Raw genomic sequence first — 265,155 nt, forward strand, 5'->3', positions numbered from 1 at the left:
CTCTGATGGGTTGGGATCAAATGACTAATTGACAAACGGACAAATATCCCATTTCTTTGCCTTGAAAAACCCTTGTGTCACTTTTTACAGTATGCTTTGGGTCATTGTTTGCACATATGAAGCACTGTTGGATCACTTTTGCAGTCTTGGTTGTATAAATCTGAGCAGAGAGAATAACCTTGTACACTTCAGAATTCACCTGCTGCCTCTATCTATGCCCATGCCATAAGATTTACATTATGAACTGTTTATCTCCTTCGCTGTATTCTCTGAATTTAATTTAATTTAATTTGGTATTAATTAGTTAATTTTATTTAGTTTCCCCCTGCATTAAAGTCTAGATTGTCTTACAAATGAAGAAACATTCTAATAATGACGACTGAAAATTGTGAAAAAGCCAGCACTTCAGGTTAGATTCATCTTCCAAGCAAACATGATCAAAATAATACTATTTTACGGCAGAATGGTGAGCGTGCAAGAAAAAGAGTCCACATGCTTGTATGTGAAAGAATTTAATAGCTGCTAAGCTTACAAGGCAAAGAAGTGGCCCGGAACAAAACCCTGAATCAAATGACTCCAGGGGTGCTGTTTTGAGGTCGCTGATGTTGACCTCCGTTTTGAAGAGGGCCAAACAAAGTGTGACATATCTTTAAAGCTTCTCTGTGGCCCCGTAGCTGCACTGCAAACAGAGCACAGTGCAAAGATTAAAGCTCTTTGTTACCATGGAGATCAGGACTGAGGCCGACACTTGACAGGTGAATGGAAAGAGAGGAGAGGAGGGGTTAATTGACAATAGGGGGTGGGTTCAAATCTCACCCTTTACGCTCATTGGTCCGCTTTGCATCACGTTGCCTGTATGGAATGCAAACGAAAGAGTCGCTTCGGTCTACCCTCCCTAGGCCAAGTCTCCTTTGCCGCTGTTTCTTCTGCCGTTGCTGGAGTGCTCCGAGTCTGTTGGGCGCAGCGAGCCACCGTCCAGTGTAGAATATCAGGAGAAACACTGAGCGAGAGCAGTCAGAAGGAGAAGCGACGAAACAAGGTTTTCGGCAACGGTAAGGTCACGTATATTTGGCTTCTTGGCGCAGGATGTCACGGTTCGTACAAGGGTCACATACCTGTTTGTATGTGTTTATATGTGCTTCGGAACGCGTGAGGTTAGTCGATAGCACAAGCAGACGTCTACACGGGCCCCAGAACAGCAGCAAGCGTTTTTCTAGCTGACTTGCTAACGTCGACGTTAGTTTAAGTGCTAAGTTTACTGTTCAAATCCTCATATAGAAACAAAATTGTGTTATTATTATGAATAACAACAATTCAGATGTAGCTAACGTTAGCTAGTTTTGTAATGGAATTCATTGCCAGCAGGAAAGGAGTAAAAATGCTTATGAATGAGACAGCGCATGAGCGAAACGTTTAAATGCAATGTTTTGGCCAATAATAAGCCTCCCTTTTTGTTTTTAATTGACAACAGTGTCTGTAGGGTGTAGCTTTGCTAATTTTGAAATGCTAGGCAAAGTTGGCCAAGTGGATACCAACAAGGAGCTGTGGCCCCTAAGGTCATGACATTTGGCATAAAGGAGGTAGTTATGTTGACAAGTGAAGGTCAACACAGCCGATGGCCCGGGCCCTTTAAAAAGCTGCATGGAACAGTCTGTCCATTTAAGGAAAATTAGCAGTGCTTTTAGGAGCAGAAATCTGTGAGGCAGAAAAACAGAAAAACTCACCCAAACTAAAGCACAACCTCTTGGATGGTCTCTACTACACTACAAGCCATGATAATGAGGTCCACTTTAAGGACTCTAAAGTAGTGGAGCTTGGTCTTTGACTTTCATGGGCTCCAGATGTGTGTGTTTGAACACCTGTCGGTTATTTTGGCCTTCCTCCTGAGTTGTAAGCCTCAGTTTAAAACCATCCACGCTATGAATGTGGTTTTAGTGCTATAAATTTGGCCATTTTAACATGGAAGTTTCTGGGAATTTTGGAGCCAGCCTCAAGTGGCATCTAGAGGAACTAGAGTTTTGTTTTTTCCTTTTTCTTGTTGGCTTCATTTTTCGCCTTGACGGTAGTCACACGAAGTGATGGAGAGCCTGTCACTATTGTGGCTCAAAGACCCTCTCCATCATCATCTGGACACCAGCTGCAGCCATTAATGGTTTTTTCACGGAGTTACCTAGATTACCTTTAAAGTTTCTTCCAGATAGCTCTTGAACAAATGTTGGATTTCTTTTAAAGCCACAGTTATAATTTAAATTAAAATCAGATTAAGCAGAACAACTACAGGTCCAGGCTTGGTTTGGTTTCTATGTTTTATTAAAATCTTATTAATTTTCAAAGTTCAGCTTATTAATTTACAGAGGGTGTTGTGCTTTACTTGCCTTGTTATGGCCTTGGTTTGAAGGTTATTTTGTACCTGATTTGCATCCGTTTCCTGGAGCCAGTGAGTTGAGACGGCCACTTCAAAAGGTGCTGCAAGATGGTGCCGAATATCACTGTAAAAAAACTGTGAGGCGTCAAAATCTATAAGCGGTATATAATTATGATGAGAATAATACTAAACTGTTAAACCTATATCCATGCCTATATTTAACTTGCAGTGAATCTTTTTTAGATTAGGGATGTTTACTGATTTGTAGCTGGGGGGGGCAAGCATTTACATCACTTCAGCTCATACAAACAACTGACTAGTTGTCTGCAGCAGAAAAATAACACAGCAGGCTTAGGGAAGAAACTTGTAGATTTTCTACAGTGACACTGGGGTTAACTGAAGAAGAATTATGCATTATCCACTTAAAAGCATGTCAAGCTATTGTAGTAGAGGCTCCTTTAAAAACCTGAGAATAGTTAGTAGGGCTGAACGATTATGGAAAATAATCTAATTGCGATTTTTTTGCCCCAATATTGCGATTGCGATGCGATATGCGATTATTTTTTAAGGTCTTTGTCTTCTGTATTATTAAACAAAGACAAGCAATACATCATATAGTATGGCCAATACTATATTACATTAATTTTAAACTGTTCTTTCCTGGAAGACAGACCTCTGTTATGATGACATGAGGTGATGCATGAATTGATGACTGACATTTTTATTTAACTTCTTCAATCACAACAGTATATTTGAACATACACAATAGTTTATTTTTAGCTTACAAACATCTGAGCATAAAGTGCTGACAAGGAACCCTGGTGTAAACATTAAAATGAAAGTCAGTACAATGTGCAGATTGCAGAAATATACATAAAAAAAAAATCAGTGGCTTTACCACACTCAGTTTTTCGACATCTGTGAACTACTAGACAGTCATTCAATTAAAAAATAATATTAAATAAATAAAACTAATAAATAAAAAATACACACATCTTACTGATCTCTGCAGTCAGTAACATTACACATAAAGTGCAAACATAATAGCAATTGTATAAACACACACACAAACACGCCTTTAAAATTTAAAGGCGTGAAATTGGACGGTCTAGCCTTCTGATTAGCTAATCAGAAGGCTAGTTCTGATTAGCGTCACCGCTGTCTCGGTGGAGTTTAATAAACTCGGCCGTCTGCTTCTTGCTATCTAAAATATAACCAGACACTGGTGTAAATTCTCGACTGTCTCATACTTCTGTTTAATAAGTTTTCTGTTTGACGTTTAGTCAGCTGTGTGAAAACCAAGGAGGAACCCACCCGGGGGATTAATAAAGTTTTATTTTATCTAATCTAATAACTTTAATCTCAGCCAAACCGATTTACTCACGAACAAACAAAACACTGAAAAAAGCCCAACAATAACATTTTTAGGTTGTCTAAGTGACTTATATATTACGTTTAACCCGAGCAGCGAAACTCCGCGGTGATCTGAAAATGATGTGCCGGGAGTTGTGCCGTTCTCGGCCGCATCAGTAATCCTCGAGCTCCCGGCTAGCTGTCGAGCTGGTGGGTAGCAGACGCCTCTGAAAACGTCGAAGCACTTTTGCAAATATGGGATATCTTGATAAACCGAGCAGATATTTGATGTTTACACAACTACTTTCTCGCCTGAAAATATGTTAAAAGTTTATTTTGTGACCCAGAAAGATTAGTATGAGTAATTTTAAAACTTAGTAGCGGCCGCCATTGCTGGAAACTGGAGTTTGGCTGGGCCGCGCTATGAATTCTGGGATATGGTAGTAATTTGGACAGCCTTATAATCGCAGTATAATCGCAGCCTTTGCGGTTAGAAAATTGCACTTGATCATGTCGCGATATTATCGCAAATGCGATATATCGTTCAGCCCTAATAGTTAGCCAGCTGTGAAAAATCAAGCAGAGATAATTAGTTACCCTTCAATTCCTATAGACAGCACCTGATCTGATGCTGTTATTCAAATTAATTATGGGCTTTTATCAGGTATTTATGAAAAGGTTTATTTGTTTATTTCACAAGAGAGAGAGAGAAGCCACACTTTGTTCCTATGTTTTGTTTAGAGATGAGCTCATTTACATATGCATACTGCTTTACATTTACTTGTGACTTGCAACTGCCTCTACCCTTCAGTACACAGTTTGTTCATTTTTATTATTATTATTTTTAAACTGCTTATTTATTTCAGGGTCACATAGTGGCTATAGCTGACACCGTATGAAAATGGACTTCTTCATTAAAGTAGATGACAATTCAGGTGAAATAATGCTATGACACACTGATGACCTTAAACTGCATCCCAGGGCCCATACATAGGTGTAAATTATTAGGTTGGCCTTTGGCTACATCCACATTAGTCCAGATAAATTTGAAAACTGCGTTTTCGTCTGAAAACGCTGTGCGTCCACACTATCGTTTTCAGTCGTTTTCACATTGTTGTTCATCCACATTTTAACGGCCGAAAATGCTTACGTTTCAGTACTGCGTGAAAAGCAAGACGATTTGTCTTGCTTCATTTCTGTCTTCTGTTTATTTACTTTCTGGCTCTTTGAAAAGTTGCAGCAAAACGTCGAGGAAAAGCACCGAGTTTTTTAAATGGACTAACAATGAGGTGGAGTTGTTGCTGCAAGTAACATTAAACTACAAAGTTGCAAAAGCAAGTGAGAATTAAAGAATTTGAAGAAAAGCTCTCTGGAGCATGTACATTTGATATTAATCTTTAACCCTTTAAGACCTACCATAGAACCAAGTACGCCAGAGCTTATATTATATTTTTACATGGTGTGGTGCCATTTTTGGGAGCATTTCAAGTTGCTATACATCAATACAACCATTATAGCCCAGATTTTAATAATATGTCTGCATTAAGTGCATAGTAATTACATAAATTGCAAAAAGTGCAATAAACTACAAAAAAAAATTTAAAATCGTTTTTGCTTTTTTAACATATATTTCTAGTTAGAGAAATTTAAGAGGCTTATCCCTCAAAACTGTAAATACAAAAAAGTTGCACAAAATAGTTTCCTACCACAGGAAATTTATTTTGAGTGTCTTCATAGTTTTATTTTTGAAATACACCAATTTTTATATACCGTATTTTCACGACCATAAGACGCACTGTACTAAAAGGCGCAGTCTCAGTTATGTGTGCCATTACTGTATTTAACACACACATAAGGCGCACTGGATCATAGGGCGCATACAAGTACCGTATGCGTATTTAAAAATAAAGCGGGAGCAAACCTGAGTTCGGTACCTTACTCACATTTTTATTACCAGTAATGGTCATCATCAACAACACACAAGCATACAAGTGTGCATATTTAAAAATAAAGCAGGAGCAAAACAAAGTTTGGTACTCACATTTTTATCATCAATCAAACCCATCGAAGTCCTCATCCTCTGTGTCTGAATTGAACAGCTGCGCTAAATCTCCATCAAACATGCCAGGTTCACTTTCTTCACTGTCAGAGTCACTTTCCGTGCCGTGCGGCTCCTCGGAAATGATGCCGGCTTTTGCGAAAGCTCGAACAACAGTGCCAGCAGACATGTTAGCCCAAGCATCTACAATCCATTCGCAAATTGTGGCGTAACTCGCCCGGCGCTGCCTTCCACTCTTGGTGAAACTGTGGTCTCCATCGGTCATCCATCGCTCCCACGCCGCTCGCAGCCTTACTTTGAACGGGCGGTTCACACCGATGTCCAGTGGTTGGAATTCCTTTGTCAGGCCTCCCGGAATGACAGCAAGCTCACAGTTCCTTTGTTTCACTAGTTTTTTCACATCGGCTGTGAGATGGGCACGCATAGAGTCACAGATTAAGAGCGATGGTGATGCGTGGAAAAAACCACCTGGTCTCCTTACATACACCTCCCTCAGCCACCCTTTCATCATTTCCTCATCCATCCAGCCCTTTTCATTTGCCTTAATGATGATTCCTGCTGGAAACTTCTCTTTAGGCAAAGTCTTTCTCTTAAAAATCACCATAGGCGGCAGTTTCTGTCCATTAGCATGGCAGCCAAGCACAACAGTAAAAGAAGACTTTTCGTGCCCCGTTGTGCGTATCGCTACCATGCTGGTCCCCTTCTTCTCCACAGTGTGACTCACCGGGATGTCAAAAGTGAGCGGGACCTCGTCCATGTTTGTGATGTGGCTGGGCTGGATGTTTTTGTCGCCGATGTGTTTGCTGCAGTAGGAGCGGAAGATGGCCAGCTTTTCCTTATAATCCGCTGGAAGTTGCTGCGCTACCGTAGTCCTGGTCCGGATGGAAAAATGGCACCGTTTCATAAAAAGTGAAAGTGAAACTGCTTTTAGCCGAATGGTGACCGTCGAAACGCTTCTCCCGCTCGTTCTTTGCTCAATGATCCACCGCTCGAGTCTTTCCTCCAACTCGGGCCACCTCGCCTTATGTCCGCGGAAACTCAGCTGCGTTTTCTTGACCTGCCGGAGCTTGTTTTCTAGCTTCCTCCATTTGCGAACCATCGATTCGTTAATCTTAAATTCTCTCGCCGCTGCTCGATTTCCATGTTCCTCCGCGTAGCTGATGGCCTTCAGTTTAAACTGTGCTTCATAAGCGTGTCTCTTTGCCATTTTCAGGGTTGCGCCCACACTTCACCCTTTAGCGTTCTCATGGTGTTCTCTACTACGTCCTCCTTACATCACACAGGGCGCACTGCGCTATAGGGCGCGCCGTACTTTTTGAAGAAAATCTAAGACTTTTAAGTGCGCCTTATGGTCGTGAAAATACGGTACTGCAGGAAAAACGAAAATAAATATTATAGTGCAAATTTGCAAAAAAGCAGCATATGCATCAAAATAAACTATTTCCAGCAGTGCAATATGAGTTCTAAGCATCCCAGAAATGACACAGAAAGTCATAAAGTCAAAGATAACTTTTAAAAACACCAGTATAGGCTCATGAGGTCCTGATGGTAAAAAAAACTACATTTCCGCAAAAACGACGTCACTTCCGGTTTCGGGCATGTAATGGTGGACATGCGAAAATTCGCGCTGACGTCTATTCCAACGTAGGAAGTGTTATGAACAGCTGATCGGATCGGCAAAGCGTGTTTCTGGAATATTATGTTTTTGTTGCTCCAAGCGCTTTTTATGCAGTTTTTGCAAAGCTATATGTGGAAGGAAACTGTGACCTAGGACAAGCTGATGGCATAAGATGTAAGTACAACTCCTCCGGTTTCATATGCAAAAAAAATTATTGCGCTAGCTTACGTGGTTTGAGAGCTAACGGGATTTAAAAATAGTTACGCAAAACAGAGCGTGCCCGCTCTGACCGGTTTTAAAGGGTTAATAGGGCTGTCAAAATTGAGCGCAAACAAAACAACTGCTGTATAATGCCTTCCGCTATCTTAGTTTAATTGGTCACATGACTGCACCACATCACTAAAATGTGTCATTGTTTTCGAAAAGGCTCCAGGTTCGCTGTCCACACTGCGACGCGAAAACGGCGTTTTCAAATGTATCCGCTTTGGAGAGCGTTTTCAAAACGCTGCGTTTTCCTTGACCGAAAATGCCGTCTCAGTGTGGATGGAAGGCCAAAACGAAGAGAAAAAGATGCGTTTTCAAACGAACATGTATTAGTCTGGACATGGCCTGTGTGTCTACTTCAGTGTCTTTTAACATTATAAACATTGACTAAAGCTTTCTGTCAGAATGTCAACATGTGTTATGTTTTTCATAATTTTAAACCTGTTGAGTAACACATCTGTTATTTTGGGCACAAGATTTTGCTTCTGAAAGGTAGTAAATTAACACAGTTAAGCTCTCTCGGCTACTTCAAAATGACAAAGTGGCTTCTCTGTTATCCTTTGGATAAGCTCTAATTTTTGTTGTCTCTCTGGTTCCCTGTTGGCATTGATATATATTTAAAGGACTTTAAAGGAAGCACTACATTTCTATTTGCCTCTGCCTTATACCTGACCCAGTTTTCGCTTTCTTTTTTTTTTCTGCTGGCATGAAAGACTCCTGAGAGTGATGCCCGAGAGACTGCTTTGATAGAATAGTTGGGATTGAAAAGCGTTGATAATCTCCAAGCTTCACCAGAACTATTTAATGGTGATATTTATAGATCAGAGAAAGAATCTTTCATTTCTCTGTCGGCACCACTTCAGCCTCTCAGTCTATGTGTGCTTTTCTGCCTGCTTTTTCTGTGTTTATTTGGAGAGGCATTAATAGTCTGAGACATTTTTAGCATCTACTGGAGCATTTTTCACCTTACAGTCTTAGCCCTTACTAAATGAGCCAGGGTCCTCTCTGGAGAGTAAAGTCAAAGTGTTTTGTATCTTCGCAGCATGAGCCTACATATGCTGGAACTGCACACACTCTCAGCACACTTAACCTGGAAAGCAGCCAGAGTCTCTTTGTGCTGGTCTACTCAGCTGTGGAAGGCAAGTTCCACAGCTGAATCGGAATCAGATGGCTCAATTACGCTTCCATGGTAGGCCTTTCCTTGGGATCAGAGGGTATCGCTATCTTACACACTTTAGCGAGGGCAGTGGCCTGCTTGCTGTGTTTGGACAAGCCCATCAGCTATCATCAGGCTCAGGGGATTCTCCCAGCATCACCAGAGTTCTCCAAGGAAATGCTTTTTCAGAACAAATGATCTTGACTCTGACTTGAGGTTCAATCCACTGAAAGAACAATGAAATCTGAGACCCTCTATAATTGAGGTCCTGCGTGGTCAAATAGCATTGAAGAGAAAGTTCTTCAGGACCTAATGTTGAGGACCTCCCACACACGGTGATATGACCCTCAAAGGTTTACCCACAATGCACTCTTTGAAATCTTCTCCAATTGATCATAAGAAAACAAATACGAGATACAAGTAATCACTATTTTTATCTGTTACACTGCATTGTAGACATTAAATGGGTGCAGTTCTACTATGATATTGATACTATGGTATATCATATGATATTAAACTTTATTTTTTCTACAAAGAGCTCTAATTCTGAACAAAAATTTAATTAGATTTGGGCTTTAGACTGTGACGTAATTTTTTTTTTTTTTTTTTTTTTTTTTTTTTTTTTAAATCCGTAATTCTGATTGCTTAAATACTGGGGAAATACCAACTCACTCCATTTATGTTGAGCTTTTTTTTTTTTTTTTTTTTTTTTTTGGCAATTACTGACTGTCAAAGTTTGGCTTTGCTTAATTAATACACTAAAATTGGGTGGGAGGTACTGATTGGAAGGGAATGACCCATTAAAAGTTTAAATAAATAGGCCCAACCCTCTAAAATGATATTTTAGTTTCTTAGAGGTAGAGCAGGGCGATATGACCAAAAATATTTATCACGATATACATTTGAAAATTTGCGATAACGATATAACTAACGATATAATTGACACTAGCCAAAATACTTTACAACTCCACAACGTTATTAGTGCAAAGAAAACCCCATCAATGTATTTTCACTCAAACAAGCAGCTGTTTTTATGTGCATTAAAGTGATATAAAAATTTAACAGTGCAAATGCAAATTCCTTGCTGACAGTTTAACCAAAAGACATTTCCTGCTCCGACAATCCATCAAGCGGTGCGGGTTCGTAGCTTAGCAAAGTCGTACTAAATCATTCGACTGGTTTTCGAGCGCCGTGTACCACATAAAATCGTTTCGAAGTCAGTAAACACAACCAGAATTCATACATAAGGCTCACAGGATTATAAGCTGCACTGTCGATTTTCAGAAAAATCAAAGGATTGATTTTAAGTGTGCCGTATTTTCCAAAAAAGACTGTAATAACGACGGCCCGCTAGCATGCTCTACCAAAAATAGTGCTTTGTTGTGTATCTGACGGACGAAAGCTAAACCAGTTCCACACCACTGAAGTTGCAGCATTTTTACAAACCAATTCTGGTTCATCTGTTTCATTTAACGATCCGCTTTCACCCTTCTCATTCTGCGTCGCCGCCATGTGTTTATGTAAACCAGTGGTTCTTAACCTTGTTGGAGGTACCAAACCCCACCAGCTTCATATGCGCATTCACTGAACCCCTCTTTAGTGAAAAATAAAATGTGATTTTTTTTACTGGTGCACAAAATGAGCCATGCATGTCATGGCGGAGGCTCTGCCGAACCCCTGAGACTGAGTCACTGAACCCCTAGGGTTCGATCGAACCCAGGTTAAGAACCACTGATGTAAACAAAGGCACTGCGCATGTGAGTTTTACACATATTCTATCACGATATTTCATTTTCTTATCGTTGCCCAACATTATACCGGTATTACTATGAAAGGTATGATATGGCCCAGCCCTACTTAGAGGTAAGGTCTTTGTGCAGAGGTTCTATTGTAAGAGGCAATCTTGTACTTAACAAATGAAGCCATTAGGTGTGAGTAATAAAGACAGTGGGTCCCCATCCTAAGTTGGTCTTTTTGAACTTCGTTAGTTACTTTGACTTTAGTCAGAGCTGTTCGGCTAACTAGAGAGAATTAGTTTTGTCAATTTATGAAGTCTAAAGAAAAGCTTTTGAGACCTAACCAGTGTGTCAAAGGTAGCTCTGTTTATCTTTTTACAAGCAAAAATTATCATTGATAAAAATGAACTGGTAAAATCCTATCAATACCTTTTGAATAGTTAAACTAACACCAGTTATCAGTTTATCATTATATTGAATTTATTCCTATGTTTTAGGTTTGTCTGTCTTTATTTCTTTTCATTACCATAATAAATTTTGAGTGCCTTAAATTTTTTGCCACATTTGAAATTTTGCATAAAAGTTCCTTAGAACAAAATGCAATGCCCTACTTCAAATGGTTCATTAAATGTTTGTGAGATAGATGTCAACAAAATAGCCCCGGCAAACTCATGTTCATTTTGTCAGTCTGACTCATACCAATTTAATTTAATAATATCTTGCCTTTTTTGCCATCTGGCATCTTTAAATATCTTCATTATCCTCATCCTCAAATAATTTAGTTTGCCAACTTAACTTTAACCTAGACTTTTACCATCATAGCTCTTGTTAGGGTCTATTAGGCCCCTGGCTGAACACCTCCTTGCATCACTTTGTTTTTGATAGCAGTTTTGGAGACTGAGCTTTAGGATGTTGAGTTTTATCATCAAAGAGCTGATATCTCACTGAGCCACACTATTGGTCTTTCCTTCCTGTTTTTAACCCCCCAACCCCCCTGCCACAGCTCTGTTAGCCAAGTGTGAGATTTCAGGCTTGCACTTCTGGATGCACTGCCAGCTAATCTATATGCTAATGAGAAGATGATAATCAATGAGGTTCACGCATGGTTGGCCCCAATCAATACTATGTTGCACCAGCAAACGACTCAAATAGCCACATTTCATACCGCCAGACAGTTGGGTGGCGTGTTAATGTTGTGGGGTAGAGCATAAGTATGCCATTATCCTTTGGTTTTTATCTTCCCAATTCCATGTAAACGAATTCTGTTGTCATTAAAGAGGAGTTTAAATTCAACTCTAAAGCTATCTCATTTCATTTTTATGAGGGGTTTTGCTGGTTTTCCTCTTTTGTTATTTTGTTTCTAAGCTTGATGTCCATACAGAAATCTTTGGCACCAATTATTCAAAGCCTTCAGTAATAAATCACTCTAGTCTAGTGTGTACACTGTTATTTTTTTTTTAAAACTGTCAAGACATGCTGCAGATGAATAGTGTCACAAAAAAGTTGCAAAGGTTGAGAATAACAGTTGAATAGTTTGAGAGCTCCTGTCAGCAGAGATAAAGCAATACCATGTCATGACTTAAGATGATGCTAGTCTCAGTTTCACAACTAATAATGAAACAATTTTGTGGATCAAAAATCTGTTTTGTTTTCTTAAAAAAAAAACAGCCTCTCGTCCCTGTGGGATCTGGGAGCTTGAGCGCAGTGTCTTAGGCTACGTCCACACTAGCCCAGATAAATTTGAAAACTGCATTTTCGTCCACACTATCGTTTTCAGTCATTTTCACAGAGTTGTGCGTCCACATTGAAACGGCCGAAAATGCTTATGTTCCAGTACTGCGCATGTGTGAAACGCAAAATGATTCGACCTGCCTGATTTCTGTCTGCTGTTTATTTACTTTCCGGCTCTTTCAAACATTGCAGCAAAATGTCGAGGAAAAGCACCGAGTTTTTTAAATGGACTAACAATGAGGTGGAGTTGTTGCTGCAAGTAACATTAAACTACAAAGTTGCAAAAGCAAGTGAGAATTAAAGAATTTGAAGAAAAGCTATCTGGAGCATGTACATTTGATATTAATCTTTAATAGGGTTGTCAAAATTGAGCGCAAGCAAAACAACTGCTGTATAATGCCCTCCGCTATCTTAGTTTAATTGGTCACATGACTGCAACACATGACTAAAATGTGTCAACGTTTTCGAAAAGGCTCCAGGTTTGCTGTCCACACTGCAACGCAAAAACAGTGTTTTCAAATGTATCCGCTTTGGAGAGCGTATTCAAAACGCGTTGTTCTTGATCGAAAATGCCGTCTCAGTGTGGATGGAGGGCCAAAACGGAGAGAAAAAGATGCGTTTTCAAACAAAAACGTGTTAGTCTGGACATGGCCTTAGCTGTTCTTAGGACTGCACTCTCCTGGACAGAGATCTCAGATGTTGTGTCTGGGATCTGCTGGAGCCACTCGCCTAGCTTGGGAGTCACTGCACTTAGTGCTCTAATTACCACTGGGACCACTGTTTCCTTCACCCTCCACATCTTCTCAAGTTCTTCTCTGAGCCCTTGGTACTAATTCTAGCTTCTTGTGTTTCTTCTTCCTGATGTTGCTGTCATTTAGTATTGCTACATATATCACTACGGCTGTCTTCTTCTGCTTCTCTACCACCACTATGTACGATTGGTTAGCCACCACCATTTTGTCCGTCTGTATTTGGAAGCCACACAGGATCTTAGCTCGGCCATTCTCCATCACCCTTTGTGGCGTCTCCCAACCTTGTTCCTGCTTGTTCCTGTGCTGCCATGATTAGTGCCTCTGTGTTGTCTTTCAGTACAACTTTGTCCAGCCACTGGTAGGACGTCTGGATGTCAGCCACTTCCTCTATCTGCCGGTGGTACATACCGTGCAGGGGTCTATCCTTCCATGATTATTCCTCCTCTTTCTCAGGTTTCTGCTGCCTGAGGTATTCACTGAGCACGTGGTCGGTTGGGGCCATCTTCATTCGCGGATGTTTGTTGTCTCATCCTGGACTGTGATGATATCCAGTGTTGGTGATGATATCTCCCCCCGACTGTCGTCCTGGTTCCCCCTTCGTAGCATGTGTGTTGTTCCTCGTCAATCTCTAGACATGAGAGCAGTCCTTATTCACAATGTTTGAACACTGAGCTGCTAGTTTCGCCATCAGTGTGGATGTTGGGTATCGAAGATTCCATAGGTCCCTCATCCTATTCATGTAACCCCTTCGTTGTTCAGCCTGTGACTCACTGTTCCTGTCCTTAGCTGAATGCTAAGGAAAATGGGCCTATTACAACTGCAGGTTATTTGTGGAAATTGTGCTGCAGACTTGAAGTGAAAACTGAAATACTGAAAAAGGAATGAAGCCTTCGGTTTTCCACTGTTCGGGTCTAGACTAAGCAAAAGAGAAGAAAAAGCATTTCAGGGTTATTTTTATGAAATGCCTCATTATCTTGGATTTTCAGCTATTTGGAAATAATTTGGGTGATATGGGGGGGGTTAGGGTCTAAGCATCCTAAAAAAAAAAATTCAGTATTCAGGAAGCATCAGAGGGGGAGGGGAGAGTAAAATCATTACCATCATCTTCATTAAAGAGGATCCTGTTGTCCAATCAGGATGCGGCTCTGCATGGGGATTCCATAAGCGCCCGTTGGCTGTCGCTAGGATACCACATAATTAGTAGGCAGGCTGTGGCCTGGTTGGTGGACTTGGGTGTTGATGCTGGGACGACGAGCTTGCTGTGTGTTGGGGGTAGACAAGAGGGGCAGGGGGTTTGGAGGCTGCACAGAAACACCCTTGCACGCGCTCATTTATTCACTCAGTCAGCCAGGCAGCCAGCCACTCACTTAGGCAGACAAAGAGGAAAGAGGAGCAACATCCTGCAGGAGGACAGCACACTCCCCGGGGGATGGGGCATCATACCCCTGCATCGCGTTGGGGGTGTCGGAGGAGGTAGGAACACCAGAGTTAGGGGGCTTTGTCTCAGAAGCAGAGTACCCCTCTTCACACACAGATGCACACACACACACACACACACACACACACAGAAATTTATATATAAAAATACACACAGGCACACATTTCTCTGTGGATCTTTTAGCTATTAAAGCTATTATCACACATCAATCGATTAGTGGAGCTGACAAATGCATTCTCATAGTATTTTTAATGTGGGTCATCAGAGTTGTATGGGCACTGATGGAGGTTTCTGCACTTCCTTACTGTGATGTAAGCTCTGTAGAGACAGCCAGTCTGTCTGACAGTCTCTTAACAGCTCTCATCGTCCTGCTGGATATGCGAAATGGATCACACGCAAAGCTGACTGTCAGTTCTTGTGGTCTTGTAATGCTAGCATGAGGGGATCAATATGCTCCAACAGCACTTAAATTACATTGTTATGGCATTGACTGGCTCTTTGCACTGTGTTTCATGCTGCTGGTGCTGCTTTGATGTTGTCTTAAAAAAGCTGAATAGCACTTTTCATGGGTGCAAGGGGTCGTCCTCCATGAAACCCAATTCAAAGCCAGATTTGTGGATGTAACAATGTAAAAGTGGTACTTGGATGGGGCTGAGCAAGGGGTGATCTACATGGCACTGTTTACTGATTGATGGGTGACTCCTCTCAGAGGGACATGGGTTGCAGGGATCATTACCAGAGGGGATTCCCTCCCCTCTCCCCACATGGGGAGGCAATATGAAGCACACTGTGGGATGTAGGCTAATGATGGCATACAGACAAGCAGGCTTTGGCAGCAGTGGTGCTTTGTTTACAACCTGGACCCAGCACTGCCTGACTGCATTTCAGTTTTTCAGCCACAAATATGAAAACATCAAGTTTTCAATCAGTGACTGGCACCGCTGAATGGAAAATAAGGGTCTTTTTAATTTAGAAGGTCTTGGAATATGTTTTTTACATTTTTCCATTTTTCATCCAGTTTAAATTAGGATCTAGTTCTTTGCTTTAATGGTGTTAGATATATCAGGTTAATATGTAAAAGCATTTTTAATTGATGCTTGTACTGCCCTAATTTGACTGGTTGCTGCCTTTCTTGTTATGCAACCTAAGGTTTCAATTAAAGCATTTAAGCTGTTTAAACAGATGTTAAAAAAATGTCTTTTAACTCACTCACTGGTTTGCTCAAATATTTTGTAACCTTTTGTGAGCTGTTCTGCGTTTGCCATTTTAAGGAATAGCATGTGGTTTAGTGAGATGGCAGATTGTTTCCAAGTCTCCTTTGTAGCCTAAATGGGCTGTAGAGCTTTGCTTTGGCTCCTAATCTGCTCAAAAGAATGAGTATGTGGAGGAAATGGCTTAAGAATTGCAGCATGGCGGCAGCATTGCTCCTTATTTAATTACTTCCATTACACACTCGTCCCACTCCTGCCCATTTAAAATCCTGAACCTGTTCACTCAACCTTCACCTCTCACTTGCTCCTTTTTCCTTGTAGCTGCGGTGACTTAATGTGAACCTGTATAACCTGAAGGCTATAAATTCCTCCCTTTTCCCCCCTTTTCTAACTCATACAGTGATTGTTATTCTTTCTGATCCCCCCATCAAACATGCTCATTAATCCCATTCTTGACACTAGTCAGAGCAAGAAAAGAATCTGAACTCATTAAGATTCTGAGAGCTTCTTTTTCTTTTCTTTTTTTTTTAAAATTAACTGCTGGACTTTGTTTAAACAAAAGAATCTTTGACTTTTTCCAAAGATTGCTTATTTTCCACCAAGGAAGGATGCTTGATCTCCTTCCATCATCTTCACTTTTTATCAGCTGCCATGCTGAAATCTTCTCCACCTTGTCTACCCGGAGAGCTCTGAACCTTTTTCGTTCTGCGCTAATGGATAGCAAAGCACCAAGGGACCAAACCTAAAAAGGCTTTTATGGAAGGACCCTAAATCATTCCTCCTTATTCTTGTGACTGACTGAATGGAATGGATTCATTTTTTTATTTTATTTTTTAAAATCTTATTCACTCAACACTCTTGGACTGAGTGTTGACTTAATTTAGGCTTGTAGTGTCTGCTTACCCCTTATATTTATGCTAAATTCAGTGGAGTTCACTGGATTCCTGAAATACAATTTTTATGTGTATTTTTACATGAAAACAGAGGTATCATTTATTTTCCAGCTCGTGTTTGTATCCTGCATATTCATTTCGTGCAGTCGGACAGCATATCCGTCTTTGAGAACAGACAGCAGAGGTGTGACTTAAGCAAAATGACAAGAGATATCCTTATGTTTGTTTTGTAACTTGTACTGACTTTATATAACTTTAGCTTGGCTCAGTTTATTGAATACATAAATACAAAGTAAACAATGAGATGAAAACTCCCTCCTTTGAACAGTAAAAGCAAAGGGAGTATAAACTGTTTGAAACTTAATAAAGAGAATTGCATAGGGGCTCTTACATAACCCAGCAGCAACAAAATGAAAGCGGCTCCCCAAAAAGATGGTATGTCTTGTTTTGTATGAGAGAGAATGCTTAGTATCAGAACATATATGTATATTTTGTGTAGTTTGTCAAAGTGGGGGCTGGACAGTCATGGCAACAGGGATGTGGGTGTCAAATTAAGTCGGGGTAAAAAAAAAGTTAATGATTGGCTGCAGAGTTCGACGTGATCTCTTTCATGGTTTCTGCAGTGAGAGATTATTCAGGTAGTTGCTGTAGTAAAAGATTGCAGTGACCTACAGTTTACACTGGGCTGGTTTGCAGCTGGGTGCGAAGGATAAACTGAGCACTGAAATGCTCACTGAGCTGGGGGGAAAAAGTGAAACTGGTAATTCACTGGTCGATCTGCATTCCTAACCTCACCTATGGACATGAGCTCTGAGTCTTGTCTGAAAAAATAAAATCACAGATACCAAAATGGCAGAAGAGTTTCTTTCAAAGCATAATAATTTGGTAGGGGCTCAAAGTAAAACGACTACGCTTTCATGCAAGGTGATTCAGGCATCTGACTGGTGTGTTTTCTGGACTCCTCCTGGGTGAGGTGTTTTGAGCCATGGGAATGGCTCAGTGTATCACAAGAGCTGGAGGTAGCAGGGGAGAGGGAGGTCTAAAGGTATTGGTTTAGACCCTGATCAGGAGCAGAAGATGGATAGGTGTGATAAAGATTAGTTTCAACTGTAAAAGTTATAAGTAAAACAGTGATTTTATAGTTATGTAGTAAATGTTTTTTGAAGTCAAGTACTAATTTGAGCAAGCTGAGACTTTGAGATAATTTTTCTTTACATTAATATAAAATCCACAAAACCTGGACCTGGTGAAATCTTCATAACCAGAGTTCAGAGTTTTTATTCAGAAGAGATTTTACTTAATTTGAGTTCCTTTTTTGGGCCCTTTGATCATTTATGAGTCTAATTTGCCTTTTGTTTTGGTGGCAGGGTGATGCACTAATTAGTACTTACTTATTTTTCATACTTTAAAGGGATTGTGGCACATGTGTCATACTGAAGACGTAGGGGTTCAATCCAGTCCTTTGCAAGTTTTAATCCAGCCTGCCAATCAGTTTAGTCTTTGAAAAACTTCTTAGTCATTTGTAAGTTTTCATGTGAATCTCCTTTTTCATCCTAGAACCCTATGGAGTTCATTTAGTTTAAAATTTTCAAAGATCTTTAAGTTTGACTTTTTTTCTTTGAAATTCCCCACATGTACTGAGTTTTCAGGTTCATGCTTTTAAGAATTTTTAGATTGATTATTTTACCTTGAGATATTTGTGCTTGACTAAATGATGTGACATAGTTAGGGATCTTTGGACAAGTTGTTGTTAAGAATATCTGGTATATGTAACCATAATAAGCCGTAAACTGTATATGGCCTTGGATGTGACCAACCGTGGTAAAATTAATTTTGTTGCCCTTGACTTATAGTGCAACATAAGACTAAAACAGTTTGGGTATACATTTACCTGGTGTTGAATGGTTTATTGACAACCATGTTCAGGTGCATCTTGTTTCGACTACTTTGTCTCGATTCAGTTGTATGTAAACATAGAAACCTAAAGCATTTTTGCAATCCATGAGCCAAAACTCTGGGTTAATAATTATTGAGTTGGTTGTCTAAAAAAATTACTAATTCCAACTTCTGTATCAGTGGCAGAAACAAGCTTCCATACATTCATCAGGTTTTTTGCTTCTTTCTTGAAGGCACAGGAGAGCCATTCAGAAGAGCCGGGGGTCAAAGGTGAAAAGAGCAGAGGGCACCATGGAGAGTGAGCCAGGGGCCCCTGCTTCCACTGCCAGCAGTACCGGGACCACCGCAGCCACCACCACGTCCACCACCATTTCCTCCAGCACCACTGCTGTCAGCAGTAATAGTACCTCTAATACTACTACAACTACTACTAGTTCTACTACTTCCACTAGCATTAGTAATAGTAGTAGCAGCAGCAGTAGTAGTAGTAGTAGTACTAACACTAGCAGTACTTCCAGCAGTAGTACTACAGCTGGAAGACCGGCAGTGCCTCAGATATCGGTTTACAGTGGAATACCTGACCGTACAGTACAGGTGAGTGTTTTGGTTCTGTAATAAATCTGCTGAGAGCTTAAGTTGAGGTATTCTGTGTAACATCCTGACACTCTTTGCTCTACTGCCCTCTGTTGGTGTTTAAAAGTGACATACAAGCTTCTAAAATTGTTTTTGATGTAGCATCGTTTTTTACAAAGGGAATTGATGAAAAAGGGAATTTGTCTTCCCAGTAAAGGATCTCAAATATGTGGTAATGTTGGAGCATGTCTCCAATTTGGAGACAGGAAAGAATGTTTTCTGTGCTTTAGTGCTTTTGACCCCTTGCCCTCGGGGTAAGCCTCTACACAGGCTTAGCCTCCCTCAGAATTAGGTCCACTCAACTTTGAGTGCTGATGGTTTGACAGCAGGGTTTTTGTTAGATTGAGTCCTTCTTTTCACCCCCTCAGCATGCTGACAATCACAAGGCAATCACTATTGTCACTGAGCAGCACTGTGAGCATAAAGGACTGCTGGAAATCAGTTCATGCATGTATTTCATCTTTGCTACTTGTGCCCATCAGCGACACGTTGTGGGTCCGGATGCTTCTGTGACACTGTTGACTGCAGGTCAAAATCCTTGGAAACATGGCATAGGGCACTTGGAGAGGTGGTTTCCCAGTAGTAGGGGTTTAACTTTCTTAGAGTTGTGTCTGGCACAGTGTGAAACCTTTCTGTCCCACATTTAGGGAAAAAGAATTGTTTGTGTGTTTGCAGTAATTGGAGGTTTTGAAACCCTGACTTCTGTCTCCCGATTAGTCTGTTAAATAGGCAGTGATGCAATCAGTTCAGATTCAACACATTTTGATTGTACCACATTTAGGATTCGATAAAGATATTGCATACTAATGACTATTGCTTAATGAAGAAAAATCAGCAGTTTGGTCTGTAAAGCATTTTGAAATACAATCAGGACAAGATTTATAAGCTCAAGTGATAAAATAATTATAAATCTAAAACTTTGTAAAGTTTGTAAAATGTTAAATTCATAATAACCATGCAATCAAACTGACATTTCTTGATGTTGTTTACTGTTATCACACAATTTTCTTTTCATTTTTCCCACCAGATAATCTGCATGAGCAAAGATCCTAGTAAATAAAACTGCATTAAATATGGGGATGTATTAGCAACTGTTACTGGTATCAGAGTTTTTGGGTTGCCTGCTTTTTTTTTTTTGTATGCCTTTGGCATGGTTCTAGCACCGCTGTATGTTTGTAAAAGAGCAAATCATTTCAAAAAACCACAGGTAAGGCTGTACAAAGAACAGAACTGTTTTTAGTATAGGTGTGATGTTGGTGGCTTTAAGCGGTTGTATAATAGAAGAATGTGGAGAGTGTGGAGGTGGGTGATACAGCCTCAGATTATATCACAATATTTCAATGAAATTTGCAACAATATTTCTGGAAATACAGAAAGCGTTTTATTTGTGAATGAAGTGGTGCCAGCAATAGCAGCATTATGGTGCAACAAGTCACACAGGTATTGTTTTCCAAGGAAATTTTAAGTAAGTCTAAAATAAGTGTTTAATACTTGCGCAATAACTAAAGTAACCTTGTAACTCTTCAGAAACCTGCACAACATTGTCACACAATAGAACTGAAGCTGCATGGTTATACTTAGGGTGTGTTTTTGGTGAAACAGGTTTGCCTTTTCCATGTTCAGCAGGGGCGGTTTTCTTGCATATTTTGGAAAGCATTGTTATGTTGGAGGATGATGAAGTAGCTCCCTTTTAACAAATCATCACTGTAGGCGGACACATGGCTGTGGCTGTCAGATATATCTGGGCTTGTCTACTTGCTGTGCCATTAGATAATGTAAACACATGGCATTGCTATAGAAATACAATTATAAAACCCATTTTCTTTTCTTTTTATTTATCATGTAAAAATTTGTACTGAGATTACCCACATGGTAGAGGCACAGAGGCTTTGGTTTGCTTTGTTGACATATCATGAAGAATTGATGTTGTTTCGAGGTGACTGAATTTGTGATTCTTTGGATTTTATGAAAGTTTAGTTCAGATGTAAAAATCAAATGTCTTTTTTAAACTGGCCATTTTTTTTGCACCTGTTTTTATTTGCAGGTATTCCAGCAGGCATTGCATAGACAGCCCAACACAGCAGCACAGTACTTGCAGCAGATGTATGCAGCTCAGCAGCAGCATCTGATGCTGCAAACTGCAGCCCTCCAGCAGCAGCACAGCCTCAGCCTGGCTGCTGTACAGCAGGTCAGCAAGCAGGCATCACAAATAATTCATTCTCTCAGTTTAGAGATGATGATTGCAGTTATTGTTGACCTGCTGCAAGACATGTTTCAGAAATTGTGCATCACTCACCCTGTCCTCCTTCCTCTCTCTACCTTTGTGATAGGCCAGTATCGCGGCTGGCCGGCAAAGCTCTTCACAAAATGGCACTTCATCTCAGCAAACAGGATCTACTCAGGCTACGGTAAGTGCAGTTTGGAGTGCTGCCTTCCTAAAAGCCTCTTTAAGTTATCTTTGTCCAGTTGGATTATCATCGAGCCAAGTTGATTTTTAGCAGCAGGATGCTAGCAGCTTGGTTGCTCCTTCTGTTTTACCTTTAAAAAGATTCAAGTTTCTTTTTGATTTTGTACGTATTTAGCTGTAAGAAATATTAGCAGAATGAACACATTTTAACTATTGAATTTGATGCTGTCGAATTTAATAGTTGGGGATATGATGCTTTTGTCTCAGAACTCCCCACATCTATTCAGGATTTGTACGTATAACCTAATAATCCTGATTATCTCTCCCCATAGATCAACCTGACCACGTCTCCAGCGGCAGCTCAGCTGATCAGCCGAGCTCAGAATATTAGCTCAACCCCCACCACTATTTCCCAGCAGGCTGTTCTGCTGGGCAGCCCATCGAGCCCCACTCTTACACCCACCCAAGCACAGATGTACCTGCGTGCACAGATGGTAAGACTACAAAGAAAAGAAATGGCCACAGGCACATTTACATGATCCTCCACTTTATGCATAAACACTAGCACACTCGTATTGCTTGATTTAAATAGGCACAACTCTGTTCTTTGGAGGCCCTGTGTATGTGTTTATGCCATTCAGATTTCTTTATTGTCATGCAGTCAATACATCACAGATGCATTACTGAACAAATTTGCATGCACAGAGAGAAACTCGCAATAAAAACAGGGCTGAGTTAAAAAAGAATAAATGAAGGCGTTATTGCACATGTATAGAACATTACATACATAAATAAATAAAATATACAAAATACATATTGTGTTTGTAAGCAATTCCACTGTAAATGACGTGTTTTGTTGTCATCTTGCAGTAGAGTAGGTGGTCAGGATAATGCGTTTGCCTACAGAGAGCTCTTTGCAAACATGGAAGTCGATGTCTTTAACGTGAATGCTCAGAAAACATTTTTTGGTTTGTGTGTGTGTGTGTGTGTGTGTGTGTGTGTGTGTGTGTGTGTGTTCTCTCTTTCTCTTGTTGAAGGAATAGAAATTGGTTATTTTGGGTATAGCTGGTTTTGAGTGCTTGTCAGTTGGAGTTTCCAGATTGTACAACTGATGGCAAACTGAAACTGGCAATGAGGTGGTAGAACAACCTGCTTATTACGAGCAAAAACACAACGTTATCAGATGTCTGTGATGATTGCGGCAGGAAGCAAACTGCATGTCAGTTTAGTCATGGACTTTATTTCGAGTACAGTTTCCTGGTGCTACATTTACTCGTATCAGTGTCCCAAAATATTTTCTTTAGTTTCCTGTTTTGTCTTATCATACACCCGAGGTTAAAAACTAACTGAATATACACATGCAGCACCCCATGATTAAATAATCTTCTGTCTTGTTAAGTTTTTGTAAATACTTTTGTAAATAGTGTGTTTTAACATTTATTGGGAGCCTGTGGCCCTTATTCAGTGTCATGTCCAAGGTACTGAGTCATATTTTCTAAAGCAGAATGGATGCTTCTGGCACAGCTTTACCTACACCTATTTCATAGGTGCATGTTTGGCCTCTGGCTTTCATCAGGTCAAAATGGTTATGGCCATTATTCAACACCATGCCCTGGGTACTGAGCCAGTTTTCACAGGTAGTTAGATACTGATTTGGTGATATAAGTCTTTGTCATCATTAAAATTGCAGTTTCACTAGTTGGTGGGGGAATATGATCAGTAATGACACAGGAGAGTAATTTTAGTTTACAGTTTGCTTCTCCTATGTTAGTTCCCCCTTTTTTTTAATGTGTGCCATACTTTCCAGGCCCAGGTACAGGTGGCGAGGAGCCTGGGTCGTGCTGTTCCTCTGTCCCCACAGCTCATCTTTACCCCAGCTGCCACTGTGACGGCTGTGCAGTCAGACAGCTCTACGCAGGCCTCCTCACAGGTAATATTGCTGGAACCTATATTATCACTAATAATACAAGAGCAGTCTTTTATCTCGTCTTAACATCTTTTCCAGCTCCCTCTCGTAAATATAACTTTATACATTTTACACATATGTAGCAAAGCAGTAATCCATAAAAATAAATATTAAACTTACAAGCTTTAAATGAATTTCCAGCATTTTACAAATAAAATTCTTATGAACATAGTCAAAAAATCCACAGCTTGAGCCATTTGTGAATCTTGTCTCTCTTTTTGTATTTAAGAATCAGGTACAGAATCTGGCCATCCGTGGCCAGCAGGGGGCGACAACATCCTCCTCTCAGACTCAGATGCCACAGGCTCTCAGTCTGAAGCAGGCCCCTGTGCCTATCCAGCCTGCGTCACTGATCAAAAACCCAAGTCAAGGTACCCAGGCCTCAGCAGGGGGGAAGACCAGCTCCTTAGACAGTCCCTCTGAAGGAGGGAAGAAGGGGGACAGTGCAGCAGTCACAGAAGTCCGAGCTATAAACATGAGCCGCAGTGTCACCGCTGTGAATGCTCAGCCTCTGCTTGCTCCAGGTAAGAGAAGTTTGCATATCCACAACATTAAATCCCATCCATTAAAGAAATGTCTCTCACACAAGTGAGAGAAAAAAATAATAATGATGGATATTAGTGATGCAAATAACAAACCCAAAACAAATGGTTGGTTAACAGGTTGTTTTGTTTGATCTTTAAAAGTACAGGAAGTAATACTTTTCTTGTTTTACTTACTGCTGTCACTCTTTTTAATCAAGAAAATTGTCTGCAGCTCAACCAATATTTATTGATACATGCAGCCTTAATGTGTTTAAAACCTAATGCTTTGTGCGCTTGCCAAATTGTTTGCAACACAAAGTCTTAAAAAACAGCAATAAACTCTGTGTAAGATATCAAGATGTGCTTACTAGGTCTTGTTGAATATGAGTGTTGGTATTAAATGGCAGCATTGTGGTTCAATTGATGGCACCATTTCCTCACAGCAAGAGTGTCCTGGGTTGAAACCTTGACAGGGCCCTACTGTGTGGAGTTTTGTCTGGGTCCACTTAATACAAGTTAAAACTTGTGGCTCCACAGTGTAGTTGTTAAAACACATTTAACATGTGGAAGTTCAAGGCCAGGAGAAGGAGGGCTATGTCAGGGAGGGCATCTGGCATTAAACTCTCTTCTAAAGGCAGTGGTGACACTGCCATACACTCTAGACAATCTAACCAACATGTGCAAGCAACACTGTAGCATAACAGATTACATTTTAATGTCCCTAATCATGTATTGTAGCAACTTAAAAGCAGTCTTATAAACCAATGTTTGTCAGGTCACTGCTTTGATTCTGACTAAATTATATCAGCAGCTCGACTGGATTGCCATGAAATTATGCAGAGCAGAAATTGGTGGTCACAAGAGCATGAATCCTAGTGTCTCCACTGAGTTTCCTCTTCTGTGTTTCTTCAATCAAATTGTCTTATAGCCAGTAAAATCTTTAATCTTAGTGTATTTTAAATGCTGTTTCTGAGCACATCTTAGATAAAACTTCTTGTGCTGCTCATGCTATGTGTTCTGAATGCACCAATGTTTTCCTCTGAAAACATGTGGTCCACAGAGCATGTAAGCTCTAAAACTGCAGCGAAGTTATAGTTTCATTTTTGTGGACAGAAAAAGGAAACTGACAAACTGTTTGCCGGCGGCTGCATGCTTCTGTTATGTATCAGATGTACATTTCAAACCTCAAGAAAGATTTTGGCTTTGTGACAGCTGTCTTATATACATATACAGAGCTGTGCTCTAGTGTTTATAGTGAGATTAGATGAAAAGACATTTCACACATGGACGTTTGAAAGCTTTTTCTTGGCTGTTGCCATGACTTGTCGGGGCCTGCTTCACAAATCCATTCACTCACTAAATGGGTGAAACCAGCTCTATTAGAGACAGCGTGTTGGTTTTGTGTCTGGAACAGTCTAGCTGCTTTGTGAATTAGAAGCTGTGAAAGGCACACTGCCATGCAAGAGTGTTTTTAAACCACTTATTGTGTAATTGAAAGTCAGCAGCTGTTTTTTTTTTTTAATGTTTTTTTCTCCCCTTTTTAGTGTGAATGGTTGTGAATGTTCTAGCAGCACAAGCTGATTACGTCAAATTAAGTCCCATTTGTTTGCATGATAAGTAACCTTTAGATGCATTTTAAAGAGGGTCCTCATAGGAAATCACATCTTGCGAAATAATTTGTCTGTCTGTGCATGTGCCATATTTATGTCTGTATGACTGCATGGCTGTAACACTCTTTACATTTATGGTTGGTGTTGTGTGTGTGTGTGTGTCTGTGTGTGTGTGTGTGTGCGCACTTGGGCTTGTGTGTTTGTGAAGAGAGGGGGAGGTGGGGATTATCTGTGCACGTCGGTGCACAACTGTGTCTTGCTTTGTTTCAGTAATAGATTCGCATAAAATGAAAGGGAGGATGGAAGCTGAAAATCTGGCAGCATGCTGTCTGGGGGGAAAAAAATTACCATGGGTTGCCATAGCAGCAGCCCACGAGGGACAGGTGTGCACATGAGATGCTGGGGAGTTATTACTCTGTGGATCAGGAAGAGAAGAGGCAGCGTGGCTGGCTGATGGGATTCGGATTAGGATAAAAGCTTGGATTCAACTTGACTGTGGCTGGGTCAAGATGCACTTTGCTTTAGAGGGTAAAATTGGTAATAGAAGGGAGCAGCCATTATTTTTAGCTGCAGGAAACCAGAGATTTTGCTCCATGTTGTTGGTGGGTAATTTCACCCCCTGGGGATGGTTTTGGTTCATGAAAGATTGTAGAGGTAATTGCTACTTAGCATTTTATGTAATTGATCAGCAATTTTAGTGATTTTAGTCTTAATAAAATTATGACACTTAACTGTTGCATTTCAAAAGTAGCTCATTGCTATTACGCACCAGGAAAATTTAGATATGAACTCAGCTAGTGGTTTTGCACAGTCCACATTCATGATATCAATTATTAATAGTTTCACTTGGCAAATGAACCACCTATAATGTTGCAATGTTACTAACTTTGTTGCTAGTTACTACACAGACATTGACTGATATTAGACGTTTAGCCTAAATTCACCTAACAAAATGGGTGGTGAATTTATGCAGGAGGCTTGCAGACTTTAGAAGTGTTTAGAAGTGTAATATGGTAATTATGGTTTTTGCACAAGTAAAAGGAATAATTACATCAATAACCTTGCTTTAATTATTTTTTTATATTTCAAAAAAGAATACAGTACATACAATATTGCATATTTGCAGTGATTTTTGTTTTAAACAGGACACTCCCGGCCAAACAAGTGGTGAAAAATATCCATCATAATTTCAGATTGATAAATGGATTCATAAGTAGTAGAGCAGGGTAATATGACCAAAAATATTTATCACGATATACATTTGAAAATTTGTGATAACGATATACTTGACACTAGACAAAATACTTTACAACTCCACAACTTTATTAGTGCAAAAAAAAATCAATGTATTTTCACTTAAACAAGCAGCTGTTTTTTTTTTTTTTTTTTAGTTTTTTTTTTATGTGCGTTAAAGTTATATAAAAATGTAACAGTGCAAATGCAAATTCCTTGCTGACAGTTTAACCAAAAGGCATTTCCAGTGGAAACTGGCCGACATATCCTCAGCATAACCATGTATAATATACACAAAACTTAAAAAGAGGTTATACACACACAATACGGTAATGTTATGTTGAAGCGCAGTACGTATCACTCCGCGAGGCTCCTGACTACGATTGCCGTAATGCTCCGACAATCCATCAAGCGGTGCGGGTTCGTAGCTTAGCAAAGTCGTACTAAAACATTTGACAGATTTTCGAGCGCCGTGTACCACATAAAGTCGTTTCGAAGTCAGTAAACACAACCAGAATTCATACATAAGGCTCACAGGATTATAAGGGGCACTGTCGATTTCCAGAAAAATCAAAGGATTGATTTTAAGTGTGCCGTATTTTCCAAAAAACGACGGCCCACTACCAAAAATAGTGCTTTGTTGTGTATCTGACAGACGAAAGCTAACCCAGTTCCACACCACTGAAGTTGCAGCATTTTTTACAAACCAATTCTGGTTCATCCGTTTCATTCAACGATCCGCTTTCGCCCTTCTCATTCGCTGTCGCCGCCATATGCGTATGAAAACAAAGGCACTGCACATGCGCGTTTGACCCATATTCTATCGCGATATTTCATTTTCTTATCGTTGCCCAACATTATACCGGTATTACCGTGAACGGTATAATATGGCTCAGCCCTAATAAGTAGGGTTAATAATTCATGTGAAGGATGCCTTACAGCCTCCCAAAGTGAAAAAGAAAGAGATAATAGATGCAGTTAAATGGTTGGTGTGCGCAGCATGTGTTAGTATGTATTACCCAAACATAAACTTTAGGTTACACAAGCTTAGCAGCTTGCTCTGGTCCTCTATGGTCTTCATTCCGGCCTTTCACCCATTTTGCTCTTGTGGAGGTAGTCCACCTGTCAGCTGTATCTCACAGTCAGACAAACTCCAGGTTTTGAGTCCTCTTCCTGCTCTGGAGGGCCACTCCAACCAGAACCTGCAGCAGGCCGGAAAAGAGTTTCATGTGTGACAAAGACTAAAAGATGCAGTTGGAATAGATCCACTCACAAAAGTGTCAGCTCATTTGTGCCAATTATAGTCACAAAGTATATATTGTATTACTCTATAATTCATTTAACAAAATGGACGTGCACCTCCCATCAAAAGACTCCTATTCGTGTGCCCTTGTTATCGCCACAAATAGAATCTTAAGAAAAAACAAACACCTGACGTGTCTCATTTCTACCAAATCTGTGTTAAATCGAACTCAGCACAGAACAAATTGATTAATTGTGGTTACGCTGAGAGTTTGTCAGATTCACATTCATGGGAATTGAGGAGGAAGCAAATGTTAGGCCGTCTGGCTTGATGCAGCAAGTGTATGTCTGTCATCACCTTCTCTCAGCAACAAAGAGCCGGCACCACACTATAAAACCACAGCAGGGAAACCCCATCAGCACTAAAAAACTGGAAAGATGAAAACTTTTTTCTTTTTCTTTTTTTAAGGTGTACTTATGTATAAAACCTTTACTGTACTGTAAGTTTTGAAGCCATTTGAGAACCGGATTCATGGAGCTAATTTTCCTTGATAAACAATCTTCAATCCTTATTTGGAATTGTATTAAAATTAGGAAAGGTGACTCAAGGTCTACTGTTGCTGTGGTGTTGTTGGTCAATATTTTTCAAGATGGTAAGCTAAAGCAGGAGTCAGTGAAAATGTGGAAACTCTGGGGTTTTCCAGGGCCTGGTGCTGCAAAAGCTGGAAGGAATGCATACTGTCCTCAATTTCAGGACATTGCACGGCAATACACAGAGTAAGAACTCTACAAACATTCACAACGTTGGGGGCGGAGGGAGTGGGTTTCCGCATACTGTAGACTATATGATTTGTATGTATATATTGGTGTGGGGTGCCTGAGTAATTCCAGTCCTTAATCTTAAGACCTTGAGGGGGAATAACATTTAAACGAATTTCCAAATCTTCCTCTTCTTTCAAGACCTCTTTCTGTTACTCATTAGAGGCTTGAGAAAGATGTCAGGATTCATGCGAGGGGGCTGATTGTATCTGGTGTGTACTGATTCAGAAATCCCCCTCCTCCTCCCTTACAGAAGGCTGAGAGTCTCTTGATACTGCAAGTTTGACGCAGTTTAACTGCCGCAAGGGAGCTTTCTGCTGCCGTTTGTTCTTTGATCACATTACAATAGAATAATCATTAATAAAATAGGTAAATGTGCACACCATTTGTTAACTATTGAATATGGCAACCAACAAGTTAAAGACAGACATACATGTAGCAGGCTCTGCTACTGTAATTGGTCCTTTCCTGACTGTTTTATATCTTAAGATGGTCAGTTTGTAATGACAGAATTATACTCAGTCTCCAATACCCAACGATCAGTTGAACTCAACAACAACAAGCACTAACTTTGAGTAGCCGCCTTCTTGCTACATTCAAGACTAAGAACAGCAGACTGTGGCTCCCTCATAACTTTGGATGAACATTGTAAAATAGCAGATGCAGCAACAAACTTGCTTTTCTTGACAACTTGTGGTGTTTGGAGGTAGTAGGTTGACTTCACAGCCAGAGCTGTCTTAAAATTATTACACTATTTTGTAACATCAGTGGATGTTACACCACAGTGCTCATACAAACTCATGTTTCTGCTGTGGGAAGATGTCCGATGTTAAAATCAATTCAAAACAATCTCATTTTCTGGTCCATTTACTTGGTATTTACACATAGTATGATTTTATGTAGCATGTCTATCATCATCGTCATTCTACCACTTTGTAGAAAATCCAGTTTGAAGAAATATTTGAGTTCAGAACAAATGTTCATGTTATCCAGGAGATTAAGAATCACCACAGTCAGTAGGTTTATTTTTATTTTAGTGCAACCATAAGGCTGCACTAAAACAGGGTTTGTGTCTTTAAAAAAATTGATTTCTATGGAATTTGATGCTCGCAATCATCATGTAGAGCAGGGGTGTCAGACTCATTTTAGCTCATGTGCTGAATACAGCCCAATTTGACCTCACACAGGCCTGACCAGCAAAACCACAGCATAATAACCCATCAAAAAAAAACCCTAAACTCTCAAACCATTCCCATTCAGCTTTGTCTCAATTGTTTCACATTTGGTGTGTGTTTTTAAAAAGCTACTGTTTTAACTTAAAGAAACGCGTCAGTATGGCTCCTTGGCTTAACCATCTTTGGGGTGGTTTTGGCCGGCAGTGTGTAATGTCTTTGTCAGCAGGAAGGCTGTAAAAACTGGACATGATTCAGAGCTCTGGCTTGAATGGCAATTAATGATTAGGACACTCTCATGATCTATTCTTGTGCTCCGCTTATCTGTAGTTTTCACACTTTATGAACCCTTAAAGGAGGCCTGATCAGATATTTTTGGGAGACTTGTTGTAGAGTTGTTGTAGACTGTTAACTTTGCTTTTCTACACTTATTTATTTTGGCTGTCTCAGACAAGAAGACAGTTGAGTAAACTTTATTTAGTAAATTAAGATTGCTAAAATGGGAATGAGTGGACTTTTGTTTGCCGTGTCCATGACCAACACAAAACTTTACGTTTTTATTCTCTTCTACCACGCAGACTCTTTACATTAAAAATATGCTTTAAATGAAAGGCTTTGGGGCTGTGATGCTTGAGTTGACAAAAAAAGCATGTCTCCACTCATTTCTTTTTCCCACCCATGGGCATAGTTGTTGAGTTGATGGATATAATTTTCCACGGTCTGTTTTTTAAAGTTTGTTTTTTTTAATTCCCTTTAATGGTTAGCATCTAGCTGGCTTTATCCACCCATCCACATCTTATATTTATCCTTCTCTTAACATAATAAATATTAACTGAAGGTTTTCACCGACGCCACAGCTAACCAAATTTTCTGTCAGTGGGTTCCACTGTGTCTCACCATGTGAAAATGAAAACTCTTCTCAGCGGTCCTCGTACCATTAAAGGGACTAATGACATGCAAACTCTGCTGGATAGAAATGTCTATATTTTCCACGGCAGGGTACAGAGTGTGGTTACTGCCTCACAGGGAAACTTGGAAACCAGATGGAGCCTGTCCCACACGAAACAATGCGAAAAGAACAGGGGGGCGGAGGGAGGGGCCGAGGGGGATCTAAGACAAACACTGATGCACTTGGCAGTTTTCCACTCTGGGATTTACTGTGATGTTTATTAACATAACCAGATGCACCTCTAGGTTCACATGGCTTATATAGCAGGACCTGCTGTTTAGTAGTTTTCAGGGATAACTCTTCATTTTGGGGGGGGATTTTTAGTAATCAGATTTTTTTTTCTTTGTTGATAAAATTCTTAGAAATCAAGGAGGTGTGTGAGATACTGGTACCCACTGACTCATCCTTAACTCTATACAGGGTGTCATAGATAATTGGCTCTGCATGTTTCTTCCTGAGGCATTTCTAATATTAGACTAGCCTCAGGCTACTTCCAAAGAACACTCTCCCACTCGCACATGCTCCCACAATACAAGATTGATGTGCTGTGTCTTGGGCTTGGGGGCAAGTTATGAGCTCAGGATGTCCTTTTACCCACAGCAGCACTGACAGGTGGTGACAAGCCATTTTAAAACTATTTGTGAGTAATGGTCTGGCCAACACTGCAACAGTGGGCCTCTCTATGCACCTTTCAACAAGCTCTTAATATTATATCCTGTCAACAAGGGACTTACAGGTGAAGGCGCTGCAAAACAAGCTCTTTTGTGCAGACGTCTACATTTTTCAATGTTTATGAGCCTGAGGCGCAGTTCTCCGGATATCAAGAGTTTGGACAGTTGTCAGCATGCATGAAATAAAGAATGCTCATTGTATGACAATGACTTGCTTTGTAAGGATATTTATGAACAGTTCTTTTTCTTACCAAATAGTTTTACCAAATAATCATAGCTGACACGTTCAGAAATAAGTGTTTGTGTTCTCGTTCCAGCATACACCCAGATTCAGCCGCATTCTCTGGTTCAGCAACACAAGCAGCAGCAGCAGTTTGTGGTTCAGCAAAGCCAAGGTTCCCAAAGGACGACGGGCCAGCTGCTGCAGACGGCCTCCGTTCAGCCGTCACAGCATCCTGTCCCCGTGCTGCCCAAACCTGCTCCTCACCAGCCTTCTACACCGAGCCAGCAGGCTACCATCTTCCACTCCACTATCAGCCCACATGCCCTTCACTCCTCCCTCAACCATGCCAAAGCTCAGCCTGTCCAGCTCACTGCCATCAACCTACAAATCCAGCCAACGGTACGTACACAAACGCAGATTAATGCCACACACAAAAGAGCTTGAAGACAGGATTTTTCTAGGTTGTGAAAATGCTGCAAGTTTGACACAAATGGGCAGCCTACCCATAAATAAACGGTTATAGCAGGTCAAAAACTCCACAGATCATTTTTCAAGGAGGCTTCTTATGCTTTACCTTATTGTCTCTTGTTTATTTGCAATGACAGTGGTGGGCACTCATATTAAACGTGGTCATTACTTTAAATAATGACTGTGCGTAATCCCTGTGAGTCACAAACTCAGACTTAAAACTGCTCTAAATGCTCAGTTTTAGACATTTTTTTCCCATTTTTGGATCTTTATAATGGCAAGGTGAGCAAATGTGTCTAATATGGTGATCTTACTTAATTACCTGCTGTTTAAACTATGTCTGACTGCTAGCTCATCTGAAAAAGTTGACTTTAACCTGAGAGGATGTGGTAGCTGAACCTAGGGGCTACACCAAATCTCAGCAAAATGTAAATGAGGATTATTTTGAGGAGTGAAAATATGTCCTTGAAATGAATGTAACCCATCTGTTTTAAGTAAAATCACGATTAGATGTGCAAAGCTATTTGCGTTCAAATTTTTGAGACTTTCTTTTCTAATATGAAAAATGTCAATTCTCCAAAGTGAACTTTTCACCTGTGTCCTACCTGTAGATATGAAACCACAGGAAAATATCTCTCTCAGAGTAATGCTATCCTTTTCAAAATTGCGTAATGAATGTGTTTAAAGTATTTTGAGTTCTGGTACACGTTCTGCAATTTGGTATTTTGACAGTGGCAACCAGCTAAACAAAAACTACTTTTACAGCAGTTCCACAGTCTTCATTTCTTCTCTAAGAGACACAAAGGGAAAAAACCCCCAAAACACAGGAATCTTCACAGTATTATATTTTCCCCCTCATGTAATGTTTTCCAAAGCTGATGGATTTCAATTTTTCAGTCCCTGATGTTTGTTGTTTTATCTCAGATGTCTTCTTCTCACACTTTTTGTTTGTTTCTACTGCACTTTCCAGGCCTCCCGACTACTTCAGGACAGTAAAGATAAGCCGACCTCACTGGTAGTCAGAGAGACATGTCAGACCCCATCCACACAGCAACAACCACAACAGCAGCAACAGCAACCTGCAGCTTCTCCATCCCAACCCTCCAAGCCTGTAGAGCAGTCCAAGGTTGACTTAGCCACACCAGCTGTTCAGCAGCAAGGTAGAGACTCAGTGGGATTTTCTAAGCTGAAAGTCTTATTAAGAACATAATTTATGTACTTGCCTCTGGGACGACATTACTAGTAGGAGTTAAACAACTGTTAGCTACAAATTTGCGCCTCGACAATTCAGCCATCTCACATCTGATGTCTTTAATCTGTTCACTTGCATAATGAGGGAAGATACATTTTTGTTCTTACATCAAAACATGTGTTATCAGCTCATTCACACTGCTCTTCTTATTGTTTTCCATATCTGTGGTCATGACTTCACCCTAACCACTCATCTTATGAATCAGAGGGGGTTTCTGCCAAAGGTGGTATGATAATGAATCCAGTTTTTCACTCTTTTCCAGCATACATCCATCACATAGACATTTGTTGATTTCATTATGGGTAAACTGATACATCAAAATGATAATAGAAACTTTAAAACGTTTATATTATATCCTTAATTCTGCTAAGTTCCACTGAGATTAAAAATCTTTTTCAAGAGGTACACCGTCAAGAAGGAAACGGATATTCTAATAATTGTAAGCAGAAAAGGGCACACAGTGGTAAATGTTAAATGCTACAGATAATTTAACACACAATTCAGATTATAAGCAATTTTACAATCAAATAAAATCAAGATCAAAACTGGTAGAACAAGGTGCTCAATTGTAACCTCTTCTGATAATGTCCGCTCCTTCTGTAAGCTCCTGCCTTGTTTTGGCACATGCTGTCTGCTGTCGAGTTGTGTAATACTCACCGGGCCAATAGGGAGCAGTTGACATCGAAATGTGTTTACATTTGTATAGTGTGCTAAAGTTTTTACACCACAAATATACCAGATCCCACTAACTATGGCCTTAGTCCTAAAGTATCAGCTAACCTGAAGTATAGCAGTTTAACAAAATGACAAATACAAGCTGGCTTTCTGTCTCTGTGTTAACCTCATAGTAGCCTACCAACTTTTGCCATATGACTGCTAAGATGGACTCCAGCCCCACCATGACCCTGAGTTGATAAATGGTTAAAATGTTTCCCTGACACTTGGGGTTTGCTTTAGTCTTAACCTTTAAAATTGTTATTTTAATTGAATGTTTTTCTAGTTATCATTTTGATTTTATTGGGGTTGCATCCATTCACTGGCACACTGGCACTTTTCACTTTGGGCAGGAGCTCTGGGATTTACATCTCATTTAGTTTCTTTCACTTATGGGAAGTTTACCGGTCCTTTTTTCTACCTGTCTTTTTCTTTGTGGTAGTTTTCAAGTCTTGCACCTTCTCTTTGATGACGGGCAATTTGACACTATCGTCATGCGTTTCCTACACACTAATCTTTATTGTCTCGTTCATAGTCATTTAGTAAAACACATACTTTCAAAAAGTGTATGTCTCTGACAAAGGAGACTGAAGTATTGCCTTAGAATGTGTGGGGTGGAGATGCACAGTTCCACATAAGCTCCTTGTCCATTAGTACCAACCTTAAGTGATAATACCAGGTACTGTTTTTGTACTTACTCTGCTGGGGTTCCAAACGATTCGAGGGGATGTCAGCACACTGCACGCAACCTATTGGTTTGTCAGTGGCGTCACGCAATCAGTTATCAGGGCGTCTCCTTCACGAAAATCAAAACCACCACTTTGTTGTGGCGTTCGTGTCACATACTAATTAAGTCACAGGACGCTTGGCTGCGTTGCTATAATAACCCCAAGCACATTAGGTGGTACTCGATTGTAATAGAAAATGAGTTGAGTTGTACCCCGCATCGAGCTGATCTGAGTAGGTACTAATCGAAAAGGGGCGATAAAGGATATTTAGACACCCATTTGGGGAATGCTTTGAGACCATGTTTTGCTTCTATGAAGTAATTCATTAAATTAAGTGCGGACCAAACTGTCTAAATAGTGTGGAGATGATTCCAATATGTGTTCTGGGGAATTTCTTTGTGTGTGGGGGTAGAGTGTATATTGGGGGACTTGGATGGCCCGTGTAACTCTAAAATCCTCTTTGCGGCCCTGCTGAAAAGCATGCCTTTTGTGGCAGGGTTATTTGAGGATTGCTTGCATTTTCAGTGAGAGACTGGTTGAAGTCTGTGCCAAAAAGAAGATATTTCCTGTAGTAGGTTGAAGCTGGAGGCTCTGTGCTGGTTTGTGTTGTTGTGCAGCAGCAGGCGGAGTGAGGAGGATCAGAGCTACTAACGTGGGAGGAAACGGGGAGGCGGGGAGATATTTACTTGAAGCGGCGCTGCAGCTTAAAGTCGCGCACAACAGCGGCAGGCTGGCGTGTCGGAGCAAAAACAAACAGCAAACCGCACGTGCTTTCTGACTGAGCAGAGCGGAAGTTGCGCGGTAAGAAAACGCTTTCTCATTCAATCCAGCCGGATTTTAGGGTGACAAAGCGCAGAGGAGCGGTGTTTACTTTCGCTTTGGAGGGGGTTTTCACAAAAAGCCGAAGCGTCTTTGTGGCGGTGCAAGCGACAGATGTGGGGTGGTTGCGTTGATGTTGACTGGTGCACTGTTACAGGAGGTCTGTGCGGGATCGTTTAGGTCTGCCGGCAGATGAGCAGGTGGATATAACTGCGCTAATTTGCCTGAAAGTGACCGTAATTTGACATTTGAGATTGCGAAATGTAATCGCATTAGTCCTCGGTGCTGTTATATGAAGACAGACATTTACGATGTTGCAAATAATACTACTAACAACTACTACTACTACTAATTACTAATAATAATAATAATAATAATAATAATAATAGGCTTCGTGTTCTCAAAAGTTTAGCCTTTAAATTTATGGCTGCAACTAATTACGTTATTCATAAATTTATTTATCTATAAAACATAACAAACAAAACAAAGTTTATGTTTGCTTGCTGCAAACCGCGGAGGTGTCAACTCCATTGTTATCACACACTCAGTGGCCACTTTATTAGGTACAGCTTGCTACCTTTTTGTCTTTACAGCTGCTCTAATTCTTTGTGCCATAGATTCAACATAATTCTTGACACATTCCTTAGAGTTTGATCAGTTAACGATGTCAGCATCACAGGTTTTGCAGATTTATCAGCTGCACCTCAATCAGATGAATCTTCCATTTAAACACATCCAAAAGGTGCTCTGTTGGACTGAGATCTGGTGACTGCGGAAGCTATAAGAGTACACTGAACTCATTGTCACGTTTAAGAAACCAGTTTGACTTGCTTGGAGCTTTGTGTTATCCTGCTGGAAACGACCCCCAGAAGATGCGTATGCTGTTGTAATAAAGGGATTTGGATTTAGTCAGCAGCAATACTTTGGTAGGCTGTGATTATTAAAGGATGCTCAGTTGGTACTAAGGGGCTGAAATATTAATTTCAATTCATTTATATAGCACCAAATCACAAGAATGGTCCCTGGCAGTGGGGAGGCTGAACAAGCCAGGATGCTTTCATGTTGTTTTTGCAAAATTCTGGCTCTACTATTTGAATGTTACAGCAGAAATCCAGACTCCTCAGACCAGGAAACCTTTTTCCACTCTTCTGTTGTCCAGTTTTGGTAAACACATTAAGTGTGTTGCTTCAGTTTCCTGTTCCTAGTTGACAGAAGTGGCACCTGGTGTAGTCTTTTGCTGCTGTAGTCCATCTGTTTCAAGTAGAGCTTGACCACTGTTGGACTTTGGATACCGATGCCTATGTTTGATGATTTAAAAATCCCATATTCCAATATGTTTTTTTATTTTCTATCTTTCAGACACACAGACAGCTTTTCCTAACATTTATTATTTATAGTTATTTCTTTTTTCATTCATGCCCTGCTTTGATCAGCTGATTGTTTGTAATGTTTTGAACTTGTTGCCAACAGGGGAGGTTGCAGAGTGCCCTCTGGTGGTTAACATGGTTGGGGCTCTTCTCCTGTGTCTTATTTACTTTTCATTTATTGGCTGTTATAAACGCCAATAGTGGTAACAAAAGGCTTACGGCGGCTGATATTCCAACAAAATCGGTCAGGCTTGAGTTCTTAACTGATAAGAGTGGCACTTGGCAGGGTCTTCTGCTGCTGTCACTCATCTGCTTCAAGGCATACTTTGTTTGTAATGACTGGTTATTTTGGTAAATCTTCTCTGACCGCTGACATCAACAAGGGATTTCTGCCCAGAGAACTGCTGCTCACGCGATGCGTTCTCCTTTTTGGAGACCCTTCGTAAGCTGGTCGTGTGGGAAAATCCAGTAGATCAGACATGTTTAAAGTCACTTTAATTACCTTCGTTCTCCGTTCTGATGCATCAATGTTATTGGAAGATTGCATTAAACAGTTAAATTGATGTTCATTAATGGAATTCGCCAAAGTGGATGGCGAGTGTAATAAATTGTAATTATTATAATTTAAGAAACTGAGATGGGTTACTGTTGAACATTTTCACTTAAATGTGATGCAGATTTGATGACATGATTACTTTTATTAAATATGCTTGATAAAATTTCCCCAAAATTAAAATGGGAATGAAATGCTTGGTTTTACAGCTGAAGTTTTGTTTGTTTCATGTGTTTTTAAACATGAAATTATAGCAAATGCCATAATATGTCCAGCATAGTGTCTGCAAATGTGTTGTTTGTAATGATCTCAGCATTGTCTGCAGCACATGCACACGTAGCATCACAATAAAATGATTCATTTTAAGTACATTGTTAAGAAAATTATTAAACAAATACTCTATGGTTTCCTTTTCAATATTACTCTAACACACTGTATTTATATTTATGTGTATAAATATGTATACAATCCAATATATTTATATTTCCAATGTAGTATATTGGATAATTACATAAAATTTTATATAATTATGATTATATGAAAATCTGACATTTCTATTGAAAAACAAACAAAAGGAAAAGGACTCCAGCTCTACTTGTCTTGCTTAACCAACAATGTACAACCAAAAAATATTCAGCTTATCGTAGAAGCATTAACCATTCAAATCTGAAAATGTAATCTGTCTTTTCTGCTTTTCTAAATGACTGAAACGATCATCAGCTACTTCTTTTTAAGCTTTAATTTCATTCAAACTGAAACATTTCTCAATGGATACGTGCTCCTTTGTATTAAATAGACCCATTTTGTTTTTGTTTTTTCTCTCCATCAGGTGGGGGTACAGCGAAGAGGCCGAGTGCAGCAGTGGGGACCCCACCTCCAGCCATGACCTCAGGAAATGAGAGCGAGGTGCCCACCGTGACGGGCAGCACGCCACAAAACGGAGAGAACAAACCACCTCAGGCCATCGTCAAGCCCCAGGTCCTCACACATGTCATCGAAGGCTTTGTCATCCAGGAAGGAGCTGAGCCGTTTCCCGTGTGTGTAAGTGCTCAATCTCGGCAATACTGGCAGACAAACATGATAAACAACCCAAAGCCAGCACCGTCTCCAGTGTACACGCCTGCAGGGAACTGTCAGCAGGCAAACACATACCCTCTGTTACTGCTAGCAGTGACATCGTACAGCTTCTGTTTGATTCACTCGTTAATTACAGGGAGATGAGACCCTGTGAATGGGAAAGAATACAGATGGAAGAAGGTAATGAGCAGCGCTCTGTAGTCAGTTCATTTAATCAAGGGCATTAAAATCCTTCCTTAATCTGTGTAGTCATCTCCCTTGAAATTGGTTCATTATTATCTCATATTGTTTGTACAGTTTAACATGTGCTTGTATATTAATGTTTGTAGCTTCTCAATTGTATTAGTCATTAGGGGGGGAAAAAGTGTAGTTTTAATTTCTAGGCTTTGGCCTCTCTGCCTCCTACTGGACATTTTGTGAAAATGCTCTATATACATGCACACATGGCTAAACAAGCAGATTACATTTCCAATTTTTAATCAACACACATGAAAATAAATAAAATGCAGTATTTATGAAGATGCGTACACACGTGATGACACACAGAGCTGAGGATTATTTTTCCTTTTATAGTAATACATTTTTTATTCATTTTATGACTCAAATGAATCTGATTACATTTTCCACCTCAGTGTTCTGTCAATTTAAAAAAAGAAAAAGAAAGGGGGAAAAAAAAGAAGAAGAATAAATTAAACACTGAGTATATATTTCTTATGATGCCAACACTGTCCTGTAAAAGAACTTGATTGTTAACAGTTAACTGTTACTTTATATACGCTGGTATTCAAGTTGCTTTATGTGCCATATGGACAGGAGAATTAACTGTATGCAAGCTTCATGTGTGCGACATGCAATGCTTGAAAATCAGACTACATTGACGTGAACATGTCAAGTCTACATTATCAGTTTAAATGGTCACTGTTTGTGGTGGTTTAACAATGATGGTGTTTATCTGTTATTTTTGTGATCGCTATATATTCAAACATTAACATCCGGAAGACGAAAACATTCAGTTGGTGACCACTGTTTCCTTTTAAGTCTAAAAGGTTTAACTTGTAATGGCCAGCAGTCAGCTGACTTAAAAAAAAAAAAAAAAAAGTCATCTCATTAATACTACGGTAATGAGGCGCAGTGGGGCTGTGCAGTGAAACAGCTGCCCTGATTTCCAGGTTATTATTTGGAGTAGCAGCAGTCTTTGCGTTAATGTTGCTGCGGCGACAGAATGCAGCTGTTGTGATAAAGCAGTCCAGATGTAAACCCTTAAACCACACCCATTGTTTCTTGTTACTGTTGTGTGCAGCGTTTCATTTTTAGTCCATTTATAAATATTTTATGCCCCACACCAGGTGGAGCGTCTGCCCATTCTCATCGATAGTCCAAAGAAGCTGGACCATCAGCTCTCATCTGACCCGGACAAAACTCCGGTCAGCAACGCAGCCAACACAGACTCCGAGCCCGAGGACATGAGCCAACCAGGTGAGACCGAACACATTACAGTGTAGATTGTGTATATTTCTTTGTGTAGCTTCACCAGGTTTTGGAGGTGTTAGTCTGTCGCTCCTGATTTTTCCTGCCAGGGTTTCACATAAGGTTAAAGGAATTCACTTTACAATGATCATCCTCTCATAGTATTGGAAGGTGTTACGAGCAGACACCGACCCAACAGACAGAAACTCTGACCCTGGTGTGTCCGTAGAGTTTATTTAACCATGTAAACTGCATTTTGCTCCTCTTCCCCAACAGTCAAACCCCACACTTCTAAATAATGTAGACCCTCTGGAAGTGTTTTTAACTCAGTTGCTGGAAGTTCATTATTAATTAGATGTTCTGTCAGTTCCTGTTTCCTGATACATGCTTCTTTTTTACCTTTGTCTAACATGTTGTAACAAGTTGTCCATTTATAAGTTAGAAAAAGACCTATGTAGAAAAGTGTTGAAAATATCGGAAACGGTGTGGAGTAGATATTTGGCAACACTAGCTAATGTTGACATTTGTGGTTTTGCTGCAAATGCCTGGTTTTTTTGCCTTCACTTTAATGTGGGGAGGAAGTGCCATCAGTAGCTTTACAAGGGTTGACCAACTGATGTAAACAAAGCAGACCAGACTCACTGCACTCGCAGAGAAATCTCTTGAAAGAGGTTCAAAACAATGTAGGTTTGTATGTATTTGACTTCTGCACCCAGATGCGGATGCGCAGGCAGCTCAGTGCGCACTCGCGGAGCAGATACTGCACATGGAGCGGACATTCCCGGACTCTCTCATCATTGCTCTTGGGGACTTTAACAAAGCCAATCTGAGCCATGAGCTTCCCAAATACAAGCAGTATATTAAATGCCCGACCAGAGAGGAGAGGACATTAGACTAGAGGTCTGCATTCCCGCGGCCGACCAGATTTCTTGCGGCGCGGGAATAAATTTCCAAATAAAATGCGGTAGCGGTCGGTAACTCTGGTGTAATTTGAACGGGAGCGGGCGGTCTGAAAATATAGCGTGCCCGACATTTTTTCGGAACAGCATATCTGTGATTTCCTCATTCTAATTGAGCACTGGTACAGCCAGTGCTCACGCCTGTTACACGCACTGAGCGCATGGATCAGTGCTTTTTGCAGTAGGCCACAATGCTGTATTCGTTTTTATTTATTTTATTTTTGCAACACGTTTTCCATGTTAAAAGATAAATGTTGCATGTTGACAGATAAATGCATCTTGTTTAAGAAAAATAAATACAATCATTGCACAACCTGCAGTTTTATCTGTTATCTCTATTTTTTGGTGGTACCCCATTTAAATGTGAGATTTTGGAAACCAGATCTAAATTTAGCGGGAACGGTCGGGTCGGGTAGAAAATTATTCTAAGCGGGCAGCGGGTGAACAAAGACTGAATATACAGCGGGAGCGGTCGGGTGCGGTACAAAACCTTGCGGGAGCGGGCGGGAGCGGGACTAAAAAAACATTCCCGCGCAGACCTCTACATTAGACCACTGTTACAGCACGATCAGCGGGGCCTATCGTGCGGTGCCCCGCGCTTCACTCGGACTTTCTGACCACGTCATGATCCACCTAATCCCCGCGTACAGACAGAGGCTGAAGCTCTCCAAACCTGTCGTGAGGACCAAAAAACTGTGGAGCAACGAGGCTGTGGAGGAGCTTCGCACGTGTTTGGAGTCTACAGACTGGGACACAATGAAGGCTGCTTCTAACAGCTTGGACGAGTTTACGGACACTGTCACCTCCTATATCCACTTCTGTGAGGACAGCATTGTGCCATCACGCACCAGGGTGAGTTATAACAATGACAAACCCTGGTTTACTCCTAAACTCAAAAAGCTGTGGCTGGAAAAGAGAAAGGCGTTCAGAAGCGGAGACAGGGACTGCTACAGAGAGGCCAAGTACAGGTTCACTAAAGAAGTGGACATTGCTAAACATCAGCACTCTGAGAAGATGCAGCAGCAGATCTCAGAGAATGACTCGGCCTCTGTGTGGAAAGGTTTTAGGAATATCACCAACTACAAGCCTAAAACCCCCCACTCCACTGATGACTTGCTCTTGGCCAACACCCTTAACGACTTTTACTGCCGTTTTGACGAGCCATCAGGCAGCCTTCACACCTCCAACGGCCCCAACAATAGAGACACTTTGGGCACTCATTCCCCCACCTCTCCCCCCTCCATAGAGCCATCACCACCTTCAAACTGTTCACCTACAACACCCCCCTCCTCACCCCACACAAAAGAGGATTTCACACCACCTCCTCCCACCACAACTCTTCATATTCATGAAGCAGATGTGAGGAAGCAGTTTAAGAGTCTGTATGCTCGAAAAGCTCCCGGCCCAGACGGTGTGTCTCCTGCCACCCTCAGACACTGTGCAAACGAGCTGGCCCCAGTGTTTTCTGGCATTTTCAACTCCTCACTGCAGGCATGCCATGTGCCTGCCTGCTTCAAGTCCTCCACCATAATCCCTGTCCCCAAGAAACCTAGGATCACTGGACTAAATGACTACAGACCCGTGGCTCTGACATCTGTGGTCATGAAGTCATTTGAGCGCCTAGTTCTCTCCCATCTCAAGACCCTCACGGCCCCCCTCCTGGACCCCCTGCAGTTTGCATACAGAGCCAACAGGTCTGTAGATGACGCCATCAACATGGCCCTACACTTCATCCTGCAGCATCTGGACTCCCCAGGAACCTACGCCAGGATCCTGTTTGTGGACTTCAGCTCTGCCTTCAACACCATCCTTCCAGACCATCTCCGAGACAAGCTTTCCCAGATGAATGTGCCTGATCCCATCTGCCGGTGGATCACTGACTTCCTGACGGACAGGAAGCAGCATGTGAGGCTGGGAAAGAATGTCTCGGACTCCCGGACCATCAGCACCGGCTCCCCTCAGGGCTGTGTTCTTTCTCCTCTGCTCTTCTCCCTGTACACCAACTGCTGCACCTCCACCCACCAGTCTGTCAAGCTAATCAAGTTTGCAGATGACACCACCGTTATCGGACTCATCTCGGACGGGGATGAGTCTGCCTACAGGAGGGAGGTTGAACGTCTGGTGTCCTGGTGCAGCCACAACAACCTGGTGCTGAATGCCCAGAAGACAGTGGAGATTATTGTGGACTTCAGGAAGCACACAGCTCCACTCCCCCCCATCATCCTGACTGACACCCCCATCACCTCTGTGGACTCGTTCCGCTTCCTGGGTACCACCATCACCCAGGACCTGAAGTGGGAGCCCACCATCACCTCCGTCATCAAGAAAGCCCAGCAGAGGATGTACTTCCTGAGGCAGCTGAAGAAATTCAACCTGCCAACACGGACGATGATGCAGTTCTACACTGCAATCATCGAGTCCATCCTCACCTCCTCCATCACCGTGTGGTACGCTGGAGCCACTATCAGGGACAAACAGAGACTGCAGCGTGTTGTGCACTCTGCTGAGAAGGTGATTGGCTGCAGACTCCCATCTCTGCAGGACCTGTACACCTCCAGGACATTGCGGCGTGCAGCTCGGATCTCAGCTGACCCTTCTCACCCTGGACACAGTCTGTTTGACCTGCTCCCCTCAGGCAGGAGGCTCCGGTCCATTCGCACCAGAACCTCTCGCCATAAGAACAGTTTCTTCCCCTCTGCTGTCGGACACATGAACAATAACCGTATGACTGTTCCCACCACTAACACATGACCCTACGCTGTGTTCACTGCATCATTCCATGTTTGGCACTGATCACCACCTGCACTCATGTATATATCATGTATATATCTATCCACTTAGCACTTTTAATTCTTATTCTTATTTTTATATTTTTATGACAGTATGTTTGCACTGAAGCACCGCAGCAATTTCCTAATGTTGTAAACCTGCTCAACATTTGGCAATAAAACCCTTTCTGATTTCTGATTCTGATTAACCATCCCATGACTCTCCATCAGAAGTAGAAATAATGCTTTAACATTGGGCCCCGAATAGTTTAGATCAGCAGTCCCCAATCTTTTTTGCGCCACGGACCGGTTTATGCCTGACAATATTTTCACGGACCGGCCTTTAAGGTGTCACGGAAAAATACAACAAAATAAAACTAGTACCGGTACCGAAAAAAAGAAGATTTATTCATAACACATGTGAAAAGACCCAGGAAGACCGAGTTAAAGATAAAAACGATAACAAAATAACGCTGAAAACCGATAAAACCCTGAAAATTATACATTTCACACCTGAGCCTCAACTCTCGCGGCCCGGTACCAAACGACTCACGGACCGGTACCGGTCCGAGGCCCGGGGACCACTGGTTTAGATGAGCTACCTACAGTTTTAATTTTCTGCACGCCTAGTATTATGTCTCTTTTTTTTTTTTTTTTTTTTTTGTTCAGAAGAAAGTCTAATACTTGACATGTGTGTTGTGTTTATGCTGCTTCCTCTCCCCCAGAAAAAGATGAGCCCAAGCTGACGTGTGAATACTGTGGCTGGGTTGATTTTGCTTACACATTCAAAGGCTCTAAAAGGTTCTGCTCGGTGGTTTGTGCAAAGAGGTAAGTAACCTTGGCTTCTTTTTCTTTCATGTGAGAAAATAGCAATTTTTCCATTATGTTTACAAAAAAGGAATTTAAGAATATACATATATATATTTATTTGTATGAACAGATACAACGTAGGCTGTACGAAGCGAATTGGACTTTTCCGTCCAGAGAGGAACAAACCAGCAAATCGCTGGCGTCGACGGTCTCAGGGCCGCCCCAGTATTGAGGCAAAAAAGCAGGTAAAAACATGCTTCTTAACTGTCATAAAACTTCCTCATCAACACTTTACCTCTCATCAGATACTGCTTCTGCTGCACATTTTAAACCCTGCACTTTTCATGCCTCTTGCTTTTTAATGAAGTTGAACATAATTTGTGTGAGCCCGATTATCTCCCTCTGTCTTTAAAGGGTCATTAAGTACTCGATGATCTTCATCAGCCTTTATTGGTGACCGGCAGAAATGGGAGAGCATTAGTAGAGATTTTCTGCCTTTTGCACAAGTTATATAGATGTAGATAACAACTGGATTCACAGTTTTCTCCCCACACGTCAAAGCCTTCTTTTGGGACGTAACACATTATCCTTTAACTGATCTTAAAGAGAAGCAGTTTAGGTAATTACAGCAGAAATTCAGTGGAAAATATAAAGCAAGCATTTTACACCACAATAGTAAAATGTGGTGTAAAATTTTCTTTTTTAATCAAGAGCTTTTTAGTATTTTATGGACAGCTTATGTAATGTTATAAGGATTCAGCTTTAAACCTCCAGTGGGGGGTGCTTTTGTGTCATGTATACACCAATATGCTTAGGGCTTTGCAATTCAAAGACAAAGTGATCGTTGAGGCAATGGTATTGATCCATTAATCCCCATCATATCCCTGCAGGTGTATTATCGGCATTTAAACCTATTGTACCCTACAAATCTTACTTATTACCCCGTTAATCTTTGCGTTGACTTTTATATTGACCTGGGAGTGTTTTACTTATGCGCTATCCTTTCTTAAATGTAACAATTGATGTCACTCCTGTTTGTATTGCTTTGCAGAAGCTGGCCTTGTCACCACAGCAAACTCAGGGCGGTTCTGTATCCTCACCACATCCCTCCCAGCCCAGTCAGGAGGAATCCAGCCCATGTTCAGACATGTCAAGCTACGAGGAGCCACCGTCTCCCATGTCAGCAGCCAGCTCTGGACCTTTGGCTCCTGCCCCGGCTCCAGCCCAGGTCCCTGTCCGCCGTCAGCCGAGCAGGGCCTCGGACCAGGAGGCCTGCGTTGGGAGAGATGGAGCACCGCTCTGTCAGCGCTTCGTACCCAACGACCCCACCAAATGGAATGTGGAGGAGGTTTATGAGTTCATTCGTTCACTACCAGGTGAGTAGGCTTTGCTAAGAAGGCACAATCATAATGCTTTATACTCCGATGTGTTCCGTGTATGAAACCTGTTTACCTGTTATTAACTGTAGCTCGTGCCTCTGCTGTTTTCACAGGTTGCCAGGAGATAGCAGACGAGTTTCGCTCTCAGGAAATCGATGGACAGGCCTTGCTCCTGTTAAAGGAGGACCACCTGATGAGCACTATGAACATTAAGCTGGGACCTGCACTCAAGATCTTTGCACGCATCAACATGCTCAAAGACTCTTAGCAGGAAACCATGTGTGTGTATGGGTGTGTCTGTTTGTGTGTATTTGTATATTATAGCACTGATGGCACAGAGTACTGACTGCACTGTGAGCAGGCCTGCTCCATTACTGGACTGGTTCCTGTCATCCAGAATCTCACTCAAGTTTGACTCGACCTCCCAAACCAGATCATACTCACCGGCATCAGCTCAGTCGCCTTGTGACCATTTATGCTTCTGCTTGGTAACGTTAGAGTGACGTGTCAGACACTTCAGTCTGTGTTTACATGCAGTCACAGGAGAAGCTTTTCAGTTGCTAAACCTTAAAGGAGCCTGTACAAAAGCTGTGCCAAAATCTTTTATTTTTCCAGATGAAAAGAAATTATACTTTAAAAGTATACATGGTTGAAACAGCAGACGCATAAGTTTCCACCTGGCAGTGCACCTGGTGAGTTCTTTCTGGGTTAAAAACAAAAAAACTAAATGAGTTGATGTGAGTATAACTGTTAGTAGAAAAGACACCAGATGTCAAAACTGGAGACAAGTTAATAGCAAGCAGCAGCCTCTGGGGCTGAAAAAGCCAACGCACAAGTGCCAAAAACTGCAGTTTTTCTACAGTCGCTGGCTCTAAAAGCCATTAATCCCCCTTACCCAGTTTATGCTTCCCGTTGTCGCCCTCGCTAACAGTGGTACTGGCCAACAGTGACATCACAATTGCTGGCAAGCACGACACATCAGTGTCATGTAGGCTGGTGTGTACTATCATGCCACCATTTCAGTGACACAGTCGTACAGAAGCTCAGAGATTCTAGAGGGATTTTTAAAGCAAGGCAGATGCAGCAACAGCTTAAAAACATGACTTTGCTGTAGCTTTGCATCCTTTTTCTTCTTCTCCTATACCAATGCTCCTGTGAAGGATTCTTCTTAATAGGAGATGAATCTGATGTGCGTCAAGCACCAGTATAAATGGGTACAGGGCTGTAATGACGTCACGGTTGGTGTAACAAGCAATTTGAGTAACATAAGCTAGACTTAAGACCCCAATGTTAAAATGCTCAACTTTACTGTATCAATAAACATGTCTGCAGCCCTGTACAAAAAATGGTTTGGTCTTTCTGGATAGATTACACCTTCAAACAGCCTAATTGTATCTGATAGCTCTTGGCAAAGCTTCCATTCAGCTAAATAGAGTCGCTATATTTAACTTCTCAACTGTGTTTGGTGCCTTTGGGAGCTTTTTTTTAATGCCGTTATCTGACATTTTATATGGTATTAAAGCACTGCTGAACTTATTATCTGTGCAGGTATCTGTACTATAGATGCAGCTTACAAACCAAGCTTGCCAGCATTAACTGATAGCACTCTTTGTTATTGAACAAATAGATTCACCACAGCTCCAACACAACATGGACATATAGCTCAAAGTTTAAAGTGCCAGTCCATAAGTTGATAAGTGATGTTGCACTACATCCATCAATTACATAATCTGCTTCTCTGCCATAAACAGACGACGGGGGAAAACACCTCTATAACGTCAGCTTTTCAAGCTGGGGAATGATAATCTTCTATTACATGTGTAATCTGTTAAGCTGTGATCACAGTGCAGGAGAATTAAGATAACAAGAGTGTCCTTTTAGTACCAGATGTAACAGCAATTATCAAATGTCATTAAGCAGATTCCAGATGAAGATACTGATCCTGTGATAATTGCAGAAAAATGAAGTGTTATGTTTTCCCTGGAGAAGGTGTTTTTTTTTTTTTTTTTTTTTGGTTTGTTTTTTAAAGTCTCTAAAAGCTTAACTGAGGGAAAATGTGGCTACGAGAAGAGACAGTGCCAAGGTGCATTACCTGTTCAGTTATGATTGGGCCAGGTCACACTGCAGCACAGTCAGTGCTGAATGGAGGCATTGGGACAAAACATGAGAGAAGTCTCGATTTATTATATTATTAGACAAGTTTTTGTACAGTTTGGTTAGCGTGTGAATGAGAGCGAGGTGGCTGTACGTGCGGCTGGGAACAGAAGATTGCATTCATTAATTTGCCCATTTTTATTCACTTGATGCTCCTTTGCCTTTTCTCACAATGGACTCTCACAGCTCTCGAATACAAAGCTTGAATGCGAAGAAACCATTTAAGCAGCCTCTTTTGTGACATCGATTTTTCCCTTCCATCTGCCAGTTTTCTCCTCTGAACTTACACTGCTTACAAATGATTTTTTTTCCAGCTGCTCTTTTTTTTGTTGTTGTTAAAGATTTACTAAAATATGATATTGATTTCTTGTATGAGATTTGTAAAAGTACACTAAATTATCAAAGAAAAAATGTGGGTACGCTGCTCTCTTTTTGTAGCAGCTCTGTTTTTGGCACTTATTCTCTCTTTTGCTTTAATGTTGGGGAAACGCTTCACCTAAAAGTGAGAAATCTGGAGTGGCATTTGTGAAGCGGTGCCAAAAAAAAAGTTTATATGTGCATCAAAGCTCAAGTGAGGAAGAAGAGTGTGAATCTGTTAAGTTATCGTTTTGCTTTTTTAACAAAAGTATAAAAGGTGTTTGATATTTTGAAATATGCAAATGTATAAAGTACCATTGGCTTGGGAATTTTGGGTTTGTTTGTTTGTTTTCTATGGGGGGAAAAATGTTCTTATTTACTTGTTTTGTGGGCGAGTTTGGAAAGTTGACATTTTTTTTTGATACTGCTTTGTTAAATGCTTGTATTTATCAAAACTGTTTGTTACACATTTTGCAGTCATAAATAATTTGCTATACAATTCTGTGTCGGGACATTTGTGTGTGTCTGTGGATTTTATTATTTATTTATTTTATTAATGGGACACCTCTAGTTGTTAATTTATATACAAAGCATTTAATTTCACAAATTCCATTTGAATGTGCTTGTGTTTTTTGGAGCATGGTATCAGAATTTTATGACCACTGTTTCTTTCTCTTGAAGTTCCAGACTCATGAGGACCGAAACTTAAAATGCTGAAATATCATCAGTTTTATTTAATTAAAGATGGAAAATGGTTTTGAAAATGGGCAGATTTGGCAATATATTTAGAGATTTCTTCAATTAAGCACCAAAGATCTAAATATAACCGGGCACCAAAGCATTTTTTTTTAAAGGCACATATTTCTTCTTTTGATACATGTTCAGTCTCCCTGTCACATTAAGTATTTAAAGAAATATGCTAATCTATAGACTGATCACAAATGAAATCCAAAAACAATTAACAAACAGAACACCATCTGAAATGATGGCATTATTATTATTATTAGGATATGATATAGAAAACATGAGCTTGAGAAGACACGCAAAAGCAAAGTAGCTTTTTAGCTCCATTTGTGTCCATTCCATTAGGCCTACTTGATGAGGGAGGTGAGTATCATATAAAATAAATATAAAATCCAGTATGTAACAAACCTGGAACCTGAACACACGCACAATATAAAAAAAAAAAAAATTATGGATCGTCTGGTTTATAAAGCATAAAGTAAACAGAACATACACAAAAAAATTAGTAATTCTAGAACAGGCCTTTTAAAAGTACTGGTGCAGCATTTGAGTAGTTCGGTATAACGCACTGGTTGACGGTTCACGTTCCTAAGCTGTGTACCTGCTCTTTCTCGAAATTGGAACAAAGATATTTCCAGGTGTTGAGCTCTCATAACGTTTCGTACAATGGCTGACGGGCGGTTTCCTTTTTGTTTCCACCGAACTATAATGAAGAAACAGGTAGCTCTAGTTTTGTTTCAGACGCAGAGACGAGCAGCGTACAGTACAGAAAACTGCAGCACAGACACGCCCACTGTTTTGATTTGAGAACGGACGAAACCAAAAGAAGTAGCGGCATTTTTAATGTCTTTTTCAAGGTAGAAAATAGTTTAGTTCAATGGTTTATTATGTTTATAGCTGCATTTTTCTATGTGACCACAGCCACGCATACAGGATAGATGTTGCTGTGAAACAGGAAAGGCGTCTATCATTGTTTAACCATCCCCCCCTTATTGGTGAAAATGGTTTAGTCCAAGTTTGAAACGACGTTTTGAACTGGAGGTTTTTAAACTGCGGAAAGAAACACTGTAACGTTTCTAACATACTACTCACCTCTAAAACCTATACTATATTCTTTAAATAACAGCAACAGGTAAGTTCGCTTTTAGAAAGGTGTCATATTTTCATTTCTGTGTAGTCCTATTTTTGACTTTAATAAATACATTTTTACTCATTTTATTTTATGTAATTTTTTTGTTAATACTTTAATGTACACATGTAATAGTACATTTTCTGTGTGTGGAGTGTAGGTGTACCCAATTTTACCCTTGTACCCAACTTCATTAGTTTTCTTTTTTTTCCTAATAAATAATGTTTAACCTAAATATTTATGTTTATATCAATAAACATATTTATATCAATAGTTGCTATAGTGTGTGTGTGTGTGTGTGTGTGTACATATGTATGTGTGTATATATAAATATAGAAAAATGTGTGTTTATATAGATAGAGTTGAATATAGATACAGGACTATTGTACATTTATAGAAAAAGATGAAAACCCCTTATAATTTCCTAGAAGTAGTCACACTTTATGTTCTTTTTGATCACTAGTCCCCAAACCAGAGGGCAAATCTTTGAAACTGTAGCTGTGCTGTTTCTCATTAAAATATGACTAAAACTGTTGCTTGATTGTTAATCAATTGACGAACAGTCTCAACCATGACCATTTTGAGTGGAGGCGTAGTTAAAACCTGACAAAAGTGACTATTTGTACCACGTTAACGAGTGATTTAAATGTCTAGACTTCTTCTGAAATGCCAAATCAGAGAGAGGGAGCCACTGATGATTCCCCTGCTGACCTTCCCTGTCTGGAAAAACTTGACTCTCCAACAGGTACGTGGCAGTTATTACAGCAGTTATTGTTTTCAGGCACATTCAGGGGCCATTAGTAATTGAAATATTACCACTGTGGCAGTTTTAATTATCTGTGGGTGTGTGTGTCCTGTCTGTGGTGTCAGGGAGCCCACCCACTGCCTCATTATCCAGTCTAATGGAGCTGGAAAATTGTGTTTCCAACATGAGTCTTGCACATGAGATAGTGGTGAACAGAGACTTCTGCTTCAAACCCCGAAATCCTTCTACAGACAGGCAAGAAAACACTTAACCACATCTACAGTGACCTTGGTTATTCTTAGTTCCTATATTAATGAGTGTTTTTACCCTTGAGCTGTTCTTTTAATCTGCTTGTCTGCAGCCTGGAGGGTAGAGTGACAGAAATCGTTCACCGGGCCTTTTGGGACAGTCTTCAGGAGCAGCTGAACAGCGATCCTCCAAACTACAGCCACGCTGTCCTTCTGCTGCAGGAAGTCAAAACTGTGAGTATCTGGCATTGTAAGGGTCAAAAGGAAAGCACAAACATGATCACCAACCTTACAAAAGGAGAAATTAGCGCTATCTGATCAATAAAGCATTACTTTAATTCACAATGTATTTGTTATGATGCTGTCAAAAATATTCAGGTTTATAAGAAATGTGAAGACAAAAAAAATCTTACATTTTAGATCTTTTAGGGGTTTTTTCGTACCAATTAAAAAGTCATTTTTAAAGTGACATAAAACAGAAAAATCAGAGAAATACACGTCACAATGATATTACAACAAATTGGGTTTGGCAACTGTGTGGCAGTCCTTTATACATCACTTTGATGTGTAGAAATCCTGTTGTGGGCAGATGTCCCAGTCCTTTTCACACAAGAAAGAAGCTGCTTGTTTCAGAATTTCAAAATTGATGAAATCTTTGTGCCTTACATTGAATGAAAATGTTGGTGATTTAAAATATACAGTACAAGGGAAGTGATTATCCAGTTCATTTCTTTGATCATACTGAAAAAACAACATTGCATATTTTGAGATGAAATATTAGGTCACTGCAAAGTGTATTTGTAGCTTCTGGGAACCCCAACATATATACCCAGATGTTTATCTTTAATATAGTCACACTACTGCGCCTCCACAAGGTTTGCACAGATTTATTTAAAACAGATGAGAGGTTCAGGTTTGGCTGCTTTGAGTGTACATTTACTTAGAGAAGCTCTGTCTTTGCACAATCTTCTATTTCCTGTAAATTTAAATAAGAAATGGAATAAGATCCCTTGAGCACATATGTAGATTTTCATATCTTCTCTTTTGATTCCAAAAAAAAAGGAGAAGAAATTAAAAAAACAGAAAGAAACTGGCCATGTCATCTTTAATCAAACCCATATTCTACTCTACTTTTATCTTAGATGTGTGCTTGTATTTTATAGCTTGTTTAAGATTGTGTTTATCTGCCCAGGGATTGTAAACTTGGTAGTAGCTAAATCTTTATTAAATAGACTTAAAAAACAGTTCCAAGTGAGTGTTTGCAGTGTATTATATTAAAAGAACTGGATAAACTGAATACTTCGAAACAAAACATAACATGTTAGTGAAAACAGACATTTTTCTTCACATTAGATGCTTCAGTCCCTGCTCTTGCCTGCTCACGTCAGACTGAGGTCTCAGCTTGACGAGGTGCTGGATATGGATCTGATTGGGCAGGAGGTCGACCACGGGGCTCTGGACCTCCACCGACTGGCGGAATTCGTTATCAACACCATGGCATCTTTATGTGCTCCGGTGCGCGACCCAGAAGTCAGAGCACTGCGGGATCTCAAGGAACCTGTGGAGCTCCTGAGGTAAGAAGCAGGTTAACAACACCTGCAGCGAATAAACTTGTGTCTGACATGGAATCAGTGGCAGGCTGTGGCCCTGTTTAAAATCCAGCATGCAGCAAGCTGTATTCCTGTAATGACATCACTTGCAGACCACATTATTACCATGAAATGTAACGTAAAACCGAATTAATATACATTCACTGATCAGTTTTCTGCTTAGTAATGCAGTACCAATATAAGATAAATCCAAACTTCTTTTCAGTTGGTGTGAGTTTGGATGCTCCGTTCTGCAGTAATACCTCTCATAATGTCCAATTAGAACTAAAAATAATCTTCAGTATGTGCAAATATTTAAAAGTGCTTGTAAATTCTTGTTTTAAAAATAGTATAAATCCCACCAGAATTAACTAAATCTATTTAAACAATATAAAGATGCAAATCTATTAATTTATATCCAAAGCATCTATATGTTGTGCTGAAGAGATATTAACTAAAATTGAACTTTGGCCAAGCTGTACTATCATGTAATACCACTTTGCGCCACATGATGATGCTGTGAGTTGTGTAACCTTTACTTAACTGGGCAAGTCCTTTGCTCTACCTGCTATTTCTTGAGGAAATGCATGTAGAGCTAAAGTATCCACTGTTTAAAACATCTCCAAACGCCTATTAAAATTCTGCCCTCTAGTGGTTGAGGTTACCTTATTTCCAAGAATGTCAAAAAAGGTTTTACTCAAACATTATTCCTCCCAGGGAGATCTTCCGTGTCTTGGGTCTCATGAAGACCGACATGGTTAACTTCACCATTCAAAGCCTGAGGCCTCATCTCATGCAGCAGGCCATACAGTACGAGCGGGCGAAATTCCAGCAGATCCTGGACAAGCAGCCAGGTGAGAAGGGATTTCATTTCCAGCACTCTTCAATCTTCAACTTCACTGGTGCAACGAGTGATAGATGATAAAGGTGACTTTGTGAGTGCTACATTTATGGTCGCTAGATATTTCAGTTTTCAATTGAACCTCTTTTGACCCTCGTCTCTCTAAAGTACCATCCTGCCATTTTTCTGCTTCTCATATATTGGGTAAGGAGTGGGACAGCCAATCCCTGAACTGAGTTTTTGGCTCATGTACTCTGCTTCTGTAGCGCTGGCTAATCAGAGTAACTGGCAGCGTGACAGTCACTGGTGCTGAATAAGCCATGTTAGCATCCATCCATTTATTTTGTTAATCGCTCATCCAACTTAGGGTCATGGGGGGAGTTGCAGCCTATCCCAGCTGTCATATAGTCAGAGTCAGCCTTTACAAAAGGCTGACAAAGAGAACCACACAGTCTCACATCCACACTTAGTTGTTTTGTTTTGGGTTGTTTTTTAATGTAATTGTTTCATCTAATAAACTCCAGAGTAGACACCATGCTTATGGAGTCATTAGACAAATAATCAGTAACAGCCATTTAGGATATTGACCCCAAGTGGTCAAAATGGGAATTAGAATCGTGTAACTCCCCGTGGTTTGATTTTCAGGATTAAAAAAATTTATCTGCAGTGGGAGATTTTTGCCAAACAATTTTTTTTCACTACTCTGGTGAGTAGTTTAAATACTGAAAAGTCTAAATAGTAAGCAAGATCATGAGTTAAGCAAAAGAGTTTTATCACCTGGGAGAGACACTTGGTGCAATCCCATGTGAAGCCTTTGTTGGGATTACTGGAGCGTATTCCAAGTGTCATCGAGTGACATGTCAAGGAAAAGGAGAAGACGAGACGGGTCCTTTTTAAGAGCAGCAAAAGAACTGGAGAACTTCAAGACATGTCAAGGAGGTAATTTAGCCATTTAAATCAGCTGTGTTGGAACAAGGACACATCTAAAACCTGCAGGACACTGGTCCCTGAGGCCTGGAGTTGGACACCCCTGTTCTAGAGTCATCACAGCAATCAGGTTTTCACCAGCTGTCTCTAACCAGAAACCACCTTTTACTGGGTCCAGCTCCTCCACCACATCCGACACCAGTTCCACAGACTTAACTCCAAGGCTATAGTCCCAGGTCAATTGCAAATGTAACATAAAAGGTCAATATATGCTGATAGATTACTCTTCATAAAAAGACAAAGTGGGATGGAGATGATTGACTTTTTAACAGAGCACCACAGTCTTAGACTAAGGTAGGTGTGGGGAAAACCACAGAGGTAAATTTAAGAAATTATTGTGCTTTAAAGGTGCATATTTAAATATGTAAATAATAAGTGCAAACACATACAAGGTAAACGCAGTTTTAGCAAAATAACTCAAGTATGAATTCACAGCTAATCCCTACATGAGTTTCTAGTTTCTACTGAATAGAGCATGTTTATTTTTTTAAATGATGGTCTCATTAGTTTAAAAATTGATGATAAAGCAGGGGATGCTTTAAGTTGCATGGAGTTATTGCTCAGTTTCTCAGTCGATCTCCGCCTCAATCATCACAAAGTCTAAAATGGGGATGGTGAAAATGCTCAGCTCGAGGCTTGACAAACCACAGTGACATAACCATGGCTACATCCATCTTTAATGAACAGTCTATGGCTCTGTCTCGCTCAGTAGCCACTAAAATCCATGATTCACTTAGTCGGTCTCATCTGTGTAGTTTCAGTTTTTTAGTATATTCTTAATCATTTCATAATTTGTCACTTCTCTTCAGATTCTTTGGACAATACCACTGCTTGGCTTCAGACAGCAGCGTCTGAGGTGGTGTCGCCGTGTGAGGCGCAGTCTGATTCTCCCGGTCCTGACAGCCGCGGTCCTTTCAGCCCCACCGCTGTCCTCAACCGGGCCTACATACGTCTTCTCCACTGGGACCCACAGGACCAGAAATACCCTGAGGTCAGCTACCGTCTGAAAAAATTACATCACGCCCATGCTTTTCATCGGACCCGGTGATATTTTATTGATTATGAGGGAATGTTCAGTTTGCCTACCCATTCCTCCTCACTGGTTAAAAGCATGTGAACTGATTTTAGACGCTGCATTAATATAATTGATGAATCATGACAGTTTGCATTTATATACTCTATGACCCCTGGAAATTCATCAATTACCTGTGGCTTCGCAATCTTATTTAGGGTTATAACCATTAGACTCTTTATTGAGGTATTGATTTCATATTTATGCGGAAAACATTGCCCCCTTGTGACCCCAATCTGCCTTCCACACACAGACCATCCTGATGGATCGGGCCCGCCTGGATGCTCTTGGTCAGCGGCTCCAGATGTTGGTCCTGGAGGCGTCGGTGCTGCTCTTGACTAACGCTCAGTGCGGCCGCGTCGTTTTCTCCCTGCAGGGGTTTGTAGGTAAACTCAGGCAGTCCATCACTGCCCTGCTGGAGGGCAGTCACACAAGGTAAGAGGAGGATGTGGTGATGCATGTACTGGCTGTCACAGGGAACAGGTATTGTATGAGAAAGAAACCAATGGAGGTGACATGAGGCAACTAGCTTGTCAGAACAGATCCAGCTAACCTCATTCTTTCTGTTCAAGAGAGGGCGTGTCATGATTAGCGGATAAATGTGGAACAGCAGCTTGTAATGTTCGAGGTCTGCTTGCACTCTGGTCCGAGCTGCAATAAAAGGCATTATTTAAACGCCAGAAGAGAAATCCTGAGCAAAATTAGAAGCCATTGCCATGGTTGAACATTTTTGCTTTGGTGTGTTGTAACAATGAATATCTCAAACTTGGCCTGGATTCATAGTTGACAAACTTCAAAAACTGAACCAATCAGCATGCGAGATGAGGCTAACTTGTTAGAGCTGTTTAGGGGTACGAGGTTTATCTAACATTTGTGAGGAGTTATCAGCTATAATCAAGCCTGAATATTCAGATCATCTATGAACTCTATGAACTGGATCTGTTTTACCTGACTGTCTTTTATGCATATACTGTTACCATGGTGGATGCTAATATTAAACATGACCAGAGTTTCAAAATAAAGCAGTCCTAGACCGCATATCTCCGCCATGGCTGAAGATGACCTCAAATCAATTTCATAGATTTGAAAAAAAATGTTTGAATTATTTTGTGATGTTTTCTTGAAAAAATACAAACAATGTTTGATATTTGGCAAGTTCTCCAATTTTGTCAGACATTGGTTTGTTTTGTTGTGTTTTTTTTAAACTCTGGCTCTAAATTTTGTCAACAAGAGCAGGTATCCTTAATATGGTCACAGCGCAGCCTGTGAGCACAGAAGCCCCACCTACCTGCTGTTCAAACCGTCTGTTTGACAGCGACAGCCAGTCAGAAGAAAGTTGGCTTAAAAGGGAGCGTGGTCTTAGAGTTAGAGGAGCTAACACTGTTTGTTTGAGATAGTAGAAGTAGTAGAAGTGGAGTAAGGAATATTTTGAACTTCCCCAACTTTAAAATGATGGAGTCTAAATGAGGATAATAGTTCTAATTTAAAATTTCTAACACTGTAGAAGCTGTTCTGAAAAATTGAGTTCCAGACAATCTGGCATTTGCTCTTCAAAATCTATTTCCATGTCAAACATCTGTGGCTCAGTTACTCCTACGTTAGTTTTATCATTGCATAGCAGAAAGTAGTCTTTCAGTGTTAACTGTCAGAGCAAAGCAGATATGCCTCAGCAGCAGGCAAGCAGCAGACGAGGTGAGAGGGCACAGAAGACGACACTAATTTGCATTTTCATAAATACGCATCTACTAAAAAGAGGCAAGGGTGTAGAATTATATTTAAGCCATTTTAAGGAGTGCACTCATGGAAACAAATGTGTAATTGTGAAAAACAAAGATGAGTTTGTAGGAGTTTAATCAATGGGCAGGAGAGGAACTTTAATCAAAATCCTGCTCTTGGAGAACTCCTTTATTACTTCCATCAGTTCCTGTGCATAGATGCGTAGGCCTGTGAGACAATATATGTCTGATGAAGAATGCTGATGGTTGGTCTGATGCCGGTTTCTGGTGCTACAGGGAAGCTGACCTGAAGGGGGCCTTGTTGGGGATTGGGGAGATAGTATTGCAGCAGATGTCTGAAGCGCTGGCTACTCAGGGAGGAGCAGCCCTGCCGGAGGAGAGCCAGGATCTGCTGAAGGGACAAATATCTGAGCTGTGGAAACACAACAACCCAGTCTGCGTGCTTATAGGTAAGACAGGATGGGGGAAATGAAATATATCCACATATTGGACTTACATCAGTGTGTATTACTATATAATGTCAGCTGTTTACGTTTTGTAAGGTGTGAGTGGAAAAAATGGCCATTATAGACTACCGTTACTGGAAAAACATTTTTAAAAGAAGTATATTTTACGTAGCAAAAACTCATGTTTGGAGAATCACAATTTTCAATGGACAGATTAAACTAATCAGTTAATTTGATCTTTTTTATTTGTGTAAAATGTCACAAGAAAGACCATGGTGATATCAGGATGTTGACGCAGATCATGTTCCTTGAAAAATAAATCCTCAAAGTATTTATTATAAAAACTACAGAGTATTTGCATATGTTTTTTCCTTCTTTTTAAAAAGAAATATTATCTTGTATTTTATATATTATAAGATTATAATATTTATAATACAGATAAGCATCTACTCTGTATTTCTTTATATATTGCTTCCGAAAAGCCAGACTTTATTGTAGTGGTCTTGAGCAATGGTTCTCCACGCTTTCTGAAGGTCTTTTGAACGTGTGCTTTGACTATTGGCTGCTTTTTCCACTCATTTTCTGTCCACTCCTTGTACCTGACCATTTTCACAGGAATATTTTTTGTTTGTTAAACCACTTGAACCTGACTTATGAGTCATTCAAATAAGCACTTAAGGGACAAACCAGTGTTTGTCACACTGTTATTAGCAGCCTGTTCCCATATCTTCAGTTGAATCTATAAACAACAAGAGCTATTAGCTGAAAACTTGGCATATGTTGGCATGATGTCCAGTGTGTCCTCAAAGACATTGAGAAGGCATCAGGTTTTTGGTTAAGTTCTTACTTCATTAAAATTTAGGATAACTTGGCCAAACAGAGTGGTTTAAAAAAAAGCGGTCCTGGAAAAATATTTTCATTAAGATAGATAAGTACATGTTCCTGCACTTTAATGCTGCTGAGTTTAGATAATCTCTGTTTAAACTTGGATGTGTGCTGCTGCAGAGCTGACTTCTCTCCCTCCTTCTCTCCATCAAACAGGAGAAAGGGTACAGGGTTTCCTCCAGGACACGCTGCGGGGCGGCCCTGCTAAAAGGAGTCCAGAGCTGCCTGCTCCCCTCGGGCTGCTGAGTGCTGAGCTAGTTGAGCTGGGGACGGCCTTTGGGCGAATCGTCCACTTCAACCAAACAGTCTTTGGTCCCTTCTATGCGCCCATCCTCAGGAAACTGCTGTTCCAGCCAGTAGGGGCCGAGGCTGGGGAGGACTCGCGCTAAACTGAGGCTGACCCTTTCAGTTTGTAGCTACATTCTTAGGCAATTTAAAGAAACAAAGGCACAGAACCAAAATCCTGTGTTGCCTTATACATATTTACTGCCTTGAAAAAAACAAACACGTGAAAGAAATTTTAGTAATTCTGACCCAGGTGAAAGCTATAATTATTATATTTAGCCATTTTAAGACGCTGAATGTGAATGGTTTTAGAAATCAGAGCACCAAAGAACATATGATGAGTCTGTAAATAATACTTAAGCTTTAATATGTAGCTCTTCATGTTGAAAAATGTTTATGAGTAACTTACCAAAGACAGCATGCACCTTTTCAATATTTTTATTATTATTATTTTTTTCTTCTTGAATCAAAAATATACTTGTGTTTCTTTCAGTCGTTGACATTGGAGCGGGTATGTTCTACTAAACAAATACCAAAGTGATATATTTTTTCCACCAGCCATTCAAAGACATGAAAACACGTGAGCTTGAAAGAAATTATCGTTCACCTTGTTACATTTTAAGCAATATTTCAGAAAAAAACTGTTACAGGATGCACATACAATGGGATAAGTTAAATCCTAAAGAGGTCTTATTTTAAAATCTGTATTTTTTTTTCTTTTCAAAAAATACTAATACGGTTTTTAGTATTTTTCCCCCATTACATGTTATTGTAGTGAAGCTTACAAGAGTCCTGTTTTAAATGTATGTACACGCTAACATTTCAAATGTTTAGAGTGACTGTGCTATAGCTGACTGCCAACAAGCAAAGGAAGTATTCAGAAACCAATTTGTGCCCTTTTATTTGCTTCTGGCACTATTTTTGTAACCCATTAACAAACTGTATAAAAAAGATGGACATAGCCCTGGGGTCTATAAAGTAAAGCCAGTGCATAAACGCCTTAAACCTAGATTCTTTATAATGGCCAGCAGGGGCCAATTCTGGAAGCAGTCAAAGTCAGACAGTGTACAAGTGAGGAAAAACTGCAGTTCCTTTAGTGACCACTTGTGTCTCCATTGACTCTCATGTTTAATCCACAATCTTGGTACAAAAACAGATTTGGTCACAACTATACAGTTTTTTCCCCCCGCTCATACAATAAATAATAATTATAAATACAGAAGCAGACAGTTGGTGATTTCATTGGTCGCTACCTTAGTGATGCACCCAATTGTGATGATACGATACCTGGTAACTTGTATTTGTTTTTTAATAAAAGACTTATTATACTTTCAAATATACTTTTCATAAATAAAATGTTATCCGTCTAATTTATTCAAATTAGTCTTATTTTAGCTCTGCGAGTGACCACTGCATACTTTACAGTGACACTTCTCAAAGTGCCTCGAGGCTACTACTGCTGTGATTTGGCGCTATATAAATGAAATTCAAATGAACTTCTCCTTTACCTGCTGTCACTGTGAGCACACCTTTTATGCATGCGTGGGGTAAAGCCAATAACAGAAACATGAGATGAAATAATACCACATGGAGCTGACAACATGTTACTGTATGTTACTGTAGTAATGCAATAAAAGCTTTTTAACAAGTGTTACACTGAGCATAACAAGAGTGAGGACCAGTGAGAGTGAGCAAACAAGAGAGAGAAGCTGATAGAGAAAGCATCCGAGTCTGAGCTTTTCAGCAAATAAGTTAACTTATAAGTCATAAATAAACTCCTATTTCTTTGCTTTTAGCTTCCTCCATGCTTTTGACTCATGAAACACAGAAATGAAATTAATTCAGTAAAATCTAGATTTAAATTGAACAGAATGACCCATTGGTAGCAGATCCAAATATCAGATTCATCCACCCCTATCTACATCCACCTTTTATATTCAGTCAATCAATTTCAGTAAAGATAAAGTTTATATTAACTTTTTCCAGTGTTGCTTTGTTGCTTTCTAATACTTCATGCTACAGTCACACTAGGAAAAGCAGTGGTAGGAGACCATGACACGACCAAAATTATTGCATCACGTTGGAATCTGACTGCAGCACAGCCAGTCTGCTATCAGTTTGTGGCTGACTGGAGTTAAGTTCGCAGTAACATTGCGTTTGTGAAAATACAGCAATTAAATGTGATAAATGAGTGAAAATCTCAAATGCTTCAGGAATTCTCATTAAACAGAAACCAACATTAACTTATATTCAGTGGGGCCCAGCAAGCCCCTCATAGATTTGAAATTCCTCCTCAAATACTTACATAGTTGCTGCAGGACAGCAGGCAGGTTGTACTCATCAGAGTAGACTAACTCAGATTGTTTGCCAGTCTGTCTGCGTTTATAAATTAAATGGCAATTATTTGACTTTCTGGGGATTATCGGTGACCAATGCAGTCGTCTTGCAGTCCAGTGTGCTTGTCCAGAGGTTTAGGGTGCTACACGCTCAACCTCTGGTTGACCACTTGGTCGCCACAACTATAGTCAATCGGTCTCCAGTTGCAAAAACTGAATAAACGAATGGATTCAAACACAAAGCAATGGGCAATTTTTTTCCCTGCTTTTACTGTAGTGTGACTGAGCTGTTAGGTTCGAGAGCTATGCAGAATGACCCAACATGCATTTTAAAGAGTCAGCTTTTCATTTTCTATTTAAATTAAATGTATACCCATAGCTGGAATGTAGCTAAAATAAAACATTTCTAAAACAATGCCAGTTTTGAAGAATTGTATTCATACGGTTAGCAAAAACATGCAAAAAAAGGACAGGCAATTCTCATTTAACTTTGACTTTGCTATACGTCCCAACAGAACTGATAAACATATACCTGACAGAAAAATGTTTCTTCATGTTGTGCAAATGCTACGTTTACTGTGTTGAATACTGATGTGTGTGTGTGTGTTTTCACCAGGCACCTGGATGCTTGGCTCTGACTTGAATGCAGTTGGAGACATGAGAGAAACAGAGACTGGGGGCTAATCGTTTGTTTAGAATAAAAAGTTGCACCACCCACTAATCTCTTTGGCAGGAGAAAGAGTGAAAGTATAATTGTACATTAATTACCATGTTTGTTGTATTTGTCACTTTAAATTTTAAACAGCTGGTGTAATGTTTCTGCTTTTAACTACTCAGCCATATAAAAGAAATCAATGCTGACAACAGACGTGAGAGGGATTCTTTAGTCTTTGTATTATTTAATGTCATTAATATAATATTGCTTTGAAATTTGAAACAGTATCACATTTTCATTGACAAACCATACTCTGTCCAGAAACATGGGCAAAGCATTGTATGCTGGTACAGTTTTTTTTCTTTTCCTCTACATTTTGTTACCCTTTAATAATAATTCCCACATTTTCAATAGACCTGAATCAATAGAAATGCTCATTAATGGTCTATATCATTAATGGTCTACAGTGCTCTAAACATTACAGTACCTACATAACAAGATCAGAAAGTCACACGGAGGCCAGGAAATAGACTTGACCTTTCTGAGTGACCTTTCTCAAGACAGGAGTGATACACAGGTCCTGTTTAGCCAGTGATGTGGGACTACCGGTTTACCTTTTAGTCTGTGTTGGGATTCATCTCAGGGGCAGTGGAGGAGCAGGGGATATACGGAGTGAGATCTAAATGTCAGAGTAAGCGCTGGTTTGGCCCTGCACATTGCATAAGGCTTACCTCTCAGTTTCTCTCTAGCTCTTTCACACTGCTCTGCCCGCTATAACTCAACACACACAAACACACTCGCATCGGCTGCTCCCCTTCAACTCACAGCTTGGTATCCGGAAACTTGAACGCTGGGGCGAGCTACACAAGGAAAACACCAATGTTAAAAAGAGCGGTTACATGCACAGCGATATCATGCCACCAAAACTTGCTTTAAATAGCTTGCTGCTCATTTAAGTGTAATGCTTTTATATTGTGCATCCATAATAGAGCAGGTTGTTTCGGTGACACACAGAATGGGAGAACATACGTGACAAAATGTTGGACGACGATGGCAAAACGAAATGAGGGTGAAGCGCTGAGTTGGCGTGTGACGGGGAGAGGGAACGTAAAAAGCGAATGGCAGGTGAGTGAGAGGAGACGAGACACTGCTACGGTACATACAGAGAGACTGCTCAGGCCAAGTGCATCAAAGGGTACGAAAACACAAACACACTGCCAACATGCAATCATCAGTGGAAGCTAACAGTTAACAGTCAGAAACAGAGTGGCAATGACACAGCCACGGTACCGCACGCAGGCCGGTTACACCGTAATAAAAAAAATAAAATCAGTCAGCCTCCACGAGCTCAATCCTTCACTTCTCCCGCAGCACACAAAAAACAAGGACAGTGGCCAGTGATGTAAGAGTCCAAACTCCCATGAGGACAGACAGAAACAAGGCATACAGCACGCACAGCAGGTAGTGCACACAGGGGAGAACCCACAGATATGTGTCGACTTCACGACGACCTTTTTTTTCAGTCACAGTGCAGGAGGAAAATCTTTTAAGAAAAAAAAAATGGTACCACGCTCTCAGCATTACAAATCCACTCGCATTAACACGACACCAGAGCAACATTTAGATTTGGCTCTTTTAATGTAGTGGAATAAAATCTTTTCACCCCCTCAAAGTAACACACTTTGCATGTACTGTACCTAATTCTAAACTGGAGTGAAACAGCATGGATACCTACTCAAGTAATCATGATAATAAGATGCTATGACGGGATATGTGCATCAGATTGTGCTAGAGGCTCATTAATACACCCAATATTCTTTTTTAAACTTTGTTTACGTTTTGTTTATGGTTTTTTTTTTTTGCCTCTGGTAGTAATGTTGGGATTCTTTACAATCCCTTCGTAATCATTCCCCCCAACCCACATTTCAGTTATGCCCCGTCTATCAAAAAGTATCACAAAAATCCACGAATGTCAAATTTGCACCATAAGAAAAAAAGAAAACAAGGTCTTAAAAGGGATAGTGCCATGTTTTTAAACACAGTGTTCCTTTTCATTTTTCTTTCTTTGTTTAAACTGACAATAAGAAGAAGCTGTGATTTTCAGGCTCTCAGTGCTACCACGACTGCTGAGAGGCACTGGGCAGTACAAGGCCAGAGCAAAGACTCATCCTGACAAAAACTGTACCATCTCTGCATCAACGTCATCCCAGCTAGTCACAGTCAGTTTAAATACAGCAGGAAATAAGAAGTGTTGCCTTTTTTTCTTTTCTTTTTTGCCTTTAAAGTCTTTTAGAAGCAGGGTGGAGGCGTGCAGTTGTTGGGTGGTGGTGTTCGGGCAGGTTAGGGGATTTTAGTTGATTATAGATAACCGTAATGAAGTAAGGCTGTTGTCCTTGATATTGTCCTTCTGGGTGTGTATGTGTGTATTTGTGTGAGTTTACGAGGTCTCAGTTTTTGGTCCGTTTTGAGTCCAGACATCAGTGATTAGATTCGTGACCGATTCCTTGTGGTCTTTCTATGAGTATTGTACAAATGCGTAGAAAAAACCCCAACAACAACAAAAAGAAAACACAAGTTGTTTGCTGCATGTTGCTGTTTTGTCTTTCATTGATTAATTGTCCATCTTGCATCCCATGCTATCAAAGCAGCCTCCTCATAGTGCTTCACAGTGGTAGATGCCTGGTAAGACAGGACAGGCTACAGATGGAGAAAGAAAAAAAATTATAACTGTCGAGAGGCAAAACAACCAAACAATTGTGTAAATGAAAAAGATATGTTAATAATAATAATTAAAAAAAAAAACTAAATATAAGCTACAGACTCGAAATCTATCTGTGTGATACCAAAAAGACACAATAAAGAAAAAGTTAACATTTTGGAGAATATGCTTGCTGGGAATTATGCAAGGGGACACAACTGTACATTTAATATGGAGCTGACTGGATTTACAGGTAGCAGAGCACCTGCTTAATTAAGCTCAGCTGCCACAAGAACCGATACTGAACTGAAAATGTAACTTTCTTTTCAGTAGTTTTTGCTGTTATTTTATTTTTATTGTATGAATTTATTTAAGCCATTCTTTTTTTGGTTGTGTTTTTTGTTTTGGTTGCTATAACACAGACATTTACCAACTTTTGGGATAAACTAAGTAGAAATGCTTTAATCTGTTTGGCATACAATCTTATAACTAGCTAACCTGCCTTTAGAAAATGAAACACAATCAGCACCACTAAAGCTCCCTAACGATGTGGCTTGTTTAACCCAGCGGTTCCTAATCTGTGGACCCTGATGGGAGGAACTTTGAAATTTGGGATGTGGACTGAGGTTGTTATAGTTAACTTAAACTGAATGGAAAAACAAAAGCTAGGTTGGAAAAAAAACCCACATCTCAGTTAGGCCTCAGTCACACAGGCCTAGAGACTGGTCCCCCTGGCAACCACGGGTCGTTAGTGGAAAATATTTAATCCCCGACTAGTTGCGGAGATTTCTGGCTGCTGCTGGGTGAACTTGGTTGCTAAAATGGAGCTGCATCAAAAACTTGCTTGTGATTGCACTGGTTGTTAAGACTGCAAGTTCACCTGTACTTTACATCAAGGAGGGTGACTTGTCTATAAACACTTGCCACAGCTACTTCCCGAGTGGTAGTGAAACCTTAGGAAGTGCACTGCAGACTAAAACTGGAGACTGTTCACCTTCAAAAGTAAAAATTGCTCTTTTCATCCAAGCAACACATTTCAACAGCACCTTTTACTTTGAAAATGAATGGTCACTCTGTGCATAATTAGCAAGTGTTTGCAGATGAGTTGGCATCTTCCATGTGAACAACGGGCACCAGTGGCAATCTGCTGGAAACCAAAACAATCGCAAGGAAAGTTGCACGATGGGCTTTAGCAACCAATTTCACAACCAATAACCTCAGCAACCATTACACTTTTTTTCCCCTAGTAACTGGAGGTTGCCAGGGTGGGAGAGGAGGGGTCGCCTGTGTCTAGGCTGGTGTGAAAACTAAAACGTGCAGTATACTTATAATCTAACCTATCTAATAATATTAGACCGTTTCTTTAGCTATTTGTTAAATAGCTGAAATTTGTCAATAATCAGTGGGAGAATGCTTTGGTGAATGTGCTTATTGAGATATGTAGCCTGTGTGATTTCTGTTTCAGCTTTATATTAACTATACACCTGTGAGACTGTCAATATCCTCACGTAATTCTCTGCTAGACATATTTCCCAAAACGTCTAACAGAAAACCATTTTTAAAATAATATAAACTCAACACTTCTGGAAATACTTCAACTTGCCTTTAGCCAGTGTGAAGTCTAGACAGAGCAAGAGAAAAAATGAGCATGCCTGTTTTGTCTGTGGAGAATCACTTTTTAAAAAAAAAAAAATGGCTTGAAAGAGGAAGAATAATAAAGATGCAACCTCTGGGAGCTATCGGGGATTTGGAGGCAGATGCAAGTTGTCAGGAAGAGGAGGATGAGGAGGAAGAGGCAGTTTGGTTGAGAGAGCGGGGCCACTGTAAAATGAGATCAGTCCAGGATCATCCGTTCCAGAGCTCCGCCATTGGCTGTAGCAGCAACAGGCGACGGAGGCTGCCAGGGGGTGTTGGGGAGGCATGGGGGAGCCGCAGGAGTGTTTGTCATGGCAGGTAGGAGGTTGGTTTGGGTCGCTGGGCAGGGCAAAGGAGGGTGCAGGAGTAGGCAGCCCTGAGGGATGCTATACCATCACAGTGAGAAGGCACGGGGCTCACATGTATATATGTGTGAGTGTGAGAGATAAATAGAGAACCAGATGCAGGGGCAGAGGAAAATACAGGGGGGTGCAGAGGGGCGGCTGTGGGAGTCCGGCCTCAGAATATGGTGGTCTCGTACTTGGTGCTGACAGGGCGCCTGTTGGCGTCCCGCTGGTCCAAGAGCCAGGTGGTGCTGCCCAGGGACTGCATGTCTGGGTCCATCTCCAGGGGGTCGATCTGCCGGGGGAGGGAGGGAGGAGGGACGAGAGGAGGGCGTGAGACGTGTGGCAGTGGAGGCCATTGCGCCACACTGACAAGTCCTCAGCTCACACACGTGCATGTGGATTAGAGGTACAGTCCAGTGATCATGTTATAATCACAGACACTCAGGGCTCAATCCACAACATGGATGATGTCTGACAGAAAAGACCCTCAGCCTGTATAAGCAGCGGCAGTAAAACCAACAATACGACCCTCTGGGAGTTAAAACATACGCTGATTAGTAGTTCAAAAGCACCATGCTCTACACCATTGGCTACTGTCATAGCACAAACGGCAAAGACACATAATTCTACATGCATTACGCTGAGTAATTTACTTAGAAATACATTTGACTTTTAATTAGCTTGAAAAAAATCTCAACGTAGGCGTTTGGCAATCTGAAATTTCCTGCTTATGAAAGACACCTTCAGTTGAAAATATCTTAAAAACAGTTTAAAACCATCGAGCAGAAACAACTTCAGCCATCATGTTATTGACGCAATGGGCTAAACCCACACTGGCATAATTTAGCCAACAGTCTTCATATAAAGACGGTAAATCACATCAATGAGTCGCTCCAACCACAGAGCTAATTGCATTTTAACACTAAAATGTAAGATGAAGATGAGAGATGGGAAAATAAAAGGATGAGGTTCATGGTTGAAATACTAATAACCACACAACGTGGAGGCGAGGTGCACCGAAGCACTCAGATGCAAGAAAAATAAAGAGGAGAGGGAATTGTGTGTAAGAAGATGCATGATTAAGGATTGAATAGAGGAAAGGAAAGAGAAGGACCTGGACTCCAGGGCTAACAGAGTGCAACGGGAGGAAGGAAGGACGGTGGGTAGTACACGTGTGACAGTGACAGCAGCGGCATTCGAGCAGAGGGGCACCCTGGGAAGCAGGAGGACCAAGAAGACAAGAATAAAGACATGTTAAAAAAAAGAAGAGCGCAGAGGGACAGAGAATTTATATGCACTAAACAGACAGTGTAGAAATCCAGAAGCAGCAGAACGAGCAGTTCATTATCTGTCCTTAAAGCTCAAGAGGGCAAATTTCTCAGCATCTTTGAGTTTTCTTGTCATTGACTGTTTACTTAACCCTGTCCATGAATACTGACGGTCCAATTATAGCTTAGTAGCTCCAGCTAGGCATGGCAGTATTTATTTATACTTGTGTCATTTTTGGCCCTCCATATGGCAGGTCTGTGAAGCGTTGGATTTCTCCACTTGCTCAAGTGGTGTGCATGTGGCTATAGTAAAGATGGAGCAAAGTGTGAGGAATTCATTTACGAGTGTTTTTACTGTTTAAAGAAATCAGCAGCATGCCCAGAAGACTAGTTTAGTACCTACAAACCTACAATAACTGTGCATGCATCTGATTTGAGAAATTAACTGTCCAGGGTAACAGTATTTCTATAAATTGTTCAAATTCACATATCAATATTTGTCAGTGATCCCGGTGAAGCGATTATATACTGGAAACAGCTATGAAGGTTGCATCAGTGTTGTTCCTATATTCCAATTTAAAAAGCAAACAAACACACCAAAGATTACAAACTTATTCCCAAAGCCAAGAAACTCAAGAACATACATCATTATTAAGAAATCCACTTTGCACTGTTCCTTTACTGAGTGCATCCTGGGGTCTGTCAAAGGTTAACATTACTGGCTAGGCCCTTTTCTTTATTGAATATGGGCACATTTACACTCCAGCTAAAGTTACTCAAGTAAGCAACATTTGATCATCACGCTAATTAACAGTGGAAGCTTTGTAAAGCATTTTTAGAAATATTCTATCCACAGCACAGATAAAATACTAGGGTTAGCTAGCTTTAGACACAACAAAAAATATTTGTGCATAGATGATGAGCTGGCGAAGTTTGTGAAATTGAGCCAGAGGTGTGCAGCTTTTGAATCTGTCTTAGCACACTGGTTTAACAGTTGTTTTCACTTATGTTTACCATTTTCTGCTTTATTTCAAAGCTCTGACACTAAATGGGCAAACACTCAAATATTTTGGTTTCCTAATATGTCATGTCATTGAGTACTATTTAACCCAATAACAGTAATGTATACATGTCATCTAATGACATATGTTTTAGTCACTGCATTATTTCTGATAACTATGTATTTTAATGATAATAGTAGGGTGGGGCTTTTCCTGGCGTAAGAAATACACCGACCAATCGCAACTGGATTTCTTTAAGGGAAACAGCCATTAACGAATCTGGCCAATGGGCATACACTGGACTTTTTTTTTTTCATTTTGAGATGCATACTTAAGATTCCTTTACAATGTTTTTGTTTTAAAACCAGAGGGGGGAAAAACCTGACAGTAACAGTTGATAAATATTTTTTGTTTTAGGAAATATTGTCTTTATGCAAACTACAGAGGACAGGGCTTAGCAAACAGTCAATCTCTTCTTAGGTAAAATACATAAGAAACCTTCATGATTGTCACAGTTTTTGTTTCACTTCACTTGGTAGCAGCGAAGTGTATTAAAACAAATCGCAGCTGACAGAAATCAGCCCCCCCCCCCCCCCCCCCCCCCCCCCACTCTTCTCATCTAAAACTTAAACAACCAGCAGGCTCATTATGCAGCTCTGTGATCACTCCATATATTATCCTTGCAGGCAGGTAGTAAAACAATGTGATTTGTGTCTCTGAATAAGCAAGTGGTCCAGCAGTGTGTGTGCGTGCATGCTCCTAGTGGTGGCTGTGCAGCGCTCTCAGGTGACAGTGATCACTGTGTGCTTATTATATGCAGCCTGAAAGGTCAATACATCAATACTCAGGGTATACCTGAACATTTATGCAGCACACTCAATCAGAAGTGAGGAAGCAGCGGGTGGTTCTGACCAACGAGGCTGTGCACAAGCTTAGAAAAATCCCAGAGGAAATCACACACCTCCTCCCACCCCACTGTTAGCAACAAATAAAAGGAATCATTCATCACGCTTCACATATGCACAAAAAGAAAGTCTCCTCTGATTGGAGTGACTCACAGAGCAAAGTAATGACTCATCACTTTCTACCACACGCACAGCAAATCCTCCTTTGTAGGTGGCCCATTAGGGGTTCAGCAGTGGAGAAAAAGTGGGTCACAGGGTCTGTCTACCTATTTTGAAGTATGACTGCACAATATGTTCCTTCACACCCGCTTTCCTTTTAACGTGTAGAGCAACCTCACCACTCAAATGCACTCAGAGATGCACACATTCGCCACGATTTTCTTAAAGTTTTATAGGCTGGTACTCACTGCTGATCTTCGCATGCTGCTCCAGGACTGAGATACAGGACGGCTGGTTTTGGTGTCTATGACCTCAGAGCCCAGAGATGAAGGAGGCATGTAGTGTCTCGCCCTGGACTGAATCGCCATCTGATAAGCCACCTCAAATGCCTGTCCCAGCGTTAGGATGATCTCGTAGGTCTGTGTCTGTGTGAGTGGAAAATAAAGATTCATTGTACTGAAATATGTGACGAAAAGCAAAGCAGGCAAAAACAACTTTTTAACAGCTGACTTTAAATGACCGCACACAACAAAGACAAAATCTTTATGCACTTTGCTTGTGTGCTCAGTAAACATTTAATTTCCATAAAAAAACACAACTAAGCACCTTGTATTAGTTACGCTACAAAGCTTGGACTAAAAAAGTCTTCTGAACGTGTTACAGTATTTGTTTTGAGTTAACCACTATTCAATTTGGTTAGCAAACACTTGTTTTCAGCAAATTCGCAGCACACAAAAGCGCTGCTCTTCACATTTTTAGGATAATTACTTTGTATAATTATCCACAGGCTCTTGTTTAAATATGATGCATTTACAGAGAAAAGCTAAAGCAGTTTTTAATCTGACATTCTGTGCATGGAGGAACTGTGTGAAGTATAAATAATCGAGGCTCAGCAGTGTTTTTTTTAGTCCTGTAAAGATCTTTTTCAATGCAGTTCATTAAAAAAAAAAAAACAAACCCACAAACAAAAATTTTTTCCCTGCAGTTAAAGTGCCCCCACAGTGGTCGAGCTGCCAAAAATGAAACCTCACTGCTGACCTTTTAACAGACCTTTCGACTCAAATGACAACATAATTTGTGCTTGTGCATGGAAATGCCATGCATAGCAGGAGTGGGTCTTTAATCAAGCTATTTGATGAGCCAATCAAGAAAATAATCCATAGGATGCTCAAGGCAGGTTTAACTGCAGGATATATGACGTCCTACAATGGGACATTTTGGTTTTCTTTCTTTATTTACCCCAAAATTTGCAAAATGTTCCACAATGATATGAAAATATGGGGCTGTCTGTAGTGGATTATTTTAATATATTAGCATAATTACAGTGTATTATGCTTATAGTTCTAATTCTATTAAATCAATCACAGGGCTGATGTTACTCACCACTTCCACAGTGCTGAAGACATGACAGAAGTGGTGGCCGCTCTTCAGATCCTTGGTAATGTATGCAAATGTGCAGAGGTCATCTGGGTCTTGCGCGGCACATGAGATGTTCCTGATCTCATGTTCTGCTACTATAGTCTAATGAAGACAGGAATGAAGTGAGCGCTAAATGGGAATCAACCACTAATGGACAGTGAGAAAGTCGACAGCAGTGTTTGCATTGGACAGGTCAATAATCAATAATTCCCATTACCTTTGTGGCTGCATCGATGAACTTAACACCTCTATAGGTAATGGACAGTATGACAACTGGACCCTTTTTGGAGTCCTTGGATTTCTGGAATAGATACAAAAAGAATAAGTGAGAATAAAGAAAAAAAATCACTGCCTGTTTTGGGGAGTTTATTAATTGTTATGACGGATAAAAACACTTTTCAGTTATTGTTATTACAATTTAGGCTTTGTCCTGTTTCATACTTCTTTTTTCTCTCTTCTTTCCCCTCATGTTTTCACCAGTCGCAGCAGACGACTGCCTCCCAACCCCCGAACATCGGCTCTTTTGAACCAATATGCCTGATCATCTCCTTTATAATAACCTGAACACAGATCATGAACCAACAGTATTGCTGCTCACATGAAAGCAAGTTAAAGGTTTAGTTTCAGCTGTTTGCTGTCAGATACATCTAGTTGTTACTTTATTGTATTTTAGTGGACTTAAAAATTTATTTATTATTGGATTGATGGCATGAACTAGCATGGTGTTTGCCCACAATGTAAATTAAAGTAGTAAAAAAAAAAATCAACCGGCAAGAACCTGTAAGAAAAAAAAAGGCTTTTTAAACCTTATTTTGGGAAAATACCACCAATTTTTTCAAATTTAAAAAAAAAAAGTATGTTTAACTGGTTATTCTATACATAAAGTTATAGCTCTCTCCCCAACCACGCGTCAGCGTTGGGTGTTACCACGATGGCTTTTACATTTGCTCTTAGAAGGACATTGGCAAATACTTACCCTAATTTTTGCACAGGCATCTTGTGTGGACTCAATCCCTCGTAGATCCCTGATTATCAATGATCCTAGATACTAGAGGAAAGAGTCAAAACACAATTTAAAAAATGATTTAAAAGTTGGTGCTGGCAAACGAAGTCAACTACAGACACAGACGGGCCATCGCAAGCACAGGATGTATTTGAATAAAAGTGTTCTACACTATTTCTTGTTTAATAGTGTTTAATAGTCCATCTATAACATATTTACAGCATATTCTGGCATCTATGCTGAAGACAGTAAAAGTGACTTACTGTTGCCTCGTACCCGCAGGAGTCCAGAATGAGTTTCTCAGGCTGGTGATGCCAGGCGGAGACCGTGGCATAGGTAGCAGAGTGGCTCGGCGGCCGGAGGTTTAGACGAGACTCTTTATGCCGGTCGCTGTGTCTGTCCTGCAGATGCAAATGAACAGGCTGCTAAATGCAATGAAGAGAACAGACTGATCCAAGAACAAAATATTCTCTGCCTTGTGTTCAATTTTTGTAGATATTAAAGGGGATAAAATGCTATTTTTTCAATGTTTTGCAGGATCTTTGTAACCACACTCATTTCAAATACTAATTTGTGCATCCATCAAGTTGGCAAGGTAAAGGGTTTCTGACCGCTGAACATTAGTGTGAAGGCAGATGTCTGGTCAGCAGTTTAATGCAAGTCTTTTATGCTAGGAAACGAATAAATATTATGCATGCTGGGCCTTAAGGTCAGTGTAGGCTGTGCTCAGTGCTTTCATGAATCACTGTCAGAGTAAAATATACTTATGATGATCATTACACACTAAGATTTTATGGAAATTGTAAGTATTGATTTTTATACAGCAGTGGTACCATATTCCCTTTCCTTATTTGTGGATGCTCCCGTGTGCTTCCAGATTGGCCTCAGTGAGTCAGAAAGCAGCTATGCCAGCTTCACTGTTTGTGTTGTAGTTTGACCTTTAACAAATGCTAAGATTTGATCACTGTGTTATTCTTGGTTTCTTCTCTTAAAGAAGAAACAATAGTCTACAAAAAAAAAAAATGCTCAATGGCACTTCATGTCTTTTTTGTTTTTTCTTCCTTAGACTACTTCATCACAATGATCATCAATTTATTTTTTTTATATTTTACACATATTTTCTATATTCTATTTATCAGTTTGGGGACTTAATGGAAGTTAAGATTAGCTTAATTAGCTAAAATTACACATATTTATATATAAGAAATAAACTCAAGTTTTTGTTCATTAAGAATCAGCAGTGCTTCAAATGTTTATTTGGACAGGGAGAAAATATCAGACAGATGATTAAATATGACATTGAGTTTTCCAACTATATTGATTCAAAATGTCAGCTCCAAAATGTGGGTTTCCAAAACTTTCCATCGACTGTATTTTCTACGTACATCTGAGCACATCCTTAAGATTAGAGCCACAGGGTGGTATGAGCTGATCAGGATATCTCCAGGACATCTCCTAGTTGAGGTTTATCAGGTATGTCTAATCAAGAGGAGAGCCTCAGGCAGACCTAGGACATACTGGAGAGTTTATATATCTCCAAGATTAAGGACTAAGCAAGAGCTGTAGGAGGTGGCTGAGTGGAAGGATGTCTGAACATCTCTGCTTAGACCTGGCTACGCAGCAAAAATACAATGTAAAAACCCAACAACCTTGAATGCACCTCTGCTTTTTTCACTGGTTCTAGTTACATTTTGCTTTAATCAATCACTCTGCACATCCACCCTTCAATGCAAAACTTCGTTTTACATCCGGACCAGCACAACACATTTAACTTTCGGCAGCATTTATTTATTTGTTTCTTTTATTTATTTAAAAAAGAAAGAAGAGGTCAGAGTGATGTGATTATTTAAAACGGAATACCAATACCCCCAAAGTTATTTCTACTTGATAACAAGCAGGAAACAATATGAGCCTCAGTACCAAGAAAAACCCAAATGTTAGACACTGGATAAGACAAATGATGTCAAACCTATGGCTAGAAAGACTAAATATACTGTAAATATTATGTATGTTAGATTGAAGGTCAAACAAGGGTTTGTAGAAAAGGCTTGCAATTAATCTGACTGACTTATTGTCAATGGTTTTCTGTGTGCGGAAACAGAGAACAGGCTGTTTTCTTTGCATCTTTGTCATTTCTTTGTGCCTGATTGTGCTCCTGCATCTGCTGAAAGCTACAGACATTGTTGGAGAAAAGCATTTAGGTAAAAGAAGGTGGCACTCACTACAGAACGTGGCCTCTCGCTATAAGAACGCAGAGATACACTACAGTCTTGGTCAACTCCTCTTCGCCTCCGATCTGACTCGGTCAGGGGAAGGAGCATGTCCATGGAGCGACTGGTGTAGGGGTCCAGCTGACTCAGGGGAGATGTGGTCTGGGATAGGAGGTCATGGAACTGCCATACGCATCCACACACACACACACACACACACACACACACACACACACACACACACACACACACACACACACACACACACACACACACAGATTAATGATTTGAAAGCACTGTCTACACAGGCTGGTTTTCCTGATCTACATCCAAGCCTAATCCTCGACAAAAAGAGCCTCTTCCATGGAGATTCTCAATTCTTTTTAGCCCAGTTTAATCTGCCTGGGAAATCAGCCCTCAGTATTTAACTGTTGTGAACATAATGATATTGAAGAATCTCATTCCAAAATTAGATTTCCGCTGCAGAAAGAAAAAGGATCCATTTTCTCACAAAATGATGTCGGTATAGAAAAACAGCTCAACCGTGCCATGCTGCTTTACACTTCAGCTCTGTCTGGATTGTTGTAGAGTAAGAAAAAAATAAACTAAAATATAACAGCACACAGGAACGAGGCTAAACATGCTGAGGGAAAAAAAAATCTCATAACAGACAAGAGTGACACAATATGTGTGTTATACCGAGGGTATGAGCAGAGCTATCCTTCTTACTAAGCACATTAAGCATATCTGATCTATTAATCGAATAAGTGTCGACAGTGGTTAAATAGCAGCACTAACACTGCTGCAGTCTGGCTGGTGCTTTAAATAAAAACATCTTCCATCTTTTAGAGCTGACCGTATTTTTGTGAATTCTAGAGAAAATGTGAGAAAATATGAAATGCATTACCATAATTGGGGACAGACGACGGGACTTAGATGGAGCCTCTTCGTAGGGTCTCTCTGCTAGAGAGGCAATGATCCTCTTCCTGTGACCCAGAGGACCAACCTTAATAACCTAGAGAGGACAACATCAGGGCATAGCATGAGACTTTCCTGTACTCTTAGATCCATATCTTACATACAGGAGTTTATCTAGACTAAAATAATATAGATACTTTATATTCAAAATAAACTGACACAGAGTTGGTGGCAAGCACCCCTCACTGGCAGGCATCCACAGGCAAACAGAAATGACTCTCGTCAATAATTCAACCTCAATCTGTTTTGCCGTAAGCTTGGAGTACCGCACTGTCTCCTTCTCGGGACGCTCTATAATTTACGACCCATTTTTGGAAATAGTGCTTAAAAAACACACAAGACTTTACTGATTTATGTAGGATAACATGTGACATATGAAAAGGATAAAGCATAACAGTGTCACTATGTAAATACACACTGTGTTTGCCATTCACAGTATAAAAACACTGCTCGTCTATCCACAGCATCTGTCTCGCTAAACTTTTTTTTTTTTACAAAGGCCGCTGCAGCTAGTGAGACTCAAATCATCACAAAAGGAACAATAAGCTAATTTTATATAGTCAAAACCCATCACCCCAAAACTGACAATTTGCATAATCGGCTATTAACATTCATGCTCATCCAGTAAAGGTGGATGTTGAGTGATTAATGTTACATTTGCAATTATGTCACGGGTACAAAATATTCCATAACAGGCTCATATGATTCTTTGTCTAAAGCTTCAATTATTTATTCAGTGGGAGTCGGAGGCAGAAGAGGCAACTGGTTTGTGTGCTGGATTTCTGGTGCTGTTTTCATCAAAACCATGTGCAGAATCCCAGTGAGGCCAGTGTGCACGAGGCCTGTGAAATGAGACTGAATTTAAATAGTAATAAAGAACACCTTGGGATTATACAGGGAACCAGCTCATAGATCATCTCAGTGCTCGATGCTGTTTGCAGTGAGACGCTGAGGAGGATGTCGGAGATGTGATGGGCAAAGTGAGTTCAGATGCTGAGAGGCAGTTCTGCTACTCTGCACACTGAAAGTAATGTGCCCTGCACTCACACCCCCATCCTTCTGCATCGCAGTCTGCTGGACACCATCTCTCACACACTGCATGGACAGTATGCTTGGCTGCTGCTCGACTGTTGCTGCTGCTGCTGCTGTGACTGCAGCTGTTGCTGGTTTCTGCTAATTTACCGCCACAGTTTTTTGTGTTTTTCATAACTATGCACACAAACAAACTGAGTGAGAAGTGCAAAAAAAAAACAAAACAAAAAGAAAAATGATGACTCAGTATCAGCTTTGTTGCGGTGCTGTCTTTGCGTATGAGCCATATTGGATCATCTCATTGCTGGTATTTTTTTATGAGTCACAACAAGAAAAATAAATAATATTTTCAACACAATCTGTTATAAATTAGAAAACACGGAAACATTATCACCACATTAAAAACTGACAGACAGATTTTGATTCCATATACATCAGTGATCCAGTCAGACCCTCTCTCAGAGTAAGAAATATTGATCACATTATTGCAGTGAACAAAGGAAATGCACAATACTGTTGATTGATTGACAACCATTTGGTCAAATGAGATGGCTGCATTCAGACAGCTGCACAACACAAAAAATTGTATTGGCATATAGATGGGATTTATGTATTGCTTTATATAACGCACATTCCTGTCTCATCACATTCTGTCTGACAAACTTGCTTGTATTGACTCTCACAACCCTTGTGTCTCTGCTGCTCCGATGTCAGCAACATAACCCTATGACACGTTTGGATTATCCTATTTTCACATATGAAGTTTGGACAGTTTTAGGAAAATCAAGTTGGGATATTTTCCAGTTGTCATCTCTCACATGCAGCATACATAAGGAAACAGCCCACTTCAGACATGTTCTAGTTTGGACATTTACTATATATATATATATATATATATATCCACTATGATATAGGCAAGAGATCACCACTCTCTCATGGTAAATTACCTTTTTATGAGTTTCTTGCTCTTCACATGAGCAAGATGATATCATAACACTGAATTTACACAAGCTTCTCCTATGAGAAGTGCAAAAAGGAGATAATGCTGCAGACATTGCACAGCTTTCATATTAAAGCAATTGATCAACAATAAACTTCCACTTTGCAAGATCTCTAGCATCAGTTATAAAAAGTGAAATGTGAATACAATGTGAATAAACCAGGTATCAAGTGGCAAATGGAAAAACATCAAAAGGATGCCTATAAAGTTGTTGCAGCTCAATACTGCTTAAGCGCTTTGATTTGTGACTCCAGCAGACAAGGCCATGGCTATTTGCAAATCGTCATCACAGGCAGATTAATCCATTTGGATAATTTACATGTAGCCAATATTATCAATATTTCATTATAAATTATTTTTTAAAAAGAGCACCGTCTTGAAAAATCTCTAACTAATGATCATGTGTTTTTCTACTTCCATATTCTAGTAATAATGTTTCAAACCTGTCAGAAAAACACTGTTCTCCATGTACACACAATCTGAGAAATCAATCCTCCTACACATGTTGCACCCATGTTTCTAGGCAAAATTAATAAGACCGCCTCTCTAATTACAAATTATCATAAAATGTTACACTATTTCCATACGGATAAAACCAAATTACATTTCTCCATGTCATCAGTCACAACTTTGTCTCTTAATTTACACACATCTGTTAATTATCCACTAATTACTGTGTGGTGATTTTGTCTCTGCTGTAGTTTTATGCAAATGCTTCCATCACGAAGCATTTCTGATATTTCGGCTCAGCATTTTAAAGTACTGCTTAACTTCGTTGGGAGCCACATATTAGGATGGCCTTGTTATTAAGGCTATGAGAACTGGCTCGACTTCATCCATCCACAGAGTTAATCAGTGCTGGACTGTAAACCCTCAAAAGTTCATAGAGCTTAATACAAAAGCAACTAATTATCAACTAAGGCAAACTTAAATCAAATGTTTTCTGAATTATTTTCCAAGTACATGCTATATATCTGTACTTTAATTTTAATAACTGTACACTACTGCTTTGGTAACTATTGTCCATGATGTAAATATATAAAAATGTTTGTGTGTTTCTGTTCTATGTCCTGTGTCCTGTTCTGTTTGTATATGTGTTTTTTTTTTTGCTGCTGTTCCAACCAAATTTCCCCCTGTGGGACAACTAAAGGATTATTAAATTGTATTCTATATCCATTTTTGAATGTCACATTTAAATACAATCAATATTCATTACTCTTGTCTTGTATAAAAGGCATGGTGAGTGATTATGTGATTATTTATTATTAAAAAATGTCTCAATTTATTTTAGTTTTCTTTCATTTAGTCTTAGTTATGACGGGCATGTATAATTTGTTTTTTGTTTTTTTTTGTTTGTTTTTTTTTTCGCCTGTCCCATTTGGTTCTTTAGCCATCAGAATTGTTGTCTGAAGACCAACAAGGATACCCAATGGATTTACTTTGCCAAATGGATCATCGTGGCATTGCCGTATTGGTCCATTTGGTCGATCTTTGTTTTTATTATTTATTATATTTTATTTTCAGATGTTACAGACAGGGCATGTATAATTTGAGAATATGATTGCAATATAATATATTATCATACAAACTTACCTTTTTCAGTTTCTTTAGACTGCTCTCTCTAATGTACCGAATGAATCCAGAAACACTCACACAGACCTCTCAGTCTCAAAAAAACTTCATGCTAGCTGTGTTAAAAACAATTGCCAGAATGACAAGTGACAAACGAAAACAAACTACATTTCCTCTACCGTTTTGAAATTAGTTTTGTAGCTATAAAATATAGTTTCTGTGTCCCTGAGTGCATGTTTTCCTGGTGCAGAGTGTTTTTTCTTGCATCTATGGTTTTACCTGACATTAGAAAACACGCTAGGTTAATCCTGCTTATGTCAGCCCACAACACTCTTATGAAAGATATAATCAGAATCTGAAGAATTTAACTTCCTGGTTAAAGAATAGCTTTATATAATACAATGACCTGTATGATTGCATGCTCTTGATGAACATCAGCAAGACAGCTTAAAAATATTAACTTTAAAGATTTTCTTCCTTAACAATGAGCAGAGCATGCTCACTCCTTGCGGTGCCACAGTGTTAGTCACTAGCTCACCTACCCACCTCAGCCATGACAGCTTTGTTATTCAAACATGAAGGTAAATAAAACACGACCCAAGCAACTGAACTGTAAACATAATGGTACAAATATAGAAGTACTAAGGAGAGTAGCGCATACAATATTAATGGGTGAGCACTGACTATTGTAGACACAGTTAAATACTTAATACTTACTTAATTATATTTTTAGGTAACATTTATTTTATCGAAAAAAAAATGTTTTCGGACTCAGAAAGGGAAAAATGTCATAAAACATTGCAAAATGTTAGTAGAAAAAAATAAGTAAAAGTAATTTTTTTGCTACTTTATGCATTTAATTACTCGTAGTGCATGCATTTATAATTTGAGTAATCAGTGGCCTCTTACATTGATGATCTCCAGTTCCCACAGGTTCTTAACACACTCCAGTGTGCGGTAGCCGCTGGCAAGAAAGTTGGGCAGATATTCATGCAGACCAAGGCCATCCAACCAAGTGGCAAGAGATGTGCTGCCATCACACCCCAGTGCTTTTACCTACGGAGACAGATGCATCTAAGTAAGCAAGAACTGTGACTTTATGGAAGGACAATTTGGGTTTTCTACCCAACTAAAGCTGACTGCTGCAGCGGCCATGCTAGGCAAGTAGCTTAAAAAACAGCAATGTCAGTTCAGCTCTTGACTGGAACATCAACGATTGCCGGATGGAGTGCTGTGAAATCATCATTTATAATCCCCGGGGAAGGTTACTCCTGACTTTGCTGATCCCTACATATTCCATCTAAACTTTTCTCATCTCCAGAACAAAAATGTAATTTGTACAACACTGCAAAGCTTATGATCTTAGGTGACAGCTGCTTCCACTTCTTTAGGTACACTTGTTCAAGTGGTGGTCTAAAGGAACTAGTACATGCCCATGCTATAGCATTGTTTGACCTGTTCATGCTGGTGGCCATGAAATGAAAATGATATGATGCTTTGCTGTAGGCACGTAAATAGGTAAGTTTAGCTAACTGCTATGTGGTTGCTAGGCAACATACCATAGATCATGTATAATTCAGTTTTTGTGGATATAAATGAGATGCTACTATGATGACAAAAAAAGATACAATACTTTTAGATGGTGTTATAATTGTTAAACACTAAAAACAAGTCATTTTAGCCTGTTGCTTAGTACAGTAATTGCTAGGGAATCTGATGACATCAGAAACCTGATATACATAATAACCTTCAGGAGCCTATGATGTACCTGCGTGCCAAGTTTGGTTGCTCAACTCCTGACTGTGTAGGAGGAGTTAGCAGCCAAAAAAACAAACACACAGACAGAGATTTGTAACAGTAAATCAGTGGCACGTAGACATAGTCAAGATCTGCTCAAACCAAGTTCAAACCAAGAACATGGAAAAGAGTTGCTTTTAATAAAGCAGTTTGGATAATATTGTTCCATTCTTAAAATAACTTCATCAGCTTCCTTCATAGTCCACCTCAAAGTAAATATGCAAGAAATGGACCTTGGAGAAATGGAGGTGTCGCCGTATGCAGAATGTAGAAGGCAAGATCAGAATGATTCACTATCGTACTCACGATGGTAAGAACAAAATTGGCCAGTGCAACCGTTACATGAATTTAACAGTAATTTTGCATGCACAGTTGGTTTTTGTTCAGTTTAACAACATTTCTACAAACATCGTAGTGAAAGAGGCCAAATGAGTTCATTAAACTGTAATGATTTCCATATTAACCAGAGTTCAATCTCACAGAAAGCATCTGTGAACTAAAACAGGACTTGCATCACGAAGGTGCTGGACCAACTGCATAATGCTATCATTTTAATGTTTTTAACAGAGTCACCGGTTAATTTGTGGATTAATGTTAAAATAATACTAGCATAGTATAAAACATAATTCCCTCAAGCATACCTTATATTTATTTTTTTTATTGTAAATGAGGAGAAAAATTGTCTTTTAAAAATGGATAGTTGTCTAAAAAAAAAGTAATAACTAGTGTTTTATGACTCGTTTTTTCATTTGCAGTGATATCAAACAGATATCAGAGTATAACAAACACAAATAAAGCCACTCATCCATCCATTCATTCATTCAACTATCCTCTTAATCAGTTGTCCAGTTGAGGGTCACTGAACTGGAGCCCATCCCAGCTATCATAGAGTGAAAAGTGTGTATTCCTGAATGAAAGATAATAGGTTTTAAATGAACCCACTCTGTCATTTTGTTTGCTTAGACAGCTTTGTTGCTTCAGGCTTAACCCACTCTATGGACAGCATGAATACTCCTTCAACACTATAACACATATCAGGGTGCCATTTATCTATTTTTAGCTTATTTGCTATTGTTAGTGAAGTACTTGTCCTTATTGGGGTTTTTTTGTTATTTGAGATCCTGTCAGTTGCTGGTCTCCTTAGTGCTGAAGATAACCTATGATATTAAGCACCTTGGGCAAGTTGCGTGCCGCGTGGAGGATTTTCTTTCGATGTCCTGGATCAGTGATCCCGATGTCTCTGAGATCCTGGTCCTCCATCACGTTACTTCCCTGCATGTGCACAAACACAGGAGAGACACACAAATAAACACATTCACACACAGGCACACCCAAAGGCGTAGTCATCAGACATACGTGCATGCAAACAATCACATACACACAAGCACATAGACAGTACACAGAATGAAAATGGATATACAGAACAACAGTATGCAAGAAAAATCATTTATAATACCGTGTACATATTTGCACAGAAATAAACAATCCACTCAAAAGTATCATGACTTGCTCCACAGCCTTACTGCAAGGGTAAAACTGTGACTGAAAAAATACACACTTGCTCTTAACACACACCGCATGCGCAAACACGCAGAATATGCACATCTCTGACACAAGCAGTAACAGCAGAGTGGGAGGACAATGAAGTCAAATAAATTGTGCGTGCCAAGAGTAATCAATCTGATCTGGTGCGACTCAGCAGGAACAAAGCCTTCAGAATTGCTGCTGCGTCTCCAGGATCCCTGTGCTGCTGTGCTTCATCCAGGGACACCAAACAGTCCAAGAGGAAGTATTCCACAACAATTTGAGACTATTTGTTAATTTAGGGTGTGGAAACAATGAACAATAGATTTTTTTCTCACATCCTGAAAGCTTCAAAAAGAAAATTCTTCCCTTATTCAAATCACAGCCCCACTTGCTTCATCATCTTCTACTGGTTTATAGGTAGGAATGTAAATACAAGGAGAACCATGAAAATGAAGAGCTAAGCGTTTTTCCCTGAGGACTGCTGCAGATTGATTCTCTCTGGCCAAGAATGTTAAAATGTTCTGTAGTCTTTACTCAATCTGCTCTCTCTGGATTGGTTTCAGAGCACAATGCAGCAGTATTCACAGGCCTCTATCAGGGTGCAGTTGGGAGATTACTCACTGATCGCAAGAATAAAAGGTCAAAATGAAGCGGGCCTGATGTAAGGGAGGTCCAAAAATAGATCCTCCACTTTTATTAACACGGTTGGAAGTTTGATGATGCCTCGGGAGACTTTGCAAACTTGTTATTTCATGCCGCATTTGAAACATGTGACAGGAATGTATGGTTCAGTTCTTACATAGCTTATAAGCTATGGTAGTGTGATTTGATCTGATATGCCTTGCAGATGTAGCCATGGTAGAAGTCCTTCATCTCACTAAATGCACTCAGTTAAGGCAACAGTGAATTAGAACTGCTCCATTCCCCTTCTCCACAGAGGAATAGTTTGGAAGCATAAAGATTTTCCATTTTTAAAGCAGACGTAACAGGGAAATGATAAAGAATAAAGAGTTTACGGATCAGAATGTTGATGTTCAGCTCCATATTACGATATTCGAAAATGGGGGGGAATGTAGCGTCTGATGCAATATTAATGCAGAAGAGATGCAATACAAGTGGATGATGATGGACAGACTTCTAAGATGTTCTCCTCCACTAGATTGTTTATCTAAAAAAAATAATAATAATTTGTGTATTTTTTCACTCAAATGAAATGTGTGGCCATGAAGGCCAAGAGAGTGAAAGCTACGGGTGCCCCACTTTTGGTAGTGCAAAAATGATTATCATCGTGTAAAAATTATGAGAATGGGCACACAACTGTTCATAATTTATGATCCCTCAAAAGCTGCATCTCAGAGCAATCATCACATGCAGAGAGCCTTGCCGACTCATGTGAGCGGCTGCTCTTGTGCGCTGACGGGCGGACACAAGGAAACTTTCCAAGCAGGACTATACAGTGTATCTTAAGCTGTGACAGCAGTGGGTTGTGGGCACAGAAAGGCTTGCGTGCTGAGACTCCTGTCACTGCAGAATTAAACTGGGAAGAGCTTTCAATCCCCTCTGGGCTCACAAACGATATAGTGTTTAAAGTAAAATCTGCTCTGGGTTTACCCTGTTTTTATGTCAGCTGATTTCCAGAAATGGTTAAATATTACTACATGTTCCTCTGGGCTCCATTGCATTGTTCCTAAATACAGTGTTAATACATAAATGAAATCAAACATGACGGGGAATTAAAAAGGAGCCACAGTACTGCCCTCTACTGATCACTTTACTCAAATTTGCAATGAATCCCACAAATGAGTTCTGATATTTAAGTTCAGTTAGATTGATGACATCTGAAGCAAGCCTAGCACAATCTAAAAGGTCAATATTAAACATTCACAGTGCCTGCCTACTCTGACCTTTCTTCTTGTTTGCAACCTCCACATCCTTGTAAATATCCATGGCTAATTTGCCTTGTGAAGCTAATGATTTATTTCCTTGATGCATCAAGTCTAGCAGACACATTAACTGTGGCATGAACATGAACATCAGAAAGGCTAATGAACCAAGTCCACATCACACTGTATCCTGGAAATCTTGATCTACATGGATTCATTCAATCCCAATCAGACGGTAAAGCTCGCTTTTTGTTCTCTAAGTCTACTATATCTACTAAATGATGAATGTTACATTTTGGGCAAAATAACAAAATACAGGCAGAGATATTGCTTAGTCAATTGAGGATGACAGTTATTCTACCTGGTTGTTGCATCTGGCTTTTGTTGGCTTATGTTGCCTATGTAACAAATCAATAAGAAGAACAGATTTCTCCATCAACTAAATGAAGTACCTGCTCCCACATGGTCATTTGCAAGAGGACTAAAAACATATAAAGATTAGATTTAATCAGTCAAGGTTAGAAATCATCCTTTTTTAGTGCCAAAGGACTCATCCCCTCAAATCTTATGCACTGAAGTCTGAATTTAATACAGATGACCTGAGTTTTGTCTAGTACAGTACAACTGGCTGAATCCATAATGTGTTTTTTGCTGGACATTTTCTGACTGAAAAAAGTCAACTTGCCCTTTTGTTACTAGTGTTAATTACATAACAGCATTTCCAAATCTCTCAGTGTGTAAATTACTTCCAACTTAATTAACTCCAGTGTATTATTCTGGAGATAACTGATTTATTAGTGTAGCTGTAATCACCTACCAAATACTGTATTCCTTTATTTTTTACAACCATGCTCTTATAGTTGTGTTATCGCCTCATAAACAAATATAAAGCTGAGTCCATCTGAATGGTCACATTCTTACAAATTTCCACTATACTGCAATCTCATTTCTACCCAAAATGGGAAAAGAAATCCAGAAAAGACAGTAGCACTTATAAACTATACTGATTTGTCAATACAACCACTCTTTTTTTCTGACCTCACTGGTCTCACTTGACTGAATTCCACTGTGACATCAGACGCACTGTATCATATAACCCATGGTGCTATTGCAACTCTGTGGCCTGAGAAATGTTACCCCCAGGCCTACTTATTTACAGCATATAGCCATGTTTTCAGAGAAACATGACTATCAGATGGAAAGTGGTGTTTTTGGCTATCCCTGTCAAATGCAATATCAGGTTTCCTCACAATGTTCTTTACGGGAAACATGATAAAGCTTTCAGACAGATTGTGGACATCACTTTAGTATGAATATATTAATATTAGATTCTTACTGTTGCATAAAAAAAATGCTAAATTGTATATAATTCTTCAATAACTTTTTATGTTTTAGGAAAACTTATCTCTGGCATCATTTTTTAGCCACCACAGTGGAAAAAACTGTGATTTTGATCATTTTTTACAGTATAAATAAAAAATTTGAAAATAGAAAAATAGATGCATGCAAACATATGTAATGCAATTGCAGCATATCATTGTAAAAAAAAATACAGCACAACAGCATGCTGCTGCAGTGTAATCATCTCTTGTACAGTAAATGCAAGATAGGCCCACCATATGGATAGTACAGAGAATAATCTGTGGAGGATTTAATAAGATTTAGCAATCAACCATGCAAAGTGTATCTAGGATAAAACATGCTGTGCTTATATTAAGAATTGTTTGTCCTGGTTAAGTGACTATACCTAAACAGAGGTCAAGTACAGTGGCTGTAAATCAAGGGAATCGATGTGGAGACAGACATTTGAATTTTGCAGTAAATGAGATGACTGGGAATGCTGGGAAAAAGTTAATGAATGTTGGCTGTCTGTGTGTTCCCACTGGTGACAGCTCATACTCTTTATAGGGATTCAGGAAGAGGCCATAAATTTTAGCTGGGTCATGCGTTGCACAGAGGTGAGGAGGAGTTATGGAGAGGAGATGGGAAAGTGTTATAAAGGAAGAGAGAGAGTGGAAGGGTGAGTGAGAGACAGAAATAAGGGGGCGTGGAGTTACCAAGAGACAAGCAGAGTGGTGACATAAAAAGACTAATGCAGCTTGTTTGACAGTGGAGAGACAGGGTGATGTAAAGTGGAACCGACCCTTGAGATGACATGCTGCAGGTGACTCACCATGAATCGTAGGTCATCAAAGCCATTGAGCAGGAGCTTGCTCTCGTACTGCGGCAGCCCCACGTGCTCCAGCCACTCTCCCACCGGCTGGTCCAGGGCTTTACCACAGGCCCCATCTGCCGAGAGAGGGAAGCGCTTCAGCAGGGAGAAGCCGTTCAGCCGGTAGCAGCGGCACTCAGAGGACGACACATGGCATTGCCACATCATCCTCGGCCAGCAGAAGCAGAGCCGAGTGCAGCAGCACCAGGCAGGGTAGGGGGGAGACAGGGTCCAGGCCGGGGGTGAGGGGCTCCCACAGTACAGGCGGGGGCCCGGCTAAACTCAAACACAGGAGGAGGAAAGGAAGTGCTGCAGGCACCGCTCAAGCCCTGCAGGGGACTGACTAGGCTAATATACACCCACTGTGTGTTAGTGTGACTGACTAGATATGTCAGGCAAGGGTGGAGGTAGTGCGGGGAAGGGAGCCCATCTGAAGCTCTGTATTGTTAAGTTATGTTGGACTGAGCCACTACAGCATCTTCCAACAAACCGAGCTCACTAAGCATTCCTTTAGTGAGCAGATGAGCAAGTGTAAAAACAAGTGCCTAGTTCGTCCAAAATCATTACAACACACCACTACAAGTCAAGAGACTAGATCATTTTCAGACTGAGTGGAAATGGAAATTATGTTTCACTAAATAAGACATTTTCATATACCTGACATTATTTACTCTGTTAAAAATATCCCCGTCACTTATTCTAAAATCAGAAACTACTCCATCAGGATGTAACACAGAAATACTCAGCTCCCCCAAAATGAATCTGTCAGGGTTTTCACCACATACTTGTAAAGCTCTGGCTGAGTCCCATGGCTTCATTGGTCAACCTCTTTGAGAGCTAGGACAAGGCTCATACAATGAAGGTAGCAGCATTCTAAAGTACTGTTGAGGTACGCGTGTAATTTTTGATCAAGGAATAGACATTTGCTTAAATCATATTTCGTCCTTACTCCACAGCCACACGGAGTACGGTCAGGTAGACATATTGTAAATCCTACATCAAAGAAACGTTGGCTTAGGCTTTCCACAGTGTGCTGATTCCAAACTCCTCAATTCATAATAAAATCCAAGTTTAGATTCCTTGATAAAGCTCCAGGTAAGCTGTCTGCCAAAGGAAAAAGGCTCAATGTCCTTGGTGGTACCAGTGCTCCCTGTGCTGCCCACATTCACACTTTTCAGCAAGCTGCTGGATGTGCGGCTAAGCCAAAGAACGTGCTTCTCATCTCTGAAAGCAGTAAATCCAGGTTCAGATCCAACAGATGGCAGGTGAGCCTCTTGACTCTGAAGCGAGGATCACTGCAGGACCACAGTGCCGGTTAAGGTAGCTCCTTCCTGAGGCAGGCGCCCCCCACTCCCTCCCCAGCCCACCTGGTTCTTCCCCTTGCTGGGTGCAGCTAGCAGCCTCTGTGCTCAGGGCAGAGGTTTGCTGCATCCCCTGCCTGTCGGAGACACGCAGGCAGCGCAGATGCAGTCACAGCAGCTGCTCCTGGCTCACACACGCTACCCCTCACTGCTCACAGGGCATAGCGTCCTCACGCTGGCTACTTCTACACAGGAGACCAACGATCTGCCTTAAGCTCAGCCACTGCCGCCACGTCCTTCTCACATCCACGACAGCCAACAGACTCACTGTTCATCCCCCCCCCTTCTCATCCAAGCAAATCCCTCAAGCTCTTCTTTGTAACTCCCCCCCCCCCTCTTGTCTCTCTCGCTTCTCTCAGCTTTCTTTCTCTCAATCTCATAGCCCCATACCCATACTGTGTGATCGCACTGCAGGGCTGCCGTATGCTGCCTGATGAAGTGGGGTGCTGCTCCACGTAACCACCTCTCTCCCACTATATCACTTCCCCTCCCTCTGCCTCTCTCTCCCTCTCTGGCTTGCACTCTCCCTCACTCTGTCTTGCTCCTTGCCTCTCGTTCTCAAACACACAGACAGATGCAAACGCACGCACACTTTCTCTCTCGACTCATCGTCTGTCTGTCTACCCCTTCCCATTATATCTTGCTCCTCTTTCTCTCTCAATAAAATGCACACATACTCACTCTTTTCTGGCAGTGCCTTTCTAACCTTAACGTACCTCTCCCCCTCTCTCCCCCTCCACTGCACTGATTAGAATTGCACAGAAGCACTCTGATCTTGCCAGTGGAGAAAGGACACCACCATCAGAGGCGAGGAACAAGCTCCGAAAGCCCCAAATCACAGTCTTTTCCAGCTAAGAATGACTAGAATTTAAAGGGATGATGGGACCTCGATCCAGTTCTGCAGGAGCCACGCCAGTTTTTTTGGCTAACATGGGATATTGAAACAAAGACTCTGCTCAAATCCCTGCTTATTACCAGAAGGCTTTAATTCATTTACATCTTACTTTGATGATAGGACAAGGGGGGGCAGCATTGATTCAAGTCAGCAGAGTTTTTAATACACTTGGAGAAGAGAAGAGAAGAGAAGAGAAGAGAAGAGAAGAGAAGAGAAGAGAAGAGAAGAGAAGAGAAGAGAAGAGAAGAGAAGAGAAGAGAAGAGAAGAGAAGAGAAGAGAAGAGAAGAGGACATGTCGAGACCTGCCTCTTCTCCATCTCATCCAGCATGACAGAAAAGAGGCAAATTCCATTATGTACTTCCAGATGCTCATGTCATGTCAACCATTTTTAGAGCACAACAGAGGCTTCTTACAGGAAAAAGCCGGCATAAGAAAGTAAGATGACATAAAATTTTTAGAATTGGGGTTAAAAATAAACAAATCAGGTCATGTGTGGCATTAACATGTCTTTAGTAATCTGATCACAACTGGACAACTGCAGAAGTTCACACTTGGCATTTGAATGCCAAGCTATCACTTTTAATCATTTGCAACATCCCAAGACATTTGAATTGGAGGTAAAGACAATACAATATAACCCCAATGATTGAGCCCCCTGTGAGCTAACTCTTCATGATGGTGGGAAGTAAGGAACCTTGTTTAACTGGAAAAGACACACTGTAGAACCAGTATCAGGAAGGGGCAGGCATGTGCCTCGACTGGTTTGGGGGTTGAGGGGAAAGAGAATAAGGGGAAAAAGAGAGACAATGACAAAAACTAATGATAAGACCAAATACCAGATTCCTGCTGCAGTCTAATTTTTCAAACCAGCATCTCACTGCTCTACACAACAGCAGATTACTGTAAGCTATCACTAAGTAGATGGCAGTACCTTCCTGAGCCAGGTACTGCCAGAGGTTTCTTCTTGTTAGAAGGGAGCTTTTCCTTCACTGTCACCAAAGAACTTTCTCAGAGGGGCTTTTTCTTTCTTTGTATTATTGTAGGCTTTACAATATAAAGTGCCTTGACGCAACTACTGTTGTGATTTGGTGTTATGTAAATAAAATTGAGCTGAACTGAATTGAATTGCATTAAAGTGCCTTTCACAAATTACAAAATCATCCAACAGTCTTTCGCAGAAGTAATAATAAATAATAGCCACAGGTGTTCAAACTGCTAAAGCCAATGGCAGATGCACAGCTGTATTTTAGTGACTAGCAAAGCTTCAGTTGACAAGTGCAACTCTGCAGTCAAGTGGCTGAAAAATGAAGCCAATGCTAAAGTACCTGAAGTAGATAGCTTATAGTTATTGAACTGTAACTTTCTTTGTGGTGTTGGTGACCTTTTGACATTTAAACAGTTCAAGAGTCTGTGCCTCAGTTTTATTGCATAAAAATCTATTATTTTATGTACTATTAGAACTAAATTGTGAATATGTGTGGTATGTGCTTTGCACCTCCACGGTTTATGGAAGCATTTGCTAACCAAGTTTAGCACTTCATTTTTTCATCTAAATATGTCCATCTTTCATTATTCTGTCTTTTTTCCACAACATGTCAGGACCCACTAACCCAACACCTGAGCTTTGAAATGCAGTCTACACAAACCAATCCCTGATGTCCCAAATGTTACGTTCATCTTTTATATACAAAAAAGGTGAATCAAACCACCTTCAATGGAGGTCTGAGCTATGTGATCTCGGTACATCTTGAGTATATTCACACCTGTAATTAGAACTGTCCACTTGTGATCTTGACCAAAAATGCATGTTAATGACAGGTGAACAAGGCTTGAAAGACTCTCTCACTCACTTATGCAGGGTGTCCAGTGGTGTTATCCCAGTACAGCTCCAGGCAAAGCATTATTATGCAGGCTTTCAAGCAGCCTGCAATCACCTCACACATTCCCCAATGGGTAGCCAGCCAGTCAGTAAGGTAGAGAGGGCGAGGAGAAGCAATGACAACACAGGGAGGCAAAGTGAAGGGCTATTGATTGAACCTTCTCTTTAATTGGCCACGTATACCTTTGTTTCTTCGCCCTTAACAATTAGGTGAAAGGCCAAGTCAGGTCTCAATGACCTGTCAGTCATCCACAAGGACCGATGCTCATCATTCGTTATCAGGAAAAGAGGCTGCTATTAAATTTTCTGTGACTGAGGACAAGAATGATGGATAGGGGGAAGGAGAAAGGAAGGGAGAAGGAGAGAATGTGCAAGAGAGATAAGACGGAAAAAGACTAATAGAGGAGGCGGCGATGAAACATATGGGTGAGATAAGATGGTAATAGGAAGTAAGAAGGATTGAAGTGGACTAATTATGATTCACTACAAGATCCCACAACTCCTCCTTCTCATACTTTACACTTTTCTTCTAAGCCTCATACCAATCTCAGCTTTTACGATACAACAAAACTGCTCAAAATACCATCCACCCCACCCAATTTTTTTCATTCTTTTGGGACAGGAACACCTCCCACGATAGTAAAACCTAATTACTGACTGACAGAGGATCCAATTCTCCTATGGGGGGTGGGGGGAAATGGGTCACTGTCTTATCCCCTGTTAAACAGCCCAAGCTGTCAAATCTGTCCAAGTGGGTTTCTGTGCTGTGTGAGCACTACGAGGTCTAGACTTGGCTCCACGGAACACCCCGAATGGCCTATTTACCGAAGAAGAGGTAGAGGTTGTGTGTAGATAAAGCCATGCCTTTTTATCAGAGCAGGAGAAAAGCAGTAGCTCCTTGTCAACACACCCAAGCACTGGAGAAAATGAGCCGCAAAGCTGAATTAATTCAGAGAAACTGAAGGCGGACTCTTTTCCTTTGAACGTCAGAGTGTGCCTGTACACAAACCGAGCCGATGCCTCCTGTGTGCTGTTAGCTGTGCGGTCTCTCTCCAGTCCCTCTCTTATTCTAAGCACATTTACTCAGTGAACTCTTTCATACAATCACGGCACTTGTGATGGGCACACAACACAAACATCATTATCTTTGAGGATTTATATGGTACAAAACTGCATTAACATTTTGCTAGCCGAGAAAATCTGATTCTTTTCAGAAATTGCTTCGAGAAGATGAATGACCATCCTTCACTTGTGTTATGAAGTGGATAAGTTTTTCCTCATCCTGTCACAACAAAAGCTAAAAGTGGAATAAAGATTTACAATTTAGGTTTCCATCTTTGCATAATCCCTCCTACATCTCTCCCCTCCTATCTATGTGTACCTCCTTCCCCATGTGATTACTCTGAAGGGTAGCCGATCCTTCCCTTACACAGTGAAAAAAGGAAATATGACCTTTTTATTAAGAGAGACACAAAAAAAGCATCCTGGCAACCATCAGAACTAGTTGTGCACAATCTCCGATTTAAATCGGAGCAGCAAGTGTATGACTCAGCTGAATCTGGGACACTTTCAGCATGTCATTCTTCAAACAAGGACTATTAATAGTACACACCTATAAGTGTAGCGAAAACAAACACCATATTTGCTCTTACGTAATGTGGAATAACTCCAGGTCTTAATTGCTTAGATAGCATTTAATCCAACACTGCTCACTGAGCTGGAATTTAAGTCAAAATTAAAATGATAAATTAACAAGCTTTCCTTAAAAAAAGATATATTTGAGCTTAAAGATAATGAATGAACAGAAATTATCCTTAAAAGAATTGAATTGTGATGAAATAAGTACATTTAATGATTTCTAAGAACAGTTTATTTTTATTGTTTTTGATATACTTTCGTCCTCTTCTTTTGAAAATGTACATTTCTAAATTGTGAGTTTCTTAAAAGCACTTTGATCGGCATTTTTTTACTTTAGGGGAAATCATAAACATTGAGAATTTTCACCATATTGTTGCCACTCAAAAAGCTGTATAATGTTTATTTACTTTTACAATATAGGTTTTACTTCTCAAGGCTAACAGAAATCAATTGTCTTCCTGACATGACGACTGAAAATAAAATTTAATGCTAAATCCAAAACAGAAAATTTACAATCTTCACTATTTTATATTAAAAGTGGTCAAAGCAATCACATAAATACACCAAATGGACATTTGTAAGAGGAATACAGGAAGATGTTATGGAAGAAATGACAGCATTGAATCAGAAATATGATGAAAGAAACTCTCTCGTTAGCAGACACTGCAGCCCATAAAGCATACTGCACATTACTAATGAAAATGTTATCCCAATAAATCTGATGAGACACGTAAAACGCAGTCCTGTGCAGAAAAACACCCTTACACAGTCCTGTACGACAAAGCCTCCTTTCCTACAGAGTATGTAATGGGGGTAGGTTTACACTGTATCAACTCAGTTGCGTTATCTAAACAAACTGAGATGATGCCAGCTGGCTTCTCCCTCTGTACTGCCTGAAGGACAGTTGATGAAGCGTACTATCAAATCAAGCCCTATTGAGATCTACAGTACCACGAGAAAAAAAATTACAACACTGAGGGGAATTTAGAATTTGATTTCCCATGAAGTGGAAACCTTGTGAGTAATAAATAACAACAATGATGTGCCAAACAAAAGTCAGCATGAATCACTGTAACTTGTGAGAACAATAAAAGAGCTCTTCGTCCTTTCTGAAGGCGTGTTTAAATGCCATGAAGGAGCTCTTGCTGGTGTAAAATGACTGGTTGCAGATAATATTCTATATAAATTGTGCTCAATTAACTCATCAGTGGTAAATGAGTAACATTCCTTAATACCTCAGACAGTGTTGTTATTTTGCATTTACACCACAAAGTCAAATCTGTGGAGAAGAAAAGACTCCAAATTCAAGTTGGTTACTGATGGATTACCTGAACTTGGTATGGGCTGCTTGTTTTTGGATGTTTCAATTCCTGCTCCAATTAAGTTCATGATCTTCTCAATCTGTTGAAGAGAAATAAACGTGAAACACTGGTGAAAAATTACCTTACCCGAGACTGACATATTAACTCATGACTTTAAAACAGAAGGCAACACATCATAATGGATCGACTTTAATGCATTAATGTAAAACACACATCCAACCTTCCTTTATCCTACCTGAGCCAAACCAATTATAAAACAGGAAGGAGTGAGACTGCCTGAAGAGTTAGGTCTGTGCACTGCTACTGCTGGGAGTGTTGGAGAGAAGGCAGGCTACTTTGCATTGATGGATTACGAGCAACAGTCCAACGTGGACAGCAATTCAATGACTAATGCTTCACTCAGCAAAAACACAGACGGTTGATTAAGGTGAAGCAAGAATATCTAAGAAGTTCTGTAACCAGGTCCAAAATGCATAAACTAAGCCCCAAGAGAATGAGAGCTGCTGTTGACTGTTTCAGGGAGTAACTGATTGCCCCCTCAGACCTGTGTTATTTAGGCTTCAGAGAATAAAGCAATAGCTTACTGCAAGATTAAGTGTGCACAATGCTGCATGCAGGAGATTACAGAACAACTCAAAAAAGAGTTGTTCTGGGGCTTAGAGCTGAGCGTGTTTATTTAAGAGGACTCTGATTTTCCAGAGCCAAAATATATTTTAAGGTTGTTTGTTTTTGTTTATTTTGCTGAGTAACAGAACATTTGTGCAGATTCTAGTGAAATGCTTTTGGAGACTGATAAAGGTATCACAGCTGATATTTGAAAGGCAAGGAAGACAAGCTATGAACATTATTTTTTTTCATCCCAATAGAAATGAATATGCACAGATATATAGGAATATACATTTCAGCAGTTGAAGAAAACTCCAGTATTTTATTATTGCACTTCATAGACTTGATTTAAAGTTTGTCAAAAATTGAAGCACTGAGAAAGGCAAGATAGAATTACTTTCTACATTTTTCATTGCATAAAAATGATAATAAACAAGCTTTACACTCTACACTCCAAAGTTTGAAACACAGCATTTGCTATATACTCGAGACAGAGAATCCCAGCTGTGCACAAAAACAGTCAAGAAATGACGCAATCAAGAATAGCAGGACTTTCCAAGTGTTTTTTTTTTTTATCTTCACTGGCATAAAGGTAGTTTAGAGGTGCAACTTGGCCTGTCAGCTAGTGAAATTTGCAGCCTTAGCGATGCTGGAGATTTTTCCAGCTTTAGCCAGAGGTGATAACCCTGTGTGGATTATCTGCGATTTCTTGTTTTTATCAGTAGTTTAATTATCTGAGAGAGACTATTGCATTGTTACTAAACACAATAATTCAAAAATGGAACAGTTTGACATCTTCAAGTTGAAATTCATAGAAAATAAACTAATAAAATTAAATCTGTTTTTGCATGTTAATCTAGAAGTTTTACAATTTTAGGAAATGCGAAAAAGAAAAAAATATCTAAAGTTTGGACTTTAGCCCGGTGAAATAAGCTGAAATGGCTCTGAAACATCCTCTTCATGAGACTGACATTTAAATGAAGCTTATGCGTAAGTTCAATAAGGAAGATCTGTCGTCACCCATCTGTCTGCTTCCCAGGTGTTGACGGATAATCTAAGCTTTACATCAATTCCACTTTCCCACGCTGTCAAGTTGATTATGACATCACATGTCTAGTCCAATCAGTTTTCTGCTGGCCTCCTTCAGGCCGATCAGCCTTTACTCGGCTACTTTAAATCTCACTGCGCATCTGTTATTCTTCCTTGCAGTCGCCTTCATGCAACTCACCTCCTCCCTATCACCGCCTCTCATCACTCAGGCTCCATTCAAGCCTCCATCTTCATCTCCACCACCAGCGTCTAGACTCTGGGGGGGGTCCTGCCCTTATCCCTATCACAGCTGGGATTATGTTCTGCTGTGCTAGGCCATCGGGGTCTGAACGCCAAATACCTCAAATTGAATTTTGTACATCAATAAATCATGTTCAGTTCATTCTAATGATCGCTTCTTATTGAACCGAAGCTTACTGTTGTTCCAAATACACTTATGTCCACTATCAATTTTATTCAATCAGTCATGGTTTTGGTACTACCTAAACTACCCTAAACACCAAGCTAAGCGCTCAGTCGACAACACCTTGACAATCTCTGGTGCTATGGAAAAATGTGTAGGTGAGTTACAAAGTTACAAAGGAAGTTTTGCACCAAACACCTCATTGTGATTGGTCACTAGCAGATTGTTGCCGTTACCCACAGTTTACACCAACTTACCCACACCAACTTGCCGGCAGACACTTGCATACTACTGGCTGAGTGGAAGTAAAACTTGAAAACGTTTGATCTGTTTGCTGACGGGTCGGTTCATTACAAACTATAGACAACCTTGCAAATTTGCTAGCAATCAAAGCAAATCTGTGAGGCTAATTTTGCACAATCACTCACCAAATGGCCGGGGAAAAAACATTTTTCCTAGTGACCAGTGATTTGCCATTGGGTCGCCAACTGGTTTCTAGACCTGTGTATTTGGAGCCTTCACCTGCTAAAGAAATTTGGTTGAAGCTTAAAAAATAAAAATAGACGTCCAAAGATGAAATAGATGTGAATTTTATTAGTCTACTTCTGCATTTTGTTAACTACTTCTCCAACCTAGGGCTGTGGGCGGGATGTGTTCTATCTTAGCTTTCACAGGCAGTGTTGCGACTTTTTTTTATAAAAAGCGACTAGCGACAAATCTGGCGACTTCTTCTGGTGTTATTGGAGCCTTATTTATGACGACTTTTTGACGTGAAAACGCATATCGCCCTTACTCTCAATAAGCAGCGGGTGCTGCCATGAGCACTTCGCCCATGCCAAAGCGCTCACCCCCAGCTGCTATCAGGGCAGGAGACGTTCAAACCTATGCGTCCAAACTGCAAATGAATCGCGCATGAGCGAAGCCGCTGCTCCCGCACTGACTGTAACGCAGTCAGTTCTTTTACTGTTATGTTGTTTTGTGGACCACAAGGTTTTAAAATACTTATAAACACACACACACAAAGTAACTCCAACAGAGTGCCTATTTCGGGTCACTTTTGACGGTCCAAGCCCGGATAAAGGAGCAGGTTTGGAATTGTGACATTAAAAAAACAATAATTGCCAAAAAATATAAATTATAAATGGATTTAAGACGTTTTTACTGACTTTATCTCTCTTCCTCGATGTTATTTCTCTCTCCAACTGCATAGGTTACAATACATTAGCATGACCAATTATGCAAATTAGGCGATGACATAATTTAGCGACTTCTAGCGACTTTTAGGACAGCCAATAGCGATTTTCCTTACTCTGGAGTTGGCGACACTGGTCAGAGGACAAAAGAAAAAGTACATCCTGGACAGACTGCCAGTACATTACAGGGCCATCAAATGGACATCCTTATATTTTATTTATTACAACCCTATTCCCCGTTCCTATGAATAATAATCACTGTAATCTAGGGCTGCCACAAACGATTATTTTGTTAGTCCACCGATTATTTTTGCAATTAGTCGACTAATCAGATCATGCATCTATTGTAGTTAAACAGACTTATTGCACCAGCATGCATCTGTTCTTATATAACTATCACTAGCTTACAGCTTGAAGTGTTTAAGGTATGTGCTAACTAAAAATAAAGACAAGATGGAAGTTTATTAAATTTTAATGAAATGTGCAGATTGTTGCGGTGGAGTTCAATAAACTCAGCCGATTTACTCAGGAACAAATAAAATACTGAAAAAAGCCAAACAATAACAATTTTAAGTTATCTAAGTGACTTATATTTCATGTTTAACCTGAGTAGCGAAAGACGGCGGTGGGTTTGAAAACGATTTGCCCAGAGTCCGGTGTTCTCACGGGCTCTAGTGAGGCTTGAACCCTGGCTCGCTATCGAGCTGGTGGGTAACAGACGTCTCTGAAAACGTCGGAGCGCTTTTGAAAATATGTGGTGTCTTGATAAACTGAACATATATTTGAAGTTTACACAGCTACATTCTCGCCTGAAAATATGTTAAACGTTTATTTTATGACTCAGAAAGAATAATAAGAGTAATATTAAAACTAACTAGCTGCTGCCATTGTTGGAAACTGAGCTGGGCCGCGCTATGAATTCTGGGACACAGCTTCTTCTTCTTCGGGGTTTAACGGCAGCTGGCATCCTTGTACATGCAGTGCTGCCATCTTCTGTTTCAGTCCGTTATTACACTCTTAAATCCTACTACTTATTCCTGCGTCTTTTGGGATCTTACAAAGCTTCAAACGACGCGTCGACTATTAAATTAGTCGTCGACTATCGTGACTAGTCGACTAATCGTGGCAGCCCTACCACTGGCCAGGTGTATAGTCATGCATCAAGAACAACAAGGCAAATGATCTGTACCAGTCACTCTGTTATAAAAGAATCTACTACAAAAATAACATTCAATATCCTTCAGCTATTACAGACAAGTGTAAATCCAGCTACAAGTTCTGACAACTTCAAGCAAGCCAATTAACAGGCTGGGGTCACCTTAAAATGTATGAACACAGTATTGCGAATCAGGCTAGAGACTATATTTAGAAACACTGGAGTAGTCTATTCATAATCAGCATGAAGATTTTTGCAAGCCTGAAAAACTGATTCTGCTTCCACTAGTGACACCAGAGACACAGCCAGGCTTATTTGATGTAATATTTAGTGTTTGAAAAAGCCCTATGCACTTCGCTAGTGGCATCAACACTGTGGATTGCCTTGATTCATTTGGAAGTCAGGCACGTGGGACACACAGCATATGCCTCCAGCAATACAGACCGCACATTACTTTATGAATTAACCCAGTTACATTCTATATCACATAGACACACTCATCAGGAGTGCATTACATCTAAGCTTAAGTGCACCTTTATTAAGACCCGTCACCAAAAAATGCTGCTTCTGAGGAAATTAATTACGTAATAACTAAAGTGCTGAAATGTCTTCATGTGCATATGGCCTCATCCGGTGCATACAATTCCCCAAACAATAGTTGCAAAAAACCTTTAGGGTATTTTATGTGATTTCAAAAAGAGAAAGTTGCCATCATATACGTTAAAACACACAGAACTGTGCAAACATTGCACCCACCAGAAGTAAAGATTGCTTTCAAAAACAAAGGCATGAATAGTTTGTCAATTAAGTTCATATAAAGTCCATCTGTTGCTTTTAAAACTGCATTAATTCTCCCAGGTACACTTTTACATAGTTTTATAGAGCGAGTAGGATGTCCCCAATATCTTGGAGTGCTTGCCATAGTTCGTCCTATCTCTTCTTCCCACACTTAGGCGCCATAAAATCAGGGCTTTATTCTTTGGCTTTTATTCTGGCTCTGTGTTTACTGTTTGTACCCTTACCTGGTGCCCAAAATGTTTTGCACTGTAATGTATATTGAAGGTATTTCTCACGCAACAGTTACCATGTGAACTGTACCAAATGTACTTATCCACTAACAAGTAAGTCTACTTTATCCCTAAGCCAAAGCTAAAAATGGTGGTAACGAAAGACTGATGTTACAGAGGAATCTTTACACCACAAGAAAAATTAAAGCAATAGTTCTACATTTGGGAAAATGTGCTTGTTGGCTTTCTTGCCGTGAGTTAGAAGAGAGGATCAATAAAACGCTCAAATCTGCACACAAAATATGAAGTTATACCTACAATTTGGCTTCTTCAGGTTAGAATAAAGGTGGGACACAGGGAACAAATAAGCCTCGCTCTGTCTAAAGTCCACAAAATCTGCCCACCAGCACCTCAAATTCTCAGTAATTGTTAAATCTCGACTCCATACAGAAAATGAACACTCCCAGGAACAGCTCCCAAGAAGTCAGCAACGAAATCACCAACAGCCAAAACACATAGTCTCTATTTCCAAACTTTGGTTTTTGCATGAATAAAATATCTGATTTTATTATATAATATATTAATTGGTGATAAAAATAAGCATAACAGTTGCTCGATGGAATATTTTGTTGGTTTTAGACAAAACTAATATAGCCAATTAAACCTGTTTGTAGGTTTAAGATAAGATAAGATAAGATAAGATAACCTTTATTAGTCCCACACGTGGGAAATTTGTTTTGTCACAGCAGGAAGTGGACAGTGCAAAAGTTATGAGGCAAAAATTAGAATACAATAAGAATAAATACAGTACACAACTGTACAGAATAGAATAAAATAAAATACTATATACAGTAGAATAAAATAAAATAAATATACAATAAGATAAAAATAGAATACAAATACAAATACTATATACAACTGAGTAAAAATACAACGAAGACAGAAAGGATTATTGCACTTAGTGTTATTGCATATGTATGGATGTGTGTGCTTGATCAGTTAAAGTCTTTATTATGGAGTCTGACAGCAGTGGGGAGGAAAGACCTGCGAAATCTCTCCGTCCCACACCGTGGGTGCCGCAGTCTCCCACTGAAGGAGCTGCTCAGTGCTGTCACAGTCTGCTGCATGGGGTGGGAGATGTTGTCCATCAGGGATGACAGCTTAGCCGCCGTTCTCCTGTCACTCACCACCTCCACTGGGTCCAGAGGGCATCCTAGAACAGAGCTGGCCCTTCGGATCACCCTGTTCAGTCTCTTCCTGTCCCCAGCAGAGATGCTGCCGCCCCAGCAGACCACGCCATAAAAGATAGCAGAAGCCACAACAGAGTCATAGAAGGTCTTCAGGAGTGGGCCCTCCACTCCAAACGACCTGAGTCTCTGCAGCAGGTACAGCCTGCTCTGCCCTTTCCTGTAGAGGGCGTCTGAGTTATGAGTCCAGTCCAGTCTATTGTTCAGATGAACACCAAGGTACCTGTAGCTGTCCACAGCCTCAATGTCCATACCTTGGATGTTCAGTGGTTGCAGTGGAGAATGCTTGTGCCTGCGGAAGTCTACCACCAGTTCCTTGGTTTTACTGGCGTTGATCTGGAGGTAGTTCAGCTGGCACCAGTCCACAAAGTCTTGGGTCAGACCTCTGTACTCCTTGTCGTCCCCATCAGTGATGAGGCCGACTACTGCAGAGTCATCAGAGAACTTCTGCAGGAAGCACTGGGTGGAATTGTGGGAGAAGTCTGCAGTGTAGATGGTGAAGAGGAACGGAGCCAGAACCGTTCCCTGTGGGGCCCCCGTACTGCAGACGACCCTGCCAAGTACGGGGCCAAGTTTAATGCCAAGATAACCAGCAGCAGGCTGTTCTATCACTCAGTGTAACACCAATCTAACTCATATTAAGACACACCTCACAGACTTTCTGCATCAACACAAAGCAAAACCTACTTTAATTCAGTTTATTTATACAGTGTCCAATCACAAAAAAATTAATTATTAAAAAAACCAATCTCAAGATGCTTTATATAGTATAAGGTAAAGGCACCATAACATGAGACACAGAAACCCAACAATAGCCTAGAAGTAAGGGCTTTGCATTACTGAAAAGAAAAAAACAAAGCTCTATTTTAACAGGAAGAAACCTCCGGCAGAACCAGGGTAAGGGAGGGCAGCCATCTGCCACGACCGGCTGGGGTGAAGGAAGAAACACAACAAACAAATCACAGAACAAAGCGCAAACTACAAGAGAGAGAAGACACAAAGCTAATTACATGCAGTAACGGTGTACAAATACATGGGGAGTGGAAGAGAGGAAAGGTGCTCGGTGCATTATGGGAGATCTGCCTGCAGCTTAAGCCTACAGCAGCATAACTAAGGAATAGGTCAATTACTAGCTTTATCAAAAAGTTATACACTCAACAAAAATATAAACGCAACACTTTTGTTTTTGCTCCCATTCCCCATGGGATGGACGTAGAGACCTAAAATTCATTCCAGATACACAATATAACCATCCCTCCCAAACAGTGGTCACAAATCAGTCCAAATGTGTGGTAGTGGGCACATCTGCTATATTGAGATAATCCATCCCACCTCACAGGTGTGCCACATCAGGATGCTGATCTGACATCATGAGTAGTGCACAGGTGTACCTCAGACTGCCCACAACAAAAGGCCACCCTGGAATGTGCAGTTTTTTGCGCTATTGGGGGTCTGGGGACCCAGAACCGGTCAGTATCTGGTGTGACCACCATTTGCCTCATGCAGTGCAACACATCGTCGCATGGAGTCTATCAGATTGTCAATTGTGGCCTGTGGAATGTTGGTCCACTCCACTTCAATGGCTGTGCGAGGTTGTTGGATATTCGTGGGAACTGGTACACGCTGTCGTATACATCCCGAACATGCTCAATGGGTGACATGTCCGGTGAGTATGCTGGCCATGCAAGAACTGGGACATTCTCAGCTGCCATCTGCCCTGAACAATGTGAACCATGATTCATCTGTGAAGCGTACACCTCTCCAACGTGCCAGACGCCATCGAATGTGAGCATTTGCCCACACAAGTCTGTTACGGCGACGAGCTGGAGTCAGGTCAAGACCCCGATGAGGACGACGGGCATGCAGTTGAGCGTCCCTGAGACGGTTTCTGACAGTTTGTGCAGAAATTGTTTGGTTGTGCAAACCAATTGTTCCAGCAGCTGTCTGGGTGGCTGGTCTGAGACGATCTTGGAGGTGAACCTGCTGGATGTGGAGGTCCTGGGCTGGTGTGGTTACACGAGGTCTGCGGTTGTGAGGCCGGTTGGATGTGCTGCCATATTCTCTGAAACGCTTGTGGAGACGGCTTATGGTTGAGAAATGAACATTCAATGCACGGGCGACAGATCTGGTTGACATTCCTGCTGTCAGCATGCCAAATGCACGCTCCCTCATTGCTTGTGGCATCTGTGGCATTTTGCTGTGAGACAAAACTGCACATTCCAGGGTGGCCTTTTGTTGTGGGCAGTCTGAGGTACACCTGTGCACTACTCATGATGTCAGATCAGCATCCTGATGTGGCACACCTGTGAGGTGGGATGGATTATCTCAATATAGCAGATGTGCCCACTACCACACATTTGGACTGATTTGTGACCACTGTTTGGGAGGGATGGTTATATTGTGTATCTGGAATGAATTTTAGGTCTCTACGTCCATCCCATGGGGAATGGGAGCAGTAACAAAGGTGTTGCGTTTATATTTTTGTTGAGTGTATATTTGAATTCTAATATGTATAATAGACACAGTGTCTGACACCTGAACCCAGCCTGATAAAGATAAAGGCTTTGACCCACAATGGAAACTCCAGGGACCTGAAGTAATGCTGGAGTTTGGAAGCAGTGCTCTGTTGGCCTAATACAGCAGTATAACTAGCGTGCATCAACCTAACCAAATAGGTATAAAATAACAATTTATAAAGTCACAGTTTGTTCTCTGAATCCAGTTAAGCACTGCTTTTTCCTTAAGTATTATATCTGAAAGGTGAAGTTAACCCAGCCTTTTCTCAATGGTATTAAGTTTAACTCATACCGTATTTTCTAGAAAATGTCTGGGAGTCAGAAGGGATATGATCAAGTAGATGTATTCACACTGAAATGCTACTGATAATGCTGTTATGAAGCACTTGGAGGTTTGAGTGGGCTGTATCATAAAAATCGGTGCTCAGCTGAATGATAGCACTAAATCCTGAAGTGATTTAGATGTTAATACAGTTTAAGCCGCTCCTCAGTTCATGCACATATTGCAAAAAATTATCCACTCTGTGCCACCTTTTCATGCTTGAGTGCTTCAATGAAAAAGATCTGATGGTAAAGGTGAAATAATTTTGCTTCTTTCCAATGCAATCAACTGCCCTGCTGAATTCCTGTGATCACTCCTTCAGTCCTTGGCACTTACTCTGTAACACCTCCAGATATCATGACTTATTCCTCTCAATCTTGAAACAAGCTTTTTTCTGAAGAGGTTTTAAATCCTAATTATTGACCAAAAGGACAAGTTAAGATCAACATTTTTAGAATTACACTTGCCACAACAATGTTTTTCTCCACTTTGTCTCAGAGACCAAATTTTTGGAGGACTGGTCTTGATCTAATTTAGGAGATTAAGACTTGAACACAAATCCAAGGTGATTAAATAATTTAACTCCTTAACTCACCCCCACTCTGTGTGGGTGATATAAAGGCAGGTTTTGTTGGTTTAGAGACGTTTGTTTGACAATTCTCAACCAACTGTGGGTAAAAAAGTATATCAGGCAACTTGATTGTCCAATTTTTCTCCCCATTCAGGCCAATGATTGCTTTCTGTCAATAACAGTACTAAGAAATGCTTTGCAATTTTTATTTTCCTGTTGTCTGTAGCCTATTTTCATTTTAAAGGAAGCAGTTGGGGATACTGAGATAAAGAGGCTGTTCTTAGCTGCACGGAAAACTAAGGAGGAAGGCACAACAGCATGAGGATTTTTCTTGCATGCATCTAAAATTAGATGTGTGCATACTGCAAAATGTATTTAGAAGCATAGGTGTGAATAAAATGTAATATACTCCACTCAAGCTGGTTGGTTTTTCTCAACAAAAAGGTTTACAACACAGCAGCAGTGGGGATGATGTTGTAGTTTATGGTGGAACTGAAGCCTCGCCCCTCAGACACAGCAAACAGCAAAGAGGCATTGCTGTCGTTACAAGAACAATGCCCCTTACTGTAATCAGAATCAAGACCTCTGCTGGTAAAAGGCCAAAAGTATCCTTTCAAAGAAAAGCAACTTTTTACCTGCTCCCATCTGCAAGTTTATTTAAGACACTTACAAAGCTATTTAATTAGAAACCAGGTGATATGATGTTTATTCATATAAGAGGACAGTAAAACTGCTGTAAATATGGAAGGAGCAGCGCTTTAACTACAGAGGATGATGCTCAACTCAAGTGAGCTAATTAGGAAGACATAACATCAAGTCATTTTTGATCTCTTGGTGCTGCTTTACTCGTGAGTGAGACGTTTTGCACGCAGGAAAAGAAACACAAAAATCACGTTAGAAATCAGGTTTGCCTATGTGGAGAAGGTGTGGTCCCTGGCTTGGCTGCAGGGGAGGGGTGGTGCAGTGAGCTCAACGGGGCGGTGCTGGGAAGGCAGGTGAGAACACAGCTGGTGGCGTTTGGTCTGATGACAGTTTTTCCCCTTTTTTAGTGAGACGGGACACGAGAGGAGAGAAGCTTGAAACAGCTGAGACCGGAGCTGACCAGACTGTGAACTGTCACAAAAAGCATAGTCAGAAATAAACGTGATATCTCGCTATATCAAACTGTGTGTGCGTGAAGTGCATTTTACAAGTGGTGCCGAAACCCAGGGACCACACCTCTGCAACAGCCTACATTTTATCATCAGCAGAAAGTCAGTTATCAGAACTGTAACAATAACTCAGTTGTGTTGCTTTACAGCCTGGGATGTATTGTGTATCCTTTATATCACTGACAAATCAATACAAATAACACATTGCTGACTTAAATCAATGGCACTTTAACATGCTGGTGACTGAGCCTGTTATCTTTAAGACAGGCCTGTTATTTGCCAGGGTTTGGACAATTTTATCCTGGGGTAGTCAGCCTGAGTGAGTGTTACTCTACAGTCTTTAGATACTAACTCTCATCATGGGTGCTTTAGTGCACACAAGATGAGAAATAAATACACGTGTGATGACATTCCAAGAGATTCTAGACCCTCAAGTACTGCTGGAAACCAGGAGATGGAATATTTTAATGTTTATACAATAAAAATGGAAAATTCCCCAACTTCAGCTAGCGGCAAAAATTACAGAGGGTTTAGTTGCTGTTGGACCTGCTTGTCTGGGGACACTGTGTCAAACATAAATAAAAACAGAATGCAATTAATTAATTTCAAAACATTTAAAATCTATATTTAATTGAAATTATTACAAACGCAACATGTCAAATGCACAAAGTGACAATTAATATTCTATTCGGTTGTCCTGTCCCTTCCACCAAAAAAACCAATCAACAGGCAAAGTGGGAAGTACAAGTCAGCAAACAGCTAAGGCAGCTCCAGTTTTGTGCTGGCAGACATACTGCATCTTTATCACAGTATAGATGTGTGTATTTACTATGTTTTATGTCCCTTAAAAAAATGTCCCACGAAAAGGGCTTAGATTTAAAAGCATGATTAAAAAAGCCGGTCTAGAGCAGGCTTTATTTAAGAAAAGAGAACAAAAAGCTGCAAAATCATCACCTTCTGACCAATCAGTTCTCTAGAAAATAGTGTCAACAGTCCTGCGACATCCCTCTGACCTCTCATAGATACCAAGAATGAGTCTCACATTTCTTTTGAACGTCTAAAATCTTTGTCTATCTTTGCTAAACATCAGTAATAAATAAAAATTCAACTTTAATCCTTAATTAATTCCTTAAAATCCTTTTTTTCCTGTTCATTCAATCAATCAATCAAATCAGTTTTATATTTCTATAAGCCTCAATATATAACCCTAAAACAGGAACCCTATTTTTACTTGTTGACCCTAAATTTGCCTAAATTAATTAGTCTAAATTAGACTAAGCCTGCATTTTCTATTTTTACACATACTCTTTACTTGGTCTGAGACCATCAAACACCACCAGCGCTGCAGAAGAAAGAATAAAAACTCAAACTGAGCATCAATTTAACTGAATAACAATTATAATCTATCATATTTTCCCTGTGCAAGTGGTATGTCTTACTGACAGAGCAGTCTGTTAACTTACAGTTATATTTTTTGGTTTTGTCTGGCTCAAAAAGGCAAAAATCATTAATATAGTAGCACATTTTCACTTGCCAAAATAGTAAAGCACACACACACACACACACACACACACACATTAATAACTACTGTACAGCACTATTTCAATTATACACACAAACACCACTAATTTGTCTGCAGAAGATGTAATACTTGCTGGCTCTACATATTTAACATATTCATATTTTTCTAACATTCTAGATTTATCTTTCTTTGTAGCATGCATCAGTCTGTTGTAAGCAGACTTATTCATGACCAGAGATGGGCAGTAACGCGTTACTTGTAACGGGTTATATATTGAGGCTTATAGAAATATAAAACTGATTTGATTGATTGATTGAATACTTGTTACTTGTAACGCGTTACTGTAATCCAATTACTTTTCAAGTAACGAGTAAAGTAAGGGATTACTATTGCAAAAACGGTAATTAGATTACCGTTACTTTCCCGTAGGAACGCTGCGTTACTGCCTTACTAAAACCGTGATTTTTTTGCAAGAATGTCTCATGACAGTGACGTAAACAAGTGCGACATTTGTGACAACAGCTGTCTGCAGATCAACAGTGGATAATCTAAAGCAAAAAACCATCCTTTCGGTGCTTTTTAAATGAAACCAAACAATATGTTAAAACCATACAACATTCTCAATCAAAAAGCTGTCAAAATCATAAACCTATGTTCCCTGTTCAATATCATGTGATTCTATAATAGACTGTGTCTATTTTGCTTTTTTATACGAACCCCCTGACATTGTGTTTGCTATTTTGTATTTGTATATCTGTATTTTGTGCTTTGTCAATAAAACGTATTCAAAAAAAAAAAATCAACAGTGGATAATATATGGAGTCCGGGAGAGAGTATGAGCGTGCAGCGTTTAAAGCGTGGAAGTACTGACCTTCCTTTAAGTTTGATTCCATAAAACGTGACAAAAACATTAGCATCCGTTGTGCGTGGGAAGAAAACTTCTTTTTACAGCGAAACCCCCCCCCCCCCCAAACTTCCAAACAAGCACCGAGTGCGCAACGACGTAATGGGAAATTCACAGAGAAACTCGCGGATTCTTCAACTGACCTATGCGGCACACCTGCACCAGGGTAAACCTCCGCCTACCCTGCTCCTGCTTTACAGGTGAAAATAGAGCAAAAGGACCGCTGAGTCTTTGATTTTATTTATTTTCTGCTGTGTTTTACTTGCATCTATTTGAAAGAGTGAGTGTAAACACACACAAAAAAGAAAAATTATGTGCCGGAATGTGCAGAAAATAGGTTTAAATATTAAACAAATCTCTTCCAGTCAGAGAATGTTGCATATAATTAAATTTTTGCTTGATGCATAAAGTTAAAAGATTAAAACTAATAAAACAAGTTTTAAAAAGGGACCTTTCCATTTGATTACATTTTGTATGATGGATTATGTAGAAAAAGTAGAATTGGGCTGAAAGATCTATCGCTTTATCACCTATTCAGGTTGTAAATCGTGTTTTTAAAAAGTAACTAAGTAACTAAATAACTAATTACTTTTGAAAATAAGTAATCAGTAAAGTAACGGGATTACTTTTTTGGGGAAGTAATCAGTAATTAGTTACTGATTACTTTTTTCAAGTAACTTGACCAACACTGTTCATGACTGTGATTGATCAGATGGGGCCATTGCTGAAGAGGTATAAGCTATATTAAAGACCCGATGACAAGCTAAGCTTGGCAAGTGTCACACACTTGATCAGCACCATCCTTTCTTAATTTCCCTTTATCTGTGCAGCAAGAACACAAAAAAGTATAAAAATGCTACAATATACAAATATTTGCAGTTCAGCTAGTTTTGTAACAACAGTAGGCATTTAAATTCCACAAACTACATACTAGCTAACATGTTTGAGATAATGTGAAATGATCCTAAACAATGCCCTTTAGAGAGCATTATTGTTCACTGAGCCAGAGTCTGAATGCGCATAAATGATGGCTGCAAATCCAGAACAGAAAAGACAAAGAAATAGATGGCTGAATATAGAAATACTAAAAAGACTACTTAGAAAGGCTGCCTGCTTCACTGTCCCTTGTCTGGAAACAGGATTAGCGCCTCAGTATCACTGTCAATAAAGACAGATGGCCCAGCAGCTCCACAGTATACAAGACCAGCAACACATAATTCTATCCACCGGATTTTATTTGACAGCTCTGAAACCACACAGCATAAATAAAGCCTGCGAGAATAGTAACAGTAAAGTCAAGAATGCCTTTATGGTTCAGCTTATTCATCTTTTCCAGTATCATTTAAGAATCCATATGATGTAAATATAGTTATATTGAACAGGTTTGAAACTATTTTTTCACAAGATTCTAAAATTCTTTTGAGGAAGAAATATTTTAAGATTTATTGTGAAAGCTGCTAGCTTAGGTTGAGCTCACATTGCAATAAATTTAAGGGCCACTTAAATGTAACTTTCATAATAAAGTTTTATTCAATCCTGCTTGTCAAAAAAACCCTCCAAATAAATATCTGTGCCAAGTCACAAAATCAACCAAATTTGAAAAAAGGGTGTTCACTTTTATGCAAATGCAGATTTCTCCAGTGAAATACCAGAAAACATACAAAACATCAAGGGTGCTAATATGTTTTTTTTTCTGTTACTCTAAATCATAGATGTTAAATTGGTGCAGTTTTATAATTAAAACTATGCTACATGGACCTGCTAATGGAGCTGAACTCATGCCATGAAGATCATAGGTCACAGTTTTTGTGGTGATCTTAATGCTAGAGGAGGCCTGGAAAGAGTGGAATCAGGTAATAGGAGAGGATGCTGATTAGGCTCGACAGTTTGGGACATCTTAAAATGTACAATCTGAAATTTCTATTTTCAAAATTTTAAACTCCCATTTTTGAAAGGAATTATAGTTTCAGCTCTTGCACATGTGCAAAAACTGCATTAAAAGCAGTTTGGAAGCAGTGTGGAAGCAGTCTCCTGCTTCTGATACACCTGTTGTGAAATGTTACAGACAACACGGCATCAGAAGCAGGACTGTGCCTCACCCCACCAAGCCCCCTGAAAACACCATTACTCTCATATTAATGTACCACATCTGTCAAACCAGATCTTGGAATGTGTTCACTCTGCTGTAGCTCGCTGTATAAATTATGAACCAGCTTGCACATACTGTAAAAAACTTGGCACCAGCTGTAATCTACAACATTAAGATATTTTTGTGCCCTTTTCATTTTTTTTATGACATGCATAAAGCATGTGAATATTTAACAGAACGAAATTAACAAGATAAAAATATATTGGAGGGCCACATCAGCTTGTGTGATTTATAACCACAGAATAATTTGAAACCCCAGAAATACCACTGGGAAACTTTGAGTACATGCAGAAATGAACCCAATTAAGCATCTGCAATATGTGGCTGCTTAACCTTTGGCTTTTGAGCGTTCAACACATGTACTGACGATGCCAATCACCTTAACGACATTAAGATGACTGAAGTGAAAATTACTTTATAATTGAAGTTATTTGTAGCATTATGTCAAAAAGGGAAAAGGAGAAATTCACAACTAAATCCACATGTAAAAGTAGTAAAAGGTGAAAGTAGTCAGTTTACTGGGAGAAATTTGCTAAATGCCTGCTACTGATAATAACCATCAAACCAATTTAAAAATGTTGTTTAATTTTACAGGAACAGTAATGGTAAAACTGGATAGTAGTTTATCTTTGAGTAGTTATTAATAAATGTTATTAAGGCCTGCAAGATGTAGTCTAAGATGCATTTTTGAAGCTTAACGTAGACGCTCAAATCACATCACTGACAGATAATCTTTTTTTTTTTTTTATTAACAGGCTAGTGCTTTTTTCCCTATCCTCAAAGAAAGAAGAAAAAACTTGCTTGTTCCTGTATAATTAAAATATACATTCAAACAAAAATAGTGCAGGATGCTGACATAAAATCATGTACTGGAATATTTAGATTTGGTGGGATGTTCATAAAACATATAGTAGTGCCTGAGTGACCGAGCCCCAGGCCAAGAGGCCGGGGGCACCCCACCTCCGAAGTGGCCCGACCGAGCCCCAGGCTCCTGGCCCCGATAAGCGGCCGCCAAGGAGTGAGCCGGTGTGTACCTGGACGCCCATCCCCAGACACAAAGAACCACCAACGCACCGATGTCTGAGGGAGTCCGCCACTGGCAGGGGAAGTGGTGGTAGGGGGAGATAGGCCTCCAAACCTTGGAGGGCCTGAGATGTCCCCAGAGAGGTGGCGTCTGATACCCAACCTGACATATAGACACAGACATACAGGCACACACAGATACAAACATCCATTCCCACCCTCATGCTCTCATATGCACTTACTCCACACTCAACCAACGTGGAGACAGACATAAAGAGACGCTGTACACACGATCACACTCCCCAAGCGTACTCTACGAACCGGGTCTAGGTACCCTTGCCCCTGGAGGGGGGAACTGCACCCAGACCCAGGTGGTGTTACCCTTTTCCCTGCGGTGGGGAGAGGCAGACCGCCCCGACTCCGCAGCAGCAGGGAGGCCCCACACTCCAGACCGCAGTTGGACGTCCAACTCCTCCTCCTAGCCCCCCCGGTCCAGCAGGCCGCAGAGAATGGGGGGGGGGGGGGGGGGGGTAGCCTCCTCTGCACCCTGGTGACATACCCCTACTCCAAGGCCCTGCATGTGTGGGTGGTTGTGGTGGAGCAGGAAGAGGGAGGCAGCTGGAGATGGGGAGGGAAGGAAGGGAGGGGCAAGTGACCCCTCCCAGTAGGCACCCCCATATTCCGCGACCCGCCAGGGAAAGGGGGCCCAGGCCATCCAGACCGGGGCCCAGTGCAGCAGCACCTCCCGGCCCCACAGGGCCCGGGACAGTCCACCCAACCCCACCACAGAGAAAATTGCACCCACCCCACCATCCACTCATCTTCCAGACTACATGAGACAATAGATGCCCAGGCTGAGATCTTCCTCCACCTCTCCTGTATCTCCCCCTCCTGCAGAGAGAGTTCCTGAAGAGAGGAAAGCTCCTGCAAGATGTGACAATCTCCCCCACCAGTTGAAGTGCCCCCCAGGTGGCTCGACGCACCGGCGGCACCTGGGCCCCCATGCACCCACCCGCCCACAACCCTGGCAACACACCAACCAGGACCCAATCCCCCGAGGCCTGGCCAGGGCCCCAGCCCAGAGACGGAGCGCCCCCAGAACCTCACGCCCATCCCGGACCCACCCAGGGGCAGCCAGGCTACCAGGTCAGTAACCCACGTCCGTCAGCACAGACCCTCCCCTAGCCCCGCTGCACGCAGCCACGAGGAAACAGTCACCTGAGAACCAACAGAGCCCCTAACCGGACATGACCGCTACCCCGGGTTGAGCCCCCCAAGGAAGATGCCTCCGGGGAACCCCCCGACTCCCTAAGCCTGTCCCTACCCCCACACCAATCACAACAGTGAAGGCGGGACCAAACTATGACCCCTCACCCCCACTAGGTGAGGGAATCCATCCTACCTTACAAACTATCCTACCCCTTTGTTTCTGCGCATGCTCTGCATATGCGCACAACACAAAACCCAAATTTACTTCATTTTTTTTAAGCTATTGTGAATATTTGTTATGGTTATGGTTAGGGTTTGTCAGAAGTCAAATTTGCCTACAGGTAGCCTACAATTTGCCAAAGTAGGACGGTTTCTCAGAACACCCGGCTGTTATATTCCTCAGCTTTCCAGAGTGACAGTGAAGCAGGCAGCATTTCCTGGTCTTACAGCTTATTTGTAGTGGGAAAGAACTAAAATGGAGAAGTGGCTAACAGAGTCAAATTCACAAAGGAAAAATATTTTAGAAAATCAAAAGGAAATACTTCATTACAAAGTCATGAAACCTGTTCTAAACATTGAAAAAAAACCCTCACCTGTGGTTATCGTGTTTGACAGAAAGGAAATAAAACAACTTTACAACCAAGGTATATCGACTAATACAGTTTACATATTTAAACTGAATTTGGGACAATTACAAAAATATGAAGGATGCAGGAAATGTAATTGTTCATCTGTTTTATGAATTTTCAATAAAATAAAATTATATGGAGTCAAAACAATCTTATTTTAGGCAGAAATTCTGATGAAGGGTGCAAGTCCTAGGCACATGTCAGCAATATCATTTAGTAATCTAGCAACAGCTGACAGGACAAGCACAGGACATTATGATTCATGTCATAAATGTGAAACAACAGATGCAGCAGCACCACTCACCCTGCAGATGTCTGCCATTTCAGGGCTCTGAGGTTTTCTGCTGAGTATTTTCCTTAATTAAAGCTTAGTTTAATCACACTACAGACAAATCCACAAGGATTTGTATGCGTCAAAGCATTACACAGTAGTATCACTCTCTACACCAACAACGTTAAGTGCTGAACTAATGGCTAATCTGAAGATTTTTGATCCACAGTATCAGAAAGGAAAGCTTTCTCATCACAAAAACTAATGCCTGCCTTTGTTTAAATAAAACTTTCATAGAATAACAAGTCTTTTCACAATAAAGGAGAACAAAAAATGCTTTATAATTATATAACATACCAGATATAATAATGTTTTAAATGTATCAGGTTTCTTTTTTTAATGAGATCATCTGAATGCCAGTATGTGTACACAGTTTGGCTTTCTTTGTGTGCATGTACTGCCACAAAAGTGATTTTATTTATATGACCTGAAGCCCAGTCCCCCTCTAGGCCTGGTACGTTGCATTGATGTTTTCATGTTTAATGTGGTGGTTGATTGCATTATGACATACATTGGCTCAATAATTGGATCAGCAGACTTTCAGAAAGATCCATAAGGCAATTTCATAGGGTCATTGGTTTTGTACATTTACTATAAAAGATCTTTGCCTAGCAACTGCAAATTTGGTAAACACAAGAATCATATCACGCATCAACAGGAATAACAAGACAAATTCAGCTCACAGGCCATTTGAGTAGAAAGAGCAAGCACAGAGGGAGAGTGATATGACAGAAACCGTTTGTAGGCCTAAAGAATAAGGCAGCAAGGATTAAATTTGCAAAAGAACATGCACAGTAAGGCTTTTTAAAACTTGTGTTATTTTTGGATGGTTTTAAATTCAACCTACAAGGATCTAATGCTAGAAAGCTGGTATGGAGAAAGCCAGGGGGGGAATCTTCAGTCAGGCCACCTTGCTTTGGCACATTATGACAAAGCAAGGTGGTGGATGCATGCAGGTTTGAGGCAGTGTTCAGGTGAACTTGTATCTATTCACTGAAGGAATCATGAACTCTGAAAGCTTTCCTGACTGAAACATGATGGAAAAACTTCACCATAGCTATTAACAGAAAGCTGTCAAGCTGATCTACAAGTAAAAACACAGAAAGCAAAGACTAAAATATTATGACTTTGATGCTAACAGAGAGCATCCAAGTACTTTTTTGTCCTTATTTGAACTTAAGCATAACAAACATTTTGTGCTTAATGTAATGCCTTTGATAGCTGTTTTTTATTTGCTAATGCAATAAAAATGTGGTGTAAGTCTCCCTAAGTGTTGGTGCTATTGTATATATACACATAGTGTATATAAACACATGTATGCACAAACTGATTTAACTTTTGCCCTGAGCCTCACCCACACCCATATCCCCAACCCAAACAAATCCCTTGACATGTGGAAGAGAAACAGACACTCCAGGACAGCTGCAAAACAGGATGCCCTTGAGAACAGGACACCCCACCCAACATAGCCTGGGTAAACAGGCCTGTCAGAGAACAGGGGTGGAGTGGAGAACAGGCACAGGGCATGCAGGGCTGACAAAGAGAGAGATCCAAGTTCAAGATGTCTCGGACCCCTAAACTGCTTCATTGCAGCCCTTGTTGTAACATATGGTACAAACCATACGTTTTTAATGTGAACATATTTTTTTAAAATGCTTTCATTAAAACATGAGGCAAGATTAGTTTAAGATAAATCTTTTAAAATTGAATCAAGTCCAAACAGGCTCGAAACTGAGTCAAGAAAAGGACAAACAAGTCAGCTGTCTTACTGATGGTCACAGTGAGACAGATTTAGGCAACGTTTACTGTAACAACTCACTCTGAGCATTCTTTAAGAAAAGCTTAAAGTGCTGTAAATTAATTACAAATATAGAAGAAAAAATGAAAAGAAAACTGATTTCCCCAACAGGCATATGGCACTTTCCAGTGCAGTCAGTATACATACACTTAAAATAACAGTAAAGGCTTTTAAACTTTTAGGAAGCAGTCGTGATTTCTGGAGCCTGTAGGGCCATCATTGACATCAAGGGAAGGCATTTTGTGTTTAATTGTCATTTAAAAGTCATACATACAAACATAAGTCTTCTTTGAATTTGCAATCTTAAATAATTAGATATATAAAATTATGAAATCAGTGAAATCTAAAAGAAACTAAAAAGTGCTGTCCTTCTGGTGCACGTTACAAATTCTAAAATCTTAAAAATGAATTTTACTTTGTTTTGTGTTAGATTTACTTACAACTGATAATATATGGAAAACAAGAATCACAGGCATTGGTTTACAATCACAGAGAGCAGAATGTGAGGAAAACTTTCTTTTTGGATAACTGTAACCTGACAGCAGTGTCTTCAGATGCTGGACTTTGGAATAGTCCCAGCCTAACCAAAAATAATGGATGACAGACTGAATATAAAAGATGGATGTAGTGAGCACAATGTGACCCAATGTTAAGTGAAGTCCTGTTGTGAAACATTAGCTGATCTATGGGCTTTAAACTGGATGTAACAAGCGAGATCTAACAGTTACAGCATACTATATCCTGCTTTACCTTCTTTTTGGACCCACAAGTTACAACTTGAGCATGATGATGTATTCAATAACACTTGAAGCTAGCAAATGAGTAAATAAAAATAAAATTGAGTAAAAGAGCAGAAGCAGTGTTTCCTCAAAGACATGTGTATAATGTGACCTTGTTTTGCAACCATTCTTCCCTGCTGGACATTAAGGAATGCACATTTGCATTACAGTGACTTTTTAGATCCATCTTTTATATAAAGTCTTAGTGGATGTAATGAAAGAGTATCCACAAAATAAAGGGTTTCGTATTGCTCATTTGGCTGCCCAATTGTAGTTTCTCTTCTGTTTTGCATAAAAAAGATTGATTTTTAAGAAACGAATCGGTCAAGTTGTAATTATCAGTGGAGCCAATAGCTTTTGCTTAAGCACTGATAGCAAAAAATTCATGCAAGCAGGAAGAACTGAGTGCCCCAAATAAATTGCAGACAACTAAAGCCTTTTCTTAAGAGCCATTTCAGTTCGACTTAAACCATTTGCTAGCCAAGATATCAGCTGGGTTTGATGACATATGGCACTATGCCAAAACTTAATCTGATAATCTGATTAAAATCCTTCACGTTATTATTGTGATGGGGAATAATCACCAGGCATGAAGCGTCAGATATGTTCTACTTTGCTGTGGACATTTTAAAAAATTGTACTGCTCTGCCTCTAAGCTGTATAATTTAATAATATATTATCAGTCGTCAGCCATTGTCTTCGTTGTCTCCAACCATTTAAGTTCTGCTAAGAAATGATTATTCATTCCGTGGTTTTTGCAGTGCTTTAGGGTGTACTGCATTGATGCTCCAAAGTGCTCAGAAATCACAAGTTAAGGCTTTTGGGGATAATGGGGGGGTGGAGGACCATTCACATTGGGCTGAAAGTAGATGGCGCAAGACGTAGAAAAGGAGCCAGAAGAGAGCCGGATACAGTGGAAGCGTGGGTCGGCCCTTGAGACATGTACTGAGTGGATATGGAATGACAGCACAAGCCCAATTAGTCTTGGATGCCAGGGCTGCTACAGGGAGGTCGGTGCAAGTGATCAAGCCATTCATGCATTCAAGCACTCGCCCGCAGGCATTCTCCGCCAACAGCCTGGGTAAAGTTACTCTATCACTGCTTCTGCTGGACTCCTGATCGCTCTCATTGCGCTGCCTCCGCTCTCCCCCTCTCCCTTCCTTCCTTCCTTCCTCTAGCATGAAATGCACTGCCTCGCCCGTTCTCATTTGTCTTTTTTCACACTAATCCAGAGTTACTTCTCTTATTGGTTTTCTGTTTTCCCCCTCACACATTCACACTTGCTAACACACTCTCTCTTAAAGACATTAACACGCTCCATTCGAAAGCCTGTCCATGCCTGAATAGTGACAGTACCACTCCCTCTGTCCTCTACACCCTCCCACTTTTTCCCCATCCCTAGAACTTGAGTATTACCTCATCCCACTCAGAGGCAAAGGAAGGCATGCGCTCCATGGATGGCTGCCCAGAGCTGCAGTTAGACACAGACCCACTTCGGCCAACCAGACCTCCATCCTCCTCTCCAAGTGGCGATGCCAACAAATCAGAGTCTGACTTGGACAAACTTCGAATCAGCCCCGCGTCTGCAGGTCTGACTTTGGCTGCTCCTGCTGATGCAGACTCAGCCGAAACCTCACTCAGCTCCTTTATGTCAGCCTCTGGATTCTGGATTACGTTGGTGGGGTTTACATCCGGTGTGCACTCTGCCATTGCTTCTGGAGCTGCCAAGTGCAGCTCAGTGCCTTCACTGTTTTTCTGCCGTACTCTAACTTGTTCAGTCAGTCCAGAGAGTGATCCAAAGTCTTTGTGGAGTTTTTAAGCTTGTAGTTGTGGAAAGCCAACAGATGTACTGGAAGATGCAGATTAATAAAATATAGATGTTGAAGGATCAGTTAATCTTTCTGCGCAGCAGCTTATTCAAAGTCATTCAAAGTTCTCCTGTTTTGAGGTAAAGACGGCACAAATGAGAGACTTGTTGTGCACGGAAACAATAATCAAGGTCCACCCACTAGTTGTATCCTGTAGCCCTCCCCTTACTAACTGGCTGCTCACTTTGATACTCCTACACTTGCTTTTATCCACACATGCAGCCTTTTTAAAAAATAAATAATTCAGTTTTTATCATCAGTTCAAGTCATTTATTTAGTTATGCAAAGCCTAAAAGTGAATACTCCCAAAGAAATCTGGAAGGGTAACTCAGGTTTAGATAGAGCAAGAAGCACATGTGTTTATACTGTAAATATAAAACATAATGTGTCTACCTTAAAATATAATCTTCTCCCAAATATTTAAGAAACTTAGACTCACCAGAACCAAAGAAGCCAGAATCAAAGTTTTAACTACTGCATCTTACCTGCTGGCTTTTTCTGGTCCTACCAGTTCTTTCCCTTCCCTGTGATTGTGTCCGTCCTGCTCTGCTCCAAAATCTCAAGGAGGACTGCTTCTATCCTGTAGTGAGGATCAGACGACGGGAGGATCCCGAAGCCTGGCCTTATTCAGACTGACAGCTGGGGTAATCAGGTTACTGACGCACTGGGTGGCTGCTCCATTAGAAAAGGAGGGAGAGTCGGGATTCCTGCGTTGTCGTTCATGTGTGTCTACCAGTGTGGGTGCATGGAAGAGATTGAGGTTATTGAGTTACTTAGCTTTGTTACTGTAGAGCAGAAAGAGTCTAAAAAGTATTTCAAACCTTTACTGAACCTGTATGGAATACCAATGAGATTTCTAGCGTTGTACCTTTGTGCAGTATACCTATTTATACACAGCGTATTCCTATCTAAAACTCTTTTCTTGGCCTAACTCTTTTCTGATGTTGTGACCTAAAATCTTGGCAAAAAAGTAAGGATGCTCCTCCCGGAGCTTCTCCCATTTTCTTACCTCTGCAAATTCTCCCTGACCTGAAGCTTTATCGCTAACACGCTTACATATTCATATATTATAATCACAAATCCATTTGAGGCCCAAATATTCACAGTTCAGTGAAACTGATTTTGGTGCCATTTTCATTGTTACTATCATTTATGATTATATTTTTAATCTAATCTTCTTTGCAAGAGCACTCACTAAGTTGTAGGCAGCAGCTCAATCAGGATTATGTGCAATACACATCCAGTGTGCACACAGGTATTCACATTAAACACGTATGCAAATGGATTTGAAACATCAACTAAGCATAAAACAGGGGTAATAAGGGTCATGCATACAGCTGCAGACAGATGTGACTGCTTCTTCTAGTCATTTGGTGAGACCAACTCACTAAGATTGAACAGATTTTTGCTACTGATCCCAAGCAGCATCTTTAAAAGTCCCCTTCGTTTTTGTAATTCATCCATAAGACCAAAAACATATTTTTTGTATACTTTTTTGAAGGATATAACTCTGTAGGCTCTGCAAAACCAAATGTTCTTGTTCATGAGTTTACAAGAGGACAAAACAGTTCATCCACTTCAAGCATACAATGTGCAACAGCAAGAGTTTTGAGTTTTGTGATGAATCCATCAAGCTTGTGTAAACACCGCGAGGATGCCTGCAGACGAATAACGTCAACATAATCCAGCACAGACATAAAAGCCCTGGGAACAACTCTTTTTTTGGCCTCAGAGGAAAGCAGGACTAGGAATTTAAAATAAATACCAAATTTCATTTGATATTTTGCTAACTGGTAAATGTGAGTCTTTGAAGAGAGAGAGGTAGAGGCATAGTGAGATAGTAACACAATTTTAGAACCATGTAAAGTAATGATTAAAAAAAAAAGCTGAGTGGATTTCATTTTACATGTGAGGAGAGTTTAAGATGACACTAGACAGTGTTTCTGCTAGAAAATATCACTCTTCAGACAGGGTAGAGATGAGCGTCAGGGATGATTTGTGACAGAAAGAGAACAGCAAGAGTGAAAGGGAATATTTACAAGATGGTAGTGAGACCTACCACGCTGTATGGTTTGTTGACGGCGGCACTGACAAAAAAAAGACAGGAGAAGATTAGACATGCGTAGATCAGAGAGGGAGCTCAGGTTGAGCCCTTTGGACTTGGTGACTTAAAGAGGCAGGGTTGAGATGGTTCGAACCAGTAGTTGATGCTCTGGACAACAGGTGGTGAATATGAAGCTCAGAAATAAAAGATGGAGAAGGCTCATGGATCTAGTGCAGAATCAAAAGTGAGCCTTTATTTTGGCTGGTGAAAAGTTCATAAACAAAGTCTATCAGAAAACTAAACAAACTCCCAAACTGTCTGGAAACAGAGAGAGGAGGTTAACAGATGCTGCGACAAAAGACAAAGGAAGAGCTTGAGTACACACAAGAAAAAAACTGGGTGGACAAAGCTTTTCAGTCTGTGGCTCCAAGCCTCGGGAACGGTTTACCACTCCAGCTTCGTTTAGCTGACTCTGTGGAGTCTTTGAAAAACTTATTTAAATTCATTTATTTATTTGTCTTCTGGTTTAAAGGCTCTCCGTTGATATTAGTTGTGTTTTAATTGTCTCACTTTGTGACCTTTGTGTCTGTGAAGAGCACTATTTAAATAAACTTACCTACATACAAAGTCGTTATGGGGAAGTGGACACAGGAGGGTCAAGAGTCACAGTAATCAAATACAATTACACAGGAGAGGAAGTGAATTAAACTCAAGACACTAGAAATGAGAAACTATAAAAATAAAACAGGAAGTGAGGACCATAACTAAATGGAGAATGCAGGAACAATGAATAAGATAGGAAACAGAGAAAGTAAATGGAACTAAACACTGTGGCGATTTTTAATATGATCGCCCCTCACCATGTCAGAAAGTTAGAAAATTTTTAGCTTTACATAATTTATCGATTATATGTATGAGTTTTTGTTAAGTACAAAGGTTTTAAACACTGAAATAGGAAATCTTGATGATATGGCAGGAATGTAGACAAGATCTCACACCCCCTGTGCTATTTATGACTCTTCTCAAAGGGCGCTGACGCTGACAAAAGATTCTCTTGTGAGACATCCTTAGTATTCACAGGCAGCCATAGCAGTGCACAGCTCGCCTCTGTGCCCTGTGCCCTCAATCAGCCAAGTTCCTTGCATGCTCACCTCTTCCCCATGGGCAGTGCTGGTATGAGCATGACAGAAAAGATAACATCCTTCGTTCTCCGAGGAGGGTTCATACAGCCACACGCTGCTTAGGCTCGCAATAACAAAACCCTTTCCTAATGACGCACGCTGGATTGAACGTCTAATGATGAAACAGTTTAAGTTATACACGTATTCAGTGCCATTTTAAACAATAAAAGCTCTGGAAAAAAAAACGTTACGAGATAATGATGTCTTCACGCCATATTAGAGAGACAAAAATAAAACATGCATCCCCTCCTTCAGCTGGCTGGATGCTGAGCCTTAGGGTAAAGACAGTGGTGACTCATGAACACTCTTCTAACAAAGACATGCACACTGTGCAAGTCACAGAGAGGCAGTGTATACAGTAAACGCACATGCTGAAGTGCAGTGTTTTCAAGTGCACGGGGTTTGTGCCTGTGAATGTGGATTTTGTGCTTCTAAATTGTTTGCACACCGTGACACATGAATGCCTCTTTAGGATTCCTCTGATTCTTCTTGTTCTATCTGCACCTGCTGTATGTGTATCCAGGTCTACAACTGACATTTTTAATAACATTTCAATACTTCTAATACCATTTTCTCATCACTCCCGCATGTAAATCATTATCCTTCTCTGCAATTTGGTGCCCTGCAGTTCCCACCTAATCAGTCGGCATTACAGGCACAGAGAATGAGGCCACTGGGTAAAGATCTAATAAAGTTAATCAACCGAGGACGCTATTACCTTCAGATAAGTTCCAAAACAAGTGCTGCAAATCAGCGTCTGATGAAAATCGTAAAAAGTGAAATACAGCTCCCTGCATGCCTGTGAATGCGTAGATCCAAATGGCATTTTTTCACTTGTTTGCCTTGGAGAGATTTAGAGTACATTAACCCGAGAGTCATGGACCCAAATGCTTTGATGCTAACCTCTGAGGTCCTCTGCTCCCAAAGGCAGCAGGGATGCCATTCATCCATGCTATCATTTTCACATACCCCAAAAGTGGGAATTATTACTATTTATCATTGGTGTAGCAGAGCAGTCCAAGGATTGATATCATACTCAATCCAGTTGTGCTTAGCAGACTAGAAAAAAGGTCATTTAGAGGGCAACAACGCAGCAGATACACATTCTGAAATAACCCCGAAACACGTTCGGGACCTCAGCAGCAAAAGTCATGCGTTTGCCATCATTTTGGAGCTACTGAGAACAAGTGTTTCTCTCTGAATCAACACTCGGCAACACTACAAATGTTCCTTCATTGTACACTTCAAAGTCAAGGGATGAAATGAATCACTTCAAATAGAGGCAACAGCAAAACTACCTGCTGTTAGCTCAGAGTAGCTAAAGATGAGGCTCCTGTGAAAGCTTTCCAGCAGACACGAACAGCACTGACCTCTCAGCAGGGAAATGGGAGGGCAAGTGTGCACGGCTGAGTGAAGACGTAGTGCTGGATATCCGTCAGCGTTAGAGGAGGACGGCATGAGAAAGAGAGACTAGAGGGTAGAGATACGATCTTTTCTCAGAGTTTAGTGGGGTTTTGTCAGTAATCTCACTTTGCTGTTTTGTGAATTTTATCAGACTCTCTTTTACCAGTAAGATCTGAAATATTTGAAGGATATGGGAAATTAGGTTTCCTAAACTGAAGGAGGCAACAGTTGGCTACCTGCTAGTGTGTTTCTAATTAAACAGCTTGGAAATGGTGATAGCCAAAGAGTTTAGTGGTTAACAGTTTTCACCTATTTTGTAAAGTGTGGTAAAAGAGTGGATCACCACTCCAAAAAAAGTCCATTTTTTTTACCGAACATGTGCAGCTATTAATTTATTACTGTACCTCTGCCAAGGGGGTAGCATTTGCATGCATATATACATGTCATTCTTTCTGTCTGTAAACACAATAGCTCAAAAAGTTTTAAATGGAATCTGATAACACTTTGCAGAGGTGTAGACTTGACTCATGTCAACAATCCTTTTAAACTTGGCTTACGTCCTTCAAGGTCTTCAGAGTCAGCTTAACGATTTATTCATCGAAAACTGACAAAAAGCCTTATAACTTAGAACCTATGATTTTTACAAGTGTGCTATTGTCAACGAATAATATGTACCTTATAAAGCGACCTCTGACCTCTCCTTCAAGGTCAATAGACCAATCATAAGTAAGATGTTTCTTACATCCAATGTTTGTATTGACAACATATAGCCATATAGGGAATGATATATGGGGGTTCTAAGTATCCCGTCAGAGTTTGTATCCAAATATCATGTCACATTTGACCTCTGACCTCATTTTTTCATTTTACATCTGCCTTTCTTTCATGTTGGCCCCCAAATATGTTATTTTTACTGCACTACAAACCTCTTAAATTATGCTTAAAAATAATAAAGAACACAAAATGAATATACAAAAAACAATACGATTCCCTTAAAAGTAAATACTGCCCAGAGAGTGAGCTGCCCCAGTGGAGGTTTGCAGTCTTGGAGTGCTTCTTGTTTAGACTATTTTTGACGTAGGTTTCCCGTTTTTGGAGATATCGCCCTTCTGTTGAATGTGTGTTTTGGTTTTCACATGGAAAAGGATCCTTTTATATCTGAGATGTAAATTTCATCATTGGACAGCAAGTGCTAGGATCTGTGTGTAGATGTCTGCGTGCCTGCTGTTTTTTGTGACACATTGTGATACTACACTTTACTGATTGAACATGTGCCCTTCAGTCAGATTTTAAAGAAGCATTACAGGAATGATGACTCTGTGCGCTGCAGTCCGTATCTGCAACTGAGTATAATCCCAAAGTCCAGTTTGTTTGACAAGTATGGCTGCTGCATGCCACGTCCAGGCGTGGTTAAGTGTACAGCACCCTGAGTTGCTTAAATAAGTTTTTCCACGCATGGTATGTGTACAGCCAGACCACACCCAAGAAATGAACTCCAGTGATTCCTGAACTACAGCTGCCTCTTCTAAGATGGAACTAGATGGCAGACCTTGTGGTCTTCAAAACACCATAAAAATGCAATTGAAAAACTCAGCAGGCATGTCTCTTTCCAGAAATCATGACATGTTTCCAAAGACCTTATTGTGAGCATTTTTATGCTTTATTTTTATTTTATGCTTTATTATTTTGTTTTTGCTGTCTACAGGGGCTTTAATCTGCAGAATGAGTGAAGTTGTTGGCAGGTGTAGTAAAAGAGAAAATACTTGAATACATGAAACAACTCACAGCATGTTCATGATTTATGGAAAGAGACTTTTCACTTATTTATTATTTTCACTTATTTATTTATTTTTTGGCACTTTGGGCACCACAAAGCAAGTACCATTTAGGGTGCATTATATTAAAGAGAAATCAAATATTTCTTAAGAACGTATATCCAAATTTAGGCAATTCTAATGTATAAATTAAACTTAATAAGCAACACATCCTCAGAAATACCATTTGCAGAACTACTTTTTTGCATCCTTAATACCAAGGGTAAATAATGCATAAGTAATGTATAATTATAGACCTGGATATATTCATTTCTGTAGGAGGGATGAGTAAATCTTTTATAAGAGTTAACAATGATACCTCAACCCTATGCTGTGTTGTTTTGTTTTCCAGTATACTCCATGCAAGTTTTTACTCTTACTGATCTTACTGGTCTCGCTGTAGATATTTTACAATTATTAATTACCTTTAATGGTAGTTAATATCTTGCTCAGTGTCAAATTTCTTTCCATTCATGAAAATATTCCTATTTTCCCTCCTCTGACTGATTACAATCATTAAACATCTGATGTGTCAAGGTTGAAATGAGAGTTCTTTGTGTGTGTTTTACAGTTGAAATGTAAGTAGAATTTATTTGATTATTCTTGACTTTACCAGAAGTACATCACAAAATAAACGAGCCTTTCATCTGCTCGTGGGCTCCTGCTCTTTAATCCATGGTAAGTTTTTTACACATTTCTAATTAGATGGACATTTATGTACTTGGGGTTTGGGTAAGTTTCATAATATTATACTTGGACTCCACTAGAGGATATTGTACGCAATGCATGGTGGCATTGATATGCAGTAACTTATACATGAATACTATGCTGAAATCACGTACTTGATTTGCCATTTTAAATATATGGCTTCAGTAAACTAATCAAAAATATGGGGGTGTTAGTCTGATTAGGTTAAGATTAACAACCAAACTGGATGAAATGGTTATTTGCAGTATACTGTATGTCAGTATATACAGTATGCTGTGTTTGTGTGTTCATAAGGAAATAGTCTCGTTGCAGAACAATTTTAAATGAATTATATTACTTAAGATATTAAAACTGTATTCTATATCACAGGACAAATAAGGATAATTCATTTGAGGGATTCTTGAGAATTCATATTTAGATAAGCTTTGTCTTGCCTTCAGATGTTTGTTGAAATATCTGTATTTCTTCTTTTAATAGTAGATTTATGTTTTTATCAGACAGATTGATAGGCAGCAGATGCCTTTGAACAAGTTGTTGTGATGGTGAGAAACAGTGAGAGCTGTATCCTCAGCAGACATTTAAGGATTGATTCCAAGAAATGTACCAGCGAAATCTGCTTATATGATCAATGCCATTACAGGTTTCATATGCCATCATTGTCAAAAGGATATAAAATACTTTTTCGGTGTGGTGTGATAAGGGATTGCTCATTCTTTGCTTTCACACTGCGAGGAGTCGTGTGAAACAGTAAATGCTGCCAGCCACAAAAGGACAAAGATAAAATTAACAGATAAACATAACAGGCCGGAAAGATCAGAATCAAAACACAACCTGAATTCTAACTGTATCTCTGTCATTTGCATGCAAGAACAGAAACAGTAGTATGTTGGCGTATGTGTCGGGTGGGTGGGTGTTTACCTGCAGTGTCGTCATGCATGAATGCACGCATTTTATGGCCGCACGTGTACGTATGTATGCATGCAGGGTAAATGTTTGTGTTGGAGAGCCAGAGGCATGCAGAGCTTCCTGTGTTAGGTTAATGCTCCCTGTGCCGCTCTCAGTGAAAACAATGGGCACAGCTCCATGTTTCTGAATTTCCCATCAGGGGGACGATGATGACAATCACCACTGACAGATTCACACATTCACTGTTTTTACTGCGGCTGGCTCAGAATATCACGGTTAAAGAGAAGAAAAAGGAACACCACAGATTTTCCAATTGTATTTAAGTGCTAACAATTTTCTGCTTCTTACTGGAGGTACATGGTGAGGCATTGAATGGGGAACACATTTATATTCAGAGGAAAGATGGGACAAAGGGAGAAGACGCAATCTCATCCTCACCCTACACAGGTAGAGTGAGGATGAGAGGGCAGAGTAATTAATCCACAGATAACGCTGACGGTTCACAGCCAGGTCACTTTCAGTGTAACATCACCATAATAGCTGCCCTTGACAAGCTCCATATTCACTGAGCACCGGAAATGTATGTCTAAATGATAGTAATGATATTGGCAGTCATGAATCAATGAGACATGCTCAATATATTCAGCAAGAGAGTCGAGAAATTTATTCTCAGCGATGTGATAGTGTCAGACAATGCACTTCCATTATGAACCGGCTCACACAGCACTTTAAGATAGATTAAGAACACAAGTTGAGAATAAAGACATTAATCACTGTTGATAGCTGAAGAAAAAAATCCATTTATAAAAGAAAGGTTTGCACATGTTTAAGGTACAAAATACTACAGGAGCTGCTTTCTATCGTCAGCTCTTTGTTGGACAAACTCTGGTCCAAAACCCTGGCTAAATCTGCCTTCATCTTTAGATACGCAACACTAACTCCAGTGCTTTTAGCCTTTTCAAACTTTCTCAACAACAAAGAGAGCAAGAATCCTCTCCTTCTACAAAAATAGACTCTGCCCTTGACTCTATATTGAGCACATTTTTAGAAACAACTTTACTTGTTGCTGGAGTAAAAGGCGGCACAGCACTCTAGCATTCATCCTCGCTGTGATGATGACATCTTCAGATTTAAAAGGTGACATTACAGGAAATGTTTTGTTTGAACCTTGATTTACCTGCTTGTTCTTATTTTTAGAAGGAGAAATGTCTCTGTTGTTTTATGTGTATAAAACACATTTTTTTAGTCAGTAATAGCTGCAAATGTGCAAATTAGTATCTCCTCAGAGAAGCTTGCCTTGGCAATTCGAAGACACTAATGACAGTAAAAACTCTGAATTCTCACAAATTGTGCCTAGAAAATGGTTTCAGTTTTGTTTTAAGGGACTGAATATGTTAATTTAGCAGAAAGCTGATTATCGGATCAACAAATCTTTGGCAAATGAGAGACGAGAGAGAAAAGAAAGCACAGAGTGGACAAGCAGTCTAAAGTACACTTTGATAAAGATGGGCCTTAGCTAATTTCTAACAAGAGCCAAGTGCTTGTATTAAACACCATCACATGCATGAGTGAGATAGTAACAGATGATGGCTTTTTCAATTTCCACATCGGTGCATATTGACTGGCAGAAGAGAACAAGAGAAATTTCTATAGGAGAGATAAGCTATTTGATTGCAAAGACAGCACCCAGCAGAAACAATTTGCAAAACTTGAGGCAGTTTCACATGTGCCTCTGAGGCAAAGATTTTTCCGACTTCTTTGTTTTCTGCTGTTAATCTTCCACAGCCATTATGGATAAAACTGCAGATTTTGCACCTTCGCTTTGTTCGTTTCATCTTCTGTGTGCATGAGCAAGTGAAAAGGACTGTACTGGAGGGCATTAAGTTGTTCATGATCCCGATGATAAGAACACAGAATGAACATGAACAGGAAAGCCTTAATGCCTGCACCATGTGGGGCTGCTGTCAGTCAAGTGAGTATTATCATTCTATTTTTAAAAGAGAAGACAGAAGAGAGAAAAAATTTTAACGTTTTCAGCATTTGGTGACAAACATTTAAAATGCCTTATTTTTTAGGCTTTTGAGGTTATTATGTATATAAATGAATATACTACATCCTGCATTTGGAAAAAGTTCCTTTATATAATTTACATAGTTTATCCAGAATAGCCAAAAACAGTCATTGGACACTTTATTAGGTACACGAATTCAACTGTGCATTAACACACATCTAATCGGCCAGTCGCATGGCAGAAAATCAGTTCATTTGGGCATGTAGATATGATCAAGACAAAATGCTGATGTTCAGACTGAATGTCAGAAAGGTGAAGAAATGTGATTTAAGACATTCTGAATGTGGCACGGTTACTGTTGCCAGATGGGCTGCTCTGAGTAATTCAATAGCTGCAAGTTTACTGGGATTTTCCCACACAACCATCTCTATGGTTTACAGAGAACGATTTTATAAACAAAAAAACCCCGGTACAGCCAGATGAACAGAATCAACTACCTCACAAGTGTTGCTTTATCATGTTCATCCCTTCATAACCACACTGTACCCATCTTCTGATGACTGCTTCCAGGAGGATAAAGTGTCATGTCACAATGTTCAAATGATCTCAAACTGGTTTCTTGAACATGACAGTAAATTCACTGTACTCAGATGGCCTCCAACAAGATCTGTCCAATTTGGGAGCTGGTGGAACAGGAAAACACAGATTATGCTATCATTATACTATCATGTCAGTATGAACTAAAATCCAGTATTGTCAGTGTTATGACAAATTAAAGCAGTTCTGAAGGCAAACTGGTGCCCAACTGAGCTTCAGCAATCTGATACTGTCCAATTTTGGTGACCCTGTGTGAATTGTAGCCCCCCTTTTCCCAACTTAGCTTACATGAGAGGCACCTGGTGTGGTTTTCTGCTGCTTTGCATTCAAAGATGCTCTTCTAAATACCTCAGTTGTAACAGTTAGTTATTTGAGAAACTGTTCCCTTCAATCACCTCAAAGAAATCTGGCCAATTTAATATGACTTGTGGTTTCAACAAACTTTTTCTATCAGAGAACAACCATGATTTCTCTTTCTCTGTACACCTAGCGATTGTTGTGCAGATTAAGTTTCTATAAACCTCAGACTAGCCAGCTGTCACCAACAACTGTGTGCATTTACAGAGTCGCTTAAATCACCTTTCCTCCCATTCTGATGCTCAAACTAGAAATGTTCTGAGTACGCTGGAGCAACATCATATGAACAGAGGGGCAGGATGTGCTTTAAAAAGCCAGAAAATGAGGTTTCCTAAGAAAAGCACAAAAATAATCTTGTGATGCCACATCAACAATTGACTTGGGACACTCTTAAAAGGCAGAAATTTGCAACTGCTTTTAAATGCATGTATGGACGGGAACCATATGTTTGAGGTGATGAGGACCTTGATAAAAAATTCAAGTCCTTTAGTTGGAGGTGAGGTTATATGAAAAATTTATCAGGTGACTTTATTCCAAATTTAGACTTTTGGAATTGGGGAAAACAAAAACACTCCAGAAGAGAAGATCGGCCTCTATGTTCCTGGATGTTTCTTTTTCTGTAGCTTTTAAATTCAGCTTGACTGTTAGAGAGGTTCATGCCTTAGATATGAAGTGTCTATCCATGTAAACAATCATAAGAATAGGAATAACTTGATACTTGATTTTAAAGGTTAAACATTCATTCATTCATTTGAATTCATTAGGATCTGTTATCTTAAAGGAATACTTCATATATTTAAACGGTTGGCATTATAATGTTGTCGTATTAGGAAGAAAACTCAGAAAAGCTTTTAAAAAGATGAGGCTTTTAAGTTGTTGGAAATCGTTTTTATGTATTTTGAGCAGCTGACATGCATTTGGAGATGCTTGCATAGTCAAATGTAAACGTAGTCAACGCCACTTGCTAAGCATCACTGGGTCCATTCGTGTCAGATAGTATTTTTAGAGCATTTCCTGCTTGACAGTCTCGAATTTGCATGAAACTTTTATGGTACAAAGTTTGAACATACAGTTTAATATGGTTGTAAATTTCAAATCCTTACAAAAGAGAAAGAATGAATGAATTTCTGACTTAAATATTGATTCATGGAGCTGATCATTTATATTTACTGGTCATTTTATTAGGTACACCTTGCCTGTACCAGCTCAGACATCTTTTTGCATTTAGAATTCTTCATGGTATACATTCAACAAGGTGGTGGACACATTCCTCAGAGGTTTTGCTCCCTATTAACATGATGTGATCTTCTATTGCAAAATTGTGGTGAGCCTGCGCAAATTTTAGCCTCTGTTTCCTGTTCTTAGCTGACAGCACTGGCATCCAGTTTGCTCTTTTGCTACAGTAGCGCATCTGCTTTGAGGATCAATATGGTGTATGTTCAAAGACGCTCTTCTGCATACCTTGATTGTCAGTGTTGGGGAGTGTTCCGTACGGAATACATGTACCGCTGTTACGTATTTAAAATACAAAATATGAGTAACTGTATTCCGTTACAGTTACCGTTTAAAAAGGTGGTATTTAGAATACAGTTACTTAGTTGAAATAAATGGATTACACGGCGGTACTTTCCTGTTTCATATTGTGGCGGGTCAGGACTGTTTGGGTTTTGTTTGACAGCTATGTTCTGTTGTTCCAGGCGGCAGCGTTACGGTTGCCATGGTTACAGGGTGCCGCTCTCTCTGCGTGTTTCCTGGGTGAGAGAGTGCCTTTTTGTTGTTGTTTTTGTTGTGCTAAGCTAATAGGCAGAATGCTACAGGTATAGCTCTAAAGAATGTAGTCCGTGCTGCTGGGAGAATGGACTGCCATACCCTTATGTGTCTGTGAGCGAGGGAGGGAGAAAAAGGAAAAGTACGAGCTGTCACCGAGCAGAAACGGGAGCTGGAAGCATGTAATAATAATGACTGCAGCCAAGAAGAGAGTCTGACGAGCCCAGTTGTATGTAAGCTATTAAGACTCGACTGTACACTGTGTTCGTGTTTTCCTCTGAAACAATAAGTTTCGTTGCAGCAGCCTTTCAACGCCTCTCTCTGTCTCTCGCTGCAAAGTTGACCCAGACAACAAAGTAAAGCTAGTTTTCAGCTATGAGCCCGACATGGAACTCACCATATTAGCCAGAGGTCCCTTTGCTACGGTTCGGAGCCGCGGACCTTCAGTAACAGTAATAAATCACAGCAATAGTACATTCACGTAGTTGTAAGCAGCATATATTAAGTAATCCAAAGTATTCAGAATACGTTACTCCCATCGAGTAACGTAACGGAATACGTTACAGAATACATTTTTGGGCATGTATTCTGTAATGGAATACATTTTAAAAGTAACCTTCCCAACACTGTTGATTGTATTGCAAATGCTTATTTGACAATCGATCCCTTCCTATCTGCTTAAAGCTTTCTGGTTATTCTCCTTTGACTTCTGCCATGAACAAGGCATTTTCAACCCAAGAACTTCTGCTCACTGGATATTATCTCTTTTTGGACCATTCTCTGTAAACACTCGAGATGGTTGTGTGAGAAAATCCAAGTAAATCATCAGTTTCTGAAATACTCAGACCAAGCCATCTGTCACCAACAAGCATGCCACGTTCAAAGTCACTTACCCTAAATCACTTTTCCTCACTCAGTGAACTTCAAGCAGGTTGTCTTGACCATTTCTACATGCCTAAATGCAGTAAGTTGTTGCCATGCGACTGGCTGATTAGATATTTTTTATTAACGAGCAGTTAAACTATAAATAACATAGTGGCAGGTGAGAGTAGCGTTTTATTCAGGCCTTTTTGTACTAACTTAAAGTGCAGTAAGGTCTGACAGTTCCAACCATATCAGTAGTTGAGGGTAAATTATTTGGCTGTCCTTTTGACTTTATGAAACTCATCTGTAAAGTGCAAAATACTTGTATGCAAATGCTAACAGATGAATATTTAACACACAGTTATTTATAAAACATGGCAATGCACAACGCAGTTGAGCAGGTGAAGGAGAATCACTGTCAGTGTCCACAGAGCGTACAGCTGGCCGGTGGCACCCGTGGGGTGGGCTTAAGACAGTTTATACTGAAGCAGGGCAACTAACAATGTTATGTGTGATCAAAATGTTTGCCCAGTGGCAGCGAATGACTAGTTCTTCAGCTAAATATAGACATTTATCTGATGGCGTGTCGTCATTTTGCTCAAGGACACTTTAACAGGCTGTTCATGATTGAATCTCCTCAATGCAGTATAGTAATAGTAAATACTCTTCATCTCCCATCCCAGTATGCTCCACTGTGCTGACAGTGGGTCTAAATCAATCCTGGAGGGAGAAGAAATAATAATTCCAACTTCCTTCCTGGTCACTGGCACGGTCCACTCATCAAATTAGCTTTAATTGAATCTGATTCAGTGTCATTTATTTACTAACCAACTAGGGGTTGCATTTCATCCTCTCTCAGGAAGAGTATTGTTTAGAGTAATCAAGAAGGAAATCTTAGAAGAAGTGTAGGTTGTGGAACAAAACACAGGTTAAAATGTGAGGCGAGTGAGAGATGAGATGCAAGTTCAAAGAGCGAGCTTTGTTTTCCCAGATACTGTTGTGTAGTACATCTGTATCAGCCAGCAGGCCCACGGGAGCCCCTGCTGGCCAACACAACCACTGTTTGAAACAAGCAGATTCAAGAGGCTCTCCCTAAGGCCAAGGAAAATGGATATTGATCTGGAGCCATGACTAAATGGATTAAATTACAGAGTAGTGTTGGTAGCAGGGCAGCAGAGAGAATGAGGCAAGAGAGAGGAGGAGGAGGAGGAGGAGAGGAGGTAGAAGAGTTGGAGGAAGAGACAAAAGGGAGGAGGAAAGGGAGAGACAAGGGGTATTGAAGAACTCTACCCAAACCTTTGCCTTGCAGACTGCTTTCTTTCTCCCTGATTCTTTTAAACAATAGTCCACCCAGTAGCTCTGTGCAATCATCCCCTGCATGCCGTACTGAAGCATCACCCTGGTCTTCATGCTGTTATGAGCCAAATGGTTTTAGAGGAATTGCTGGTCAGGGGATTATTATTTTCTATTCAGCCAAGGCTGCTGGATGGAAAGAGTGCCAAGTGCATGCTGGGAGTGAAAGGAGATGCACCATCATGAATACAGAAGCCAAACTATCTTGCAAAGAGCGTAAATCTGGGCGGAGGTAGCTGGCTGTCTGCCGCAGTCTAACCTGTTTGGTATGAACGGTTAATCAATCAGCAGTTCTGCTTAAGCCCCTCTGTGCTGAGGCCTCGCCAATGGGTCTGGGGGTCTGCAGAGAATAGCTTTCCGAGTGCCTCTCTGTGAGCTCTGAGTGTTGATATTCGTGACATTAATGCGTTGACTTGTGACAGGAATATCAAAAAGGTGAATGCGAGCTGCACTGTAAAAAACGGAAAAAGATGAGAAGAGTTAGCAAACATCAAAAGAATATAAAGTTAAGTTAGTTACATTTAACCAAGATAAATCAAACATCCTTACATTAATAAGTTTGTTGCAATGAACCCACAGAGAACTATAACCCAACACTGTGAAGCTTTGCAGAGCTCTGCAGCACCTTTCAGCTCATTGTTTTGGTTTAAAGTGGACTGGTTCTCATATAGTGCTTTTCTACTCTACTTCAGCACTGAAAGGTCTTTATACAACAGGCCTCATTCACACACATTCTTACAAGCACTTCTTTTTGCTTTCAATCTAACATTCACACTTCGATGAACCCATGAGAGAGCAACTTGGGGTTCAGTATCTGGCTTAAGGATAGTTTGACATGCGGTATGGAGCAGATAGGAATCTAACTCCAAAGCTACATAGATTTAAACTGTGTGTTTAAAGTGTGTTCCACAAAAACACCCAACACTAGCTGTGCAGCTTCAATTGGTAGTGTTAGCTCCTAACTGGTGACATTTGTTGAGCATTTAGTGGCTAAAGCACCATTTATTTCTCTAGTGAGATAAAAAAAAAAGAAGAAGAAAAGAAATTGAATTTATTTCACACTGTTGCATATCAGCTGAGTAAATAAATTCAGGAGGTCTGTTTTGTTTTCCATGTTTGTAATGCAGTTTCACGTTTTGCCGATGTGCAACTCTGATATTGGTGAATTTGTTAAAACCAAAGTAAAAATTTCACTTTCAGATTTATTTCTTAATGAGCAGTGTTGTGTGTTATATATGAATTAAAAATGCGAAATCTGATACCCTGGGAGATTCACTCCCTGACATATGTTCTAAAGGCGAAAAGGGTCCAACCTGGTGCTGACAAGTTGTACCGAACAAAGTGGTCAGTGAGTGTATATGATAGTGTTTTATAGTGCAAAACAGAGCTCCAGTGATGGAAACATCAAGGGAATACTTTCTCCCAAAGCTCCCTTTGCCTGCATTGTTGAAAATATCTCTGCATAAATGTTTTTTTCAGGGCCTAATTTCACTCAATCCGACAATGCGGTGGATGCTCACGAGCTGCTTTGCTTCTGTAGATTTCGTTATAATACATATTTCTCATGATTTCCTCAACTCCTGAGCTCTAATCATAAACACTTTTCGCCACTCCACTTCCTCCCCTTCAGGGCAACGCTCCACTTCATGGCTGGATTGAATATTCATAAAGAGTCTGTGGATTTCAGATGACACAGGGGCATCCGCCTATGCTCGACATATGCATAAAATGTGCATTAACATGGTTTTATTTCTGTCTCACTGATGTGGAGAGTGAATGTTTATGTGACACTTAATGAAATCTATCCTTTAGAGTGTCCTAAAGAATGCATGTAATCTATCGGAGTCTCTTTGAAGATTACAATTTACACCATGCATAACTGACAGCTCCCAAAAGTTATCTGATGTGGTGCACAGCACTGTAACAGTTTGGATTGTCTTTGCAGTGCCTTCCCTCTGCTCTGCAAGTCTATAAATTGGCAAACGCAGCGTGAAGCATATGGCTATTGCCCCCCAACAAATTTGTTTCTTTTTTGTACGTGGCCTAGAAATTTCCTAAACCATAAAGCCACATAAATGTCCTCTGGGAGTGTGAGATACAAAGAAATTTGACAGTCCATGGAAGCACAAAAATCAGTCACTGCACATCATTCCAGTGTCTTGGCTCTAATTGGAAAGCATTATGACTCTCTAGCTCCATCTGTTGAGAAAATTTCATAACTATGGGCAGAGGTTTGTGTTAACGGATAGGGAGGTTAGAGCCCAGCTAGAGGACAGAAGTGAATTCTTGCAAGGCGTGGAAGATACAAATGTCAGCTGAGATAATGATTCACTAGCTGCTGCAGATTCTTATGTAAGAGCTGTAATTCTTCAAACATGCTGACTGGGTAAACTAATGAGGGTGGGTGAACTTTCTCATTTGTCTTGTGAAACAATATTAGAAATATCCATCTGTTGTGTTTCTCTGCTTGCAATGCTGAGAGAGGCTAACACATTAACCAACACATTAATACCTGCAGGCGGAGACAACGTGCCCCTCGCATGTAGGATGAACCAAGTACGGGAGGGGCAAACCTTGAAACTTCTTTCTACAATTTCTGGTTTAAAATTCTCTAAATGTTTGCGTCGAATAACAAACCGGGACACAAGCAGGTAGAGTTCAGAGTGTATTACAGTCGCAATAATTGCATTCTAGTTTTCCGCTTTTCCTCTTTTGAGAGCAGAAGCAAACACTTTTTTTCTTTTGAGCGATGCTGTGTCAAATCCATTTTTGAACACACACACAATCCACACCATGTAATTCTGTCAGCAGCTCAAAACAACATTCAGCTGCCAACTATGAGCTTTAATTTCAAAGACACAGTTTAATTTTAAAAGTAATATCTAGGCAGATATACCGGCTCTGTGTCACCTACTTGAGTTCATATGCCAAACCCGTTAGCAAAGGGTTGACTGAAACATTCAGGAAATAAAAATCTGTCAACTCTTTTTCCAAATGTATAAAACAACATTGCCATATTCTACATTAGTGTTTAATTACAGGGGGTTTTGGCATGTGAGCTATATTAGTGGTCTTTAATCTTTGTTTATTCCAAATGCTTCAGCTGCACTTATCTATGCAAAGATGTTTTTGCATTTTTGGCTTTGTTACTTTTTAGAAATACCATCAACCCATCAGGGACTGCAGATGATAATTACTGTGTATGGCTACATCTGGGGCATTTAAATGATGGACCCAAGTGCTCACGTTAATTAATGTGCATTGTCCCTTTTCAAATAAACATTAAAAATACATTTGAGTTGCACTGCTGCCCAGCTGCTTTCGTATCACCCCAATAGAGCACTTTGCTCTCAGACTGCGGGCTTACCTCTGTTTCCTATGGTATTTAAAAGTAGAATGGGAGGCAGAGCCTTCAGCTTTTAGGCTCCTCTTCCACCTTCCAGCTTGGATTCAAGAGACAGACCTTCTCTACTTTTAAGATTAGGCTCAAAACTTTGCTTTTTGATAAAGCATATAGTTAAATCTGGATCAGGGGACCTGGAATCCTTTCTTAGTTACGCTGCATTAGACTTAGGCAACTGGGGAATTTCTGTGATGCACTTTTCTTTCTTCTCTCGCTCCCTTTGTAGCGTATGTTTATACACATCTCTGTATTTAATTGTGAGTTACTAATAATCTCTAACTCTCCCCGTGGCTGTCCCTCCCCGAGCCTGGCTTTGTTTCTTCCTGTTGAAACAGAGTTTATCCTTCCCACTGTCGCCAACATGCTTGCTCATAGGAGGTGGTATGATTGTTGGGGTTTCTGTTATTGTAGGGTCTTTCCTCACATTATTAAGCACCTTGAGGTGACTGTTGTGAATAAAACTCTTTAGTAAAAAGAAAAACATATTGAACTGAATTGATATACTTTTTAGCTCCTAAATGCTCCACATTCTTCACTATCTTTGTTGCGTTATGGTGTACAGATACTGTGAATCGCCTTGATTCCTGTCGTATAAAGTTTTAAATATTTTCTGCACAAAGTATGCTGTACAAATTAAAATTATAAGCACAGAGTCTGAAATATTGAAGCTGAAATATTAAGGCAATATTTCTGATTAGTAATTGGGCAATTGGCTCAAGAGCAGTTTCAAAGCAAGGTGACGCCTGTGCCCTTGTTTTATGATGAATTAAGAAGATAAAAGATGTGGATCTTGATTCCAAGTGTTCAACTTGCTTTTGGTAGCTATTCAACTCTGACCGCAATGTCCAAAAAGATGTCAATGTAAGTGAAGCTGAAAAACCAAATATAATCCAATATAAACCTATCAGAGGAAAATTAGCGGTCAAATCCACAGACTGTTATAGTCTTAAGACTGAAAGAACTGGCCAGCTCAGGACCACCAAAAAGCTTGAAAGACCACAAGGATGATTGCAAGTTTTATTCTTTGGTTAATAAAAACAACTTCACAACATCTAATCTAGTGACATCTTGCAAGTAAAGAAAACTCTTGAGGAGGAAAGTGTATCATGTCCAAAATCTTTGCAATTTTCAGAATGACTGGAAAAGGAACATCTCATTATCGGAAGCATGCTGCATCCGTGAAACAGATGAGCATCTAGTTACCAGTGTTTTATGTTGTGACTGCTGATTGACACAGCAGGATGAATTCTGCAGTGTACAGAGATATACTTACTACCCTGATTCAAACAAACCAGCGTTTCACTCCCATGTATGACACAAAGCGCACTGCAAAAGTAACCCAAAGAAATTGGATATTGTTCTATGTCCAAATCCATCACTTGATTTCAACCCAGTAGCGCACGGCTTTCATTCACTGACAACAAAACTGAAGGCAGAGAAAACATCACAAGCAAGAAGCAACTGAATGTGATGCTCTGCCAGGCCTGGCAAGTAACAGCATTTAGTGATGTCCATGAGCTGTGGATTTCAACTAGTTACTGACTGCAAATGATTTTCATAGTATTAAAAATGATTGTTTTGTCCAATCAAATTGAGCCTCTGAAAATCACACATCAGTTAAAGTCACATCAGTTAATACTACAGAAATGGTTAGATTGTGACTGACTTACAATCAACAGTGGTGTTGTACGGAGGCAACATTACGAGTTTTATTAAAATTTTTGATTGATAAAGTAAATGCTTTAATACTGGCTTGGCTTAGAGTCTGAACATAAAGGTTTAAATAATTACAAGGAAACAGGTTTTTAAATCAACATTTTATTCCTCCAACCATTGTAACAAAGTACAAAAACATTTAAAATCTAAAACAAAGCAAAACCTTAGTGATGAACATTGTCAAATCAAACCTGCTTCTCTTATGTGTTCGTTGAATATCAGGGGAAAAAAAAAAAAAGTTCTTCCAATCATACACTTCAAAATGACAAGATTTGTATGGATATTATCATAAATACCAGGAAATGAAGTATTTATACAGAAATGACATAATTTAAATGTATGTTCAAGGTTGAAGACAGGCTGAGCAGGCTTAAAAAAAAAATAAAAAAAATAAAAAGAGTTTAAGCCAAGTGTCCTCCGTACACAGCGGCTCTTGATGGAAACAAACAAAGCACAAAGTCCACTCAGCCTTATCTGTCTGGTCTCATCATGCCCGGCCTCACCGGCGGCATCATCATCGGTCGAGGATGACGCATCATGTTTGGTGGTCCTGGCATCATCTGCATGGGTCCTCCCATTGGTGGCCTCATGCCTCCTAGATGTAATGGTGATGGCATACACAGCTTTAGGTATTATTCATTACACCAGTTTACCCAAACGCCCACATCAGTGCGCTGACAGACTTTTTCAAATAACCTCCTTGTCTTTTGTCTCATCGGGCCACCAAGGCACAGAAATGTGTGATTGCTTAAGATATTTAAATTTTGCCAAAACTGATTCAAAAGATATTGATTTTACAGTGATATAAAAGCAAAAGAAAGGCTGCCAATCAGGAAAGAGAATTCACACACAATAGAATAATAAATAAATATTCAAATAACCCTGTGTGGTCAACAGCTTCATCTGCATGTGTGGTCATTGCTTATGAACACACTCTTGTTTAACAAACTTTTCAAATGACTTGACTATGTTCAAATGTTTCTGTATCATGTTGAATAAATATCAATTAAAAATGGAACTAGGGCCAGGCCACACCTTCAGGTAATACCAAATTTTATCACAAGATGGCGCAACAAGTTTAATGACACCTTTACTTAACCGGCGAGGCATTTATAGCACATCCTTATTTACAATGCTGTAGTATTGGCAGTAAGATTTAAAAGAAACAGAAGTTAAAACAACAGCAACTGTTGGGGTTTAAAAAAAAGAAAAGAAAAAAAAATTAAGGAAAAATGTTTCTTACCAGGCCCACCGGGCATCATGCCATGTGGTGGAGGCCCCATCATAGGCATCATTGGAGGACCTCCCATTGGGGGTGTTGGTAGCATGCCTGGACGAGGAGGACCAGCTGCATTTGAGACAGAAAAATGCCAGTGCACAATTAATGTTAAGACTCTGTACAAGTGCACAGAAATTTACATGTCAAAATCCCATAGAGTGAATCACAGTATATGCAAAGAGCCTCATTTACAGTGATATTTGACCAACAAGAGAAAACAAATATCCAACAACAGACAAAGCTTATGCTCACTACAGCTCTAAGGGATCGTTTTATTGGTTGCAGTTTTATCATCACTATCTTTGACCTTGTTTTTTTTTTTTTCTCCTTCTCTTTGATCAATAAATCTGCAAACTTGTCAGTTTTGTTGTTCCCCTTAATTCATTTTCACGCATGAGCTCAATGTTGGGAATTTTTAAAGAGTTTCCCTGTAGCACCACAGCAGGCGACCGTTCACTTAGATGCATTCTCACTCCTGGAAATCATAAAATAATTGAAGCGAGGTGCTTCCTGGTGGGGGGGGAAAATAGATTAGTCAACTTTTCTAAAAGACAACACTCAGCATACAGCCAAAATAGAGTACCAGCTAATGGATGAGGTTAAACATGTTAAAAATACTGGATGTGTATTTAAGCAGCATTTAATAACTAATAATTACATTATTCAGTATTAAATTCAGGGTTTTTAAATCTCACTGATAAGTGCAGTACTTTACACTGCATAACACCTAACAGTTTGCCTATGCTAATGTTAGTGCTAGCACCAGTAGCCATCTTTCCTTGCAGGCTAATCTGCACATAACTGTGCAGAATATGGTTACACACTGCCGTGTTGGAAGTAAACCAAACATGCAACTGTTTATTTCTAGGTTAAAGTACTGTAGAACCACACCCACCAGTATGTTCAACCATCATTTCTTTTACCTCCCACTTTGCTTGTTTTCAACCTACACTAACAGAGAAAGAGCTGCTGCTGTCTGTTAGGGCTGCAGTGGTGGATGATGGTGTACGGCCTCTTAACATCTTGCAACCACAAGATTAATAAACATTAATAAACTATTTATTTATTAATTTATGTGATTAGAGTTGCCACAGTCAGTTAGAGTGGGGGTAACTCAACATATGTTTACCATTAACTTTGTCGTGCAGGTTTGTGGTCACAGTTTTACCACAATTTGGAATTTAAAAAACAAAACAAAATTTTATTTACCAAAAAAAATATATATATATAATAATTTATTTTCACACAACACTGAGAAATTGCTCGTAGTTGCCCTTCCTTGCACATAAACACACAACAAGAGACAATCTGCTTCAAATGCATTCTCACTACTGGCAATAATACAATAATATAAGCAAAAGGTGCTTCTTAGATAGCACTTGCAGGAGGCACATCATGTTCTGTCTCCTGCAAGCGCTACCCAAGAAGCACCTTAAAGTGAATTTACTCAACTTTACAGGGACTAGTTACATATGAACTCAATCTGACATTACTTAAGGAATGTGTGCTTTTGTCTGATCTCACAGGGTCAGATGCATCTCTAGCATACACGCTAGATGCATGTAATAAGTTTAGATGCTGAATACAAAGGCTCTTATTTAAAAGCTTTAAAACGCTAATAATTGGCACATAGTCTGGACTTAATACACGTTTAAGCAATCCCAACCTGAGTCATAAATCCAGCTTTCAGGAAATATATATATAAAAATACTGAATTTTTTTTTTTTTCATGTCATGAGATGCTTTATTCATGCAAATTAATTGTTAGTTATCCTGTGGATATGACTGCTAAAGCTCCACATGTATGGCTTCTTGTTAGTCTAGTTAAATTCACTTCATTCCAATTAAAAAGAAAATGTTAACAAAATTTCCCATATGGTTATGAATTTATAAAAAGCCAGTGTCCATGTTATGGTTGGTTAATTAAATTAGATTAGTACCAAGTGTAAAGATGGACTCACCTGGGGGAGGGCCACCTGGGAACGGTGTGGGAGGAATCTTTCCCTGTTGAAATGCGGCCGCTGTTGGCAGAAAAGACAAAATTAAAAACACACACACACAAAAAAAAAAAGACATTTTTCATGAAGATTATGAATCCTGTACAGATCCCAATCTAACTTCAGTGCAATGCTCTACATATGGAGTCCAACAAATGGGATCTTTTTAAATGGGAGAGGAAGTAACATAAAAGTGACTTCAAAAAACTAAATCATGTGTCATGTTTAAAAGCCACAAAGAAGAACTTAGTCTGTAAAACAACAGATTCCTCCACAGTGGACAAAAACACTCATGAGCTTTGCATTTTATATATGGATTAGTGGTATGTAATCTCATAGGCCCAAGTAAGATGGTGTATAGAGCCCACTGGTTAAGCAGGGAACTTGGATATCCTACATGAGTGCAAAAGCATGCCCGTGTGGGATATGTAACAGGCTTTTACTGTCTGCCTCTAAACCAGCTTACTAAATATGGAAAAGAGCATGCGGTGCCTACATTAAGCATATAGACGGTTTGCTGTACAGTGGTCCCTCGTTATAACGTGGTTCACGTTTCGCGGATTTTTTTTGTGCAATTTTGCATGCTTTTTTTTTTTTTTAAATTACAGTGCATTGTGTTCTGCGTCCTGATCGGTTGTAGACAATCGTCAAACAATCTCCGCCATGCCGTGTCACCTGTCCAGTACAGAATGTGTTCAGCTTGTCAAATTTAAATAAATCTTCGATCGCTAGCAGTGTGACTCTGAAGTGCTGTACTATATGTTTGTAAGTTTTCTCCCCAACAAGCACAACAATGTCGACGAAACGTTTTGCACCGTCAAAGGCACCTGCAGTAGCACCCAAAAGGCAGAGGAAGATGCTCACCATCGCACAAAAAGTTGGACTTCTGGACATGCTAAAGGAAGGTAGAAGTTACCGTATTTTTCGGATTATAATATAATACTGGACTTATTTTTCTACGAAGATTTGAACTTTGAGGGTGTTTAAACAAGAGAGAAAAGTGTGAAAATCTTCTTGCCTGTCTGAGAAAAGTGTGTGTAGTGAGGGGTTTTACAGCCTTAAAACATCTATAATAACAGTAAAAAATAAAGTTGGCTACTTCGCGGATTTCACCTATCGCAGGTTATTTTTAGAACGCAACTCCCGCGATAAACGACGGACCACTGTACAAGCAAATAAAAACATCACTGATACTGCCACTAGAGGGCACTTTCACATTTACGATAGGCTTGTTGGACAAGTGATCTGTATCCAGAAGAGCTCAGAGTCAGAACAGAGTTTCTCCCCTGATCAAAACATGTTTTGTCATCAGGAGACTATGACTCAAGCTTCCTAATCTTACCTCAAACCAAAGCCTATAGTAATTTTATTCTTGACACAAGACATTCAGACAATAATATTCTTACTTGTTTTATCAATCAGACTCTGTGCTTGCTCCTCCATCCATTTCTGGTAGTAATCTTTCACATTTTCTTTGTGCTTTCGGCCACTGCAGTGGGTTTTCCTCACTGACGGCTTAAACAGAAACAGAGTAAAACCATGAGATATTTAACTGGAACAGAAAAGACACACACACACACGCGCGCGCACACGCTAATGCCTTTCAACAATTTGATATGATACAAACAAAACTTACCGAATCATGTGTAAGGTAGGTATCACAGTAGTCACAGTAAAACCTGAGGATTAAAAAAACAAAACCAAAAAAACCCAGAGGTTAACTTTTTAGTATTTGTGTTGTTTTTTTTTTTGTTTTTTTTGTTTTTTAAATCCAGACCTTTTAAATATGACCAATCGGAGATATTATAATTCTGATCATTTATCAGTACATATCCATATTTCTATATCTATGTATAAAAACTAAAGCTGACACTTGTGAGACTTGCCTTTGTGTCAAAGTAACTGAGGATACAATACAGAAGAACATGAAGGAGATTTTCCTGTCCTGGCATTTTATAGCAGATGACACCTTTAAAAATATTCTGCAGTAGATCAACAACAGGCAAATACCATGAATCAACATATGAATATTACCTTATGCTTTTGAAGGTAAAGTTACAGCGGTTTTATTAGAGACGCAGCTAAGCGTTTTGAAATTTTGCATAATTTGTAAAGGTTTAATTTCTTCAGTACTGAAGAGCAAAAATTTGGCTTTCTTGCCAGAGGTCAATAAATAAAATAAAAACAAACAAACGCGCTTTGTGTTTACATCTTTTTGCTGAATCAGTTTACCTGCTCTCATTTGCCGTTTTAGCTGTTTGGCGTTTTTTTTTTTTTTTTTTTTTTTTAATAGTTTGTTGAGCTTTAACCTGAAATCCTGGCGTTTCTGGCAAAATACATGTATATTTAAAATAGGGCTGGGCCATATCATACCATTCACAGTAATACCGGTATAATTTCGGGCAATGATAAGAAAATGAAATATTGCAATAGAATATGGGTAAAACGCACATGCGCAGTGCCTTTCTTTACATATGCACATGGAGGAAAAAGAGTGCCGGTGACAGCGAATGAGAAGGGCGAACGCGGATCGTTGAAACGGATGAACCAGAATTGGTTTGTAAAAATGCTGCAACTTCAGTGGTGTGGAACTGGTTTAGCTTTCGCCCGTCAGATACACAACATAGCTCTGTATTTGGTAGCGCATGCTAGCGGGCTGTCGTTATTACTGTGTTTTTTGGAAAATATGACACACTTAAAATAAATCCTTTGATTTTTCTGAAAATCGGCAGTGCCCCTAATAAAATCCCGTGTGCCTTATGTATGAATTCTGGTTGTGTTTACTGACCTCAAAACGATTTTATGTGGTATACACACACAATATCTTTTAGTGCGCATGCGCCAACCAGCGTGCAGCCTGTTACAGTCGCTCCTGCTTTTCTCTTAGTTTAGCTCTTTTTTCTTACGTATTCTTTTTTTTCCTGACTTGTATTTTCCTCCGTTTTCTATCTCTTACTCAATCATGTGGATTGAGAGAGTTTTTGTTCTTCTGGTGGCCGTGGAACTGTTACTTTTATCAAGGAACGGGACCGCGGCACATCTCCTACACGCACGGACTGTTTACTCCAGAGATCAGCTGATCGCCCTGATGCCGGCCGGTTCGCTGGCCAGGCCCGCAGAAGTACCAGCTGAAATTTGGAGGAAAACACATCGGGGATGCAGAGGTCAAGGACAGAAGAGAAGAAAAAAGGTGACGGTGAGACAGCGGAGGCTCGAAGCGAGGAGGAGGTTTAAACCGTGTCTGCCGTCTATCGTGATGGGTAATGTGCGATCGTTGGCAATTAAAATCGACGAGCTCTCAGCACTGGTACGGAGTCAGAGGGAATACCGAGAGTGTAGCCTGATGTGTTTCACCGAATCATGGCTGCACCAGGACATTCCCGATGAGAATGCTTCCGTGGAAGGCTTCCACACTGTTCGGGCGGACAGGGACAGCATCGCTAGCGGTAAGCGGAAAGGAGGTGGGCTTGCTGTTTTAGTTAACAACCGGTGGTGTAACCCTGCCAACATAATCAAAGAAAGGATTTGTTGCCCAGACACTGAACTGTGTGCTGTTGGACTCAGGCCGTATTATTTACCCAGGGAATTCTCTCACGTCATCTTGGTGGCTGTTTATGTTCCCCCCTCTGCTAACCCCACAGCTGCATGTGACACTATCCACTCTGCCATAGCTCGGCTACAGACTCAGCACCCGAGTGCCTTTATTGTGATCTCGGGTGACTTCAACCATGTATCACTGGACAATACACTACCAACATTCAAACAATATGTGGACTGTCCCACCAGGGGAGAGAAAACTTTAGACTTACTGTATGCTAACGTCAAGGATGCATACAGCTCCTCCTCCCTCCCCCCACTTGGTAGGTCAGATCATAACCTGATTCACCTCACCCCCCGCTATGTGCCAATTGTGAGGAGGGAACCTGTGACCACCAGGACTGTTAGGAGGTGGTCAGAGGAGGCAATAGCGGAACTACAGGGCTGTTTCGAGGTGACCGACTGGGAAACACTCTGTGAGCCTCACGCCGAGGACATCAATGGGCTTACTGAGTGTATCACAGACTACATAACTTTCTGCACCGACTCCATTGTTCCAGCTCAGACTGTTCATTGTTACCCAAATAACAAGCCGTGGGTGACTAAGGACATCAAAGCCCTCCTCAACAACAAGAAGAGGGCTTTCAGAGGGGGCAACAAAGAGGAGGTGAGGAAGGTCCAGGTGTTACTAAAGGACAAGATCAGAGAGGCTAAGGACAATTACAGGAGGAAGCTGGAGTGGAAACTCCAGCAGAACAGCATGAGAGAGGTGTGGAGGGGCATGAAGACCATCACTGGATTCAGGCCAACCAACAGCAGGGGAGCTGAGGGAGGTGAGAATAGAGCCGACGAGTTGAATCTGTTTTTCAATAGATTCGACACCACAGTGTCTGCTCCCACCCCCACAACCTCACCTGTAGTCAGCCTGGAATCCAGAGCCACACCACTGTGCCAGCCTCTCTCTTCACATGTTGCCTCCTGTGAGATTCCTGACACCCCTCCCCCACCCATCACCTTCACTCAATACCAGGTTGAGATGCAAATGAGGAGACTTCACTCAGGCAAGTCTGCTGGACCAGACGGAGTGAGTCCCCTCGTCCTCAAGACCTGTGCCCCCCAGCTGTGTGGAGTCTTTCATAAACTGTTTATGCTGAGTCTGAGTCTGCAGAGGGTCCCGGTGATGTGGAAGACATCATGCCTCGTCCCTGTACCAAAGACGCCTCGTCCCAGTGGCCCCCAGGATTACAGGCCCGTGGCACTGACCTCCCACATCATGAAGACCCTGGAAAGGCTCATCCTGGACCAGCTGCGACCCATAGTAAGACCACACCTGGATCCCCTTCAGTTCGCTTATCACCCTCGTCTCGGAACTGAGGACGCCATCATCTACCTGCTCAATCGTGTCTACACCCATCTGGACCAGCCGGCGAGCACTGTGAGGGTCATGTTTTTTGACTTTTCCAGTGCTTTCAACACCATCAGGCCGACCCTCCTGGGTGATAAGTTATCAGCGATGCAGGTGGATGCTTCTCTGGTGTCCTGGATTGTTGATTACCTGACAGGAAGACCACAATATGTACGTCTCCCACAGTGTGTGTCTGACAAGGTGATCAGCAACACAGGGGCACCACAGGGGACTGTCCTCTCCCCCTTCCTCTTCACCCTCTACACCACAGACTTCAGCCACTGCACAGAGACATGCCATCTTCAGAAGTTTTCTGATGACTCTGCGGTGGTTGGATGCATCAGCAGGGATGATGAGACAGAGTACCGGGCTGTGGTCGACTCCTTTGTCACGTGGTGTGAGCAGAATCATCTGCAGCTCAACGTGGCAAAGACCAAGGAACTGATCGTGGACTTCAGGAAGACCAGGAAACACTTGACCCCTGTTTCAATTCAGGGGGTCAGTGTTGACATTGTGGAGGACTATAAATACCTTGGAGTACACATTGACAATAAACTGGACTGGGCTAAAAACACCACAGCCCTTTACAGGAAGGGCCAGAGTCGTCTCTATTTTTTGAGGCGACTGAGGTCCTTCAACATCTGCCAGAAAATGCTGAGGATTTTCTATGAGTCTGTTGTGGCCAGTGCGATCCTCTATGCTGTTGCATGCTGGGGGAGCAGGCTGAGGGTTGCAGATGCCAACAGACTTAATAAACTAATCCGTAAGGCCAGCAATGTTGTGGGGATGGAGCTGGACTCCCTCAAGGTGGTGTCGGAGAGGCGGATGCTGTCCAAGATAAAGACAATGTTGGATAACACCTCCCACCCACTCCATGACATGCTGGTCAGTCACAGGAGCACGTTCAGTGAGAGACTGAGATTACCGAAAAGCACCACTGAACGACACAGGAAATCATTCCTGCCTGTGGCCATCTCCCTGTACAACGCATCCACTTAACACACTGGTTACTGCTACAACTACACATGTTTCTTTTCCAACTATTTATTTATGAGTGACTTATGTATGTATGTATGTATGTATGTATGTATGTATGTATGTATGTATGTATGTATGTATGTATGTATGTATGTGTATATATATATATATATATATATATTGTACTATTCTTAGTTAGTGTATTGTCTGTCTTGTCTTAATGTTGGTTTAAAATGGAGCACTGTAACAAAAAATAATTTCCCCCAGGGATCAATAAAGTATTCTGATATTACCGTATTGTGTGTGTATAACCTCTTTTTAAGTTTTGTGGATATTCTACACAGGCACGCTGGTTTGATTTTCTTGGGATGCTCAGCACATCAAACCTTGAAGCAGATGGACTACAGCAAAAGAAGACCATACTGGGTGTCACTAAAGTCTGCTAAGAACAGGAAAATGAGGCAACAATTCACACCAAATCGTTGCCTTGGCAGACAAAAGATTGAAAATATGTTTTCTGGTCTGACGAGTCGCTACTTCTGTTGTGATATTTGAACGGTCAGAGACTGGTGGAAGCAGCATAAAATGCTGGATCCATCCTGCCTTGTATCAATGGTTCACGGTTTGATGGTCAATAATCCAGGTAAGGAAATCCCATAAGGTTTATTGAGTTCATCTGTAAATAACATTTTTCAGTGGGAAAAGTATGGATGAGAAATTAAACTATTCACCCACTGAAAATGCTGCATCCAAATAAAATGAATCAACTTTTAAACAACATGGTGTACCTGAGTAATGTCCAGCCCTTTAGAAACCACAGTTTTCCAACAGGGTAACACCATGTCACATGTCAGCTCAAATCACCACTACACAAAATATTCCCTCTAATATATCCTTTTGTATATTAGAAGTGTGTTGTAAAGGAGAATGCATTTTTTAAGTAACATATGCTCCATGCAGGTGTTAGAAAATGTCCACCTAGATTTTGAGATGCCCTACATGAAAAGTCCCTCCCGGCTGGAAATATTTACCTTTCACAAAGGATAGCATGTATACTTCTGTGGTCATGCAAGAAATGTTTACATTATTCTTATTTTTCAGAAATAGATAAGATATTCTCGGGCCAGATGACTCACTAATTTTAGCTAAAAAAGACTTTTAAAAAAAGGCAAACGCCACTGTAATTCTGCGGGAAAAAACAATGAAAAGTTTGAACTAAATACACATTTGTTTGTTGGACCATTAGGAACCGCGAGAAAACTCGAACAAAACAGTGAATTGCTCTGTAGTTTAGATATTTGTTAAGCGTATTACACAAATTACGTAAGCCTCAATAGAAACCATTGAGAGACTGATCTGTTCAATATCACAGACCCATGACTTCACTATCTGTCGATATTTGCTGGTAAACGTTTATGTTGGCTTTCGCTCCAGCAAATAGCCAGAGCCCAGACACAGCTTACAGCCTCGGTCTGAGCATACCCCGGTTATTAGTCTCCAGGGTTTTTCTTACCACCAATTCTTACTTAATTTAAATACAAACGCACACCAATGCTGTTAAACGAAATAGGTAGAAGACTTATCAGTAAAAACAAATTTTATGTGAACTTACTTCGGCATGTTTCACAGGAACCTCCACCAGAAAGCGCGACGCCGGTGCTCCCAATAAGCGTTCCGACAAGATATGGAGACCTACACAAATTTAGTTCCGCCTAAAATCGTGCTATGGAAAATTACATGGTTTTCTTTCTTCTGTTGGTATTTAGTTGTTATCACAGCCATGGCTTAAGTCACAAATTAGCATGTATGTGGCATGTATTGGCTTTAACTTGTTAACCCAGTTTCTAAAACCATATATTAGATTTAGTAGTTTGTTAACTGCAAATGACATGAATTGAATTTTGTATGTGTTGTATGTGCTTTTTCTTTAGTTATTGATGAACTCACAAGTTAGTTGTGATTTAAATACAGTAGATGAAAAGTACAATGATAATAATAATAATAATAATAATAATTTTTTGACATTTAGTGATTTCCATTACTATTAGGCAGTACATACTACCCCTGCATGTAAATGACGTAATTACATTCGTAAGTGCAACCAAAATCAGCAACTTTCAAACAAACAAACTAATTACATTTTTTAAACCCACCATATTATTTGTACCAATAATAAAACAATTATATTTTGCAATCCAGTTAAAAAAAAGAAGGTGGTGCAGATAAAGGGCACCATTTACATGTATGTAGTAGATTCAGTGTTGTTCAAAACAAAAACAAAAAAAACCCCAACATAAATAAAATAAATGTGTTCATTTCTCCCAAGACACTGGACAGGAAATGTTGTCAAAAGCACTATATTCATATAACCCCTTATATTGATAATGAACAACACAAGTTTTTTAAAACTTTGTATTCATTTATCATTTATAAAATTGAAAAATGGGGATTTTGAAGCATGACATTGATACATAAAATATGATTATGTGAATAGATAAAAGATTAGGTACATGAGGTATAATGTTAAACTGTGAAAATTTGATATATGTAAATGATATATACAGATCGTTATTGATTTATATATTTCTTTCCTGTATGTTGAATTTTGCTTTCAAGCATAATCACTTCATAGAAAGGTTAAGGAAAAGTACATCTTTAAAAAAGTGAGTTTTTATAATTCTGAAAAATTTTATATGTGTAATTAAATTCTAATTCTAATTCAAATTTTATATAATTAATATATTCAGTGCTGTTTTCATGTACATCGGTAGTCATACTGTCCATATTTTACATTGAACAGATAGATGGGAAACAGATTTCATTGATAAACCAATGAAAAGGTGGCTACAAATAGCAACAGATGACGTCGACGCCCACCAAGTGATTGGCGGAGGGCGACGAGCGCGCTGTTGCAACGTCAAACATCGTCCCCCTAGTTGTGCCATGCGCATTAACGGTTGTTGTTGTTGAACTGGTTGTTATGGCTGAACAAGGCCTCGGACTCAATTGAGAGAGGACCCCCGTACCACCCCCGTCTCCGCCACGGGACACCTGGCACCCATGGAGGGCACGGACATGGACGTGGACGCGGAGCTCATGCAGAAGTTCAGCTGCATGGGCACCACGGACAAGGACGTCCTTATTTCGGAGTTCCAGAGGCTGCTGGGCTTTCAGCTCAACCCTGCCGGCTGCGCCTTCTTCCTGGACATGACCAACTGGTGAGTGCGGGGATTGGAGGGCCCGCTGTGGGGAGGACAGGAGTATGACGCTAACCTAGCTTTATAATTAGCTTGTTAGCCTACATAGATAAAAAAAAAAATGTTCAAAATAGAGCGCTATGGAGGTGATGTTGAACCCTGAAGGTAATCATATCACCATTCCCATTCTATGGGATGACTGTTAACTCCAAGCTATCATCACTGGCAAACGGAAGTGAAACGGTAAAGTTTGCCGTGACCGCAGAGGAAACAGTAAGGTGAAGTCACCGAGGAACCAAATAGCTAGCAGGCTAATTTAAGCACAGGGAACTCTCCCTCCCGGATCGTCAGCCATGTTACATAACAGCGCACAGAGCCAGTTAAACCGTGCTCATCGGGAAGCCAAAACTCAAGGCAGCGTCGCTCACTTCACGTTATTCTGATGACGTAACCAGTCGTGATCTATCAGCGGCCGACAACAAGTGGTCTTGATCACAACGCCTTTGTGCTCCTGGCCAGCTATGCTCACGTTCTTTAGTTTGTCAGCGATTGATGCCCTTTATTGGATCAATTTTGAAAGATAAAACTTGATTTCACATACCTTCTGTATAGGGGAATGGAGCTTAGGAGGTCATAATGGAAAGAAGGCATCATTGCGCGGCAGTTGTTTGAATCTGTCCCCTGAATCCAAGATTTGGAAGTTCTAAGCAAACATGAATTTATGGCTAGTATATGAGCAATGGCTCAGAGGTAGCAAACCACTAAACCAGGCAGCCTTATTTCTCTCTTACTGGCAAAGCTAAACTAAGAGAAGTGCCACTAAGATGACTATGTAGGACTGTACAACTTTGTTTTTACTTCTTTTTGTTGTGTATTTTTCACACTTACATGCTTCAGATCAGCAAAAAATGTGAGTAGACAAAGATAATCAGAGTTAATACAAAATACAGTTTTTATATGACAATTTAATTAAGGGGGGGAAAGTTATCCAAACCTATCTGAGACAAACCTAATAACTAGTTTTGCCACCCTTGGCAGTAAGAACTACAATTAAGAGTCTGCAGTAACTGGCAATGAGTCTTTTACACAGCTGTGGAGGAATTATGGCCCACTCTTTAATTCAGCCACATTAGAGGCTTTTCGATCATGAGCAGCCTGTTTAAGGTTATGCCAAAGCATCTTAATCAGATTTAAATTCAGACTTTAACTAAGCCACTCCAAAACATTTGTTTTCTTTTTATCTTATTTATTTTGATCTTTCTGATATTTTGTTGTTGTCCTGCTGCATAACCTGGGTGTGCTTCTGCTTCAGGACAAAAAACCGATGGCTTCAGGTTTTTCTAGTATAGATTGGAATTCACGATTCCATCAATAATGGCAAGTCGTCCAGCTCCTAAAGCAGCAAAGCAGCCCAAGGCCATTATACTACCACCACCATGATTGACTATTGGTGTGATGTTATTTCTTATCAAATATTGTGTTAGTTTATGCCAGATATAAACTTTCCAAAAAACTGAACCAGTCTCATCATTCCACTGAATATTTTCTGTTTTGGGGATCATCAGGTGCATTTGGCAAGCCTTTGTGGGGATTTTTTTGGTAGCTCAGTAGGTAGAGCAGGTCATCTAATAATTGGAAAGTTGGTGGTTTGGTCCCTGGCAGCTCCAGTCTGCATGCCAGATATCTGTGGGCAAGATACTAACTATGCATACTAGAATGGATGCATCAGAGTATGAATGTGTGTAAAATTTAGATAGAAAGCACTTAAGCATAGAAAAATGAATAGGAGTGTGTGAATGAGGCATGTTATACAAAACGCTTTGTGCTGTGGAAGAGTAGAAAAGTGCCATATAAGAATCCATTTTTGGTCAGAAGTGTTTTTGCCCAGTCTCTGTTTTTTGTTGAGTCATACACTCTGACATTACGTGAGCCAAGTGTGGCCTGCAGTTCCTTAGATGATGTTCTTGGAGGAATTTTAGTTTGGATAGCCCCCCCCCCCCCCCTTAATACATGAAATCATCATTTAAAATGTATTTGTTCTTTTTGACTAATTAAAATTTGTTTGATCTGAAAACATGTAAGTGTAATATCCAAAATGTAAGAAATCAGAAAAGGCAGATACTTTTTAACAGTACTGTACTCAGGAGGTGCATGTTGAAGTAGTCAAATATGTTATGAGGACAAGCTGATCTGGCAAATATGTTACAAATAATGCTAATTGTAAAAGTAGGGCAGGCTTTGCAAAGACAAACAAAAACACTTGGACAGATTTTACTTTATACTTCAGCACTATGATTTCAAGTTTAATAACCAGGATCGATAGGTATTGCTGATGTGTATTAACTCTATGCTCGCTTCTTTTGCATTGGAACAGGAATCTGCAGGCTGCTATTGGTGCATATTATGACTTTGAAAGTCCCAATGTCAACACCCCATCTATGTCCTTTGTTGAGGATGTGACAATTGGGGAAGGAGAGTCTGTCCCTCCAGATACGCTGTTCACTAAGACCTGGAGGATACAAAACACAGGTATATGGGCTTTACATTTACACCTTCACATTGTATACATGTAGATAGTCTTTATAAATCTGTAACGTGTTCATGGATTTTGTTGAGATGTATTTTGAATGAATTCTTCTTGGTGTCTTGTAGGTGCAGAGTCATGGCCACCGGGCGTTTGTCTCAAGTACATTGGAGGCGATCAGTTTGGGCATGTAAACACAGTTATTGTGAAGTCGCTAGATCCCCAGGAAATATCAGATGTGAGTGTGCAGATGCGAAGTCCCACAACTCCTGGCATGTACCAGGGCCAGTGGAGGATGTGTACTGCCACTGGATTATTTTATGGAGGTAAGAACCACTACTACTTTGATTAACTATCAAGTACATTTATGAGACCTATGACTAATAATAGTAAATAATAATTTCAGTTCATACTAAGCCAAGATAATTAATCAGATTTATATCTCATTTACAATTTTCGGTTCCCGTGATGATTAAAAACAACATTATAATACAACTGTTAGTATTTTGCTTTCATGTTCAGAACAAAGGTCTTGTTTAGGTACTCTGTAATACATTAGGCTCCCCTTTTCTTCATAGCTGTGTTCTTTGCTCATCCTAATAACTTAAAGTCAGTCGCTTTTTACTGCAGCTTCAGAAAAGCTCATTAAGAGACATCAATCTAGAGCAGGGGTGCCCAATCCTGGTCCTCGAGAGCTACCGTCCTGCAGCTTTTAGATGCATCCTTGTTCCCACACACCCGAATCAAATGAATGGCTTGTTATCAGGCCTTTGCCAAACACGATGGCATGCTGAAGAGGTAATCAAACCATTTGATTCAGCTGTGTTGGAGTAGGGATGCATCTAAAAGCTGCAGGATAGTAGCTCTCGAGGACTGGGATTGGGCAGCCCTGATCTAGAGGAAGTAAGACTCAAGTTTTTGTAGTCAAAAACTGCAGGATTATCAGTTGTGTGTGGCTCCCTGTTTCTGCAGATCCGACGGTCTTTCACTCAGCCCACTTTCAACAGTGTGCGACAATTTGCTGTCGGCTTTGGTTTTTTTCTCGCCTCTGTGACTGCTTTGCAGGTCTCTGAGCCACTTGAGCTCACTGTCACTCTGTGCCCTCTTGGCCTCCATCTGTGCCGGCAGACTTCCCACAGCGGAGGCAGGTTGGCAGGAACCAATAGCTACCGGAGACAAAAAATTGCCCCCTGGTCAAGGCCTAACACTGTTCCTCACCCCCCATGATTATGACTTTTGCCATAATTGAACTGCCTTAGTCTGTAATCAGAATCAGAATACTTTATTGATCCTTGGGGGAAATTATTTTTTTGTTACAGTGCTCCATTATAAACCAACATAAACCAACAGTAAGACAAGACAGACAATACGCTAACTAAGAATAGTACAATATATATATATATATACATACATACATACATACATACATACATAAGTCACTCATAAATAAATAGCTGGAAAAGAAACGTGTAGTTGTAGCAGTAACCAGTGTGTTAAGTGGATGCGTTGTACAGGGAGCCACAGGCAGGAAAGATTTCCTGTGTCGTTCAGTGGTGCTTTTCGGTAATCTCAGTCTCTCACTGAACGTGCTCCTGTGACTGACCAGCATGTCATGGAGTGGGTGGGAGGTGTTATCCAACATTGTCTTTATCTTGGACAGCATCCGCCTCTCCGACACCACCTTGAGGGAGTCCAGCTCCATCCCCACAACATTGCTGGCCTTACGGATCAGTTTATTAAGTCTGTTGGCATCTGTGACCCTCAGCCTGCTCCCCCAGCATGCAACAGCATAGAGGATCGCACTGGCCACAACTGACTCATAGAAAATCCTGAGCATTTTCTGGCAGATGTAGAAGGACCTCAGTCGCCTCAAAAAATAGAGACGACTCTGGCCCTTCCTGTAAAGGGCTGTGGTGTTTTTAGCCCAGTCCAGTTTATTGTCAATGTGAACTCCAAGGTATTTATAGTCCTCCACAATGTCAACACTGACCCCCTGAATTGAAACAGGGGTCAAATGTTTCCTGGTCTTCCTGAAGTCCACGATCAGTTCCTTGGTCTTTGCCACGTTGAGCTGCAGATGATTCTGCTCACACCACGTGACAAAGGAGTCGACCACAGCCCGGTACTCTGTCTCATCATCCCTGCTGATGCATCCAACCACCGCAGAGTCATCAGAAAACTTCTGAAGATGGCAGGTCTCTGTGCAGTGGCTGAAGTCTGTGGTGTAGAGGGTGAAGAGGAAGGGGGAGAGGACAGTCCCCTGTGGTGCCCCTGTGTTGCTGATCACCTTGTCAGACACACACTGTGGGAGACGTACATATTGTGGTCTTCCTGTCAGGTAATCAACAATCCAGGACACCAGAGAAGCATCCACCTGCATCGCTGCTAACTTATCACCCAGGAGGGTCGGCCTGATGGTATTGAAAGCACTAGAAAAGTCAAAAAAACATGACCCTCACAGTGCTCGCCGGCTGGTCCAGATGGGTGTAGACACGATTGAGCAGGTAGATGATGGCGTCCTCAGTTCCGAGACGAGGCTGATAAGCGAACTGAAGGGGATCCAGATGTGGTCTTACTATGGGTCGCAGCTGGTCCAGGATGAGCCTTTCCAGGGTCTTCATGATGTGGGAGGTCAGTGCCACGGGCCTGTAATCCTGGGGGCCACTGGGACGTGGCGTCTTTGGTACAGGGACGAGGCATGATGTCTTCCACATCACTGGGACCCTCTGCAGACTCAGACTCAGCATAAACAGTTTATGAAAGACTCCACACAGCTGGGGGGCACAGGTCTTGAGGACGAGGGGACTCACTCCGTCTGGTCCAGCAGACTTGCCTGAGTGAAGTCTCCTCATTTGCATCTCAACCTGGTATTGAGTGAAGGTGATGGGTGGGGGAGGGGTGTCAGGAATCTCACAGGAGGCAACAGCGCCATGTGAAGAGAGAGGCTGGCACAGTGGTGTGGCTCTGGATTCCAGGCTGACTACAGGTGAGGTTGTGGGGGTGGGAGCAGACACTGTGGTGTTGAATCTATTGAAAAACAGATTCAACTCGTTGGCTCTATTCTCACCTCCCTCAGCTCCCCTGCTGTTGGTTGGCCTGAATCCAGTGATGGTCTTCATGCCCCTCCACACCTCACTCATGCTGTTCTGCTGGAGTTTCCACTCCAGCTTCCTCCTGTAATTGTCCTTAGCCTCTCTGATCTTGTCCTTTAGTAACACCTGGACCTTCCTCACCTCCTCTTTATTGCCCCCTCTGAAAGCCCTCTTCTTGTTGTTGAGGAGGGCTTTGATGTCCTTAGTCACCCACGGCTTGTTATTTGGGTAACAATGAACAGTCTGAGCTGGAACAATGGAGTCGGTGCAGAAAGTTATGTAGTCTGTGATACATTCAGTAAGCTCATTGATGTCCTCGGCGTGAGGCTCACAGAGTGTTTCCCAGTTGGTCACCTCGAAACAGCCCTGTAGTTCCGCTATTGCCTCCTCTGACCACCTCCTAACAGTCCTGGTGGTCACAGGTTCCCTCCTCACAATTGGCACATAGCGGGGGGTGAGGTGAATCAGGTTATGATCTGACCTACCAAGTGGGGGGAGGGAGGAGGAGCTGTATGCATCCTTGACGTTAGCATACAGTAAGTCTAAGATTTTCTCTCCCCTGGTGGGACAGTCCACATATTGTTTGAATGTTGTTAGTGTATTGTCCAGTGATACATGGTTGAAGTCACCCGAGATCACAATAAAGGCACTCGGGTGCTGAGTCTGTAACCGAGCTATGGCAGAGTGGATAGTGTCACATGCAGCTGTGGGGTTAGCAGAGGGAGGAACATAAACAGCCACCAAGATGACGTGAGAGAATTCCCTGGGTAAATAATACGGCCTGAGTCCAACAGCACACAGTTCAGTGTCCGGGCAACAAATCCTTTCTTTGATTGTTATGTTGGCAGGGTTACACCACCGGTTGTTAACTAAAACAGCAAGCCCACCTCCTTTCCGCTTACCGCTAGCGATGCTGTCCCTGTCCGCCCAAACAGTGTGGAAGCCTTCCACGGAAGCATTCTCATCTGGAATGTCCTGGTGCATCCATGATTCGGTGAAACACATCAGGCTACACTCTCGGTATTCCCTCTGACTCCGTACCAGTGCTGAGAGCTCGTCGATTTTATTTGCCAACGATCGCACATTTCCCATCATGATAGACTGCAGACATGGTTTATACCTCCTCCTCGCTTCGAGCCTCCGCTGTCTCACCGTCTCCTTCTTTCTTCTCTTCTGTCCTTGACCTCTGCATCCCCGATGTGTTTTCCTCCAAATTTCAGCTGGTACTTCTGCGGGCCTGGCCAGCGAACCGGCCGGCATCAGGGCGATCAGCTGATCTCTGGAGTAAACAGTCCGTGAGTGTAAGAGATGTGCCGCGGTCCCGTTCCTTGATAAAAGTAACAGTTCCACGGCCACCAGAAGAACAAAAACTCTCTCAATCCACATGATTGAGTAAAAGATAATAAACGGATGAAAATACAAGTCAGAAAAAAAAAAGAATACGTAAGAAAAAAGAGCTAAACTAAGAGAAAAGCAGGAGCGACTGTAACAGGCTGCACGCTGGTTGGCGCATACTTCAGTTTCTCATAAAATAAGACGAACAACAAAATTTCATCAGACTGTCAGGCTTTAACCAGACACCAGACAATGTTGAGGATGCCCGTGGTTTAAGCCTTCATTTGAGACTTGTAACAAACCTACTTCATATTGTTGTCTCAAGCATGTAGCTCTGGCTGTGAGCACAGAGGTCCCACCCGCTATCTCAGTCTTTTATTTTAGAGGGACAGACAATCAGAAGAAAGCTGGTTTAAAGTGAAGGGGGAAGGGAGTGAAATCTGCATGTTTCTGACAGAAGGTCACCTGGGGAGCTCCACAAATGCCCAGCAGAGAATCAACATCACCCTCAGCTGTAGATATTCACACCTTAGCCTGTGAAACCTGTTCACAGCAGTCTCTTATCTCCTTCCTCATCATGCACTCCTGTGCTTACATCTACCTCTCCCTTGTTGTTGTTGTTATCAGAATCAGAAAACTTTATTAATCCCTAAGGAAATTATGCAATTATGTCAGCACCATTAGTTACATTGCTGGTAACAGTGTTAGTGTTGGAAGAGGTCACAATACAAAGTGGAAGATAATAGTTTCAGTAATTATTTTCTAAAAGCTTCAAAACAGCAATGCAGTGCATGCTTTAGGGGATAACCTCCAAAAACCAGTGTTTCACCAGCTGTAAAGCATGCAAAAATGCTCTAAAAGAGTACATATAAATCCATATAAACAGTTGGAAAAGAGCAGAAAAGTTACCCGTTAAAAACCTTACTAGCTGCATACTCTTTTTTTTGTTTTTTTGGCACCAACATACAGCAACAAATTCCTGTTTGTGTACAAGCTTGGTAATAAAAGCAATTGTGATTCTACATATTCTCTTAATGGCAATTTAACACTAAGAAAGTTGTCAAACTGGCAAAACATTTGAGTCTTACACAGTCAGGTCACTTTTGTGCTTGTTTGTTATCTCCACAGATGTAATATGGGTGATTCTTAGTGTAGAAGTTGGAGGTCTTCTTGGAGTGACCCAGCAGCTATCTTCCTTCGAGACAGAATTCAACACTCAGCCCCAGCGCAATGTGCAGGGAGACTTCAACCCTTTTGCCTCACCACAGAAGAACAAGCATGATGCCACTGACAACAGTTTCAGAGATCCAGGTGGAGCCTGGGAACGCACGCAAGAGCCAATCCAGCAAGATCAGAATGGACTGTCTCATAATGCTGTAAATAGGGCGTCAAATGGTCTCCAAACTAATCTTTCTGTGGTAACTTATGGACAGGTATGTATATGTAAAAATGAACTCATCACAGATCTGCTCTCACCTTTAAGCCTACATCACTACATTCACTCCTTTATACTTTTAAGTACCATATGCAAGTTTTTGTAAAAACTATATACTCTGTTCTACAGGTGATGGGCAGCAGATGAGCAGTTGTTTTGACTTGTACAAAATGTTTAAATATTGAGCTTTATGCAGTTCTATGGCTCTATAGGGTGTAGCTTACGAAGTGTTCGACATTGCCAGGATGTCTTTGCATCTGTGTGTTTCACATAAACCTCAAACCCCTGACAGGTATCACAGTGGCAGTTATCAGCTTTCTTTGTTAACACATGTTTGGATTCTGCCTGTGTTCACTAGAGATTATAACAAAGAATATAATGGAAAAATGCAACACTGGCGTTGCAAATAAGAGAGCAGTGCTGGCAGAAAAAAGATTAATCTCTGGAATTTGTAAGTTATTTACAGTGGGGCAAAAAAGTATTTAGTCAGCCACCGATTGTGCAAGTTCCCCCACTTAAAATGATGACAGAGGTCAGTAATTTGCACCAGAGGTACACTTCAACTGTGAGAGACAGAATGTGAAAAAAAAATCCATGAATTCACATGGTAGGATTTGTAAAGAATTTATTCGTAAATTAGGGTGGAAAATAAGTATTTGGTCACCTCAAACAAGGAAAATCTCTGGCTCTCACAGACCTGTAACGTCTTCTGTAAGAAGCTTTTCTGTCCCCCACTCGTTACCTGTATGAATGGCACCTGTTTGAACTCATCATCTGTATAAAAGACACCTGTCCACAGCCTCAAACAGTCAGACTCCAAACTCTGCCATGGCCAAGACCAAAGAGCTTTCGAAGGACACCAGGAAAAGTATTGTAGACCTGCACCAGACTGGGAAGAGTGAATCTACAATAGGCAAGCAGCTTGGTGTGAAAAAATCAACTGTGGGAGCAATCATCAGAAAATGGAAGCCATACAAGACCACTGATAATCTCCCTCAATCTGGGGCTCCACGCAAGATCTCATCCCGTGGGGTCAAAATGATCATGAGAACGGTGAGCAAAGATCCCAGAACCACACGGGGGGACCTGGTGAATGACCTGCAGAGAGCTGGGACCAAAGTAACAAAGGTCACCATCAGTAACACACTACAACGGCAGGGAATCAAATCCCGCAGTGCCAGACGTGTTCCGCTGCTGAAGCCAGTGCATGTCCAGGCCCGTCTGAAGTTTGCCAGAGAGCACATGGATGATACAGCAGAGGATTGGGAGAATGTCATGTGGTCAGATGAAACCAAAGTAGAACTTTTTGGTATAAACTCAACTCGTCGTGTTTGGAGGAAGAAGAATACTGAGTTGCATCCCAAGAACACCATACCTACTGTGAAGCATGGGGGTGGAAACATCATGCTATGGGGCTGTTTTTCTGCCAAGGGGACAGGACGACTGATCCGTGTTAAGGACAGAATGAATGGGGCCATGTATCGTGAGATTTTGAGCCAAAACCTCCTTCCATCAGTGAGAACTTTGAAGATGAAACGAGGCTGGGTCTTCCAACATGACAATGATCCAAAACACACCGCCCGGGCAACAAAGGAGTGGCTCCGTAAGAAGCATTTGAAAGTCCTGGAGTGGCCTAGCCAGTCTCCAGACCTCAACCCCATAGAAAATCTGTGGCGGGAGTTGAAAGTCCGTGTTGCTCGGCGACAGCCCCAAAACATCACTGCTCTCGAGAAGATCTGCATGGAGGAATGGGCCAAAATACCAGCTACTGTGTGTGCAAACCTGGTAAAGACCTATAGTAAACGTTTGACCTCTGTTATTGCCAACAAAGGTTATGTTACAAAGTATTGAGTTATATTTTTGTTATTGACCAAATACTTATTTTCCACCCTGATTTACGAATAAATTCTTTACAAATCCTATCATGTGGATTCATGGATTTTTTTTTTTCACATTCTGTCTCTCACAGTTGAAGTGTACCTCTGGTGCAAATTACTGACCTCTGTCATCATTTTAAGTGGGGGAACTTGCACAATCGGTGGCTGACTAAATACTTTTTTGCCCCACTGTATTTTACCACTCGTGTACCCTCCATGTCGCTGTTTATTTATAACGTGACAGCTGCACATTAGAGCTCTTAAACTTGATCCATTTAAACAAAGCACTAAGTAACCTTTACGTGCTGCTTTCAGCTCTGACGCTGTCCCACCAAGAAGGAGATGTGGAAATCATATCAGTGCTGAATTGTGAGACTGAAACCTTCTTTCAGCAATGCTACGTGGATTTTTTTTCTTTATACAAAAAAAAAGAAGAAGCGATAATGATCATTATTTCTCTGTAAAATTAAATTCTATTACATTATCAGTGTTTAGTTTAGTTCCACTTAACCTGTGAAGCTGGTCCCAAGTATCAGATGTCTTTTTTTCCTCTCTCTCTTTTTATGGGCATGAATGTGATAATTGCATTTATCATTTTCTTCCTCTTGGGACTACACATATTTGCACACATTTTAACACAAATTTAATATATTCAATTCACCTACATATACTTCGCACTGAGTAAAATGTTGCCAAAGGAAAGTTCACGTGAGTAATTAGATGATTAGATATCTTTACTCGGGGGATTGTGGTTAGACACTAACCGTCTTCTTGGCAGTCTGCTCTGCAGCTGTCGGCATATCAGGTTGTGGACAGTTAGACGAGCCTCAGGGTTTAAAACTTTATTCTAATTAGTTGTAACTTGAGATGGATTACTTAAAACAGAAAAGAGTTTCTGTGACTTAATCCATTTTAGTCTTACGGTACAGTTTGGCGAAGCATATTGCGCAATCGTCTGATGATGCAGAACAAAGTTTGAATATTAAAAAAAAATGTTCTAATTTTACAGACAAAGTAGGGTTTTTTTGTGTGTGTGTGTGTGTGTGTGTGTGTGTGTGTGTGTGTGTGTGTGTGTGTGTGTGTGTGTGTGTGTGTGTGTGTGTGCGCTTTGGCGGTAGCTACATTCAAATCAGCGGTTGGTCTGCAAATGGTCAAAGCCAAAACCGCTTTCCCTTTTTTTTTTTTTTTTTTCTTTTGTAAGTTTGAGTAAATAAACCTCACTTAAACATATATTTTTTAATTACAGTGGAAGGCCTGAACATTCCAAAGGAATGAAAAGCCCCACTTTTTCAACTGGGAATGCTATAGAGTTTTAGTTTTGGCCAGGTTTTGTATTTTCTTGCAGTGTTGGTGGTAAGTATCAGAGAAAAGCAAAGCGAGCTCCTCATTTCTTGTTAAGTTCTTACTTTTATTCTTAATTACTGTAATTGCAATTCTAGTGTGGCTAAACAGCCTGTTAAAATCAGAGATGATATGGATTGTTGCTACAGTTTGGCTGACAGGTAATTATTTGTGACACGTGTAAACCTCTATGTTACAGCGTTGTTAAACTCCCTCAGTGGTCTTTGTTGAAGAAAAAAATTACAGTTAAATCTTTTAGATGAGACCTTTTTGTTCTATGGTATTCTCTCCTCAAACACTGTATGGACTGAACCACCTACACATTACACCTGGAGGAGCTGATCGCCCATGCCACGGAGCTCCATGCATGCAGTTATTATGCTGATGTTTATGCCAGTGGAAGTTTTGGCGTCTGCACTTTCTGGGTCAGCAGAGAGCTGGCGACTTTTATGCACATGGCTGAAGCGCTGTGGTTCCGCAATGCTTCCACTTTCCACTTAAAGCCGATCGTGGACTCTCTAGGAGGGAAGAAATTTGCATGAGCCGACTTGTTGCAGTGGTGGCATCCTGTTACAGTACCACACTCAAATTTAGTAAGCTCTTTAGAACAACCCATTATTTTATATATGCTTGTAAAGGCACACTGCATGGCTACGTCCATCATCTTATACACCTGTAGAAATGCAAATATCAGAATTCAAAGGTTAAGAGGTGTGGTCCAGTACTTTTCATAGGCAAAGCTTTGTTCACAGTTTGACCTCTCAACCTTTTCAGGGTTTGTTACACTGGAATAATTAGAGTCAACTAGCTGTGTGAATCTTTTGTGGCTTTTTAAGCGATGCATTAATTCGAAAGAAGACTGCCTGGGCGGTTTGGTTTTGTCACCTTTTATTACCGCCCTGAAACTGAAGATAAACACAGACATGGTGGAGCTTATGCTTTTCTTTCCCCTTTGTGTTGTAATAGAAACTAAACCAAAAGGCTTTCTCTCATTTTTTTTTTTTGTCTTCCCCCACAGGGACCCTACCCATTTGGACAGAGCTAGAATGACAAAGACCCCTCTCCCCCACGGTGAATGAAGAGCTTAGCACCCTGGGAGTCCTTAAACACAGAGCAGTTGGAGGGGGAGAGGAACAGTTGTTTTATATTGACTCATGACAACCCTCTTCCAAAAACAACCCGTGACCCTTTCCACAGAAACACAGAGGACAGTGAGGTGATGGATTACATCAGCTGCCGTGAAACATCCCACCTGACATCAACACCTGGACTCGCATGTGTGAATGCTTCATTTAAGAGTGCTATAAACCTTTACGAATAGATACACCTGACTATTTTTTATTTACGTGGTAAAAACGTGCCTAATTAAAGTGAAAGTCACCCTAAACAGTTTGGTATTCCCGTGGGCAGTTGAATGCTTTCTCTCTTTTGGGTTCCTACCCAGGTCTAGAAATTTTTTTATTTATTTTTTTAAATATGTTAGAGTAGTACAGGAAATTCTAGTGGTCATTCATGTTGAGGTTTTACACAGTATTTCAAAAAAGGTGTTATCTTTTATTTACCATCCCCCTCAAAAAAATGTAAAAAATCTAAATGTGCAGAAGTTTCAAACTCCTTTAGGTAAAACACAGAAGCAGAAAACTACACATAAGAAAGGAAAGAAAGAAAACATGCACAGGTCTTTGCCAGCTCTGGAAAATCATCACTTAAGTGCGTACAAAAATGTAAGCCTCAAAGTTGCATTCATGTATGAGAGAGATGGGAATCTTTCCCATCATCAACCACTTTTGCATCACCAGACAACTGGTCGTAATGGATATGGTGATGCCATGTTTAAAATGTAACACTATGTCTAAAGTGCCCCTGTTATGCTCATTTACAGCCTGAATTGTTTTACATGATTTCAGTGTTCAAAATAATGTTCACATTTTTGGCACGCTCACAGCTTTTTGAGGCCCCTCTCATGACAAGTGAGGAAACCGTCTGAAAGCTGTTGACTGCTAACAAAAGGTTTTTAAAACTGTTAGAAATACATTGTATCGCTTCTGCCTTTTACTTTGACTCATCAGCACAGCTGTTGTCTGCTAGCTATGATAATGTTGATCGTTACTGTTAAAACACAAGGATTTTTAGCCTTGTGAAAATGGCTGATTAGTCCTGTACTGTGCTGTGTTTGTGTCACTATTACATGTGTGAAATGTGTAAATGAGGACAGCTTTTTTTTTTTGGAGTTGGAATAATTCAGTTTGGCCTTTTTAACTCTGCAAACTATTTCCATGCGCAGAAGATATGTAACACACTGGAGGGAAGGAGAAAGCACAATAGGGGCACTTTAATTTTGGCTTTGGCAACATTGAATATCTGACTTTGGCTAAAGTGAGTCGTCCGCATTTGTTTGGTTAAAGCTCCAGAAAAATCACACGTTTCCATTTGTAATTCAAATTTTAAGAAATTCACAAGCTGGAAACTTGAAATTCTCAAAACTCCAATATGACTCCAGCAGTTACTGCATTGCAGCAACACACTTTCCCCCCTGCTACAACTTGGCTTGTTAGACTGATTGCTCCACATTCAGTCACTTTTTTTTCCCCTTTTCTTTGCAGTCCTTGATTTGAGTTTAGCACTCATCCTTGATAATTTGGAGATTTTATGTTCTGCTGTCATACAGATTTGCACTGTAAGATGGCTTGGATGCTTCCAACAGAAGCCGTTTTCTCTCGTTACTGCAGTTAACTTCAAACTAAGCAGGGTTGGACTTTGTGAATCCAGGATGCCATTCAATTCAAGTCAGACAACATGCATTTGACTTGTGTCGTCTGACAAAATATCTAAAGAAACAAGTCTTATTATCCAAGTTTACATAGACTATTAAAAGCTAAGACTTCCTGCCCTTCTGCATATAAATATTTGTCATTCTTGTGTAGGAACCCAGTTTCTTCCAAAGACAAAATCCAGAGAGACCAGACACTAACGGGTGGCATCATCCGCTGCATAGTCTGCAGGTGCATAATTGAAACTGCATGGGACAAGGGTGGAGTTTATTTTATTATTATTATTTTTGTTTTGTTTTGTTTAGGGTGGGTTTCGCTTTTAATGGAGGCTGAAGCGCAAATGGATGTGAGTAAGCTTGAATATGTGAGTTGTGAGGAAAGGTTGATAAAGCCATCTAAATCTATTTTGCGTGATGAATGACTGAGTCCATGTCTATGTATGTATGTATGTGCCTGCCTGGTGCGTGTGTGCGTGTAAATGTTAATGGTTTCTCTTTGGATTGAACTGACATAAATGGTGTATACTACTTGGGGAAAGGATGACTTGACACATGCACATCATTACTGAGAGAGCTTTAATAAGTGTGTACCTCAGAAGTATTTTTGAGTGATTCTGCACCAAAAATTCACGCATCAAAAATGTCCCAGATGTTATTTATTTTGTCTTTTTGTCTGTGCTGCAGATTTAATAATTCCCATTCATAGCCAGCAGGTGGTGCTAAAAATCAGAAGACCAAACTACACCAGACTTGTCATGAGTGCTGAGTATACTGAATGAGGGGGGAAAGGTGATGAGTTGTAGTGTGAGCCTAGCAGATTGTCTGAAGAATGTAGATGTTTGTTATCAGCATTGTTAGCACTGAGGGTCAGTTAAGGTTTTCTTTGGCTTATTGTGGATCGTGACACCAGCATTCCCCCCTCCTCAAAATATTGATTTGTGTATTCCTCACAGCTTCAGGTTTTTGTTTTTATATATCCTGAAATGAAAGGTTTCAATGTTAAACACTAGTTTCATTCCTACACCAGTGTCTGATGTTGACTGTGAAGGTTATTGTATGTTTTTTGGGTTTGTTTGTTTTTCTCTTCTGATCACATGAATGAGTTTGTCTGCTGTTACACCTGAATTTCTACTTCAGCTTTGCTGCCTTCATTATGTCCATGGTTTTTTTTTTTTGTTTGTTTGTTTGGTTTTTTTTCTGTGTATCTTTTCGGCCTAAAAATAAAATGGGTGGTCCATAGAACGCCATTATAGTGTTACAGTTTTTATAAGGAAGTGTTCAAACAGGATTATTAGAAACTTTTAATATTTTGATTTTAAAGTCCTTTAAACAACTTTTGATGGTTAATTATCAAGGGGATTGTTTCTTCTATTATAATGTATGTTTATCTTTAAAATTCACCAGCATTCTGTGTTGCAGCTCTTCTCTGTTTGTATTGAGTCATCTGACAGTCCTCCTCCCAAACAGTATACACTGTTCTGCACTGCTTCGATTATTCACGTCTGTCTTTTCCTTCTTTTCGTGTGTGCGTGCATGTGTGCGTGCATGTGTGCGTGCATGCGTGAGCTTCCTTCTTGTTGGCTTGCTTGTGTGTGTGAGGAAGAGAAAAATGGTGAGAAAATACTGCTGGATCCATTCTTTAGTTTTAGTTTGTGACTATGTTTGGACTTGAGATGGGTGGCAGAGTGAGTGGATGAGATGAAAGTTTACATAGTCCTAAGATAGCACATTTATCTGAAGAGAAATTGTCAAAATTAAGTTGTTTTTTTTTTCCTCCTGTAACTATAATTAAGCATTTGTATGATTAAATTAACACTGAAACAATGACTTCAGTGTTTGTTTTATTCATGGGGTCAAAGTAAATGCCATCTTTGCATAAAATCACTCTATACTCCAGCTGCCGCTTTAACCTTAAGCTACACCCAACACAAACAGTATCATGTAATCGTTGAGCTACAGTTTCACATCCATCGACAGCACAAAAGATGCATTGTGTAGCCACAGTAACATCACGCAAAGTCCCACTTCAGATCTTCAAAATGAGTTTTAGCCACAGCTTACTGTACTTGGATGAACGTGTGGAGTTTTAAGGTAGCAAGCTGCATCCATTAACACAAAAAGTACAACACATAGACACGCGTTCTTTAATTAATGCCAAGCAAATTATTAAATAGTAATAAAATTTCAACCACAAAACCAAAGCCTCTTGGATGATCTGTGTCACACACAGAGCCACATTGTGTTTCATTAAAAGTTCTATAAAAGGCACCATTAGCATGCACATGGTAAACAGGTGCAGATCAGTGATTCTAATTAGCACCAGGGATGCGCCAGCACCTACAGCTGCCAATGTCAGCACATCTGTCAGTCATCGTGGTTGAGCTGTCAGGCTTTGATGTCAGTGTATTTTGGGGCCACACCCATCTTCAAGATAGATGGTGTGCATGTATTGGCAGAGTTATTAGGTGTTCTATTTTTTTCATTGTTTTTTATTTTTATTTTTAATTTTGACCTGTGCTGCCGTGTTATTTTTAGAGAGAAGGCAAAACTTCCAAACAAGCCATAATTGTTCAGGGTTTTTTTCTCGTTGTACTGTCATGAACTCTAACAGTTAACATAACTGGAGTCTGCATGCAGCTCTTGGATCTTTTTGCATTTTCTCTAAATGCGCACGGTCTGATCTTGGGATAAATTTGCTGTGAATGTGACATTGTGTTATCATATATGTGAATGCTTAAGACATGTGAATTGCCAACATTGCTTTTTTTAATAGAAGTCTTGCAGGTCTTGCTCACACTTGCCGTTCATCAGCTAGCAGCACATGACTACTGATATCATCTTAATTCCTGTGGAAGCAGTAAGTCTTTTTGCACGAAAGCCTCATATGACAGCAGCTAGTCTTATGGTGATAAGATATGTTGATAAGGTGTGATATGTCTATGTCTGTATCTATTATTTTGGCAGTATATCAAGGTGTGTGTGTTTATGTGTGGGAAGGCGAGATGTCCATGTGCATTCAGGCAAGCCAGCACTGAGGCAATTGTTTGAATGTGTCTTGTGTGCCAGGGTGACTGAGGACAAATATTGACTTTTGCAGCGTTAATTCAGCAAGCATCCCATCATGTCTATCATCTCTCATTGCGCTTGAGTCACTGTTTTTCTATTTTCCTTTTTTCTGTCATTTCTATTAGGTTAATGAGGTCTTTAATGTGAGGCTTCAACTGTTTTAGTGAAAGAATGAAAGTCAGATGTGACAGATAATGTTTTTGTCTTGAAAACTTTACTTTAATATTAAAGTAATTAAAATGGAATACATTTTACTGACTTGGTTTTAAGTTAATGTTGAAAAAATGTCTGTGTTTATAGATAATGTTTTAATTTGTCATATTTATGTTTAGGACGGTATGTTTACAACTCAAATTTATATAAAATGTTTAAAGAAGAATAGCTTGCTGCAGTTTTTCCTGGGGATCTCTTGTCAGTGACATGTGACATGTGACGAGAGTCCTCAAAGTCAGCCATTTAATGTAAAATAAAGGTTTAAAGTACAACTCTTGCATTTTTAGTACAATAAAAAGAGAGAGAGAGAGAGTCAGCGTTAGGGACAGGAAGCTGCCATATGTTTTCAAACACCATCTGGTTAATGGGGAATTTGCTGCCTTTGGAGCTATCAATGTGATTAGATTATGGATTTTATTTGTGTGGGTGGGGAGCACTGCAGGCGTTATAAATGACAGGCAACTTTAAATGATGGTAAGTCTTGAGCATCGGGAACTACAAAAAGTAAATAGTGGGAAAGCATTTCCTGAAGTTAAATAGTACTGCCTTACAAGAAAATTTGCTCACTTGAAAAATGTCATGTAGCCTCTTATTATCCTGCAGCTGCAGATTTAAACATATAATTTTTAAATACATGAGAAACCAGGCGTTGTGTCTCAGACACTGTACTGAAATCAGCATTTTTATAAGATGGACTTTATAACAAAGGACACTTTATGAGAAGGAGAACATTTGAAATCTCTTTAAAATAATTGTTTTATTTTTCCAGTGCTAACTTTTCTGTGTTGGGTCACTTCTCCTGTTTTCAGCTCTGATAAACTGATTGCACATGCTCTGCCAAAATACACTGCTCAAAAAATAAAGGGAACACTTAAATAACGCAATGTAACTCAAAGTCAATCACACTTCTGTGAAATCAAACTGTCCACTTAGGAAGCAACACTGATTAACAATCAGTTTCACATGCTGTTGTGCAAATGGAATAGACAACAGGTGGAAATTATAGGCAATTAGCGAGACATCCCCAATCAAGGACTGGTGACCACAGACCACTTTTCAGTACCTGTGCTTTCTGGCTGATGTTTTGGTCACTTTTGAATGCTGGGGTGATTTCACTCTAGTGGTAGCTTGAGACAGACTACAACCCACACACATGGCTCAGGTAGTGCAGCTCATCCAGGATGGCACATGAATGCGAGCTGTGGCAAGAACGTTTCCTGTGTCTGTCAGCGTAGTTTCCAGAGCATGGAGGCACTACCAGGAGACAGGTTGGTACATCAGGAGATGTGAAGGAGGCCGTAGGAGGGCAACAACCCAGCAGTAGGACTTCTACCTTTGTGCAAGGAGGAACAGGAAGAGCCCTGCAAAATGACCTCCAGCAGGCCACAAATATGTATGTGTCTGCTCAAACGGTCAGAAACAGAATCCATTAGGGTGGCATGAGGGCCCGATGTCCACAGGTGGGGGTTGTGCTTACGTCCCAACACCCTGCAGGATGTTTGGCATTTGCCAGAGAATACCAAAATTGGCAGCTTTGCCACTGGCGCCCAGTGCTCTTCACACATGAAAACAGGTTCACACTGAGCACATGTGACAGAGTCTGGAGACACTGCGGAGAATGTTCTGCTGCCTGCAACATCCTCCAGCATGACCGGTTTGGCAGTGGGTCAGTAATGGTGTGGAGTGGCATTTCTCTGGGGGGGCCACACAGCCCTCCATGTGCTCGCCAGAGGTAGATTGACTGCCATTAGGTACTGAGATAAGATCCTTAGACCCCTTGTGAGACCATAGCTGTGTCCAAATTCATGGGCTGCATCCTCCTGAGGACGCATTTGTAGACCGATTACGTCACAGCAACACGCCGAAGGCTGTCCAAATTTGTAGACTCCTCCAAATGCAGCCGACAAATGCGTCCTCCTTTTCCCCGAATTTGAAGGATGGGTCGGGTGTGTCCTTCGTGGCCCACCATATCCCAGAATTCATAGCGCGGCCCAGCCAAACTCCAGTTTCTGGCAATGGCGGCCGCAACTAAGTTTTAAAATTACTCTTACTAGTCTTTCTGGGTCACAAAATAAACTTTTAACATATTTTCAGGCGAGAATGTGGGTGTGTAAACTTCAAATATCTGCTCGGCTTATCAAGATATCGCATATTTGCAAAAGTGCTTCGACGTTTTCGGAGACGTCTGTTACCCACCAGCTCGATAGCTAGCCGAGAGCTCGAGGGTTACTGAAGCCGCCGAGAACGGGCCAACTCCCGGCACATCATTTTCAGATCACATCGGACTTTTGCTACTCAGGTTAAATGTAATAAATAAGTCACTTAGACAACCTAAAAATGTTATTGTTTGTCTTTTTTTCAGTGTTTTATTTGTTCGTGAGTAAATCGGTTTGGCTGAGATTAAAGTTATTAGATTAGATAAAATAAAACTTTATTAATCCCCCGGGTGGGTTCTTCTTTGGTTTTTACACAGTTGAATATACGTCAAACAGAAAACTGAATAAACAGAAGTGTGAGATGGTCGAGAATTTACGCCAGTGTCCTGTTATATTTTAGATAGCAAGGAGCAGACGGCCGAGTTTATTAAACTCCACCGAGACAGCGGTGACGCTAATCAGAAGGCTAGATCGTCCAATTTCCCCAGCCGTTTACTTCCGGCCTACCCGACCTTCTGAGGACCCGGCCCACGTAGACCGCGAAGGCCGGGTCCTCAGGAGGATGCAGCCCATGAATTTGGACACAGCTCATATGTTTGTGCGGTTGGCCCAGGGTTCCTTCTAATCCAGGACAATGCTAGATCTCATGTGGCTGGAGTGTGTCAGCAGTTCCTGCAAGACGAAGGCATTGATGCTATGGACTGACCTGACCCTGCAGACCTGAGTCCAATTAGGCACATCTGGGACATCATGTCTGGCTCCATCCACCAACTCCACGTTGCACCACAGACTGTCCAGGAGTTGGCGGATGCTTTAGTCCATTTCTGGGAGGAGATCCCTCAGGAGACCATCTGCGATCTCATCAAGAGCATGCCCAGGCATTTTATGGAGGTCAAACAGGCACGTGGAGACCACACACACACTACTGAGCCTCATTTTGACTTGTTTTAAGGACATTACATCAAATTTGGATGCACATGTAGTGTGTTTTTTCCACTTTAATTTTGAGTGTGACTCCAAATCCAGACCTCTGTGGGTTGCTAAATTTGATTTCCATTGATAATTGTTGTGTGATTTGCTGTCAGTACATTCAAGTATGTAAAGACCAGAGTATTTAATAAGAATATTTCATTAATTCAGATCTGGGATGTCTTGTTTTTGTGTTCCCTTTATTTTTTGAGCAGTGTACAAACGGGCACAGTGAGTAACGTCAGTTATTTTAACAAGGTGTCAGGACAGAATAAAAATTGTCAAGAATAAGGAAAATACAACCTCAGATGAACAACAACGCATAACACATTAGATCTTGTCTTTATTTATTTAACAAAAATTAAGCTAAAATGAAGCAGCAGTGAGTTAAAACCTAGACAAACCAGTACTGATTCCATAGGACTAAAGAAGGAAAGTAAAACCCAGGTGTTACATACAGTGGGATGCAAAAGTTTGGGCAACCTTGTTAATAGTCATTATTTTCCTGTATAAATCGTTGGTTGTTACAATAAAAAATGTCAGTTAAATATATCATATAGGAGACACACACAGTGATATTTGAGAAGTGAAATGAAGTTTGTTGGATTTACAGAAGGTGTGCAATAATTGTTTAAACAAAATCAAGCAGGTGCATAAATTTGGGCACTGTTATCATTTTATTGATTCAAAAACCTTTAGAACTAATTATTGGAACTCAAATTGGCTTGGTAAGCTCAGTAACACCTGACCTACATTTTTTCTGAAGAGTAGCAACATGGGGGTCTCAAAACAACTCTCAAATGACCTGAGGACAAAGATTGTTCACCATCATGGTTTAGGGGAAGGATACAGAAAGATGTCTCGGAGATTTAAGCTGTCTGTTTCCACAGTTAAGAACATATTGAGAAAATGGAAGACCACAGGCTCAGTTCAAGTTAAGGCTCGAATAAAAATCTCGGATAGACAGAAGCGACGAATGGTGAGAACAGTCAGTCAACCCACAGACCAGCACCAAAGACCTACAACATCATCTTGCAGCATATGGAGTCACTGTGCATCGTTCAACCATTCGGCGCACTTTACACAAGGAGATGCTGTATGTGAGAGTGATGCAGAGAAGCCTTTTCTCCAGCACAAACAGAGCCGCTTGAGGTTTGCTAAAGCACATTTGGACAAGTCAGCTTCATTCTGGAATAAGGTGCTGTGGACTGAAGAAACGAAAATTGAGTTATTTGGGCATAACAAGGGGCGTTATGCATGGAGGAAAAAGAACACAGCATCCCAAGAAAAACACCTGCTACTTACAGTAAAATACGGTGGTGGTTCCATCATGCTGTGGGGCTGTGTGGCCAGTGCAGGGACTGGGAATCTTGTCAAAGTTGAGGGACACATGGATTCCACTCAGTATCAGCAGATTCTGGAGACCAATGTCCAGGAATCAGTGACAAAGCTGAAGCTGCGCCGGGGCTGGATCTTTCAAGACAATGACACGAAACACTGCTCAAAATCCACTAAGGCATTCATGCAGAGGAACAAGTACAACGTTCTGGAACAGCCATCTCAGTCCCCAGACCTGAATATAATTGAAAATCTGTGAGGTGAGTTAAAGAGAGCTGTCCATGCTCAGAAGCCATCAAACCTGAATGAACTAGAGATGTTTTGTAAAGAGAAATGGTCCAAAATACCTTCAACCACAATCCAGGCTCTCATTGGAACCTACAGGAGGCGTTTAGAGGCTGTAATTTCTGCAAAAAGCGGATCTACTACAAATTGATTTCATTTCTTTTTTTGTGGTGCCCAAATTTATCCACCTGCCTGATTTTGTTTAAACAATTATTGGACACTTTCTGTAAATCCAACAAACTTCATTTCACTGTGTGTGTCTCCTATATGATATATTTAACTGACATTTTTTTTATTGTAACAACCAACGATTTATACAGGAGAATAATGACTATTAACAAGGTTTCCCAAACTTTTGCATCCCACTGTGAACATCCAGAAGACCACCTCTATAACAGGAGAAATTTGCAGCTTTGCTGACATTCAGGTGTGTGTTAACACAGTTGTTGCTGCCAAATAATCAGGACTTACTAATGGTCTTACAGTCTTACAAACGTAAGACCATTCCTAAACAATTTGGTCTGTCATTCCAGAATAACAAAGATTTATTCAATTGTGAAAAATGTTCAGTTTAGATGATAATCTTTAGGGGTGGAAATGGTAAATGGCCTGTATTTATATAGCGCTTTACTAGTCCCTAAGGACCCCAAAGCGCTTTACACATCCAGTCATCCACCCATTCACACACACATTCACACACTGGTGATGGCAGCTACATTGCAACCACAGCCACCCTGGGGCGCACTGACAGAGGCGAGGCTGCCGGACACTGGCGCACCGGGCCCTCTGACTACCACCAGTAGGCAATGGGTGAAGTGTCTTGCCCAAGGACACAACGACCGAGACTGTCCAAGCCGGGGCTCGAACCGGCAACCTTCCGATTACAAGGCGAACTGGAAGTTCCAGAAAATTCTCCTAAAGGTCAGACACAGCAATGCTCAGAGAAAATACAATATATTTAAAAAACAAACAAACAAACAAACAAAAAAACAAGACCTAGCAATACTAAGGCGTCATTAAGCATGTTAAAAGTTAAAGTTCATGACAATGCAATTAGAAAAACACTGAACCAGCACGGCTTGTTTGGAAGACTTGACCTTTTCTCTCTAAAAAGAGCAACACATCTTTGTTTTTCACATGAACTAACCACAAGATTTCTGGAACAATGTCGTTTAGATAGATGAGTCCAAAGTGGAGATGTTTGGCCATAATGCACAGCATCACGTTTGGTGAAAACCAAACACAGTATTTCAGCACCAAGGAAGTAAATATCATGTAAGTAACGTTTAATTACAAGCGCTTTTCACAGACATCTTGTCACAAAGCCTGTAAAACGAAAACTCGGATTAATGATTATAAACAGAGCTGGAGTGGTAGAGTATTTCAAAGCATTGCTGCAACAGGCTGAAAGGCTCTTCAATCTCATATGAAGAACAGCTAATAAATTCCAAGCCTGAGACAGAAGAGAACCAGAGAGCAGCGAGTGTGTTTAACAAGAAGACAGCACCTGGGCATCTTATATACATAAACTTTATGTTATATGTCCTGATCCGCAAACGGTTATAACTTCCTGAATGCCTCTTTTCGCCCTCAGTTTCTGCTTAAAAAACAAAACAAAACAAAAACAAGTCAAAATAAGTCCTTTTAAGTAAACATTCCCTTAGCACAATTCGCCTTCAAACACGGATATATGTATACTAATGCAAATTTTTTTTCCCTGAAGCAGGAAGTGATCCTGCTCTCGTCTCCATCAGTGATAGTCATTACAGTTCTAACGCTGACAGAAACAAAATTGTTTTCAGTTTGGAATTCATCAGAATGTAATTATTTAAACATTTTCACAACAAAGACGGCAAAACCTGTCAATTTGCATTTGCATGATGTATGACCTGAGTACTGTTAGTTTTCAGTGGAGCTTTACATCTGATAACATAATAAGAAAAGGTGACTGAGAAATCGACCTGAGAAAATGTTTGAAGCTAAGCTTCAGCACTCCACTCTATTCCAGCAAATTTAATTTAAATGATATTAACGTAAAACAATGAAAATTAACAACTTTACATTTACAGAATGTGTAAAGAACTTAATAAGAAAAAGAGAAACAGTTTTCAGGGTCTAATTCTTTTAGATAACATAGCTCGTTGTATGGTTCTGACCTGGACATGATTCATTTCAGTTCAGTTGAATTTTCTTTATATTGCATCTGCTGGCAGCTACAGTCACCTCAAGGCACCTAATATTGTAAGATAAAGGCCCTGCAGTATTAGAAAGGAACTTCAATAATCACACGGTCTCTATAAGCAAGCGCTTTGGGAAGGAAAATATCCAGAGAGAAGAAACCTCTGGCAGAACTAGGCTCAGGTGCAAAAACCAACCAACCTCTTTTCCCTCACCCTGATTAATTGGGGTGAGGGAAAAGAGAAGGGCTGATATACTGAAACTACTTATCTTTGTTCTCAATCTTATTGATATTATGAAACCATGATTACTCCATGACATGATTACTGTTGCTTGAAGTGATGAACTGCTAGGCTGCTAATTTGTTATTTTTCTTCATTCTAAACAAAGGGGCCATCCCTAATTTTTTCACAAAATTTGGAGCATGAAGTTGTCCAAAATGTCTTGGTATGGTGAAGCATTAAAAGTTCCTTTCACTAGTACTAAGGGGGTGGATTCAAGTCCTGAAAAATAACCACATTCTATAAGTGCACCCTCCACCAAAATTTGCACTTGGCACAATGCAGTCAGACAAGTACTGTTCTCCTTTTGCGCATTATATTGTAAGTTAAAGACCCTGCAATAATAAAAAGAAAAGAGAGAAAACCCCGACAATCATATGACCCTTTGTGTGCAAGTGTTTTGGTGACAGTGGGAAGGAAAACCTCCCTCTTAACAGGAAACCTCCAACACAACCAGGCTCAGGGGGGGGGTGGCCATTTGCTGCAACCATTTGGGGGTGAGTGGATGAAGACAAAGACATGCTATGGAAGAGAGCCAGAGATTATCAATAACTCAGAATTAAATGCAAAGATGTGTATAAACACATGTGAAAAAGTGAAAAAGGTGAATAAAGAAGAAACACTCAATGCATCATGGGAGGAAAGTATTTGCCTCCCATTCTGTGCACAATAATATACAGGGCCCCAAAATACAGTAAGGACTTTATAAAGGAATTTGCTGCAGTCACGATAAACTATGACTCCTTTTGTATTGTCAGGGATCTTAATATTCACTTATGCTGTCCAGAAAAGCCCCTGGTTAAAGACTTTTTGAATCTTACTGATTCTTTTAATTTAGTTCGATGTGTGTCTGCACCCACACAACAGTGTGGCCACACTGTCGATCTGGTTTTAGCGCACGCATTGCCTGTTTCTAATCTGAAAGTCTCTGACCCTGTTTTCTCTAATCATATGCCGGTTCTGTTTGACATTTCTTTATCTAGAAATTAATTCAGGGGGCACGTCCCTGCTCAGCCATCTCGTTTGTTAAATTCTTTCACTGCAGCACGGTTCTCCACCTATAATCAAATCTCCATTCCTGAGACACTCCAAAACGTAGAGGAACTCACTTCTTGGTTTCATACCACTTGCCAGACTGCCTTGGATATTGTTGCCCCTATAAAAATCAGGCATCCTAAGACTAAGTTTGAACCCTGGTTGAACGATGAAACCCGTGCTTTTTTTCTACCATAAGTTCAACTATTTTAACCATTTTAAATAGCAGCCTTACCTCAGGTGTGGTTCCAAAGAATTTGAAAGATGCAATTGTGCAACCACTTCTTAAGAAACCTGGGCTAGATACAAACGCTGTTGAAAACTTTAGACCAATATCTAAGCTGCCCTTTTAATCTAAAGTCTTGGAAAAAGTAGTATGTAACCAATTGATCCCGTACTTGAATTCACAAAATGTCCAGGAGATTTTCCAATCTGGTTTTAAAGCAATGCATAGCACTGAATCAGCACTTTTAAGAATTTTTAATTATATATTTTTATCATGTGATTCTGGTGAAAGTGTCATTCTTATCTTACTCGATTTAACTGCTGCATCTGACACCGTAAACCAGGAAATTTCAATCTCACGTTTGGAGCAGTGTGTATAACAGGTGTGGCTCTGAAATGGTTCAGGTCTTACTTAACAGATTGAACCTTTTTAGCTCGCTTAGTGAGTCCTCCTGTGCTCCGTTGTGTCATGGAGTACAACAGGATTCCATTCTGGGCCCTATCCTGTTTTCGCTTTATTTACTTTCCTTGGGCTCAATTATTAGGAGACATGGACTCTCTTTTCACCGTTATGCGGATAACTGCCAGTTTTATGTTCCTCTTAAAAAGAAAGATGGGTTGTCTGTAAATCGCCTGCAAACATGTCTGGAGGACATCAAGTCGTGGTTGGCGCTAAACTTTCTTTGTTTTAATGATTCTAAAGCTGAAGTAATGGTGTTCAGACCTGCCACCACTGGTGTTCCATGTGTTGATTTGCAATCCCTGAAATCATTCTGTAAACCAGAGATTGTAAATCTGGGTTTTAAAATGGATCTTGAACTTAAGCTTGAAAGCCAGATCTGGTCGGTTGTAAGGTCTAGTTTCTTTCATCTGAGGCAGCTGGCCAAAATTAAGCACTTTCTTGCATGACAGCAGTTTGAAACAGTAATCCATGCCTTTCTAACTGTTCGGCTGGATTACTGTAATTCTCTTTATTATGGGGTGAGGCGATCTTCTGCTTTTCGACTGCAGCTAGTTCAGAATGCTGCTGCACGTCTTTTAACTGGCACTCGTAGATGCGAGCATATCACCCCAGTTATATATTCACTTCATTTGCTCCCCGTGCATTTTAGGATCCATTTTAAGCTGCTTTTATTTGTTTTTAAATGTTTGTCCAATGCTGCCCCTCTGTACCTCTCTGAGCTTCTTCATCCATACATACCTTCCCGGTCCCTCAGGTCGGCAGACCAGCTCCTCCTGAGTGTGCCCAGGACTAATCGTAAGCTCAGAGGGGATCGGGCATTTGCTGTGGCAGCACCAAAATTGTGGAATGAGTTGGCTTTACATGTTAGACAGGCACCTTCCTTATCTGTTTTTAAATCATGTCTTAAAGCATCTTTATTTACCTTGGCTTTCAGCACAGCAGGACTTGTTGATGTCTCTTAATCTGTTTGTTATTAATCATATTAATTTTTTCTTTTTAAGGTATTCTATATGTAATTTAACTGTTTTCTCTTGTTTTATATTTGTAGCACTTTGGCCAACATTGTTGGATGTAAACTGCGTTATAAATAAAGATGCTATGCTATGCTATTCGACTTTTAAATATGCTAGGAACCACAAGTAAGCCTGCAGTGTAAGAGCTCTAATGAGGTGATGTGGTACTATAAGGTCATTAAGGTAAGATGGGGCCTGGTTATTCAAGACCTTGTATGTGAGGAGCAGGATTTTAAATTAGATTCTGCATTGAGCCAATCAAGAGAAGCCAAATTAGGAGAAATATGCTATCTCTTTCTAGTAAACACATTAAATTAGGAAACCCATTCTATATAGAGTTCTGCACACTGTTCTTAAACTAATCTGAAGGCCACACAAAGTTTGGAGGTCTGTAGCAATTGACTTGGTAGGAAATTGATGCCGGAGCATCAGCGCTGTGATTTTTTGTGGCCATTTCCTGACTGAGTTGCTGCTGTTCTCAATAGAATCCACTTTGTTATATTACCACTAACAGCTGACTGTTATTCAACTTAAAAAATAGATTAATTGTTGCCTCTGAAATCCAGTTTTTGCAAGCATCTGCAGAGACAGGTCAGACAGAACAGACAGCATGCTAACCCAAAGCTAGAAAGCTGAGTTCATGCTGGCCCTAGCCCAGCAGCCAGAGCATGATGTTCAACAGGTAACGGAGTAAGTGATGAGAGGTTAGGTTTGCATTTCTACTAATACATGTTTGTGCAGAAGAATCATTGTGAAGTCCTTTTAGGCTGGTTATCAACTTTGTTTTGTGTTTTAACACCATAGAAAGATTGCATGTATGTCCTCATTATGATATGGATTTGCATTTCAGTTTATTCTACGGAGTAATGAGAAAGCAATGTATCAAGTAGTGTAACAAATCACTTTACTATCCATTACTATCAAAACACTTTGATAGTAATGTAATGTACTGTCATGTAAGTGATACTTTTAAGGAAAAAAGTAATGGCTAATACACAACTTTTTAAACGAACAACCCCATCACCATACCATTATGAAGCCTACACCTGAACATTTTATATACTGTCACATTGGTGTTTTGATGAGCAAAGGGTCAGTGTGATTATGAAGGTTTAAAATGAAATGTATAATTAAGAATTGCTCTTTTACGGTGTTGGTTATGAAAGAAGTTGTTTGATCAACTAACAGAGGGCTGAACTCAAAGACACCCTGAAAACGAAAGTGAAAACCAGACAAGATGGTAAATGCTTTGCTGACATTTTATTGCAGCAATTCAAAATTGTATTCAGTAGTTTGCATGGCTCATGCCTGCTTGTATGCATTCCTGATAAATGTCCTTATGAGACAATGGAAGGTGTCCTGGGGGATTGCCTCCCACTTCTGGACTGAGCTTCTGGACAGTCTAACCTTACAGCATAGACGGAATCATCCCAGAGGTGTTGTACTGGATTTAGGTCAGGAAAGCGTGGTGGCCTAAATCCAATACAACACGTCTGAGATGTGGTATCAATTTCTTCATTCTCCAGGAACGGTCCCCATACTCTCGCCACAAGAGGCTGGGTATTGTTGCACACTAGGAAGAACCAAGGACCCACTGCAGCACTGTAGGGCCAGACAATGGGTCTAAGGATTAAATTGTGATACCTAATGGCAGTCAGGGTTTTGTTGCCTAGCACATAGAGGCCTATGTCTCTGTTCATGGTAATGTCTCATCAGATTATCATTGATCCACCCCCAAATGTGATGAGCAATGTTACTGGCATCTCTGAACTATGAAAAGCACATGGTACCATTGGTGAACCTGCCAATTCTGGTATTCTATGGCAATGCCAGTTGGGTTCCACAGTGCTAGACAGTGTGCACAGGGCCAACTTAGGGACAAAGTCAGCATCAGGCATGTCCCTGCAGGTCCAAGTAATTTACAGGCTGCACAGCACCTTGGCAGGCTGCCAGTTTGCAGTAGATCTCTAGGAAGTGTCTACAGATCTACTGCGTAGCTCGGTGAATAAATCTCTCTATTTTTAAGAAGTAGTCACTAAATAAGCCCATACACTAATAATGAGGCTTTGGGATGCTTCATTTTTCCAATGTGAAATTCGTTTTTCAGCTTACTAAGCTCCCACACAGTTGAAAGACAACTGACTTTGTATTCATGACAGTATGAAGCAAATTCATGCAACAAAGATTACACTGAGGCCAACTACAGGGGTTTATTGACACTGCTAAGACAACTTAGGTGGGTCATTGGCACCTGTTTACAGTAAGGACACCTGCACAATCATTAGTCATATCAAGATCATCATGGACCGATTGTGGCTTTGTGTTTGACATTTAGTCTGTTAGTTTCTTTTAGCTCATTGTCTTTCAACCATGAGAATATTGTTCTAGAGCCAAGGAAAAAAGCAAACGCTAGTTAGAGAAACTGCCATGCAAATTTTGCTCATGGAATGGATGTGGGCAAAGCCAAAAGCAAACAAATATTTTTCTTCCTGCAAATCTCCAATCATTTCCATTTAATGAAAGAATTTTTTTAAAATGTTATCTTTTAGAATAATGTTGCAAATTTAACTTCAACTATAAGCCAGTTTTTAATTAGTAAAATGCAGCTTTGTATTATCGTGTGCATACACAGGTTTGCACTCGTATACTAGGTAATTAAATGCACGTTTGCACATTTATGCCCATGCACAAATGCACACGTTCTTATTTAGTTTCAAAGTGAGCTGTCTTATGAATGGTGGCTGTCATCTCTCACAGTTTGATTTGGTGTGTCTACAAACACTTGGTTGCTGAGAAGCCTTGACGCAGTTTGTGCACACCCTCTCCATATCTCACAATCAATCCATTCAAACTGTTTGGCTCACCATATCAAACTCAGAGCTCTTGCATTCTGAATCAAAGAATAGAAAATGTGTTCGGGGATTGAAAAAGAACAGGAATCTTTAGAATTTCCTGGGTGCTATCAGAGGACGGGCCATTTAGCGACAATAAATTAAAAGCAAGATTAGTTGGGAAAGATTAGATATAAAGTAGTACTTTTATTGTTGTGGGTTACCACTGTTCTGCTAATAACAAGCTTTCATTGAATGCCCTTTCACAAACACCTGTTTCTATGGTTTTGACAGATCCACATTGTTCAAACAGGCTAAAATTACACAAAACACTCCTCCAGCAGAAAGAGGTTTTATTTTTAATTACAGTCACTTTGCAGTTAAAGCAAACACAATTACACAAAGAGTTTTCTGAATTTTGGCTGAGATTCACAGATTCTAAATAAATTAAGTGCATGTTTAAAAGCAGCGATATGGTGCTTCAGGTAAGTACAGTTTGGGAATATATGTTTGTTTTCTGCAATTGTTATCGATGTTCATAATATCACTTTGTTGTCTATGTTGCTGCAAACCCTTTTCTGTGTGAAATGTCTATATTTCATATTTCTCTGACAATATTTTGGGAGCCTTTTCGGGTCAAGGTACAACAAGTGTGCTAATATTATTTTCAAGCCAGGATTTGCATAAGAAATCATAAAATACTCATATTAGTGCAAAGTATTATGTAAAAGCTTAATAAAACCTGTGCAATGTTAACACTTAACACATAGCTGTCAAGTAATCAAAATAGGAATTATTTGGGGGATTGTTTCACCTTGTGTTTTTTCTATGCATGAACTATAAAAACAGAGTCCATGCAGTCATCCATATGAAAACATTTTATTTATTTTTTATTTGTTTATCTTGTCTGTGCAGTAGGAAACAAAAGTGGACTAACTTCACCAGGTTATTTATTTGTTCAGAGAAGTTGTTGATGTTGCTATTCAGCAGTATGTAGTGAATGCAATGTAGTGTCACTTCAAATTGTGAAATGGATAATTTAATGCACTGATTTGTGTTCATGAAAAGAAAAAGATCTCAGTTTGAACTTAAATATAGTGTTTATGGAGTTCCCTGGGTCATGATTTACATCTGGGACTGTCATAAAATACAAAAATATGATTGCTCCATATGTAGCTACTTAGTGAATTTTAAGGCCTGCACTACTCTGGGCCAGCAGTAGTTCAATTACTTGGAATTGTTAGTCTGTCATTGATCCCGCTTATCGGTTCCACTTGCACCTGCGCACAGCTGATTTCAGTTCTTGTGGCAGTCTGCAGAGTGGATATGGACACTTTTATTACTTTTATTTTTATTGCACAAAAGGAAGAGAGTGGGGTGGTTAAGTGCAAACTGCATCCAGGACAGAAACAATCACTTTATGTTGCTAACACAACTTCAGCTCTTTGCAAGCACCTGCACAGACAGCATGCTAATGTTAAGCCATCCAAGAAGCCAAAGTAATGCCAAACCTGAGTGAATGCCGACCCCTGCCCAGCAGCCAGACCCTGAACCTCAACAGGTAACAAATTGATAAGCAGTCAGGCTGCAGCCGCTTTTTCTACCTGTTCATGTTTCTAAAGCAGAATCACTGTGGTGAGCGCCTAGAAGCCTCTTTGTGCTGGTTTCCATCTTTGCTTTGTGCTGTCGGCTTCATCCCTAAATACTAAGAGAAAGATCATATGTGTACCTCATTAGGATAGGAATTTGTGTTGACCAGTGGGATTGTAGCTTATATGTTTATATTGTTTAATGGTAATAATGAGACAATACATTGTCAATTAATGTAAAGAGTAGTTACTTTCTCCTGGGAGTAATTAATTACTCCAGTACTTTTAAGAAAACTGTTCTGTGTAGTATGTGCAATGCATTACTTTGTACATGCAGTTAATTTGCATGAATGTAATGTCTGACATGCTCCTTAGCGATGGTGGTGGCTTTCAAAGTGGAGGCAATGCAAACCCAATGAGAATCGATAAGTGATATTGATAATAGAATTGAAATTGCTAAATTCTTATTAATTACCATCCCTACTTGGTATGAGCTCTTTGTGGTGCATTTTCATCTGCATTTTGGTTATTTCTACCCAAAGGACATTTTACAGAAACCTTGTAGTTTATTCTGATGCAACTATGCACACCAAAGCTGTGCTGTCATGTTCTTTAGAGAGAGAAAACGCTTTCTTCTGACAGCCTCTCCAAACAACTCATACTTGTTCAGTCTTTTTCTGATTGTACTGTCTTTAACATTTAGCAAGTGAGTCCTGCAGATTCTGAGATATAGCTCTTGGGCTTTTTGCAGTTTCTCTGATTGTTGCATGATCTGATCTTGAGTTAAATTTGCTTTTACGTCCAAACCTGGGAAGAGAGTCATGTGATTTGATTCTTTTCCACTTGCGAATAATCTCTCTCAGTGCAGAATGACGGAGGTCAAATTGTTTGGAAATTACCTTCTTGGATTGATGGGAAGTAACAGATGTTTGTTTATGCTCACTGCTAAAACCTTTCCCCCTCAGCACTGTGTTAACAGACATCTGAATGTCCCACACCAGCAAACTGCCAACATTTCTGCTTTTATGGAGGTGCTCACACTTGCTGATCGTCAGTTAATCATGTGAATGTGATTATCAGCAACTGGCTGCTACTTACCCTCTTAATTCTAATGGAAGCAGTAAGGCTTTACTGAGGCTTTTACTAACTGCTTTTGTATTTTAGCTTAGTCTTTGTTAAATAAGACAGTTTAGTATGTCATATGTCGTAGTTCCTCTAAGGTTTTACCTAATGTAAGAAATAAAACAGGTGTACCTTCTTTTTCAAGTGACTGTACTTTGGTGATTGCCATTTAATAATATAATAATAAGGGGAAAAAACGTGATGGTAATGATAAACAGTGTTCAGCAGTTAAAAAATGACCTCCAGCTCTGTCGGTTATATTGTGAAAGCCCAGCACACCCACACAGGTGTTATGAATTATTTGGGTGATATCATGATATCTAAGCTGAGAAACCACTGTTGAAACTAAGCACATTATCACAAAGGAATAATAAGTAAATTGTTAAGAAAAACAAAGTTTAACTGGATTATAAATTACAACATGGCATTAAAGAAGAAGAATGACTTGCAAATAAACTCGGGTGAGTAAGAGTGATGTCATGTCCACGCAACAATGGTGTTAATGTGCAGAATCTTTAAATTGCTGCTTATGGGGGCAGTAATAATAATACAAAGTAAATCTGCTTTTGAGAGGTTATTCAGCTAATTCTCAACAGGTTCGTATTTTTTAGGTGCAACCCTCCCATATGACAGCTAAAACCACTTTAATTATTCATTCCTTTTAAACAAGCCACAAGAAGACCCTGTCTCAAAGAAAGTAGGTTTTGGGAGGAAAGCATCAGTAATTTTTTGCAAATAGTTATTCAAATGGAAAAACCAGACATGTAGTGAAGAGCAGTCTGAGTTAGACAAATGCGTAAGCCAGAATTATTTTACTATTCAATATCTCCCTTTTTGCAGCTCAGTGGAGAAACACAAGCAAACACTAACTGTAGGTAATATTAAATTTCATTCTGCTGAAGCATCATATTACTTCAGTGGATGCCTGTGCAAATATTCTTAACACAGAAAAGAGTCTATGGTTTCTCTTGGGGTTCTTACACGAAAATCCTTTTAGAAGCAAAATGAAATATTACACCAGCTTTGTATGTGAGCACACCGGAACGCTAACATGTTAACATCAAACTGTGACTTTAATGGTATATACAAACATTATTATCTTAAGTGTTTAGTAATTAATGTTTTTGTTTAAACAGCATCTCCTTCCATGTTCTTGAGTAGACAGTGATGGAAATACGCAGATTAGTGGTTTACGTTAAAGTGACACACATTTAAAATCTCACTTAATTCGTGGTGACTAACATATTAGATTAAAAATGTTCTTACAGCATAACCAATAACAGCAGTGCTGTAGAAAACAATGAGTCATTAAGTATGGCATTATTAGATTTTTGAGAAGAAGCAGCTGTTTATTATCATCCATACTGGGGACAGGGGTTTGCTAATATACTTTATATCAAAGATCGGCATAGCTACCATGTTCTGCAAAGTCTGGTTTTGAAACCTAGAGCCCAGTATTTTTCCTCTCATTGTCATTGCTGTTTAAAACTAGATGTCACAAGTGAGGCGTGAATCTGCATGGTGCACTTATGTTGGCAACTTATCACTTACCTCCAACTCTAACTTCCTTGTGATGACAATCAGGACTACAATGTACAAAATGAACAGCATGTTGTTTTCAGTCAGCCTTTGAGCTTGCATTCAGGAAAGTGCTCATTAAAGTCATGGGTAACAGAAGCCAATGACTGTTTATATTTATAGACTTCACTACAAATGGACATGTTTTGAAGCTACATTTATCATTTAAACTCTGTGAGTTTGAGGGATAAATTTGATCTGTTACATCCACTTTTTTTTAGCACTATGTGAGAAGTTACTACTCACAGCTCAGACATCAATAATAATATGTTTCCTATTTTTAACATAAACGGCATAAAAATGGTACGTTTGTAATTATAGTCTTCAAATGGTAGTGAAGTAAAAAGTAGGAGTACAAACAAAAACCAGCAACACATGGAAACGTGATAAGAAAAGTATTCCTAACTAAAATTTTGTATTTGGCTACATAATCACTTACTTTAAACAGCAATTTTTATTTATTTAATCTGATCGCTTTGAATTCTCTCTCACCTAAACACTAAGGTTGGCTTGCAGTGTTTGAGGAGGTCTGAGCTAATCAGCAAAGACACACACACACACACACACACACACACACACACACACACACACACACACACACACACACAGAGAGAGAGAGGGAGAGCGAGAGAGAGAGAGAGAGTTGTCTGCATAAGTAAACATGGCTGCCTTATAAATATAAATTGCAGTCAATGGAGGTGGAATTCCTTTGCACTCACTCACCCAGCCACTAGTCCTCTTGGCTTCACTTTGAACACACCCGTAGCAGGTGCTTCCACTTGAACTAAGTGTGCAGTTGTGTTTTAGTCTGTGACTTTCAGGTTAAGTATAATTCTGCCAAAACCAAAAACCAACCAACCAAACAAACAAAAAAGCCTGAGAAGATTTGAGGAGACCTGGGTTTGGGGCTCAGTGACAGTCACCAGCAAGAAGCCGACTGAAGGTTGCCCGCTGCCTGTTGCGCCTCACCTTCAGGCAGCAACCGGCCACTGGCTGGAAACAACACTGCATCTGCCAGCATCCAGTCAAGTCATTGACTCAAGAACATCAGAGCATCATTGCTGGGGTAAGACGTTGCTCTCTGTTAAACAGGGTCTTGGATGTTTCTGTAGCACAATCTTATTATAGGCCCATTATTTATAGGACATAAGCTGTATATCTGAGATATATATGTGTGTGTGTCTATAGTTTTCTTAGTAGTCTTGAACAGGTCGTGTAACCTAATTAGTGAAGTCCAGAGATTTTGACTCTGTTAAAAAGCAACAGTTATTAAAGGGAAAGGTTTAATTATTAAATACATTCCCTGTTCATAATATGAAAGTTAAGAGTAAAAATATTAAAAAGAAACATTCAAACATTCCTGAACCAACTGCAGGTTAGATTAAGCAAATAAATAAATACCCAGTCAAATATAAAAGGAAAAAAGAGACTGAGACCTGTTCTTCTTCTTTATAAATCTCATGCAAATCTGAAAGTTTCCATTCAGAAAGGAAATATGCAAAATGTGGTCAGATAAAATGCTGTTGTCAGTTAGATGCCATAAACCACAGCAATAGACTGACTTTGAAACAAACACAAAAAACCCAACAGATTTCTTTCTGCTGTCACTGCGGGATGAGACGGGGGATTTCACTGTGGTTTTACTCAAAGGTGGAAATCAAATACGACTGCAACTACCTGAGACAGAAAGAAGAGAAATTCCAAAGAGGAATAACAGAAGGATTGTCTGCTCTGTTTCTTCCAAGGGTACAGGTGCATTTATATTCCTTTTCATGCCAAGCTAATCGATTATTTCTCAGAGGCCTTGTGACCTTGTTAGTATAGAAGTGTATGAAATTATTTTTGTCTCTGTTTAAAGCCACAGTTTAAATGTAGAATCTATATAAATCTTAACATCTCTTTTTAATTCATGGCACAGATAACAAGATAGCACAGATAATCACACGTAATAACATTGTACAAACAGTGGGGTAAGAAAAACAGAAAAGACCTTTCTATTCCCCCCCAAAATTTGCTATTCTCCCTTTATCAAAATATATAAACCACATCTCCTGATAATTTCATGCAATACTTGGTTACTTGATTCAGGAGGTTTGGTGTGAAATACTGGGGCAGGTTTTTACACAATCAAATAGTAGTTCTTTCCTGGTTGTCGGACCAGGTCTGAAGTCAAAAGTGTTTTTAAAGCTTTGAAACAGATATCATATCATATAAACACAGAAATAATGGCACACAATTTCATAGCTTTGCAATCAGTACACGTGAAAGGTAACAGTGATGATTGTGTAAAGAGTGAACAAACCCTAGCTCCTTTTTCACTTCCATTGAGGAGGGTGAGACTTGACTTCTCATGAACAATCTGCTGCCTCTGATCGCTCGGGAGACTGAAAATGATCCGGGATTCTCTTCTAAAGAAGCACGCTGACAGTTTGCTGACAGCTATTTCAGATTTGCAATAAGTTTCAAACCCACACAAGTTTAAAAATTACATTAAATAAACAAAAAGTAAAAGATTCATGTTTCCATGAACTGGTCATATGCAAATATGAACTAGTTGCATCTAGAAAAAACAAGTTGATGGTTCAACCAAATCCTCTACATATGCCCTGTTATACATAGAGATTTGTTCCTTGTTCCTTCTTACATGTTTTTCTCTTCAGTGGCTTCACAGCCCATTTCCCTCAGACTTGCAGGATTTCAGTTATGTTGGGTCAAGTGCGAAATTGTCCGATAGATTCTGTATTTTTTTCTTTGTTTGTTTTGTTTTTAATTTTTATTTCTAGCATTTAAAGGTTAACCAGAGTGCCTGTTTGCCAGTGTGTGCTATGATCTGATAAAGTTATGAGTTGTGAATTGTGTCTCAAATAACATATATCATCACACTTTGTAAGGCAGCTGATGAAAAGGGTCATCCTTGTGTTTAAAATTTAAAAAACTGTTGTTTTTTTTGCTTGTTTGGGGTTTTTTTTTTTCTTTAATCTTGTGATGATTTACAATTTAAACCCAGCGCTCAAGAAAACGCCCGAGGCCACGTAACGGCTGCCCTTATATCTGTCTTTGCTAGAACAGTGACAGGTTTATTTTTTTATCCCATTTTCAAGTTTTCCAATCTTTAGGTCCAACCCCAATTAAATGAGGTTTATTACCAGCATAATTAGCTCTAAGTAGACTCTTTGTCAAGATTAATTTAGACCAACATCAAAGCCATTTTCCTTTGATATTGGCTTAATGCCTGCACACCTGACTAACAGCAGATATGAATCACCATACATCCCCTCGCAGTGTTGGTGGTTGGAAAAATTTGTTAAAAACAGAGTTTAATGGGATCAGTATTATAAGGCAATGTAAGTACAAGCACGCGAAATAAACCTTTATTGCATTTCATAAAATAAGCACATAAACTGAAGCTAATTTATAACGTGAACAGAGCACCTGCACATGTCACTGCTGCAATAAAAAATCCCCTAAGGGAGCAATCTGCAGATCTAAATCTCCTCTTCCAACCAGCAGGCGTTTCTTTCAGAGCAACAGTCATATTAAGTAAGAAGAAGATGAAATTCCTTCCGTTTTTCTCTGAACAATGACTTCATGAGCAGGACCAAATTTCCCATGAGGAACAGGGAAAAAAAAAAAAAAAGGGGGGGGGGGGGGGGGGGGGTGTCACATGGCAAACAGTCACTCTTGGCTGTATACGCTTCTTTAATACCAGACTGAAACGCTACCAGCATAACACTCAGTGTGTTTTGATTATGCCTTGATAGATGGCATCAGATCTAATCGCTGACCTTTTCTCTTTTTTTGGTGCTTGAATGGATTCATCCAAGTTAAACAAGACCGGACATTTAGAGTTGTTTTAATCACTACTCATTAACTATAAATTAAACACTTACCTGTCTTCTTTCACAAAACTGTTCAACAATGCTGAATTGGCTCGCAGGTTAATATTTAGCTAGATTGGCTCCACTGGTTTGGAAATTTCACCACTTTCATTTTAGGAAAAGAATTTTTCCACATAAAAATAGGGCAATTTGGATAAAAAAAACAAAAATCTCTTTGCGCAGCTATAACCATACAAAACTTAAGACAGTGATACAAACTTCACCTCACATAATCATCGTATTTATGTTAAATAAGACCAAGCAGGTGGAAAAAATATGGTTCCCAGGGAGGGCGCCAGCATGGATGGAGTCCCATTCCTTCTGATTCCAAGGCTGACTTTGCTGAGTAAATGGAGCAAACTAATGCTCCTGAAATGAATATCAGCGTCTTGACCAAACTCATTTAGAGATCAGTCAGGGCCTTAATCCCTCTCTGCAGGGGTGGGTGTTTGTGTCTTTCTCTGGTGTCCCCGCTTCCTTTTGGAAGAAGGTAATATGGCTAAATTTGCTTTGCTAATGGGCTTAGCGCAAGCTGTTACAGAGCAGAGTTGACACACAGCAGCAGGCTTGGATACCAGTGGCTTTTAATCTGACAGACTGATGGAGTAAAAGGCATTGTGGGTGATATTTACGAGAAGTTTAGAGATAAAAGGAAGACTGTGGAGGCTATTTATCAATGGCATGCTGAGGTCCAAGAGCTAGAAGGGGGTTTTGTTTTCTTTTTGCAGTTGAAATTTCATTTAGTTGTGTTTGGCAATAGTGGAAATACAGTTTTAGCTTGTGCAGATTTTACATTTCTTTTTAGGTGAATATAGCCACGCAATCCAGGTTTTCCTATTGCAGGCTGATGCGCCTGACCTCAATAGGAGACCTGTTCATACAGCAGCTTCAGGTAGTGTGTAATCTGAAATCCCACATAACATACAATAATTCTCCACTGAGTTGGTTTATTTTGATAATGGAAGGAGAGAATAGTTTCTGAGCTCGTATTGTGTGTGTGTGGTGATAAAATGACGACAGGTTAAACTGGGAAAACCTTACACGGAACAACAAAAATCTATTTAAAATAAGAGAACTTATAATGCCAAGTAAAAGCATTTTAACAAGAACAAGAGCAGCAAAAAAATCAAAGGTACAAACAGCATAAACAACAAAACAGATAAGACCATGGTCAGTGCAGCACGGCTGAGAAATTCACGTTTGTTAAAGCTTTGCAAACTAATGGATTCTTTTTCTTTCGAGAGCTCTCATGTCTTTGTGGTTTATTTCAAAGTTACCCTTATTGTTGGTTTTGACTCGGTGGATGCCATATATCACTTTTGCAAATTTTACGAGACTTTAATTGTTTGCACTTTGACAATTTACATGGTGACTCTCCCTGAACATGTACTCTGTGGGAGTTTACTTCCTTTACTGTGGCATCAGCCACAGCTGCTGATAACCTGCTGCTATGTCCTCCCATTTACCAGCTGTGGCAGGTAAGCATTATGGGTGTCATAATCAAGATTACACTTGTGCTACAGCTTACAAACCTTCATAGGTGTACACTTTTAAAGGCCACCTCCTATTAAAGGGCTGTTTTCATAAAGCCTGCTCTTCATAAAACAGACATTTTGGCTGGGCAGATTTTATGCACGCTCTTCTCTCCACATTATCTAACTTCGATTTGATTAAAATCTCCAGCTGACAGTGGAGACAGAGGGCTGCAGAGACGGCACCTTGAAAGCCCGGGCAGACAGCAGAGCTGTTTCGGGTCTCAATACAAGTCACCTACCCCCATGAAACGAATCATTCTGGGCCAGTGACCCTCAAATAAGACTCAGTCAGATCCATTTTGCCCCACGCCTGTCAGCGCTGTGTGTGTTTTAACTGTTTTGAGGGTCAGTATCTCCATTAGACTTATAGAGCTTCTTATAGAGCCTACACCAGCACAGTCTAACCTCGGTTCTCTGCACATTCATGCACAACTCTGATGGAGATCATTGCAAAACTAAAGCAGCTGTCATTTTAGTATCTTGAGAAACAAAGGAGAGGAACTGTTTGAAAAGGTAACCATGACTTAAATCGTGATTTTTTTTTGCATATTTTTTTGATTAAATTACTTAAAATGAACTAATGTCTGCTGCAGATTTAAGTGGCATGCACACCTGTTACCATGGGCTTATGTGACAGAGAGATCTTTCAGATTTTATGCTGCGCCGAATAGTTACAAACTTTTAAATCACGTCTCACTTCATTTGCAGTTCACAGGATAGAAGTTTAATGTGGCTTTTTGTGTTTCTTTTTCTCTCTCTCTCTCAGGACCAGTTATGTCAAACCCAGTGGGCAGCGTACCAGAAACCACATCGTATGGGTCTCGGATTGGGATGACAGAGGACTCCCTCTCCATCCTGGAGCAAAGCAGAGGCTGCGAAGACCCCTGGGAGATGGGGGAAACCAAACCAAATGTGGAAGCCCTGGAGCGGGGCATGCCAGGCGTCTACCTCTCCTGCTTTGACATGCTCCTCACAGAAGATGCTACTTGGCTGGTGAAAGTTTCAGAGGCCTCTTCAGCACTGGCTTTACCCATGAACCGCGTAGAACCCCGGGAGGAACCGGAGCAGTGCCCGGTCATTGATAGCCAGGAACAGGGGATCTCTCCTGGCCTGGAGGGGCAGGAGGAGGAGCGATCCCTGGAGCAGGTGCAGAGCATGGTTGTGGGAGAAGTACTGAAGGACATTGAAACAGCCTGCAAACTGCTCAACATCACCCCAGGTAGGCTGCTTTCCAGCACACCTGCAGCTGTGGCGAGTGTATTACAGCGTATAGCTGACAAAGAAACTGACCTTAAACAAAACATATTTCATCTCCCCCAAAATGCTGAAGTGTTTCTCTGTATTTGCAAATATAGAAGTATTGATTCAGATACTTAAGCTACTGGATCTTACTCGCAAAATCAACACATATTTGTGTGGACACAAGATGACAGAACTCCTAAATCATATCCTTACTGACGCAAAGCTGTGTTTGCCTGCTCCAGGATCTGTTTAATCCTGACCTTTGCAAAGGTACTCCTGGATTGTAATAGTGATGGTTCTTGCCTGCCAGTAGACGTGTACACAGTCTTAAGGGCGAGGCCTCTCCTGCTCATAAAGCAAACAGAGGAAGCGTTTTTCATGTATTGTATGGCTTCTAGCTGTTATAAACCTATGCAATCCCCAATCGTCTGTTCTACTGATTAAAACTGTTGTGGCATAAAAGCTTGATTATCTTGTGGTTTCAGCAGATTTATTATGAGTCAAAGGCAAACAAAATACAGACAGGGTAAAGGTGAAAACAATATTGATATATAAATGACTTATCTTGATCCATATGACATTAGTGTCACTAAAGAAATGGTCCAAGATAAGGTCATTTATTGCATTGGCAGCTGGAAGTTTTCTCACTGATTTCATATCTATTTCCGCCTGCAGATCCGATAGAGTGGAACACTGGGAATGTCCAGAAGTGGCTGCTCTGGACTGAACATCTCTACAGATTGCCCCATGCGGGAAAGGCCTTCCAGGAGCTGACGGGAAAGGATCTGTGCGCCATGAGCGAGGAGGAGTTTCACCAGCGTTCCCCGCAGTGTGGAGACACGCTGCACGCACACCTGGACATATGGAAGTCAGGTAATATTTATTTAACACGTTCAACATGTGCAACCTGCTGCACCCCCTGTGATGATTTTATTATCGGATATTTGGCTGCTGTGAACTTTTGAGCGGGTGCAAATTTTATTACTGCGTTCATGTGTGTTTGGGTGGGATTATTTGAAGTTCTAGCCTTTTCTTAGCTTGAACTTCTGCATCTGTTTACTTTCCAGCTGCATGGATGAAAGAGCGGTTTTCCATTGGAGACACTAAAACTACAGGTAAGATTCTTATGTTTGCATTAGCTGTCATGCAAGTTGCATTCACACAAAAAATCCAACGCACAGTATAATTTTAACACTGTATTTTACATAGACGCCAATAACTATATGCTGCAGAATTTCAGTGAAAAATCAGGCTTTTGCATTGTGTATTTTCAGTGTCCTGATTAAAGGGCTCCTTGATCTTTTGGTCCCTCACGGTACAGAGCTTTTTCATTGAAACAATGCACAATGACCCTAAGGACTGAATGGTTTTGTTTTGCTGTGCAGGCAGTGAGGAGCTTTGGTCTGAGGCAGATTCATCTTGCTCAGGTCAACCTATTCATCTGTGGCAGTTTCTCAGAGAGCTCCTGCTCAAACCCCACAACTATGGACGTTGCATTCGCTGGCTCAATAAAGAAAAGGGTACTTTCATTTTCATTTCAGTTATTCTTTATTTGCTCTATTTAGTCCTTGAGCACATGAATAAAACTTAACTTACCTGGTGTTTTTAAATAAAAGCAGAAGAATGTGTATGACATTGTGCTATTACAATTTAAGTGATTTCTTCTTTTATTCTTCAGCTTAAAACAAAATGTATTTTTTTTACATTTCAATTTTTGTCGCAACTGCTTTTATCTCTTATTAGTTCATTTACTGTTTTATGGGCTCATCATACTGCTTTGAAGCTCCAAAATCATGACACATTAATTTTAAAAAATCAAAAAACAAACAGGAAATTTTGAATGAGAGTAAAGTTTTTCAATAAATTTGCATTATTACAATTTAAAAGTAATAATTGTAGGACAACACTATATAAAGGGGCCATGTGTATGCAAAATTAGTAAATAGAACAAATATAGTTATTTCATTCACTGTTCTTATTTTAAGGCAGATTTAAATCAGAACCTAAGAGTGTGCGCGCCTCCCTCCTTTTTTTCACACCCTGTAGTGCAATGGTACAAATTGGTACAAACACTACACAATAAAAATCAGCCACACACAATAAGAATACACCGTTAAAACGTATTTAAAGTGAAACCGCAATGGAATGAATGCCGGATGTATGTCAGGGTTTCGCTTATTGGGTTTGTTAATGCCTGAAAGGCAAAAAGCATGCCAAATGAAATATGAGTCCAAGTGGCGGACTTTTTATGTGTGCACATAAAGTGTAATCATCCACTGTTTTGCACGTGTTGTGTTGTGTGGTAATAACTGCTTTTGATTCCCACCAGGTATTTTCAAAATCGAAGACTCTGCTCACGTGGCGAGACTGTGGGGACAACGAAAGAATCGACCTGCAATGAACTACGACAAGCTGAGCCGTTCCATACGTCAGTACTACAAGAAAGGCATCATCCGCAAGCCCGACGTGTCTCAGAGACTGGTCTACCAGTTTGTTCACCCAGTATGAGACTGCAAGCAAAGTGGGAGGAGAAGACAGAGGATGATGAGATGGGGACTCGGAAAATTACAAAGACAAATTGTGTCACCATGCACCTGAACACCTAATTCCTGAGACGAAAAGGTGACATGGAACATGTGCACTGAATTACCCCGATGGTACACACCTGACTGCCAACACTGAAGTAACAGCTGGCAGCTGCTGCAGTCTTATCTGTGCAAAGCCAGCCAGGAAGAGACAAAAACAGTGTAGCTGTTGAGGCTTTTTCCTGCTGCAAAATTAAAAAGAGAACAGAATAAAAAAACAAAGACAAAGCAAAACAGAAAAACAGTACATGAACTGCCTTATTATTTGCATGATCTGCCTGTTTATGTTTCCCTATTGTGATTTCCAAATATCTTGAGCTCAAATCGAAGCATTCCAACTGATGGCTCTTCGGTAAAAGCGTCTACAGCTGCACTGGCTTTGTCTGAACAGGAAACTCTTCTTATCTCATCTTGAAGCACCTGAGAAATGGACTTCCTCTTTTTAGGAATTGCCTCAAATCCTGCTGTGGAAGTGTAATAGGGACCCTTGTATATATGTTTGTTTTCTAATGTATAACTTCTGAAGTGTGATGCATTCCTCTTTGAATACCTTTATATAGTTTACCCTGCCTGGTCCATTTACACAGCCGTATACTGCAATTAATGCTGTGAGTCTTTGAAACCCAAAGTTTTCAAAATTTAATAAACCAAAAAGACTTGAAATGAATAATCATATACAAATGGAGACAAAATATGCAATAAAAATAAAGTTTTACCTGAGAATTGACGTGACATGTTGCACAAATTCATCATTCCTGGAATATGAAATGATTTTTTTCAGTCATTGCACTAGTTGGCAACTTGAAACACGGGATAAATTATTAAAACTCTTTTTTTTCCTCCATTCTGTTTTATTAGTTGTTTATGCAACTTTGGATGGCAGAGGGCTGGAGCTCCCAGCTGTCATAGGATCAGAGAACACCCTGGACAGGTTGCCAGTCTGTCACCAACTAGTCATACTCATTCACACCTGCAGCCAAGTTAGGATCACCAGTTAACTCAGTAGTATATCCTCAAACACAGAGCCTCTTTAGCTGAGACCTAGACTAGCAGGGCAAAAATATGAAGTGAAAAATAAGCTGAATGAACATTTTGCTGGTTCTATTATGATAACCCATGATGCACTTTTAATAAGTTGGGTTTTTTTTACTTATAAAGTTAGGCAAGTACAGGGCGAACATGCAAATGAAACACAGAGAGGTCCCAGGCAACCACTAGAAACCGCTGCGAGTCACGGGTTAACTTTTGTTTTTAAATGCTCAATTGTCAAACGATGTCACGATCTCAGTGTCAACTTACTGCTGCACCTGTTAAACAATCAAAAAAGTCAAGATAAAAAATAATTCAACTGCACCATGACAACAAAACTGTAGGTAAACTTTTGAAATGAAAATTTCAAAAGTTTAGCATGTCATTCTTGCCATAAAGTCTGGACACAGAGTTTAATAATCTCACATAATCTCACTGGAGTTTTAGTAGCGGTTTGTTCTGTTGTTGCGGACGGCAGCAGGGTGAAAAGATTGTGGCTGTGGCGAGTATTTCTTTATAGGGTCCATTGGGATCTGCACAAAAACCTAACCTTCAAAACGGTCCTGGGAAGCCGATCTCTACAAACTAATGTGGCACAAAGAATACATTTGTGAAGGACAAGATGCGGCTTGAGCTAAAGCTGCGCATGGTCCCAAAGTATTGATGCAGCTGTTTTTTGTTTTTCTTGTATTCTTACACCACTCTCTCCCCTTTTATGTCCCAATAACTGTAAAAACAGTTAACTGCTCTTCCACAGATTGGCAGTGTTTTGAGCCAAAGGTGCCTTGTGACTCACATGTTGACTTTGCAAACAGGAGCAAATTAAACTAGAGCCAAGAGAGAAAAACAAAATGTGCAATACAATAGGACACCGGGTCACCCTGCTCATGCCAGATGCTTTCTGTTGCTCCTGAGGGAACAAGAATGTAGCACATGAACTTACGGTGTGTTCACACCGAACGCGATGGACGCGAATAGAGCGTCAGGTTTACATGTAAAGTCAATGGAAAGGCGCGATGACGCGCGATTGCGGGTCCCGCGAAAATTCGGAAGCAGATTTGCGTCGCGAAAACGCCAAAACGCGTGAAACGCGCGTCAGTGTAGCGCGTCTGGCGCGTTTGACTCGCGAATAAAACCACGCGCGTGAGTTTTTGTGTTGCATTTTGTGCATACGCGCGTTTCGCGTCTACCGCTCGAGTTGGAAAAATCTGAACTCCAGCGTCAAATCGCGCCGCGACAACCAATCAGGAGCCTGGTGACGTGGCTGTTACCTAGGTCAAAGGGGCAGATCCAGCCAAAGCCTTTCATACTTCAATGGAGGGGAAGGCTAATCAATGCGGTAGCAAACAACTCGGAGCTGTACAACACCAGCTGCTTTCAGTACCGAGACAGGAATAAAAAGGACCGAGCTTGGAGGAAGATATGTGAAGAGATCGGGCAACCTGGTAAGTTCATTCATTTCTCTTTTGAAAGTTTTCACTGACCCGGGGAAGCCGCACAAAAGCTAGCAAGCCACCGCTATTTTCCCACTGACGTACAAATACCGTTCTGCTTTTATGCATGTTGTCATTTAGGAATATATTTTATTGTTTATTAATAAACAGCACACAGTGGTCCCGCTGTTCATCCGTCACTGCTTTGCTTTTTCGCTGATTTTTTATTGCACAGTACAGCATTGCATTCTGCAGCCTGATTGACAAATCTCCTGCGCTTGCCAAATTTATCACGTTTGGTTTTGATAACCATCGCGTCCAATAGAAAAAACAGCACAAAAACACCCATAACTATGAGCCTCATTCGGAAATAGACACCTGCACCGTGAGGGAAAAAGGCGCACGAAAGTGGCGGGCAGATGAAGACAAACCGCGGCATAATAATACTTTTACGTTTTGCAATCTACAAAGGTTTGCACTTTGAGAATCAATTGTGAGAACTGTGACCAGGGGCTAGTTATTCTGAGAACCCCTGCAATAAATGAGGGACCACTGTCTACTCTACGATTATTATATCCAACCTGTTAACATTTAATACTGTATTGATAGAACCAACTGATTCTGCAGCAGAGCATCCCCAGTCCCTGAGCTCCTGCTGCTGCACCCACAGATATGTACAGCAAGCACTGATACCTTTTTAGTCGGTGGGATTCCCTTGTGATCACCTTTACTAAATATCTACAACCAATCTGATTATATCCTGTTATTGTTTTTTTGTTTTTTTCAATGTTGAAATTAAAATCTAGTAGCAGCCTTCTCATTTCTTTGTGTTTTGTGCTGTTTTACAGGCCCACAGAGGAGGACGGCTCCGAGGCAGATGAGGGACGGGTCCCAGGACGGTCCATCGGCGGTGGAGCTGGCCATCCTGGAGTCCCTGAAGAGGCCACACCAGTCTCCAATGGAGCATTTCCTCCTCAGCCTTGTTCCTGCTCTGGAGAGCAGCTGGTCCTTTTTATTCCTGTCTCTCTGTAAATTCTTATATTTTATATATTTATGTTTAATGTTTTTCTGTTTGAGACTTTTAATATTATTTCAAATAAATGTTTATAATGACTAATGTCTCAGTTCTACTACACAGCAAATGTTGGCACACAACTTGACACATGTAGAATTTATTTCATATTATACTAATGACAAAATATACTGATACAGTGGGATGCAGAAGTTTGGGCAACCTTGTTAATAGACATTATTTTCCTGTATAAATCGTTGGTTGTTACAATAAAAAATGTCAGTTAAATATCATACAGGAGACACACACAGTGATATTTGAGAAGTGAAAAGAAGTTTACTGGATTTACAGAAAGTGTGCAATAATTGTTTAAACAAAATCAAGCAGGTGCATCAATTTGGGCACCACAAAAAAGAAATGAAATGAATATTTAGTGTATATCAATGTGTGTGTCTCCTATATGATATATGGGGTGCCTTTGTCTGGATGTGCTTCCCATCCAGAGCTGCACAGCACAGAGGAAAGTTCCAGCGCTCCTGGAATCCCTCTGTGATGGACCGCCAGTCTCCAGGTGAAGGCACAGCCATGAAGTCGTCCACTAGACAGTCCCAGATGGACGTCGCTGCCTGGGGGGTGATCTGGCTCACCGTGGACACACCGACTCTGAAACTGAACGCGATGGTCCTGAAGGAGTCCCCGGTGACAAGGAACCTGGACAAAATTGTTCAAAATCAGTATTATGTGTACTGCAGTTACAAAATACATTATTCAAATTCCAAAATACTTTTGTGATGTCAGATATAAATCACAAAACTTAAATCTTACATAAAACATTTTGTAATTATAAGGATAATTACAAAATGTATATTAGATAATATCTAAAACAGTTGTGTTTTATTTTAACTTTAACATATCATAATTTGATTGGTAGCAACTTTCACAACTACAGTGAGCCAATCACTCATAATTCCTAAACATGTCAATCAGGTAGGAATGAAGTGAGACATTAATAGAAATAAAGAGTTGTGTGTTGACATGTAGCCCTTTCCTTGCTTAAATCATTAATATTTTTGAAAAATTAATCTGTGATAAGACAGCTTATCAAGATAGAACCATGTAACTAGAGATGAACCAAACTGTTCACAGTTTTATCTAACTCTGTTTTAATAAAGGCTGTGACCCCTGCTATAGAGTCTGACAGCTGCAGGGATTATATACAAACATTCAACTATCCCAGAATTAAACCAGGTCTAAATAAAAAGGAGTGAGTATCACTACAAAGGTTAACTCAGTGGTCCTAATGCTACAGTTTGATATCAGCAAACACCGAGCGCATACATTGATGTGACACCACAGCCATGCTATCATTCAAACACTGATAACAGCATAAATCGAATTAAATCGGGACTTGATGAGACCTTCTGAGTATCACTAGAAATATTATAAAGAGTCGTCTCTGTACCACAGTTTGCTTTCAGTAAACACCGACAGCATTCACTGTTAGCATAGCACATCCATGTTAGCAGTGTATAACTGGATGGATTAGCATATTAGCACAGATATCAATAAAGGACTACCGTATTAAATAGTTTTACTAACCTCAGGCAGACGGACAGGCGCTCTGCAGGTGGGATTGAGCGTCTGTAGTTGGTGTCTAGGCGGGCGATGCTGGGACCGACGAGGGAAAGCAGGTCCTCAAACTGGCCGACGGTGATAGCGCTGGAATCGGCCGTCATCCAGGCGCAGCTCCTGGAGCAAGTGGTGAAACTCACCAAACTGCTCATGCCTCTGGAGGACCTGATGGACCCAGGTACGGCGAGGACGTCTTTTACGCTGCTGCTCTGCTCTCCACAGTACATAGAGAAGGGAGACTCTCTCTTCAAGCGCTAGCTCGATAGCTGCCATCTTGCAAAGATACCGGTCTGGCACAACTCCCTCCCACATTCCTCCCACATTTCCGGTTCACGCGCGTCAAAATATCATATTTTGACGCGCGATGGATTTTTCTTGGACACGCGTTGAGACGCGAATGTACACGCGTCAAATTAGGGGCGTTTGGGGCGTTTTATTCGCGTCCATCGCGTTCGGTGTGAACACACCGTTAGCCTTCCTTAGAGCACTTAAAAAAACAATGTGTAATTTTTCTGAGTTTTCTTTACCAGAACATAGATGTGTGATGACTGGCCAAATGGTTGATAAAAACCAAGGCTAGGCCCATGGCAGCAGATATGGTGCAGGCCTGCTTTTGTTTAATCTACAAATGAATTTGCCAGGCATTACATTTACACAGCTCTCGTGGTTTCCACCAGCAACAATCACTAATTGGGAAACACCTGCTAATGAGTCTCACTTTGCTTGTATCATGTTTCCTTTTTTCACAAAAGCGATGTAAAAATGTCTTATATTATAAACTATAATGAAAGCTGTCACCAACACCAGACATAAATAATTAATTTACACTTAAGTAAAACACTAGTAGAACACTAAAAAGGCCAAGCAACTCCCCCATACGATTTCATACTTGGTCTCTGCCAGAACCTTTCAATGATGTTCAAACCCCCAGAGACACAATGTCCATATGTCATAACACAGATGATTCATTTTGCACACATAACCTATGCAAATGTGCTTGCATGTGGTGATCAATGACATTCCTGTTGCCAATATTGTGTTTTTCTGAAAGTGCAATATCGCCTAAATAAGAAGCAGTAATGACATACCGTTTATTTACAGGCAGCTTCTGTATTAGTCATCAGCTTTGGTAGCATATCCTTGATTATCCTCCTCACTGACTCTGAGAATGATCGGGCATTGCAAGATAAATTTCATATTTTATTCAGCAGGATGTGAAACTAGTGACTGAACCCAGATTGTTACGAGAAAAGGTTTTGGTTTTTTTTAGTTTTTTTTTATTAAGGTCAACCAAAGAACTCGCCCTTTGATGACTTCACTTTTCAGACTTGAATTTGATTTGATTTCTTTTTCATTCAGTGGGAGGGGATACAAATCCCTGGGTGGCTGGGGGAGGGGTGGGGGGGGGTTGCACCAGGAACCGTGTCAAAATCTACCAAATCAAATATTTGGAGCTACATACCACGATGACCCCTTGTGACTCGATGAGCAGCCGAAAGCAATTTTTTACTGTAGAAAAAAGAACAAATTGTTTTGAAACGGCCTTACAAGCCCTCCCAAATTGATCGACAGCAACGATATCTGCTCTGACATCATTCTTGATGTCTCTCCTCCTCTGCGTTGTGTTAGCACACACATACCTGTAAACTCTCTAGAGGGCACACATCACATCTGTCTGATACAAATTCACAGGAGACTAAAAGCTGCTCCACCCCACAACTATGTTCATGTGAACATTACTTGAAGTTTATGTTAGTTCCATGTACTCTGATTTAGCTCTTTCACACCAGTTTAACACATCTAGTTCCCAAACGTTTTTTGCTGGGCCCCCCTTTGTTTTACAAGAAAAATATTCCCCCCCCCCCCGCGCACGCACAAACACATCCTCTAACCACACACACCCATATTTTGCTCCATTGCGGCTTATTTCACACCTCAAACATTTAATAAACAATTAAGCAAATACAAGTAATCTGCAGGTAGTAATAAAATAAACTACTAAGTCTTTTACGCTGCGTCCCCACGTACACGGGTGATTTTGAAAACGCAGCTGTTTCGTCCACACGTAAACGGCGTTTGGAATCACCGAAAACTGAGATTTTTTAAAACTCCTTTTGGGGGTTTATGTGTGGAGAGGAATACAGAGTTCATCACACAATGTTAAAGGTGCCTTTTTCCACGTCACGCTGTGCGCCACGTTATTGTTTACATGAGAGGAATTGCAGAATGGCAGATAGTCAGATTAACAGTATTTTGTCTCTATCTTCAGGTTTTACACGCTTACATTTACACGCAGTTACTGTCCCTCTATTTAGAAAGGCAGAGGCGTCATGGTGTAATTATTTTACATGTAGTTGTTTTTTCCCTGTGTAATAATATTCAACATTGCTATCAATACATTTTTCAAAAAATGCCTCTCTGTGCAAAATGGGTTTAAAAACACTAACAACTGTGGGATACTGTTTGTCCGTGATTTGAACCGAGGGAACAAATCCTGGCAGGATCAGCCTGATATTATTTGTATCCCACTGTAACTTTACTGCAAGGCTGGAACTGGGACAAAAAATCGGCCCGGGCATTTTGACTAGAGACGGCCCACCAGGATAAAGATTGAATATGTGACGTCATTCAGGGGTAAAACCGCAAAGGATTCTGGGAACTTGTGGCAAGAGGTACTAAAAAGAAACCCAAAAAATGGCAAGACACTGTTGTATTATTAACTGCAATAGCCGGTCGCATGACAGCCACGGGAAGCCGACGGGTAAAGAGATCGTTTTGTTTTTTTATCCGATTACGTCGTTGAAGAGAAATTTTTTAAGCCATGTTTCCGAAGTAAGAGCCGACAGATGGTCTGGATATACCAAATATAACGTCTCAGAACACTCCAGCTCACATGTTAGTCTGCTCCAAGCATTCCCACAAAGGTCAGAGTTTTGTAGTAGTTAATACTTCATTTTTCTTAACATAATTGGTGATATAGGTTACAAGCAAGTCTGACGCTGAACAGAAATTGTCGCGCTATGCTCCTTTATTTATTGTACATAAATAGTAAATTGTCCTGACACAATATTACGTTTCGCTTCTGTTATTACCATGGTACACTGACAAAAACATATATTTTTATTCACAGGATAAAAAAGTTGTTTTGTATCACTAATTGTCCAGTGCGATTACAACATACAATATTATTGTTACTGCTACATTTCTGTAATGCTACCAGAAATTATTTCCACTACTAATTAATTACGGTTGAGCTCAAAGGTCCTATTAATAAACGGTTAACGGATGTGTATTTATGACGACGATATGTGAGACTGGTAAACTTACCTTTGTTCATACGATGGTCTTTCGTTCTACACGGTGCATTTCAAGGTCCTGTACCCATCCGTCGGTAAACTGTACCTGGGCTTGTTGCAGTGACCTGAAGTTACTAAACTTCATGAGTGTATGCGCTCACTCCAAGAACCGTGAAAGTTGGGCAGCACGCTAACGTCTTTTGTCCACTCTGTGTGCTAGTAAGGGTCTGACCCTTTCACTCCTTTGATTTTTTCCTCGTATCTTTTCTTTGTCTTTTCGTCGAGTCTGTCTTTGTACGGACCGGCATTGTTCTCCTTTTGTTTTGTACATTCCTTTTTTGTGCGGCAAAGAAAAACAAGAAGGTATTGGAACCGGAGAATGAACGTTTTGCGGTGCTGCAAATTCTTGCATTTGATGCAGTACTTGGATTGTTTTGCCACGAGTTCCCGGCATGCCTTGCGCGAAAATCACGTGATTGCTAAACAAGGGGGAGGGTGCATCCGGCCTCCTCGGCTGTAATAGGTCCAGCCCAGAGTCGATCATGACCAATTGGCCAATCCAACACCTTTTATTATATATACCCTTCCTAAAAAAAAAAAACAAATCCATCGGCCCATAAAAACAAAAAATCGCCAGCGGCCCACCGGGCAAATGCCCGATGGCCAGTCTAGCTATGCTTTACTGTATAAAGAGCTAATATTTCCAAAATGTCAGGAGTAGTTATTTATTACAACAAGTGTTTGTGAACTAAAATCAAGAATGTGGGATACTGTTTGTCAGTGATTTGAAGAGCCCAGCACCTGCAGGGAAAACCAATTCTGCAGGGGAGACCTACCTTGGCACTTGTGCAGGTGAAGCCAAAGGGAAGATATGCTTCACCATATTTTCTAGTCTTTGGCTTAGAATGAAGTTGGTTTGGAAACATATTCAGCGATGCTTCATCTCCTGCTTTGCGTTTGTGTGGGCGCCCCGTGCTAGCAGTGTCCAAGCGTTGTTTTTTCCCTTTTCATGCCCCCCGCAATGACTCTGCGCCCCCCTTAGGGGGCGGGCCCCACACTTTGGGAAGATCTGGTCTAAGCAAACATCTGTGGGATCAGAACTCTTTGTTCAAACCTTTTTTTTTGTTGTTGACTGGATCTGTTTGCTGTGTCTAAGTAAATGAAGTGAATGTAAAATCAGCTTTGTGACGTTCCTAAAAGGCTCAACTCTTATCATCTAATTACTTTTTATGTATATTCTTTTCCGGTTCATGTCCTTAGTGTCATGTTAACTTTTCCCACCTCCAACTGTGCTCTCGAGAAGTCCAACAGGTTTTGAGAGATTTCACAATTGCACTCAATCTTGCAGCGAGTCAGAGGGAGAACATCTGCCAAAACGAGGTGGCCCGGAGCTATGCGGACCAGTTTACTGTTGTAGATGAAAAGCGGTTCTTTTGATGAATAAGAGGTGAGCCTATCCCAACGTGTTGTATACACGTTGGGATAGGCTCATGAGCCTCTTGATCCATGTTTCCCTCTGGGTAGTTTGACACATAGGGACACATGTTTTAAAAGGCTTAAGTGGAATTACGATGTCATCCTTTCAGTCAAAAGCTATGACTGTGTGATATCTGTGATTACTTTAGTCATCTTCACCATGCTGAAGTGACAGATAGGTAATGTAAAGCTTCAGAAAATTACAGTATTTTTTTTTAACCCTTCTGACAAGATATAAGATCAAATACAAGATAAACCTATAGCAAAACATATCAGTGTTTGGTAGGTGTTAGGACTACCAATAAGATGTGCTGTTGTCTGTTTAGAAACATCCACCCAACCACAAAAGACAGAGACTAGTTTTGTAGCAGGTTTTTTTCCATTGCTGAATTTCCCTGTAAGTCATGTGACAACTGTAATGTGAAAAAGCATAACCACAAATTTGATCAGTAGCTCCATCAGCGAACTGACTTCGGCGCAGTGGTTAGCACCTTTGCCTGACATTAAGAGGGCTCTGTGTTTGAATGTTCTCATCTCCTGTCCCTTCTGTCTGGAGTCTGCATTGATTTCCTCTGGGCACTCCGAGCTCTCCCCACAGTGATATAGATTACTTTAGGTTAACTGGTGATTCGGACTTGGCCATAGGTTTAATGCAAGGTGGATGAAGAGTTTAATAACACAGACAAAAGTGCTGCATGAATATATATGAAAAGGCCAAATATGGCTTGGAGCATAATGTTGTCAGTAAGACTAGAAAGTGCTGTATAAGTGATTGCAGAATAAACAAGCGACAAACAACTACTTTCCTCTACATCATGAATCACTTGGCTTGGAAGTGCTGTTTTACTTTTTGTTTTTTTCACTGCTGCTTTTGTTGGGTATATGAAAATTAGAATATATGTTCTATGACTATTTGTTGGAACATCTTTAGTGAGTCTTGGGTTATGCTGCCCTCTTGTGGCAGGCTGCAGATTTTTGTGAAATCATATTAAATGATGAAAATCATTATTAAATACACTACTAGTTGCGGTTTATAAACGAGCCCCTCTCATTAAAGATATTTAGATTTTTTTCCCCTTTTGGTTTGGATTTTTTTTTATTACCGTGTGTCAACAATGCAAAAGCAGAAAACTAAGAATCCCACTTTGTTCATCACAGCTGACCACACTGTGGTCACAAAGGGTTTGACGTGGTCGGCAACAATACCCAGGTACACTGCATGCCACGAAAATAAAGTATTTGTGATGACTGATCATAAATGGTTTGAGCATCTCCCAAAACAAATAATTGGTGTGAAGCCAACCTGTAATTTTGTCCTCCCCTTAATTCATCTGACAGCCAGATAGAGTATAAAAACATGACGCTTTAACACCAACATATAATTTTTGTTCAAAGTGGCTAAACTTTAATTTCCACATTCACAGTAATCAATCTCTTTATGCTAACAGAGGCCATTTTTCTGCACACTAGACAATTTAACCTTTATACCTCTCTATAATGCCACGTCACTTTGAATGCTGGACCTTTCCCTGCAGGGTATTTCCGCTTTCTCATTCATATCAAATTGCACCATAATATCCATGTTTATGTGCAGCATCACTTGTTTTGGTCCGGCGATGAATCTAACCTTTGCGATTAATCTTTGACTCAGACTCTGTGTGTGCCTCAGTTTTCCGATGACATCTTTTATTTTTGCTTGAACAGGCACTACAGTTGGAAAATTACAGCACTATGCTAAATGAAAAAAGAAAAAATCAAGAAAGCCCTCTAATTCGCAGCATGAGCACTAAACAGAGAGACAAAAAGAGGAGTTGGAGGTGCTTGAGCGTTTTAAAATATGCTTTCCCATCCTTCAGGAGTTTCACAGTGGATGCTGCATCTGTAGCTTTTCCTTTTTCCTTTTCATTAAACTTGTAAATAGTACCATTCAGCTTCAAATATAAAGATACATTGAGACAGTAAAGATGCTGTAGTGTTTAAATTTATATAATCTTCAATCAGTCAAAGAGCGTCTGTGTGTCATGTTGGTGTAAAGTGATCTTCATAAGCTGGAGTCAGATTCTCTGGTGATGAGCTCTCTTTCACTTCATTGAAGGCGGCGGCTGAGAGTTTTTGGAGTGGCAAGATGGTAGATTTTGGTAAGGCAGTACATATTTCACTCTGAATCCAGTGTTAACAGAGGCAACGCTTAAAAAAAATAGTACACAGAGGCATTAATACGACAACAAGAGACATTTCCCTTCTGGATCCCGTGGAAATGAATTTAGTTCATGCAGCAGAAAAGGCGACTGTCTCATCAATATTTCAGAGACGGATCCTCTTTCCGCTTTTCACATTGGAGCTTTCTCTAGCTGCATCAGTAAAAGAACACCTGCCTTCCTCACTGACAAGAGAGCAGTCTTCACCAGTAGTAAAGCAATCAAAACCACGTATCGCGGGGCCACACACACACTCTGAATTCAAAATATTTAAACAGAAAGACACAAAACTGAATACAGTCTGCACAGGTGCTAATAATGCCCACAGCCTAGGAGTATTAATTTAATCAAAATTCAGTTGATAATTTGGTGGAAACTCATAAAGGCCATGCACTGCTTCAGTTCAGACAAGATGAGCAAGCAGTGTGTGAGAGCATCAGCATGCACCTAATCACGGAGCTGATAATGCCAAAACACTCACATTCACTCAAATCTCCGCACAAAACAGCTGCAGCTTTATATCTCCAGACAGGTTTTAGCTCGTGCTGTTGACGTTATTAACACACGTAGATGAAGAGAAACTTGGTGGAAGGTAAAAGTCTTAAACAGACACACTGCTGTTGAAGGGCGGGACAGCGGAGGTTAATGTAAACAATCCTCGCAGTGTCTGGTAGAGCACATATTTCCATTTCAAAGACAAGCTCGGCTTAGAGTGGCTGTGGTGTGCGTGTGTGTTTTTGTACTGATGGGGAGCAGTCTTTTATCTGGTTTCAAAATGCTAATTCAGAGACATGCTGCAGAGTGGAGCACGAAAACAAGTCAAGGCATTAAAGAATCAGTTCAGCATTCTGGGAAAATATGCTTCTCGCTTTCTTGCAAACAGTAAGATGAGAAGATTGACACATCTCTCGTGTTTGTATTCTACATTAACTCAAAACCTCTAAATAACCTCTTGTGCTATTGCAGCTGGTTTGATTCCAGCCAGAGAAACAAATCCTCTTCGAGGTTGCGTAAAATCTGCCAAATCATGCTTACAGAGCAGCCTGCTGTGGCGACCCCTTGTGACAAGCCAGCCGAAAGTAACTTTTACTTTTTTTGTCTGTGGTTTGAGGAACTGGACGTATTGCATGTATAAGCTGTGTGTTAAACCATTGTAAACTTTCACGGGTGAAATATGAAGCCACTGCTTCTATATTGCTCAAGCCTTTAAATCATATAAGGGCTTAAATTCATACTATCCAGCTGTTTGTTAGGTGGCATCTCTTGGTGCCTTTTGGAGCATTTAATGAAATTATCTGTTGAACATGGCTCACTATGTGGTTAAGTGCACTAATAGCCTGTCGAAGAAGACTGGATTCTAGTTTTTCTCAGGTTTTTATAGGTAAGCAACAGGTTAACCTGCTAACCAAGGTAGCTAGTGTTAATTCCAGGAGAGCAGTAACCACTGAAACAGCCATTAGTATGTTGTTAAAAAGCACTAAGCTGAGATGAACACTTTATGTTTGTAGCCTTCACTTTGTTCCAACTTAAAAAGATGCAATTTGGAAGAACTAACTTCCACCAGAGAAGAGAGTATTTGTGGAGTAAAGGGGCAAAGGTTGACAGAGTGGTTGCAATTGCTGACAGTTGCCAAGGGTTCAGTCACACTAGAGTAAAAACAGGACAGCAACCTACTTTTCACTAGGAAAAAGCAGTGGTTGCCTGGTGGTTGCATTTCATTTTTCAGGTGTCAGAAACCAACTGAAAGTACAGTGACCAACTGGTTGTATGCAACGCCGCCAACTCCAGTAGCTGGCCACTTTCGATTGCATGTAGACTGCACAGGTTGAATGGTGGAGGCAACCTGACTTCACAGTCAGACTCAGACTGACTGCAGTCACTCTGAGAAAGTTTAGTGAATTTTACAAATAACTATCATCTAATTAATAAATCCAGCCACACTGCAACAATGTTGCAATCAATCTGAATCTGGTCTTTAAAACAACCACTTCAAAGGCGACAAGATCACAAGTTCACTGCAGTCGCAAAACCTTTTGGGAGGCTTAAACCACTGCTTTCCCTAGTGTGACTGTAACATAACTATATATCTAATTTGCTGAGATTTTAGCCAAAAGATATACCTATCTTTTTTGAGTTTGAACAACGAGCTGTTTTCAGACTCACATTCAAGCAGCATAAATCTTCTCATCTTGTCAGTCAGGACGAAAGCGAACATGCGCATTTCCCAAAATGTCAAATTATTCCTCAAAGGCTAAATGTGTAAATACTGAGAATGAAAACACTGTACTCAGTGAGGAAAAAAACTGTACAAGCATCCCAACTGTTAAAAAAATATATACATGAAATGCGCAACGCACAGCTCATTCTCGCTATCCAGGCACAGCTGACGTTACCACATCAATAATACAATGAGAGAACATCTTGTATGGCGTGTTAGCGTCACAACCGGTGTCAAACACAGCTACACACGAAAGACACAATAATATTTTGCTTCAGTTGCAGTATCTGGAGGTGAAGTGATCCTGAACAGATTGAGCTGTCAGTCTTCCCCACCATGAGTGCAGAGATGAAGACAGCTCACTGTGCCTGACAGGAAGAGAAGGCTTTGATTTGATTTCAGGTCTCTGGCAATGTGCAGTTATGACCGGACGGTTCAGTCTGGGTTTGATGAGGAAACGTCCTCAGCTGGAACTTCTAAATTGTCTCCACGTAATTGGCTGGGTAAAGACCGAGCTTGCCGTTGTCCAGGCGACCTTTACACCAGCCCTGATCATCCTCATCCTCCAGTTTCGTCAGCTCATCACCTTTAACAGAGGAAGAGAGTCTGAGAAACAACGCCAAAGTGCAATAAAATTACATAAACACTGCTGATCTCATAAAATAAAAACTTGCGGCGTCACGCAGGATCCTCAAAAGCTTTTCCAGTGGTTTTCATAACATTAACCATTTTGTCTCACTCACCAACTCTGAAGCTGAGCTCGTCCTGCTCTTGGCCATCATAGTCATACAGCGCTCTCACTCTCACACCTGTGCCCACATCTTCATCGAAGGGGTTCATCCCTCCGTTGGTGTCGTTGCCTGAGTTCGGGGCTGTCTGGTCCTCATCTGACCACTCTGTGGAGGCTGTGTACGGCTGGTTTTTATCGTAGCTGCTTACACTGAAAGAAATTTTTTTCACAAACAATACAAAAGGCACTCAGAGGATGATGTGGATTAGGATATGCATTAAAGCACTGATAACTGGTAAGCTGTTACCTTCCTCGGTCTACAGCGTGGTCTCCTGCTGTTGTAACATGAGTTAGCATGACTACATCATTTCCTTTCTTTGACTTTTCTTTCTTAGAGATGTTATGGACAAGGTCTGGGTTGTATTCCTGCAAAAAAACAAAACAGAAAAAGATGGAAAAACGGTTTAGATTTGGATGTAATAGATTTAGAGTTGGATTTCATATTAATCATATACATCTTTTTTATTATACAATCTCATATATATTCAGGGATATGCTGAATATAAACATAACTATATATAGTATTGTTTTTTCTAATATGTAATAAATATTTAACACCCTGCTTCATCCATATACCGGTACTGCTTTATAAATCGTTATTTCTCTGTAATGGTCCACCCGCACACGTGCAGCCTGTTCTAGTGTTTAATTACCTCAAACTGTGGCCAGTTCATGTGCATGCCGGGGCCGTGAGCGTTGCTGAACCACTTCAGATCTTCTTGTGGGCTGGCTGATGTGATGGTGCGTTCAAGCTCTCTGTACACTGTAGCATAACTGTGAACAGAGAGTGGGGATTTGGTGAATGGGTAATGTTTACATGATTGCTGTCTTGTTATCGTAACACTTTCAGTCATGTCAGACCTTTGGTTCTCTGTGAGGTTGAGGTGGCGTTTGACATCCAGCAGCACCTCCCTGAGGAAACTCAGCCTCTTCTCTTCAAACTGCTGGCACTGGTCGAACACCTGCTCCATGTTCTCCATGTATGAAGGGGTGCATTTACTCAGCTCATCCAGAGCCTTCTCATACTTCTCCTTAGCCTGTGTTGCAACACACACGGACATTACATGATTAAAGAATCATTCCAGAAGCAAAGCTCTTCACGGTCTCATGCTTCCATGTATAAACCTCTGGCATTAATATGCTAATCGTTGCAAAGTACCCTTGGCACCGCTGAACCATGGCATCAGACTGCCAGATGACCTGAGAGCAGCTGGAAGTGTTAAAATGTTTAAACTTACCTCATCACCTTATTTCATGTACTGTTTTTATTTGATCTAATTTGTACTTTTATTCTTATTTCTTGATTCAAGTATTTATGCCTCTTAATTTTTACTTTTTAGTTTTACTAAAAATCCATCCATCCATTTCTCCATTTATCCAACATGCAGCCTGTGGTTTCAACTTGCCTGCTTTTTAATTGTTGTTAATTTTATCATATCGTATCACACTCTCTGCAATGTTTTGGTTTTAGGTTAAATTGCTTATCTGTGTCTATTATCTGCTTGTTTTATTATATTTTCCTGTCCTCAGTCACTTCTGAAGCACATTTAGCAACGTTACCTAGCATGAGGTTCAGGCAAGGTTACAAATAAAATTTGACTGATCAGAAATTGCTTCTTGTCATGGACAAATAACCAAAAAGAACAAAGAAAGCATCCTGCTTATTGTAGTTGATTAATTTTGGCTTATATGTCTGTGGCATACTACTCTACTGATGTCCAAAAACAGTTAAAAAAAATCATATCCCTATTGACATTGCTCCCTTACAATCACCACACACACAATTGGCTGCTTTATCACAGCACCTGAACCATTATATGAATGGAAGTAGTGGCTGGTACCACGAGAAGAACGCTGCATCTGTAAATTACCCTGTGAATGTTTTGATGCAGCACCTCCTAGAGGCAGTTATATCAGTGTTTCAAACTTTAGGTCCAGCCATTTTTGAGCACTGGCATTAGCCTATTTGTTAGTTGAAATTAATAACACTGGTCCTAGATTAGTGGTACAATGTCAGTTTAATTCTGTTTAACTGAAATGGTTCTGCTCCAGAAGTTCTTCTACTTCTGGTGCCAAAGAACCAGTCTCTAACTAATGTCAGCTTTCTCCTGTCTCCTGTTTTAAGCTCCACCCCCCCCCCAAAAAAGAAAAAAACCACCAAAAAAACCCCAGATAATGTGACTGAGCTGCTTTTAAAAAATGATTACAATTATTTATATTTCAGTCTGTAATAAGATCAAAATGGCTTGGGGTGACCATTGTTTTAGTTTTAATAACACATGTATTCCACGTGTTCATATAAGTTTCATTTATGGAGTCAATTTGAAACGGACTAATCTTGAGAGAACAGTATCAAATGTTCCAGCACTGAGGCAGTAAAATGAGACTAGAGTCCATGTCAAGAGCAGTGAATGAGAGTTACTGACTGAAGGAGTGGCATACTGTCACATATTAACAATGCTGCACTGGCTCCAATCAGACAGCCTTAAAATAGCCTTATTTGCCTTTGGCATTATTGCAGAAAATATCTTTTGCATAATGATGCTGGAGCAGCGGCAGCTGATGTTCTCACCTTCTGTGAGTCCTGTTTACATTTGTCCACTTTCTCATGGAGTTTCTTCTGCTGATCAGCTGCCACAGATGACTCTCCCTTGATGTTGGCCTCTCTGGTGGTAGCCAGCTTCTCCTCTTTGCAGGCCATGTGGTATGTTTTCTTGGCAGCCTCGAGCTGAAGAAGGAAATTCAACATAAACAGAAGAAAGCAGTATGTAATCAAACTTTGAAGATTTAAAACGAGTCCTGGTAAAGTCCACACTCCCTCACCTCTTTCAGCTTTTTCGCCCATGGTTTCTGAGCCTTCTTGAAGCCTTCCTCTGCCTCTTTGGTTTCCTTGAATCCACCCATCATTTGTTTGTGATACGAGTCTTTCTGCCAGTTCTTCACTTTCTCAAAGTCCTCATTGATCAGGTAGTTCTTTATGTCCTGATGGAGCTCGCTCACGTTCTCGGCCTCTGTCATCATCGCCATCCAAGCTCGTTCTACTGTGCCGTACTGAGGCCCTAGTGAAAGAAGGAAGTGTGGGTAAAGTATCAAAACTTTATTTGACATGGACTCAGATCTGGGGGGTGAAAGACGACACTGAGAGCAGAAGCCTAGAGGAAGGATCGGTCTATTCCCTAAAATCTATAAATGGGTATTGAGGAAAACTGTTCCCATATTAAATGCAAAAGATGTCTTTCTGTTTACTGCACTTTGAAGGCAATTTGTAAATAAAGACTAGTAATGTATCTCCATGTTAATATGAAATACAAACCCAACCCTGAAAAAGTTGGGACTCTGTGTAAAATGTCAATTAAAACATAATGCAATGACAATGATTTTAAAATTTCATAAGCCCATATTTTATTCACAATAGAACAAAAAATATCAAAAGCTTAAACTGCAACATTTCACTATTTCATGAATAATAATAGCTGATTTTGAATTTGTTGGCAACAATTTGTCTCTGGAAAGGTATCTGGTACTAAAAAAACAGTTGGAGTAACTAACAGCAGATCATTAACATGAGTATAAATGGGTTTTATTAATGGAAATAAAAAAAATACCTCTGCAAGGCAGAGTTTCATAGAATTAAAGATTGGCATCGATTCATCAGTTTGCAAAAAACTACATTCACAAATTATGAAACAAAGTCAGAATAATGGCCCTCAACATAAAATCGCAAAGATTTTGAATATCTCCCGTTTACAGTACATAATATCATTTTATATAAAATCAGATATTATCAAAATGCACATTTTATCAATTTAAACACTTGATACGTTTTCTGTGCTCTGTCTTAAATAAAATATGGCTTCATCAGAACTGCAAATCTTTGCATTCTGTTTTTATTTTTACAAAGTATCCAATGTTTTTTGGAATTGGGTAAAATGATCTCTCACCTTTGTCTACCAGCTGCTTCCATCTCTTGGACCACTCGGTCAGTTGCTGTGCGTAGGATTTCTCAATTTTGGCACGCTCTTGGATGCAGTTCATCAGATCATTGCAGAGCCGATGACCATCATCAATCCGCTTCACCGTGCGTTTGTAGTTCCCAACCTTATATAAAAACAAATAAACATCACAGTGACATTCAGGTTACTCACCCAGTATTTATACACAACCAAATCCCAACTGTTGCCTGATGGCATTTAATTTTGTTGTAACAGAGCAAGTACTTGATGGCAGTGGGAAGGAAAAACTATTTTTTTGAACAGGAAGAAGTGGGCTCGGGGAGGAACAGCCATCTGCTGTGGGGATCACTAATGATTATGTTCTTAAAATATTCGTGTTCTGCCTCATCGAGGTTCTTGGAAGAAAATTCATCACCTAAGGCTTTGAGCTGTGAGATTTAGTTAATTTATAATCAGTTCAGACCAACAGCTTTCTATGAAAAGCTGCTAGTCAAAAAAAGGCTGCAGACATCTTTTAGGTATCACAATAAATAGACTGTTAGTCCAATAATCCTTTTTACACAAACTTGTCAGTTAACCGCATAGCAAGTGACACAAACTGTTTGCTGGCTTAAAACATCCTCAGTCAAGCTTGTTTGTCCACCTCAGTTTACTGATTTGGTTCACTGATTAGACTATCTGAAGTGAGCCTGAAGTGGATGATGACAAACACAGCTGATCAAGGACGGTCCAGTGGCCTTGAGCATAGTAACCCCACACACGTCCCAGCCAATCGGACAAAAGTTGACTTAAAGGGAGGGGAGCTAAAATAGCTTGTTTCAGTCACAAGGTGAACTGAAGGGCTGCACAAAGGCCAATTATATGATAAATAAAGATTATTCTAAACTGCATTTTATGCAAAGTCACTCTGGTAGGGTCCAAGAATAAAAACGTGTTTGAAATTTGCACAGTAAGTCTCCTTTAACTTAAATGTGTCCTAAAATGTTCAAATCAGGACATCAGAATTCCCATAGCATCACTGGGTTATTAGGACCCATACTGTGATTTCAGATAGTTTTCAGATACCCCCTTTGTTTGTAAAAACTACTTTTCACTAAAACTACTTGCAACTGTGGACCAATGTCACACGGTTATCTGCTGTCATGTCAACTGTACACATTTGAATAAATGCCTAAATATATATATATTACAAAACAAGAAAAAAAATTGTCTCAGACTATCTCCTAAAATATGGGTCTTTTCTGGTTCTAGCTAAAGCTATATAAAGGATTGGTATTAAAGTGATAATGGATTTACATGACCTGTGTACTTCTACTGTTATTTGGTGCACCTTGAAAAAAAACCCCCAAAAGCCTGTCGGTGAAGCAGGAAGGATCAGCAGGGAAATGGCTGCTGCTGCTGTGCAAAGTTATGCAATGAAAGCAGGGGATGGGTTAATGTCATATAATGTACAACTCTCCATGGATGCAGGAGCAGCAACCTCATGGAGAGCTCTGCCGAGAGACAGAGCCCCTGTGAGAGAGAGAGAGCTACACAGAGGCTGAACCCCAGTTTACTGGCTTCATTTTACACTTTTAGCAGGACTGCATCTTTGCTGAACAGGCACTAGATGTTTACACTTAATACACCTTGAAAGCAACACCCAACAAGCCTAAAATCGGAACTAAATGAAAGCAGCTGGGGGGAGCAAATGATTGCATTCCAGACCAGGCCTCTGCTGAAGCAGCAGTGAGCTGAGTCAGCGATCAGCAGGCAGCACTGCAGCAGCTCCACAGCAGTAATGCAGTGGCTGACTGTGATAAAGTGACTATGTGCTGGAAGCAAATACCTCTGCTCCTCCACCTGACTCCCGAACATGAAGAGACATGATGAGGATAAAACTGAACCGAGTCTGAGAGGAGATCGAATATAAAAAACCCGAATGTATGAAGTCTTCTGTCTAAAGCGCCTCCTGAGTACATTCATCAAACAAACTCCTGCATCTGAACATAAAGCAACAGGACAGTCTGTACTGATGAGGTGAATAATTTCAACAGCAAATTGCTACCTTACCACCTCACCTGAGTCACCACCTCTCATATATAATGAATGAGCTTCTTGGCACTAGTTTCTCAAATTACTCAGGGCTGTTTTTGCTCAGGAAAGGTTGCAGCTGATGTAATCTTGTGGGAAAAACCCAGAACAACAAATTGCAATTGAAACAACAGACAAGCAGAAACCATTAATATTTACGCAGAAAATCGCCTACTTCCAGCATTTCAGTTTTGACAAAATGGTGCAATCCTTCAACTTAGCAGATGGTACACTGAAAATCTTTGATCTGACAGACAGATGAAATAAGCAACAAACAGACCATAGGAAGTTGTGCTGGAAATTTCCTATTTTTCATATACAGAAAACAACAGATTAATCAAACAAAGTAAGACTGATCTACAGTGATAAACTATCAACCTGTTGGGACCAATAAACACAGTACCTTTTTCACTGGCATGATCTGGAATAAGGTGATTTGTCCCACAGATAACTCATCCTCATCCCATCTCTATTAATCCATCGTTTGGACTGCCTTTGTCTATACTGGTGCCAAATTCAGAGATTATAAAATCTTACTCTGACTTGGCTGATAGACATGGACGATGAGCCAATCACAGCTTGGAATGCTACCATTTAGAAAAAGCCCCCTGAAATAGTGTTTTCTGAACTCAGCGTAACCCTCCTGTTATTTCCGATTCTGCCCTGCATTAACCGCAGTTTGTTCATCTGGTATCCCACACCCACTGACTCACCTTTTCCTCTTCCCTCATCAGCTTCTTTATAAATATGCTGGTCAAATTCCACTTGCATTGACAGGTCGTCCAAGATTAATGTACAGTGCCAGGGAGCTTTTATCTTTTCACCCCTCATCATTGCTCTTGTTTGCAACATTTTATGGTAAAGTGAACTGTATTTACCTTTAATTTGTGTTTATTAGTCCAAAGAGTCAGTGTAGGTAGGTACTCATTCATTACTGTGTGTACATGCTCTTGCTATGTTTCATGTGAAAAAGGCCCATTTATTTTCCATTTAACAAAGATAACCACAACTCAACAAACTGTCCCCTCATGCCCTAAGTGCCTGGGCTGATCAAACCTTTGAGGCCCGCGGCAGGCTCTGCCTGCACCCCGGAGGTTTTGCTCTTTCTGTGGATTGTTTTAAAAGGCAGCTAAAGACACATTTGGTTTATAAGCTAAGCATTTTTATTTTAGTTCTTGTGCTGATTTTATTTGTATTTTTTTCCTTCATTTTCTGATGAGCATTTTAATATATGGTGACACATTTCAGCTTGATGTCTCATCAGGATCACAGTTTAGCAATCAAACGGGTAAATGGGCTGGCATTTATGCACCACTTTTCTAGTCTAATGGACCACTCGAAGTGGTTCAAGAGCACTCTCGCGTGCACAGTGGAGGAGTTGGGTTTGAAACACCTGATTAATGGCGGACTCGGTCTACCTCCTGAGGAACAGCTTTTTAAGGTGACTTGTCCACAAAGATACACAGGACAAAAAAAAAAGACTACTGGTGAGGAGTTCTTACACTTTGAGAGCACAGGTTGGGCCAACAATGAAATATTTCTGTTTTTCCTTTCATTTTAACTGTGCCATAATACAAGATGTGGCTTGATAAATCGAGTCAATCAGAAATAATGGCACCAACATAGAGTAATTTGTCATGCTGAGGAAATGTGTGCGTCATTTTCTGATCTGAGTTTGAGGCACCCGCAGCTCAGTGATCCATTCCAGTCGATAAATCTGTTGCTATGCGCAGTGGCAAGTACTTGCCTGATTTACGTGCAAATCTCCAAACGGCTGACAAATGAGGCCCTGTATCTTTCTCTCAGATAAAGTAGGTTTACTGAGAGTTCATTACTAGGTCGTGTCACTTCCCAGCTAAGTTTAATCTGTCAAATGTTGCTCCTAGCTGTCTCACCTCCCAGAAACTGTCTGTGGTCTCCTCCAGACTGGCGGACTCATCGTAGGCTCCAGACATGGTCCCCGATTTGGCAGGGTGGCTTTAGGCTGTGGTAGTCTGCAGCAAAATAACTCTCCTTATGCACTGTAAGACAAGACAAGCGCAGAGGAATGTAAAACCCTCTGATGTGTGAGACACATAAAAACTCAGTTCACAACTCTTTTAGAATTTATAAATCCGATTAGAACAAATCCAGCATCTGCAGTGAGATTCACTAAAAAACATTGTTTAAAGCAAAACCAATTAGTAATAGTAGCATAATATCTTGGTAACAATATGATAACCTGCTAGAAATAAGAAGGTAATGTCTGTGATTTTATAGTTATAGTTATATTTGGGACCATGTACTTATTAACTTAAACCATATCCTATTAGCTTATTTGACTAACAGAATAAAAACTAAGGTTGCATAAAAGTAAGGTTTCTCAAAATAGCTGACAATTATTGAAAATACTGATAAAGAACTAGATGTGGTTAGTTATACTGTTACTTAAAGTATTCACCCAAAAATTAAGCACTCCAGTTTCAACAGTTTAGGCGAGAGTGTTAGAGGTGTGGTGTACTCAGAATATAGCTATCCATCCCTAGTGAATTTTGCTGTGGTTTATTTCTAATAATACACATTAAATATCCAAATGTGTTCCAATATACTATTTTGGGCAGAAAAGAAAAAAAGATAAATTAATTATTTTACTGTATACACAAATTATAATAGTGGATTTTTTCTTTTTTTTTTCTTTTTAATAAGGCAATCCGTATCTCTGAAATGGTTGCTCAAAGACCTGCCAATTACATCATGCTTGCTTTAACATTATTCTTCTTTCAAAACTTCTCATTTACAGTATGCAAGTGGGCAGTCTGATGCTACTTGCTGCAAGAGAGGCTGGATCTTTGGACGGTTAGAGATCAGTGAAGAAGACGGCGCAGCCCCCCTACAAACCTGAATTGGATAAGCGGGAGAACATGGATGAGATCCTATTTTTGTATACTGGACATTTGAAATATGCATTCCATGATCACTTTCCTTCCTACCTGAAATATTTTTACCATGTTACGTGTTGTCATCCAGATATAAAATATGCTGTGAAAGGTGGTCCTGTTCATTAAGTTTGTTTTAAAAGGTTGTTAACATGGAGTAACAGGTGGGTTTGAATTTTGCAGCATAATATTTACATTATTGCTTTTAAAACCAGCAGGGTGTTGGGAATCTATGGTAGAATAAATTCAATAAATATAATATAGTAATACTATCCAATATGCAAAAAAATTGGTCAAAATTACATTATTATTACGAGGTTATTACAATTTAAACTCTGTATAAAAATGTGAAGATTACCTTCTTATTTCTAGCAGGTTATCATGTTGTTACCAAGGTATTACCCTACTATTACTAATTACTATTACTAAACTATTACTATCACTCGGATGCCTTTATTTCCACATCATTACCCCCCTTATTATCCAGTTACATCAGTTTGAGTAAGGGGTGGGCGATATAAACGATATACGATAGAAACTATATAAATTTGGCCAACGATAGAGATTTTGACTATACCGCTCTACCCCGATAGCGCATGTTGATGATGTCATCAAGCTGCGCCTGTTTTGGCCGAAAGTGTCACAGCGGCTACAACCATTATCATCTGCAAATTATGCCGGGCAACAGTCATAGCAAAGAGATGAAGCACTTTTGAAATACGGGGAAAGCCAAAAACTGCGCTTCCTCCACTTCCGTAACATTGATTCATTAATGTTGAATTCTCTCGCAGCTGTTCTATTCCCATGTTGTTGCAGTATATTAATAACTAACCTCGTATTGTGGATGAATAATCTCAGTTGTTCTCCTGACTGAAGTTTGCCCCGTGTATAGCATCCTGCTATGCGATTGCATTTGTCCCTGACCTGTCATGTTTAGGTGGAAACCAGCGAGCTAACTTCCTGTTAACTTCTAACTTCGGTTAAATTTAATAAATTCTGTTTTCATGGATGCATGGATGTTAAACTTAATTGTTACACTTGGTAAAGCAGCAACGCTGATGATTTTATTAAAGATGAAAGAATTTAGACAGTTTTTAACTCTCAGTGTTCGTTTGACTTTGGGACCTGAAGCGGACAAAGTTTTGGACCCAGATTACTGGGTCCAAATTATTACAAAGCTCCTCACTACGGCAGCCGTAATGCTCTGACAATCCATCAAGCAGTGCGGCTTACCAAAGTTGTACTAAAACATTTTTTAGCAGATTTCTGCATGCCAAAATCGGTTTGAGGTCAGTAAGCACAACCAGAATTCATAGGCACACTCTCGATTTTTGAGAAAATTAAAGGATTTTAAGTGTGCCTTACAGTGTCGAAAATACATTATACAGAAGAAAAGAATATATCGCGATATATATCGTTACTGCACGTACTTCAAATTATACCGCAATATGGATTTTAGGCCATATCGCCCAGCCCTAGTTTGTGTGTAATATTACTCAACTGTAACCACTGTTGCTACCATGATATTGCTTGATATTAACTGTTATTACTTTGTAATTGCATTGTAATAACTCAGAAATTACCACATTATTATGTAATTTTTTCTGCTTTGTTACTCAGCTACTACTGTAATAAAAGGTGCTGCCACAAAAACTACAATAATATGCTAATAAACTTTATTACAACGTACAAACCAAAGGAAAATAGAGACTGGCATCAAGGGACATCAAAGGTTAGTCAATCAAGCAGGTTACTTTATACATGCTGATATCAGGTGAACTCAAATGCAGTCTTACCCTTATAGCCTGAATGCTTCCAGCTATTTTCTACCTGCTCTCGTGAGATTACTCTGTCAATAGATTTAATGACTAGCTATTAATTTTCAGTGGCATAGACTCAGGCGGCTATTATCAGAACACTGCTGTAAAATTGCAGGGTAATCTTCACTCATTATGGTCACTTAATATTATCCCACGGCCTTACTGGAACACCTGCTGCAGAAGTTAATCAGTTGTGGCTACTAGTGATGGCACAAGATTTTCTATTTGTCTGAAAATATCTAATATTTATATCTATATTCACCAGATTACAAAACCTCAGCATAATTACTAAGCACACAGACTGCCTAACGATATTTAAACTCATGCCTCACGCCCACCAGGTTCAGTACACAATACAAATTGCAGTTTCAGAAAGACTACACTGTCAAACTGCCACACAGCATACCACTGGATGGAATTAAAGTCGTGAACCAGCAATATAAGTAAGTAAATAATATTAACTTCTATAGCACCTTTCAAGAAAAAAAAAACAAACATCAAGTGTTTCACAAAAAAAATACCAACGCATAGATTAGTGAGAGATTACCTAGGGAAAACTTCAATATCCCCCGATAATAATAAACGTTCACACTGCAGGCGCAAGTGCATCAAATCCGACTTTTTCGACCCTATGCGACCCATATCCAATCATGGTATGACAGTGTGAACGGCACAAATCTGATATTTTCAAATCCGATCTTGGTCACTTTCGTATGGTATGTGAGGATTTTGAGAAAAACTCTGAGAATCTATGGCTTCAGGTAATGAACCATACTAAGGTTATAGATCAATTTCAGCCAGAAACACATATTTCAGATTATCAGTTGGATTAAGACTTATGGCTTTTATCTACAATGTTTTGTCACTTCTACACGACAGAAAGTGCTTTTTTCATTGTGCACAAGCAGAACCGGCCATCTAGTCTGCAAAATCTGGAGAGCCTACAGGTGTAAGTCATGATATGAGTAATGTGAAATGTATTTAAAATGCTCAGATAGACATTTTGTGGGTGCAATGACTGCCTATGAAATGGGGAAAAGAGTGTCGATGTGTGGTGACGTGTTGAAAGGGGCAAGAAAACAGAACACAGGGAGATGCAGGAGAGTGCATCTGGTTGTGGCATAAACATTAATTACTCCCCAGCTAAAGTGCAAGAAAGGCTTGACGACAAAAAGCTCTTAACTGGGCATGATGTATACACACTGTTTAAACTGTACATATATTTTTATGCTACATTGTTGTTGTTTCAGTGCTTTGTAATTTTTTTGTGTTTACTGTAGTTTCCTATGTTGCACTGTGGTGTGTGACTACTGCAGTACATTTAAAGAATATCCACTTTTATTAGTCAGGAAATATGAAAGGCAATACTTTTAGGGAATTAAAAGACAATGAACACACTTCCTTTCATGCAAACTAAAAAACATGACTATTTGATGGTGAAAGGAACTTGTTGTTTTGTTGTTAAACTGAAGGTCTGGGGCATTTATTAGGTTAATTAGAGTGTTTTGCAGCAGCTACCTCTATCTCGTTTTGGAAATATATCTTTAATATTTCAATAAATGTGCCTGAGAACTACTCAGTTTACTTTTGTTGTCAGGGTCCTGTGTCTCCTGACCCAGCGTTTTTAGTTCTTTGTGATTTTTTGTATTATTGTACTTGTGAGTTATTCTATCGTTTCTAGTTTTGATCCCTTGCCCTTCATGTTTCTCTGTGCCCCCTCTGTTCTGTGTAAGTGTGTGTCTTTGCATGTTTGAGTTTCTTGTTTTCTGTCACTCTGCAGTGTGCATTATGTTCTTATGGTTGGTCTTTTGTTACTCAAGTCTAGTTTCTTGTGTTCCAAGCTTAGTATTTCCCTCTGTGTATTTTGGTTCTTAGACCTCTGCCTTATGGTTTATGTCTCTGTGTTTCTTAGTTGCTGTCTCCACTGTGTCAAGTTCGCGTCTCTGTGTGATACTTCCTGTTTTACCTTGAAGGTCCGTGTCTTATGTGAATGCGTCCTGCTTTGCTTGCCTCGTCAGTCCTGATTTCTCCCAGCTGTGCCCTCCTTCTGTGTCTCATTCCCCTCGTTACTTCCCAGTGTATTTAAACCCTGTGTTTCTCTGAGTCAGTGTCGTGTTGTCCCTCAAGCTGTGTGTTTCCTCGTGTGCCTCTCTGCAAAGTGTGAGTTTATATTTTCCCAGTTTAGTTTTGTATGCTCGTTTTCTGTGACCAGCAAATAAAGCTGTAATTTTGAGTTCATCCCCTGAGTCTCTGAGTCCTACATTTTGGGTCCAACTCCTGCCTGCCGCACAGCGATTCATGACATTTGTAATACTTCTACACTACTATACTTATACACTTGTGTGGCTACAACTGTAGCTTGCCTCCACCAGTGTGTGAATGTGAGAGTGAATGAATAGTGGAATTGTACAGCGCTTTGAGGGCCCCGAAAAGCGCTATATAAATGCAATCCATTATTATTATTATTATTATTACTTGTACACTGACAGCTTGTGTAATGAGAAATTCCCATGTTTGAGAAGGTACCAACAAAAATGACATCGCTTTGCTGTTTTTTTTGGGTAGGTTGCCAAACACAAACTCATCAGTCCTGATTGGCACTCTTTTAGCCTTCTTGTAATTGTAACCGCATAGGGTTGGGAATTTGGTAAGTTTCAGTTTTACAGACAATCGTTTAAAACACTTCAGTCTGAACAAAAGGAAGCGCATAAAACAGAATCCTGGATTAGCCGTTGTAGCAATAACTGCAGGATAATCTCCTCTGGGAGAAACCAGACTGCTTGCGTAGGCATAGGCTGCTAGTTTGTTCCACTGCATATTGATCAAAACATTCCAAACTTAATTTTCTTTAGATATTTGCAAGCATCAGAGACACAGGGACTTCCTTTTTAATAAATATATGTAGCAAGATGTGAATGTCTGCATATGAAACAAGACCTACAAACAACATTTACAAACAAACCACAATATTTGGAATGCTGATCAAGATAAAATGCAAATGATATGAACATGAAATGCAAGTAAAATGTCATCTACAGCCACCGTGGGAAGACAAAACATCCCCAGACAAGTCATGTTACAGTCAGAGAATCTAATTTCCTCTGTGACACTGTATTGATGTTAAATATGGAGCAATTTATTTTTACATGTATTTTGTAGGGACTAACCAGGAATGCAGAGAAATGGACCAGTGAATCTGTCAGGAATGACAAACTTTGTATGTTAAACCAACATTTTGAGAAATATTCTCTTTCTTTCTCTGAGTTATATATACATAGATCTATATGGATCTATATGGATATAAATCAACGCTGCTTTAATGACTCTTGCTAAACATAAATCTAATGACTTGGCTTTGCGAAGTAGATTGGAAACCGGGTGAAACAGTGCAAAAGGGAAAATCCATAGCTAACTTTGGCTCCATCTAAAACAAATTCTATTATGTTTTTTTAAGGTTATTGTTTCACGAGGGGGCTGTGTGCCAGGTAAAAAGCAAAGAAACAGTCCTACCTCTAACTCTGCATGAAACCACAGCTTGTAATATTTACATTTTGCCTTGTAAGGATTACACAAACCTGATATATTATGTGGATGGCTAATGTGTTTTGGCAAGAGCAGGCTGGCTGTTTCCACCTGCTTCCAGTGTTTATGCAAATCTAAATGGTTACTGATCACAGACAAATGAGAGTAGCAACATGTAATGATTGGCAAGACATAGCACTTTTCTTGACATGTTAAATTATTTACATCATTTTGTTCCACACACCACGCACTGTGAATATGGAAACCAAATTAAAATCTGTTTTGGGAAAGCTCAATATATTAGCAGACAGATTACTGTTGCATTAAACAACAAAAACGATACAAAAGCTATTAAGAGCAAAATGTTTGATGCCCCAGAGAAGAATATGAAACAATGGAAAGAGAAGCACCAGTGATGTGTTTTGATAAGAAGTCAGGGGGAGGGGCAGAAGCTGCGTGGTTATTTGGGTCAACCATGGAGAAAAGGATGGAGTGACACCTTTGACAATAAAAAGCCGAGATGAAGTGAGGGAGGAAATTGGTTGGACACCCCCACCCCCCCAGAGCTTACTACTCCATAAATAAACAAATAATCAAGGGGAATTTCTGCTATGATGTAACCTGGCAAATCTGGGCAAAACAAACTGGGCAGCAATGCAGCGTGGGGAGTGGGGTAAAGAAGTGGGTGTTTATCATGCCTGGTTAATCCATTAGCTACATGCCGAGAGGGGCTTTTGTTGTGGATAGCCCTTTGCTTCGCGTGCATAAAGGCAGATCGCAGTGCGGGAAAACAACCGCTGAACAGCTTCTCCCACTTTTCATTAAAGTCAAGTAACGATAAAGGCGACACAGACACTATTATATAAATATGACTGTATCTAAATTGAAGTAAAATCATGCAATGAGTTATTCATTGTGAGCAGAAACAATGCATTCATACCAACCCGCACATGCATATACAACCTCAAACAGTGGCGGCAACCTCCAAAATGAATTACCATCACGCTGCTTTGTTTAACTCTTGACTTTTTCCCAAGTATAACCTGCAATCTTGGATCCGCATCCTCAAAAAACAAGGAAGAGCATCAGGAATTCCTATCCCTCCACTGCAAGTGCATAAGCATCAAAAAGCATTACAATTTCCAGGGTGAAAGGCCAGTGGCATCAACGCATCAAAAGAGTAAAACCCCCAGACAAAGGCTGTCAAAAGACCGCAAGAGTAAGAGAGCACAGCCCACCAAGAAGCAACAAAAGCTTACCCCGAGTCCTCCATCAACAGCGGCTAATGGCTAGGAGAAAAAAAAGACACGTGGGCTTCTCCAGAAGGCAGCCCCTCTCTTCCTCTCCACCCCTCGTATCTGTTTATTATTGCTCAGTGCTGCCTGCCGTCCTCTCTGTCTGACTAAGCCACGGTGCATCAGTGTGCATAACAGGAAAACAGGAGCCGAGAACTCAAATCTCTGATATGATCAGCAAACTTTACGTGTGTGCCTGCTTCACTGAGAGAGAGATAATCCTATGGTGTTGTGCCTGAATGGCTCAGACAGAGTAGCAGAGGACAGAGAAGAGGAAGAGAAAACGCAGGGTGGGGGGAGACAAGCTGCAGGGCTGAGCACTGGGGATGCTTTACTTTGGTGTGTGAGGTGTTCAGTGATCATATTGTTAAATAAAATGCATACAAAGATTGTGTTTAGGTAACCTTTGACTGGTCATGTTAAAATAAGACTATTCAGCAAAAGAGAGACATCTATATGATTGTATAAAAGCATGAAACGACTATAAAATAATTATTGAAGTTGATAATTGGACTTTTTCAGATTTAGTACAGGCAGAAACTTAAAGTCACATTTCTTTAGACCAATACTGGAGGAGCTTTGTAGTGTGGCATAAGTCAAGCTTACGAAGCTTACAAAGTCAACTTCTACAGCAAATGTGGCAGATCACTTGATCTCCCCGCCAGCCCCCATCAACTGAAACCCTTCAGAAAATGCAACCAAGCTCCACCACAGTTCTCAGGGCTTGCAAAATTGCTAGCCCGACGTCCCGGGGCTAGCGATTTTTCCAGTCGGGCTACCAAAATCCACCTCAGCCTTGCCCGTCGGGCTATCATAGGAAGGAAGGATATGTCAATGCTTTTGCATTCTTTCGCAAATGTAGCTGAGTAATTATGTCATCGGCATCAATGAGCCACTGTCAATATGTGACACATTGAAATCGCGTTTAAATTTGTGCTTGTTTTTTGCTTTCACTTTCACTTTGCGATGGCGCAAACTGTGTATAAAGAACAGCAGCACTGATTGGTAAGTCACAGATTAATTGCGCACCAATTCCTCTGGCATCGTCTTATCAATCGTTAGCTTACTATCAAACATGACAAGTGAAATCTCCTGCAGCAAGCTTAAACATGTGAGAGGTTGATTGCGCAGAGAATTGCTGATTGTTATGTAAGTATGTGTGTAAAAGCAGATGGATTTACGCAGGTATTTTAGTTCTTTAGAGCCAAACAAGACAGGTCAGGGTGAAGAAGGGACAGCCAAAGAAAAGCTTACCACAAAACGGAAAAGTTATGACAAATCAGACTACGAGGCAAAAGGAAAGCGCAGCTTTTTTGGTTTAATGGACAAAAGAATTTATGTGGCTGGAATATGACGAGCTAAATAACATAATGTTCTGCCGGGTGTGTTGTGAGTTTCCCTCGATTTCTGAGTCGACAACCGCCTTTGTTACTGGGACCAGTCATTTTAAGAAAGACCCCATCAGAACCCATGAGAAATGCAAGAAATGCATTATTGCTCAGTCTGCAGTATCTTTCCTAGAACAAACACCAATTGCAAATACCATACTAAAAATAAACCTGAAAATCAGTTTAAAACAGCGTACTATGTTGCAAAGAGTGAACTACCATTGGCAAAATTTAGCAGTCTTTGCAAACTTCAAAAAGCAAATGTCCTAGATCTTGGTTCCACTTGCCTCTTACCTGTGATTTCAGTGGAAATTTCAAATTCAGGATCTGACATTCATATTCTACACAGTTCTTGCAAGTTCATAGAAATTTCTGTTCAATTAGGACCAAATATTTGAGTTGATGATTGTAATTTGTTGTTGTAATTTGTGTTTTGAATATTTTTAGATTGATGTTTTGTTTCCATGTATAATATTGTAAAGGAAACAAAACATCAATCAAAAAATTGTCCTCTTTTTTTTATTCGGGCTAAATAAATTATTTTGGGCTACCAAAAACTGAAGAGTGCCTGCTCGAAGGGCTATCAGGGATTTTGAAATTTTGCGAGCCCTGGTTCTACATGGTTTAATCATATATATCATAATCATATATGATTTAATCACTGTTAATACAGACACTGTTACTCTCAGGTTCTATCAGATGGTGTTGAGGTCTTGGGTCTTTAAGTGGACCTAGCTTGTTTAGATTGTCCCAGATACGTATGCATATCGATACGATTTCAGTGACACCAATGCAATTATCAGGTCTACAAGTCTGATTCTTTATTGATTTCTGATCAGTTTTCTGTGTAAAAGAAAAAAAATGTTCACCTACGGAGGTCTTCAGCATCGTGTTGTTAAGCGAGTCTGTACACAGTGTAGAAACAGAAAAAAAGATTCAGGTACGCAAAAGTGCAACTGCTATGACTGTGATGCTACTGACTCTCAATGTCCAATTGTAAGAAAAACCTGTGTCTAACTAACAAGGTTGCAAGGGGAGGATGCAAATACAGGGCAAGGAGAGGGAAAGCATAGTCAAAAATCTGAGCACACAGTGGTCATCCACAGAAATGGAAGTAAGGCAAAAGGCAACGTCTATAAATCAGTCTAAAAGCATATATTTTTACAGGATATACTAACACTAAATTAACAGAGAAGGAGATCAATATATACCAAGGAACCTGAAAAGCTCGACTAAACACACAGGATGATTAAAGGTCTGTACAAGGACGCTTCTTACTTGAGTACTTCACTGTAACTTATAAGGCAGACAAAGGAGCTTAGAAAAGCATCTGGACTTCTTTAAGTTACTTGAAGACGTTTCACCTCTCATCCGAGAAGCTTCTTCAGTTCTAAGGTCAAATGGTGGAGAGTCCCAGATATAAACCTAGTGGGAGTAACCCCCCACAGAGGGACAAAAGGACCCCCTGATGATCCTCTAATCGCCTGAGCCAAGGTGTGAAACTGGGTGTGGGTCCCAATCAGCCAGAGTTTCGGGTGAGTTCATTGTGAAACCTGGCCCCACCTTATCATGCGAATTCCTGAGATCAGATGGCCCAGGATGTGAGTGGGCGTTAAGGCATCTGGGAAGGGATCTCAAAACTGGATTATAGATGGCAGAGAGTTGGTGTCGTAAACCACCGCCTCTGTTCAAAGATGGTCGCTCACAGTGGACATAGATGGCTTATTTCACTCCTCTTTCAAACCATCTGTCCTCTCTGTCCAAAATGTGAACATTGGCATCCTCGAAAGAGTGTCCTTTATCCTTAAGATGCAGATGGACTGCTGAGTCTTGTCCTGTGGAGGTGGCTCTTCTGTGTTGTGCCATGCGCTTGTGAAGTGGCTGTTTGATCTCTCCAATGTAGAGGTCTGAGCATTCCTCACTGCACTGTACAGCATACACCACATTGTTAAGTCTGTGTTTTGGCGTTTTGTCTTTCGGGTGAGCCAGTTTTTGTCTGAGCGTCTTGCTGGGTCTGAAATGCACCGGGATGTCGTGCTTGGAGAAAACTCTCCTGAGTTTTTCTGATACACCGGCTACATGGGGGATGACAATGTTGTTGCGTCTGTCTTTCTTATCCTCCCTCGCTGGTGTCTGATCTTCTTTTCTGTGCCTCTTTGCTGACTTTAAGAACGCCCATTTAGGATAGCCGCACGTTTTGAGTGCTTCCTTTACATGTGTGTGTTCCTTCTTTTTTCCTTCAGGCTTAGAGGGAACATGTTCTGCCCGGTGGTGTAGGGTCCTTTTGTCCCTCTGTGGGGGGATACTCCCACTAGGTTTATATCTGGGACTCTCCACCATTTGACCTTAGAACTGAAGAAGCTTCTCGGATGAGAGGTGAAACGTCTTCAAGTAACTTAAAGAAGTCCAGACGCTTTTCTTTGCAAGCTCCTTTGACTACGATGACCTGGATGACTGAGAACCTTCACAGACTTATAAGGCAGACCCAACCTGTTCCCGATCAAGTTGTGTTCAAGATAAGAGATTAACAGGTATGAAATTGCAACCTACAGATGAATCAATGTTTTTCTGTTTCTGTATTTGAATAAATGGACTTATATTAAAAAAAATGATTAAATCACAGTTCATAACGCTACTCCTACGCTAGTTCAGCAAGGCATTAATCATAAATTGTCCGTGTGATCTGTTGTTGACATTTAAAATGGGTGATCACAGTACGCTCCACGACCCACACAAAGGCTTCATAGCTTCACAAAGGCTGAGAAGATGATGCAACGTCAAAGTTAGTTCTGATTTCTAAACAAAAGGAGGGAGGGAAGATCAGAAGGAAAAGCTACAGAACTAGGAAGGACCAAACTCTTTCAAGATTTAAAACAAATCCTTCAGAAGTAAAAAAGAAAAAAAGCTTAATTTTATTACGGCATTAATTCCTTCAGTAGACTGCCGTAAAAGGCAAGTATTGATTATGTCATAGGGAGATTACAATGATACTAAGTGTGTAGGTGACCCTGAGATAAACTGACGTAAGCTGCTGGGAATTTGTATGATGGCCAGAGAGCATTCCTCTGCTACTAACAGGGCAGCTATAAAATATTTAATAATTAACAAGGAATTCAGAACAAAAGTTAAGCATATAACTGAACATTAATTATTATTTTTTTGTTTATCAGCTGCTGGGTGGTTACAGTTAGAGATGGCAGGCTAGTGAGCCCCAGCTGCAAAAGAGCTGCCTAATTGGTGTTTGCTGTTAATTGGATTGCACTGTGTTATTCTGGCACTGGGGTTGGAAGGGCAGTTTGTTCACTTCTTCATATTTCTGCTAATTGATTGCTTAGTTATTCTTTACAATAGTCTTACTTAATCCCCCGAATGTCTTGCTAGCTCATTTCTGTTGATGCTGGAACTCAGTTTTTAAGTTTTGTAGTCATTTTAATTTTTTATTAGGGGTGCAACGATACACAAAATTCACGGTTCGGTTCGGTTCGATACTTTGGTGTCACGGTTCGATATTTTTTCGATACAAAAAAAAATGTTCATGCCTTTTTAATTTGTCATTTATTAAAATTATAAATATATATTTTAACACAAAAGTACAGTTTTTAAATTTAACCCTAACCCTTGTGCGTGTTGTTTTTTAGCTCGTCATATTGCAGCCACAGAAATTCTTTTGTCCATGAAACCATAAAGCTGCACTTTCTTTTTGCCTTATAGTCTGATTTGTCATAACTTCTCCGTTTTGTGGTAAGCTTTTCTTTGGCTGTCACTTCTTCACCCTGACCTGTCTTATTTGGCTCAGCAGAACTAAAATATATATATCTGTCTGTGAAGGTTCTCAATCATCCAGGTCATTGTAGTGAAATATATATCCTGCCGCACTCACATAAGCTCAGCGATTCTCTGCGCGATCAACCTCTCACATGTTTAAGCTGCGGGAGATTTCACTTGTCATGTTTGCATAGTAAGCTAACAATTAATAAGACGATGTCAGAGGAATTGGTGCACAAATTATCATCACTCACAGATCAGTGCTGTCGCTCTCTATACACAGTTCGCGCGATTGCAAAGTGAAAGCAAAAAAACAAGCGCAAATTCAAACACGATTTCAATATGTCACATATTGACAGTGGCTCACCGATGCCAATGACATAATTACCCAGCTACATTTCTGAAAGAATGCAAAAGCATTGACATATATTTTTCCTTCCTACAATAGCCCGACAGGCAGGGGAGAGATAGCCCCGGGACGTCGGGCTAGCGATATTGCGAGCCCTGTATCTGATTGAGGAATCACTCATCTTTGGAAAAGAGAGTTTATTACAGAGAAATGTCTCTTTCCAAAATAAAAGCTATACTATCCGCTTCTTCTGGGCTATATTCTCAGCAGCATATTAAACATATCAGGTCTCCATAAGGAGAATCCTGTGCTAACAGCTGTCTAAATGACTCGGCTAAAGTTTGTAGCATGCATGCTTGTTGTTTTTGTCTTTGCACTAGGATGATGTCGGTGTAAATGTGCAGTCATATTCGTTGTGTTCCCACTAGTGCTTTCAGGTTAATCTCGTTGAAATAACCTTAACGCCACAACACGGAAAATCTCCGTTAACGAGCTACCCTATACAGAGGGGCTAGACGGCCAACACGTTAACGAGCTAACTGCGCTAACACACTAGCTCCCACCCATGTAATTGAGCATTGCATGGCACGGCACATCCAACATACTGTTTTACTTTAGTCCATGACTCGCTTACCTTCAGGGTCATACGTCACATGAAAACCAAAATAATTCCAAACGCCAGATCTGAATGAGGGTGGGGAGGTCCACTTCTGTCTCGCTAGCTTGCCCTGCGCTCTTCCTTCTGACCATCCTGTCTGTGTTGAGTGCTCAGTGAATCTGCGTTCGACTACTCCGCCTAGGCTGCACTCTCGAGCCTAGGCGGAGTAGTCAAATGCAGATTCACTGAGCGCTCAACACAGACAGCATCGTCAGAAGGAAAGTTGATAAAATAAATTACAAATTTTGTATTGTTCTTTTTTTTTTCTCCCCTTTGGTTTTCTTTCTTTCTCTCCCCCTCTTTCTTTCATTCTTTCCCCCCTGTCCTATCCCACAGTCATGTCTGTCCCGTTTGCAACTGAAAATAAAATAAATTCATAATTATAATAAAGGTCAATCAAATGGACCAATATGATGATCCACTTAAAATAAATCCTCTTGGCATCTTTCTTGGCCTCAAGACAACAATTCTGATGGCTATAGATCCAAACGGGACACAAAAAAAAAAAAAATTGAAAAAAAAAATTGAAAAAAAAAAAATTGAAAAAAATTGTATTGTTCGATACATATGCGTACCGAACCGAAAGCACTGTATCGAACGGTTCAATATCGATACAAATATCGTTGCACCCCTATTTTTTATGTATATAAAAATATGTGTGTAATATGTAATGTAGGCCAACAACTCAGTTCCTCACAGTCTGTATATGTGAGACTCTTGATTTGTTACAAAAAGCTGACAAAATTAACGAAAGAAAGCTGACAAAAGATTAGCAACACTGCACCTTGCCTTATGAAGCCAGTTAGACAAAGATCAAATAATGATGTCCACTATGTGAAATTTTAATACACTCTAACACAGCGGTCCCCAACCTTTTTTGCGCCACGGACCGGTTTATGCCCGACATTATTTTCACGGACCGGCCTTAAGGTGTCACGGATAAATACAACAAAATAAAACTAGTACCGGTACCGAAAAAAAGAAGATTTATTCATAACACACATGAAAAGACCCAGGAAAACCGAGTTAACGATAAAAACGATAACAAAAAAACGCTAAAAACCGATAAAAACCCTGAAAACCATACATTTCACACCTGAGCCTCAACTCTCGCGGCCCGGTACCAAACGACTCACGGACCGGTACCGGTCCGAGGACCGGGGGTTGGTGACCACTGCTCTAACACACATCCTCTGCCCCTCTCAGCTTGTGTACAGTCCACATTATTCAAATTCAACTCTTTTTCTTCCCTCAGAACCAACCTGTTCATGCTGCCCTCATCACATTCAAGTCCTATAAATAGAAACACATTCATCAATTATTCACACTGCTGTGTAAACAGTTAGACGAGATGAACAACCCCACCTCACGTGGAGAAACTCTGTGATCTCACATCACTGTAAAGACAAAAAGATCAATATAATACAGGTGCACTCCAACGGGCCTACACATAACATTTACATGTAAAAGTATTTTACATCTTGAAGAAAGTTAGATTTGAATCCTAGTACAAACTTTATTCTACAAACAACATGACTCCAGCTCTGCAAAATACTCTGGAATCACAGCCGATGTCTCAGCTGAAAACACGAAGTCTGCAAGTAAATAAAATGTGTATGATCAAAGAGAATCTGGATGCCTCTTGCCTCCCTTAACAGCTGCTGTTATAACAAAATAAGCCTTGACGAGAGGCACTTCTCCTGAGTGACTGTTTTACCATTCCCCGGTACAAATATGTTACAAAATTCTTTACTCAGTCAAACAAATGGAAAACAAAAACAGTGTTTATACCGTAGCAAAACAGACTCCAAACCTAAAGAGTTCTAAAAGAATGAACTTGAAATCAACGAGAACAAGGCAGTCTGTCAGCTCAAATCTTCTAGGCCTAGTTTTGAAGCCACATGCATTATGTTAATTTCTTCTATATTTTCATTCTTGGCCTGCACCAAACTTGTTTTTATGAAAATAATTCATAGCTATGTCATACTATTCTTTGTGAAGCCCCTCAGTTGAGCATCTGTCTAAAACAAGCAGTTCTATCTCCACTCTCTTTAAGGCTACCTTTCTTTTAAGCCAGTTTTCAGCTGACTGATGCCCTGGCCCAAACAGAAGATTGGAGCATCAGGTTTGAGAGCTCCTCTACTCAACCAGACCGGGGCATCCTAGATATTAAGGATTAACCATTTTAAGGATGTTAATTCACACTAACATCACACAGAGCCTAGAGCAGAAGAAAAAGAATGGTCCAGACCACCTAAAGCCTAAGCATTTGGTTTCATTATTCAAAATTCTAGCCATGTTTTATAGGACAAGCCACCCTTATAACAATATACATCACAGGAAATAAGGAAAAGAAAATTAGGTGTACATTTCAGGTATGATCAGTAGGATGCAAACAGATTGTTAGCAGTTAAACATCTAATTGACGAGTAGGAGAAAAAAGGTGTTTACTAACTCTAAGGTTACTTATCCACAAATGAAATATAGCTACAGATGGTCATCAACAGAGCCAGAAAATAAACAAAAGCAGACATGACTCATGTAGTAGCTGGAAACACCTTATTTGTGCTATTATTCTGTCTGTTCCCCTAATTTAATAATGAAATCGTCTGTGGTTATATCACTAAGAAGCCACTGTGAATACTTACAGTGGCACTACAGATCAAAGTCTAGCTGCAGGCATTATACAGAAAAAATTGCAGAGACTTTTGTGAATCCAGAGGTGACTGTGTGGAGTCTGAAATACCTGCAGCAGTTACACAGTCAGAAAAAAGGCAGCTTACCAGACACTTTGGCCATAGGTTACATTAGTCACAGGTACCAAATAGTAATAAACGTATGAACAAAATGTTGGTAGTTGAATTGCATAATGTATGAAGTATGAACATTTATTTAAAACTGTTGTCTGACAACGTCACAGGTTACATTGGTCTTTAATGCTACTAATAAAATGGTATTTGAAGGCATGCAAAGTAATGCCCATTTATAATTAAAGTGTGGCACAGGATCAGTCATAAAAAACCACAAAACAAAACCCTCCACTGCAATTTCACATTAAATACACACACACAGCAGACTAAAAGCAGACATTCAGACACATCAGTGCAGATCATAGTGGCTACTGAACCTGGTTTATCGTCTTTGTGGCCTCTCAGTCCTCGACAGCGTTGCCTCGAGAAATTCTGACAGAACTGACACCTGACACTGAGAGACAGTGTCTGTTTACCTGCAACTCTGACACATCCTGCAGTCTACCACGCCTTTTACAAACACACACTGCAAGAGTGAACTTTGACGTATGCCTGAGAAGACACATTACGCCATCAATAATTAGCTGAACGCGAGAGAGGGTGGAGACTGTCGTTCCTTAAAAGGCACCTTGTAACCAGGCACAACTGTTACTGCATATCTAAAGGAAGGCCGACTGATAGAGGGAAGGCGTAAAATTACTCGTCACAGGGATTAAAACGGGCAGAAAGGACAAAGGGAGGAGACAGTCACACGGGTGGTCAGATAAAGCCTGATCTGTGGAGCACAGACAGGGATGAGTCAACATCAGGGTAACATTTCAGCTGCGCTGCATCCACTCAATCAATACAGATTTGCTGATGCGAACGCTGCAGTCTGAGCCATAACATTTCTTTTAGAATGGTGCATGAAAAAAACTGAATGATAATGAGTGCCGCAACACATTTTAGGAAAATTCTAAATAGCTCTTCTGTTATTTAGCGTGATGCTGTGAATAAGAGGACTCAGAGCAAGCAGGTGTGCTTACGTGCTTCAACAACAGCAGTGTTAAAACATCAGCCATAAACAGCAGCAGATAACAACATGCAGGGACCCCAGAATCAAAGAAAGCTAACTGCCTATCCACACAGACAGGCACTCATCTCCTCTGTACGTGCCATCTGTGGGTCATCTACTTGTGCTTTTCCCAGGGGGCGACTGCTCTGTTTGACCCCAGTGTTATATCCCATAATTGCAAAAAGTAATTTATGACCAGTGTGCTGGCAAATAAAAACGGAAAGGGCAAGAGGTCTGGCTCTATGCCCCTGTACAAAAAACACAATCTTGTAATGCAGTCTTTTTTTCCTGCTGTGATTTGACAATTTCTGTTTTATTATTGTGCTGGGGCATGGCCGTGTGTGAGGCACTGGTAAAACTCTTTGAATACTTTGGTTTTATTGATTCATTGAAGACATAAAAGCAGCCTAGTAAAGTCTGGCTAGAATGAAAGTCACAGTACATTTACTTTCATTATAATACCCACGAGCTAGTTCCTCTTTAATTCTGTATAATGTTTTGATGACAAGCGGTGAAAAATATTATGTCCAACCTTGTGGTTTTAAACGCCATTAAGTGTTCAGAGCTGAGCCAGTTTTCTTTCAAAGAATTCAATCAATAATCCAGGACAAGTTTTGAGGACTCCAGTGCTCTTCATGCCAGTGTTTTGCAATGAATAATCTTTTTTTTTTCATCATCCACAGCAGAGAGGCAGTGTGAGCTTTTTATTGAAGACCCCTGGTTCAGCTGCTGGGGTTAAAGTGTGAACCACACACACACACACACTGAAGCCTGGACTGAGCAAAGCTGATGCTGGGCAGGAAAATGGAAGTTACTGATTCAGTGCAGCTGCTAAAAGCTATGAGATGCACACACAAAAGCCTCTGCTGTTGATCTCATGAATAAACGTTTCACGCAGCTAGAAGTGAGAGCAACTCAGAGGATACACCATCAGTGATACAATCAGGTGAGGGCAAACTATGCCGGCTGCTGTTCAACCGGCAACTTTGGGGCAGTCAAGTTGGAATCTTTTATATTCAAATTCGGTTCTGCAGTGCACATATGGTTTATGAACACAACGTGTAGGTTTAATTAATTAATTAACTTTTTCCATGCAGAAGAAAGAAACGTCCTTTTCAAACGCGCACAGTGCAGCGCATTGACACTTTATGACAAGCCGAAGAAACACTTAGGTTTAGAGTTAATCTAATAAAAATATTATCAGAAGACAGTTCATTACTGTTAAGCTTTCTCTATCATAAAACCCTTTTGACGCTGGAAAAACACTGAATTGAGTATTTCTGGGTCTTTCAGTAAGCCAGTTTAAAGCTCATTTTTGGCCTTGGAACATCTGACAATATCTTAGCTATTGTTCTGCTTTGATGATTTTACATGATGACCTACATCACTACAACAGGATGTTTATTATATGTAAATATGTGTTAGTGTTTGGACAAAACACCAATTCAGAGGCTTCATATATATTTTTTAATGTAAACGTATCTTCTGACATTTTAAGTCATTAAATTAACTGGTGCAGTTCTAATCCATACAAACACGCATATATTTTCATACACAAACACAGACCCCATCTTTCACAAACCCAGTCACTATGGCAACATCAAGCCCTCTTCCTTCCTTCTCATTTGACTCTTAAGCTCTTCACTGATGCTATAAATCTGATGGCCGGAACCTCAGAGGACCGAAGCAAACCTCCAGCCAACAACCTCTAATAGCTTCTTCTTGTTCCCCTAAAGCTGTGAGGTCCTTTTGTAACGTAACACCTACAATAAAGATGCCCCAGAGATACGCACTGATATATTACACTCCAGTAAATAGAGGCATGCACATCACGTGACACATATCACATCAACTTATCCAAGTGCATTTGCTCAGTGAAGCTCTCACTGACACTCACAAAAACCTGAGTTGTGGTAAACTACAGCTAAAGAATGTCTTCTCGGGAAAAACACTGTGCCTGATGAAATTATTACATTTCAGAGGCATCTGACTGAAAGCCTGTACTGCCCTAATGGGTAAAAACAATTTGCGAATGAATTAGAATTTGAGGAAAAACAAGAAAAATAATTGCTTTTGTCTATAATTATTTTTAGATCCATTTAACTTGGGACAACTTTCAGGGCCCTGAGCCCCAGTTTGAAATACAGATTTTCATAAAGACTGCAACTAAGTATTATTTTCCTCATTGCCTTTTTAAATTAAATGTTTAGTCTTGGGCTGCATGTAATTAATTTTTTTCCCCATTAACTGTTTGGTCTGTAGCACTTTAAACCTCTGGGGGGAAAGGCTGAGTCAGGTTAACAAAACATACACAAAAAACAGAATATAAACCTATGAAATCACCCATTTACCTTTAAAATACCTTTTCTCACAAAAGGAAAAAAAAATCAAAACTGAGAAAAGGTAATGGCTACAATATTTTGCTTCTAACATGTCTGTTTATCAAGCACTTCTAGTTCCTGGTAATGAAAGAGCAGCTGAAGAACTGAATTTATATGAGTATAAATGTGATGTCTGGATTGTGCTAGGAGCTAATCTGCACTGCACAGTCACTGTCAGACTGTGCTGATTAAGAATCTAAAGGCACAGTGCAGTGAAGTCAGACAGTACCTAAACACAAGCAGTGGCTGGGCAGACAATTTTGAAACAGAAAATGAGTCATTAACATATTACCCATGTAAATAAATACAATAGATTTGGCTTTAATTACTGGGGCCCGTTCTTCGTACGTCGCTTACTACATCCAAGATCAAATGACACATCCAAGATCAAATCATCGCGCTAACTCTGAGCTCGCTATTCCGGTTCCCCGAACACACCTGTTGTTGACGATTAGTATAGCTGGATGAAGTAATGTGAGATCACTGGGTGGCCCAACAGGGGCTACGCATCGATAGTAGAAACATTGATCGGCAACCCTTTGATTGGTCGGCGAAAATGTCGAAGGAGCGCGCTCGGTATTCTTCGGCAGCAGAGCAAGAACTCTTGAGTGAGGGATTTTAGGAGTTTCAGAGTCTAATTAAAACGCAAGGGAACACTGCAAAGGCTGCAAAAGCAAGGAGAGAGGGCTGGCAGAAAGTTGCTGACAAATCAAACTCGTAAGTAATTCAATAATAACAATAATAATGGAGTGGATTTATATAGCGCTTTTCAAGGCACCCAAAGCGCTTTACAATGCCACTATTCAGTCACTCTCACATTCACACACTGGTAGCTGTCACAGCTGCCCTGGGACAGACTGACAGAAGCCAGGCTGCCATATCGCGCCATCGGCCCCTCTGGCCAACACCAGTAGGTGGTAGGGTAGATTTATCATATCACACTATATTATCCAATATTATATTACATTATATTATATTACATTATGTTATATTATATCCCCTTTCACATTAGAGCCACAACAGGACCCACTAGAACATGGGAACAAGTAAAAGTGAAATATAAGAATATTCTACAGAATGGTAATATTGATCACTTATATTGCTTTTCGTCTCTTGGACAGAGACCCTGAAATAATCTGTTTGTTTGTTTATAACAGCAACCAAGAAAAGGGGCAGCGCAAAAAAAGACAGGTGGTGGTCCTGCACCCCCTCGTCAACAAGTTGGTTAAGTGAATAATACCCTCACGGGAATATTGATATCTCTCTATGAGCACACTGTCGCGCTGAGCTAAAGGATCCTGTCTGTCCCGCAATATACGCTGGATTCTGAGGACTCTCCTTATCAATCTTGCACCTTCCGCAATGGGTGGCTCGCGTATACGGACAGGACATGGCTGCAACAGGCTTCCCAAATCCACCTTCGCTTTTATAGCCGTGGTCTCCCATCTTGATTACACGAAGTAAATTGCAATTACTACTCTGAAATCTGAATTACATCTGTAATAATCACATACATGTAATAGAATGTTAATAGTACATTTCCCTTTTTTAGGAAATGACCTGTATGTATCTGTGTGACATCAATAAAAGGATCAAGTGCTGCATTATCTTTAGTTACATTGATGTTATTTATTTATGGTACAACAGTGGTAAAATATCGCTGTTGCTTTCGTATACATGAAGCGGAAATACCTGAGTGGCCGCGATCTAATCCTGTTTACATAAAGTAAACCTGCTCCCGAGCAGGTTTACGCTTACGGCTCTGTTGCTATGACAGCAAGTCCCGGATGGGCTTCGAAGAACCGAACGATCCAGGATCACGCGAAATCGTCAACAGTCAAATCCGGCTAACTTACTTAGCGAGGTACGAAGAACGGGCCCCTGGTTTGCTTTTAAGGGGGATCTGAGAGGTTCATACCAAACCACATATGTACAGGCAGATGCTGCATTTAAAACATCTATTAAGCTGAACAGATTTGTTGACTGATTAGTCGGTCTACAGGAAAATCATGAACAAAGTCAGTTTTGACCAAAGCTCAAAACTTAGTCTTAAAAGAGATCCAGATACAGACACGAGCCTAATCCATCTTACTATTGGAACAGCAGCAGAAAAAAACAAATTGTACTTTTCTGCAGATTCTTTTTCTACTCTTTTTCTGGTTGAAACCACACTACACGAAAACAACTGGATCACAAAACAACACAACTCATCTACAGGTATTTAAGGAGAAGCTAAGTGAAAACGACATCATTTCATGTGTCACTTCAGCTCTAAAGGATGGAGGATGCAAACCTTTAAGGGTTTGCAAAACAGCCCTGCTTTCTCTCACGATCCCCTGTGAGGATCCTATCTGAGACACCAATTACCTTCTAGTTCACAGCAGAATCGAAGGCCCTGCTCTCTCAACCGTTTACCTAAAAGCCTGAGCCACTAAAAATATATTGAGATAGCTATAAGTGGATCCCTTCCATTCAGCGACGGAAATTATTACCCGGAGAGTTTGTCCAAACACACAGCAGTTTTCAAAACATGCAGCAAAAGCACTCATCTGTTTTAATGTTGGGGTAATTCTCAGAGCAACTAAGATGAAATTAAAATTTTAATTGCATTCATCCAAAGCCAGACATAGATGGAGTAGCTTAGGATGTCTGAAGCCATATTCTAGGTTACAAAGGCTAAAGGGACACATAGAAAGAAATACTCAAGCCTAATTGCTTTCTTCCAATCGTCTAACATCGGCAGGGTGCACCAGATGTGACGTGCCAATCATGGAAAGTACAAATGACAACTGGAAGCAAACTGTTGTGTCTATTCCCACTGGGAATGACATATCCCTAATTATTCATACAAAAAGCAAAGACGGGCTAGGTTTTAGTCTAATTGATTACGTTAACAGTGATACTTCATCTGTCACCCTTCCTACAAAAATGGAGAGGGGCTGAACCACCAGCAGCAAATCAAATGAGTGTCACTAATTTTTCAGATAAACTAATCCAAGCTGGCACTCAAATGAAAGCTCTTTAACATGTGTGCACTCAGGCCTCCCTCTTTAAGTTTGTGGTCCTCAAACTGTGGGGCAGACCCCACTGTTGTGGTGAAGCATCAATTCATGATATATTACACTTGCTGGCAACTTCATTAACTACACCTTGTTAGTACTCAATTGGATCTCATTTTGCCAGCAGAACTGCCTTAACTCTTCTTGGTATAGACCCAAAAAGGTGGTGGAAACATTCCTCAGACATTTTGATCCATATTGAGATGATAGCATCACACAGTTCGTGCAGTTTTGTTGGCTGCAAATAGACAATGAGGATCTTCCATTTCTCCAAATAGCAAAGGTGCTCTGTTGGGTTAAGATCTGGTGACTGTGGAGGCCATTTGATTGCAGTGAACTCATTGTCAAGTTCAAGAAATCAGTTTGAGATGATATGAGCTTTGTGACATGGCACATTATCCTGCTGGAAGCAGCAACCAGAAAATAGGTACACTCATAAAGAGCTATACATGGTCAGCATCAATATTCAGGCAGGCTGTGGCATTTAAATGATGCTCAATTGGTACTAAAGGGTTGGGATCAAAGTGTGCTGAGAATCCCCCCACATCATTTCACCACCACTATCAGCCTAATCTGATGATATAAACTAGGGTGGATCCATGTTTTGATATTGTTTACACCAAATTCTGACCCTAAAAATTAAGACTCATCAGATGAGACAAGGTTTTTCCAGTCTTCTGTTATCTGATGTTGGTGAGCCCATGCAAATTATAACCTTAATTTGCTGTTCTTATCTAACATCTGTGGCACCTAGCGTGGTCTTCTGCTTTGCAGCCCATCTGCTTCAAAGTTCAATGTGTCGTGCACTCAGAGACGCTCTTCTGCATACCTTGGTTATAATAAGTGCTCTCCTTTCAGCTTAAAGTTAAAGGTTGTGAAAAAATCCCAGTGTCTACATGCCTAAATGGACTGAGCTGCTATCATGTCTTTAGTATTTTCATTACTGCTCCAGTCATCGTAGCTGAATAAACCTTCCTAATATTCACATAATAAGTTTATAGACAATACACTTTATTTTTCCAAAATGTGGGAAATTTCCTTGGTACAACTGCTAGAAGAATAGAATAAAAAAGGACAAAATACACATCTTAATAAGAGAAAAGTAATTTCAAATAAAAAAGAATAAAGTTTGATGATGAGAAATGAGCTCCAAAGACTTCCTTATAGTAAACAACATGAGAGGCAAAGGATTTTGAATAAGCTTATAGACTCAAAGCAAAGCTCAGTCCACTGGATGGACAAGACTGTGCTTGGAAAATAATTAAGGTTTAATCTTTAAATGTTTATTTGTAAAAAACAAAAATTAAAAAAAAGCACAATTTCATCAATTCTCCAGAAACGTGTCACAAATGCGGTGTTTTATCCAACTTTTAGCTGTCAGATCTCAAGTGTTTACAATTATGGAGAAGATAAAACATCAGATCCTCAAATTGACAAATAATGTGAATAATTAATAAATAATTGACACTGTTGTCACCAAATTATTGGTTAATTAACTCACCAGGTTAACATATAGCAAAGGACATCTACCCACATGTACACAGTAAGCTTTCTGTAATGTAGAAGAAGTGTTTTTTTTTTTGTAAAAAATAAAATAAAAGTGACTTTAAAAGAGTATTTTGGGAAATAATTACTTCAGGAAGTTCAAAATCAAATTAGCAGTACACCCTCGACCTCTTTCAGGTAATGGATTAGAAGAGCTGCAGGCAACCCCAGTTGTCAGTTTAATACACAACTGTTCAGCCAGATATTAAAGCACATAGTAAATGGAGTGGTACTTCCACAGTGCCTTTCTACTCAATTCGGGCACTTCTCTACTTTTGGTAAGTCTCATTCAGCCAATCACGCACACGTTTATACAGCACTTTTGTCCTTACAGTATGAACATGTTTATGTAACTGTTAGTCCTCCTGGTAAAATGACAGACTTTGGACTTTGCAAGATCAAACTGAGAAGGTTTCTAATAGCTGCCTTCAGAACCACAGGAAGTGAAAAAAGGCAAAACTGTTCTTTGAGTGTTTCTTTTTTTAATTGCACATTAAATTGATGTATGATGCACATTTTAATCTATGGTTCTTACACAACTTTTTCCCTTTTGCATTCTAGATGCACAGTCTCCAGTGGTCTGATCTCTCACGGTCTGTCTGTACAGCAGAGCCTACCAAAGAACTGAGTTCAGAACCGTGGACAGAGCTCACTAACACTTAGAGATGAGAGACTCTGCTCAGGGGGAGGTCAGCAGCCCTGTCTGGCCTGATTTACCACCAGCTGATCTCCAGCGATAAATCAAAGAAATGTGCTGGTCTGGAGGAAGCACGGGCTTTTGCCCAGGGACAAGCTTTTTACTTCAGACGTCCCTCCCTGCCCTCTGCAGTAGCCCGCACAGGCTGCTGCCGGCCGGCTCTCCAATGCTTCATGCACTTTCTTCACAGAAACTCCTACTAAGGACTCAGATTGTAGATTTGCTGATCTTTGCTCATTTTTATATGAATAAGTGTCATGAAGCAGCAGAACAGAGCAGCGGTGTTAGATACAAACTGCGGGTTTTAGGCACAGATAAGGGAGGCAAATAATAACAAATCTTAGGCAGACTTGTATTTCTTTTATAAAAAAAATAACTTTTAAATCTGTGGACTTTAATTGAATCTCGTTGGCAATCGTCGCGGTCGCTTGCTGCCTCGTTATCGCCGACAGCAGTAATATTTGCTCTGAATTAAGCTACTTCATCATAAAAATCAACCGCCGGTGGCTAGCTGTTGATAGCAGACACACGGTTATGAAAGAAATCAAGAATAACTTACAAATTTATACGAATTGATAATCCAGCTTCCTTTGAGCTCTCAAAATGTAATAATTCCGTTCATCACCCGAGACTGCCTCCTTCTGTCGCCGGTAAACGCGCCGCTGAGAGGAGCCGCCAGATGGGGGAGGGTGAGACGGCTCAAATCAAACCAACCGTAACGGAGGGGTTGTTTTCCGGGAAGGTCTTTCAAAATAAATGCCCAATTTTCTTCTTCCTATTATTATTATTATCATCATTATTATTAGGGCCCGAGCACTGAGAGTGCGAAGGCCCTATTGTATCTGCTCCGTTTCTTATTATTATTATTATTATTATTATTCACCCCAAACAAGGGCCTTTTTGAGGGCCTAAACATGCTCAAAAACTCATGAAATTTTGCACACATGCCAGGTCTGGTGAAAAATTTTGTATTTTAATGGTTTTACATATGAGCACTGGGAAATGGCTCTACAGCGCCACCTATGCCTTGTTAAATGCAGCCCTACGACCACATCGTTTGAGCTACATGTATGAAATTTGGCACACATGTGTATCATGCCAAGACGAACAAAAAAGTCTGTGGGCCCATTGACGCAAACCCAACAGGAAGTCCGCCATTTGGAAGAGAAGGTGACATTTTGGCTCTAATTTTGCCATTTCCATGCCTCGAACTTTTGCGAACTCCTCCTTGGGGTTTCATTTCTTAACCTTCAAATTTGGACAGTGTCAACTACACCCTTGTGCCATGTTAAATTGCGGAGCTTTTGAGTTTTCACAATACTATGAGGCCGTGGCGCCATGGCGAATTTCGATGACTCGCCATGAAAATCTTATTGCCTCTCATTTTGTCATACATTTTCTGACCTTGACCAAAGTGAACACATATGATAAGGCTCCACCCCTGAACATATTTCAACTGCCATATTTGACATGAAGGACAGCGCCACCTAGTGGGAACAGGAAATGTCATGTTTTACACTTTGGGGTACAGTATAGTGATGGATGACATCTGCAGCCTCAAATTTCTCCAGGAAAGCCTTAAGGAGTTGGTCTTGGGTTACAGTGAAAACTGTGAGTTTTCGCGAAAGGGTGTGACCCCAGCAGCATGGCGAACTTTGATGTCACGCCATGAAGAAACAAATTAGTATAACTCAATGAAATCCAGTCTGATCAGTACCAGACTTTACAGGCATGATGTCAGACGCGCCCTGAACAGATTGATGTGCCCATTGTCGGAAATACGGACAGCGCCACCTAGTGGCAACAGGAAATGTCATGGCTTTAATTTTGTTGTACTGATTTTCACAGGTTCATCGTGGCCACCTCAAAAGCGGTGAATATCACCATCAGTCCCTCGTGATGCTTCAGTGCAAAAATTGTGACTTTAAACTGAACGGCGCACCCTGGTGGCAACGCTGTTCACGATGAAAGATGAAGTGGCTTTTGAGGGTCTTGGCAAGTTTATAGAGGCTTGAAATTTGGCACACACCTCCAATGTGACGAAGGCTTTGTTGTTATGTGATCATTTTCATTGAATATCCCAAAATGGCTCCACAGCGCCCCCTACAAAATTTCAAAACCACAGCCCCAGCTCTGTGTTTTATGTATGAATCTGAAACCTGGTAGGCTTATAGGAGATATCAAGATGTACAAAAAAGTCTCTTGGAGCAATATCCCAAATCCAACAGGAAGTCAGCCATTTTAAAATTAATGTGCAATTTTGGCGACATTTTCTCCTCTTTTCAGGCTTCATACTTTGACGAACTCCTCCAAGGGATTTCATCATATTGAACCATTCTCCAGTGTGTGGAATCTAAAGACCTTTGTGATGTTAAATTGCGAAGCTTTTTACGTCCAGGGAAACGGGGTGGTTATGGCGGCACTTAGAGTTTGAATCACTCGCCAAAAAGCAGTAATCTGCTGTCACTCAAAAACACAATGTCCAATCTCTCCCAAACGTCTCAGGTGTGATGAGACTCGAGCTTGGAAGTGTTTGTTATGCCATTTGTCAGTAATGGTTAGAGCGCCACCTAGTGGGACGACTATAATGATGATTGAATGAGATGAAATGTTAGCTGGTGGTTAAATGCATGAATTCCATCAATGTGACATCAGATCGGAGGTGCTGGTTGTAGGTGTTGGGCGTGGCTCGACGCGATGGGGTGCGAGGGCCCTCATAACGCTGCTTGCAGCTTTAATTATCATTATTATTGTTGTTGTTATTATTATTACAACGTTTCCAGGAAAATGTGTCAAATATGTATAAGATGAAATCCTTGTATTAGAGAAGCTGAAAGCACATGTTTTCTATTTTTCACTGTACTAAGAACAAGTATTTTTGGACAGTGGCAAATTGCTGTTATCTAAATAATCTTATTTTTATTTCTTCTTTGATTACTCACTCTTGCAGACATGACTGCCACAAAATTATCATTCATTTATACCAAGTTTTTTGATGTAACTCAACTGAAAAAAAATTCTAATTATTTGCTATATATTATACTGAATATACTTCATTGCCTGTGTGTTAACACACTGCGACTGTGTGTAGTCTGTGTAAAAATAAAGTAAAAATGGAGTAGAAATAGCCCATAATACTGTTTACTCTTAAAGGAAAAGTATGTATGTATGAAACACACCAAATGTATTTCGAGTCAGGTTGGGAAAATACCCAGAGATTTTTACTTCTTTATTCTGAAAGAAGCTTCCATGCAAATAAATGGACTGCATACAACACATTTCTTGGGGTTATTGTTTTGTTTTGATTTTTAAATGCCACATCCCTTCAGTAAAAAAAAGGTCTGTCTGCTCTTATGCATATTTAAAAATATTCCAGGTAGATATGAAGATTTTCTGCAGGAGTAACTTTCTTTTCTTGGAGGGCTGCATCTTGCTATCCAGGGTCCATGTTTCTGAAGCCTTTGAATCACTGCTGTGTAAAAAAAAATCACTGTATTTATTTATTTATTCATTATTTGTAATATTAATATTACAAATAAACAAAGTCATACAGAAGGAGAAGAAGCACCGAGCACTAGTGGATGATTTTGTTGAGTTTTGAAATGCCCTTCACGTCTTTTTTAAACTAAGAAGAAGTCGCTGATCAGCTCGTGCAGCTGGTTTTAAAGGATGACCCCAAACTTTGCAGCTCCATATTGAACACAGGATACGTTTCCCCTCCACACCAGCAGAGGGCGAGCCTTTCCAGCCGGCCCGCGCCACAGCATAAACCTTCCTGATCGAAGAGAAACTTTCCTTCCGGCTCCGGTCCCTTAACAAGTGGAAAGGTAAAGTGAGACTCGGCGCAATAATCCAAATATATCTTCACCATCTCAGATTTTGTGAAATAAAAATAATAGTTTTTTCATTGTTATTAAAATTATAAATGGAGACATATGCGTATTTTAGCCTTAAACGCCTCTCAGTCGTTGATATTCGGCTTAGAAGTAGAGAAGTAACCCCGGCTTCAGCGTTCACGAACGGTTGCCATTTTTCTCCTGTGACGCGGTCTTCAGATATTAGCTTTTAATTTCTATAAAACAGAGTGCCTGTTGATGTGAATGTGTCCAAAAATTCGTGATGTGTTGAATTATTAAAGCGTCCGCTGATTGTCTCTTCAGCGATTTGATTTTCATTACTAGATGTGTCTTAGCACGCTAGCCAGTTAGCATGCTATTATTGAGGCTGCTGTAAGTATGGGTTGAGTTCCAGGGATCTGATGCACGTTGTCTCTTAATGCAGATGCTGATGCCCAAGAAGAACCGCATTGCTATCTACGAGCTCCTCTTCAAGGAGGGAGTCATGGTGGCCAAGAAAGACGTCCACCTGGCCAAGCATCCTGAGCTTGCTGACAAGAATGTACCCAACCTTCACGTGATGAAAGCGATGCAGGTGAGAAAGAACGAAGGTCCAGCTTGTAAAGTTCTCACCAAGACTAGAATTAACTGAGATGTAGTGACTGTAAATGGGCTCGTGGGGAGAAGAAAGTGGGGGAATGTGACAAAGTGATCATGAATGTGTTTTGAGCATCACTTAGAAGTTCTGGGTTTGTGTTTTTAAGTGGGAAGATGTCATTTGTCAGTCCAGATATCAAGTCCTGGTTGTGTACCTGTAAAATTTGTTTAGTAGTTTAACAGTACCATGCTGTCTGGACAATGTCCCCCTTACATGTTTGGGTTAGAGAAAGTTAAGGGATGAGAATTATATTTCTTTTCAGCAGTTAATTCTGAAGTGAAGCTCCTCTGCATTAAAAGGAGCCAATTTAGATGGTTTGGGCATGTTGTTATTACACCTCTTAGGGAAGATTTTTGTTTAGGCGTGGTCCAGATTGGGGTGGCTAAACCCGAGGCAAATTCAGGATACTCTAATTTGGGACTCTCTTCCTATCCTCCCAGAAGAGCGGGAGTGAGTGCAGATTTAGACTTTTCTTTTTATATTTATAATATAGAGCCGTTAAGAAGAGAGGAAGTAAGGGAATGCATGCAGAAAAAAGGACTTTGCTTGAAGGCGAACCTAGGCTGCTGCATTTAGTTCTGTGGCATGTGGTCATCTGGTACACCTATGAGTCCTTGATTTTATTTTGAGTTTACTGTGTAATGTATACAAGTGGCTGATGCCATCGCCACCTTGTGCATGGCGCTCACATCCCAGTGTTTTATGCAATGCCTGCCATAATGTCAGGACCTGTCCCCTTTGTGTGTGCCCCACCACTTTTTAATAGACGGTTTGATTTGGTCCACTGTTGTATGTGGGGGAAAAATCAGCATGTATCTGTTTATTTTTTATTTATTTTTCTTTGGCTTTCACAGAGGATGTAACATTTAGCTGATTTTTACTGCCGTCACACTCATGGCAAATGGCATTTACAGTAGGATATTACTGATGTGTATCTTTTGTGCCCTTTCAGGTTTTGTAAAGTTGTGTGGCTGATTATTTGCTCTTTCAAACATTTTTCACATGGGTGTTGGTGTCGGCTCAGAATCTATTGCATCTGAGTTCATTTTATCTTTTGGAATGATTGTAGGGCAGTATGGTGTGTGGTGGTTAGCACTGTTGTGCACTTACTTGCTTTCTGTGCACTTACCTGAGCAAGAAGCCTAAAGATACTTTCTGCATAGTGCTGCCATACCAACCTAGATTTTGTACTGATTTATTGTGGTAGTCAGTATAATGTGGTAATTGTGCTTTTCCGTGCAGTCTCTGAAGTCCTGTGGGTACGTCAAGGAGCAATTTGCCTGGCGCCATTTCTACTGGTACCTCACCAATGAGGGCATCCAGTACCTGAGAGACTTCCTCCACCTTCCCCCTGAGATCGTGCCCGCCACCCTGCGCCGCCAGACCCGCCCTGAGACCGCAAGGCCCAGGCCCAAGGGTAAAACATCTATCATACATGCTTGTTTCTAATAAGTTTTGATTTTTCATTTCCTGAAGCCAGAAATACTAGTAATAGTATTTAATATGTTAATGCTTCCTGAGGTTATAAATGATATTGAAGCTGATTGTGAACTCAAAATCTGGTGCTCAAACACAGTTTTCCAGAAATCAAAGTTGCTAATCTAAACTTCAGCAGATTGTTTTAGATGTTCTGGATCCTGAGTGTGATCTGTTCTAAATAAGGTTTATTTTTTTCTCTTTATCAATGAAAGTTTTTTGATTGACTTCTGAACTAGATCGTAACAATCTCATTTCATAATTTCCTTGCCTTTCGTTGAAGCTGAAGTTGCATTTTCAATTGGCATCTTCAATTGGATCTTATGAAAATATGCTAAAGAGGTTTCAGCAATTAAGTGCCACATAAAATGTTATGGTCTCCTCTTGCTGTTAGAGGGTGTTGTAAAGCATACAAATTTAAGTAGTTCATTAATAAACTCAAAAGAGGGACCTCAGAGTCCAAAGACTTATATTTAGTGAGAATTGTTAGCATTAAAATTAAAGAATTTTAAAGCCTATTGAATTTCCTCTTTTGGAAAGCCAGGAAAACTGGAGCTTAATGTTTTGTCATCTTTTTACCTGCAGGAGTGGAAGGAGAGAGGCCCGCCCGCCTTAACCGTGGGGAGGCTGACAGAGATGCTTACAGGCGATCTGCCGCGCCCCGTACGTATAACACCAACTACACTAGTCACATTATGAGTTGCTCATGTGGTCTTGTGATGTTTACATGAATGATGCAAACTAAAATGGTAATTTTGGATCATTAAATCATACGGTGGTGTTATTCATTAGTAAAATGTCTTGATTTTTCAGAGTGAAATGTGAAAATGCAGTGATGTGACCCATCACATGTTCCTATAGTTTGTCTACTCTTGTCTGAATGAGCACCTCAGTCCTCATTCTTATAGGCTGGTCACGCAGATATTAACACCAATAGTTGTAACCCCACAAAGCTCTGAAATGACCTGCCTCCAAAAAGTACAGGCATCTGCAGACATCCGAGCACCTCGATAAACTTTGAGTAGATTTGTATAAAATTTTAAAGTTGGAGGACCTCTAGTGGCTGTCTGAATCACTGCATGTAAAAACTTTACACTGGCTACGTCACCTTTAGATGGCGGTAGAAACCAATGCTCTGGAAAATGTTAAACGTTAATGGTAAATGTAATGTTGTAAAATGGTTTGTTTTAAGCCAAATCACAGCCTGTTTCCAAACCAGTAGTGCTTGTGCCAAAACAAAAGCAAATGACATGTTAAATATGTTCTTAGGTGAGAATCTAAATCATGTTTCCTTTAGAAAACTGATCACAATGATTCAGATGAAACATGTTATCAAATATATATTATTGAAAGGATTGAGCTTGTATGACAAAGACAAAAATCGATGTATGTGGAGGATTTGGATTTTAAAAATGAGGCATATGAAGCTCCCATCACATCATTCTGATGTTCAGAAGGCAATTTGCTGGTGTGAACTTTAAACTTGTTTATCAAAGAAAAACAACAGTAAAAATTATTATTACTGCCCCACCCCCCCTGTCTAATTTTGGTATATATTTGACATGTTATGGTGAAGTTTTAACAAGTTTGACATTTCTGAAAGTTACTGGCTGACCTCTTAACTCATAACTTCTCCTTTAGCTGGTGCTGACAAGAAGGCAGAGGCCGGTGCTGGAGCTGCCACAGAGTTCCAGTTTGTAAGTACATTTCCTTTGTTTCATGCGGGTATTTTGAGAAATGGGCTGGCAACAAAAACCTTGTCTTGATCTTGAATGTTTTTCTGTTATAAGAATTGTTTTCTACACCAGAACAACAAAGGCTCTCCTCCCTAAATTTGTGGGTGCGGTTTTACATGGGTTTTAAAAAGGAATGTCAGAAAGCTAAATGTGGTTTATACAGTGCAGCTGGAAAACTTGTAGATTCTTGTATTGAACATGTTGGTCGACTGACAACATTTTTCTGTTGCAGAGAGGTGGCTTTGGACGCGGCAGAGGACAGCAGCCTCAGTAAATTTCACTCTCTTTGTGTACAATAAAGAAAATCCAAATACAACTCTGTCTGTTTGTGCTTTTCTTCTTAAAGTATTTTGTAAGATGAGCAGGCGAAAGTCCACATACGTTGGTTATAAATTTGAGCAATGTGATGGTGGACCAGCTCAGGATTAATTGAGTATTAAAATACTTTGATAATTAATGAGTGTGTCAAGAGAGGTGCCACAGTGAGACTGAGATGGTGTCAAATGAAAAACAAATGCCTTTGTTTTTGGCAGGAAGTTAGTCTGGTGGGTAAATTGTGTGGAGGGTCATTTTTACAGTTATCTCCCTCACTGTTAGTCCACACAGAAAACATTAGGTGGTTATGGTAGCGTCAAGTTGAAATGATCTAGGACTCAATGACTCACCTGCATACTAAATTGGGCCTTTTTGCCAAAGTTATAATTAACCCAACATAACCTTTTTACACAGAGGAAAATTTCTTTTTAAAGTTTTTAACATTGACTCTCAGTTTTCCTGAAAGCAAAGATGGATCTGGGCTCTTGTGCGTGATGGACTGGTACCCTATCCAGGGTGTAGTGCGACCCTAAATTGGATAAGTGGAAGAAAATGAATGGATTGATTTTCCTATGTTGACAAAAAGTACTACCAACCCTGGAAAGGATGTCAATCTACCCTGATACTACTGAATATGTCAGGAACTATACTTGACCATGAGAAACCCAATTAGGTTGTAGCTGCTACTGAAGACTCTCAAAATGTTAACCAGCTTATCTTTTAATTTTATCTGACATTTCTACGATGTTTCAACACAAATTTGACTTGACAAATCTGCTTATAAGCAGATTTATCTAATGAAAGAAAGTGTCTTGACAGTCTTGAGATGTCCTGCTGCTGACATCCTGAAAGTAGACCTAACTCTTTTTACACATGAACCTCAAGAGTTAAAACAAACTGATGGGTGAGTTGGCTACAGAGTTACAATATTTCAGTTGTTGTAAATACCTACATACTCTAGAAAGAGCACACTTGGAGACGTATTGAACACACACACACCAGCCTGAATGTGAAATACTGGTGTTTATTTGTTGGCACATTTATATTACAATCTTCAGTCTTCTCACACTGGTCTTATTCCACAGTCCCAAATGACAAAAGAGGAAAAAAAATAATTCCAGTGACACATAGACCTTGAACACAAATACAGATATGCAACTTCAAGGCTGAGGTCAACGGTTCAAAAGTGAAGTTATCAAATTCAGAGTTTGTTTGGTTGTTTTTCAGAGATGGCAGCTGTCTTTTTTTTTTTTTTTTTTAAATTAACATTTTTCCAGTCGTTTAGCAGGTGAAACGGTCATCATTGTGCTAAAGGAAAACTGAATGTTACAAATCCTCAGCTGCTAAGTGATGTGCTTTGTTTTATTCTTTTGCTTTGGCCACAAGATGGGGCCCAACTAACTGACATGGCAACACATTAATAAACCGTCCACTTTGGTAAATTAAATGAAGTGACTTTATCTGAAGCTCCAGTGGTTTCAAGTTAGGAAGCGTCATTATTTTAAAGAGGCAATTTTATAGCCAAGAAGTCCAAGAAAGGGTGAATGTGTTTGTACTATCTAATGATACCATCAGTCTAATGTGGAATTCAAGTGAAAACCTTTACTTCCACATTTCCCGCTAGCACTCCAACCTAAATCAGTCAATTTGTGACAGAAACTGTTTGAATTTTAGTAAGAAGGGTTAAAAAAAGAAAAAAAGAATTACAATAATCCTTTAGGACCAAAGCCAAAGTGCATTCTCTGGCTATCAGATTGCTGTGTTACCTATATACAAGACATCAGGTTGTCAGTAACAAGAGAAGACAAAACAAAACACAGGATAAGGAATAAGTGGTTATTAATAATTAAAAATGACTGGCTGTTTACTTTACTGTTTAAATCCTCCTCACATTCATTTTGACAGTACCTGTCACCCACATCAAACTAGAGAGCCATAGTTTATTAGGCTTTTGTTTTCTGCCATATGTAGTTTCATCCCGTTTCTATTTAATTGTACCTTTAGATGATGACTAAAAAGTCTAATCAACACAAAATCTCATTTCAAGTGCCAGGTAGAGCATCATAAAGCAAGACTTTGACCACCACACCTTTCTAAAACAGCAGTAAAAACAGTCCAAAGTCTCAGGCTGGAGGAGACTTTAGACCCTTTTCACCTTAACTGTCATTCAGAAGAGATCTGAATTCCTGGATTATTGCAGGGCAGTGTTAGCAGCTGTGCTAGCATGTGGTGATTTCCACCATAATCATAAACATGGAAGAAAAGACTCAGTCCACCACTAAAAGCCACTCTGCTCTTTGTCTAGATAAACTTTGCTCCGCTTGCTTTCAGTTCTCATTTCCTATCAAAGGGTTTCTCATCAGATTGTGAATCATAAGACTGGAGTTTTCTGTGCATATTCATTGTTAAATACATAAGTACTGCCAAGTCTCCCAACAAACCCTAATGAAATCTTTTTAAATCTATGGGCATCAAATACTTTTTTAATGTGGCTATAATCAGTTTTTTGTTAACATGATTTTTTTTAATGTAAACTGTGTTTCTCTTATGCAAGAATCAAAGACCTTTTGCCTATGTACTTAAACTCAACTTTACACTATTATTCAGCATCTTTTAGCTCCTTCTTGTGGTTTTCCAGCCTGCAGTCCCACATTGCCTGCATTTATACAGTTGTAGCATAGTTTTCAGCTGCAACTGCTTAGCAAAAACAGAGTAAACAGCCATCTGGTGAAAGTAGTGGCGGGGTTATAAACTAGTCAGAAAGAGATAAGGAAGAGCAAACAAAAGATGAATAAAAGGAAAAACAGAACCGAATGAAATTCACCAGTTAGAAAAAGACAACTCCAAACAAATGCAAATGTTTGTTGGATGTGCAAATTTTGTGTCCTATAAACTTGGAAGGTGAAATGTATCAGATCTGCTTATGCAAATTTTTCCAAATTTATCAATGTGGGAAAAAAAAGGCAGAACACCAAAGTGGGGAGATCAATGAAAGAAACCCTCTAGGGGAAAATTCACTGATTAAACCTAGTGGTACAGAGGAGGAAAAGACTCCAGGCTTTCCAACTCAGAATGCAGTTATACTTCATTTCATAGTTTGACTAAAGATGATAAACAAAAAAAAAAAAAAAGAAAAAAAAAAAAAAAGAAAAAAAAATCCTTGCCATTACCAATTAATTTTGGTCTAAAACAAAAACATTAAGGTTGTTACAATTTTCTATTATAAATAGGCTCTTTAATCTCACCCACAGCCACATTCCTTGTTCTTTAGCCTCTGATGTACTGAATGCTATCTCAAGAGAAAATTCCTCACAGCTTTAAAGCCAACGCAGTGAGTTCAATCAGGTTTTCCAGCCTCAATTGAAATGACATGTAGCACTCACAGATGTGTAAGAGGTGTTTTGTCATTTGTATTCTCATCTTTGATCTATACAGAAATAAACAATTTACAATAAAAACCTCTTACATGCTATCTACAGCGCCTCCAGTTTCACAGTATTGAGCCAGCTGCTTCACGCCACATCGCAGCCAAGTGATGCAGCTGAGCTAAAGAGACTTTTGCCAAACGTTAGAGAGAAGGAAAAAAAAAACCCAAAAACAAACAAACAAACAAAAAAAAAAAAAAAAAAAATAGTATCCAAAAAGCATTTTACATGTTAAAAACAAGGTCTCAAACTGTACAAGGCTTGTTTGTTCTGCATCTTGCCAAAATCAGTTTGACATCAGTTTAATGTCAAGCAGGTGTTTTGAGTATTTTGGGGGATGCAGAATAAATACTAAGGAGGGAAGGTTTAAAAAAAAAAAAAAAAGAGAGTCATGACCATAATGAAAAGTGCCCGCTAAATTCATCTGTACTATGTTACAAACACAATGTAAACAATTGCTTTTAACCAATCTGAATGTGAGGAGTAAAATATGGAAATTGTTTTAATAACTTAAGTGATATGTGCTGCACTTTGAAATTACACAAGTCCATGATTCTGAAATCTACTATTTCCACCCTCTCAGTGTTTGGAGGAAGACTCTGTAGTCAGTCACATGAAAGCGTTTTAACAAAGAAAACAAAAAGGGATCAAAAAGAGAAGAGTGAGGACAAAGATGGTTTTTACATTGTCTGCTGACATTCTTTCAGTCACTGTGCAGCGCATATACATATATACATATATGCATGCTCTGAAATTGAAACCTGTAGTGCTTGGCTAGCTTCCCAAATAGGAAAGAAACACAGCTGAAAACAGAAATGGAAAGAATATTGAAATTAAGGGGCCGTATCCTTCAGGTTTAAAAAAAAACACAACAAAACAAAACCACAAAAAAACATAACAAGAACAACTACAACAGGAGAAGAGTGAAGAAAAGCCAAAAAACCTTACCCTGTCTGTCACACAGTCAGCATCAGGTCACTCGAGTGAGTGAAACGCAACAACAATAGCGCTCATGCAAGACAAGTCACTTCCCACAATTCTTTTCGTTCAGATACAATTTTTCCTATCCTTAAAACAGGGGAGGGAGTACACTTATTATGGGCACATTCATTCACAGAAAAATAAACAAACAAAAAAAAAAAAAAGATGGAGACATTAAAAAGACCACCAAAAGCCTTCAGCTTAAGCACTAAGTATACACTTTTACATTACAACAGTAAAAAGTAGTTCTTGCATTCAATAAACACCACGCTAAGGGTGTGTTAAGGAAAAGGGAATGAGGGGACACTTCATGCAGTTGTCAGTAAAAACAAAAACAAAAAAGAAGAGGGGTCAAAAATTACATTTACATTTACAAAGTGTTTTGGACTATTCATCCAACACTTGTTGAGTCTGCACCAGATTTCTGGCACAAAGGAGTTGGCAAGGCAAACCATGTTACTGAGACAAAAGAAAGAGAAGAGAAGAGAAGAGAAGAGAAGAGAAGAGAAGAGAAGAGAAGAGAAGAGAAGAGAAGAGAAGAGAAGAGAAGAGAAGAGAAGAGAAGAGAAGAGAAGAGAAGAGAAATAACACAAGTAAGAGCGCAGGTGGTGGCGAAAGCTCCTGGGGTATTCAGAGTTGTGGTTTTAGTTATCTGATCCCAGAAACAGAGCTCTGATTGATGCTGTAGGTAGGGGAGAGGTCCCCACCTATCGTGGTCACCAGTGGAGTTCCATTACTGGTCAGACAACTCTCCTGGAGAGCCTCAAAGTAGGTGGCCTGCACAGGCTTGTGACACTGCAACACTTGTATGGCATCGTCTATTTTAAACCATTCCCTTTTTCTCCCTGTTTTGCAGAAAAAGAAAGCATTGTGGAGAAGGTTAACATGCAAGAAAAAAAAACAACACACGGGGAAAAAAAAAAGTTATTATGAAAAATGGGTTTTGACTGATTATTAGTACTGTACACACAGCTAAAGTGAAAATCACAAGGGCAGGAACAAAGCTGGTTTTATAATCTACCCCAGTAAACACACACTAAAAACTGTAATATCACTAAGGCCAGGCAAAAAAAAAAAAAAAAAAAAAAAAGCTACAGTCAAGCATGTGACTGCCTGAGAACTTTGTCCGTATGATCCCCATTCTGACAAGTAAACAAACAGTGCTTTACCAATGTTGACTGAGTCCTCCCAGTCCTCCAGCACCTCCGTTACAATAAGAACATACACATAGGTCCTGTGTTTTCTCTCCTGGTTCTGTGGAAGAAAACATTTGCATAATTAACCAAACAGTAAGGTGACACTTAAAGACACCCCCCCAAAAAAGTCAACACACAGCAGCTCACCTCAAATATTCCCACCAAGCGACCTAAAGTCCCCTTCACACCAGCCTGTAAAATGAATGAAAAATGATGAAATGCTCAGTAAATACTGTCACAGGATGAAGTCACAACAGACGATTAAAGGCTTTTCGTTCAATATGAAGAGATTGAGGTCTATGCAAAAACACTTGTATAATTGAATGCACTCCAACAGCCTAACAATAAACACCCATTTGAACCTCATAGTGTTTAGTTGAAATAGTTTCAAATAGAGCTGATTTAATTTGTACGGTAATTGGAAATGGTGTTTGTTGTGCACTGGATTATATTACATCATAAGATTGTGTTTATCCCCACACATTCACTCCATCTAAATCCTGGATTGTGGTTTTTGCGTCCACAAAATAAAAACAATATACAGCATATACAAAGACTGAAGTCTTGTTCTGCATGCACTTTCCTGCAACGAGGCACATTATTTAGGGCTGTAAAACAAAAACAATTGGGGATGTTCTTGTACACTAACTTAATAGGCAAGAGAGATTTTTAGTAGATACACTTATCGTATCCATTTGAAAATTTGACTTCCTTCGAGTTATGGCATTTACAAGATTTTCTGAAAATTTGAGCCATGACCTTGCCCTTGAGATCAAGGTAACATATTCAATCTCATCCAAGATTTTTAGCACATACCTATGGCATCAATTTGAATATCCTACATTGCTTTGTTCTCAAGTTATCTCATTCACAAACTTGGGAGTCCACATTTGCCCTTTAGTGTCCACTGGCACTAGTGTTGCACGTTGTCTTTTGCTTCGGCTGAGTGTTGCACATTAAAGACATATTAGCCTCACTGACAGAAATTTTCACTGCTGACAAGCCAGGGCAGCAATGTTCAACTGTCCAGTCAACTGATTGTGCACATTCCTACAAAATACAGTCATGTGAGTCTTGTGAAAACCGAAGTACACCCTTACTGCCTCCAAAGGAATTAAGAGGGTAAGCAGAAGCCAGGTGCTACTAATTAAGTGGGTATGCAAGTGTGAAGAAGTTTGAACAAGTATGGGTTGTTTGGAAGGGTTGCCAGGAGAAAGATTAATCTCTGTAAAAAGAACATGGCAACACAACTTGGGTTTAGGTTAACAAAGTTGCATATGAACAAACCACACACTTGTGGAACAATGTCCTTTCAACAGATGAGACCAAAGTGAAGATTTTTATTACCATAATACAAAACGCCACATTTGGATAAAACCCAAACACAAGATATCAGCACAAACCTCTGATACCACTAACAATTAGGGCTGCCACGATTAGTCGACTAGTCACGATTATGTCGACTATTAAAATCGTCGACGACTAATTTAATAGTCGACGCATCGTTTGAAGCTTTGTAAGATCACAAAGGACGCAGGAATGAGTAGTAGGATTTAAGAGTGTAATAACGGACTGAAACAGAAGATGGCAGCACTGCATGTACAAGGATGCCAGCTGCCGTTAAACCCCAAAGAAGAAGAAGCTGTGTCCCAGAATTCATAGCGCAGCTGTCAACAATGGCGGCAGCTAGTTAGTTTTAACTTTACTCTTATTATTCTTTCTGGGTCACAAAATAAACGTTTAACATATTTTCAGGCGAGAATGTAGCTGTGTAAACCTCAAATATCTGCTCAGTTTATCAAGACACCACATATTTTCAAAAGCGCTCTGACGTTTTCGGAGACGTCTGTTACCCACTAGCTCGTTAGCTAGCCGGGGGCAAGGCTAACTAGAGCCGTGAGAACACCGGACTCCCGGCAAATCGTTTTCAAACCCACCGCCGTCTTTCGCTAGTCAGGTTAAACATATATATAAGTCACTTAGATAACTTAAAAATGTTATTGTTTGGCTTTCTTTAGTATTTTATTTGTTCCTGAGTAAATCGGTTTGGCTGAGATTAAAGTTATAGTTTTTTGCACAGCTAAAACTGTCAAGCAGACAGCTGATTATCAGAAGTGTGAGACGCTGGAGAATATACTCCGGTGTCCTGTTATATTTTAGAAAGCAAGGAGTTTATTAAACTTCACCGAAACAATCTGCAAATTTCATTAAAAATTAATAAACTACCATCTTGTCTTTATTTTTAGTTAGCACAAACACTTCAAGCTGTAAGCTAATGATAGTTATATAAGACCAGATGCTGCTGGTGCAATAAGCTGTACGCTGTACGTCCAATGGATGATGATCTGATTAGTCGACTAATCGCAAAAATAATCGGTGACTAGTCGACTATCAAAATAATCGTTTGTGGCAGCCCTACTAACAATGCCTAAAACTTGGCCAAAATTGGGTCATGCAACAGGACAATGATCCAAAGAATACCAGCAGATCTACAACAAATTTACAAAGAAAGGACTCAAGGTGTTGCAATGGAACAGTCGAAGTCGGGACCTCAACGTGACAGAATCATAAGAGATCTGTGCATAGAAAATACCCGCAAACCTCAATGAGGTGAAAAAACTTTGTAAAGAAGAGTGGGACCAAATTCCTCGACAATAATGTGAAACTGACAAAGTCAAACAGAAAATGATTACTTGCTGCTGTGTACTTATTGCTGAGCATACTTCAGTTTATCGCAGGACTGCTTAGTCCGATGAAAACTCTTTTCATATGACTGTATGTCATATGACATGTTGTTCTTCTTTTGATTACACTGAAAAGCATGCTTTTGACAGCTGTCCAACAGTGTCAGGAGCCACTAGCATATATCTTGCCTCCTTTAGCTTTAACACAAGCCAAAAAAAGAAAAAAAGTAGAGAAAAAACAAAGCAAAACAAAAACAAGGTTTTTGCTGCCTCAACTTCAAAACCAGTTTGTTTTATTTTTTCCTAGAAGGGATTGGTTTCCAAGTTTCTCTTTAGATACCATGTTATCATTACCCAACTTCGCCCAACAGATAACACACTTGGGCTAACAGTCGTTGACATTGCTGGTCCAGCAGAAGTCATATGACAGGTATTTTTCACGCATCTCCCCTTAACTGTAAACTTTGTTTTCCCACAAAACAAAGCACTATATTTTCCCCTATTAGGCTCCCATATATGCAAATTGCCAGGGATTTGGCTCTCGTTTTTTTTTTGGTTTTTTTGTAGTTCTAAACTGCAAAAATTTATGATCCTCACAAACAAAAACAAAAAGAATTGGTGCACCACTTGGAAAACACTCTCCTAGCTGAAAAAGCTAACATCCCTAAAAAAGGGATCAATTCACAAAGTAGGTCAATGTCAGGTTCCCCCCTCATAATGACTGGACATAAATTACTTCTACAGCAATGAAATTACTATTAAACGCATTGATAATTGTCATTGATTTCTTCTGACAAAATGTTTAACATTAATCAAGCAACTGACAAAATAAACAAAAACAAAACAATAATATAGTGAGGAAAAACAAATTCACAATCTGTCAGAGCCCAGTCTCAGATGTCCAACTACTAGTCAAAAAAACTAAACTACATAAAACATAATATTCAACAAAAACAGAAAAACATTTTTCAGAGGCTGAAGCCACAGTTTTCTTGGAAAGTGCCAGATTAGTGGGGGAAAAGGTTCCTGATTTACTGATCAACTGATTTTTAAAATTGACTTATTATACATCTGAAAAATAACCCTCTCTCAACTTTTGGCACTTTTTGACAGCCTCTCTCTCAAAATCGTTTTTAGTTTTGTCATGTAAAAGGTCAGGGAAAAAAGCAGATGAATAAAAACTTTGCAAGTTATTATACCTTTTCTCACAATCCTAAAATCAGAGCCATATAAATGTCACAACCTTTCTGTCATAGAGAAACTTTAAGGTCTCTGAGAGCTTAATATTGTTGAGAAAATTTTAACACCAAAAATCATCTCCAAGATTTTAACTCCCAGAGGTTAACAGTAGGTCAGGTTTTGATACAGCACCAGGCCTCTCACTGACATCTCTGCAGCTTCTTCCTCAGTTTCCAGTTTCACTCTATAAATAAATGTTGACTCCACACACTGTACCAATTGCACTCCTAAGGCCTTCAGCTTGATCATATGGTAAAGAGCAGGCACACCACTAGAAACTCCAAAGACGAGCCAGGGATTAAGTAATAGGCCAAAAGTCAACCTGTTTGTTTTTATGAGATGGAAAAAGTCTCCCAGCTCTGGCATTCATGTAACACAAGACTACTGGGCAACACTTGGGAAGAGGATGTACAGCTGAGACTTCGTTACCAGTTATGCAATGCGTCTTCAGGTTGCAGGGTCGGGGTGCATCTCCAAGATACAAGGATTAACAGAGATAGTGAACAGTCTAACAAAGAAACCCTCTGTAAATTTTGGCTTGCTACTGCATGCCTTGTCTTCACTTTCATCCCTGGAGAGACTCCAAACCAATAAGCATAAGCAATCACTTATCACTTATACGGTGATCAGAACAGGCTCACCAGGATTAGGATATGTCCTATTACACCATCGTCCAATAAAAGGCTTAGAAAGCCAGTGTAGTTGGTGATGTATCAAGCAGCACTCAGTCACCACAGAGTTTCTGAATGTAGCCTTTTAGCACATAAGGAGCCTGAGAAGTGATGTGACATTGCTTTTGACCCTGTGGAAATTTGCTGGCAGGCCTAAGTGTCCTGCAACCACCAAAGCTACCAATCAGCAGGAGCCAGGATAAGGGATGATATCAGCATCCATCAGTGTGACAGATCACACAGAGAGGATAGGCTTTATAAGGTCAGCGGCCCACTAGGAGCCAACCGCCGGGTGAGATTCAGTGTCTTATGTGCCCTGTGTCCATTCTGATCAAAATATCCAAAGGATGAACAGCATGCAGAGTGGAAGAATACCTGATTTAACAAACAGGCGTAGGCAGTATAAGTAGGATATTGATTTCCAATTAGCTTCAGAACTGTTTACTAATTACTACCCATCCACCCCAATACAGAACAACAAAAACAACATGTTGTGTCCTCCAAGCTGCCCTTGTAATGTGACCACTACTGTATACTAATATATATAGCTACGAGAAACTTACAAACAATAAAACTCAATTGTTGTCATTTTTTGCGTTTGTGTGACTTGACTGTACTGCAGTCAAACTGCTGTGCAGCCAGTGTTCAATCTCTGTGTGACCTCCTTTGACACCTAAAGACTGCTTTGTAACATGATGCTATGATACAGCTTACATGTTGCTAGGCTCTCTCTCTTACTGTCCATGCAAACAGGATGACTGCATTGACAAAATGGATTTTGAGAACAAGGTATCAGGCTCAGTGTTAAATACAGACAAGTTAACAGAACTGTAATACAATACATCTTATGAGTCTATACTCAAACAAATTTGCCACACTTTCTGAGAATTATATTTCCAGCTACTGACATTTCTGAAAAGGATCACGTTAAGGTTCCCAGTACGCAGTATACATAGAGACAACATCTGTCACTTGGAAAACCAAAGAGAAAAGGCCATCATACTACAGGCTTAAATAAGATATAACAATATTGAGTGACACAACCAACCTCTTCACACACTTCTCGAGCTGCTGCAACATTGGGCTCCTCTTCGGGCTCCATTCCCCCTCCAGGAACTATCCACTTGTCAGGATGTCGACTACTGCTCACCAGTAGCACCTGCAAAACACCCCATACAATACTGGTCAGGTATGACAGTCCAACTCTGAGTTACTGTTCACATAATATCAACTGGGACATCGAAAAATACAACTCAAGAAAAATGGAAATGATAACTCATTGGGTTTAAGAAAACTAGTACTTTTATTACTGTCAATAAATCATAGCTAGTGAACTAGTTTAGATGTTGGGTTCTTAGTGGAGATGAGCTGTGGAACCCCTGGCTGCCAGTCAAATAATCTAGTCTTAGGTAAAAGTTTCCACTTTGGTGCTGGTAATGCTGATACGTTTCCTGTAATCAACAACCCCTGTCTACACAGTCTGGCCTTTACTTTAACCAAAATGAGGAATTGGTTTGGTCCCATCTCCTCCCCTAGAAAAATGTAAGTACAAAGACATCTTTGTGTCTCCTTTTGACTGTACGTGAGCGTCCCAAATCGCGACTGAGCTCAAGTAATCCACAACACGTTTTCGCTTTTTCTGATACGGCTAGATAGGAGCGATAAATACACAAATAGCATTAATAATGTTGTAAAATATGCACACAGGGCTCGACGCTTCCATTAAGCTGGTGCTCCAAATATCAACAGTGTCAATTTCGCAAACAAACTAATCAAAATACACAAGTGATACAAGCCGGCTATCACTGCCAGAGTCATCTTCTGGCTTAAACTAGGATAGCTACTAGCTACATAGCAGTACAATGTTTGGCTAGTAATACCAGTTGCATTAACACAATACACTTAGCTCGCCAAACTATCTGTAACGCGAGCAGATACATATCTTAGCTGTCGCTTTAAATACTAAATATTCTCTGTCCATCCGACAGCTGGTAGTGATAGAGTCAGCACTCACCACAGCCTGTACTGTGGGCTGTGGTTGCTGGCCGATAGCCGGCTGCCCACGGCAGCAACCCGGGTAGTTAGCAAGCTAACGTTAGCATTAGCGCGGAGCTAGTAAGTCTGGTCATAACCGAGGCTGCTATCTGCACTGCTAAAGAGGCTTACATAACACTCGAGTAAGTACCAGCTAAAAAATAGTGACTAATCAAAACGTCGGGAGTCGACACGAGAATAAAATAAATCATTTTCCAGTTGGGATAAAACCAAAGCCGTGTTGATAAACGTCTCGATCTACACACAACAGAAAAGGCTGGATAAAACCTACGGATGCTAATATTAGCTTGGCCCTCCAGACAGTTCACATCACCGAACTCACCTCCTCCTCGCTCTCGCTCCTGAAGCACAGGCAAGCGGCCCGCTTCTTGTAGCCATCCCCGTCGTACGTCCGGGTTTGGTTTGACTTGAGCTTCATCATTTCGGGAGCGTAAAAGTTCAAAAGTACAGCTATATTTGCCACTTATAAAGACGATGGTTGTAGACGCAAAGTCCTCCTACGGGGAACCTCGGCGTTTTACTTAAAAGAAATAACTTCTTCTTCGCTTCATTTTCACAAACCTGGGAACATCTACGGCACGGTCGCCATTACAAGGAGCCGCTACGCCCACGACGTAGTTTAACCATTAATAGCTTGGCGAGCGTAAGAAATTTACCTATCAAGGGTTGAAGAATTAGGGCAACGAAGCGTGGGGGAAAACGCAGCACCACGCTCTGACTGGAGTGAGCCGGTAAAGGGAACTGGCACTTGAGGCTCCAACTAGATGGCCCGGTCTACTTATCTGATGCCGATATTAATTTATATGACTTTTTTATTTGGGGAAACATCGTATTTAGCGTAATCAAATTAGTTTGCTGCTCACATTAGAAAAAGAGACACCAGGTTAATTCATCAGTTTCAGCACCGCAGGTAATGGACAGCGCAGGAATGGCCCTCAAAATAGAGAAAAGCTGTTTTTAGGCAAACACAAAATTCAAGTAAGTCTTCAAATGTATTTTTGTCAAATCCTAATATACTTCAAATGGAAAATAGCTGCAAAATACCTAAATAATAGAAATTGTTAATAAATTATTAAGCGTAAAACTGGATTGACCTATAATAAGATTATATTTTAATTAAGGTGGATAGTCTACTATCATGTTGATTTTCAACCTTGTTATCCCTACATGGGAGTTTTAGTATTTAATTGCTCAGATGCTTGTCAAAACACATTTTCTAATAATACATTATAAACTATAATTATACACTGTAATGGCCTTGGGTCTCTTTTTATACAGGTTAAAAAATACATTTGAAAGTCCTCCACAAATCTTCTTTTATTCTTCATCTAGTACTATCTAATGCCCCATATCTGCAGAGCAGGCTGTGGCTCTAACAGTGCATACTAAATCAACATAGAAGCAAATAGCGTATCGATCAGAAAGAACACTTTTGTGCCCTCAGTTAGATCACAAAGACATTTCTGAATCTTTATCTTTGCTTTCCAGGAAAGGTCGACCAAAGTTTGAATCTTATCAGGGTTTTCTGCATTGTTATAACTTGGATAAGACATATAAATATGTCTTATAAGTCCAATTTAGGAAACAGCATTGGATGGTCTGGGCTTTTCGATGTTGCTAAAAAAGCACCTTGCTCTGCATTTGCATTATTATAAATGAACAAACAATGAGTCACAGTCTTACAAACCTGTTCAGGTCCCTAAATAATCAGTTTAATCTCATTATTGCAGCGACTTAATTGTGGGAACTCCAAATTGAATTTTAAATTGAATTTGTTACATAAACTTGCCAACCACACAACAAAACCCTGTCCTTAACAACAGAGGATGAATCTGATGTAACTGCAGTGCGAAGGAGTGGGCCACAGCAAACAATAAAACAAAAATGCTTTGTTGTTGAATGTCTCAATTTCACAAACAAACACAAAAAGCACAGACATGAATCTCAGCTTTCATACAAGCAAACAAGTTAATTTACAGTATTTTATGATGTGTGTAAAGAAAAAACAAGAAACCACCACCACAAAAAAATCCACAAAAAAAAAAACCAAACAAAAAACAGTTCAAACAGTTCAAAGTTCATGGAATAATATAGCCCAGTTAAGCAGACATGAATGAAAACTCTTTAGTGTCAGTTGAAATGTTTTCTGTGTGAAAAATTGGGGCAGGGATAGCTCAGTTAGTGTGGTTGCCCCCCACTGAACAGCTACCCTGAGGTACCCCTGAGCAAGGTACCATCCCTACACACTGCTTCCCGGGCGCCTGATTAGTGGCTGCCCACTGCTTCACTGAGTGAATGGGTTAAATGCAGAGAGCATAATTTCCCCACGAGGATCAATAAAGTATACATTATTATTATTATTATTATTATTATTATTATTATTATTATTAATAATAATAATAATAATAATAATAATAATAATAATAATAATAAA

At 40.1% G+C, this 265,155-nt stretch overlaps 10 protein-coding genes and 1 long non-coding RNA gene across 19 annotated transcripts; 5 read left to right on the forward strand and 6 right to left on the reverse strand.

Moving 5' to 3' along the window:
* Positions 1–439: 439 nt before the first annotated feature.
* On the reverse strand, positions 440–1,405 carry LOC143418662 (uncharacterized). Its single transcript, XR_013098689.1, has 3 exons — positions 1,116–1,405; positions 817–1,000; positions 440–679 (listed from the first exon to the last, which is right to left on the reverse strand). It is a non-coding gene; the product is annotated as an uncharacterized LOC143418662 (long non-coding RNA).
* Positions 906–49,320, forward strand: phc2b (polyhomeotic homolog 2b (Drosophila)). Of its 2 annotated transcripts, none has more exons than XM_004547510.5 (15): positions 906–1,052; positions 18,706–19,066; positions 21,150–21,293; positions 21,436–21,513; positions 21,845–22,006; positions 23,320–23,442; positions 23,708–24,002; positions 32,016–32,320; positions 33,360–33,549; positions 38,652–38,863; positions 40,246–40,375; positions 44,819–44,921; positions 45,034–45,148; positions 45,955–46,279; positions 46,396–49,320. In XM_004547510.5, exons 2-15 carry the CDS (start codon positions 18,764–18,766, stop codon positions 46,548–46,550), a joined length of 2,640 nt encoding a protein of 879 aa, XP_004547567.2. In that variant the 5' UTR covers positions 906–1,052; positions 18,706–18,763; the 3' UTR covers positions 46,551–49,320. The 2 variants fall into 2 exon arrangements, with proteins under 2 accessions (XP_004547567.2, XP_004547566.2); XM_004547509.5 differs by lacking the exon at positions 906–1,052 and adding an exon at positions 14,293–14,507.
* A 1,010-nt stretch (positions 49,321–50,330) lies between these two features.
* Positions 50,331–60,836, forward strand: LOC101478938 (T-complex protein 11-like protein 1). The gene is made up of 10 exons (XM_004547518.4): positions 50,331–50,669; positions 51,321–51,411; positions 51,537–51,666; positions 51,773–51,893; positions 53,013–53,233; positions 53,966–54,102; positions 55,886–56,067; positions 56,402–56,583; positions 58,161–58,333; positions 59,372–60,836. The coding sequence occupies exons 2-10, from the start codon at positions 51,333–51,335 to the stop codon at positions 59,602–59,604; spliced, it is 1,458 nt and encodes a 485-aa protein (XP_004547575.1). The 5' UTR covers positions 50,331–50,669; positions 51,321–51,332; the 3' UTR covers positions 59,605–60,836.
* On the reverse strand, positions 59,923–118,242 carry anks1ab (ankyrin repeat and sterile alpha motif domain containing 1Ab). Of its 8 annotated transcripts, none has more exons than XM_004547512.4 (16): positions 118,153–118,242; positions 117,216–117,648; positions 94,240–94,312; positions 87,099–87,214; positions 82,689–82,787; positions 80,628–80,774; positions 76,044–76,151; positions 75,149–75,319; positions 73,190–73,327; positions 72,900–72,971; positions 72,141–72,224; positions 71,888–72,025; positions 70,753–70,929; positions 68,286–68,384; positions 67,366–67,463; positions 59,923–65,188 (listed from the first exon to the last, which is right to left on the reverse strand). In XM_004547512.4, the coding sequence occupies exons 2-16, from the start codon at positions 117,507–117,509 to the stop codon at positions 65,155–65,157; spliced, it is 1,848 nt and encodes a 615-aa protein (XP_004547569.3). In that variant the 5' UTR covers positions 117,510–117,648; positions 118,153–118,242; the 3' UTR covers positions 59,923–65,154. The 8 variants fall into 8 exon arrangements, 6 of the variants coding, with proteins under 6 accessions (XP_004547569.3, XP_076740375.1, XP_004547573.2 ...); XM_076884260.1 differs by having other exon boundaries at positions 117,216–117,737; positions 118,153–118,227; XR_013098691.1 differs by lacking the exon at positions 118,153–118,242 and having other exon boundaries at positions 66,917–67,463; positions 117,216–117,783.
* A 19,636-nt stretch (positions 118,243–137,878) lies between these two features.
* Positions 137,879–148,703, reverse strand: snrpc (small nuclear ribonucleoprotein polypeptide C). Its single transcript, XM_004547519.5, has 6 exons — positions 148,601–148,703; positions 142,705–142,747; positions 142,475–142,583; positions 141,033–141,092; positions 139,036–139,140; positions 137,879–138,387 (listed from the first exon to the last, which is right to left on the reverse strand). The coding sequence occupies exons 1-6, from the start codon at positions 148,606–148,608 to the stop codon at positions 138,263–138,265; spliced, it is 450 nt and encodes a 149-aa protein (XP_004547576.1). The 5' UTR covers positions 148,609–148,703; the 3' UTR covers positions 137,879–138,262.
* A 1,157-nt stretch (positions 148,704–149,860) lies between these two features.
* ilrun (inflammation and lipid regulator with UBA-like and NBR1-like domains) lies at positions 149,861–166,386 on the forward strand. The gene is made up of 5 exons (XM_004547520.4): positions 149,861–150,206; positions 152,560–152,714; positions 152,838–153,035; positions 158,265–158,569; positions 162,808–166,386. The coding sequence occupies exons 1-5, from the start codon at positions 150,049–150,051 to the stop codon at positions 162,832–162,834; spliced, it is 843 nt and encodes a 280-aa protein (XP_004547577.1). The 5' UTR covers positions 149,861–150,048; the 3' UTR covers positions 162,835–166,386.
* A 19,244-nt stretch (positions 166,387–185,630) lies between these two features.
* spdef (SAM pointed domain containing ets transcription factor) lies at positions 185,631–194,856 on the forward strand. The gene is made up of 6 exons (XM_004547521.2): positions 185,631–185,967; positions 191,081–191,533; positions 192,232–192,429; positions 192,624–192,671; positions 192,942–193,076; positions 193,886–194,856. The coding sequence occupies exons 2-6, from the start codon at positions 191,089–191,091 to the stop codon at positions 194,062–194,064; spliced, it is 1,005 nt and encodes a 334-aa protein (XP_004547578.1). The 5' UTR covers positions 185,631–185,967; positions 191,081–191,088; the 3' UTR covers positions 194,065–194,856.
* Positions 194,857–197,759: 2,903 nt separating this feature from the next.
* LOC143418663 (uncharacterized) lies at positions 197,760–199,699 on the reverse strand. The gene is made up of 2 exons (XM_076884261.1): positions 199,215–199,699; positions 197,760–198,326 (listed from the first exon to the last, which is right to left on the reverse strand). The coding sequence occupies exons 1-2, from the start codon at positions 199,472–199,474 to the stop codon at positions 198,056–198,058; spliced, it is 531 nt and encodes a 176-aa protein (XP_076740376.1). The 5' UTR covers positions 199,475–199,699; the 3' UTR covers positions 197,760–198,055.
* A 5,984-nt stretch (positions 199,700–205,683) lies between these two features.
* On the reverse strand, positions 205,684–243,170 carry pacsin1b (protein kinase C and casein kinase substrate in neurons 1b). Its single transcript, XM_004547522.5, has 10 exons — positions 243,009–243,170; positions 217,147–217,272; positions 213,167–213,323; positions 212,049–212,284; positions 211,798–211,953; positions 210,087–210,262; positions 209,879–209,999; positions 209,473–209,591; positions 209,179–209,375; positions 205,684–209,021 (listed from the first exon to the last, which is right to left on the reverse strand). The coding sequence occupies exons 2-10, from the start codon at positions 217,204–217,206 to the stop codon at positions 208,912–208,914; spliced, it is 1,332 nt and encodes a 443-aa protein (XP_004547579.1). The 5' UTR covers positions 217,207–217,272; positions 243,009–243,170; the 3' UTR covers positions 205,684–208,911.
* Positions 243,171–246,119: 2,949 nt separating this feature from the next.
* Positions 246,120–250,471, forward strand: rps10 (ribosomal protein S10). The gene is made up of 6 exons (XM_004547526.4): positions 246,120–246,276; positions 246,731–246,880; positions 248,186–248,360; positions 249,005–249,082; positions 250,061–250,116; positions 250,388–250,471. The coding sequence occupies exons 2-6, from the start codon at positions 246,731–246,733 to the stop codon at positions 250,427–250,429; spliced, it is 501 nt and encodes a 166-aa protein (XP_004547583.1). The 5' UTR covers positions 246,120–246,276; the 3' UTR covers positions 250,430–250,471.
* Positions 250,472–251,474: 1,003 nt separating this feature from the next.
* On the reverse strand, positions 251,475–263,431 carry nudt3b (nudix (nucleoside diphosphate linked moiety X)-type motif 3b). The gene is made up of 5 exons (XM_004547527.5): positions 263,044–263,431; positions 261,715–261,825; positions 256,220–256,264; positions 256,046–256,130; positions 251,475–255,721 (listed from the first exon to the last, which is right to left on the reverse strand). The coding sequence occupies exons 1-5, from the start codon at positions 263,140–263,142 to the stop codon at positions 255,525–255,527; spliced, it is 537 nt and encodes a 178-aa protein (XP_004547584.1). The 5' UTR covers positions 263,143–263,431; the 3' UTR covers positions 251,475–255,524.
* Positions 263,432–265,155: the final 1,724 nt, after the last annotated feature.

This window comes from Maylandia zebra, linkage group LG5 (assembly GCF_041146795.1).
Source record: "Maylandia zebra isolate NMK-2024a linkage group LG5, Mzebra_GT3a, whole genome shotgun sequence".
NCBI classification, from domain to species: domain Eukaryota; kingdom Metazoa; phylum Chordata; class Actinopteri; order Cichliformes; family Cichlidae; genus Maylandia; species Maylandia zebra.

What these genes read in the sequence shown, in the direction of transcription:
- phc2b (XM_004547509.5), top strand. Translation starts at nt 14,464, where the DNA reads ATGGGGCATCATACCCCTGCATCGCGTTGGGGGTGTCGGAGGAG. An exon ending in TGTACCTGCGTGCACAGATG is followed by an intron (nt 22,007 to 23,319) that starts GTAAGACTACAA and finishes CATACTTTCCAG; the next exon opens with GCCCAGGTACAGGTGGCGAG. An exon ending in CTGAGCCGTTTCCCGTGTGT is followed by an intron (nt 38,864 to 40,245) that starts GTAAGTGCTCAA and finishes GCCCCACACCAG; the next exon opens with GTGGAGCGTCTGCCCATTCT.
- LOC101478938 (XM_004547518.4), top strand. Translation starts at nt 51,333, where the DNA reads ATGCCAAATCAGAGAGAGGGAGCCACTGATGATTCCCCTGCTGACCTT. An exon ending in GAACCTGTGGAGCTCCTGAG is followed by an intron (nt 53,234 to 53,965) that starts GTAAGAAGCAGG and finishes TATTCCTCCCAG; the next exon opens with GGAGATCTTCCGTGTCTTGG. An exon ending in AGGACCAGAAATACCCTGAG is followed by an intron (nt 56,068 to 56,401) that starts GTCAGCTACCGT and finishes TTCCACACACAG; the next exon opens with ACCATCCTGATGGATCGGGC.
- anks1ab (XM_004547512.4), bottom strand. Translation starts at nt 117,509, where the DNA reads ATGGCAGAGTGCACACCGGATGTAAACCCCACCAACGTAATCCAGAAT. An exon ending in GGGAACTGGAGATCATCAAT is followed by an intron (nt 76,152 to 80,627) that starts GTAAGAGGCCAC and finishes TGTCCTCTCTAG; the next exon opens with GTTATTAAGGTTGGTCCTCT. An exon ending in ATGCCTGTGCAAAAATTAGG is followed by an intron (nt 72,225 to 72,899) that starts GTAAGTATTTGC and finishes TATCTATTCCAG; the next exon opens with AAATCCAAGGACTCCAAAAA.
- snrpc (XM_004547519.5), bottom strand. An exon ending in GAGTCTGATTGATAAAACAA is followed by an intron (nt 141,093 to 142,474) that starts GTAAGAATATTA and finishes TTCTGCCAACAG; the next exon opens with CGGCCGCATTTCAACAGGGA. An exon ending in CATGATGCCCGGTGGGCCTG is followed by an intron (nt 138,388 to 139,035) that starts GTAAGAAACATT and finishes CATTACATCTAG; the next exon opens with GAGGCATGAGGCCACCAATG.
- ilrun (XM_004547520.4), top strand. Translation starts at nt 150,049, where the DNA reads ATGGAGGGCACGGACATGGACGTGGACGCGGAGCTCATGCAGAAGTTC. An exon ending in TTCCTGGACATGACCAACTG is followed by an intron (nt 150,207 to 152,559) that starts GTGAGTGCGGGG and finishes GCATTGGAACAG; the next exon opens with GAATCTGCAGGCTGCTATTG. An exon ending in CACTGGATTATTTTATGGAG is followed by an intron (nt 153,036 to 158,264) that starts GTAAGAACCACT and finishes TTATCTCCACAG; the next exon opens with ATGTAATATGGGTGATTCTT.
- spdef (XM_004547521.2), top strand. Translation starts at nt 191,089, where the DNA reads ATGTCAAACCCAGTGGGCAGCGTACCAGAAACCACATCGTATGGGTCT. An exon ending in ACTGCTCAACATCACCCCAG is followed by an intron (nt 191,534 to 192,231) that starts GTAGGCTGCTTT and finishes TTCCGCCTGCAG; the next exon opens with ATCCGATAGAGTGGAACACT. An exon ending in CCTGGACATATGGAAGTCAG is followed by an intron (nt 192,430 to 192,623) that starts GTAATATTTATT and finishes TTTACTTTCCAG; the next exon opens with CTGCATGGATGAAAGAGCGG.
- LOC143418663 (XM_076884261.1), bottom strand. Translation starts at nt 199,474, where the DNA reads ATGTACTGTGGAGAGCAGAGCAGCAGCGTAAAAGACGTCCTCGCCGTA. An exon ending in CGCCTGTCCGTCTGCCTGAG is followed by an intron (nt 198,327 to 199,214) that starts GTTAGTAAAACT and finishes AATTTTGTCCAG; the next exon opens with GTTCCTTGTCACCGGGGACT.
- pacsin1b (XM_004547522.5), bottom strand. Translation starts at nt 217,206, where the DNA reads ATGTCTGGAGCCTACGATGAGTCCGCCAGTCTGGAGGAGACCACAGAC. An exon ending in GAAGCAGCTGGTAGACAAAG is followed by an intron (nt 212,285 to 213,166) that starts GTGAGAGATCAT and finishes TTCTTTCACTAG; the next exon opens with GGCCTCAGTACGGCACAGTA. An exon ending in CGAGCTCAGCTTCAGAGTTG is followed by an intron (nt 209,022 to 209,178) that starts GTGAGTGAGACA and finishes CCTCTGTTAAAG; the next exon opens with GTGATGAGCTGACGAAACTG.
- rps10 (XM_004547526.4), top strand. Translation starts at nt 246,731, where the DNA reads ATGCTGATGCCCAAGAAGAACCGCATTGCTATCTACGAGCTCCTCTTC. An exon ending in ACGTGATGAAAGCGATGCAG is followed by an intron (nt 246,881 to 248,185) that starts GTGAGAAAGAAC and finishes TTTTCCGTGCAG; the next exon opens with TCTCTGAAGTCCTGTGGGTA. An exon ending in CGCAAGGCCCAGGCCCAAGG is followed by an intron (nt 248,361 to 249,004) that starts GTAAAACATCTA and finishes TTTTACCTGCAG; the next exon opens with GAGTGGAAGGAGAGAGGCCC.
- nudt3b (XM_004547527.5), bottom strand. Translation starts at nt 263,142, where the DNA reads ATGATGAAGCTCAAGTCAAACCAAACCCGGACGTACGACGGGGATGGC. An exon ending in GGAGCGAGAGCGAGGAGGAG is followed by an intron (nt 261,826 to 263,043) that starts GTGAGTTCGGTG and finishes GGTGTTTTGCAG; the next exon opens with GTGCTACTGGTGAGCAGTAG. An exon ending in GGAGGACTCAGTCAACATTG is followed by an intron (nt 255,722 to 256,045) that starts GTAAAGCACTGT and finishes TCTGCAAAACAG; the next exon opens with GGAGAAAAAGGGAATGGTTT.